This window comes from Engystomops pustulosus, chromosome 5 (genome assembly GCF_040894005.1).
Source record: "Engystomops pustulosus chromosome 5, aEngPut4.maternal, whole genome shotgun sequence".
NCBI classification, from domain to species: domain Eukaryota; kingdom Metazoa; phylum Chordata; class Amphibia; order Anura; family Leptodactylidae; genus Engystomops; species Engystomops pustulosus.
This window is the reverse complement of record NC_092415.1, coordinates 166,284,088-166,546,501: the sequence shown is the minus strand read 5'-3', so window position 1 is coordinate 166,546,501 and position 262,414 is coordinate 166,284,088. Positions and strand designations below refer to the sequence as shown.

General features: G+C 42.1%; 1 protein-coding gene and 1 non-coding gene across 3 annotated transcripts; one reads left to right on the top strand and one right to left on the bottom strand.

The window, feature by feature from the left end:
• Positions 1 to 27,408: 27,408 nt before the first annotated feature.
• LOC140134498 (U6atac minor spliceosomal RNA) lies at positions 27,409 to 27,535 on the bottom strand. The gene has a single exon (XR_011856324.1). It is a non-coding gene; the product is annotated as a U6atac minor spliceosomal RNA (small nuclear RNA).
• A 2,560-nt stretch (positions 27,536 to 30,095) lies between these two features.
• CHN2 (chimerin 2) lies at positions 30,096 to 249,929 on the top strand. 2 transcript variants are annotated; one of them, XM_072153703.1, is made up of 14 exons: positions 30,096 to 30,379; positions 113,033 to 113,071; positions 119,566 to 119,621; positions 126,860 to 126,891; positions 131,664 to 131,777; positions 136,725 to 137,010; positions 191,475 to 191,552; positions 216,855 to 216,939; positions 224,788 to 224,961; positions 229,415 to 229,492; positions 235,019 to 235,156; positions 238,858 to 238,963; positions 240,524 to 245,156; positions 245,445 to 249,929. In XM_072153703.1, the coding sequence occupies exons 1-13, from the start codon at positions 30,331 to 30,333 to the stop codon at positions 240,693 to 240,695; spliced, it is 1,407 nt and encodes a 468-aa protein (XP_072009804.1). In that variant the 5' UTR covers positions 30,096 to 30,330; the 3' UTR covers positions 240,696 to 245,156; positions 245,445 to 249,929. The 2 variants fall into 2 exon arrangements, with proteins under 2 accessions (XP_072009804.1, XP_072009805.1); XM_072153704.1 differs by having other exon boundaries at positions 30,365 to 30,379; positions 126,860 to 126,895.
• Positions 249,930 to 262,414: the final 12,485 nt, after the last annotated feature.

Below are 262,414 nucleotides of genomic sequence, written 5' to 3'. Positions count from 1 at the left end.
TGCTTTGCACACTCTTGGTATTCTTTTCATGAGCTCCAAGAGGTAGTTACCTGAAATGAGCTTCAAACAGCCTTGAAGGAGTTCCCAGAGATGCTTAACACTTGTTGGCGCTTTTGCGGTTCAGCTCACCCCAAACCATTTCGGTTGGGGTCAGTTCTGGTGACTGTGGAGGCCAGGTGTAATTTCTTCACTTTACTGTAAACAGCTACCAAATTGCTACCACGGGCACAAAGCCCTGTGGTCACAGAACCTACATTTTGCGGGGCACAGCACTTGTTTAACCCCTTCCCGACATTTGATGTAATAGTACTGCATCGCGGGAGGTGCGTTCCCGCAAAATGCAGTACTATTACGTCATGCTTCTGGCACCGGCTATATATTATGTCAGCTATATATTATAGCCGACACCTGCCTCTAACACCCGCGATCAGAGATTTCTCCGATCGCGGGTGTTAACCCCTGACACGCCGCGGTCGTGCTGACCACAGCATGCAAGGGGCATTTGAGAAGAATGCGCAGCATGCTCAGTGTGTTACATTACACAGTGTAATACATCTGTATTACACTGTGTAATGTGAAGAAGAGCTTGAACAAGTGATCAGTGGATCACTTGTTCAAGCTAACCTGTAAAAGTTAATAAAAAATGTTAAAAACACTTCATATATACATTTATTAATAAAAAGAATTACCGTATATACTCGAGTATAAGCCACCCGAGTATAAGCCGAGACCCCTAAATTTACCATCAAAAACTTCGAAAACCTCGAGTATAAGCCGAGGGTGGGAAATGCATTGGTCCCAGCTTGCCCCCAGTAGTATACAGCTTGCCCCAGTAGTATACAGCTTGCCCCAGTAGTTTACAGCTTGCCCCCAGTAGTATACAGCTTGCCCCCAGTAGTATACAGCTTGCCCCCAGTAATATACACCCTGCCCCCAGTAGTATACAGCACTGCCCCCAGTAGTATACAGCTTGCCCCCAGTAGTTTACAGCTTGCCCCCAGTAGTTTACAGCTTGCCCCCAGTAGTATACAGCTTGCCCCCAGTAGTATACAGCTTGCCCCCAGTAGTTTACAGCTTGCCCCCAGTAGTATACAGCTTTCTCCCAGTAGTATACAGCTTGTCCCAGTAATATACACCCTGCCCCCAGTAGTATACAGCACTGCCCCCAGTAGTATAAAGCCTGCCCCCAGTAGTATACAGCTTGCCCAGTAGTATACAGCTTGCCCCCAGTAGTATACAGCACTGCCCCCAGTAGTATACAGCACTGCCCCCAGTAGTATACAGCTTGCCCCCAGTAGTATACAGCTTGCCCCAGTAGTATACAGCTTTCTCCCAGTAGTATACAGCTTGTCCCAGTAGTATACAGCTTGCCCCCAGTAGTATAGAGCTTGCCCCAGTAGTATACAGCTTTCTCCCAGTAGTATACAGCTTGTCCCAGTAGTATACAGCTGGCCCCAGTAGTATACAGCTGGCCCCAGTAGTATAAAGCTTGCCCCCAGTAGTATACAGCTTGCCCCCAGTAGTATACAGCCTGCCCCCAGTAGTATACAGCCTGCCCCCAGTAGTATAAAGCCTGCCCCCAGTAGTATACAGCTTGCCCCCAGTAGTTTACAGCTTGCCCCCAGTAGTATACAGCTTGCCCCAGTAGTATACAGCCTGCCCCCAGTAGTATAAAGCTGGTCCCAGTAGTATAAATCTGCCCCCAGTAGTATAAAGCCTGCCCCCAGTAGTATACAGCTTGCCCTAGTAGTATACAGCTTGCCGCAGTAGTATACAGCTTGCCCCCAGTAGTTTACAGCTTGCCCCCAGTAGTTTACAGCTTTCCCCCATTAGTTTACAGCCTGCCCCCAGTAGTATACAGCCTGCCCCCAGTAGTATACAGCTTGTCCCAGAAGTATACAGCCTGCCCCCAGTAGTATACAGCTGGCCCCAGTAGTATAAAGCTGGCCCCAGTAGTATAAAGCCTGCCCCCAGTAGTATACAGCTTGCCCAGTAGTATACAGCTTGCCCCCAGTAGTATACAGCCTGCCCCCAGTAGTATACAGCTTGTCCCAGTAGTATACAGCCTGCCCCCAGTAGTATAAAGCTGGCCCCAGTAGTATAAAGCCTGCCCCCAGTAGTATACAGCTTGCCCCAGTAGTATACAGCTTGCCCCCAGTAGTTTACAGCTTTCCCCCAGTAGTATACAGATTGCCCCAGTAGTATACAGCTTGTCCCAGTAGTATACAGCTTGTCCCAGTAGTATACAGCTGGCCCCAGTAGTATAAAGCTGGCCCCAGTAGTATAAAACTTGCCCCAGTAGTATACAGCACTGCCCCCAGTAGTATACAGCACTGCCCCCAGTAGTATACAGCTTGTCCCAGTAGTATACAGCACTGCCCCCAGTAGTATACAGCTTGCCCCAGTAGTATACAGCTTGCCCCCAGTAGTATACAGCCTGCCCCCAGTAGTATACAGCCTGCCCCCAGTAGTATACAGCCTGCCCCCAGTAGTATACAGCTTGCCCCCAGTAGTTTACAGCTTGCCCCCAGTAGTTTACAGCTTGCCCCCAGTAGTATACTGCTTGCCCCCAGTAGTATACAGCCTGCTCCCAGTAGTATACAGCCTGCCCCCAGTAGTATACAGCCTGCCCCCAGTAGTATACAGCCTGCCCCCAGTAGTATACAGCTTTCCCCCAGTAGTATACAGCACTGCCCCCAGTAGTATACAGCCTGCCCCCAGTAGTATACAGCCTGCCCCCAGTAGTATACAGCTTGCCCCCAGTAGTATACAGCTTGCCCCAAGTAGTATACAGCCTGCCCCCAGTAGTATACAGCTTTCCCCCAGTAATATACACCCTGCCCCCAGTAGTATACAGCACTGCCCCCAGTAGTATACAGCTTGCCCCCAGTAGTATACAGCTTGCCCCCAGTAGTTTACAGCTTGCCCCCAGTAGTATACAGCCTGCCCCCAGTAGTATACAGCTTGCCCCAGTAGTTTACAGCTTGCCCCCAGTAGTATCTAGCCTGCCCCCAGTAGTATACAGCCTGCCCCCAGTAGTATACAGCACTGCCCCCAGTAGTATACAGCACTGCCCCCAGTAGTATACAGCCTGCCCCCAGTAGTATACAGCTTGCCCCCAGTAGTATACAGCCTGCCCCCAGTAGTATACAGCTTTCCCCCAAAAGTATACAGCACTGCCCCCAGTAGTATACAGCCTGCCCCCAGTAGTATACAGCCTGCCCCCAGTAGTATACAGCTTTCCCCCAGTAGTATACAGCACTGCCCCCAGTAGTATACAGCTTGCCCCCAGTAGTATACAGCTTGCCCCCAGTAGTTTACAGCTTGCCCCCAGTAGTATACAGCCTGCCCCCAGTAGTATACAGCTTGCCCCAGTAGTTTACAGCTTGCCCCCAGTAGTATACAGCTTGCCCCCAGTAATATACACCCTGCCCCCAGTAGTATACAGCACTGCCCCCAGTAGTATACAGCTTGCCCCCAGTAGTTTACAGCTTGCCCCCAGTAGTATACAGCTTGCCCCCAGTAGTATACAGCTTGCCCCCAGTAGTTTACAGCTTGCCCCCAGTAGTATACAGCTTGCCCCCAGTAGTATACAGCTTTCTCCCAGTAGTATACACCCTGCCCCCAGTAGTATACAGCACTGCCCCCAGTAGTATAAAGCCTGCCCCCAGTAGTATACAGCTTGCCCAGTAGTATACAGCTTGCCCCCAGTAGTATACAGCACTGCCCCCAGTAGTATACTGCTTGCCCCCAGTAGTATACAGCTTGCCCCCAGTAGTATACAGCTTGCCCCAGTAGTATACAGCTTTCTCCCAGTAGTATACAGCTTGTCCCAGTAGTATACAGCTTGCCCCCAGTAGTATACAGCTTGCCCCAGTAGTATACAGCTTTCTCCCAGTAGTATACAGCTTGTCCCAGTAGTATACAGCTGGCCCCAGTAGTATAAAGCTTGCCCCCAGTAGTATACAGCTTGCCCCCAGTAGTATACAGCCTGCCCCCAGTAGTATACAGCCTGCCCCCAGTAGTATAAAGCCTGCCCCCAGTAGTATACAGCTTGCCCCCAGTAGTTTACAGCTTGCCCCCAGTAGTATACAGCTTGCCCCAGTAGTATACAGCCTGCCCCCAGTAGTATAAAGCTGGCCCCAGTAGTATAAATCTGGCCCCAGTAGTATAAAGCCTGCCCCCAGTAGTATACAGCTTGCCCTAGTAGTATACAGCTTGCCGCAGTAGTATACAGCTTGCCCCCAGTAGTATACAGCTTGCCCCCAGTAGTTTACAGCTTTCCCCCATTAGTTTACAGCCTGCCCCCAGTAGTATACAGCCTGCCCCCAGTAGTATACAGCTTGTCCCAGTAGTATACAGCCTGCCCCCAGTAGTATACAGCTGGCCCCAGTAGTATAAAGCTGGCCCCAGTAGTATAAAGCCTGCCCCCAGTAGTATACAGCTTGCCCAGTAGTATACAGCTTGCCCCCAGTAGTATACAGCCTGCCCCCAGTAGTATACAGCTTGTCCCAGTAGTATACAGCCTGCCCCCAGTAGTATACAGCTGGCCCCAGTAGTATAAAGCTGGCCCCAGTAGTATAAAGCCTGCCCCCAGTAGTATACAGCTTGCCCCAGTAGTATACAGCTTGCCCCCAGTAGTTTACAGCTTTCCCCCAGTAGTATACAGCTTGCCCCAGTAGTATACAGCTTGTCCCAGTAGTATACAGCTTGTCCCAGTAGTATACAGCTGGCCCCAGTAGTATAAAGCTGGCCCCAGTAGTATAAAACTTGCCCCAGTAGTATACAGCACTGCCCCCAGTAGTATACAGCACTGCCCCCAGTAGTATACAGCTTGTCCCAGTAGTATACAGCACTGCCCCCAGTAGTATACAGCTTGCCCCAGTAGTATACAGCTTGCCCCCAGTAGTATACAGCCTGCCCCCAGTAGTATACAGCCTGCCCCCAGTAGTATACAGCTTGCCCCCAGTAGTTTACAGCTTGCCCCCAGTAGTATACTGCTTGCCCCCAGTAGTATACAGCCTGCTCCCAGTAGTATACAGCCTGCCCCCAGTAGTATACAGCCTGCCCCCAGTAGTATACAGCCTGCCCCCAGTAGTATACAGCTTTCCCCCAGTAGTATACAGCACTGCCCCCAGTAGTATACAGCCTGCCCCCAGTAGTATACAGCCTGCCCCCAGTAGTATACAGCTTGCCCCCAGTAGTATACAGCTTGCCCCCAGTAGTATACAGCCTGCCCCCAGTAGTATACAGCTTTCCCCCAGTAATATACACCCTGCCCCCAGTAGTATACAGCACTGCCCCCAGTAGTATACAGCTTGCCCCCAGTAGTATACACCCTGCCCCCAGTAGTATACAGCACTGCCCCCAGTAGTATACAGCTTGCCCCCAGTAGTATACAGCTTGCCCCCAGTAGTTTACAGCTTGCCCCCAGTAGTATACAGCCTGCCCCCAGTAGTATACAGCTTGCCCCAGTAGTTTACAGCTTGCCCCCGGTAGTATCCAGCCTGCCCCCAGTAGTATACAGCCTGCCCCCAGTAGTATACAGCACTGCCCCCAGTAGTATACAGCCTGCCCCCAGTAGTATACAGCCTGCCCCCAGTAGTATACAGCTTGCCCCCAGTAGTATACAGCCTGCCCCCAGTAGTATACAGCTTTCCCCCAGTAGTATACAGCACTGCCCCCAGTAGTATACAGCCTGCCCCCAGTAGTATACAGCCTGCCCCCAGTAGTATACAGCTTTCCCCCAGTAGTATACAGCACTGCCCCCAGTAGTATACAGCTTGCCCCCAGTAGTATACAGCTTGCCCCCAGTAGTTTACAGCTTGCCCCCAGTAGTATACAGCCTGCCCCCAGTAGTATACAGCTTGCCCCAGTAGTTTACAGCTTGCCCCCAGTAGTATACAGCCTGCCCCCAGTAGTATACAGCACTGCCCCCAGTAGTATACAGCCTGCCCCCAGTAGTATACAGCTTGCCCCCAGTAGTATACAGCTTGCCCCAGTAGTTTACAGCTTGCCCCCAGTAGTATACAGCCTGCCCCCAGTAGTATACAGCTTTCCCCCAGTAGTATACAGCACTGCCCCCAGTAGTATACAGCCTGCCCCCAGTAGTATACAGCTTTCCCCCAGTAGTATACAGCACTGCCCCCAGTAGTATACAGCTTGCCCCCAGTAGTATACAGCTTGGCCCCAGTAGTTTACAGCTTTCCCCCAGTAGTATACAGCCTGCCCCTAGTAGTATACAGCCTGCCCCCAGTAGTATACAGCTTTCCCCCAGTAATATACACCCTTCCCCCAGTAGTATACAGCACTGCCCCCAGTAGTATACAGCTTGCCCCCAGTAGTTTACAGCTTGCCCCCAGTAGTATACAGCTTGCCCCCAGTAGTATACAGCCTGCCCCCAGTAGTATACAGCTTGTCCCAGTAGTATACAGCCTGCCCCCAGTAGTATAAAGCCTGCCCCCAGTAGTATACAGCTTGCCCCCAGTAGTTTACAGCTTGCCCCCAGTAGTATACAGATTGCCCCAGTAGTATACAGCCTGCCCCCAGTAGTATACAGCTGGCCCCAGTAGTATAAAGCACAGCCCCCAGTAGTATACAGCTTGCCCCCAGTAGTATACAGCTTGCCCCAGTAGTATACAGCTTGCCCCCAGTAGTATACAGCTTGCCCCCAATAGTATACAGCTTGCCCCAGTTGTATACAGCCTGCCCCCAGTAGTATACAGCTTGCCCCAGTAGTTTACAGCTTGCCCCCAGTAGTATACAGCTTGCCCCCAGTAATATACACCCTGCCCCCAGTAGTATACAGCACTGCCCCCAGTAGTATACAGCTTGCCCCCAGTAGTTTACAGCTTGCCCCCAGTAGTATACAGCTTGCCCCCAGTAGTATACAGCTTGCCCCCAGTAGTTTACAGCTTGCCCCCAGTAGTATACAGCTTGCCCCCAGTAGTATACAGCTTTCTCCCAGTAGTATACACCCTGCCCCCAGTAGTATACAGCACTGCCCCCAGTAGTATAAAGCCTGCCCCCAGTAGTATACAGCTTGCCCAGTAGTATACAGCTTGCCCCCAGTAGTATACAGCACTGCCCCCAGTAGTATACTGCTTGCCCCCAGTAGTATACAGCTTGCCCCCAGTAGTATACAGCTTGCCCCAGTAGTATACAGCTTTCTCCCAGTAGTATACAGCTTGTCCCAGTAGTATACAGCTTGCCCCCAGTAGTATACAGCTTGCCCCAGTAGTATACAGCTTTCTCCCAGTAGTATACAGCTTGTCCCAGTAGTATACAGCTGGCCCCAGTAGTATAAAGCTTGCCCCCAGTAGTATACAGCTTGCCCCCAGTAGTATACAGCCTGCCCCCAGTAGTATACAGCCTGCCCCCAGTAGTATAAAGCCTGCCCCCAGTAGTATACAGCTTGCCCCCAGTAGTTTACAGCTTGCCCCCAGTAGTATACAGCTTGCCCCAGTAGTATACAGCCTGCCCCCAGTAGTATAAAGCTGGCCCCAGTAGTATAAATCTGGCCCCAGTAGTATAAAGCCTGCCCCCAGTAGTATACAGCTTGCCCTAGTAGTATACAGCTTGCCGCAGTAGTATACAGCTTGCCCCCAGTAGTATACAGCTTGCCCCCAGTAGTTTACAGCTTTCCCCCATTAGTTTACAGCCTGCCCCCAGTAGTATACAGCCTGCCCCCAGTAGTATACAGCTTGTCCCAGTAGTATACAGCCTGCCCCCAGTAGTATACAGCTGGCCCCAGTAGTATAAAGCTGGCCCCAGTAGTATAAAGCCTGCCCCCAGTAGTATACAGCTTGCCCAGTAGTATACAGCTTGCCCCCAGTAGTATACAGCCTGCCCCCAGTAGTATACAGCTTGTCCCAGTAGTATACAGCCTGCCCCCAGTAGTATACAGCTGGCCCCAGTAGTATAAAGCTGGCCCCAGTAGTATAAAGCCTGCCCCCAGTAGTATACAGCTTGCCCCAGTAGTATACAGCTTGCCCCCAGTAGTTTACAGCTTTCCCCCAGTAGTATACAGCTTGCCCCAGTAGTATACAGCTTGTCCCAGTAGTATACAGCTTGTCCCAGTAGTATACAGCTGGCCCCAGTAGTATAAAGCTGGCCCCAGTAGTATAAAACTTGCCCCAGTAGTATACAGCACTGCCCCCAGTAGTATACAGCACTGCCCCCAGTAGTATACAGCTTGTCCCAGTAGTATACAGCACTGCCCCCAGTAGTATACAGCTTGCCCCAGTAGTATACAGCTTGCCCCCAGTAGTATACAGCCTGCCCCCAGTAGTATACAGCCTGCCCCCAGTAGTATACAGCTTGCCCCCAGTAGTTTACAGCTTGCCCCCAGTAGTATACTGCTTGCCCCCAGTAGTATACAGCCTGCTCCCAGTAGTATACAGCCTGCCCCCAGTAGTATACAGCCTGCCCCCAGTAGTATACAGCCTGCCCCCAGTAGTATACAGCTTTCCCCCAGTAGTATACAGCACTGCCCCCAGTAGTATACAGCCTGCCCCCAGTAGTATACAGCCTGCCCCCAGTAGTATACAGCTTGCCCCCAGTAGTATACAGCTTGCCCCCAGTAGTATACAGCCTGCCCCCAGTAGTATACAGCTTTCCCCCAGTAATATACACCCTGCCCCCAGTAGTATACAGCACTGCCCCCAGTAGTATACAGCTTGCCCCCAGTAGTATACACCCTGCCCCCAGTAGTATACAGCACTGCCCCCAGTAGTATACAGCTTGCCCCCAGTAGTATACAGCTTGCCCCCAGTAGTTTACAGCTTGCCCCCAGTAGTATACAGCCTGCCCCCAGTAGTATACAGCTTGCCCCAGTAGTTTACAGCTTGCCCCCGGTAGTATCCAGCCTGCCCCCAGTAGTATACAGCCTGCCCCCAGTAGTATACAGCACTGCCCCCAGTAGTATACAGCCTGCCCCCAGTAGTATACAGCCTGCCCCCAGTAGTATACAGCTTGCCCCCAGTAGTATACAGCCTGCCCCCAGTAGTATACAGCTTTCCCCCAGTAGTATACAGCACTGCCCCCAGTAGTATACAGCCTGCCCCCAGTAGTATACAGCCTGCCCCCAGTAGTATACAGCTTTCCCCCAGTAGTATACAGCACTGCCCCCAGTAGTATACAGCTTGCCCCCAGTAGTATACAGCTTGCCCCCAGTAGTTTACAGCTTGCCCCCAGTAGTATACAGCCTGCCCCCAGTAGTATACAGCTTGCCCCAGTAGTTTACAGCTTGCCCCCAGTAGTATACAGCCTGCCCCCAGTAGTATACAGCACTGCCCCCAGTAGTATACAGCCTGCCCCCAGTAGTATACAGCTTGCCCCCAGTAGTATACAGCTTGCCCCAGTAGTTTACAGCTTGCCCCCAGTAGTATACAGCCTGCCCCCAGTAGTATACAGCTTTCCCCCAGTAGTATACAGCACTGCCCCCAGTAGTATACAGCCTGCCCCCAGTAGTATACAGCTTTCCCCCAGTAGTATACAGCACTGCCCCCAGTAGTATACAGCTTGCCCCCAGTAGTATACAGCTTGGCCCCAGTAGTTTACAGCTTTCCCCCAGTAGTATACAGCCTGCCCCTAGTAGTATACAGCCTGCCCCCAGTAGTATACAGCTTTCCCCCAGTAATATACACCCTTCCCCCAGTAGTATACAGCACTGCCCCCAGTAGTATACAGCTTGCCCCCAGTAGTTTACAGCTTGCCCCCAGTAGTATACAGCTTGCCCCCAGTAGTATACAGCCTGCCCCCAGTAGTATACAGCTTGTCCCAGTAGTATACAGCCTGCCCCCAGTAGTATAAAGCCTGCCCCCAGTAGTATACAGCTTGCCCCCAGTAGTTTACAGCTTGCCCCCAGTAGTATACAGATTGCCCCAGTAGTATACAGCCTGCCCCCAGTAGTATACAGCTGGCCCCAGTAGTATAAAGCACAGCCCCCAGTAGTATACAGCTTGCCCCCAGTAGTATACAGCTTGCCCCAGTAGTATACAGCTTGCCCCCAGTAGTATACAGCTTGCCCCCAATAGTATACAGCTTGCCCCAGTTGTATACAGCCTGCCCCCAGTAGTATACAGCTGGCCCCAGTAGTATAAAGCCTGCCCCCAGTAGTATACCGCTTGCCTCAGTAGTATACAGCTTGCCCCCAGTAGTATACAGCTTGCCCCCAATAGTATACAGCTTGCCCCAGTAGTATACAGCCTGCCCCCAGTAGTATACAGCCTGCCCCCAGTAGTATACAGCCTGCCCCCAGTAGTATACAGCTTGCCCCCAGTAGTTTACAGCTTGCCCCCAGTAGTATACAGCTTGCCCCCAGTAGTATACAGCTTGCCCCAGTAGTATACAGCCTGCTCCCAGTAGTATACAGTCTGTCCCCAGTAGTATACAGCACTGCCCCCAGTAGTATACAGCTTGCCCCCAGTAGTATACAGCTTGCCCCCAGTAGTTTACAGCTTTCCCCCAGTCGTATACAGCTTTCCCCCAGTAGTATACAGCACTGCCCCCAGTAGTATACAGCTTGCCCCCAGTAGTATACAGCACTGCCCCCAGTAGTATACAGCCTGCCTCCAGTAGTATACAGCTTTCCCCCAGTAGTATACAGCACTGCCCCCAGTAGTATACAGCACAGCCCCCAGTAGTATACAGCCTGCCCCCAGTAGTATACAGCCTGTCCCCAGTAGTATACAGCTTTCCCCCAGTAGTATACAGCACTGCCCCCAGTAGTATACAGCCTGCCCCCAGTAGTATACAGCCTGCCCCAAGTAGTATACAGCAATGCCCCCAGTAGTATACAGCCTGCCCCCAGTAGTATACAGCACTGCCCCAGTAGTATACAGCACTGCCCCCAGTAGTATACAGCACTGCCCCCAGTAGTATACAGCACTGCCCCCAGTAGTATACAGCACTGCCCCAGTAGTATACAGCACTGCCCCCAGTAGTATACAGCACTGCCCCCAGTAGTATACAGCACTGCCCCAGTAGTATACAGCACTGCCCCAGTAGTATACAGCTTGCCCCAGTAGTATACAGCACTGCCCCCAGTAGTATACAGCACTGCCCCAGTAGTATACAGCACTGCCCCCAGTAGTATACAGCACTGCCCCAGTAGTATACAGCACTGCCCCAGTAGTATACAGCACTGCCCCCAGTAGTATACAGCACTGCCCCCAGTAGTATACAGCCTGCCCCCAGTAGTATACAGCACTGCCCCAGTAGTATACAGCACTGCCCCCAGTAGTATACAGCACTGCCCCAGTAGTATACAGCACTGCCCCCAGTAGTATACAGCACTGCCCCAGTAGTATACAGCACTGCCCCAGTAGTATACAGCACTGCCCCCAGTAGTATACAGCACAGCCCCAGTAGTATACAGCACTGCCCCCAGTAGTATACAGCACTGCCCTCAGTAGTATACAGCACTGCCCCCAGTAGTATACAGCACTGCCCCAGTAGTATACAGCACTGCCCCCAGTAGTATACAGCACTGCCCCCAGTAGTATACAGCACTGCCCCCAGTAGTATACAGCACTGCCCCAGTAGTATACAGCTTGCCCCAGTAGTATACAGCACTGCCCCCAGTAGTATACAGCACTGCCCCCAGTAGTATACAGCACTGCCCCCAGTAGTATACAGCACTGCCCCAGTAGTATACAGCTTGCCCCAGTAGTATACAGCACTGCCCCCAGTAGTATACAGCACTGCCCCAGTAGTATACAGCACTGCCCCCAGTAGTATACAGCACTGCCCCAGTAGTATACAGCACTGCCCCAGTAGTATACAGCACTGCCCCCAGTAGTATACAGCACTGCCCCAGTAGTATACAGCACTGCCCCCAGTAGTATACAGCACTGCCCCAGTAGTATACAGCACTGCCCCCAGTAGTATACAGCACTGCCCCCAGTAGTATACAGCACTGCCCCAGTAGTATACAGCACTGCCCCCAGTAGTATACAGCACTGCCCCAGTAGTATACAGCACTGCCCCCAGTAGTATACAGCACTGCCCCAGTAGTATACAGCACTGCCCCAGTAGTATACAGCTCTGCCCCCAGTAGTATACAGCACTGCCCCCAGTAGTATACAGCCTGCCCCCAGTAGTATACAGCACTGCCCCAGTAGTATACAGCACTGCCCCCAGTAGTATACAGCACTGCCCTCAGTAGTATACAGCACTGCCCCCAGTAGTATACAGCACTGCCCCAGTAGTATACAGCACTGCCCCCAGTAGTATACAGCACTGCCCCCAGTAGTATACAGCACTGCCCCCAGTAGTATACAGCACTGCCCCAGTAGTATACAGCACTGCCCCCAGTAGTATACAGCACTGCCCCAGTAGTATACAGCACTGCCCCAGTAGTATACAGCACTGCCCCCAGTAGTATACAGCACTGCCCCCAGTAGTATACAGCCTGCCCCCAGTAGTATACAGCACTGCCCCAGTAGTATACAGCACTGCCCCCAGTAGTATACAGCACTGCCCCAGTAGTATACAGCACTGCCCCCAGTAGTATACAGCACTGCCCCAGTAGTATACAGCACTGCCCCCAGTAGTATACAGCACTGCCCCAGTAGTATACAGCACTGCCCCAGTAGTATACAGCTCTGCCCCCAGTAGTATACAGCACTGCCCCCAGTAGTATACAGCCTGCCCCCAGTAGTATACAGCACTGCCCCAGTAGTATACAGCACTGCCCCCAGTAGTATACAGCACTGCCCTCAGTAGTATACAGCACTGCCCCCAGTAGTATACAGCACTGCCCCAGTAGTATACAGCACTGCCCCCAGTAGTATACAGCACTGCCCCCAGTAGTATACAGCACTGCCCCCAGTAGTATACAGCACTGCCCCAGTAGTATACAGCACTGCCCCCAGTAGTATACAGCCTGCCCCCAGTAGTATACAGCACTGCCCCAGTAGTATACAGCACTGCCCCCAGTAGTATACAGCACTGCCCCCAGTAGTATACAGCCTGCCCCCAGTAGTATACAGCACTGCCCCAGTAGTATACAGCACTGCCCCCAGTAGTATACAGCACTGCCCTCAGTAGTATACAGCACTGCCCCCAGTAGTATACAGCACTGCCCCAGTAGTATACAGCACTGCCCCCAGTAGTATACAGCACTGCCCCCAGTAGTATACAGCACTGCCCCAGTAGTATACAGCACTGCCCCCAGTAGTATACAGCACTGCCCCAGTAGTATACAGCACTGCCCCAGTAGTATACAGCACTGCCCCCAGTAGTATACAGCCTGCCCCCAGTAGTATACAGCACTGCCCCAGTAGTATACAGCCTGCCCCCAGTAGTATACAGCACTGCCCCAGTAGTATACAGCACTGCCCCCAGTAGTATAGAGCACTGCCCCCAGTAGTATACAGCCTGCCCCCAGTAGTATACAGCACTGCCCCAGTAGTATAGAGCACTGCCCCTAGTAGTATACAGCCTGCCCCCAGTAGTATACAGCACTGCCCCCAGTAGTATAGAGCACTGCCCCTAGTAGTATACAGCCTGCCCCCAGTAGTATACAGCACTGCCCCCAGTAGTATACAGACTGCCCCCAGTAGTATACAGCCTGCCCCACAAAAATAGTACCACTGAAAAGAACAACTCAACACGTAAAAAAATAAGCCCTAAACTAGCTTTTTCAACCAAAAAATATTAAAGTTACGTCTCCGAAAAGATGGCGATGCAAAAACAAATGAGATTTCCTCTATATTAGTTTTATCCAGTAAAATTGTAAAAATAAATGAAAAACTATATAAATGTATCACCGTAATCGTAGTGACCTATAGAATAAAGATAATATAGTGTTTTTAGTGAACGATGTACGACCCCCAAAAAATATGAGATGAAAGTAAACCAAAATTGACAATTTTCTTTTCACCCATACATTCAAGAGTTAAAAAAATCTCATCAATAAGCTAATGACCCACTAAAATGAAGTGTTTGTAAAGTGCATCTTATGTCGCAGAAAATAAGCCCTTATATGTCCAAATTGCCAAATACATAAAGATTGTATAGCCAATAAAAAGTGATAATGCATAATCTGCTCTGAATGGCGCAGCATCCCTTGATGCCCTGGCGTGTGCCCATACAGCAGGTTACCACCACATATGGGGTATTATTATACACGGGAGAGATTGGGTATCAAATGTTGTGGAGCGTTTTGGTATTTTATCCACTGAGAATTTGTACATTTTTTGAAAAACACATTAATTTAGCCAAAAAAATTTTACTTTCAAAATTGCATCCGATTTTGTTTTAACCCCTGTAAAACAATTAAAGGGTTAACAAACTTCATAAAAGTTGTTTTACGTACGTTGAGGGGCTTGGTTTCTATAATGGGGTAATTTATGGGCTTTTACTTTTATTTAGGTCTCTCAAAGTGATTTGAAACCTGAGCAGGTCCCTCAATAGCAGGATTTAGCGTTTTTAGGAAAATGTGAAGAATCGCACCTAATGTTCAAAGCCCCATAACATCCTACAAAAATAAGAGTATGCATAAAAAACCATGTCCACATAAAGAAGACATTTAGTGAATGTTAGTTATTGACTATGTGTGGAAAAAGTAGAACATTTTGAAGTTCGAAAATCAAGATTTTTTCTAATTTTTCACCAAATATCTGATTTTCTCATAAATAAATGCAAAACATACCACCAAAATTTTTCAACTAACATGAAGTACAAAGTTCACAAGAAAACAATTTTAAAATCACTTGGATATGTTAAAGCGTTCCGAAGTTATAATCATTTATAGTGACACAGGGCAGATTTGAAAAAATGGGCCGTGTCAGGAAGGTGAAAAGTGGCTTCAGCGTTAAGGGGTTAAGACTTCTAAACAGTTTCTTTATGGGCACAGCTTTATGGTTACAATCTCTCAATGAGGGCGCTGACCCATGTTGCATTTTGGCAACGCAGCCAAAACGCAACGTGGGACAGCGCCCTAAGGGCAGTCTGGTTGCAGTTTCTCTCTTTCTGAATGAATAAAAATGAAGGAAGCCTGTCATATTGTACAGAGAGCCCTATCTGCATGTTATAGAGCAGGAGGAGATTGGCAGATCCTATCTGCAGGCCATTAAGGCACCAATGTAATTGACAGGCAGAGTGGTACAGCACAGCGCGTCTGTGTGCAACACTCTGCAGAACACAGGCAACACACAACTCGGCTACTGGCGCCAGTGGGAGAAGAGGATGAGGAGCTGTGGGGGAGCACTGGTGCTGGAGGTAAGTTTTATTACTTTTATGGATGTCGTGGCTGTATATTCTACTGGGGAGGCTGTGTATACCATGGGGGAGGCTGTGTATACCACTTGGGCGGCTGTGTATACCACGGAGGAGAATGGGTACACCATGGGGGAGGCTGTGTATACCACTGGGGCGGCTGTGTATACTACGGAGGGCACTGTGTACACCCCGGGGGAGGATGGGTACACCATGGGGGAGGCTGTGTATACCACTGGGGCGGCTGTGTATACTACGGAGGGCACTGTGTACACCCCGGGGGAGGATGGGTACACCATGGGGGAGGCTGTGTGGTAATAAATTAGGCTGTAATAAATTAGGGTAACTGTAAATAAATAAAATATTTATATAAATAAGCAGGTTGCTGTAGTTCAGGGGGTGTGGTACATATAATAAATTATGGGTGCTGAAGATACTATAATTTATTTGGGGCACTATATAAAGGATGTTTTATCTGGGGAATATTGTGTTTACTTGTGTTGTGAGGATAATATACACTCACCGGCCAACAGAGGTCGCACTAACATTTTTCCGGAAGGGTAAAAATACTCCTCTCGCTCGCCGCACAGCACACGCTCGCTTGCTCGCCGCACAGCACACGCTCGCTTGCTCGCCGCACAGCACACGCTCGCTCGCCGCACAGCACACGCTCGCTCGCAGTACATGCACGCACGCTCGCCGCACAGCACACGCACGCTCGCCGCACAGGACACGCACACTCACCACTCACAGAACACTGCACTCACTCACACAGAACACTGCACACACTCACACTGCACACACAACACTGAACGCACACACAACACTGAACACACTACACTCACACAGAACACTGCACACACAACACTCACACTGCGCACACAACACTGAACACACTACACTCACACAGAACACTGCACACACAACACTCACACTGGACACACAACACTGAACACACTACACTCACACAGAACACTGCACACACAACACTCACACTGCACACACAACACTGAACACACTACACTCACACAGAACACTGCACACACTCACCCGGCACTGCGTCGATCATAAACGTAGGCAGCTGTGGGCAGGGAGAGTTGGAGCAGGACAGGGAGCAGCAACTTCGCGGCCCACGTGTCTCCCCCGGGGCTGCTGCTCTCACTCCAGGTCTCTCTGTAGCGCGCAGGCTGAGCGGTTCAGCGCGCGCTGCAAATGAGGGATCACAGCGCGTGCCGGGCCGCTCAGCGGGACACGTGACACAGTGATCAGTGTCAAGGGCGCGCGCTATGATCCCGCATTTCCCTCATTTGCAGCGCACGCTGAACCGCTCAGCCTGCGCGCTACAGGGAATAATTGCCAAGCGTAACTTTACGCATGGCAATTATTTTGGGGGGTAATGGCTCCTCATCACGCGTCTATGACGCGTGGTGAGGCGTTAATGCGACCTCTGCCGGCCACTTTATTAGGCACACCATGCTAGTAACGGGTTGGACCCCCTTTTGCCTTCAGAACTGCCTCAATTCTTCGTGGCATAGATTCAACAAGGTGCTGGAAGCATTCCTCAGAGATTTTGGTCCATATTGACATGATGGCATCACACAGTTGCCTCAGATTTGTCGGCTGCGCATCCATGATGCGAATCTCCCGTTCCACCACATCCCAAAGATGCTCTATTGGATTGAGATCTGGTGACTGTGGAGGCCATTTGAGTACAGTGAACTCATTGTCATGTTCAAGAAACCAGTCTGAGATGATTCCAGCTTTATGACATGGCGCATTATCCTGCTGAAAGTAGCCATCAGATGTTGGGTACATTGTGGTCATAAAGGGATGGACATGGTCAGCAACAATATTCAGGTAGGCTGTGGCGTTGCAACGATGCTCAATTGGTACCAAGGGGCCCAAAGAGTGCCAAGAAACTATTCCCCACACCATGACACCACCACCACCAGCCTGAACCATTGATACAAGGCAGGATGGATCCATGCTTTTATGTTGTTGACGCCAAATTCTGACCCTACCATCCGAATGTCGCAGCAGAAATCGAGACTCATCAGACCAGGCAACATTTTTCCAATCTTCTACTGTCCAATTTCGATGAGCTTGTGCAAATTGTAGCCTCAGTTTCCTGTTTTTAGCTGAAAGGAGTGGCACCCGGTGTGGTCTTCTGCTGCTGTAGCCCATCTGCCTCAAAGTTCGACGTACTGTGCGTTCAGAGATGCTCTTCTGCCTGCCTTGGTTGTAACAGGTGGCGATTTGAGTCACTGTTGCCTTTATATCAGCTCGAACCAGTCTGCCCATTCTCCTCTGACCTCTGGCATCAACAAGGCATTTCCGCCCACAGAACTGCCGCTCACTGGATGTTTTTTCTTTTTCGGACCATTCTCTGTAAACCCTAGAGATGGTTGTGCGTGAAAATCCCAGTAGATCAGCAGTTTCTGAAATACTCAGACCAGCCCTTCTGGCACCAACAACCATGCCACGTTCAAAGGCACTCAAATCACCTTTCTTCCCCATACTGATGCTCGGTTTGAACTGCAGGAGATTGTCTTGCCCATGTCTACATGCCTAAATGCACTGAGTTGCCGCCGTGTGATTGGCTGATTAGAAATTAAGTGTTAACGAGCAGTTGGACAGGTGTACCTAATAAAGTGCCCGGTGAATGTATATTTAGTAACATATGTAAGTGACTGTGGTAGTTTTAGGTGCGCCGTGTGGTGTTGTGCTGCATGGAGCTGAACACATATGACTGTGAGTTCAGCAGAGATAATCCATGGCCGGGAGAAATTGTAAAAAAGACCTCTTCCTGATGGAGCCGGTTGTCACCTGTAAGGTACTAGATGTCACTATCGTCCGTGTCATTGACTGACAATTAAAGTTTGAGGAAGCATTTTGAGGGGGCAGCATTTTCAATTTTTTCCTCAGGCAACAAAAAGGCTACAATCGGCCCAGGTTATATGTATATCATGGATCTCATCATCTCTGTTCTGTCTTATTTCTCTTTCTATGTGTCAGATACTAGTGAATTTTCAGAAGCTAAATGAAAGTGTATATAAACCCCTTTATCCTGATAATCTAACCATGTCATGAAGGGAGAGATCATGAAGTGTCTGCTTAGAGAGTCCCCGCTCACACCCTGGGATCTTACTCTGACCATCACTGAGTGATAGGAGCTAAAACAGCAATAAAACTGAGTAAAGGGGTTAAAATGATCTTTATTGTGTAAACATCACTAGGGGATTGAAATTTGAGAATTTTCTTTCATGGGCAAACGCCTTCAACTTTATGATGTTCAATTTTGCCAACAAAAAGGAACAGATCTCAGTGAGAAGCAGATCCATAATCTTTGCTTCTTGTTGCTGCCGCTTTTTGGCACAGAACATGGAGGGTAATATGATTATGGTAATTATCTCTAAGTAGAAGCTGCGGAGGGAAAAACAAACGTGGCTTCTACAAGGCAATATTATATTCATGGGCTTTTAACTGCAATCTATGTTTTTTACTGCGTGAAACAGTTTTTTTTTTGTTTAGAGTGTTTATGGCATAAATCCATTAGCCCCCTCAGTGAAAGGAGCGGTAGTATGAATGCACAACCAGCACGCCAGTTATTCTTATAAGACGGATGGAGTTAACTGAATACAGTGTACCGCCAGTCCCGTAATACTGTACTATAGTAATGATATAAATTATGTAGGACAGATTTATTGGTTATGTCCAACTATCTCCACTTTTTGTATGGAAATTATTGACTAAGTATCCACCGTACTGAAGAGGCCTTTGGTCGTCTCCGAGTCTGAGAGGCAGGCAAGGGTTAAGATGTGTCTTTCACCTGTCTTCAGCTGTGTACTGACCTGTTATATTCCTAGACCTGACTGTGAGTTGGAATAAATTTCAGACCTTTTGCCTATTTCTGACTACTATTTGGACTTCTGATTTGGTCTTTGTTGTAATTCTTCTGGTCACTTTTGGCAAGGACTTGGATTGTCTCTTGTCTAGTGAATTTCACCTTGGTGTTATGACCCCGGCTTACTGACTCTTTTATTACTCCTTTCCCTTTTTCTATGTAGTGTAGCAAATATTGCCCATTTGCGGGCTGTTATTTAGGGCAGATGTTCAGAAGGCTGGGACAATTTGGGGTTTTAGTGGTAGACCTTCACTACCCCTTTTCCACCCTGTCTTGACATCATTGGTTTAATTATTCAGCCTTTTCAATTAAGAATTTTGTTATATTATTACATGGATTTTCAGAGAAAGACACTATTTTGACTACTAATGGCCATAATAACCTAATATACAGTATAAGCACACAAAATACCTTCCAAATGTTATAATGGATTCTCTGATGCTTATCCCCTATTTGGGCTTCACTTTTCATACATATTGCCTCTGCTTCCATGAGGACTGTGATTCCTGGTTATCTCAGTAGCATTTTTCATATCTGTACTTAGGTATACATTTCTTTTTTTTGGGTTAGAATACACTTTTTTATTTTGAGGTAGCAAACAAATACGGTAAGTATATATTGTATAACATTACAAGCTCTAGTGAGTGAGGTTATTTTGTCACATATTCCTTCCATTGACTATGTATGACTGTATTTTTCACTAAAATTGGTTACATGAAAAACAGTATTTTGAGGTCATTTATCTTTTTTTTCTCTTATATTTGCTTTTTTGGGTGCATTTGCATATTCGTGCCACCATTTACAACTTATCCAGACTCCTAGCAAAGTGAGGTGTGTAAAAATTGTTCAGTGTTGCTCCTGATATATATTTAAAATCCAGATGTGGATGTATAAATTAGTTGTCATTTTTGATTTGGATCAGATCACTGTACAATGGCGCAATTTTGGCACATGTAAACTCCAATACTGCGCATGGGGGAGTATGAAGAGGGCTCACAGGCTGAGCCCTCTTCATACTCACCGGGCATTTGCTTCATAATGAAGCAAACGCCCGTCGCTGTTAACCCTTTGATTGCCGCCGGCAAAGCTGCCGGCGGCATTAAAGAGCCGGCGGCGCATGGGCTCCGATCGTCACTCCCCGTGACGTCACCGGGGAGCGGCGATCCGTTGCCATGACAGCCTGGGATCACACAAAGATCCCAGACTGTCATGATCGAGGCTATCTATTATAATGTGCGATCTGCACATTATAATAGATGGTATACAAAATCCCCATATACTGCCATACTGTAGTATGGCAGTATATGGTAGGATCAATCAGACAACCTAGGGTTAAAGTACCCTAGGGAGTCAGTAAAATAGTAAAAAAAAAAAAAAAAAAAGTAAAAAAAAAAATTATATTAAAAAAACATAAAAATTCAAATCACCTCTTTCCCTAGAACTGATATAAATATAAATAAACAGTAAAAATCATAAACACAATAGGTATCGCTGTGTCCGAAAATGCCCGATCTATCAAAATATAATAACCGTTTTTCACTGCGTTAAACCCCGTAGCGGAAAATAGCGCCCGAAGTCGCAAATGGCATTTTTTTGCCATTTTGAAAAATAGAAAAAATTCTATAAAAAGTGATCAAAATGTCGAACAGTCCTAAAAATAGAAGCATTGAAAACGTCATCAGAAGTCGCAAAAAATGACACCACCCACAGCTCCATACACTAAAGTATGAAAAAGTTATTAGCGCAAGAACACGGCAAAATGAAGAATTGTTTTTCTGTACAGGAGGTTTTAATTTTTGTAAATGTATGAAAACATTATAAAACCTATACAAATTTGGTATCCCGTGATCGTATTGACCCAATGAATGAAATAGACATGTCATTTGGGGTGCACAGTGAAAGCTGTAAAAACCAAGCCCACAAGAAATGGCGCAAATGTGTTTTTTCATCATTTTCACTGCATTTAGAATTTTTTTCCCGCTTCCCAGTACACGGCATGGAATATTTAATACCATCACTACGAAGTGCAATTTGTTACGCAGAAAATAAGCCATCACACAGCTCTGTACATGGAAAAATAAAAAAGTTATAGATTTTTGAAGGTGGGGAGTGAAAAATAAAAACACAAAAGGAAGCTTGGGGCAGTTTTAGAGAATAGTCTGTCCAATCCATATAGTGGATAGTCACTAGTTCCTCTCTTTTGGTGCATACCTATGGAACTAGCACTTAACCCCTTAAGGACGCAGCCATTTTGTAGCTTAAGGCTCAGCCCGATTTTTTGGATTCTGACCTGCGTCGCTTTATATGGTTATAACTTTTGAACACTGTTACTTATCAAAACGATTCTGAGATTGTTTTTTCCCCACATGTTGTACTTCATTTTAGTGGTAAATTTTGGCTGATAAGTTTTGCGTTTACTTACAAAAAAAAAGCAAATATGATAAATTTTTTGAAAAATTTGCCATTTTCGAAATTCAAAATCATTGCGTTTTCAGGCAGATAGATTTACCACCTAAATAAGTTGCTGAATAACATTTCCCATTTGTCTACTTTACATTTTCATAATTTCTGAAATGTTTGGATAATTTATTTTGATGTCACGCGGCTTACAAAAAGAATATCGCTTTTCCGGATTTTCAGAATTGACTATTTTGGGGATAAATACAGTTTTGAATGAAATTTTACATATTTAGCATCAAAACCCCCTATATAACCAACCCATTTTCAAATCTGCACCCTCAAGCTATCAGAAACCGCTTTTACGAAGATTGTTAACCCCTTGAGATCTTCATAGTAATTGAATCAAAATGTAGGTGAAATTTAGAATGGTCATATTGTTCCCTTATACGTTCATTTAGCCCTAAAATTTACACATTTCCAAAATATAAAAAGAGAAAACCCACCATACAATTTGTTCTACAATTTCTCCTGAGTACAAAGACCCCCCACATGTGGCTGTGACTTGTGTTATGGGGGCACAGCGAGGTGCAGAAGGGAAGGAGGGCGCTGCAGCTGCCAGGATTTTAGTTTCCTCATTGGCCCCTTTTGAAGGCTATAAAATTTTCGCTTTTTCGTTATTTGGGCCATGTGATGCCATTTTTTTTGCGCGATGAGATGCTTTTCCCATTGTTACCATTTTGGGGTTAGTATCACCTATTGTTGAAAATTTTGGAACTTTTTTTGAGGGCAGGAGTAGAAAAGCATCAATTCTGTACTGGATTTTTTACTCTTTTTTTTTTTGGTGTTCACCGTATAGACTAATAATCCTGTTATCTTTATTCTATGGGTCGATACGATTACGGGGATACCAGACTTGAATATATTTTCTTACGTTTTACTAAATTTGTCAAACAAAACCCTAATGTGGGGAAAAATCTATCATTTATGTATTGCCGTCTTCCAAGTGGCATAACATTGTTACTTTTTTGGCTACGGAGCTGGTTGATGGCTTATTTTTTGCGGGACATGTTGTACTTTGCACCAGTATCATGTCGGAGTACACATGGTTTTTTGATCACATTTTATAGCATTTTTTGTGGGATTGAATAGCTAAAAATCATAATTTTTGGAAGGTTTATAGCAGTTTTTTTTTTACGGCGTTTATCGTGGGGGTTCAATAATGATTTACTTGTATTCTACGGGTTGTTACGGACGCGGTGATACTATATATGTGGGGTTTTTGTTATGATTTAGACTTTTTTGGGGTTATATGTCTCTCTATATGTTATGGGGCTTATGGGCATTTTTATTGATTTATTACTTTATTTTTTATTGAATAACATTTTTTTTTTTTACTTTTTCACTTTTTCCACCATGGGAAATGACCAAGCAATCATCTGATTGCTTGTTCATGATAATACTCTGCAATAATCATGTATTGCAGAGTATTATCAGTGTCAGCCTATGCACTTGCATAGGCTGGCACTATGCCAGTAAGATGACGTCACAGACGCCATCTTACTGGCAGTGCCTGCAGGCTGTGCTGGGGACCAGATCGGACCCCAGCACTTCCATAGCAGCGATCGGTGCCCCCCGAAAACGGTTCGGGGGGGCCGATCGCGGGGGAAAGACACCCCAGAGACATGTTAGATGCCGCGGTCGTGCTGACCGCGGCATTTAACGGGTTACACACCCGTGATCGGAGCCGACTCCAACCGCGGGTGTTACACTGGGGTGCCGACTATTAGTTACAGCCGGCACCCCGTGTTTCCCGATGCCGGTTCGGCTCTGATCCAGAGCCGAGCCGGCATAAGCGCCGTGGCGGATATATCCGCCACTGAGCGCTAAGTCACTGCGCTCCGTGGCGGATATATCCGCCACGGAGCGTGAAGGGGTTAATTAACAGCTCCAACAAGAACAACACATGGCATTTTACTTGCAGCAAACGGCGGTGGAGGCTGTAATCACAATGAAGTTTGCATATATTAATTAACAGTGAGGAAAAGGTTCAGTATGTGTTCAGTTTAAAGAGAACCTGTCACCAAATTTTCACAAATGCAGCTAGTGACAGTTTCCCATAGAGCCCTATTTACTAACTGACATCCTTCTTTTAGCTAAGAATTGTTTCCCTTACATCCAAACAAATCAACGTTATATTATATTCCCTGGCATCAGAGGGAGCGTGTCCTTCCATCTTCTCATGTCCCATGCCTCTTCTAAGTATTCAGCACTTCATGTCATGTGAGGTCCTGTTACATCTGCAACGTCTACCCCGTGTATGTATCTGATCACATGAAATCACAGCAACCTCCATGGACTTCTATTCCTCCCCTCCCTCCATGGAATCTGCTGCAATTTCTTGTGATCAGATACATACATGGGGTAGACTTTGAAGATTTAACAGGACCTTGGATGACATCATCTTGTCTGCATGGCTTTAAGTGGCCAATGATGTAACATGTTTCATACAGGAGCACATCATAGTACATAGTATGCAGGGCCTCATTGGACTCACTTAGTATCTTTGGACTCACATCAGGTAAGTTGCACATAAGTTTACAAACTGTTTTTTTTTACCTTGCAGTCATGAAAAGGAGCCATTTAGGGATAATCATAGTTTTTATGTTGGGTGGGTTAATTTCAATGGCGGGTTCTCTTTAAGATATAGTAAATGTAGGGGCATATAATGGAAACGATCAGCAATAGTGATTTTATAAAAGAACAAAAGGTTAACAACAAAATTAATTTTTCAACTGTTTCATAAAGATGAGCTTAAAGCATAACTGTAAAGTTACTTGACAAAAAATAGTTTTAGCACAGCTGGAGAGGGCCTTTGACAATACTTCCCACGATACCTGCATCATGCTGCTGACTTCTTCTTACTCTGAGATATTGGGCCAAAAGATAGATGGCGCTATCTGTAAAATCCTCTCAGATTTTCCTGAAGTGGGCGGGACTTCCTGGTTGTGACATCAGCTAAAGGGCAGTGAGGCCAGAGCACTGAGGGCATTCACGTAAACGTGCACAAACCCAGCCAATCAGGACACAGAATCAGTGTTACAGCTTGTACATAGATCTAGTACAGAGCAAGGCAGGGAAGACACAGCACTGTATCTCTGCATCATGGCCAGAAATGATCATATAGTAATCTACTACACCACATAGAAAAAGATAAAGCATGTCCAACTACACTATAATACACCTACATAGGAATAAAAAGATGAACACATGACAGAAGCACAGGTGCAGCAGAACAGTGCGAGAATGTGGTAGGGCAATTGCTGTAGAGACAGAGCAGTGGCAATGCGATAGCAGTAGCCGATTATTGGAAAGTGCAGTAAGAGGAACAACTTGTATATACTGTCAGTAGTCTGCACCATTTGCCATAACAACTCAACACTTGTGTGAGATACTGTATCTGTAATGTGTGATGCTGGGGCAGCAGCTTTTACTTTCAGCTCACTGGCGGGCAGTTAACCTTTTATAAAACTATGGCAGCTCTCGGATGGGGGAGCTTATGCGATGCCCCCATGCGTGTGATGTAAGATTTCCTATTACACCCTGCTGGAGGCAGGTTCATACCAATTGCCTTTCACTAGAATGCACATCAAATAAAAAAGCAAACAAAATCACAAACACATTAGGTATTTCTGTATTCCCAAAAATCTATAATTAAAGTATAACTGTGGGGGGGCTTCCCTCTTCAGGACCCTCAACACCCCATTAGCGTGAGTCTAGCATAATAGGGATCATTTCAAGGTTTTTACACCTGAAAACTTGCATACGGGCCCTGATAAACCTCCCCCAATTATCTCTATGTGACAATACACAAATATTGTGCACTGCTGGGAATTGACAAAAGAAAACAAAAGAACTTTCTTCTAAAACAGACAACTGATTGTAGCTACTATATACTACTATATACTAGCTTCTGTATACAAAGCATCTCTTTTGTTCTACTGTTGTGCATGTAAACATTCAGTTAACTCATTTATGTGTACTACATGAAGGACCATCCACTGAGAACCACACCATTCTCTAAAATTGCACCCCCATGCTTCAGTAATGTGTCGTATTATCCCTGCCTTTCGTTTGTGAAGAACATTCAGAATTTGTACAGTCATCATATGCAACACCCTCGCCGATGCAAGGCAGAGGAGTGGTTGCGAATACGTCCCACCATGTAGCTTGCAGCCTGTGTAGGGTCTGATTAGCCTCACAGCATGTCACTACATAACACTAGATAACACAGATGAGATCTGCAGTGGTAGACCCTGCCTGGTAAGGCAGGAGTTAAGTATTTTGTGTGATGTCAGATGTGTCAGCCAATCACATGTGTTACACTCTGTTTCTGTGAGCTGAGATGTAATTGGAGGAGCAGCCACCACCTGACCAGGGGAAGTAACAAGATCCCTGTTTGTTAAGGAAACTTCCAGAAGAAGTCAGTTCTCTCTCAGAAGAGAGTGCAGTGTGAGGAGAGAGTTCACTCAGATTAGAGACTCTGAGGAGTCAGTGCAGCTAGCACATCAGACCAGAGCAAGTGAGCCCAGCTCCCTGCTGATGACTGTAGTGAGACAGTTAGTTAGGAAAGGGATATCATCCTAACTTCAAGGGTGATATCTGAAGCAACCCAGGACAAGCTGAAGCATCCTTCTAGGACACAGCTATCTCCCAGCCTGCCCTTTGCATCCAGGCTGATGATCTACATCCTGTGGCTCCCTCCAACTGCATCTCAGCACTCCACCATTCTGTTAAGGCACGTTGCTGCGGTCCCTGCTACTACGGCTGTCACCATCACGGGCACCCTGTCCACCACACAGAGACCCATACTCTAGACACCAAAGGGTTGCCCCAGGGAGATCCGCTATAGCAGCCTCTCCCTCATCATTTCTTGCCAACACCACCCTGCTGGTGACCTGCCAGGCTGTAGGACAGCCCTCCGGTTCCCCATACCAAGCACCGTGACACAAGCGTGCCTAGGCCGCAACCGCCAGCCACTCAGGTACTGCGGGCCCCGGCTGACTCCAGGCCCCGAGAAAAGGCTAGGCCCCCGTGGGGGATGTTGCACATATCTTTTGGACAGAATGGGGATACTCCTATAAGCAGTGTCCTTGTGCTCATTGGGTGATTTTGTTCATTTTTTACAGTGGATACAGCACGGCTAGAGGACTTTTAGTGAAGCTTCTGCACTTCTGGGGGATAAGGGGGCCAAGCGCTTCCCTCTGCTCATTACTGAATACCTGCCTCCTTCCTTAACACCATTCCCATGTCACATATCAAGCTTAATAATGTCCCTGGCACATTGCAATAGCAGCTAGGGGGTGTGGCCTATGTAGCAGTTTGAGGGGAAGTTGCTGCTAGCAGAGGGGGAGGGGCGGGAAGGGGGACAATTCTGGGAGGGGTAGGACAGGGATGGAAGTTATGGGCATTTTCCTCTCTCCTTAATTTTCATCCACACATTAATGGTCTCTCTTCTTTGCATGGAGATGCTGCGGTGGGAGCAGTGAGGGGGTGAAGGGTGCGCTGTATACAGAACTTGTAGCATAAATTACCATAGGAAAACCTAAACCACAGGTCAGTTTCCACTGTAGGTGTTTGTGTAAAACTTGATGGAGATTTGGATAATTTTCACATATTTGGCCTGGACACCACAGCAGATAATTGAAAATGTGGCAAAAAATGTCTACAGAGGGACAGTCATGGATTTCGGGATGTGCCCTGCCGCCCTGGTTTGTGGGAAGAGATGAATTCACTAGTTATATAGGGAGCTGTATCCCTGCACCAACACTGAGCCAAAGCCGCAGCAGGGCTGCATCAGGAAGGGGTTAATCAAAAAGAACCAAAAACATTGGTTAGAGATGCCACAGAGGTAGGTGGCCATGCCTTAACCGTATATGTGTTGTAAGCCCAGGGCCTCTTCCATCCTTGTCTAGGGGAGTGCTAACCTTCTCTCCTTTCATACAACACATGATATACAGGGGCCTGTGCTGTATATATACCCCCGGCCACCATCATAGCCTCACATTAGGGAGACTTCTCATCACTGATGGATTCTCTATGTATCATCATTCCCATCATCCTCCACCTCATCCCACACCCAAAATATCTCTGCTATCCACAAATACCTCTACAAACTCCTCCAGAAATGTGCTAATTATATATGCATATTCTACAGCCAATAGCAGCTAGGGGGTGTGGCCTATGTAGCAGTCTGAGCCAGGAAGTTGTTCTCTCAGTTGCCACCAATTTATTAGGGGGAAGGGGGGTAATGGTGCTTGTAAAAAGGGAGGGGCGAGAAGGGGGGTAATGGTGTTAGTAGAGGGGGAGGGGCAGAAAGGGGGGCAATGGTGCTAGTAAAAAGGGAAAGGCGAGAAGGGGGGTAATGGTGCTAGTAAAAAGGGAAAGGCGAGAAGTGGGGTAATGGTGTTAGTAAAGGGGGTGGGGCAAGTAAGGGGGTAATGATGTTAATAAAGGGGGAGGGGCAGGTAGGGGGGTAATGGTGCTAGTAGAGGGGGAGGTGCGGGAAGGGGGATAATGCTGGTAGCAGAGGGGGAGGGGAGGGAAGAGGGATAATTGTTTTTCAGTCGGTACCACTACAGCCTTGCACCACTGGGGTCCTGGGTTCAAGTCCCATCCAGGTCAACACCTGCAAAGAGTTTGTATGTTCTCTCCGTGTCTATGTAGGTTTCCTCTGGGTCCTCCGGTTTTCTCCCACACTCCAAAACATACTGGTAGGTTGATTAGATTGTGAACCCCATTGGGGAAAGGAAGTGATTTGGCAAGCTCTGTGCAGCGCTGCGTAATCTGTGTGTGCTATATAAATAAAGGAATGAATGAATTAAAATTAGCAGAGGGGGAGGGGGATAATGCCGCTAGCAGAGGGGGAAGGGTTGGGAAGGGGGATATGCTGCTAGGATAATATCTATCGAAGGCTGTATTCACACTGTACCGTAGCATGGCGAGCACACGTCGGCACCTAGGAGAGCAGGAGGGGGTGAGCGCTATTTACCCCCCTCCCCCATTCCATATTGATAATTGGTGCACAGCGTATGTAACCTGATCCTGTCATACACACATTTCTTCCTATGATGTGACTATGTACATACAATGTAACCTGATCCTGTCATACACACACATCTCTTCCTATGATGTGACTATGTACATACAATGTAACCTGATCCTGTCATACACACACATCTCTTCCTATGATGTGACTATGTACATACAATGTAACCTGATCCTGTCATACCCACACATCTCTTCCTATGATGTGACTATGTACATACAATGTAACATGATCCTGTCATACACACACATCTCTTCCTATGATGTGACTATGTACATACAATGTAACCTAATCCTGTCATACACACACATCTCTTCCTATGATGTGACTATGTACATACAATGTAACCTGATCCTGTCATACACACACATCTCTTCCTATGATGTGACTGTGTACATACAATGTAACCTGATCCTGTCATACACACACATCTCTTCCTATGATGTGACTGTGTACATACAATGTAACCTGATCCTGTCATACACACACATCTCTTCCTATGATGTGACTGTGTACATACAATGTAACCTAATCCTGTCATACACACACATCTCTTCCTATGATGTGACTGTGTACATACAATGTAACCTGATCCTGTCATACACACATCTCTTCCTATGATGTGACTGTGTACATACAATGTAACCTGATCCTGTCATACACACACATCTCTTCCTATGATGTGACTGTGTACATACAATGTAACCTAATCCTGTCATACACACACATCTCTTCCTATGATGTGACTGTGTACATACAATGTAACCTGATCCTGTCATACACACACATCTCTTCCTATGATGTGACTGTGTACATACAATGTAACCTGATCCTGTCATACACACACATCTCTTCCTATGATGTGACTGTGTACATACAATGTAACCTGATCCTGTCATACACACACATCTCTTCCTATGATGTGACTGTGTACATACAATGTAACCTGATCCTGTCATACACACACATCTCTTCCTATGATGTGACTGTGTACATACAATGTAACCTGATCCTGTCATACACACACATCTCTTCCTATGATGTGACTGTGTACATACAATGTAACCTGATCCTGTCATACACACACATCTCTTCCTATGATGTGACTATGTACATACAATGTAACCTGATCCTGTCATACACACACATCTCTTCCTATGATGTGACTATGTACATACAATGTAACCTGATCCTGTCATACACACACATCTCTTCCTATGATGTGACTGTGTACATACAATGTAACCTGATCCTGTCATACACACACATCTCTTCCTATGATGTGACTATGTACATACAATGTAACCTGATCCTGTCATACACACACATCTCTTCCTATGATGTGACTATGTACATACAATGTAACCTGATCCTGTCATACACACATCATGTGTAATGTTTGCAGATAGCAGCACTTGGATGCCATCCACAAGTTGAGTCTTCAGTCTGAGCTGGAAGAAGCAGCAGCCGCCTGGCACCAGGGAGAGGGAGGAGAGGGCAGGGAGCATCTAGCGAGGGAGGAGGCAGTGGTTGGCACATCCCTGCCCAGGCTGTGGCACTCGGTGTGACAGGGCACAGTACACACTGACACCTGGAAGGACAGGGCGCGTCATCTGACAGAGCAGGAAGTAGTGGGAGGATGCACGCTGCCTGACATGGGCTGAGGAGAGCCCCTGCCGCACCAGAGCTGTCCAGCATGGCAGCATCCAGCAACTCCAGCCTGTCGGGCTCCTCACTGTCCTCAGGTAGGTGTCCCCTGCAGGGAGGGTGAAGGGGCAGCAGCTGCTGGATGGGGTGAACTGCTGCAAGTTCCTTCCATGGACTGAGCTTGCAGAGCTGTATTGTCAGTGCTTGCAGGACTGACTTTGACATATGCAGCAGAGCTGGTCCGGTCAGATGTTGCAGACATTTGAAACCAAAACTCAACCTGTCCCGTGTAGCAGAGCTGAGTTTGCATTGGGGTTTTGCATTTGAAAGCAATTATGCAAATTAAGTTTTGAGAGATGAGTTGGTGTAGCAGAGCTAAGTGTATGAGCTGTAATATCATAGTATCCTCCTGGGATCTGACTTCAGGTAATTGGGATAAGTTGCATCTGGAATTAAAGATGTGAACTGCAGGACACTACCCCAGAGCTGGGTAACAAGTGCCCTCCTTACTACTGCAAACTTCTGGGGTAGAAATTGTGTGATCTTACTCCCCATTTCTGGGTAGGCGGCTGTTACCTATTCCTGGTAATATTCTGTGTATCCTATTGTGCTTGCTATGTGTGGATAGACAGTGTCTTAGGGGCATATTCACACAGCCCGGATCTGCTCAAGGCACATCCTGTAAGGAATATTTAGAGAAAAACCTGCATCTGATATTCAGATATTAGTTTGGATGCCAGATTACCCACCTGTGGATAAGACACACAATTGTAACAAATCTACAAGTTTTCCATGTGGAATCCGCAGTTTGTTCATTATTCCAAAAATATTTTTTTTTTCCTGGAGTAAATAAATGGATGTAAAGTGCATTTACAAGTGATGGGAGAACATAAAATGTACAGAATCCAAAACTCAAGTTCACGACTTCAAGGTGTGAAAATGACCTGATACATATAATAATAATGATATATTTACATGTGTCATTATAGAATAAATATTTACTTCTTACATTGTCTTCTTGTAATATATCAAATTAGAAAAAAAATAATGGATTCAGCAGGTTAAGGACTGACCAAGAACTAGTTTAAGACTCATAATGGAGATTTAGCAGATGAACATTTGTTCACCTCTTCCCTTTCCATACCGAAGGCTTCCTTAAAGGGATCCTTGCTGTAGTCAGTGTTCTTACTTTGATTTAGATGGTTGTGATCATCCTCTGAGGACTGGATATCAGGTGTTTGGAGCTCTAAGCTGTTGATACTTTTATCATTGGTCCCTCTCTTAATTCCACGCCAATTCCAAAATTTCGGATACATGCCCCTCTTCCACGAAATGCATTGCATCAATTGTGCCCTAGGCATGTACCTACTGTGCCCACCCATCATCTCAGCCTTTTAATGCTTCCATTTATTAAACAGCATAAACATATTGTGGCAAGTTTTTTATGGATAGTAACAATATCTACTTGTTAAATCTTTTCCTGTGTTTTAGATTTTAACCCATGGAGGTAAGTCCCAGTGTCACGGCGAGTTCATGCAGCGGAGGCAGTAGTCTGCCATGCATCGTTGCCCTGTAAATGCTCTTTTGTATGTGATTGGCAGCTCTGGGTCTTTCTGCTATAGCCACAGGCGGAGAAGCTCTGCTTCCTGAATGACAGATGATTTGCCATTGTTGCCTATGGCTAAAATGAAACTTTTCCTAAAGGGCAGCTGCCCCTCTCCCTGCAACCACATCAGGTGGTGCTAGATTATGTCTGCATACTAAGTTCCTTCTCAACCCAATACTTATGTAAACTGTATGTAACCTGCGGGTAAAACTAATCATATTTATACTGCAGTCATACGCTGCTCTTGACTAATACGCTCACTACTAGGCTGGGGTCATTGACATTGCTGCAAGCACATTAGATGTTGTTGTCATTATTATGCTGGGGGTAATGCTGGAAACTTGTGTATGCTGTTCCTACGTAACATTTCAGCAGAAAGCAGAAATATTTAGGTTAGGTTATCAAAGAAATTAAGTCAAGATGTGCTGAAGCATAGAAAAAATTGCAATTATCTGGCTTGTTGTGCTTTAGCATCATGTATGTGTTTATACATTGAAATTATTACAAAATAGGACATTTCCGCAGGGTTTTTACCAACTAATAATGTAATGGCATAATGCTAGGTTATTAAATCACTTTGTGATAGTTAAAAATACACTCCTAGGACTCCCACTGATCATTAGAAGAAAGGGGCCACAGCATAGGCATAGCTAGGTAGTCAAAACCCACCCAATGGAACCCCCCAAAAATAGAAACTATTACCCACATAGTGATAGTGGTCCTACCCAAGGCTCAGAACGTCGTATAAATAATCACACTACATTGAAACGTAGTTAGCAACGTGTATTTGGTGACAAATTCAGATCAACGCCAAAAAGGGCAGAAAGCTGTCCTTCCATTTTCATTTTCATTGCTGTCCACCTTGACAGATATGAAAAGAAAGTATTTGATTCATATCAATATAAGGAGTTGTTTTTCTATGATGTGTCCATCTATGAAAGATAGGAGTAGTAGTACTGCGATAAGACCATGTTTGTAGGGTAAAAGTGGTAGTAATGCGCTGTGCCCATATTTGCGGAGTAGTAGTAGTATTATATTGCGCCCATATATAGCGATAGGAATGCTTCTCCTACAGTACTGTGCCCACTTATGTAGAATATGAATAGAAGTACTATGCTGTGTCCAACAAAACAGTAAAGGGGAGAAGTTGTACTGTGCTTTGTCTAAGTATATAGTAAAGCAGAGTAGTAGTACTTTGTTGTTCCCAAATATGCAGTAAAGGGGTTAGTAGCACTGTGCTGTGCCCACATATGCAGTAAATTGGGTAGTAGCACTGTGTTGTGTCCAGATATGTCATAAAGAGGAGTAGTAGTATAGGAAAATTAGTACTGTGCTTTGACCAAAGTAGGAATGGAGTCCTAAAGGAGACCAATAGACAAAGTTAATGTAATCAGTTTAAGTTCTTTTTTCTTGCAATGGTCCATATGGGCATTGGATCCAAGTATATGCTTATGTAGTTAAATGTGATATATATACAACAGACCCAACCCACGTCACCAATGGATTCCAGCATTTTTGACAATTATCATGGCACTAGGTCTTGCAGGATGCGTTCTGTAAATCTCAGTGTAGGAGGGTAGAGAATTTATGATACTTAGACTGCCATAAATCAAAGGATTTGAAATTGTTGTGTGAGTTTGGGCTGCCACCTGGCTTATAATCTTCTGCCATAATTTTACTTTTAGGCCAGTGCTTTTTTTTTTTTTACAAGTGTTATTATAAGGCTTTTGATTTCTGAGTTTAATAAGTATTTATTACTAGAAGACCTTCTAGTGCACCTTTTTTTTGAGTTGCAGTGGTGTAAACCCTAGTTGTGGGAGCGGCCTGTGGACCAGCATGGCTTTTAGGTCCCGTTCCAACTGCAATTGATGTGACCCATATGGCTATGCCACCGCCATCTGTAGGGGACAGGACTCAGTGGAGGGCATTTAGTTGGTGCAGTTAGATTAGATTACTACTTGCTCATCCTATGGATTCCTAACTATGCCTGGAGCCCATCCTGGTGACAGGTGCCCTTTAACAAAGTAGTTGTATGTGTGTCAGTGACTTTAAATAGTCTATTCTGCATTATAGTCTTACATTTGTGGTGTTGTAAAATGACTTTGATAAGAACTAATGAGATCCTGAAGTGCTTTCCTGCTAGTGATTTATTACAGCAGCCAGTCTGTTTTGCAGTGTCAGCATTTTTTGAGGTTATTCGGTAGAAAGGGGAACCCATAATTATTGATTTGTTTTTATTTAATTCAGCGGCAATTATAATCGCTTCTTTAATTTTTAATATATTTGAGTTGGGATCGCTGCTGTCAAGCTGCCTCTGAGCTGATGTCTCTCAGTAAGTCCATAGCCGATCACAAGTAAAGTATTCTCCGTTTTCTCCATTCCCTCTGACAGACATAGGCACGTGACTTCCCAGGCCGGTACATACTAATCAATCAATGCGCTCCCGTTGTTGCTATATGTCTGCTTTTACATTGTGACCATGTTCCGAGAAGCTTTTTACTCTTCATGTAATTATCTTATTACATCCCTGTGTTTTTCTTCTTGTAACCTGAGTCCATGGCGCTAGTTCCCAAAAGATGGATGTGAACAGACATACAGTAGAAGTCAAAGCACCATTTGTATGGAAATCAAGTCACATATATATAAAAATATCCCTCCTTCTAGATATGAATATGATATTAGTTTGATGTATGAGGGATTCTAGATCATGATTTACTGCAGAAAAGTAAAATGTTCTTAAAGAAGTTTTATTGTATTTTCTAATGAAAACAAAGCTGTGATTTTCAGTTTTCCCTAATTTGGTTGGTGGAGACATGGCTGTTGTCACTCACTGCTCCACCTCCCTTCCCCATAGACTTTCTGTATAATCTCACTCCACTTCAGTTGCCCCTATGTTTGGGTTCTATAGCACCTCCAGCCGCACCAGTAATCAGTGGTAATAGGTCACCATTTATTTTCATTTTTGAACTGCTATGGCCACGGAGGGGATTTTGCCCTAGATCAGAATCCACACTGTCAGTTTTTTGGTTTATCTGCCAGCTAGTAAGTGCATATTTTCTGGCCTTTGGTCTTTTAGTAAGCTCATGATCGGAGGGTCTCCAGTGCCCTCACATCACTATGGCAGATTAGAACTACTCAGGGAAATCCTGTGTGATTTTCCAGAGCTGAGATATAACTGTGTTGTAAAATAGCAATATACTGCACTTATTCTCCATGTAGGGCTGCAACCAATGTGTCTTATTACTCATTACAAAATTTATACAGCACAGTAATGTACCTAATAAACCTGCATCATAAAGCTGCCTCGTGCAGTGGTTATTCGGGGCTTGCTGTTACACACACTATCATCTCATCCTACATCCCTTTCCTATTATCTGTTTCTTCTTATCTCACTATATGATTACAGTTAATTTCCACCAGTGGTTGACATTAGCTGCATAGTCTGCAGATGGAAACTGTAAGTTTCTTTCTTTTGTTTTGTGTATTTTTGTGTATTTTCTCTTCCATGTGTCTTTTTTTTTATTAGTGAGCAAAAATAAAAAAAGAGCTCTTTTGATCTTTCCAATTGGCTGCAATGAAACAAAGAGTGAAAAATTTAAAGGGGTCTGAATACTTTCCGTACGTACTGTACCATTCTCTCCTGCAGGCTGTAGTAGATTGTGCCATATTGCATCCGATTGGTGCCACATCACTCCCCTAATAATATGCAGTTCTGGAGGTTAAGCACTGATTGTGATATCTGACAGCAGGTGTCATACTTTATAATACAGAAGACACTTGCCCTGTATGGAGAGGCCCTCTCTATACATCCCAAACCGCATCAACTCAAGGTGCCATAAACACTGATTCAGATAAGTATTTTATTCTTTCACTACCATGAGCTAATTTATATTTTGGTAATGTACTTAATTGTCAAATATGAATAAAATAATTGGGCCGTATGATTTATGGATTGAATTTTTTGTCTGTCACTTCTCTACATGAACTATGCAATATTTTCCATTTTCATCAGCAAATAATTCTGCCTCTGTATTCTGAAATGCTAAGGAGATTACAGGTAATTACTTTCTCTCGTGATGAACATGAGCAACACAAAAAGATCAACTTTCTTTTCATGTAGATGAGACTTTATTATTTGTTATTGATTCATTGATCATTTCATCCTTGGGTGCAGTCTTTGTCTATGGAAGGTTTTCTATTCACTGAAGTTGTTATTATGGGGTCTGCTTCACACAGTGGGGCAGATTTACTTACCGGGTCCTGACGCGATCCCACGGTGCATTGTCCGACGAGGATTCAGGTCTACCGCGATTCACTAAGCTCGTGCTCCCGAATTCCTGTACCCGTTGCTTCTGCGCTGAGGTCCGCCGGAGATCACCTGCTTCTTCCCGGTTCTTGTAAGTGCGTCTCTTGCAACACAATTCTAAATGTTAAATCCTGCGCTTTGTCCGAATCCATCTGGTTGTCCAACGGCCCGCCCCCCGATATCTGTCGCGTGCAAGCCGGCACCGAAGCGCCAAAATCTGATCGCGTGCTCCAAAATCCCGGGGCAATTCGGCGCAAAACGGAAACCGTCGGGGAACCCGACGAAAATGCATTCGACGGACCCTTAGTAAATAAGCCCCACTATGTTTGCATCTCATTTTTTTTTTCTTTTCGTATTTTATTAATATCATTAACATTTTTTTTTTCGAATGTGACTCTTTGTATACCATATATCAGTGGTGCCGAACCTATGGCACAGGTGTCAGAGGTGGCACTCGGAGCACACCTTGTGGGCACCCAGGCCATCACCCCAGCAGAATTGAGTTTCCAGACAGAACTCAAAACCTCCTCCTGCCGTCCCTGGCCACCCAGGATGTGTTGTTATCAGTGCCACTTTAAAGCTACACAACCTTAGCTGCCTGGGACTACAAGAGGAGCAAGGAGGTGCAGACAAGGCTGCGTTATTGGAGCTCCTGCTCTGGGCCCCACAGTTCTTCCTGTTTAGGGGACCCTGGAAGAAAGCTACAGTGAGAATCTGAATTTCTCCTCTTTCTTTCAACTGTATTGGTGTCAACACGTTACTGCTTAAATTGCCATGTTGGCACTATGCATTTAAATAAGTCAGTTAGGTTGTTATTTGGGTACACTGTCTCTAAAAGGTTCTCATTACTGTCATATATACTTGAGTTTAAGACGACCTGAGTATAAGCTGAGGCTCCTAATTTTACAACAAAAAAATGGGAAAATGTATTGACTCCAGTATAAGCCTAGGGTAGGGAACGCAGCTGCTACTCTCTAATACAATGTCCAGTACTCTCCCCTAATTAATGAAATGTCCACAGCAACCCCTCCAATTAATAAAATGTCCAGCAGAGTGCCCCATTAATAAAATAAACTTAGTACTCACCCTCCGACGCTGACCCCCAGCATCCCTTTTCTCCCTACTGAATGTCTTCGGGTTCCTGGCCAGGCCAGCAGATTCACATGTATGCGATATGCCGGCACATAAACTATGATGTCAGCAGGATGTGACACTGCCGTGTCATAGTTTCTGTGCTGGCAGAAGGCATAAACGTGCATCTGCTAGCCCAGTCGGGAACCCAAAGAGGGAGAAAAGGGATGCGGGGGTCAGCACCAGAGGGTGAATACTAACTTTATTTTTTTTTTTATATACCTGGGTATAAGCTGAGTGGAGCTTTTCAGCAGAAAATCTCAGCTTTAAAATTTTTTATAGCCTTTTTAAAAATACAGAAATAAGCCCCTACAAAAAATTATGCTCTTCGCTATTGTCTGATTCAGTAGCGTTCTTCATTCAAGTGCAAGGTTATTTTACATGGAAAGAGAGGTCTAGTTCTTATTCACCAATCATCACGCCGCTTTCAGTATTTAGATGTAAAGTAGAGGCTCAATGGATGTAAGCATAGAATGGGTTTTTACACTATTAGCACATCTTCTGATCAGCTTACCTCAGCCACATATATTGGGTGCAACCTGAAAAGAATGGTATTGATTCTAGAATTACATACCTGTAAATAAGTTATTTATATTCCAGGTTTGTAGCTGGAGCACTGAGGTAGTGTCCTTACACTTCTGTGTTCTCTGATTTCTGCATTCAAACTGCTCCCCAGCCCCTCCCTTCTTCTGTTATTTCTAATCAGAAGCCTGTTACAGCTCTTACTCAGAGAAGAGGGGAGGGGCTGTGTTGTGAAATGTCATCCCAGTGTACCAGGTCCAGCTACAATCCTGGAATATAAATACATTTTCACAGTCCTGCTGCTACTAACTACATAGCCAATGGTATGGCTACACAGATCTCAAGGGCCAATACGTGTTAGACCCCTTTAAATTGAATCTACCAGTTGCGGAGCCTTCCTTTTCGATTAGCTGATATAGGATCATTTCTTTAATAGCCCAGAAATTGTGTAATTTTGCCTAAAATCGTTTAAATATATGCTAATTAGTCTTGGCCGCTCCTGTGTATGTCACACAAGTTGCCTTGCACTTTCTGCTCATAATTTTAGATGCCTCCTGTGTGTACTTGTTTACACCCATTCACTCCCATTCCCCTGTCCTGGGGATGTCTCGCGCATGCGCAGGTGAGGTAAACAATGTGCTGCCAGATGTGTTAGTGAACCCAGAAGCGGCTTAACAAAGAGAAGAGAACAACATACAGGGGCGTCTGAGACCATTTACCATATTTTTAAAAGACGTTTTTCTGTGAAATTACAAAGTTTCCAGGCTAATGAAGATTAGATCCAGTATCAGTATGAAAATGCTGAACAGTAAGTGTGCGGAGCTAAAATGAAGGCTTTGCAAGTGGTACATTTTCTACTTTTAAAAGGTGTATAACTGCAAAAAGTCCAAAAGTCCAAAAAAGCAGAAATAAAATATTGAGATTTTTATCACATAAAAAAGGTAGCATGTTTAATTTTTGGCTGTTTTTCGGACAAAAAAAGGCCCATGAAAAGTAGCCTTTTATTTGACTGGGTGTGTATATAAATCTTCATCTTTCTGTCTGCATCCATATGTGACGTTGGAGTCGCACTATTGAGCTCCTCGCTGTGAAGCAGAAGCTGTGATGTGCTGGGGTAAAAGTGCAGTCAATTAAAATGCATTTTGCTGGAGACGCTCCACGGCGGTGCAGGAAGATGCCAAGATTGAAGTATTTTATTGCAGCTGTCGGTAAACACTGGTTGCAATAGGATAAAATACATGCCTGTTAATATATAACATTGTATATTTTATTATGGATATTAACACATCAAAGGGTTTTGGTCAGGGCCGGCGCCAGCACTGGGCATACCTGTGCGAGTGCCAGGACCCAGAGCTGCTGGGGGGTCCACATAAAGCTGTACATAAGAAATCAACAGAGTTGAGGGGGGCTGTATCTAATTAATCCATGGGTGTGAGGGGATTTATATAAAATAATATGAGGGGGCTGTATATAAAATAACCATAAGGGGACTATATATAACCATGAGGGGGTTGTTTGGGATGATAAACTAGGGAATATATTAGGGAACAGGAGACTGAATTTCTGAATTTTGAATGCCACTATGTAGGTTCACTGGAAAGGGGCCCACTGAGGCTGTGTCTCCCAGGGAACCAACCCTGTGTCTCCCACTGAAACTTAGAACCAACCCTGGTTTTGGTGAACATGAGATTCATATAAAGAAAGTCTACCAGTTCCCTGATCATTTTAGAAGTACAACTTGTACTGCACGGAGTATGTTACAGGCCTTCCAGGCTGACTTTTCTTGTTCCTCAGTGATCTGACATTTTATAGAAAATTATATTTTTATTGTTATCTATGCCAATAAGCTTCTCAGTGCACCAGGGTTGGGCCAAGTTGACATATGCCCTCAATTTCTCCTTTCTACTCCTACTGGTAGTTGTGCATTCTCCCTCGGATCCCTTCTGATCCACAGCTCTGTCATGTAAAAAGGAATCAGACTCCTATTGACACAGCATCTTGTGTGGACAGGAAGTCAATGGGGGAAATGAATTATGCGTTCTTCGCCAGAAAGTACCTGAATTTCCCTGCTTCCGACTGTTTTCTCGCCTGTCCGACCCGCACGCCACTAGTTACTATAGTTTAGTGGGATACTATAGCAAAAAAACTCTGCCAGTTCCGATCTGGTCTACAGGTCTACTGGTTTTTGCCCATATTCATTAAGAGGAAGGTGCCTCTTGTTGAATATGGTCGCCCTACCGGAAGGAGAGGAAATTTTAAGATTGGCATTCCAAACACCAGTCTGAATTCCCACCAATGTTTTTAGTCATTCTCAATAAAAGGCCCCATGCACATGACCGTCTGAGGGACATATAGACGCCTCTACCCATAGACGGGTATGGAGCCTGAGCTCGGTTTACATTTCCGTGCCTACTCTATCTTGTGCTATTCCCTATGGAGAAGGGAGGGTTGAGCAGCGCTCATCCCTGCTCCTCTTCAGCACGCCTCCTGTATACATCAGCATTAATTTGGGAAACGCCATCGTAGCCGGGGTAATGCTGTCATCAACGCGCGTTTTGGCTATTTCATCGTTGCCCCAGAGGAAGGCTAGCAATAGCCAAAATGCGCACCGGGACAGCAGTACCACGGCTACGTTGGTGTTTCCAATCATTATAGGTGAGTGTTAGCTTTCCACACTATTTGGCTAGAGCAATAGGGTCCCGCATACTACATATAGATATACACATTGTTTTTTCTCTTTACATACTGGGACGCCGCTTCATATGACTTGCCTATTGTAATGCACTAACCATTGCCATATGAATACATCTTGTTCACACCTAACGTAACATGCCATAGCAGGGGTAACTGAACTGTCTGCTTCAGAATTGATTTCTGTTCTTTTAATGTTGTTTTAAATTGTCATAATAAACGTTTTTTGTATTAAGCTTATCCCTTGGTCTTGATTTTTCCCGTTATGTGGGATGAAGTAGGTGTTATAGATAGGTGTCATACAATTAATATACAGGCAGTCCCCGGGTTACATACAAGATAGGTTCTGTAGGTTTGTTCTTAAGTTGAATTTTTATGTAAGTCGGAACTGTATATTTTATCATTGTAATCCCAGCCAGAACTTTTTTGGTCTCTGTGACAATTGGATTTTAAAAATGTTGGGTTGTCATAAGAATCAATATTAACACCAAAGCTTCATTACAGACACATTTGATAACGGTTACAGCTGATCAATGTAGCCTACGACTAAAGTACAATAAATTACCAATATCCAGAGGTCCGTTTGTAACTAGGGGTCGAGTGTTGTTAAGTAGGGGACCGCCTGTATCTGATTATTATTTTAATATCCTCCCTGATTCTATGGATTGTGTGTATAAATTGTGGTGTAGCTTTGGTGATCCAGAACATCTATGGTCCTAGACCTTTGGAAGATTTCTTTAGGTCCGGTATTCATGTTAAATTGCTTATAAAATAGTGTCCCCAAGATCCTACAGTGAAATATATTTTCTACATTTTAATAGTAAAATATATTATTAAGAGGAGAGAGGGAGATGATGCCAGTAACCTGTATTTTCTGGCACAATTGTGTATTCTATCAGCTTCTTACTTTCTGTACCCATCATCTGCCTGCAGGAAAGAACAGGAAACATATGCTGTTGTTCGCAGCACGATGCTGAGGGGAAAGGGAGCTCAATCTGCTGCATGCTGCTATTCACACATGGATTTTTTATAGGGCTGCAGAGTCTTATGGAGCTGTTTTTATTACAGCGCAGTAGAAGCCGGCTTGTTATATCGCATAGACATCCCATAAATGATCACGTACGAGTAATCTTCCAGAGATTTATATAATAGGGTTGATCTCGGTGATTAGCCGAGGAATAGAGAACACGTCAGTAATCTGCATATTTTGTGTAGTCACAGATAATTAAAAGTTGTGACAATTGCTTGGAATTGCTGCTGATTGAGATTAAAAGTTTTTCTTAATTAGAAATGTATTTTAAGTATTATATTTAAAGGGACATGACAGAATTAAATTTGTGATCTCAAAAGAATATATACTGTATACTGTATGTGGGTGCATAGTACTGACCCTGCTAATAGGAGAGGTCAGTAATACAATAGCCTCCTAAATCTGAAGGCATCTAAAGGCTGCAATTTGCATTTAATGCAAATACATTCCAGCACTAATAATAATATAATAATAATTCTTTTATTTATATAGCGCACACACATTACGCAGCGCTGCACAGAGCATGTCAAATTGGTCAAATATGTTTTGGAGTGTTGGAGGAAACCGGAGTACCCGGAGGAAACCCATGCAAACACGGAGAGAACATACAAACTCTTTGCAGATGTTGACCTGGATGGGGTTCGAACCCAGGACCCCAGCACTGCAAGGCAGAAGTGCTACCCACTCAGACATCATGCAGCACTGAAACGAAAATTTGGTTTCTTTCTTTATTTACACTTCCAATTCAACTGAAACATCACATGGTTGAATCCCTTCTTGGGAATGATGCCACAAGTTTTTCCCACCTTGATTTGGGGAATCTCTGCTTCTTCCTTGCAGATCCTCTCTAGTTGGTAAACGTTGGTGGAGGCCATTTTCAAGTCTCTCTCGAGATGCTCAAATGGGTTTAGGTCAGGACTCTGACTGGGCCAGTCAAGAATGGTCACAGAGATGTTTTGAAGCCATTGCCATTGTTATTTTAGCTTTGTGCTTAGGGTCATTGTCTTGTCGGAAGGTGAACCTTGGCCCGGTCTGAGGTCCAGAACATTGTGGAAGAGGTTTTCATCCAGGATATCTATTTACTTACCCCCATTAATCTTTCCTTCTATTGCAACTGGTCATCCTGTCCCTGCCTCCATAGCATGATGCTGCCACCACCATGTTTCACCGTTGAGGTTATATTAGGCAGGTGATGAGCATACGCTCATACCGCTTCGAATTAACACCAAAAAGTTCAGACCAGAGATTTTATTTCTCATAGTTTGGGAGTCCTTTATGTGTATGCATGCTTTTGTATGTCTTGCAATGCAGAGAGGCTTCCGTTGGTATACTCTGCATCTCTGGAGCACAGCTACAGTGATCTTGGGGTTCTTCTTTAGCTCTCTCACCAAGGCTCTTCTACCACAATTGCTTAGATTGGCTGGACGGCTGGCTAGAGGAAGACTTGTGGTGGTCCCAAATTACTTGCATTTAAGGATTATGGAGGCCACTGTGCTCTTATGGACGTTAATTGCTGCAGAAATTCTTTGGCCAGTTCTGTTCCTTGCCAAAATTATGTCTCTGAGCTCTCTGGACAGTTCTTTAGACCTCATGATTCTCTTGTGCTCTGACATGCACTGTTAGTTGTAAGGTCTTATATAGACAGGTCTGTGCCTTTCCTAATAAAGTCCAGTCAGCTTAATTAAACACAACTGGATTCCAATGAAGGAGTAGGACCATCTAAAGGAGGGTCAGAAGGAAATGGACAGCTGTGAGTTAAATATTAGTGTTACAGCAAAGGTTGTGAATACTTAGGACCATGTGATATTTCAGCTTTTCTTGTTTAATAAATTAGCAAAAATATCTACATTGACATTCTGTTAAAATGGGGTGCAGCGTGTACATTAATAAACAAAAAAACTTTTTTTTTTTATTAAATAACTTGCAAAACATGACAAGGAAGAAACAAAAACAAAGCAGCAGTAGCCTTGTACATGTCAAATAGAAAAGTACTTTTTCTAAAAGTACTAAAAGTAAAAAAAAACTTTTTTGATCTTACCAATTAGCTGCAATGAAGTGAAACATTTTTAAGGGTTAAAGTGTACTGGGAAGTTGAAACCAAATTCCAAACAAGAACTGCATTTGTCCCATTTACTTGCGGGCTCTGTTTTTTTGGCTTTCACTGTGCACTCCCGTTGACACATTAGGGCACAGTTACTTACCTGTCCTGTGTGATCCCCGCTGTGCGTTGTCCAACGAGAATGAACTTTGCCACGATTCACAAAGGTCATGTGCCCGGTTTCCTGCATCTGTCGCTTCCCCGCTCAGGTCCGCCGGAGTTCACCTTCTTGTTCCCGGTGTATGTAAGTGCATGTCTTGCGACACAATTTTAAAGTTAAAAAGTTAAATCCTCCCCCCCCCATTTCTGTTGCATGAAAGTTGTCACGATTGCGTCAAAATACGATCGCGTGTAACACAATCCCCTTCTAAATAGCTGTCACAGCTGTGCAAAACCCGAAAAATGTTAAAAGCCGACGAAAGTGCAGTCTGCGGGACCCTTAGTAAATAAGCCCCATTCACTTTATTCTTTGGGCTGGTACGATCATGGAGATAGAAAAACTTTCACTATTGGGACTAGGTAATGTTTCCAGTTGTGTCTATAACATCAATCTGAAGAAATGTTCCTCCAACTTTCATAAGTTCCGTCTGCAGTTTTTCAAAATTTTCAGAGATAAATTTGCATCGATCGGACACGAGTTACATTCACGTTCTGCATGCTCTGCACTTCTGTTTTTTTCGGTGAAGAAGCGTTTAGCAATGAATTTCCGAGGAATGACAGGTTGAGTGAACTGTTATATCTGTTCCTGCATTTATTTATACTTAAGCGCTAGTCAATCTGTCATCTCCACAGATAAACTGCAGTAATACATATAGATGTCCCTATTCACTTCACTCACTGACAGTTGCCATTTGTAGCTATGGCTACGAGGGATTTCAGAATAGTGGCATTTATTAGAATTCAGTGTTAGCTACTAGACCCCTGACACCCATACATACGTTTTATGCATCTCCTGTTTGTTACTTCTCTTGCATTTAGATGTTCTGTAGTCCTTGGAGATGAGAGATATGAGCGCTATGGTCTATTGTATTCCTGCTGATCTGCAATTACTGACCTGTATTTGTAAGCTCGGGTTACTTATGCTTGAAGTGATTGCTTATACATATAGTCGTAACAAACGTATATGTCCTATATTTTTGTACATCGTGAACACTGAATGGTTTCTGTTCAATGCAATGTAGTGTTTTGGAAAACTGGCTATATGAATGAAGTGAAAATTGCAACACTGTAATTTTAAAGATGATCTGTCAAAGCAAGATTTCTGTGTTTTGTATGTATTGCAATTTTCTTTCCTGGAGCATTGGTACAAATCAATTTCCCCCCTTGGGGATCAATGAAGTCATATCGTATCGAATTGTATAGTATTTTAGGGATATAATGGCAGCGGAAGATTGCCTGACTGACTGCTTTCTGTATGGAGAGAGATTATGTGCTGGGCCCTCTCCATACATAGCAGGAATTTACTGAATTAGGCTACATTCACACGATGTTTGCCCGCCGTACCGTAGTACAACGGGCATACATCAGCACTGCGGAGAGGAGCAGGGGATGAGTGCTGCTCACCCCCGCCCCTCTCCATAGGGAGATACAGCGCACGGCGCCGTAATATGGGAAAAGATAGGACATGTCCTATCTTTTCCCGGGCTACGGAGCGGTACGGTGCCGCACGTGTGCCCCGTGAGCCCATAGGAGTGTATGGGGGACGTATATCGGCCGTATATACGTCGGCCGTATATATACACGTCCCCCATACATGTGTGTGAATGTAGCCTTATACAGCAAACACCAGCCACTAACACCCGTGATTGGTGCCTCCGGCAGGGTCTGCTGTAGATCAAGTGACAATTTACTGCAATACGGTAGCATTGTTGTATATTGTGTGAGTGATCCTATTGTGAAAAGTACCCTTGGTGGCCTAAAAAAAAAAATTTAAACATTTCAAAACACCCCCCCTCCTCTCTAGAATGGAAATAAAAATAAACATAATTATAAACATGTTATGTATCACCGCATCCCAAAATGCCAGAACTCTCAAAATATAAAAAGGATTATTCCCTACTGTGAATCCCATCAAGGAAAAAAAAAATGTTTATTTGTCCGAAGCTACACTTTTATCCCACACATAAAAATTTTAACCAAAATTATGAAAAGGTCGTACATTTCCCAAAATAGTAGCAATGAAAAGGTCAGCTTGACCTGAAAAAAATGACACCCTTTACAGCCATGAGCACACAAGTATTGAACAATTTTTGGTGTCAGAATTTGGAAAAGGCCAAAACAAAATTACTTGAAACATTGTAATTTTCTTAAAGGTATTAAAACATAATAAAAGCTATAGAAATTTGCTGACCCATAGAATTAAGGAGAGGTATCATTTGGAATGCACAAAAAAACATAAATACGAAGCCTATAAGAAAATGGGGCAACTGTGTTTTTTGGTCAATTGTACTGCTTTTGGAATTTTTCCCCACTTCCCTGTACATTTGCAAAGTCAAAGTCAAATGTGCAAAGTCAGACAGAAACCTTACAAATCTGGGCCAATCTTACCATCGATTAGTAAGACTTGACATTAAGTCAGGGGGGATTGTTAGAAATTTGGCCACTTGGCTTCTATTTATGCTGTTATAATAATTTGTCAAATATTTAGCTATGAAAATTGGTTAGAAACAAAATATTGTTCACAAATACCCATCATATGGATACGTTTACGACTGTGATTTGTGATGCATGTAAACAGAGTTTAATTATAATGTTGGCAATAATCGTAAATTATATCTAACATAACATTTCACAATGAATGTTTAGTTTACTTCATGTTAATATGACTCATCCATTCAAGTCTATACAGCATACCCACTATGTGCTTAAGTTTTATTGTATGTTTATTAATATGAATGAGATGAAATAATAATATATTTCAATATAAGGTCAAAAGAATAGATCCACAATCCTCATTAAAGTCATATAAAGCACCTGTATAAGCCCGAGGGCTTCACAACTGGCTGTGCTCTGCCACATTAAGCTCAAGTACGGACGCTCCTTGTGGGATATTTATTCTTGAGCACGGAGATAGCCCAGTCTTTTTGGACTGCTCCGTGTTCAAAAAAATCTGCACCCGCCCTCCCCTCTGTTTTGCTTATTTTGATGTTTGCTTTATTGTTGCCTTTTCTAGTAGTAACAGCTGGGCCTGTGGTGGAATCTTGACCCTCTTATACTGCTGGTTAAACCACCTGACAGAACAACTAGGACATGCAGCTCATATCTCTGCAGTCTGTAAATGTGTATATATTAAGAGCTGTTTGACGGAGACTTAGCTTCTGTGACTTACTCCTTCCCCCTCCCCTCTCGATAGAGATTCAGGGGGTCATTTATTAAGGGCCCGATTCGCGTTTTCCCGACGTGTTACCCGAATATTTCCGTTTTGCGCCGTCTTTCCCTGAATTGCCCCGGAATTTTGGCGCACGCTATCGGATTGTGTCGCATCGGCGCCGGCATGCACGCGACGGAACGCGCTTACCTTAATCAGGAATAGGCCGGTGAACTTCAGTGCATTCCGGCGGGCCTCGGCGGACTTCAGCGCAGCAGCGCCACCTGGTGGACATCGGAAGAACTACCTTAGTGAATCCCGGCCGGACCCAAATCCACCGCAGAGAACGCGCTGCTGGATCGCGAATGGACCGGGTAAGTAAATCTGCCCCTCAGTCTGACAACTCTGTGAGCTTTTTCCTGTCTTGCTAGTAAAACATAATAGGAGGATGATAAGAATGATAAGTGGAGAAGGAGGAGTCCAATGGCTGGGACACCAACCGAACAGGGAGAATGGTACATCCAGCAATCTGGAGAATGGGTGGAGTGGCAGGATGAGCATGCACTCATCAGTATGCCTCACTCTGGCACTCAAATATATAGTGAATAGGGGAACAGGAGATGGTCAATTTCCGACAAACCAATATGGAAATTCATCCTGCCTTTCTGGCCTAATTCTAAGTATTGCTTGGAGTCATGTTCTTGTGTGGTCAGTGAGAGTCCCAGCAGTTGGACCCTCAGTGATCAGCTTGTTATTCACTTGTGGGTAGGGGATAACTTGCAAACTTAGTGCAACCCTTTAACTATCTAACAACTAGAATAACTCTTAATATATCTATATATATACACATTATTCTAAATATAGATGTGTATTCTGGTGTGCTTGTAGATTTCCGAGAAGCCTTGTGACACTTGTAAATTGTATGCTTGATGTGCACAGCTGAGGAACTACACCCATCTATTAATATTGCATTATTTTATAAATAAACCCAAATTACAGCTCAGCGACTCACAGCGTGTTAGGCCCCACCTCATAGCTATGGGAAATTATTCAATGAGTGTCATACCACCGACATCTTTGGCTTATTGATTATTGGAATGTGCTGGTGATTATAGAAAACTACTGTGCAGATAGAATAGATATGAGGGTGGCCCCAGCCATAGTCTGGTACCCATCACTGAGTACACAGCAGGTGCTGCCAGTGGAAGCCTTGTCAGACCCAACATGGAATTTTACATGTTAAATTACAAGATCAATGTAATGCCTGAATAACTAGATTCTGCCACAGCAATATCTGATTGGAAAGAACTACTTTCCATTCTGGCTCATAGTGAAACATATACCTGAACCATTAGATATGTCTGTGTCCTAATACTTTTTTTGAAAAAAAAAAATCTGTTTTGATGTTTTCTATAGTACACCCTTGCTCCTTTCACATAAAGGTGAATAGTAAGCCTATATTCAGATACCAGAACACTTAGGCTATAGACAGAGTACAAAGGATATTGACAGTACAGACACTAAAAGAGGTTTACAGGTCAAAGGAAAAAGGGTTCATGGCTCAGAAAAATAAAGCCATACTCACCTACCAGCTCCCTCACCACTTTTGACCCATCCTGTTTCCCCTTTGGTCTTACTGGTCTCTCTCGACATTGAAATTAGGATTGGCTGTACAGTCACATTTTTCATCTTAAAAGATCATGAAAAAGGACAATGTAGTATGGTAGTGTTTTGATGTCCACCTGTGCTCCTCTCTGTGTCCAACCCCGTAACCCCAACTCACCTGTCTGTGTTCCTGTTTCTGCTCCGGCAGACAGGCACACGCATCCCCACCTCCTAGGGTGCGCAAACGCCAGCTCCCGAAGATTTAAAGAGCCAGCGCACCTTTGATTGGCGCTGGCCATTCCCACAATCCTTCATAAGCCAGCCTCTTCCTGCACACCGCGCTGGATCTTTGTGCCTTCTAGCCATTGAAAAAACTTGTTCCTGATGCCCTGTGTTTACTGTTCCTGATGCCCTGTGTTGAATCCAACCCCGTGCTGCCCTTCCTGATCTACTGTTACATCCCCGACTCTGATCCTGTGCTGCCTGTCTCGACCTCCTGCCCGTCCCCGACCACGATCTTGCCTTCTGAATCTGTACTACGCCTTGCCCACCACTGCAGGCAAAATCATGCCTGCGAAGCGACCTGGTGGTACCACGCCGCAGCAAGTCCAACCCGCTGGTGAAAACCGGGTGCCACTTAGACTCCGCTAGGTGTCGGCTTACGTCATCCAGTGGGTCCACGTCCGCTGGAAAATGTACTTGTATCCACATTTCCTGTTGGCTATAGTGTGAGCTCTTCTTTGGTTATGAAATCCCAAGACTATTTTTTATCTTATACTTATCAGTTCTGTTTTGATCCACTGACCAATGGTGGCACTTGGTCATTACTGAAATTGTACCATCAATCCATATTATATAGCCCGCAGACTTGGAAATATGCCATCTATACTAGGGTATAAGCCGAGTTTAAGCAAAGTTTTTGCTTATTCTTAAGAATACCTCTAGTGCTTCGCGCAGCTCCTATTCCATCTTGGTTTCCTGTGTAACAGCGTAGATAGAGATAAGTCTATGCACTCAACCTGCGTGCACACTAAGACATGGTGCAGTCACTGCCCGATGACATCATAGTGTGTGTGCAGGCACAATGCGTGGGCCTGTCTCTATAGCTACACTGCTATACAGGAACCCCAAGAGAGAAGAGGAGCAGTGGTGAGCTCCAGAGGTAGATACGGAGTTTATTTTTTTTTTCTATAATGAGAACAGGCTTCTGGGCATTTCAATAGTGAGGGGAGGCTTCTGGGCATTTCATTAGTGAGGGGAGGCTGCTGGGCATTTCATTAGTTAGGGGAGGCTACTGGGCATTTCATGAGTGAGGGGAGGCTGCTGCTGGGCTTTTTTTATAGTGAGGGGAGGCTGCTGGGCATTTCACTACTGAGGGGAAGCTGCTGCTGGGCATTTCATTAATGAGAGGAGGCTGCTTGGGGTTTCCTAAATGAGGGCATTTCCTACCCTAGGCTTTTACTAGAGAATCAGGAAGGGAGAGAGAAGGGAGATGAAGGTATCAAACCTATATACCAAGTAAGTCCAGATCCATGTGGTACGTAATAGTGTGTGGGTTGGACCGGTATGGTAAGTAACACACCAAAGAGAGGCTTCCCATGAGCATACACAAAAACAAAAGGTATCCCTTTAAGGAGGGACAGGGAAAAAGGGGTAAAAGGAAGCACAATGAAAGACCGAATTGAGTCTGAATAATTGTAGTAAAAAATACTTTATTAATGACTATTTAAGACATAATGATAAAAGCAGGATGAAAATCCTCAGACAATGCTGAGGGGGAATGACAATGCAAGGCGGCGACAACAAATGAGAAATTCGTCACCCCGGGCAGACATAGGAGGAATTACACATGGACAAAGCATGCACATGTAATAGGTAAGGACAGAAGGTACATATAATGAAGGCAACAGGTGTAAAGTGGCACACAGCTGCTAACATGCATAAACATAGGTAATGCGCACAAACAGGTAGAGATAATACCTAACCAATGAACGAAAGGTGAGATGAAGTGGACCTCCACTGTCCGGGATGGCGATATCCCCGACGCGCGTTTCGGCTCGTAACAGAGCCTTCGTCTGGGGGTAGCATCATTCCAGTGAGGGGAGTGTTAAAAAGGAACAGTCAACCAATGGGAGCGCAAAGCCCCTGTCATGTGTGGGGGCGGAGCCGAATGGGTCACGTGATCGCTGTCATGTGTGGGGTTGGAGCCGAATGGGTCACGTGATCGCTGTCATGTGTGGGGGCGGAGCCAAGTGGTAGTGTGACGCGTCACATGGTAACCAGTCACGTGATCAGTGATCACATGTATCTGGCGTAGCGGTATTGCGCAACAGCGTGTAAATGCAGGGAAGCCGGGTATGTATTGTGACAAGCAATGGGTAAGTTGAACACCATTTAGTGCAAATACATGTGTTACAAGAGATTTGCAAAGATGCATGCGTAGATGTATAAAAACTTGATTCAATTACATTAGTGTTACAATAATAGCGTTAAAGCCTGCATACAAAAAAACTTTAAAAGGGACTTCAAAACATTATCCCAACATGTATTTATGGCTAAGGTGCCAATTAATACACATGAAACATACCATACAGAGGATACCTATATAAAAATGGATGGTAACATGTACAATGTAAGGTTCCTAAGAATGAAATGAAAAACTTGTGATGATAATGAATATCTAATGAGATCGCAATTTTACAGTGATACCATATTATGAATCATGACGGCGGTGAATTATGACTACCAGCATGGTAGAGTATATGTGCAACAACATCAAAAAATTAGTGATAATACAAGGTAGTGAGGTAATGGGCACAAGTGAGGACAGGGGGGCGTGAAGGTGAGGAAAGCACATGAAGGGAACACAAAAAGGGTTACCATGTGACGCGTCACACTACCACTTGACTCCGCCCCCACACATGACAGCGATCATGTGACCCATTCGGCTCCGCCCCCACACATGACAGCGATCATGTGACCCATTCGGCTCCACCCCCACACATGACAGCGATCACGTGACCCATTCGGCTCCCCCCCCACACATGACAGGGGCTTTGCGCTCCCATTGGTTGACTGTTCCTTTTTAACACTCCCCTCACTGGAATGACGCTACCCTCAGACGAAGGCTCTGTTACGAGCCGAAACGTGCGTCGGGGATATCGCCATCCCGGACAGTGGAGGTCCACTTCATCTCACCTTTTGTTCATTGGTAAGGTATTTATATCTACCTGTTTGTGCGCATTACCTATGTTTATGCATGTTAAGCAACTGTGTGCCACTTTACACCTGTTGCCTTCATTATATATACCATCTGTCCTTACCTATTACATGTGCATGCTTTGTCCATGTGTAATTCCTCCTATGTCTGCCCGGGGTGACGAATTTCTCATTTGTTGTCATTAATAAAGTATTTTTTACTACAATTATTCAGACTCAATTCGGTCTTTCATAGTGCTTCCTTTTACCCCTTTTTCCCTGTCCCTCCTTAAAGGGGTACCTTTTGTTTTTTTTACTAGTGTCAATACATTTTCCCATTTTTTTGTGGTAAAATTAGGTGCCTCGATTAATAATCATGTTGGCTTATACACAAGTATATACTTTATTCGTATTAGACATTTTCCGTTTTCAAATCCTCTGCAGACTTGAAGGGAACCTGTCACCAGGGACCTCTTTTTTCACTAAAGACAGGTTATAGAAGTCCATTACAGCTGCATTGCAAATTTGTTTTTCTGCTTTCTCTAAACATTTACAATATAATTGTGTGTTATAATTTACCTTGTACCCAGAATCCTCTGTGTTGTCCCAGGAGTTGGATTTGGTTTGGTTGCATTTCAAAAAGCAAGATGTGACTTGTCTGTGCTGCAGACTGCTCAGCTCTCAGCCCCCACCTTTGTGCTTCCTCCTACTCCTTCATAGAGGTCACAGCCTGGTGAGCTGACATTAGTGGGGGAGGGAGGAGTTGTAAAGGAGCACAAAGGTGGCGGCTGAGAGCTGAGCAGTCTGCAAGTCACATCTTTGCAGATTTGCACTGCAGCTGTAATGGGCTTCTGGTGACAAGTTCCCTTTAAAAATTGGATTAAAAACATGAAGAAAACGTTGTTCATTTTTTGCAGTGGCATCCTTGATGGCTTTCCATATTGATGTCTGTGTTAAGTCTTACTCATGCTCAGGAAATATTGAATTTACAGTCTAAGACTTGTCCATCCCCCACAATCTGGGACTATCCCCAACCTTTGAAATTATTAAGAATTTCCTACAACATGCAATAACTCTACTCAGTGGATTCAACCAGGATAGACGTCCCTACCTATTAGCCTTGGCCAATCACAACTATGATTAGTAGCTAGGGTTGTCAATTTGCAGGATTTGTTGCAGGTCCAACAATCCAGCCATATGTCTGGGTCGTGCAGAACACACCAGAACCCAAAGTTCTGATCCCCTCATCTCTATCCCTCACCTCTTGTTTCCATCTATCCTCCCATTTATATTGTGAGCCCTAAGGGGCAGGGTCCTTTTTCCACTAGTGCCATTTTAGTCCAGTTTTGTACTTGTTAGTGCTTGTAACAAGTACTGTATGTGAACCCCGTGCAGCACCATGGAATGAATGGTTCTGTATAAATAAAATAATTATGAGAATGATACTGATAATAATATTACAGAAAGTATGGCCTTTCTATACAGTTCCTTCACATTATAAGCAAAGTTTCACATCATCTTTATCCAACTGACTTCCTATTTTTAAGAAGCACTTTCTATTTCTACAGACCCGCTATGTGCCAGTAGGGTGTCAGTAGAGTGAATGAACCTTGCTGATCCCCACTACATGCATCCTCATGTGCATTGTATTTGGGTTCCTTATTAATATAACCACAACATCTACATGGTTGTTCCCTAATAACTATAGGTCTCAATGTGAGATGACTGAAGGACAGACACGACCAGAAGCCATTAAAAGTTCATTGAAATCTATGGACATTTTTACTTAAAGGGGTTGTGTCACCATAGCAAATGGCTGTAATTGGGTCCAATGCATTGTGACAAGTACTTTCACCATTTACACTTATTGCAAAATCTGCAGCCTTACTGAGATAACTCCTTTTGTCCTGGTTGCTGGCGCCCCCTAGTGGTAGCTGTGTCCCGTCCTGAGCTACAGCTGATCTGGCCGAGTCTGCGCACAAGGAGTCAGCCAGCAGCTCTGCACTACAGATAACTCCACACAGCTCCTCTCCACATTGAGAGATCAGCTGACACACTGCAGCCAATAGGAAGTGAGACAGGGGGCAGAGAGCTCAGCTGTCTACACCAGTGAATGAGGTGATTTCCACTGCTCCACAGTTGCTTCCAGCAGCAGATACAAGGTAACTGCAGCCAGACATGACATCTGCTGCCCAGAGGAGTCCTCCCCTAACATGGATCATAGCAATGCAGCAGCCCTCTCCTCCCTCCACCATTAGTCAGGTCACACAGGAGCAGTGGCGTAACTAGGAGAGGCTGGGCCCCATAGCAGATTTCTGCATGGGGCCCCCCCTTCCCCCCCCAAAAAATAGACATATGTAGGCTGCATTCACATAAACGTGTACACGCCAGGCTAGAGCCTGGCAGGCACACATCAGATGCGCTTGGTCGGTGATCGCGGCTCACCCCTCCCCTCTCCATAGAGTATAGAGCCGCATGGTCATTCATGCGGCCACGGCTCGAAACAGTGAGTACTCGTTGTGCTCACTGTACCGAGCCGAGGCACTATAGTCGCCTATGAGGGATGTATATCCGTCAGCAAATTGCAGCCAGATATACGTCCCCCATACGTTCTTGTGAATTGCCCCTACACAGACATATTTCTACAATTACACAAATTTATACACACCTTTATATACTTATATACACACACATAAAGTTCTACACGTGTATAGTTGCACCCATATACATACAAGTATACACACACATTTGTGCACTAATACAGAGTGTATACAAACTCACAGTATATACACTGACCATATATACACATGCAGTATAAAAAGACCAAATACACACATACTGCATATACATACAGAATATACACACATACAACAAATACACACACATTCAGTATATACAGCATATACATACATACTATATGCACAGCATATACAAAAACACACATACATATACATATATTTATATATATACACACAATAAATACAGCATTTGCATCTATGCATATATACACGCTATATTAATATAAACAATATACACAGTATATACATATATACAATATACACAGTATATACATATATACAATATACACAGTATGTACATATATACAATATACACAGTATGTACATATATACAATATACACAGTATGTACATATATACAATATACACAGTATACACATATATACAATATACACAGTATACACATATATACCATATACACAGTATACACATATATACCATATACACAGTATACACATATATACCATATACACAGTATGTACATATATACAATATACACAGTATGTACATATATACAATATACACAGTATGTACATATATACAATATACACAGTATACACATATATACAATATACACAGTATACACATATATACAAATATATACCATATACACAGTATACACATATATACCATATACACAGTATGTACATATATACAATATACACAGTATGTACATATATACAATATACACAGTATACACATATATACCATATACACAGTATGTACATATATACAATATACACAGTATACACATATATACAATATACACAGTATACACAAATATACACAATATACACAGTATATACACAATATATACATATATACAATATACACAGTATATACATATATATATACACACAATATACACAGTATATACACAATATACAGAGTATATACATATATACAATATACAGGGAATATACATATATACAATATACACAGTATATACATAAATACAATATACACAGTATATGCATATATACAATATACACAGTATATACATATATATATATATACAATATACACAGCATATACATATATATATATATACAATATACACAGCATATACATATATATTTATACAATATACATATACAGACCGATAAATACATATGTATTTACTTACCTTTTAGGATGTGTAGGTGACCACCCGGCCGTGGCGTCAGGCGGTTGTTCCGGCGGGTGTTCGGGCAGGAGGGGGGGGGGGTTATGGTTGTGCGCTCGGGCGGGGGAGGGGATGCGTTCGCTGGGGCGGGAGGGAGAGGGCGATGCGTTCGCTGGGGCGGGAGGGAGAGTGCGATGCGTTCGCTGGGGCGGGAGGGAGAGGGCGATGCGTTGGCTGGAGCGGGAGGGAGAGGGGGGTGCGTTCGCTGGGGCGGGGGGCGTGGTCATCAACTGTGCCTCGCTATGCAGGGGGTAGGCGGGCCGCGGTTACCTGTGCCGGCGGACGGGGAAGGGACTGGGCGATCCAGGAGTGGAGGGTGGGCCAGGAGAGAGGTGGGCGGTAGCCGGAACACAGAGGGAGGGGCCCGGGGACACGATGTGCCAGGCACCTGGCAGTGCACTGCCGGACCACTTGGCAAAGCACTGACCACAGGGTCCGTGCATCCCCGGGCCCCTGAACCTCATGGGCCCCGTAGCAGCTGCTACGGCTGCTACGGCGGTAGTTACGCCACTGCACAGGAGCCTACAGCAGCAGATACAAGGTAACTGCAGGCAGACATGGCTATCTGCTGCCCAGAGGAGTCCTCCCCTAACATGGATCATAGCAATGTAGCAGCCCTCTCCTCCCTCCACCATTAGTCAGGTCACACAGGAGGCTGCAGAGATAACACAAGTAACAGGCTGAGCTCTGACCTCTCCTGATGCAGTCCTCCTCCTGTACTCTCCACCATTCACTGTCCCTCCATGTTACACTGCTGTCCTGCAAAGGGGCCCCTGTCCCTGACTAGCAGGGAAGTAGCTAAAGATCAGTAACATGTGAGAAGCTGTCACCTATTTATCTATGCATTCATGCATGTCAGCCTGACCGACCATGATGCTGTGAGAATACATAGTACATGTGTACTATGTGCAGTGTCCTGTGTAGTGTGCAGGGGCCGCCAGATTCAGGATTTCTGGCACACGTTCTTTATGAATCTGGTGCCCCCTGCACTGCTTTGACAGACTGCACCAACTTTTTTTGGTGCACTTTTAACATGGGGCATATGACACATTTCTATTAGATCAGTAAATGCAGGGACTATTTGAGCACAGCAGGTGGAAGGAGACTCTGAAGGCTGAGTGCTCTGTAGCACTGAGTTGTGCAATAACTGCCGCTGTCAGTGCTGTGCATGTGCCTGGCTAGGCCCCTCCCACATCTGCTTCTGTGTGGAACAGAATAGAGGCTGAACAAGCATCATAATAACAAATAGAGATGTATCTTTAATTCCAGGTAACCATTATAAATAAATTTTTGAAATATTTTAACCTCTTTGACAGCTTTTTGCAGTCAATTGTTTCGTGGCATAACCCCTTTAAAGAAAATCTACCATTTGATTTGATGCATTATAAACCAAACATACCTTGAGAATGCTGAAGCTACATATGCAGGATCATATCTTGTTTAATCCCTGAACTGAGTGGTTTTTCTGAAAAAACAATGATAAAATTCAGGATAATGAGTCTCTGTCGCTCCTCTGCTTGACTCAGCGCTTCTCCTCTTACACTGCTCAGGAGAATGATGTAATCATTGACAGGCAGAAGTAATCAAAGGCTGCATCATTCCCCAGCTGCTGTGTGAGTGATCCAGCTCAGGTTGATTAGTCCTGTCTAGACACTGCATGCAATACAGCTTTCCCATGGTCCTGAATGTCATAATTGTTTTTTCAGCAAAACCATTCAACGCAGGGATTAAACAAGATATGATTCTGCATCAGTGTAGCTACAGCATTCTCAAGGTATGTTCATACTGCATGAAATCAAATGGTAGATTTCCTTTAAGGACATCGCACCTACAGGCGACCCTTAGTTACAGACGGCCTCTCTTCCCACTGTGACCCCTGGTGAAGCTCTCTGGATGCTCTACTTTAGTCCCAGTCTGTAACGATCAGATGTAAGGTGTCTGTAATGAAGTTTTATTGATAATCCTTGTTGCCATTACAGCTAAAATATTTGAAAATCCAGTTGTCACTGGGAGAGAAAATAAAATTGGTCTGGAGCTACAATTATAAAATATAATTACATACAAGTTCAACTTAAAGGATATCTACCACCAGGAAGAAGGATTGTAAACCAAGCACACTGACATGCTGGTATGTTCTCTCATTGGCATGATCCACTCTCTTTAAGCTTCCTACACTGTTGCTTTTAAGAAAAATGTCTTTTAAAAATTATGCAAATGAGCCTGAGGGGCTCCAGGCTCCATTAACACCTAACTTTAGGCAATTCTACCTTTTATGTAAATTTTCTTTGCATTAAAAACAGATTCAGAAGAATCATTTAAATGCACACACTGATATGGCGATACAGATATGCATATATAAAACATGATGTACAGTGCATGCTGTATACGTTATATGCACACCAAGAAAATACACACTATATCATGATCGAAACAAAAGCACATTAACCCCTTTAGAACGCAGCGTTTTTTTCGTTCATTTTTCACTCTTCACCTTCAATAATCTACAGCTTTTTCATTCTTCCGTGTACAGAGCTGTATGAGTGCTTATTTTCTGCGTAACAAATTTTACTTCTCAGTGACATTATTTATTATTCCATGCCGTTTACTGGGAAGCTGGAAAAAAATTTCAAATGTGGTAAAATTTGGCAAACACATTTGCGTCACTTTCTTGTAGGCTCAATTTTTATAACCTTCACTGTGCTCTGCAAATGATACATCTACTTTATTCTTTGGTACTTCATCACGGTGCAAAATGGTGTAAAAGTAGCATTTCAGACATTTTGGCACTTTTTTCTGTTATAGGGTATTATGTATATTTGTGGCTCCAGGTTCCATTAAAAAGCCCCTCAGGCTCATTTGCATCATTTTAAAGTAGTTTTTCTGTAAAAACCAGGGAATAAGAAGATAAAAAAGAGGGGATCCTGGCAGAAGGGGCATACATCAGTATGTCAGCGTGCTCGATTTACAATCCTTTGTCCGGGTGGTAGAAAATTAGATACTGAGGAAAACACCTCTAGTTCCACTGGCAAAGGACTCCATAACCAAAATGTACAACAAAGGGGACAGGGGATATCCCTGCTGTGTCCTGTTGCAGATACTGTAGGAAAGAATTCAGACTGGATCCCATTCACTGTAACTTGGGCCCCAGGGTTATGATAGAGTGCCTTCATCGATCCTAGCGATCATAATAGGACCCAGATGATATTGCATAGCGAGGCCTCCAGAAATCCACACTCCACCCTATCGGAGGCTTCCATAATCTGCATGCTTGAGTACTGTCTGAGAGTTTTGCCTGTGGCAGGCCACCCCACTGTCCACCCATTGTTCCAGAAGCAGATAAATACACAATCTTGCTTTGGTTACCCTTGCCCCCAAGAGCATACGGTGCTGTTCACATGTTCAGTAAGGTTCAGATCTTAGTAAAAGTTTTACACAAATTTTTCCAAGAAAACTGTATAATATTCTTGCAGCTCCGCCTGCTTTATAACTGCATTTTCATTATCACATTGGGGCAGATTTATCAAGTGTCTGAAAGTCAGAATATTTCCAGTTGTCCATGGCAACCAATCACAGCTCAGCTATCATTTTACCAGTGCTCATGAATATTTTAGAGGTGAACTGTGATTAGTTGCCAGGCAACTGGAAATATTCTGACTTTCAGACACTTGATAAATTTGCCGCAATAAATCTAGGATGGTCTAGAGTTTAACAGATATTCCTGTGATGGGTTAATGGCATTATTCGTGTGGTGTGGAGAGCAACTGGTTCAGATATACTTGAAATTCTGCCTATTATGTATAAATAATCCCCATGTCCAATAAAAATGTTATATTTAAAGGGAATTCCTATAGACAATCAGATGCCTTAGTGCTTGTGGTAGTGGTACATCATGGTCCCCACTCTATATGGTAGACATACACTCACCGGCCACTTTATTAGGTACACCTGTCCAACTGCTCGTTAACACTTAATTTCTAATCAGCCAATCACATGGCGGCAACTCAGTGCATTTAGGCATGTAGACATGGTCAAGACAATCTCCTGCAGTTCAAACCGAGCATCAGTATGGGGAAGAAAGGTGATTTGAGTGCCTTTGAACGTGGCATGGTTGTTGGTGCCAGAAGAGCTGGTCTGAGTATTTCAGAAACTGCTGATCTACTTGGATTTTCACGCACAACCATCTCTAGGGTTTACAGAGAATGATCCAAAAAAGAAAAAACATCCAGTGAATGGCAGTTCTGTGGGTGGAAATGCCTTGTTGATGCCAGAGGTCAGATGAGAATGGGCAGACTGGTTCTAGCTGATAGAAAGGCAACAGTGACTCAAATCGCCACCCGTTACAACCAAGGTAGGCAGAAGAGCATCTCTGAATGCACAGTACGTCGAACTTTGAGGCAGATGGGCTACAGCAGCAGAAGACATCACCGGGTGCCACTCCTTTCAGCTAAGAACAGGAAACTGAGGCTACAATTTGCACAAGCTCATCGAAATTGGACAGTAGAAGATTGGAAAAACGTTGCCTGGTCTGATGAGTCTCAATTTCTGCTGCGACATTCGGATGGTCGGTCAGAATTTGGCGTCAACAACATGAAAGCATGGATCCATCCTGTCTTGTATCAACGGTTCGGGCTGGTGGTGGGGGTGTCATGGTGTGGGGAATATTTTCTTGGCACTCTTTGGGCCCCTTGGTACCAATTGAGCATCATTGCAACGCCACAGCCTACCTGAGTATTGTTGCTGACCATGTCCATCCCTTTATGACCACAAAGTACCCAACATCTGATGGCTACTTTCAGCAGGATAATGCGCCATGTCATAAAGCTGGAATCATCTCAGACTGGTTTCTTGAACATGACAATGAGTTCACTGTACTCAAATGGCCTCCACAGTCACCAGATCTCAATCCAATAGAGCATCTTTGGGATGTGGTGGAACGGGAGATTCGCATCATGGATGTGCAGCCGACAAATCTGCGGCAATTGTGTGATGCCATCATGTCAATATGGACCAAAATCTCTGAGGAATGCTTCCAGCACCTTGTTGAATCTATGCAACGAAGAATTGAGGCAGTTCTGAAGGCAAAAGGGGGTCCAACCTGTTACTAGCATGGTGTACCTAATAAAGTGGCCGGTGAGTGTATATTTAAATCGGCTGGTAGCTGGTTACCCCATGAATATCATCTTACTGTTCCTGAATTACAGAAACCAGACAGGATTCAGGTGATTATCCGGCGTTTCCATTTAATAAACCTATCTATCATATACAGTATGATACAGACACTATTGTCTACACATGTAGAATGGTTTTATGCAGTCTTTATGAACAAACCACTATTAATAACATGAAAAGTGGTATTTTATTGTGGTCATGTACCTGTTTATAATTTTTTTGGAATAACCAGTAACAAAACAGAAAGCTCAAGATCCAATTTCAAGTTGGTCTGTATAGCATGCTGTAATATTCCTTCTTTTCCCATTGACATTGTACTGACAGGTGAGAGAAACCAAGCCCATTTTATAAACATTGTGGCAAAGAAGAAGCAGAGATACTGTACATACAGAATACTTGGAAAACAATGAAATTATCCTACCTAGATAGATAGGTGACAGGAAGGGTGCAACTGCATAGCTTGTGCATTTGCTTGCTTTACCTTCCTGTGACTCAGTCATGTGGCTGACACATAGCCAGACTACTATCTTACTACTATCAAAAAGATTAACTGACTGCTAATCATATAAGGAGAACCTGCCAGATCTCCAGACTTATATGCTTTAATAAATTATTGTTTCCCTACAATATAATCAATCAATTCCATCTTTACTATCTCGTTGTTGTGCTGTTCCTTTGTTAGTCCTCCTTATAATTTATAGATTAAAAGACAACTAGGTACTTCTGAAGCTCCGGTTCCGTCTTCAGCACACACTATGATATCAGCAAGCATCTGATGTCATGGTATATGTGATGGAAGTGCGCGGGGTACGGGAGCCGGAGCTTCAGAAGACTGTAGAGGACCTGCAGGGGGCATTGGAAGGTGAGTACAGAGTTTTTTTTTAATAGGCTGAGCATAGGGGGCTTGCTAGCAGCCATATTGGGGATACTAAACCACCGAACCATAAGGAACTGTGGGCGGTTAAGAGTCCCAAATCGCCTTGACAGGTCCGTGAATTGGTGCCTTTATTCTGGTTTTACGGTCGTGTGCATTGGTCCTTGGAGTAATTTTGCCATAAAGTGAAAATACACATGTCCCCCTATCCTAGAGGAGCTGTGCTGCTCTGGATGGAAATATCATTGGCTCTCAGTGGGTTCTTCAATGTATTTTTCTCTTAAAATTTACTGCAGTTTCCAGACATTAAAAACCCTTTTTTACAAAGTACAATGTAGTAAAAAAATTATATATTTTTCTTTTGAGCGGCAACAGGTCCTATTTTTGATTGTTTTGCTCTAGTTCTTATTCTTCAAAATACAAAGGAATATGTAAAAACCAATACTGTGTACGTGTGCTGCAGGCTTTATGAATCTAAATATTTTTATATTTCTTTGAATAAAACATTCTTTTTACACAAGCTTACTTTGTACCTGGCTTCATTTTCCTTTTTTGATAGGTGTTCAGTTATGGCCGTATTTATTATTCTTTATATGTAAATATTTAATTATTTTTTTGTAAACACTCGGTTCACCTTAAAGGAAACCTACCACTTAAAAGTGGTAGTTTTTACACACATATACATGGCACCAGCTCAGGGTGAGCTGGTGCCGGAGCATATTTTTATTAGTAGAATAAAGCCCCTATCGCCGATTTATAAGTTATATTATATCTCGGCCTACCGAACTAGGGCACGGCGCACCATGCGCACGCCTGTGTGTGCGCCGGATTCTGAAGTGCTGGAGAGCCGGTGACGTCACCGAGCTCTCAGGCACACGTGCGCCTGCGCAACTTAGCACGGGAAAACAGGCACGGCATGCCGAGATATAGGTTAATATAACTTATAAATTTTGCGATAGGGGCTTTATTCTACTAATAAATATATGCTCCGGCACCAGCTCACCCTGAGCTGGTGCCATGTATGTGTGTGTGTAAAAACTACCACTTTTAAGTGGTAGGTTTCCTTTAATATACATGCGGTCCCCTACTTAAGAACACATCTTTTTTCTGATTTTTTTAGTGCCTATTAGAAGTGCAAAAGCCTTGTTTTATCCTACATTAATAGTGGCTTTCCACTTTGGACAATACAGGCGGTCCCCTACTTATGAACACCCGACTTACAGACGACCCCTAGTTACAAACGGACCTCTGGATGTTGGTAATTTACTGTACTTTAGCCCTAGGCTACAATGACCAGCTGTAAGAGTTATGAATGATGTCTGCAATTAAGCTTTATTGTTAATCCTGGTTCTTATGACAATCCAACATTTTTAAAATCCAATTGTCACAGAGACCAAAAAAATTCTGTCTGGGGTTACAATTATAAAATATACAGTTCCGACTTACATACAAATTCAACTTAAGAACAAAGCTACAGAACCTATCTTGTACGTAACCCGGGGACTGCCTGTACATACTTTGATACCAAACCAGTAAGAGTGGCCATTTACTGGGTTGCCCATCTATCTTTTACAGTAGGGGAGGGACTTTAGCAATAAATGTTAAACTTTTATGTAACTCCACCAGATCAGAAATATAGCATTTTTGCATTGTAATGAGTGGAAATTTATAGAAAATATTCTGCTAAACTAGACAACCAGCGACAGACATGGTGCAGAGTATCACAAGGGCCTAGTACAGTGATGGGCAACCTTTTGAGCTTGGGGTGTCAAAATTTGCCAAAAAACCGAGCATAACTCGGGTGGTGTGTCACCTTGACAAAAAAACTAAATTTTATGATATTTATAGTTTAAATAACAAATATGTATAATTATTTAACTTCTAGGGTACTTTAACCGTAGGTTGTCTGATTGATCCAACCATGTACTGCCATACTACAGTATGCCAGTATATGGGGATTTTCCACATCATCTATTATTATATGCAATTCGCACATTGTAATAGATCGGTTACAATCAGACAGGTGTGGAAAAGATTAGTAACCTGCAAACTTTCAGTTATGAAAAATCACAGGTTATAGCATGGGTGTAGGCGCGGCTGTCCGCATCTCTCTCATGCCCTCTTGGCATGGAGAAGGCGTGAGGAGCAAAATAATCGCAATGTCTGGCGATTTGCAAGGCGTTATGATTATTTCAGGGCTTGTACGTCACAAAACTGACACACAAGCCTTGATGACTGTCTTCTATCATACTGTGCACTGACCTTACTTACTGTATGATGAGAGTGGTTGTCCTCCCTGGTCCCTGCTGTGGAGATGGTCAGTGTAGAGGTGGCAGCTGCTGGGACATCACACAGGGCAGCAGAGATGTGGCCTCTGACTGTGCTGCCATCCCCCCCCCCACCACAACTATCAGGAGCTGCAGAGGAGTCTCCCTGGTTTACGACCGGGTCACCTCTCCTGCTGTACCCCGTGCTGATACCTGTGCTGACTGGAGACACTAGGCACAGCTCACACATGGGGAGGGGCAGGCCCGGGGGAGGAGGAGTAGGGGGGAGTGCTGGGAGCTCAGTGCAATCTCTCAGCCTCCTGGCTACTGCACCTGGTCATGTAGGATGAAACTTAACTCTCAGGCAGCCGTGTGTCAGTGAAAATGGCTACGCGTGTCAGCAGTGACACGCGTGTCATAGGTTAGCCATCACTGGCCTGGTAGGTAAGGGAATCACTGTGAGCCTAAAACTTTAAATTACATGAAGGAAATTTACCATCAAAACAAGCATTATGTATCATGGTCACCTACTCATAGATCCAGGCACTGTTGCCTCCTTCCTTCCAAAATCAAGCTTTTTGATAATTAGTCTGAGGGGCTACCCTAGCCCCTCTGTCATCTGGTTTTACAGGCGGTTACACTGTCACACGTTCCTCCCTTCTTCCTCTGTACTTGTGCAGTGAGCACTTCTTATTGTTAGCTCAGTGCTGAGGGAGCAGGGGGAGTGGTAAGACAGTGTAACAGCCTGTGAAGCCAAATAATAGAGGTTCTAGGATAATACCTCAGGCTCATTAGCATAACTTTAAAAGTTGCTTTCAGAAGGAAGGAGGCCAGGAATTACAAATATAAAGAAGGTTACCAAAGTCACTGTGCCAGGATCTATGAGTACGTGCCCCTGTTTTATTCATTTAAAGCAACAACATTTAAAGGGGTTGTCCATTTTCAGCAAATAATTGATATTGTTTGTGTAATGAGAAGTCATACAATTTTCCAATATACTCTATGTATGAATTCTTCACAGTTTTTCACAACTCAGCTTCATTGTTAACTTCAAGTGGACAGAAATTTGGCCATTGTCATGTGACGTTACACAGAAAGAAGAATATTGGAAAATTGTATAACTTTTCATTACACAAGCAATATCAATTATTTGCTGAAATGGCAACCCCTTTAATCAAGTAGTGATAGATTGTTAGAGACATGAGGGTAGTACTATATGAAGATCATGGTCCATATAATGTAAGTGTATGTATTAGGCACTGTGATATGAAGCTAGAATCTTTCTGTTCTAATGAAAGTATTTCATTACTTTGCTGGAACTTTTAGTTCAATAAAGAAACATTCTACTTTACTCCTGGACAATACTGTTCCTTCATCAAGGCGCAACGCAACAGTCCGATTTTTTTTTTTAACCTTTTACATCACCTATAGAGATTCTAAGGGTATTGAAACTGTAACAATAGGTCATCCTCTATGTTCAGAAGAAAGAATGTTTCTACATTGACACTGATGGGGATTCTTTACTGTAAAAGCAGTGCTACAATTCTTATGGGAAGTTCTCCAAAAGGGTTCCAAAAGGTCCAGGATGTCTTTATTGAGTGTAACATTACTTGGGTAAAGATTCGAAATGTCTAGATAATCAGGTTTGTTAATCCAAGGATTTTTTTTTTCTCATTGGCATATTTGGGGTGAAGAAGACATTTTTCACTAAGGTGAGCAAAGTCTAGATCAGTGGTGGTGAACACCCAGAACCCTATCTGTGGGCACCTAAGTCATCACCCCACAACAGAGTCCACCAAACAAGGCCTCCTTCTGCAGTCTGAGGAAGCCCAGGACATGCCACATGAAGTACAATTTTAACCCCTTAATGCCAAAGCCACTTTTCACCTTCCTGACACAGCCCATTTTTTCAAATCTGATATAGATTATGACCTGTGTCACTATAAGTGGTTATAACTTTGAAAAGCTTTAACATATCCAAGCGATTTTGAAATTGTTTTCTCGTGACCTTTTCTACTTTAGTTGAAAAATTTTGGTGGTATGTATTGCGTTTATGAAAAAAACTGATATTTGGTGAAAATTTGGAAAAATTCTCGATTTTCAAAATTCAATATGTTCTACTTTTTCCATACATAGTCATAACAGCAAAAAAAACTTAATAACGAACATTATTTTATGCATAGTCTTATTTTTGCAAGATGTTATAGGGCTTTGAACTTTAGGTGCGATTTTCACATTTTCATAAAAAACACAAAATCCTGCTATTGAGGGACCTGCTCAGGTTTCAAGCCAGTTTAAGAGGCCTAAATAAAAGTAAAACCCCATAAATTACCCCATTATAGAAACTACACCCTTAAACATATGTAAAACAATGTTCATGAAGTTTGTTAACCCTTTCATTGTTTTACAGGGGATAAAACAAAATTGTGTGCAATTGTGAAGGGATTTTATGAAAAATTTACATTTTTGGCAACTTTTTCGGGTTTTGTTTCTATGGCGTTCACCAAGTGAGTCCAATAATGTTACTAATTTATTGTACAGATTGTAATGGATGCGGCGATGCCAAATATTTGGTTTTTTTTCATGATTTTGTGGTTTTTTTACTTTTTTAGGTATGTAAAGGGAATGTTTGAGTTTAGGGGACTTTCACTTTATTTAATTACAGGCAGTCCCTGGGTTACATACAAGATAGGGTCTGTAGGTTTGTTCTTAAGTTGAATTTGTATGTAAGTTGGAATTGTATATTTTATAATATTAGATCCAGACAAAAAATTTTTTGCCCCGTGACAATTGGTGTTTCAAAATTTTTTGCTGTAATTGGTCCAAGGATTATCAATAAAACTTCATTACAGACACCTTACAGCTGATCATTGCAGTCTGGGACTATAGTATAGCATCCAGAGAGCTTCACCAGAGGTCACAGTCTGTAACTACAGGTCATCTGTAAGTCGGGTGTCCTTAAGTAGGGGACCGCCTGTAATTCTATTAAAAAATATATATTTTTTTTACTTTTACAGGTTGGCTTGAACAAGCGATGCTCTAATCGCTTGTTCAAGCTCTTATTCCTAGAACACACTGTATTACAGATGGCAGTGCCAGTGGTCAGGTGGCCGGCTCCCGGACAGGATCCCACAACCCTGGGGCACTGGCAGACCCCGGGGCTGCGATGGGAGCCACGGACCCCCACCCCCACCCCTCGGTGAGCGCCATGGGGGTGTTCCATATCCTTACACATGGTCCATACATACTGCGGCTTGTAAGGGGTTAACGGTTGCGATCGGAGGAATTTCTGCTCGCGGGTGTTAGCGGCGGGTGTCGGTTATTACATACAGCCGACAACCGCAGCTTCTGGCATGGGCACCATTCGGCAGCAGGTGCCTGAAGTGGGACGTAGTACTATGTCACGATGCGGCAAGTCCTTGCCGCCCATGACGTAGTACTACGTCCAATGTCGGAAAGTGGTTATAGTGCCAAATCCAAAATCCTGGGGCAACTGGAGGAGTAAGGAATGTGTGAACAGAGATGGGTAATAATTAGAGCTTCTGCCAAGGTCCCCCCTATTCTTCCGGTTCAGGAGGACCTTGATTGAGCTATAATGACAATCTGACTTTCTCCTACTTTCTACTGTATTGGTGTCCTCAAGATGTTGATACGATTGAAAGCAGTGAACAATAAGTTACTTCTTATATTAGTATGTTGGTACTTTTTGATGAATAAGTGGGTTTACCATCACTGGTCTAGATCATATGTGACTGATACTATGAGATGCCTACCTGTTCTTTATTGCTATGATGGGACTATTTGGGAACCACCATCTGTGCACCATTGTAATATACTAGACACCCAAAGGGAATGGAGCAGCACTGTGTAAAAGAAAACAGCCGGGATAAGGTTCAGACAGGAACCACAGCACAGCACAATCAGATGATGAAGCCGCACTCCGTATAAGCCAAAAATAGTGACTTTATTCCACCATAGTATTTCAACGTTTCACCTTATCATTAAAGGCATTTTCAAGCATTTTGGCTTATACGGAGTGCTGCTTCATCATCTGATTGTGTTGTATTGTAATATACTATATGTAGTCATCAATGTATACATTGTCAACCATAAAAGATATACAATATACAGAAAAACATTATATGACAAAATATTCTGTTGGCAAGATATGAAATAATGTATACAATGTACTATACCACATATATTTGTGTGATGTATTCAGATGTCTTATGGTGCGCCTTTTACGCCATTTGTGTGGGAAGTGTTGGATCTATGTTTGTAAAGAAACCTGTGGTACGGCAGCCACAATCTGTTTACCACTGTCTGAGAATGTATTGGTGAAAGCATTAGATAGATGGCTGAAAAGATGCCACAGCACGAGACAAAAATAGGAACGATTCCGCTAATGCCATATGTCTCCTGTTTAGAGAAATTCTACAAATGGAGAAGCTTCTGTGTTTTCTCATATCATTCATAGGCCACTATTCAGCTGCTAACATTCCCATAGAGTAAATCATAGCATATGGTATCCCCTGCAATCCTAGCAAAAGATTATCACATTAAACCAGCCTGCAGATTTGATGCCAATTTCCGCTGCATTATTCCCTGTATTCTAATATTATTATTATTTTCAATGAGGGTTTCTGTATTTATTTCCTCTATTCTGGGTAGTGACAAATTCCCATCCAAGAAGTAGTACCCCACTAATGTAGCTTCAATAACTCAATGGGCAGGCAATATTACATGTTCATTTGCTATATGCTAGAATTTCCTATAGCTTGAGGTTAGTAACCCTCTTCCCCAGCCTTTGATTACGTTGTGTAGATGGACAGCACGGCTTATTACCAGGACCTGGAAAACGTGAGCTTATTGGGCAACCAGGATTGTATGGCAACCCATCATAATTGTACCGCCATAGTGTAATTGAACAAGCCCCCCCGTGCAACGGACAATTTTACTAGTACTGTAATGCCAGTATACAAAACCCAAATAATAATAACATATTATAACCAGTACAATTACCACAACATAAAGACTAATAATAAATAATAATACCATAATTAGACTAAATTAACACCACTAAACATACAAACAAGTTGGGTGGGGCATGCTCACAATGGCTCCTCCCTGAGGAAGAGACAGGCTATGGCAAAGGCCTGCGGAGCTGTGGCAGTGAACTGTTAGGCTACATTCACACTGCCGTTGCCCGCCGTACCGTAGCACGGCGGGCAACGGCCGAGCACGGGGAGAGGAGGAGGAGTAGGAGGAGGAGGTGAGCGCAGCTCACCCCCGCCCCTCTCCATAGGAATATATGGCGCATGGCGCCGTACTACGGAGAAAGATAGGGCATGTACTATCTTTTTCCGGAGTACGGAGCGGTACGGCACCGCACTGTGAGTTTTTGGGGTCCCTGGCAGTAGGCCAGCACCTGGTGAGGTAGGGAACCTCTATGTATAGTTAGTGCCGGAGAGGCTTAGGCTTTATTTTTCCTGTTTTGTTTTTACTGCCGAATAAAACTGGCTGCGGTCAATTGTAGCCAAGTCGCACAGTGCGGACAGTGAAATTACTGGTGTGCTGGTGAATTGTGCCCGTCTACCCCAGGAGACGACTATCCCGGACCTAATCCCTTACAGTGTACAGTACACCTGATTATGATACAATGACTCGGCCAAAGTATGGGGATACTTACTCATATAAATTGTTATTTATACTTTAAGGGTGGAGAGCGGAGAGACTATAGCAATAAACTTGGATAGCAATAAACCCAGATCAGAGCTAGTCTTAGATCTGAACTGGCAACGTTTGCACCCATATTTACTGAGAGGCTGTAGCCTCTTAGTAGGTGCGAGCACCTGATCGCCAGCAGGAAGAATTTTAAGATCGGCCTCAAAAACACCAGTCTTAATTAATTCTTTATTGCTCATACCTGTCAGTTTTGTAACTTACAGGCAAAAAACTTTTCAATAACATTGAACACAAAAAGTCTCTTCATGAACATATCCCTATGAACAGTACCCAGAGTCTTGTTCCTTTTGTATTGTATTGCCAGAAAAATGGTGCAAATTCCCTGGAAATGTTTTAGCTATGCCATCCATTATCCCCTGGTATATGAGGCATTTGTTTGCTTGGCTACCTGACCATTCTGGTTATTTTTAGTAAGGTTCATTTCTATATCAAAAGGCATGTCTGGAAATTAATAAGTGATCTGATTAAATATTGTTCATCAGCCCGGAGGCTTTGCTTGCCATGGATCACTAGGCTTGTGAAATCAGGAGACCTTTCTCCAGTTACATAACGGCCCAGTCTTTTAGAAACAAAATCTCTTCTGTCTGCTTGGCTTTCCACCAAGGTCATTCCCACTGTCATTTCAGTCATGTGTACTTTTTTTGTTTTGTTTTAGTCATTAGGTAGTTATTGTCAAAGACTGACTGTTCCTGAGGGCAGTGTCTGATCATCCCACTAGAAACATTTCACCTGGCAATGGGTCAGGAGCACAGCGTCAGAACACAGTGTATGACATGCACAATTTTACACGGCTGAAAGAAAGATCAAAAAGCCCCAAGGGGTTTTGTAAAAAGGCTTCAAAATACACAATAGGAAGACAGCACAAGATGATGTGTCAATAAAAGTTTCATTGCAAAGTTAGAAGTTTGAAAAATTTCAAATGCCAGTAATTTTTTTTTTACTTTAGGAATAACAAACTTGGTTATGGTACAGGCTGAGGCTACATTCACACGATGTATGCCCGCCGTACCGTAGTACGGCGGGCATACATCGGCGCTGCGGAGAGGAGCAGGGGATGAGTGCTATTAACCCCGCCCCTCTCCATAGGGAGATACAGCGCATGGCGCCGTAATACGGGAAAAGATAGGACATGTCCTATATTTTCCCGTGCTACGGAGCGGTACGGTGCCGCACGTGTGCTGCACCGTACCGCTCCCGTACAGGGCCGTGAGCCCATAGGAGTGTATGGGGGACGTATATCGGCCGTATATACGTCGGCCGTATATACGTCCCCCATACATGTGTGTGAATGTAGCCTAAGGCCGTAAATCCTGGCTGTGAACTAGCTGCCATATTTGTAGCTAGTTTACGGACGCTATTGAGGTGTATTGTAGGAGAGCACACTGTCTCAACACATTGGGACTGTCGTGAAAGATGGAGCAGGTCCTATTCCTGCTGTGATTTGCGGACCTGAGTGAAGTTGCCCCCCTTTCCCCCCACCTTGTACAAATCTAACAAAATTGGTGTTAAATGTTTGTGCTACGTTTGTGCTGGTCTGTGCAGCAGAAATTTCTGTTTGTGCTGCCATCATTTTTAAGATATTAATAAAAGTTTCCAGAGGTCATCAGAGGTCATTCAGCTCCCACACATTACCCAAATCAAATAAAACTGGTACCAATCAATTCTGCTACTTTTGTGCTGGCTTGTGCTGCTCAAATTGTTCAGCCAGCCCCCCCCCTCTCACATTAACCGTATCAAACAAAACTGGTGTCAAACATTTGTGCTGGTTTGTGCAGCAAAAATTTTCATTTGTGCCGTTATCGTTTTTAAGGTATGTTTAGTTGTTTACTTAAGTTAAAGTGTTTAGTATGAACTGCTAAAATAACAAACCTCGTGACACCAGAGGGAGCTAGCAAACACATTGGGGCAAATTTACTTACCCGGTCCATTCGCGTTCCAGCGGCGGCTTCTCCGCTCTGGATTCGGGTCCGGCCGGGATTTAATAAGGTAGTTCTTCCGCCGTCCACCAGGTGGCGCTGCTGCGCTGAAAGTAAACTCATCGCGCCGGAATGCACCGAGCTGGACCAGGTGAAGGTAAGCGGTCCTTATGCGACACATTTTCGGTTTTTAAATGCGGCGGTTTTTCCGAATACGTCGGGTTTTCGTTCGGCCACGCCCCCCGATTTCCGTCGCGCGCATGCCAGCGCCGATGCGCCACAATCCGATCGCGTGCGCCAAAATCCCGGGGCAATTTAAGTACAAGCGGCGCAAAACGGAAATATTCGGGTAACACGTCGGGAAAACGCGAATCGGGCCCTTAATAAATGACCCCCATTGTACTTTGGAAGGAATGAACTCTGATGACCTCTGGAAAAAATGAGCAATCAATTAAAAATGATTCTGCTGCACATATGTAGCACAAATGTGTTACACCAGTTCTGTTTGATTCGGTTAATGTGTGTGGGGGTGGGGCTGGCTTACCTTTTGACCTTTACAATTTTGTTAATATCTTCTAAACAAAAGCACAAATGTAGCAGAATTGATTGCCACCAGTTTTGTTTGATTTCGGTAATGTGTGTGGGGGGGACTGGTTCACCTCTGATGACCTCTGGAAACTTTTATTAATATCTTTAAAACAATAGCAGCACAAACAAAAATTTTTTCTGCACAAACCAGCACAAACAGGTTGTGTTTAGCTTGCATTTGCATCGCGTTTACCCAAACGGTCCAAGGTTCCGACTGCATGGACCATCAATAATCATGAGAACAGGATCAAAGCAATTCAGAGAAGTGGATGAGGTGTAGTGGAGTGACAAGCATGCCTTCTGCCATTCAATATTATGGATAGTATTTGAGTGGCTCAACTTGACAAGCACATCACTTAGATATCAACAGTACTCACATGGGAACTGAAAGAAAACTTACTCATCCTGCCTCTCTACCCACTAGTGAGAATTTGACCCCTGTTCTTTGGATTTGTGAGGGTCATTCTCATGATTGGGCATAATTTGCAAACTTGGAACAACCCAGTAGCCTAAACTTAACTCCGTTTAAACGCAAAGATAGAAAAAGGTTAGTCTCACTTAGGGTGATGTCACACGTTCAGTTTTTCAGATGCAGTTTTTGATGCCCAAACCAGGAATGGAGTAAAAGTAGGAGGAGGAGCAGCAGCTTTCAATTATTTGTCTCACCCATTATCATCCACACCTGCTTTTGGCTTCAAAAACTGCATCTGAAAAGCTGAACGTGTGTCATCACCTTTAGTCTCCCACTTCACTGCTGCTGAGGAATATTTTTCACAAGCAGATTCAGAACAGAAAATATCATAACTAGGGGAATAAAAAGGCAAGCAGCACACTATGGGCATTGTTGTGTTTTAAAGGGAGTTTTGCATATGACAATTTGGTAAAAATCATTTAGAAATTGTAATTTAACTCTATATCACAGTAAATGATGTTTGTTTGTTGGAATGAACATTTGGGCAGTTTACCACCTGTGTACAGGCGGTCCCCTACTTAAGGACACCCGACTTACAGACGACTCATAGTTACAGACGGACCCCTCTGCCCACTCTGACCTCTGGTGAAGCTCTCTGGAGGCTTTACTATAGTCCCAGGCTGTAATGATTAGCTGTAAGGTGTCTGTAATGAAGCTTTATTGATAATCCTTAGTCCAATTACATAAAAAAATTTTTAACTCCAATTGTCACTTGGGCAAAAAAAAAATTTGTCTGGAGCTACAATTATAAAATATACAATTCCGACTTACATACAAATTCAACTTAAGAACAAACCTACAGACCCTATCTTGTACGTAACCCGGGGACTGCCTGTACTGTCAACTTGCTGGAACAAAAGTTCTGTGAGTTTCATGGCCAACTACATGAAATAAATATGCTTATAAAATGATTATAATCTCATCAAAGACGTTGAAAGAAATTAAAATCCAAGTCAGTTAAGCCTTTTTCTTTTTTTTTTTCCGTTCACCGTTGACTTAAGTCTGATAACTAACATGGACAATCCCTATGAAAAAACTATATTTGTACAAAGTTTTCTTTACAAATTGTTATGTCAATTGATAATCTTCCTCCCCTTTCCATTGATCCATACCATTCTTACTGGAGCTGCAATATTTTTTATATTGTAACATTGTTATTGTTTGCCTAACCCAACTCTCCAAGGTTTGTGGTTTTTTACTTATTCAGCTACTCATGATACTTTTCCATGCCCAATATAATAATTTATTTATAGCTTTTTTCTTATTTACTTTACATAAATAGTCATCAGACACAAATTAGAGGATTCCTAGCAATATGTACTTTGTACCGCTGTGCGATTTTTACCAGAACTATATACCAATATTTCTGTATTGCTATACAGCTCCAACACCCATGGACCAGGTCCGCACCAATATTTCAACATTTCCACAAGAAGAATTTCTATCCTTATACATTTTAGCCATTACCAATATTTTACTATAAAATATTGAGTCAGCCGAAACTGTGTAGTGTAGGAGATTTAAATTATATTAATCACTATCACTTGTTCTATTTTCCCTTTTCAATGGGGTCAAATGCTCTTTCCCGCTTCCCTTTTCTACCCTTATAATCATCCTAATGCATCTCTCTTACAATACGTTTGTATAAGACCGACACTGTACCTCTTTTGCCCCTTACTAGAGAAAACATAGAGTCAAGCGGATTTACCCTTTTACTTACATGCTAGAATAAACCAAATCCTTAAAGGAAACCTACCATGAGTAATCTACTATTAGAAGTAGATCCTGCCTGTCTCTTAACTAATCTGTATGGAACTTGTTTAACAACCTAACTTGTTATAAACTTTATTTTAGTAATATGTAAATTTACTGCAAAGGCTGCTGGGGCGTGTACTAGCCTGGCCGGGCACTGGGAGCTAAGGCTACTCCACACCCCAGAAGCCTCTGCAGTTAATTTACATATTACTAATATAAAGTTTTTTAACAAGTTAAGTTAGATTACAGGATTAGTAAATGACAGATTAGGACAGACACAGGCAGGGGGGGATCTACCATCAGATCTACTTCTGATAGTAGATTTCTCATGGTAGGTTTCCTTTAATGTTATTTTGTAAGAGATGAGATGGATTATCTCTACCTGCGGTAGAATTATTTCTAGGGCTTTTGGGAATTAGAATATGCTAATCAAGGTGTCAGACTTCCATTTCATAGATCTATTTTTGTTCATGTGTATTGAATGCTGTAAAGCTAGATATGATGACAAGTCTAATGATAATCACTTTATAGAATGGGCCGTTGTTAAGCATCACTGTTAGGTCTCGCGTTCCGTGTTGTATGCAAAATGCTTCCCCTATTTTGTTTTTTTAATATAGTCCTCCTTTATAGGTCCACATTTCAGATATAAAATTATGTCATTGTTATCAGTTCTGCTTTAATATTTTTATTTATGCCCCTTCTTCCTATACTTGTTCGTCCTTTGTAGTTTTTAGTTTTTAGCTCAAGCAGGCTGGTCCTCTGCAGTAAAAGCCAACAACTGTACATATTTTAGAACCATGTCTCTTCTGTCAACCTATGGCCGCACACACATGGATGTATAATGAATGCTTGTTGTATAATGGTGGCCACAGTTTTCTGCAGGTCTAGACTGTTACCAGTGGCAGGCATAGGTAGTAGAGCACCATTGTACAGGAATAGTCTTGCATGGGCTTGCAGTTATTCTATAAATTATCATAGAGCACCATGTCTATCCATTAGGTCTCATTAGCTGTGAAATATACTTTCAATTGGTTCTACCGCCTTTAACGGATGGGGATAAAAAGTTGATCAGTGATGGTCTGACTGCTGAGACCCCCATTGATCTGGGGAACAGGGCCCCAACAATGCAGAGAATGGTTGTCCTGTTCTCGGTGATGGGTGGAGCGACATGATAAGCCTGTGCCCTGCCACTCCATTTAGTGTCGGCTATCTCCAGAACTCACATACAGTGAATGAGAGTGCTGAAGATACCAGAACACTGTGCTCTGCAATTTCGGACACTCTCATATTATTAAATGTAGCAGCAAGAGGCATCTTCCACTACACCCATTAGAGAGAATGGGACCACAAGTAATCTGGACAGTTTGTAATCCACTTTCCTGTGGATAGCAGATAACTTAGAAAGTTTGCTACAGCCCCTTTAATAGGCTGTAACACATGGAATTAGGGTGATAGTGAGCCACCATAGCCCCTGTACAGATGCACAGGTTGTTCTAATGATATGTCCACCGCTGATTCCATGAGCCTTTACAAAAAGGTTAAATTTTTTATACAAAGAATCATAATGATAACCTATTTATGTAAAAATTCCTGCATGCTCCAATGTATGCCATATTACATAGGGAAATGCTATGGAGACAGAGGGACTTTGTGTCAATTGTGGTATCTCACAGAGAAGTAGCCTTGGTATGCTAGTCTTCCTTGCTCTTCAGTGCTTTTGTTTTATATACAAATGTAGCAGGTTTATTATATAGTATGGAATACATTCTTTTTTGCACTGATCTCTATCAATTCATATATGCCCCAATGAAAATATTACTGCAGTACAACAAATTACAACCTGCTCTCATTGGGTTCATAGTGGTCTCATTGCTGAGATATGTGTGTGTACATACAGTCCCCGACATAAGACCACCCGATGGACCTCTAGATGTAATTTACTGTACTTCAGCCCAGCTACAATGATCAGCCGTATGAATTATCACAGGTGTCTGCAATGAAGCTTTATTGTTAATCCTTGTTCTTATGACAACCCCAAATTATGAAAATCCAATTGTCGCAGAGACCAAACAAAGTGTGTTTGGGGTTACAATAATAAAATATAGCAGTTCTGACGTGCATACAAATTGAATTTAAAGGGGTTTTCCCATGAAAGAAAGGTGTCAACTTTTAATCTCCTACTGATGTTTCATAATAGATTATTTTAACCCCTTACATTACAATTTTAGTCAGTTTTTTTGATGTTTTAGCTCCTATCACTCAGTGATGGTCAGCGTAAGATTGGTGGTCAGCGTAAGAGAGTGGGTGTACAAGCAGACACTTTGTGATCCCTCAGTGCAATGAGATGCTGTGAGCTGACAATGGGGTTAGATTATCAAGGTAAAAGGTTTATCTACACTTTTATTTAGCTTCTGAACATTCACTAGTATCTGATACTTAGAAATAGAGATAAGTTAGATCAGAGATGAGAGATGATGATATCTATGAGATGGAAATTAAACACAATGACACTCTCAGCTATGATAATTCACCTATAACACACCCAGAGTCATCTCTGCTATATGCACCCCTCCCCTGAATAAAAACCTCATCTGTCTATAGCTAGTAGAGTAAGTCTCTGCACCCTGCTTCTTGTCGGCAGGAAGTGACTGTGTCTGAGCTGGTCTTATAATGCAGGGGGGAGGTGTAGGTGGCAGAGACCACTGCAGTGTGCAGACAAGAGAAGCTTTTTATGAGAAGAATCCGACCATAGCCAGAAGATTTACAGTCGGATCCAGTGGCAACCAAATTGTAAACACTAGGACTGATAGAGACAGGTTGGAATTATCTGTTAAATGCTGTATTTTTATTAATAACATTGAATTAGAGAATGTGTTATTTTGATATCCTAAGTATATTTAAGAATCTTGTCTTCATGGGAATACCACTTTAAGAACAAACCTACAGAACCTATGTTGTTTGTAACCTGGCAACTCCCTTTATTCTATACACTACGTACCCTTCAGTTCTATGGGTATGAAAAGGAAGACCTAGTGTTCCAGCAGGACACCGATCGGAAGCATATGATTGACAAAGACCTGGTTCACTATCAATGATGTCAAATTGCTGAATTGTCCCCACCTCAACCCAATCAAACAAACACTTGTGGGTAGCTTTGAAGAAAAAATTGTATTCAAGTGAGTTGACCAGTAAGAACCAACATTAGAATTGTGTAGAAAAGACCTGAAATGTGATACATGCTTAAATCTGATTGAGAGGATGCCCAGAAGGATTTAGGCAAAGATGCCAAAGGGGGATTTCAAAATTCTAAACATTTAAATTAACATTTTACAGAGCAAAACAGCATAACAGTTACAAGAATCTGCATAACTGATAAAATTTATGTATGAGATAGCCAAGATGAAAACCTATTTGATAATTTGACCCAAGTTGATAACTGGCAACTTTTTGGTTGCTGTCTCTTGTCTGCTTTTCCTGATGTATGGAGCCTGTCAGTCAAAAGTCAAAAGTTCTGAATTTTGCTATCCTTTTGCTAATACAGGCAGTCCCCTACTTAAGAACACCTGACTTACATAAGACCCCTAGTTACAAACGGACCTCTGGATGTTGGCAATTTACTGTACTTTAACCCCAGGCTGCAATAAACAGTTATCACTGGTGTCTGTTATTAAGCTTTATTGTTAATCCTGGTTCTTATGAGAATCCAACATTTTTGAAATCCAATTGTCACAGAGACCAAAAGAAATTTGGCTGGGGGTAACAATGATAAAGTTCTATGTAAGTCGGAACTGTATACTTTAACTTAAGATCAAACCTACAGAACATATCTTGTACGTAACCCGGGGACTGGCTGTAGTGTAAATGGCTAATGCTTAATGAATGAATTCATTGAGTAAATGCTATTTCATGGCATAAAATCTGTCTCTAGTCAGGCAGTTTTTCATATATTTGCATGAATACCCACTATTTTGCACATATCTTCACACCACTGTATTTTAAAGCTTTAAAGCTCAAACTAACACATTCAAATGGGTCAAAGTGCTTGGCAGAAGTGTTAACTGTGAATAACCAGCATCAATCAACAGGAAACCAAAGTAGCTAGTGGAACCATAGACTCTACTTCCTCTTTTCAGTTCTGTATTGCTATGAAGAGTATTGGGTTGTAGGTATGTGTGTAGGTGAACTGTCTGTGTTATCATTAAGGATTTCTCTAGAGAATCATTTCTCTCATTTTAGATTTAGTAATATAATACTTCTACTATTCTGTCTTTAAGGGAAATGTCCACTTCTGCAACTACTGTTCTCACTTCCAGAGCACACCAAACAATAAAGCATTTTTTTGTATCTGCAGCCACTTTACAAACCTAAAGGGTACCTGTCACTACAATTTTACAAATATGGCTAGTAAAAGGTTTCCATAGAGACCTATTAACTGACTGAACCCCTCAAATCCTGATAAAATTGTTTTTCTCAAATCCTCACAAGTAATTTATATTACCTGGCATCAGAGGGGGCATGTCCTGCTCCACCAGCCCCTCCCATCTACTCCTCCCCATGCCTTATGCCTCATTACTATTCAGCAGTTTATGTCATGTGACCAGGATGATGGCATCTAAGGTCCTATACCCTATACATTTGCAAAATGTAACATATGTATGTATCTGATCACATGAAAACATAGCAGCGTCCATGGACTTCTATTCCTCTCCATGCCTCCATACAGTTTACTAATATTAGGAGGCTAAAGTACCTTAGATGATGTCACCCTGGTCATATGACAACAATGTAACACACCATGTCAAAAAATTACACAATATTTCCTATAAGTAAATAGAGCTTTATGTGTCTATAGTTGAATATTAGCAGAGAGTCCCTAAGTATAAGGAGGCAGGGCAGTGATTTGAATAAACTGTCAGTCATAATAATGAAGTGTGGTTCAAAAAAAATGGCTGTAATACAAGTAAAGATTTTTACTGGTGGCTAATTTAGGTGATATGGGGAGGACGTGTAACCCTTTATTAGCAGACATTGTAAGTCAGGGTGGTAAAATTCCGGTGAAAGGTCTTCTCTATGTTTCCCCAACTGCAAACAATCACTGTATAGTATCTACTTTTTATTTGCATACTACAATGTATGGGAAATGACCCGCAGTAGCCAGAAATGTAGACCATACAGTAGCATCCAGCTTGCATCAGGAGGACTATCGTGAAGCATGTCCATTGCAGCTCCTTCATCGGTAGAAATAGATTTCAGCCTTCAAAATACTTCATGAATCCTCTGCAGTAGCCATAGTGCTTTCCATTTGACTTGTTACCACTGGTGACCCCTTTGGAAGGTGGTACCAGATGGCCTTGAAGTTTCTGAAGCCGCTATTCTTGATATCTTGCAAGGCACCTCCTTTTCCCCCTAGGTTGACCATGGGCACATCTTTCTATGAATCCATCGGGCTCTTTTTCATAAGTACATTTCATAAGGACACTCTTTTGGTCTCCATTTTGCAGTGGGAATCCAATAGAAACATTGAGCTTGTTTATCAGGAGCTTTTTCAGAATATGAAATTCGACCAAAAAAAGGATGTGAAAATAACCTCTCCAAGGTTCTCATGACTGAAATAGCCAGAAACTTAATGGTTAACTACATAAATAGAATACTGTTGTTTTGGATTTTCTTTTAAGAAATAAACAAATCTTCAATTAATTTAAAGGGGGATTCCATTTTTTCTTCTTCATGTAAATTGCTTCATTTCAGTGGGGGCTGCAGCTTTCATTTATGACAAAAAGTCTATTTTAGCCTCTTCTTCTGTAAATAGAGTAACTGGTCATGCACAGCCATAGCCTTTATTCTCTATGACAGTTCTGTATTTGGCTATTTGTGGCCGTCACACGGAAGTGAAGTGGCAAATGCATGCCCAGATGCTCCATTCATGGGTGCACACAAGAGGGGAGATTTATCATGCGCCAGTCGCTAGTGTGCCTGCATATGACACTCCATATGACAGTCCATCACTGCCAGATACATTAAGAGGTTTGGGCTTCCTGATGTATCCAGAGTTGCGGCCACGCAGTGTATATTTCGTTTGGGACCTGCCAAATAATTATGCCACATCCTGCGACTTTTCACTAGTGGGCAGGCTCAAGGTAGAAACGTCACATGCCAGCCCACTCTGCCACTGGCCGTGCCCCCTTCATGTCCCTCAAAGCGCTCTTGGCATTGAGCTGGCTTAAAGGGGATAATAATCACATTTCCTGATGGTTCGCAAGGTATTGCAATTATTACAGGGTCTCTATAACAGTTTTCTGTCGTAGAAGTATTGATAAATGTGCCCAAAGGAACACATGTTCTTGGAGTCAGAAAACTATTGGTCAAACCCTCAACAATTAGTTAGTAAGTATTTTTCCTATGCTGTGAGAATAACTCACGTGCATATCACGAGCTGAAAACTAGGCACCTATTATCCATTGTTTGCGGCCCATGTGTATCATCGGTGTGTGAGGTCCACCGACACGCCAATGACTGCAATGAAGAGTGCCCAAGCCAAAAAACGGGAATGAATAGGAAAACTGCACTGAGTTTGCAACTCCCACATAGCGGCAGATTTAGCTTAGTCTTTTGCATGTTTTTGGTGCATTTCGGTATTTGCACAATTTTTGCGGCTTTTTTCAGCAGTTCACCACGTAGAGGTTTCCTGGTTTACGCCAATTTTGCCTTTGTATTTCTCCTAAAAGGGTGCAAATAATCGTCCAATATCATGCCAGTCCCGACCATGCAAAGGCAATGGTATGAGTTGGGCAACAAAATTGCGCCATTTTTTCAAATTTGTACCTAATAAGGCTAAAAAATAAAAAAATCTGTATTTGATAACTAGAAAAAACTACAAAGACAAACGAGATGCAAAAAATAGACTTACAAAAAGTGCAGAAAGAACTCAAGGAAAGGGGAAATAACATAAATGAGCCCCATAGGGTCATGTGTACGAGTCCATAGAAATGGATTCGTCCATTGCCAAGCTTTATTTTTTTAACTGTAGTCAGAATATTTTAAGAGAATTTGCATCAGTGCTTGTGAGTATGAATTTAGTTATTGGGGTGCCGTCGAAGGAACCTGTTTGTAAAGCGCTTGACCATTTTCAGGGTGCAGTGTTCTAGTGTATCTGAAACTACACACAGTTCTTCTGGTTTCTTAAATCAATTGTGCACCATTTATCTCAAGATGGAGCAATGCTGATCTAGAGGAATATATGTAGAGTATTTGAGCCCCTCTAGTGATGGGCAGGTTCTAACATGTTTTTGCATTGGTTCCTTGTCTTGGCTCAATATTAAATATATTAAATATTTGTGGGCTATGGCATTGTTGTCTGCACTTTTTTCAGCCTCCTTGTTCCTATTTTAAGAATTTCATCCGTATACTGTAGATGCTTTGTAGCGAAGGTTTATTAAAACATTAATGCAGAAAAATACCCCAAGGATGTGTGCTTGAAATTATCCGTAACTCTCACTGCTGCTTCTTCCATGCATAGCCCCCAGTAGACATTATTAGTAGATACATCAGATGAGAATACAAGAGAATGGAAATAGAAATGCACTGAGCAAGATACTAAAGCAAGAGATCTGCAGTGTTCAGAAAAACAGGAGACTGCAAAGGAAAAGTTTATTGAAGAGAAGATAATGAAAAATACATTGGGTATCCAGAATATAGAGCAGATCCATAAAAACGCCATGATATGATGGAGCCTATAATGACTAGTCACTAAAATTATAACTGCCCCTATAACAGGTAAGGGCAGATTCTGTTTTATATAGTTGGATTGCACTTCATATTTTCATTATGACTTCTACATTAGTTTTAGATTTACTGAATTTCTCAATGTCACTGTCAATGTTTCAATGTGACTGTCACAGTATGTCACAATATCAATTTATTATTATTATTTATGGAGCACCATTAATTTGCCAGTCAATAGGAGCTTCACATACAATTACATTAAGACGAGAACAAATTAAAGTACAAAGAACGAGAACTACAATGAAGTAAACAAAGCGCCAGCTTCCCTACTAGTGTTGTGATATGGGCTTCATCTTGTTTATTTGATGGTCTAGTTGTTGCAGTATTCAGCCCTACTCTAGGTCCTGGGGACAACTGTGGACTGAGAGACTCTGGAAACAAGAAAGATGAAGAATATATTAGAACATTATCAGAATGCAAAAAGAAGGAACTCGCCAAAAGATGACTGGATCAAATCATGAAATGGATGATGGGGAGCGTAGTTAGATGTTAGAAATAACATGATGGGGTGGTACAGAGGATTACTTAGTATTGCATTTCCTAAACTTTTTCCTAAATCTATGCATAAATATTGACCCCAACTTAAATCCTCACTGTCCCTTAACCCCCTAAAGGACATCTACCACCCGGATCATAGGTTGAAAACCAAGCACACTGACATACCGGTGTGTGCCCCCTCATGCAGAATCCACTTTTCTTCTAGCTACGTTTGTTCTGATTTTTACATAAAATTATGCAAATTATACAAATGAGGGACTCCGGGCTCCATAGGTTTTAATTGAACCTGGAGCCCCTCTGGCTCATTTGCATAATTTTTAAAACCTTTTTTCTGAAAAACAAGAAGCTAAAAGAAGAGGATATCCTGGCAGAGGGGGCACACATCAGTGTGCTTGGTTTACAATTCTTCATCCTGGTGGTAGATGTCCTTTAATGACTTGGCCCTTTTTCCTTTAGCGTTTCCATTTTTCACCCCCCACCTTCAAAAATGTATAACTTTTTTTTTATTTTTCCATGTGCAGAGCTGTGTGATGGCTTGTATTCTGCATAACAACTTGTAATACAAAGTGACAGTATTTAATATTCCATGCCGTGTACTGAGAAATGCGAAAAATTCCAAATGCATTGAAATTGATGAAGAAATGCATTTGCACTATTTTCTTGTGGGCTTGGTCTTTACAGCTTTCACTGTGCGCCCCAAATGACTTGTCTCCTTTATTCTTTTGGTAGGTACTATCACAGAGATACCAAATTTATATAGGTTTTGTTGTGTTTTAATACATTTATAAATAATTAAAACCTTCTATTCAAAAAAATGTTTCACCATCTTCTGGCGCTAATAACTTTTCATCACACTTTGGTGTATGGAGCTGTGTGTGGTGTAATTTATATGCAGGAAGAGCCAACATTGTCTTTGCTACCATTTTGGGGACTGTATGACCTTTTTATCTAATTTTTTAATCAAATTTTTAATATGTTGCAAAATGGCGAAAAAGTGGATTTTCAGACATTTGGGCGCTATTTTCCTTAATGGGTTTCAATGCTGGGAATAACCGTTATTATATTTTGATATATCAGTCATTTTGAGACGGTGCGATACTTTACATGTTGATGTTTTTACAAATCTTTATACAGTACATCTATCTTGTATATAACCAGGGGACTACCTGTACTGCAAACAATAAAAAAACAACTGAAAAAACTGAAGTGTCCAAAGACAGGTTGATTTCAGCATTTTTTATTGTGTTTGTTTTACTTAGTTTTTACAATATAGAGAAAACAAAGATTCTTCTTTTTGGAGCTGAGCAATTTTCCTTTTTTTAAAATAAAATTTCATATTACCCCTAATTCACAACACAATGGGGGTCATTTACTAAGGGCCCGATTCGCGTTTTCCCGACGTGTTACCCGAATATTCCGATTTGCGCTGATGTTCCCTGAATTGCCCCGGGTTTTTGGCGCACGCGATCGGATTGTGGCGCATCGGCGCCGGCATGCACGCGACGGAAATCGGGGGGCGTGGCCGAACGATAACCTGACGAATTCGTAGAAACCGCCGCATTTAGAAAAAAGTGTCGATAGGATGGTGCACTCCGGCGGACCTCGGGGAACTTCAGCGCAGATGCAACATCTGGTGAACGTCGGAGGAACTGCCTTAGTGAATCGCCGGAAGACCCGAATCCACCGCACAGAACGCGCCGCTGGATCGCGAATGGGCCGGGTAAGTAAATCTGCCCCAATATTTGTTGTCTGGTAATCCTGCCCCGGGTGTGAATGTTTGCTCAAGGAATAGTTGCAGTTTTCAGTCACTGTTTATTGCAGTTTGGCAGTTTGTTGTCTATGTGTTCTCTTGTTCTCTGCTTTTCTCAGTTGGAAATCGGCCACTAATAATGTTCATTTTTCATGACCAGATTACATATATACTCGAGTATAAGCCTAGTTTTTCAGCACAAAAAATGTGCTGATAAACCCTAACTCGGCTTATACTCGAGTCAAGGAAAAAAACAAAAAGTGAACTCACCTTCTGACTCTCCCCGACATCCATCGCAGCTACGACATCGGTCATGATCCGTCAAAGTCTTTGTGACGTCAGCCGCATCGGCACACACTATTATGTCAGCTTGCGGCTGACGTCATGGTGCCTGCGATGGACCGGGAGGGGCTGGCAGGCTATATACTACAGGGGGCAGGCAGGCTATATACTCGAGGGGGCAGGCAGGTAGGCTATATACTCGAGGGGGCAGGCAGGCAGCCTATATACTCCAGGGGGCTGGCAGGCTATATACTCCAGGGGGCGGGGCTGGCAGGCTATATACTTGATGGGGCTGGCAGACTATATACTTGATGGGGCAGGCAGGTTATATACTTGATGGGGCTGGCTATATACTACAGGGGCTGGCTGGCTATATACTACAGGGGCTGGCTATATACTGCAGGGAGCTGTCAGGCTATATACTGGGGGGGGGCTGTGACCAATGCATTTCCCACCCTTGGCTTATACTCGAGTCAATAGGTTTTTCCAGTTTTTGTGTCAAAATTAGTGGTCTCGGCTTATACTCGGGTTGGCTTATACTCAAGTATATACAGGTACATCAGTGTGGCGACCTTTTCTCACAGACTTTTAGTCTATGACCTATCCATGGGCCAATTCTCTAATTAGGACATTCTCTTTTTTTAATGGGAACCTGTCATCAGCACCCCCCCCCCACACACACACACACACAAACCACAAACAGTACCTTCTAGATGTCTTTATACATATTCCACTGATGCCTCTATCCATGGGACTATTCTTCTAAAAATAGGACTTTTATTGATGTCCTCTGATCCAGTCATGGAGGCGGGAAACTGTAGTATACAGTCAGGCTACCACACCTCCTCACTGATGCTGCCACTGCTAACCCAGCCCCCCTCATGAATGGGAGAGACATGTGACTCTCTGAAGACAAGTCCTGAGGGCAGCATGAGGTTGATTTTTCTTCATATCCTCAGGTTTCTCTCAGTTCCCACCTTTCTGACAGAGTGATTACAGATAGCGTTGCCGAGTCACAGCTCCTGCTTTTGTCTCTCTCTCTCAAGGTTCCAGCAAGGGATCGTGTACTACTTTTCCTATAGTCCCTACAGGGGGAAATAAAGGAAGCTGTATATGCCTGTAGTAGAATATTTACAGTCCCTAAGTACTGGTTCCATATGGCAGCATGGTTGTAGTAGTAAGACCTGTCAATCAACAACTGGGAGGGCAGGGCAGAGCAAGAAAAACTTAATATAAAGGACCCCATTAATATTATTCGTCTCACATCATGTGGGCTGCATATACATTTACAAACTGATTTTTTAGAACATTGCAACAATGGAAAGGAAACATTTAGGGATAAGGGCAATGCTTTTTAATCATAGTTTCGAATTAAGTAAATTTTTGGGTGGGTTAATTTGAGTGTCAGGTCCCCTTTAAGGATGGGAAACATAGAACATGTAAGATTAATTTTGTTGTAGCTATGTGCTTCCCTTTATTACAAAACGTAACCGTCACTTACATATCTATGGATAAGATCATAGAGCCAATTCTTGAGAACTGATTCTATTGGCCCTAAACATAAATGGTAATGGGATATTTATGTTCAAAATGTGGGCTGTAATTTTTTTCATGGAACTTACCGTAGTTACCCTGTGAAACAATTGCAGTAGACAATTATCTACATACAAAGCAAGTACAGGCTGTTACTGCAGCTGCTCCACTTAGGAGCACAGTTCCATAGTGTTTATAAGATGTGATACCATCTGATGGGGAATAATAGAGAGCAGGTACCAGCTCTGTTATCTACTACCTCAGCTTACTGTCCCTGGAATCATTTTTTACTACAAATTCTGCAATGACATTTGCTTTCAGACATTCAAATAGCAGAATCCCAGTGCTGTATAATGGAAAGGGACCAGAAAAAGAGAAAACTGAAGGGAGAGGCTGTTTTTCTAATACCCCTACACAAGGTAACAGGTATAAACACCTATAAAATGATGAATTTTCCATAATTTTAGACAGGAAATACTTTTTTAAATTTTTTATTGTTTTTCACTTATTTGACACAACCATAATACAAATGGTTAGATACAAAAAAACGGACATTAAAACAGGAAGCTATGGACACAGCATGTAAATGGTCCACAGACAAGTTATGAAGCGCTGCACATTTGGTATAAACAGGAAATACTTTTAGGATAAGTATTGTTTTTTTCTCAACATTTTTGTAAATTTTTGTAAACCTGTCAAGTAGTTTATCCGTACATTTTTTCGCTTTAGATGTCATGGTATGTTATGCGATTTATAGTTCAATTTTAACAACAAGACAAATTACCCATTTTAAAGTATCCCGAAGACAAATGCTTGATGAATTTTGTGTAAGTCATCGCACAACGACTGCCAAATTTGTCATTTTCTGACAGCTTCTGCTTTGTCATCTTTTTTTTTTTAGTTAAATCTGTTGCAAAGTTCCCTCAATTCTTGATGATTTCCTATCACAAATTGTTCCCGCAGTGCATCTGTACCCGAGAATGTTTATGGAGATGAAGCAGCCTCAGGGACACGCTGCCTCCATCATCTTTCTGAATCACAGAATATATCTGAATAAATCATTTGCAGTGCAGTGATGTGACTGTGTCTTGTTACTAAGCAAACCGAGTTCTGACAATTAGTGACTATTATATGAAATTATTTATTTTTAGTTTTATTGCATCTTTTAGTCTATTCATATTCCTTATGGAGGCATACAGTGGTATTCTACCTGAAAATACATGTAGTATATAATATGTGTTATTAGGATACCCCTTGTTGGATTCATATCAGTCTGGTGACCCCTGACCTGCGGGTGCATAATCTGTAGGGTCCATAGGCCCTTTGATGTCTTCCAGTATAGAATAGTAATGCCTGTGATGCTTTAGGCACACACCTTGTGCTTGTTGACCAGTTAAAGGCTATAAGATGTAATTTTAAATCATGTACCACCCATCAGACAACATATTATACAAAATGTCATAAATGTATTTGGGTTGAATGGTCAAAAAGTTTTCTATTCTAAACAAAAAGCCATGATAACTTACTGGACAAAGATCAAATCTGTACAACTGAAAGATTTCGATGATCACAGGGGAAAATATCAGATTAGTAGACATAACAGCTTAATAAGAGCCTAAAAATGAAAGGATCCTATTTTTATGTGCACAGAAGATATAACTATCCAGGATTGAGATATTGATAGCCTATCCTTAGGATAGGTCAAATTGTGATCAGAGGTAGTCCAAAAGATTTCCCACTTTAAGGGGGTGCTCCCATTTCAGCAAATGAATGTTATTGTTTGTATTATAAAAATGTATACCATTTTTCAATATACTTTCTGTATCAATTGTTCACTGTTTTCTAGATCTCTGCTTGCTGTCATTCTATAGAAAGCTTCTCTGTTACTTCCGATGGACGGAAATCTGACCATGGTCACACAGGTGCGTGACTCATTATAACCCCCAGCTGTGATTACTCTGTGATATAACGAGCTGTGCACCTGTGTGACCATGCTCAGATTTCTGTCCACTGGAAATAAACGTAGACGCTTCTTATAGAGTGACTACAAGCAGAGATCTAGAGAACTGTGAGGAACTGATACAGAAAGTATATTGGAAAATTGTATAACTTTTTAGAATACAAACAGTAACATTACCGTATTTTTCGGACTATAAGGTGCACAAAAAATCCTATGATTTTCTCAGAAATCAAAGGGGCGCCTTATAGTCCAGTGCGTCTTATATGTGAACTTACAGACAACAGCTACCATGAAGTGTGCACAGGTCTGCCACCTGCTGGCCATTCATCCTTATAATCAGGTGCGCCTTATAATCTGGTGCGCCTTATATATGAACCTAGATGTTTTAGCAGGAATTTATTGATGGTGCGCTTTATAATCCGGTGCGAAAAATAAGGTCATTTGCTCAAATGGGAATACCACTTTAATTGGAACAAGTCTCATATATATATATATATATATATATATATATATATATATATATATATATATTACACAAGGATTGTATTATGTAACGTGTAGATTTTTATTCAGTCTAGATGCGGCACTAAGCAACTCTGAAGTCATTACATAGCATGTATCTGGCCATAAATTATGTTGTCTGAGGATAGCAGTGATGTGTGCGCTTTATGAACTACAGCTTAAGCAATTTATCAGTCTCATAACGCTATAATTACAGTCTTCCATACGGCCTGTTTCTTGGGTTACTGGAACACTGCACAGAATGTCAGAAGCAAATTCTCCCTGCATATTCTAAGAGGAAAATACATCTCCCAATACCTACACATTTACCTAAATATACAGTGGATGCAATTTTAATGAGAGTTACACAAAAATAGTTCTTTCATGATGCTGTCCTTAGATGTATCATCAAAAATGTTATTTTCCTCAATTAAATACAAAGTCATCTTGTTACAATGCCAGATGCAGGTAGTCATTAAATGGAAGCTCTATAGTAATATTTTCATGTCTCTCTACATTTTGTAAAAAGGTACTTTATACTGCAGCTATTAGGTTTTACTACATAGAAAACTGGTGAAATATCCCATTTATCTCGTTAACGCCAAAACCATTTTTTTTGTGTGTTTTGATTTTTTGTTTCCCATATTCAAAAATCCATAGCTTTTTCTAATTCTTCCATTTACAGAAGGTATGTGAGAACTTTCAATGAAAAAAAAATTTGAAACATTTTCTTGTTTTAAGGTTTTAATGTTGTTGTTTTTTTTGTACAAAAAATGCTTTGCCCTATTCGGATACCAATAACTTTTTCATACTGCTGTGTAAGGTGTCATTCTTGAAAGACAAGCTTATATTTTCATAGCAGCTATTTTAGGAACTTTACGACTCTTAGATGATTATTTAGTCAAAATTTTATGTGGTCAGAAAAAATGTTGATTCAGGCACATTTTCTTTGCCGGTCTGGAGGAGATCCCGAAAGTGCATTGTCCGACGACAATGCACTGTGCCGCAATTTGCTAAGATCCTGCGCTCGATATCCTGCATATGTCGCTTCCTCGCTCAGGTCACCATCACCGTTCACCATCTTCTTCCTGGTGCATGTAAGTACATGGCTTGCAACACAATTTTTAAGTTAAATCCTGCGGTTTGTCCGAATCCGTCGGATTGTCTGACGGCATGACCTCGATTTGTGTCGCATGTAAACTGGCGAAACAAACGCCTACTAAATACCTGTCCCAGAGGTGCGATCCCCGAAAATGTCGGAAAACCCGATGGAAATGTGGCCACGGGACCCTTAGTAAATAAGCCCCATTGACTTTTTGGATGCAGCAATGCCTAACAAGTTTATGATTTTATTTATTTTTATACCAGTGAATTTTTTGTATTTTTTTTTGTATTTTTTAAACTTTTTAACATTTTTTTACTGTATTTTTAGTCCCCGAGGGTACTTGCTCCGCAGGTATTAGCAGATTTGGTGCATGTGGCCTATTTTTTACATATATTACCCCAAAACTGTCAATTCTGGAGCACCTGTTCTTAGAATCCACCTAATATGAACCCCACTGTTTCAGAATAATGCAACATACCCATCCAGAATAATACGTACTAAACTGAAAGAGGTGACAGGTCTTCGTCAATAATCTCCATGCAGAGATGAAGAGCAAAACCAATTATTTTCCTTTGGACCATACAATCATTTTATATGTATGGATGTTCCTATCAGTGGAAAGAATGCTTGGACATTACAGTTGATTGTCTCAGACATGTCACAATTAAAGATCCTTCTGTTCTCAGTACAGAGAATGCGCCACCACAAGTGTCTACAGCTTACTCGTCTCCCCCTGTTGAGAACAAATGCTTGCTCAGGCAATGCAGCCAGTTCTCTATGATGTCCGGCCTTATTTGCATTCAGAGGCTTAAAACCTCTCTTGATTATGGCCGTTTAACACAAGAGCACTAGTAATTCCATTTCATCGGTTTGACATACAGTAAGTGTAATTGAGACTCATAAGGGAAATATTCTACTGTTTAGGTAATTTGACCTGCGACTGGACTGTAATATGGGATCAAAATGAAATCATATTACACTTGTCTAAAACCAGTGTTAATAAAACCCTGGAAAGTTCTGGGTCAGTCTTAGTCAGAGATGACTTCTCTCCTGAGCTTCATGGAAGCACATGTTTCTGTGTCTCTCTTCTCAGATAATCATAGCCTGTGTAGATAGCAGGCCCCGGCAGATCTCCACCTTCATGAGTCTGCATCATCCTACTGCTGAAGCAGCCCCTCATATCCAGGCAGAAGCTGTTGTTGTTGCCGTCTTCCTAAATAAATGAACTGTAAGTTTAATGGTTGACATCCCTTGTCCGAGTGATCAGTGTGTAAGGCTGATTACATCAAGGGCGCCACATATACCAACACACAGGGATCCCTACATCTACATTGGGGTTGCTCCAGGGGGAAGCATCCTACACCATTAGCCTTTGCCTCCTTTCTTGTTCTTCCACCTGCCGGAGACCTGCACTTGGCCATTACAGAGAACAAAAGTGGTTGTTGCATCCCTTGTATGTGTACAATATTTAGAGATGGGCTTAGGTGAGATAACCAAAGATCTATGACCAGTTTATCTGTCTCCTGAAATAAGCTTTTGTAGTGGCACATTGGAGGTTAGATATACAGTACTTGGAAAAGTCTGGTAACTCCGTTCAGCCATGGCTCCTTTGGCATTAGGTAAGACACAATGATGGTTTATAGGACGCCAGTCTTCATAGGCTTATAGGACAATACTTGTCCTGTAAATAGGGAGCAGGCACTGTATGGCTGTATATTACCCACTGGGCAATGTGTAGTCATGTATAACCGAAGGCTATTATTTACTACAGGAATTCACATGTCTTGCTCATGTACATAGTGTTGATACTTTGACAGTAGATCTCCACGGTGTGCTCTGTGATTTTCTTATCTCACATATAGTGTATATACCAAAAATTTTCCAGAATGTCTACTTTGATAAAATTGTGGCTGCTATATTCTGTGCCTATAAAATACAATATTATTTACACCTCCTGTTGACATTGCTAGGAGCATTCATTGTGCTGCACTGTACAGACCTTGTCAGCACAATCTAAATATCCCCTTTCATAATCCACTTGTCATAACTGTCTACATAAAACCCTCATCTCTTGCTGGAAAAAGTCCTTCTTTATTCTGAAAAGAGAAACATTAAAATGTACAGTATGTACAGTATCACTTGCCCTTGATAATAGTGAAGTGGTATTTGTTCTGTATCAGAAGAAATAAAAATTCAATTTTATAGCATATAATAAGCTGAATAGATGGGGATATATGTGAAATGGTGGGTTTATATATGTGTTAATCACATTCCTATTGTTGGCTTCTTGGTAGGAAATATATCAAGTATTGGTACTTTAAATTTACCTGAACATTTCATTGAGTTTTAACGGGGAGGATGGATAAACAGACACTGTAAAATGGAAATCATGGATAATTATTATATGATGAAATGCTTATTTTGGCTCTTATCATCCGTCCTTGTCCAGCTCCTGGTTCCTGCTTTTTACGGGTACTTCCAATCTTTCGGCACCTATGGCTTCAGCTGGAGATGGCAAGAGGAGCACACAACCCACTTCAGCCAATGCATGGCCTCCTCAGTCCATGGGACATTGTTTGTTTCCTGGAAACCCCCTTTAATGTGTTATTTTCTGAAAGGAGCTTACAAAGGTGCGAGTTTTCTGTCCTTGCCTACATTTGCCTTTTTTTGCCCTTCTCAATACTTCTTCTCAGAATGGCATCATGTGTTACACTCTTGGCCCTATCATAGGCCTCTTGTACCAAAATTAGGGGATAACCTCTTGCCTGTAGGCGGGTTTTCAACTCTTCTCCCTGTGTCTCAAATGCCTATTTAGTGTTGTAAATCCTGCGAATCCTGATGAACAGCCCATAAGCCAATACTTTTGTATGTCATCTTTCGCCTCCACAAGTACATCAAGGAACTTGAGGCGATTTACACCTATATTAATTGTAAATAACATGTTCATGTCATTGCTATCGTTAAATTCATGTATCATGTCACAAAAAATTTTTTCTGACCCTGTCCATACAATGAACACGTCATCCACATAACGACAGTACATATGAATGAACCTATTGCTAGTGTAAAAAACATATTGATCCTAAAATATGGCCAGAAAGAGGTTGGCATAGGTACAAGAGACCTGTGTACCCACGGCTGTAGCCTCTCCCTGGCCATACCACACAACATTGAACTTGAACACATTGGTGCAGATTTACTTACCCAGTCCATTCGCGATCCAGCGGCGCGTTCTCTGCGCTGGATTTGGGTCCAGCCGGGATTTATTAAGGCAGTTCCTCCGATGTCCACCAGGTGGCGCTGCTGCGCTGAAGTTCCCCGAAACGCACTGGAATACACCGAGCCGGGCTGAGTGAAGGTAAGTGCAAGCTCCGCAACACATTTTTTGTTTTAAATGCGGCGGTTTTTCTGAATCTGTCGGGTTTTCGTTCGGGCACGCCCCCCGATTTCCGTCGCGTGCATGCCAGTGCCGATGCGCCACAATCCAATCGCGTGCAACAAAATCCCGGGGCAATTCAGGGGAAATCAGCAGGAAAACGCGAATCGGGCCCTTAGTAAATGACCTCCATTATGCGTAAGAATGAACTCCAAATTGTACATATTCCGCATTTTTGTGTGCACTTTCCAAAATTTTTCGAATGGCTGGAACGGCTTTGCCATAAGGTATGCGGGTGTACAAACTTTCCACATCTATCGAACTTAACTTATATGTCAGCCTTCTTGGGTAGTGGACCCACTGGACCAACGCGGACGATGACGTAAGTACATCTGTGACCGGAGTCTAAGTGGCACCAAGTTTTCACCAGAGTCCGCCACAAAGCGGGTTGGACTTTCCACGGCGTGGTACCATCAGGTTGTTCCACAGGTGCGACTTTGTCCACGGTGGCAGCTAAGGTGAGAAACGGAAGGTAGGTTCGTGGTCAGAGAAAGGCATGAGGAGAAGACAAGCGACAAAGGGTCAGTGGCAGAGCAGAAAGTCTGGGCTGGCAGCAGAGGGAACAGGTCCAGGGTCACAATGGGAAATCACACTAATCGCAAAGGTCATGGGAACAAGCTTTTTCTAAGGCTGTGAGGCACAAAGATCCGGCAGGGTGTGCAGTTAGGGGCTGGTATATAAATGATTCTGGGTACGGGCAGTGCCAATCAGCAAAGCTCTGGCCCTTTAAATTTTCTAAAGCCAACGCGCGCACCCTATTTGACGGGGACATGAACGCACAGCCACCGGACCAGAAACGGGAGCGGGCACAGGTGAGTCAGAACTGTGAAGTATGGGGGCACACAGAGGAGCACGGGTGAGCCCGCGAACTAAGCCATGGGTCGCGGGAGCACCCGTGACATTGTAGCTCTCTTTTCACTGAATATCCTTAACCAACCAGAGAAAATCGTAAGTGTCCTTAATATATGATGGAATACAATGTAGGGTGGATCGCAGCAGCCAGTCTAGGTACTGTGACAGAGACTCTGTCACAGAACCTATTGCTGCCCCGATTGGTCTCCCTGGTGGGGACTCTTTTTTTCTTATGTATTTTGGGGACAAAATACCAATCTGGTGGTTTGGGGAATTCTGGGATTAGTTTTTCTGCTGTTTTTTATCGAAAGATAGCCTGATTCTACATTCCTCCTTAAAAAGGTTCTGAGCGGATTAAGGTATTTCTGGGTTGGGTTGCTTGGCAGTCTCTGATATGTCTTAACATCACCCAGGATGCTGCCCCTTTTACCTGCCTTTTTAATAATTAGCCCTTTATTTTAGGTGAGTTTATTTAAGGCCACTATTTCCCATAATGTGCCTTCTTTTTTGTATAAGAGGGACTCTACTTCCTTAATAATTAGCAGTACAAGTCAATGGTGCTGCCTGGTTGTACCGGGGGATTAAGTTGAGACTTTTACAACCAGAATCATCTACAGATGGATCACAATATACCAAAAACGCCTCCTTGTCAGTCTCACTCAGAGATTCATGTACCAGAAATCCAAGGGTGCCGATCCTAAATGGTACTTTGGCCTCCTTGGGTCTCTGTCCTGTTACATCTGTTTTTTGTGCAAAGAATTTACTTAAAGCCATTTTCCGAATATTTTTAAATAAATCGACTTCAAAGTTCACTTTGTCAAACCACTTTGTGGTTTCACAAAAATGTTGTACTTTCTGGAGCACGCTCACAGTGTCAGAATCCAGTGTCAAATCTGTCAGGTTTACTACTAGATTATTCTCAAGGACCTCCAAGAGACTTGCTTCCTCTTTTGACTCTTCTTGCTTTCACTTTCTCTTGGTTCTTCCTCTCTGTTTCCTGTAGTGCCTCCTAAAGGATATCCGTTTTTTTACACTCATCTACCCCATGATTGTCATCAGATATGCTAGACTAGTGATGGCGAACCTTTTAGAGACCGAGTGCCCAAACTACAACCAAGACCCACTTATTTATCGCAAAGTGCCAACACAGAAATTTTATTGCGATTTATACTCACTTCTCTGTCACAGCTTTAATTGATACCAGCCCCTGAGGACACCAATAAAGCAGAAAATAGAAGAAATGTGGATGATCATTGTAGCTTCCCTCCAGGGTCCCATTAACAGGAAGAATTGTCAGGGCCGGAGCAGGAGCTACAATGATAATCCAGATCTGTCCACACCTTCCCACTCCTCCAGTAGTCCCAGGTAGTCCTGTCACTTTAAAATAGCTGTGTGCACAGCAAGTCCTGGGCTCTCTGGGACGGCAGGAAGATACCTGGAGTCCTCTCTGATGATGGCCTGAGTGCCCACAGAAATGGCTCTGAGTGCCACCTCTGGCACCAGTGCCATAGGTTAGCCACCACTGTGCTAGACTTTGATTCTGTAGTGTAATATCCTTTCTTGGCAGTTGTCCTTTTCCTAGGAAATTGCTTTCTTTTCTGAAAACGCTGCTGTTTTATTTTAGACTTATGCAAATAAAATTATTTGTGTCATAGCCCTTTTTATCATGCAAAATGTGTCCCTTTTCCTCTCTCTTTTATGTCCGCTTACACCAGTAGTAGATGTTTCTCCATACTTTTCGGTTGGTTCTGCTTCTGTTGCTGTGAGAGTCGGCATCTCAGTTCCACCCTTGATCGACATAATTCTTGATCGATGTAATCTCACTGCAGCAGCAAAGGTTTCAGCACACAGGGGGAGGGGGCAGTGCTCTGCGCAGCAATGCAATACTTCTAGGGGTGGGGCTTATTTCACAGGGTCCTAATAACAGCTAGGTGTACACAGTGTAAAATATTGTTATAAATGTATATTATCATACTATACATCTCGTATATGTTACACGGAGCATCATACAGAGAGTTATTTCAGTTTATCATAGTATTATTCAGTCTCTACAAACATTTCTTTACTATTTGTCCATCAGATATATGGATAATTGAATTCTGAAAGGCTTCACATCCCTGTGTGGGCGAGAATATAGTCAGTACTGAATACATTTATTCATAATATATTTTCTTTTCAAGGAGAAACATTGACAGGAAAGAACAAAGGAATCTCACAAAGCTTCACCTACAAATAACATATTTTCAGATCTTGTACATCACTTTCTAACACTTTCAGTTTCGTAAAGAGCGGTGTGGTAGAATTCACTCTTTGGGATACTTTGAATACATTTGCATAAATTATAGTTTGCTTACTATAAACAAATATACACTTTGGGTAGCAATGCAGATCATGGTAGGCTCCTTAAAGACAGATTGAGGGGAACTGCAGTAACTCATAACTAAAATTCATTGTTAAATGTTCTTGCTCACAGTAAAGTGATTGCAACTGGAGAATCAGATCTCTGGTTGCAGACAGTATCCCTATATTATCAGTATCAGATATATGAGCAGAGGCTTAACTATAGGGATAGCAGCAGCTATGGGGCCTGTATTGTCAGGGGGCTCTGGCATCTGGGGTATTGGGTGTGTATATGCTATATCTGTTGTGGGTATATACTGTATGTGTGTATACATTGTATGCCTGCATTTGGTATTGTATGTATGTGAATATGTGATGTGTATATGCCCTATATTTGTATGTGTATATGATGTGTCTATGCTTTATGTCTGTGTATATGCATGTCTGCATGAGTGTACACTCACCGGCCACTTTATTAGGTACACCTGTCCAACTGCTCGTTAACACTTAATTTCTAATCAGCCAATCACATGGCGGCAACTCAGTGCATTTAGGCATGTAGATATGGTCAAGACAATCTCCTGCAGTTCAAACCGAGCATCAGTATGGGAAAGAAAGGTGATTTGAGTGCCTTTGAACGTGGCATGGTTGTTGGTGCCAGAAGGGCTGGTCTGAGTATTTCAGAAACTGCTGATATACTGGGATTTTCACACACAACCATCTCTAGGGTTTACAGAGAATGGTCCGAAAAAGAAAAAACATCCAGTGAGCGGCAGTTCTGTGGGCAGAAATGCCTTGTTGATGCCAGAGGTCAGAGGAGAATGGGCAGACTGGTTCGAGCTGATAGAAAGGCAACAGTGACTCAAATCGCCACCCGTTACAACCAAGGTATGCAGAAGAGCGTGGACCACACCGGGTGCCACTCCTTTCAGCTAAGAACAGGAAACTGAGGCTACAATTTGCACAAGCTCATCAAAATTGGACAGTAGAAGATTGGAAAAACGTTGCCTGGTCTGATGAGTCTCGATTTCTGCTGCGACATTCGGATGGTAGGGTCAGAATTTGGCGTCAACAACATGAAAGCATGGATCCATCCTGCCTTGTATCAACGGTTCAGGCTGGTGGTGGTGGTGTCATGGTGTGGGGAATAGTTTCTTGGCACTCTTTGGGCCCCTTGGTACCAATTGAGCATCGTTGCAACGCCACAGCCTACCTGAGTATTGTTGCTGACCATGTCCATCCCTTTATGACCACAATGTGCCCAACATCTGATGGCTACTTTCAGCAGAATAATGCGCCATGTCATAAAGCTGGAATCATCTCAGACTGGTTTCTTGAACATGACAATGAGTTCACTGTACTCAAATGGCCTCCACAGTCACCAGATCTCAATCCAATAGAGCATCTTTGGGATATGGTGGAACGGGAGATTCGCATCATGGATGTGCAGCCGACAAATCTGCGGCAACTGTGTGATGCCATCATGTCAATATGGACCAAAATCTCTGAGGAATGCTTCCAGCACCTTGTTGAATCTATGCCACGAAGAATTGAGGCCGTTCTGAAGGCAAAAGGGGGTCCAACCCGTTACTAGCATGGTGTACCTAATAAAGTGGCCGGTGAGTGTATATGGTACTGTATGTATGTATATATGGTGTGTATGTACTATATGTATGTTTATGCTGTTTGTGTCTATATGCTGTCAGTATATAAATGTGTGTATGTATATATGAGTTTATAAATGTGTGTGATTGTAACTAACATGTGTGAGTATTCAAATGCGTATATTTTTTTTATGGGGAAAGGGGCACCCCATCCAGAAGTTCACTGTGGGACCCTGCCTTTCCTAGTTATGCCACTGCATATGGGACACAGTCTGCTGCTTCTGTTACAGTACGATACTTCCATAATTTGACATGGCATAAATATGATGCACCCAGGTTCAGTTCTTTTCAGCACCTTTTAATGTTGAACAGAACAGTACAGAATCCATAAGGTAGAGAATGGATTTTCACTTTTTTTATTTTCACACAGCCAGATTTATCATTTTTATTTTCGTTTATTTCTCAATGTACAGCCCCTTTAATTTGCTTATCTAAACCGGCTATGGCATATATATTGGCGGGCATCTTAAATGGTCACAATTTTTGCGCATATGCTGCTTGAGAATGATAAACTATCATATCTTTTCTCTGCTCAGTGCACAGTTCTCTGCATCTCATCACCGGCGCAGGTCTGTACACTGGACAGTGAAGCAAAGATATGAGAGCACAGGGCATAACTGTGATAAAATATGGATAGCTGTGAAGGAAGCAAGGGAATTATATTCAGATCACATAACCCTTGTGACCCTGCAAGGAGCTGAGAGTTGATGGATATGTGTAGGTGTATGGAGATAATGGAGCATTTTGTGTAGTGTAACTCACATAGGAAAAATAAACCGACAAAAAACTAAACCGTATTCTGATTATAGTATACTCAAAACTGATTTTTCTGTTAATTTTGGCTTACACAATATCATAGCCCCTACAGTACTGTACCTTGAGGTATGATGATGATTCTGCTCCTTTTTGGCTTATCTGTGACATACACTATTACTGCAGGATTTGCTAGCTAGATATTTTTTTACAGGATATCTCCACACTACGCCCCTGAACATGCTATACTCACTTACAGTATATTATTAGGTGAATAACTAAAATGCCCCACACTGTGCTCCTGAGTTATATACACCGATAACAACTGACCACGTTGTGCCCACTGCATACAAAATATACGCTGTGACCACTTTATATTTTATAATATATAGTAGAAAAACCTTAATTAACTTGAATGCAGTGCCCTCTAACTTATATACAGATATTTTATTTGATAACCACAACCCCTAATACATTTATTTACAGCAAGATCAGTCCATTTTATTTTTATACAGCACCAACCCATTATTGAATTGATATATAGGCAGGTTACGTGCAAGATAGGTTCTGTATGTTTGTTCTTAAGTTGAATTTGTAAGTAAGTTTATAATTGTAACCCCAACCAAAATTTCTTTTGGTCTCTGTAACAATTGGATTTTAAAGCCGGTTGCCATACGGACCAAGATTAACTGTAAATCTTAATTGCAGACACCTTTGATAACTGTTATAGCTGTTTATTGTAGCATGGGACTAAAGTACAGTAAATTACCAAAATCCAGAGGTCCGTTTGTAACTAGGGGTCGTCTGTAAGTTGAGTGTTCTTAAGTCGAGGACTGCCTGTACATTCCTAATGAAATTATAAAGTGCCCCTTAATTAAAGCCCAAAGACGCAACACCCCTCCTCAACATTGCCCCCTAGAATCTTGCCAAAAAAACTTACTGGAAGCAATCACCCATCTGTCTCTTCTGCCAAGTGTTTTGGGCCATGCTTCTGCAGAGAGATGGATACGGCACCAGGGGTGGATTAAGACTACCATGGGCCCTGAGCTGTATAAACATTATAGCCCCTGCAAATTCAGAATTCACTTTCTACACACGGTACTAGAATCAATCTTCACAGGGAATGCAACCCATCTGCTGCTTTCAATCTGCAGTTTCCAGACCCTTGAAGGACCTTTAAATGTCCTGAAATGGCTCTTGTGTGCATCTATTTTGAGAACAGGAACATATGTATGAAGATTTCATGGGTCCTTCTCATGCCCCTTCTGCTCTAAAGTTTAAAAAAAGTGTTAAAACCGTGATACCGCGGTTTATAACACTAACGAAAGTAAGTACTGGCACCAGCTCACCCTGAGCTGGTGCTCGGTACTTACAGCTTACCCCTGCCATTCTAAGTGGTAGGTTTCCTTTAATATCATTGATTCTATAAGGTAGTACAATAGCTAATAGCTTTCGCCACGTCCATATGACTTTGGGTTCTGCAGACTGTCATTAGTGCTATGCCACTGCTTGCACAGGCTCAGTGCCTCCCAGCTAACAAGGAAACACTGAGGGTGTTTTCATGTAGTTAGTAAAGGCAATTGCATGAGGTTTTCTATGTAATCCTTAGAGAACCACAGAGCCTCGTAGGAACTATTAAAAACTAAGTACAGCACAGTAACCTACTGTCAAGAATTGAGTAAGCTGCGGATCAGGGCAGCAAAATAGAATGAATATCCCCAGAAAAAGAGAATAAAACTGTCAGCTTCTTACAGCTGAGTTGCTTTTTTGGTATTAATATAATACAGACACTTTGAATCCTTTCGTTGAGAATTGGTCTAACAATCTGCAGTAACGTCCATAAAGACTCTTGGAGGCATCACTGATACGTTCTATCATTCACTAATGAGGCAGCAGATGTTTTCCCCATTAGTCATGCAAAGCCACCGATTCTGCACAACTCACTAGGTCCACATGCTACTCCAAGGACTCCATCCGTTCAGACATATCATAGCGTCTAATAATCTATAATGTTATGATCTTCGACCTGACCTGAATATGAATCAAGCTCCCCCCATTGTGTTCAGCCAGTGCCGGTACTAATTCTGGTCAGCGGGGGCACAGAATAAGAAGCTGCCTTCATTATTGCGCAGTAGTATTCTCTATTACTTACTCTATTGTCCTGGGAGGTTTGAGCTGATTAAATCAGTTTTTTTTTCATTCCACACTTGAGGTATGAAGAAGTGAACAATAGTCCTAAATGTGTTAAATAGTCCTAAACTAGTCCTAAACTATGTGACCTTGTTAATCCTTTCACATAGCTAACACCTCTTATAGAGTCTCTTCAGTTCTGGTTGTGTTTGTGTTTTTAACCTTCAAGATCTCTTCCAAGTTCTTATTTATCAGCAATGAGACCGACTGCGTGAACCCCAGGATTTGTATTCTATTACTTATTCACTATTCTTCAATTACTATTGTCTTTTACTGCTCTCTTACTGACCACTTTTCTAAGCCAAAATTCTTTAAATTACTTAGAAGTTCCCCCTAGGTTAATATCAAGCATTTTTAATGCATGGCATGAGCAGATTGCTAGAACCCTGTTAAATACATGAACTCTGGATTGAGAACTCTGATTACTAGAGGACTTGGTACTTGAACCAGTCCTTTTTTTATTACTTAAAGCCAACACATAATCAGTTTTGACCTTGTAAAGTTGTACAGGGTTAGGTAGGAGTCTCCAGATCTATGTAATCATACCTTAGTGTTTGTTGTAGCAGTAGGTCTGAAAGTGGACTCCAGGATTGTAGCTGGAATTAGAGAACTCTAGTGCTCTGGTGTGTAATATCTCCACTGAACAAAACACTTTCCCTACCGTCTGCTCTCAGTAACTACAAGCGTAGTGAATCAGAAACCTGCTTTAGCTCTTACTTATAGAAAGGGAGAGGGTAGATCTCATACATGAGTGCACCACAGTGCTCCAAGTCCAGCTACAATACTGGAATATAAATACATTCAGACAACCATTAAATGCTTGATTTGTTGGGGGTCAAACTGTAAAGACCCTCAGAAGTGATGCCTAGGGTTATGGATCTTGGTTTGTCTTCTTTAACCCCTTAACGTTCTGCGCCGTAGCTCTACGGCGCAGAGGTATAAGGGATGTATGAAGAGGGCTCACGGGCTGAGTCCTCTTCATACAAAGGTGGGGATTTTTGCATAATGCATAAAATCCCCACCACTAATAACCGGCGGCTATTAGCCCCCCCGTTGCCGCCGGCAAAGTCGCCGGCGGCATTTAAAAGACGGCGGCGCGCGGGTGCCACCATCTTTTTTTCGATCGCCACGCCCCCGAACGTCATCGGGGGGCGGCGATCGGTGGCCATGGTAGCCTTGTGTCTTCTTTTGACACGAGGCTATCTGGCAGCTGCAGATTCGTTACAATGAGCCAGTGGCTCATTGTAATGAATGTGCTGCAAAAATGCCATATATTGCAATACAGAAGTATTGCAGTATATGGTAGGAACGATCTGACCATCTAGGGTTAATGTACCCTAGATGGTCTAAAAGATAGTGAAAAAAAAAAGTTTAAAAAATAAAAAAAATTAATAAAATATTAAAAGTTCAAATCACCCCCCTTTCCCTAGAACGGATATAAAACATAATAAACAGTAAAAATCACAAACATATTAGGTATCGCCGCGTCCCAAAATGCCCGATCTATCAAAATATAAAAACGGTTACGGCCGGCGGTGACCTCCGAGGCGGGAAATGGCGCCCAAATGTCCGAAATGCGACTTTTACACCTTTTTACATAACATAAAAAATGAAATAAAAAATGATCAAAATGTCGCACAGACCTCAAAATGGTAGCAATGAAAACGTCGCTTCATTTCGCAAAAAATGACCCCTCACACATTTCCGTGCGCCAAAGTATGAAAAAGTTATTAGCGTCAGAAGATGGAAAAATTTTTTTTTTCTTTTTTGTACACATTCGTTTAATTTATGAAAATGTATTAAAACACAATAAAACCTATATAAATTTGGTATCACCGTGATCGCACCGAACCAAAGAATAAAGTAGGCATGTTATTTGGAGCGAAGAGTGAAAGTCGTAAAAACTGAGCCCACAAGAACGTGACGCGTTTTTTTTTCAATTTTTCCACATTTGGAATTTTTTTTCAGCTTCGCAGTACACGGCATGTTAAAATAAATAACATTACGGGAAAGTAAAATTTGTTACACACAAAATAAGCCCTCACACAGGTCTGTACACGGAAAAATGAAAAAGTTATGGATTTTTGAAGTTGGAGAGCGAGAAATGAGCCAAAAAACCCTCCGTCCTTAAGGGGTTAAATTATGAATAATCATCTCAGTATAACATTATCTCACACCTGGATTTTCTTTCTTGTATTATTATCCCTGTATCATATAGGGGTATTCCGATCTTGAACATTCTATTCAGAAGTATAAAAGGTTTAGCATTTTTCCCCTGGAGCCATGCATTAACGAGCTTCGACGTTGTACATAGTGCCCAAAATGCATCATGATTCAACTTGACAGAATTCGTCGCACGTTACCATGGCAACACAGACATCTTTTTAATCAATCACCGACACTTCTACTTCCATCATAGGGAGTTTATTACACTCCACTAGCTAGCTTTATTTTTTATTGATTCTAGGGTGTTACATTAAGAAAAGATTTCTTATTCTCTTTTCAGACTGCATTATGTCATCTTATATAAAGGCTATTGCTTCGGATTACAACATCTCCTTACAACATGTACCCCAAGTTTTCTGCTAATTACGTTTGTTGTCAATGGAAAAGTCCAAATGTGCTTGTACGTATTAGATATCTTGCAATGGATTTGGTAAATATCCAATGCATATGGGGGAGGCCTGAGGATCTTTAATAACACGAGGCAAAGGGTGCACCCGGTCCTATGACAGCATGGCTGTCCCTGTTAGTCCCAACCTTTACTGTTCGCATTCTCAGAACTCAGAGATAACTGCAGTGGCTGTATATGTATTCTACTTCTATTCTCCATTTATAGTACAAGCAAATCACAGTACACCTGCAAATATGGACAAAGCGCAGTACTAGTGCTCCTATCATGTTTATATAGGTATTGCACAGTTATACAGCACATTTCTACTGTATATATAGGAATTGCAAAGTATTACTACACATGTCGTGTATGTGTGGACTGTATGATTACTACTATTCTGTATGTATGAGCACAGCACAGTACTAATACTCACATTCTGTATATATGTCCCTGTATATTATTAGTTCTCTGGATGGGCTATTTAATCCAGTATGGCTTTAAATGAAGCCAACCTGAGGTATGAGAGCAGTAATAGAGGTGGTAAGCCACTGACAACTCCACTGCCTGCATTTATATCCCCCGGGTAAAAAACATAGGGATTCCTTTACATTGGTCAGATAAAAGTGATTTTCAGGCACCATAAAAAATGAACTCAGCTGCTTGCTTGTTGAGTGCTTGCTTGTTGTTTCTGTTATAGCATGACCTTTTACCTATGATTAGGAATGGGGCTTGTATTAACTTTTGTAAAGTACCAAGTACAAAAATGTCACACAGATATAGCCAATTTTGCCCCCTTCAAATATAATGATGTACAGACGGTCCCCTACTTAAGGACACCTGACTTACAGACGACCCCTAGTTAAAGACGGACCCCTCTGCCCCCTGTGATCTCAGGTGAAGCTTTCTGGATGCTTTACTATAGTCCCAGATTGCAATGATCAGCTGTGAGTTGTCTGTAAAGAAGCCTTATTGATAATCCTTGCTCCAATTACAGCCAAAAATGTTGAAACTCCAATTGTCACTGGGGCAAAAAAAAAAAATTGCCTCGAACTACAATTATAAAATATATAGTTTCGACTTACATACAAATTCATCTTAACAACAAACCTTCGGAAACCTATCTTGTACAGGCAGTCCCCGGGTTACGTACAAGATAGGGTCTGTAGGTTTGTTCTTAAGTTGAATTTGTATGCAAGTCGGAACTGTATATTTTATCATTGTAATCCCAGCCAGAACTTTTTTGGTCTCTGTGACAATTGGATTTTAAAAATGTTGGGTTGTCATAAGAACCAGGAATAACACTAAGTCTTAATTACAGACACCTGTGATAACTGTTATAGCTGATCATTGTAGCCTAGGACTTAAGTACAATAAATTACCAATATCCAAGGTGAGTATAAAGGGTTTTTTTGTACAATAGTGAAAAAAAAACCTACATGGTGGTTTGGGACACTAAACCAATGGTCCATAAGGACTGGTGGGTGGTTTAGTTTCACAAATGGCCATGACAGGCTCCCTTTTTGTAATGGGAGATGCTTTATATGGCTACAACTTTTCAACAGCTTAACTTAACAAAGTAAGAGTTGAAATTTTTTGGTGACACATTGTACATCATGTTAGTGGTAAATTTTGGTTGATGTGTTTTGTATTTATTTATAAAAAAATGTAGAAAAATGTGGCATTTTCAAAAATACAAAAGACACCTTTTCAGACACAGTAACATCCAAATAAGTTACTAACTACCATTTTGCATATACCGTATATACTCGAGTATAAGCCGAGACCCCTAATTTCAACACAAAAAAACTGGGAAAACCTATTGACTTGAGTATAAGCCGAGGGTGGGAAATGCATTGGTTACAGCCTCCCAGTATATAGTCTGCCAGCCCCTGTAGCATACAGCCTGCCCAACCCCTGTAGCATACAGCCTGCCCAGCCCCTGTAGCATACAGCCTACCCAGGCCCTGTAGTAGGAAAAAAAATAACACTGTACTCATCTTTCCGACGTCCCCCATAGGTCCTCTTCTGTCTCAGACTGTCTCAGACAGAAGAGGACCTATGGGTGACATCAGAAACGTGAGTTTTGTCTTTATGTTTTTAGTTGACTCGAGTATAAGCCGAGTTAGGGTTTTTGAGCACAAATTTTGTGCTGAAAAACTAGGCTTATACTCGAGTATATAAGGTATCTGCTTAATGTTTTGATCACTTTAAAAATGTCTTTATATTTTATTTTTTATGAAATTTATAACATTACATGGTTTACAAATTGTATAGCAATTTTCTGGATTTTCTCAAATCCACTGAAATTTTTGTATTGAATTTTTTGGGGGATCATTTTTGTTTTTAATAAGTTTTGAAATGTATTATAATAGAAACCTCCTAGAGACAACCCATTTTCAAAGAGGCACCCCTCAACCAATAAAAAATAGCTTCTGCAAAGCTTGTTATCACTTATTCATAGTAATTCACCTGGGATGTCAGATGTGCTGCAAGTAATGGCACACAACCCAATGGGGCCCTGAAAATGCATATTGTCATATGCATGAGGCCTAAGTATCAGTTGATTGACATATGAACTTCCATGGGCCAAATCTTTCGATTTTAAGAAAACTAACGAATTTCAGGAAATACCATTGATCTGTAAGGGGCAGCAGCAAATATTTACGAAGTGCCAGTTTTTTACTGGGTCACAATTGTAATGGAATTATGCTAAGTAAAAAAAGGAATCCCCTAGCCACAGGATAGGGAACAACTAGTCAGATGGGGGGTCCCACCTATGATAACTGGGGGTCTGAGTAGAGTACTGTGGCAGGTTGAACATGTGTTCTTAACTCCATTTGTGCTGGAGATAGTAAAGGACAGGGTTATTGGGGTATCAGTGGCAAATGTATGTAATATCACCCACTGCCCAACCTTGGGACAACAGGGAAAATTTATTAACCTGTCTACATGAATAGACAATACCATAATAGGCATATGTAGCAGAGAGAAATCTGTCTATTATGCTTAGATCTTTAGCACCCCTGTGTTACTCGAGTGGCTCGTTGCTCGGATGAGTATTTCGCCTGTGAAGAACAGTGAAGAATACAATGAAAACAGTGAACACAGGATCATTTAAGTGAAGAACACAGTAAAGAACTCAGTGAAGAACACATTGCCAATGTTTCTGTATGGAAACATCTGCAATGTGTTCTTCACACATATTGTTCTTCACATACTATTGTGAAGAACACCGTTCTGCACTTGTGTCTTCGGATAAGTTAGCAGATGTACGGAAACATCTGCAATGTGTTCTTCACTGTGTTCTTTCAGTGAAAACATCTGCAAACATCTGTAATGTGTTCTTCAGTGTTCTTTCAATGTATTCTTTCAGTGAAAAATGCTCGAGTCTCCCATTGACTTCAATGGGGTTCGTTATTCGACACTATTTATGACCCTTCATGTATTTCAAGCCCCGGGGAGCTCCTGAGAAACTCGATAACACTTACTACCATTCTAGAACTTTATCACAAGTGACGTGACCAGAGAACTTCAAGTCCGACCTCCTCTGACTTGTACGTCTGTAATTGATTTAACATTCTGTTCCTGCACAACATTATGCTCTGGCTGATGCAGAAAAATATCGACTTGGCAGGTGAAGAAAATCGCATGTAATCTGTATTTTCCAACAGCTTTTCTCCTTTACTGAAAAAGTGACAAGACAGGCAGGATGTAATTGGATTTAGAGATTGAGGAAGATAAAATGATGTGTGCTGTAAATATCAATTGTTAGGACTTTTCTTCTAAGATGTGTGCGGGAAACATGCCTGGAATTTATTATTTACGGATAAATAAATATACCAGATGAAAGAAAGGAAAAAAAGTTAAGAGGGGGTGTAGAGTCTTGTACATAAAGCCCTTATTACACAAGGCATGTAGAAGCATTAAATAGGACCTTTCAATATTTCACAGATCCCAACTCTTTGCATCCCTTAATAAGCAACGATCCAATGATTCCTTACCATTCCCAGCAGGCCCGGCGCCAGCACCCGGCCATCCCGGGCAAGTGCCGGGGCCCCGGGGTACTGGAGGGGCCCACTCGGGCCCCCGGATCAATTGTACCAGTGTCGCTATAAGACACTGGTACAATTGATCACCATCCGGATCGATCACTTTTCTGCCTTTATGCTGCGCTGGTCGGGAGTGCAGCATAGAGGCAGAATCTAAAACTCACCTCTCCTGGTTCCCATGATGCGGCGCTCCGCAGGGTATGCTTCAGAGCCGGCGCGTACGGGAGGCCCAGGCCGAAGACAGCTGCAGGCGCTGCTCCGGGGGAACCAGGAAAGGCAAATAATTTTTTCTTTCCCGGAGCGGAGGGGAGGGGGTCAGTGTGTCAGCAGGGAGCGGGAGGGGGTTAGTGTGTCCGCAGGGGGAAGAGGGGGGTCAGTGTGTCTGCAGGGGGAGGGGAGGGTTCAGTGCAGGCCCGGCGCCAGCACCCGGCCAACCCCGTGGTACTGGAGGGGCCCACTCGGGCCCCCGGATCAATTGTACCAGTGTCGCTATAAGACACTGGTACAATTGATCAGCATCCGGATCGATCACTTTTCTGCTTCTATGCTGCGCTGGTCGGGAGCGCAGCATAGAGGCAGAATCTAAAACTCACCTGTCCCGGTTCCCACGATGCAGCGCTCCGCAGGGTATGCGACGACTCTGAAGCCGGCGCACATGATGACATCATCGGATCACGTGTGCTGGCTTCAGAACCGGCGCGTACGGGAGGCCCAGGCCGAAGACAGCTGCAGGTGCTGCTCCGGGGGAACCAGAAAAGGTAAATTATTTTTTCTTTCCCGGAGCAGAGGGGAGGGGGTCAGTGTGTCAGCAGGGAGAGGGAGGGGGTCAGTGTGTCCGCAGGGGGAGGGGGGGTTCAGTGTGTCCGCAGGGGGAGGGGGGGTTCAGTGTGTCCGCTGGGGGAGGGGGGGTTCAGTGTGTCCGCAGGGGGAGGGGATGGTTCAGTGTGTCCGCAGGGGGGTGAGGGGGTCAGTGTGTCCGCAGGGGGGTGAGGGGGTTTAGTGTGTCCACAGGGGGAGGTTGGGGTGGTCAGTGTGTATGCAGGGGAGGGGGGGGGGTAGTCAGTGTGTATGCAGGGGAGGGGGGGGGTAGTCAGTGTGTATGCAGGGGAGGGGGGGGGGTAGTCAGTGTGTCCGCAGGGGGGTGAGGGGGTCAGTGTGTCCGCAGGGGGATGTTGGGGTGGTCAGTGTGTCTGCAGGTGGAAGGGAGGTAGTCAGTGTGTCCGCAGGGGGAGGGGGGGCAGTGTGGCCACTGGAGGGCGGCCCACAGAGGGGCCCACTAAGGCTCTGTCGCCCAGGGGCCCACTAAAACCTGGAGCCGGCCCTGGTTCAGTGTGTCCGCAGGGGGGTGAGGGGGTCAGTGTGTCCGCAGGGGGGTGAGGGGGTCAGTGTGTCCGCAGGGGGAGGTTGGGGTGGTCAGTGTGTATGCAGGGGAGGGGGGGGGGTAGTCAGTGTGTCCGCAGGGGGGTGAGGGGGTCAGTGTGTCCGCAGGGGGATGTTGGGGTGGTCAGTGTGTCTGCAGGTGGAAGGGGGGTAGTCAGTGTGTCCGCACGGGGAGGGGGGGCAGTGTGGCCACTGGAGGGCGGCCCACGGAGGGGTCCACTAAGGCTCTGTCGCCCAGGGGCCCACTAAAACCTGGAGCCGGCCCTGATTCCCAGAAATCAATGTCAGTATTTATAACATGATGGATACAGAATGCTTCCGCCCTCACTGTAAAGTTGAAAAAACAAGGAAGAGGATGGGGTAGGAAAATATTACATTTGTTGATGTTGTATGTTATTGATTTTGCATTAAAAAAAAAATCATAAAAAAAGATAAAAAAACAATGACATTGAACATTTGGGAACGGTGAGGGTTAGAAAAAAAAATACTGTAACTTAGAATCACAGCATTCTAATGTACACATGAATTGGAGTTGATGAAGATTTGGAAACTTTTATTAACAATATGTCAATTAGCGCTTATGTAAAAGTTCTCCACACAGGCAAAAGAATTCGGCCAATGGGAGGGAAGATCTTTTATCTTCTATATCAGTGGTTCTTAACCTTGTTTGAGGTACCGAACCCACCACTTTCATATGCATATTCAACAAACCCGTCTTTCCTGATAAATCAAATATGTGTGTGTCTTAACCTCCGTGGCAGAGGCTACGCCCAACCCCTGGGACAGACTCACTGAACCCCCAGGGTTTAATAGAACCCCGGTTAAGAACCACTGTTCTATATACTTCATCATCATTACACCAGCAGCATATTGACTGGTTACATAGGGGTATAAATTAACCACTGCTCCAGGGAGATGTTTGGACCCTCTTAGACCTATCAAGCCACCTACTATTGCCTGGTAAGCAACATGCTTTTTCTGAATAACCTCCACCCAAGCTAACCCACAAAAATTATACATTTTGTGCAAAAAACTTCGGGGTATATTTTGCAGAACTTTACCACTACTCCAGTGAGTTGATAAATGTCATATGTTTTAACCTTCTTACACCTATGAAGCCACGTCCCACGGCCTGGTAAGCAGCATTCTCTTTCTGAATAAGCCCCATCCAAGCTAGCGCAAAAAAACCAAACATTTTGTGCAAAATATATATTCATGCTTCTGTCCATTGAGGCTGTGCTTTGACAACTTGTACTTTTAGACGATATGCTGACATGGTAAATGTGCACAGAGCTAAGATAATACTATTGGTTTAGGTAAGCAAAAAAGCTTGAAAAGAAGACCTGAACAGCATAATATGGACACTGTGTGAATATGGTGGCTAAGACTGCAGAAGCATTACTTATTGTAAGGAAATTCGGCACGTAGAAACCATTAGTACAGTTATTACGGTGGCGGCTTTTGTCAATGCGAGGAGACTGAATATAATTTGAAAACAACAGTGACATATGGATTTAATCTTCCATTTTGTGCGGAGCCTGCAGTAGCCAGAAAAACCTATCCATCTAGTCGTCGTCGCATAACTGGCACTAGCCATGAACTGCGTTAATGTACATGTCTTTATGGAATCGTAAATAATGGTATCTATTTCTATAAGTAAATTACATTTGTTCCGTGGGTTACAATTCCAGTATGAAAGTAATGCGTTAAAATAGAGTGACTCACGTTATTTAACTGGAAACCAAAGGGAACTGATCTCACACACAGAACTGCACAAAAATACAGCTTGTCAGGGATTTGTATTACAGCTCTTCAATAAGAGAAATGTATCATTTAGAGATGTACAGTACAGATCTTTCCTGGGATACTGTTACCAATGGGCATACGTTAGGCCACACTGGCATTGATGGGCCCATGGCAATAGTTACTGTGGTCTACATACATCAAACCCAAAATGGTATTGATAAGGATCCACTATACATCTGTTGCCCTTAGGCACACAATACCCAAAGCCAATCCATGTTCCAAAGAGTGATTTGAAATATTGAAAGAAAGAATATTGAAAGAAATTGAGCCTGTGTCTATTTACTATTGGGCAATATAAAGGGCAAGGGCCATATTCAATGTTGATGCTGCCCTAGGCACTCTCAGTACTTACCTCCCCTATTGGTGCCATCTACCTAACACCTTTGCCCATATCCCACAGCACTTTACTAGAAGAGATCAGTGCTGGACCCAGGAGGAGTCTCTCCAATGATCCACAGCTAACATTATATTCAAAATCTGCTTCACACATTGTGCTTGAATTACATTCAATTCAAACACAGTGGGGAGAAGTTTCTCACAATCATGCATTGTGTACATGCCTCCGGGAGAAACTCCTCCCCACTGTACATGAATTGCGTTCCTAAATGTAATTCAAGCGTGTGTGTGTACATTACCGCTGGGAACCTAAATGTGCCCACTAACCCTATGACAACTAAAACTTACCCCACTGACCCTAAGCTATCAACCTTAGCACTCGATTTGAGGAGACGCTGATATTGTCTCAATATTTCATGTTTTTCGCTTGGTGAATAGGCACTTAGCTTGATGGTTGAATTGGACTGGGTTGCGCCACACCTCCTGCAGTCTGCTCTGGTCCAGCAATGGTTAAATATTGTAATTGACAGAGCTCTGTCATGGAGCACAGGTTCTAGTCTGCTTAAAGTGTTTTGTTCACATTCAGTGTAGTGCCGTTTTTATTTTATCTTGACCTCTTGATCCTTCATTGCTTGTAAGAGACATGCTGTTTGCTCTAGGATTTCTAGCATTTTGATCTTGGCTACTGTTTAGACTATTCTTCTGCCTTTGTGATTCTGTGCTTCGTCCCTATCTCTGTTGTGACCCTGCTTGTTGACTATTCTTCTCTGTTTTTACTTTGTTTGTCTTGTAACGTATTTGCACTTTGGTGTATGGAAGGGACCAACTTCTAGTTTTCTTGTACCAGTTAGGGTACACCAAGGCAAGTAGGTAGTGCTTGTTTGGGGTGCTCAGTATCAAGGCTCACTGTCTGTGTCTCCTCCATTACATGCTTTGTACAGGTCTCATTTGTAGGCACTATAGAGATAACTATCTTTTTTTGAAGAGAGCTGATTTGGAAAATTTTTAGCTAATTTTTAGCTTTCCCTGTAATACTTCTTTTGCAGCTAGTCAGCCTTTACCCTGTTCTGCACTGATAAGGTTATAGTGCTCCAAAAAACAGCTCTTTTTAGATATGTGTATTTTTTTGGTTAGACCAATTTTTTTTTACATAGGACAGCTTCCTTGTAAGATGTTGGCTAGTTGGGACAAACCCTTGAAGGGATTGGCCACTAATCCCGAGTAGAAGACCCTAATGGGGTAACCCACATACAGTCTTATACTTACCCTTTTTAAAGTTTGGGATTAGAGGCAACCCTTTAAGCAAAAGCTCAATGATAGATTTTTAATTTATTCTTTTGTCCTTTTTCTATATACCGAAATCCAACTTGAATTGCAGCACACAAAAAAGGAAGAGATTTTTCTTAAAGGCTTCCCAAAGGATCTTCACAACATAAAAAAGGATATTATATTTCCCATAGACGCCTCCTGCTTTATTTCAGTATTCTTTCAGAATTAATAATATGTAATTGTTTGACTTGAAGGTGTTTGACTTGAAGGTATATTGTTTTCTATGTCATTGCATCCTATCAATATGTCTGTCTTTCTAACTTGAAGCAGTTCTCATAGGATAGATGTGAATTTCATAAGCTGCTTTCTTCCCAGCACACTCAAGTAATGGATTGATTTTTTTTTCTAGACGCAGAGGAATACCAGCCCCCAATTTGGAAGTCTTACTGTGAGTATTACCTTTATGTTATGCATCTCCTTCTTGTCTAGACTTGTTTGATACCAAGCAATAATGAAAGGGTTTTGCAGAAATGTACTATTAATAGCCATCCTTAGGATAGGTGATTAATAGCAGATTGGTGAAGGTGTGACCCATTTTACTGCCATGTGCTGATAGTGGCTGTGGCCCGTTACTGCAGCTCTATTCTTATCACTTGAATTAAACTGAGACTAGATGTATCATCACTATATAATAATTAAGCTACATTTACATAAGCAAGGGAAACTTCTGAAGTCTGTTTAAAGCTTATGGACAGCTTTGATTCTTGTGATGGATACATAATGCTACTTCATAATGAATAACCTGTTTTACAGACTTCAAGAAAAGGACAATAGCTAACATTGTCTGCAATGACACTGTGTAATCATACCTATAACTTTGCAGAAGCAGGACTGTGAAAAATTACATTTCTATTCCAGGATTGTAGCTGGATACGGATTCCCATGGCAACTAACCAAACAAAGGCAGCCAGAGGGACAAAGTAAAACCCCTGCTAGAATTGCTTATTTTAGCTTAGCGCAAAGTTAGGCAAAGGTTTTTAAACCTTACAGTTGTTCTTTAAAGCCCTGTAACACAATGCCATTAGGTGATCCTAGGCCACTTTCAGTGTCATCTAGTAAAATAATATTGATGCCACTGGAGCATGTGACACAATTGCAAGACTTTGAGATATCAATCAAGCCAAAGATCTTCAGAGATGCCACTCATGTACACTATTATGCTGCATTCCTATTGGTAAAAGATAATATCTTCTTTGAAATACTTTCCAATGTAAATTTATGTCAAATTGTACTGTAGTCAGGGGAAATAGACATTTTCATTGAAATTTAATATATTGGTGCCGGTCCTCCAGGAAACAATAGCCTACAGTTACCATGGAAATGTAACAATAATGCTTATTTCTGTAGTTCTCTATTGTCTCTGAACATTCACTATGAAGCACTCTTCTCTTGGGCAGCAGATTACTGCCGGAAAACACTTATATCTCAATCATCCCTGAAGACCCTGGAGGGGGAGAAAACTGAATGGTGCTTAGTCATATGATTCAACTAATGTCCTTATTACATCATTCACTACTTGGACGATCATGATATTCAGCCTTGTCATTCATCATGACATGCTGCTGGGTTTGTAGGTTCACACGATGGTTGGAAATGTCTATAACAGTTTAATATGAATGATGTATGTGTGATTCTATACGAAAATGCTAATTCCAACTTGAGGAGATATTGGACCTGAAGATGCTATTCACACTATATTAGCCCTTTTATTTTCTAAGGCTAGGTATATAAGTGTATTAAAGCTGGACATACACACTGGGCAGGTGTCAGAGGAGAATTGAATCAGGCACAATTCTTTTGTTCCCAAGGGACACAGGCCACCATCAGAAGTCTGGCTGTAATGTTCTCCCCTCTCCAGACTATGAATATCAGCATGCTTTTGTAATACTGGCCTCAACATGCTTGTTTTTTGATCAAATCTGCTACACTCTCTTCTAAAGGAACCTGACACACAGCTCAGCTTTGCTAGGATAGTATTTGTAAGGTATTGCCGGGAACCTCCCCCTGCTTATTGCATCTACTTGTATCATTTTGCTAGAACTTGGGTCCAAACCCTTCTGATTTGAAGGGCAAGAGCCCTAAGGTGTATCCCCAAGCCAAATTGTTTGATGACACTGTGGTCCAACATTCCACTGCTTATTATATGGACATTTTTTCCTGACAAAGTGGAAACTTAACTAGTCAACGGGATCCTTCAGGATTTTTTTGTATTTGTAATATGAAGCATCTGTTCCCTTTAATAGCTCAGTTTTTCTGCTCCTATAACAGAACCAATAAACATACACTCACCGGCCACTTTATTAGGTACACCATGCTAGTAACGGGTTGGACCCCCTTTTGCCTTCAGAACTGCCTCAATTCTTCGTGGCATAGATTCAACAAGGTGCTGAAAGCATTCCTCAGAGATTTTGGTCCATATTGACATGATGGCATCACACAATTGCCGCAGATTTGTCGGCTGCACATCCATGATGCGAATCTCCCGTTCCACCACATCCCAAAGATGCTCTATTGGATTGAGATCTGGTGACTGTGGAGGCCATTTGAGTACAGTGAACTCATTGTCATGTTCAAGAAACCAGTCTGAGATGATTCCAGCTTTATGACATGGCGCATTATCCTGCTGAAAGTAGCCATCAGATGTTGGGTACATTGTGGTCATAAAGGGATGGACATGGTCAGCAACAATACTCAGGTAGGCTGTGGCGTTGCAACAATGCTCAATTGGTACTAAGGGGCTCAAAGAGTGCCAAGAAAATATTCCCCACACCATGACACCACCACCACCAGCCTGAACCGTTGATACAAGGCAGGATGTATCCATGCTTTCATGTTGTTGACGCCAAATTCTGACCCTACCATCCGAATGTCGCAGCAGAAATCGAGACTCGTCAGACCTGGCAACGTTTTTCCAATCTTCTACTGTCCAATTTCGATGAGCTTGTGCAAATTGTAGCCTCAGTTTCCTGTTCTTAGCTGAAAGGAGTGGCACCCGGTGTGGTCTTCTGCTGCTGTAGCCCATCTGCCTCAAAGTTCAACGTACTGTGCGTTCAGAGATGCTCTTCTGCCTACCTTGGTTGTAACGGGTGTCGATTTGAGTCACTGTTGCCTTTCTATCAGCTCAAACCAGTCTGGCCATTCTCCTCTGACCTCTGGCATCAACAAGGCATTTCCGCCCACAGAACTGCCGCTCACTGGATGTTTTTTCTTTTTCGGACCATTCTCTGTAAACCCTAGAGATGGTTGTGCGTGAAAATCCCAGTAGATCAGCAGTTTCTGAAATACTCAGACCAGCCCTTCTGGCACCAACAACCATGCCACGTTCAAAGGCACTCAAATCACCTTTCTTCCCCATACTGATGCTCGGTTTGAACTGCAGGAGATTGTCTTGACTATGTCTACATGCCTAAATGCACTGAGTTTCTGCCATGTGATTGGCCGATTAGAAATTAAGTGTTAACGAGCAGTTGGACAGGTGTACCTAATAAAGTGGCCGGTGAGTGTAAATTCACAAAATTCACATAAAGTTGCAAAATTATATTATACTAAAAGGGCATCTACCATCAGTTTACTGATTTTAGATGTGTCCTAATAAGAAGTTTCTGAGGAACAACTTTTATTATAACTCAATGGGGCTCATTTACTTACCTGGTCCAGTCGTGATCCAGCGGCGCGTTCTCCGATGAGGATTCGGGTCTTCCGGGATTCACTAAGGTCCGCGAGAGTTCAGCTGCTTCTTCCCTGCTTCTTCCCGGTACATGCAAGTGCTGATCTTGCGACACAAATTCTTTTTTAAATTATGCTTTTTTTTCCGAATCCGCCGGCCACGCCCCCCGATTTCTGTCGCGTGAAAGCCGGCGCTGATGCGCTAAAATCTGATCGCGTGCACCCCAATCCCCAATTTGGCGCAAATGTAATTTCTCTTTTTTAATGGATATGAAATAAAAGAATTTTTGAGTGCCAGTCATACTTTACTTTTCTCTTGGATATTTTGTGGCTCTCCGACAAGCCCTATACAAGACACGTGCACCAGGACTATACAGAGGATCTTATACTTCAACTTTCAAAGGCCCACGTGAGTGAGCGGATAGCTCAAAAAAACTTTTTTTGCATTCAATTTCTGGCGCCCTCCGCACATTAGTAACCCAGCAGCGACCCCATGAGACCCCTCAGAACTGAACTGGGGGCCGAGGTAAATATGAGTTCTTTTTGAATTCTTAGAGACCCTCCCAGCCATATTTAGAAAATGTTATAATCCTGGATGACCCCTTTAAGTAATATTGTAATCTGACAACATGTCACCCATGCCAAACATTTTTTACAATGATTTAAACAAACTATCCAGTATGCATAACATCTCTAAGTGATATATTATATTGCATCGGACTTAGTACACTATAATTCTGAGGAATCACAAGAAAAATGCAACTATCATAATTACGGTAACCTGATTTGTGGTGCAGAAAGAATCCTCCTCAGCATCTTCTCTGATGAATGAATACTACTGGATACGCATTTCATCCCTAAACAGATTCAATTTAACATATTTTGACGGTAATTTAATAATGCTGTGAACTCTGAACAACATCTCTATAATCTTCAAGTTAAAGTTCCTCAGATGACTGCACTAACCGTCCATTCCAGAGTCATAAAGGATATTTCCATCCCATTCCATAAGTGGAAAGAGAGGAAAAAATACAGTCATCTGAATGTGCCCCTTGTAAAGATTGTAATAAGTAACATCTGACATTGATTTTCTAGTACAGTGATGGCGATCCAATGTCATGGGTGCCAGAGGGGGGAAATTGGGTGACAAGTTTCTAGCATTCAAAGTGGTATCCAATACAGCCTGAGCAGGGTTGGACTGGGGGACCAAGGGCCAACCAGTGAAATTGATTTTGGTACCTACTGCTACATAGGACCATATGGGGCCATTAAATGTACCATATTTACTCGAGTATAAGCTGGAAATGTAGAAGCCAAAAATTGTGCTGAAAAAACCTAACTCGGCTTATACTCAAGTCTACAATATATAAAATGTGTACTCACCTTCCGACGCCCCCTGACAGGTCCTCTTCTATCTATGGGTGCTCCGGCTTCGGCTCCATGTTCGGCATGCACTATGAAGTAAGCTGCTTGCTGACATTCTAGTGTCTATGCTGCCATTGGCACAAACTATGATGTGAGTGAGCAGCTGACGTCGTGGTGCGTGCAACAGCATCAGATGGGGGACCTGGAGTAGGAGCATCTATGAGAAGAAGAGAACCTGCTGGGGGGCGTTGGAAGGTGAGTATACATTATGTTTTTTTCTTATAGGCTGGGCATTCCTCAGGGAGGGGCTACAGGCTATACACTGGGGACAGGGGCTACAGGCTTTATATTGGGGGGGCTACAGGCTATATACTGGGTGGCAGAGGCTTCAGGCTATATACTAGCGGCAGGGGCTACAGGCTATATACTGGGGACCAGGGAGTGCTGGCTATATACTGGGGAACAGGGACTGCTGGCTATGTACTGAGGGCAGGGGTTGCTGGCTATATACTGAGGGCAGGGGCTGCTGGCTATATACTAAGACAGGGTCTGCTGGCTATATACTGAGGGCAGGGGCTGCTGGCTATATACTAAGACAGGGGCTGCTGGCTATATACTGGGGGGCAGGGGCTACAGGCTATATACTGGAGGGCACGGGCTGCAGGCTATACACTGAGGGCAGTAACTGTGGGCTATTTACAGGGACCAGGGGCTGCAGGCTATATACTGGGGCAGGGGCTGCAGGCTATATACTGGGGCAGGGGCTGCAGGCTATATACTGGGGGATAGTGACTGCAGGCTATATACTGAGAGCAGAGGGCTAGCAGCTATACACTGGGGGACAGGGGCTTTTGGCTATATACTGAGGGCAGGGGCTGCTGGCTATATATTGGGGACAGGGGCTGCTGGCTATATATTGGGGGCAGGGGCTGCTGGCTATACACTGGGGGCAGGGACTTCAGGCTATATACTATAGGGCAGGGGATGCATGCTATATACTGTGGGAAAGGGCTGCAGGGTATATACTGGGAGCAGGGCGCTGGCAGCTATATACTAGGCTTACACTCAAGTTAATAGGTTTTTCCATTTTTTTTGTGTTAAAATTAGGTACCTCTGCTTATACTCGAGTATATACAGTACATTTTTAGGCCACATTGAAAAATTGTGGGCCCCCTCTTATTTTCCCCATCTTTTTGTGGGCCCCCATCATCTCACCCCTCTTAGTGTGGCCCCCCTCTCCTGTTTGTAACATAGATTAAAAAAAAAAAAAACACCACACTCACTCTTCCACGTTCCCCAGCAGCTGCTCTTTTTCTCTGTTGCTTTGTACAACAAATCGGCTGAACACAGCAGCAGAGAGACACATTGATGATGTGGAGAGCTCATACCTTTCTGCATCATCATTGGGTTCAAAACCATTAGGCACAGAGTTGAAGGGGAGGGTCGCTTCCGCAAGGAGGCGGGGCAGCATGGCGAGGGGGCTGAGTCAGCATGTGTCGGGGCCCACCAGTTCTTTTTAACAGCACACCAGTGGGTCAGTCCGACCCTGACCCTGAGTGTTACACCCTGATACAGTTTAGTAAAAAAAATGGCTATAAAGAAACTGTTTATAGGCTTTTATGTGCAATAAAACTCTGCAGATTCTAATGGTTTTATACATTTAAATTTTATCTTTTTTAGCGTTATAGTACTTTTTTGTCAGTAATGGCTCACACATATTATGGACAGAGCCCAATAGAGTATTTACATCAAAGCAGTCATAACCTACACTTTTTTATTCAATCCACTTGGGAAATAATATAAAACAAACTAATTATTTGCATTATTTTTTCTGTTGACAATTTTCTGTAGTATATCAACTGCAACAAGAAGCTCCAAGGCCCAGAAGAATTGTATCACCACGTGAGGTAAGAGCTCATATATTTGCAGACTTTTTGAAGGAATCATTTCATATAATAGATAGAGCACATTGGTCCCGGTCGTCAGATCTTGTATTTACAGCACACCCATTCATGTCTGAACTGTCCCCGTCCAATGCCTGTGCACACCTTCATAAGAAAAGGCGCCTTCGCTCACAACTTTTTTAAACTGATCTGGTCCTTGCCTCTTTCATCCGTGTGGCGTCAGTGTTTTTGTTTTTCATGCTTCCATAGACTTTGGGAAGGGCTGAAATGAAAAAAACCTGGACCAGGGTCCAGTTACATTGAAGAGGTTGTCTGGGGATAACAAATAACTAGGGTGGGCTTAAGAAACAATAAACCACTTATACATACCTCCCGCTGTGTTCCAGTTCTCCCCTAGCGCTGCCCGTCACTTCCGGCCTATGTTTGTATGCAAAGTCCAGCAGTGCCATCGCAACCACTGGCACGGCTCTGCTACAACAGAGCACAGGCAGTAGCAGGCGGCAGCGGAGAGGACGGCAGTGACGGCCGGTGCTGCGAGAGAATGGGAGCGAGTATAAGCTTATTGTTTAAGCTCCCCCCCGGCCATATGAAAATAAGATTTCTGTTTTTCCTCAAACAACCCCTGTCATTGTGGCATCTCCAAAAAACGGATAGCATAACGGTGTTATGAACATGCGTGGCCATGGTGCTTCTATTCCTCACACGTCCCAATGTGCTGTGGCTACTATAGGAGAGGAGGTATCTGCAGGTGGCTACAATAACAGTGAAATTTTTGTAAAAAATTCTGTATGGTTAATTTTTCTATTTAATAATCTGACTAAAATAGAAAAGCCAAAAGTTATTGTTACTGAAGTGGACAAGTAAATGAGAATCTCGCAATACCAATACCGCCACCTAAAGTCCAGGATAGTGAGAAGTGATTGTAATTTTTTCCCCATTTATTTATGAGCTGGGTTCATATCAGTAGGTAATGTAGAGTAAATAAGCATTGCCCCTATACATATACTTGGGATTGGGTTGAGGTATATTAAATACTCGCCTTGTCATAGATCCAGCTGCTGTGTAATTCTTTGGGTTAATGAGTCAATCATTTTATTCAAGTCTTTGAGTCAGTAAGAAACAGCTGCAGACCTCTCTGTAGCACTTTGATGAGTCCCTGTTTTATATCCTAAGGAGCTTTATTTGCATTTCATAATTATAAAGTATCTTGAGAATTGCACATCAAAGACTCAGAAATTCAGACAACTTTCCATTTAGCAGCGAGTGCTTTTAAGGTTATGTAAATCCAGAACGGAGGGTAACAAAGTTGTATTTTTCATTTTAGAAACGCTAAAGTTGTAGAATTCACACAGTGTCCCACAGATCCACTTCTTAGAACATATGTTATTATGTCGTGTAGTCATATTGTCAGAACAGACAAAGGGCTCATGGAGAGGGTCAAAATCATTTTCTTAATGGTTATGGAAATTCTGGCAGAGATGGCTATCTCCAGAGACAGAGTAAATATATGTTTAGAAATGTACATTTTATATCTTCTAGATATTTACATATGAGAAGGAAGAATAACCTGGAAGTTTAAATCTAAATGGCATTTAGGGCATGATGTATCATTTTATTATTTAAAAGGGGATTGTCTAGACTGATACATTGTAAACTTTCAGATGTGTGAGCAGTATTATGAGATAACTCACATCCCAGCACAACCACCTAGATTGTAGACTGAGGAACTGATGTCAACAGAATTTCTGACCCTGACTCCTCAGTTTCCAAAACTTTGACTCTGACTCCACCAAAATGGTCACCGACCTCGAACCCAATGTCCTGTATTCCTGGTAACTCTAGCAGTGCTGAGATAAATATGAGTATTATTTCCAGTGTTGGAGCTGCACTGCTATACTACCACTACTTCACTACTGTATATAAAGTGTAGCACACATCCATCTGAAATAAAAGCCTAGAAGAGGGGTGCATTACCTCAGCCATCAGGCCACACGGAGCCCGTCAAGATATGAGTTGTGGTCCGCACCCTGTTGACAGTCAGAGTCCAATGAGCTCTTCCATAACAGATAGCAGATCATTGGTGTAGAAGGCTATATGCTATGGGGATCTCTAGTATTAGTGGTTTATGCTCTGGAGATGTCTAGTATTATCTGCTCTGGGGTCTCCAGTATTAGTAGTTGTATGCTCTAGTGGTCTCCAGTATTATCTGCTCTGGGGTTTCCAGTATGTGTCTGCTCTGGGGGTCTCTAGTATTAGTAATTGTATGCTCTAGTGGTCTCCAGTATTATCTGCTCTGGGGGTCTCTAGTATTAGTAGTTGTATGCTCTAGAGGTCTCCAGTATTATCTGCTCGGGGGCTTTCTAGTATGAGTCTGCTCTGAGGGTCTCTAGTATTAGTAGTTGTATGCTCTGGAGGTCACCATTATTATCTGCTGTGGGGGTCTCTAGTATTAGTAGTTGTATACTCTAGAGGTCTCCAGTATTATCTGCTCTGGAGTCTCCAGTATGTGCCTGCTCCGGAGGTCTCTAGTATTAGTACCTGTATGCTCTAGAGGTCTCCAGTATTATCTGCTACGGGCGTCACTAGTTTTAGTAGTTGTATGCCCTACAGGTCTCCAGTATTATCTGCTCTGGGGTCTCCAGTATGTGTCTGCTCTGGGGGTCTCTAGTAATAGTACCTGTATGCTCTAGAGTTCTCCAGTATTATCTGCTCTGGGGTCTCCAGTATGTGCTTGCTCCGGAGGTCTCTAGTATTAGTACCTGTATGCTTTAAAGGTCTCCAGTATTATCTGGGGGTCTCTAGTATTAGTACCTGTATGCTCTAGAAGTCTCCAGTATTATCTGGGGGTCTCTAGTATTAGTACCTGTATGCTCTAGAGGTCTCCAGTATTATCTGCTCTGGGGTCTCCAGTATGTGCCTGCTCCGGAGGTCTCTAGTATTAGTACCTGTATGCTCTAGAGGTCTCCAGTATTATCTGGGGGTCTCTAGTATTAGTACCTGTATGCTCTAGAGATCTCCAGTATTATCTGCTCTGGGGTCTCCAGTATGTGCCTGTTTTGGAGGTCTCTAGTATTAGTACCTGTATGCTCTAGAGATCTCCAGTATTATCTGCTACGGGCGTCACTAGTTTTAGTAGTTGTATGCCCTACAGGTCTCCAGTATTATCTGCTCTGTGGTCTCCAGTATGTGTCTGCTCTGGGGGTCTCTAGTATTAGTACCTGTATGTTCTAGAGGTCTCCAGTATTATCTGCTCTGGGGTCTCCAGTATGTGCCTGCTTCGGAGGTCTCTAGTATTAGTACCTGTATGCTCTAGAGGTCTCCAGTATTATCTGGGGGTCTCTAGTTTTAGTACCTGTATGCTCTAGAAGTCTCCAGTATTATCTGCTCTGGGGCCTCCAGTATGTGCCTGCTCCGGAGGTCTCTAGTATTAGTACCTGTATGTTCTAGAGGTCTCCAGTATTATCTGCTACGGGGGTCACTAGTTTTAGTAGTTGTATGCCCTACAGGTCTCCAGTATTATCTGCTCTGGGGTCTCCAGTATGTGTCTGCTCTGGAGGTCTCTAGTATTAGTAGTTGTATGCTCTGGGGGTCTCCAATATTTGTCTGTTCTGACAGTTTCTAGCGTTATTAGTTTTATGCTCTGGGAAACTCCAGTATTGTAATTCTGCAATAGCGTTTCTAGTTTATTTGTCTGCTCTGGGGGTCACCAGTATTATTATTGTCTACTCTCTAGGTCTCTCCATTATTATCGTTGTCTTTGTCAGCACTATTATCTGCTCTGGTATCCCCACTATTAACATCAGCTCTGAATGCAGTATTTGATTGCTGGTGGGGTATTTGTGTACTGTGGTATTTATCATTTTTATCGTGACATTTTGTGGTTGCTTAAATTTGAGCAGTTTGACAATTTGACCAATAAATGTAGTTCATCCACGGCCTAAATTCTTAGATCAGGGATAAAACAGACGTTTAAAGAAGATTTCATAATTTTTAACATTTATTATATATTTTTAGGATCAGAGTTTCTCCATTTTATGATGACTCAACCAAAATGGTCATGGCTCCACGACTCCGAGTCCACAGCCCTGGATGTCAGAGAACCGAGGGGCTGAACACTTAGATCACGTTCAGGGAATAGTCCAGTGAATAATATGATTTGTTAGTTGTTGGTAGAAAAAGTGTTTAACAACTTGCTATATATTTTTTTTGCTGTTTATTATAGGGTTATTTTTTATATTTGGTTGGAGTGCCAGTGGTGGGATGTGAAGACACTAACCAGACAGTGGAAGTCTACCATCAGATTCCCTGATAGTAGATGATTTATTTATTCACGGCTCTGATCCCGCCCACACTCCACTCAGAGAGCTGGTGACGTCACCGGCTATCTGTACTACTTTGAGTCGGACAAGGCAGGAGGCAATATGAGAACAGTAAATAACAGACGAGCTCGGCAGTGCTCTGCAGAGCACCTTAGACTGTAAATACGGCCATTCCTGTCTATACCGAAATCAGATTACTGCAAAGGAGGACAGGACGGGGAAATGAGTAGTAATCATCTACCATCAGGGAATCTGATAGTAAATGTCCTTTAAAGTTTTGGGTTGTACATAGAGGTGCATAGGTATATATTATTCATCCATCTTTACCATTCCTAACTGTGAGATATTTTTAAAAAAAAAACATAAAAGATACCGTTTTTTTTTTAAAAAAAACAATCTGCCCCATTGTAGAAGATAGTTTTGCACCCAATGCACCAAGTGCTTTGCTTATTAGTTAATTTTTATTGCAATTATTCTGATCCATTCATTTAGACTTCAGCTAACTGTAGCTTATTCTGTTTAAAGGGCATCTACCACCAGGATGAAAGACTGTATGCAAAGAAGCCTGAGGGGCTCTAGGCCCCATTAACACCTATGGAGCCTGGAGCCCCTCAGGCTCATTTCCATAAGTCCTTCATCCTGGTGGTAGATGCCCTTTAAATAAAGTACAGTAATGCTACAAAAATGGTTGTGTTTTAAAGGCCCCTGCAAGATTCTCAGCTTTTTGATTTGATTTTTTATTTTGTGTTTTCCTTCTCTCTATACTAGATGGTTGAGTAAGGGCCATGTTTTAAAGGGAACGTGTCACCAGGGACCTCTTTTACACTAAAGACAGGTTACAGAAGCCCATTACAGCTGAATTGGAAATATGTCTTTCTGCTTTCTCTAAGCATTTGCATTACAATATAATTGTGTGTTATAACTTACCTTGCACCCTGACAGAATCCTCTGTGTAGTCCCAGGGGTTAGGCTTTGGTTTGGATGCATTTCCAAAAACAACATGTAACATGTCTGTTCTGCAGACTCCTCAGCTCTCAGCCCCCACCTTTATGCTCCTGTACAGCTCCTCCGGGCATGACCTTTGAAAACGGAGCAAGGGTTAGTAAGAAAACAGCAGTACGCAAAAAAACTATGCCAATGTGCTAGAATTTTGGTGCCGTTTTCAGGCGTCAATTAATAGGAGGTGCAAAGTACTTGTAGATAGTCTTATACTTTACAAGATTTATCATCCAGCACTTCGCAAATCATCAGACACTTCGGTACAGCTGGCTAAGTACAAGACTCTGGATTTGCTTCAGACACTTTTAAAAAATCTGCCCCCTCTCTTATATTGTAGTGTGCGTCACATTTGCATACTTTAAAGTCTACTGTTGCAGTATCAGTTGTAGGTAAATAAAGAATGTATTCAACGAAGATTTGGAGGATCAGGACGATTTATTAAATCTGTCTAGAAGGTTAAGCAATAGTGAAAGGATCATATAATATGATGTAAAAACGCTTTTCCAGTATGAAGTGCAGATGATTGACATTAGTGCAGAAAGGTCACAAACTCCTGATGTTATGCTATGACATATGTTGCTTATCTAATACAAGGCCTGTAGGACATTGCGTGGAAAAAAGGTCAGGAGTAAGAGAGCAACATCCTGCCATAATACTTATTACTAAAGTATTTCAATAAAAGGGTCACTTTGTGCTTCTGGCACTTTTTTTAAAAAAAAATGGAAGTTTAGGTGAAAAGCCAATATGGGCAAATATAGCAAAATGTAAATTAACAGCAGAGATGAGATGTGGCACTTTCATAGCGCTATCAGTTCTATCCGGATGTTTTGATAAAGGCAACATTTGGTTAAGTTGACATACAATATTTTAAACCCTTAAGGCCCTTTTTAATTTTTGCAGTTCTGTTTTAACTTACATACAAATTCAACTTAAAGGGGTATTCTCGTCTGGGCACTCACATTCAGTTTCACTAATCTTCCATATGTCAACATTTCTTCAATTGGATGTTATTAAAAAAAATGTTCCTGTGTAAAGATAATTTCTCATAAATGTAGTCATGTTGTCCCTTAGAAACCAGATGGCTTCCTCGGATACGGCCACGTCACACTCTGGCAGCGGTGGCCAGACTTGTGCTATAGAGTCCTGCCTGACCTCCTGGATTCAGTGATAATTACCACAGGACGGCTGTGGGACTTGCAGTAACTCCTGGAAATTCATATACAAAACCTTTTTGTTTATTTGTGCAATCTCTCAGGCAGAGGTGGCCGTATCCGAGGAAGCTATCTCGTTTCTAAGGGACAAAATGACTACATTTATGAGACATTATCTTCACACAGGAACATTTTTTTTAATAACATCCAATTGAAGAAATGTTTATATATGGCATATTTATCAAACTGAATGTGAGTGCCCAGACAAGAATACCCCTTTAAGAATAAACCTACAGAACCTAGCCTGTACGTAACCCGGAGACTGCCTGTATAATAACCAGTCTCTATCGTTTCTGCACACTAGGGCATGTGGCACCATTTTCCCTCAGGGCACTTATAGCTATCTATGGGGACGTATATATGTGTCTGAAAACTTGCAACCAGATATATGTCCCAACACGGCAAGTGTGAAAGGGACCTAAGGGAAAAGCACAGCTGCGTTGAAGGAAGGCGCTGTACCGCTTTAACCATCAGAAAATGTAGTGCTTGTATAGTGATTGAAGTAGGATTCCTATAATGAACACCAAATACCTGTGTGATCAGGATATTCTTCTAGGCCTTATGCACTGTAAAACAAAGGCCACCTAAGTAGAAAGTAGAAGTAGAAATTTTATGATATAGAGATCACTTTTTATTTAAAAAAAGTGTCTAGGGCAAAAAGAAAAAGGATGGACTTATTAAAATATTTTTTTCTTATTTCTTTTCCTTGCAGGTGGAAAATAGACCAAAGCACTATGGAAGAGAGTACGTAAGCAATCAATATATATTGTATAGTCCATATTGTATGGATAACAGACCTGGAAACTTGTCTGTGCCCATTGGAGAGCTGGTAGTTTCTATACCATACTATTATGGTAAAGGAATGTGATTGCTCTATTATTGTTAGTCTACTACTATACATTTGAGTGTCCCTCTTGGTTAATCATCTTGTTCTACTCATCTGTCACCGTGTTTGTATGTATATGTATTACTTTCATACCTATGTTTTTAGTACTATACAATTGACTTCTTAATGCTGGGGAGAACGTTTGTTTTGGTACCCTCTTGTACAGGGTTTTTTAATTGTTTTTAAGAGTCACATTCATTCTAATAAAATTTGATATATTTTTTCACCCATATACATCTGCCTTTCTATTTTCATTGTAAAGTAATGCATTAATTATTAATTATTAAATTAAATACTATAGTGAATGTTCTTCTATTCCCAAATCCCAAAAACAGGAACAAAAAGTAATCAAAAAGTCATATGTATCCTAAAATAGTAATAATAAGATATATTAAAAAGAATAAACTCTCATAAAGCTATATTGACAGAAAATTAACACAAACACAATTTATTTGGTGATTTGTTTATTTTATTATCAAAAAAATAAATACATTTGGTATTTCTGTAAATTGTAACAGTATATTGTAGAATTAAAGAGAACTTCAATTAAACTACTAACCCCCTCAGGTATGACATGAAATGTCCTTTCTGGAATTCCCTCTTTTTTGTGAAAAAAAATTCCTCCTAAGTCATGTGAAAATGGGCAGAGAAGAGTCATATTTTACCTGATTTGCCTCAATTTTTTTTTTCAACCAAGTAACGTTTATTCAAAATACACAGACAGAATACATGTACATTCCGTAAATACCAATTTCACCCTTTCTCCTACCTAAACCATTCCCCTCCCTTTTGCGCTTCATCTGTCCCTCTAACATCACTTCCACAGTCACAAATATCTATCCGTCACCCTCTCTGCAGTTTGGCAACCAAGCCCTCCTCAACATTCACTTCCTCATACACCCAGCAATCCTCCAGGTCTATATCTCATCCAGCTCCATAGTACCTCCACTGATACCATTTTCGGGCATTGAATCCATTTACTCCATTGCTTTTCAAATTTCTGAACTAAAACCATTTAAATAAAAACTTTGAGCTACATCTTGACTGTGATATTCCAAAATCTTTTCACCTCTCCTATAGCTTGATACTCTGCATCCAGCCAATGGCTGGCAATATCTTTCCGCACATGATATGAGGTTTTTGCTACTGTATGTTTTTACCATCCTGGGCAAGTCTGGACACCCTACGCATCCCAGTATGCAGATCTTCGTATCACACAGGATCTGCACCCCAAATAATTTCCCCTAGAAGCCTCAGAGACCTCTCTCACAGCGATCTCAACTCCCGACATGTTCAGAACATGTAAAGATCATCGGCTCCCTCTAACTGACATTTCGGGCAGCAGGAATTTTCCGGTATCCCCATTTTCCATAACATCAGTGGTGTAAGATAGACTATATGGATAGTTCTGACCTTCTCTCTGCCACATTTAAAGACAACACTACAGGAGACTCCGTCACATCCTCCCACTCTTCATCTGACAACTCGCCAACCACCAGTTCCCATTTCCTGCGCACCGCATCCATCTGGTCTCCCAACACCTTATTTAGTATCACTCTGTACAGAAGGGATATAAGACCCCTCATAGTGGCGGCCTAAACCTCCCCTGACATCACCCCTATCGAAGAGAAGACTAGTTTTCTGGCAGACATGTTTGCATGTGTTTTGCATGTTCTTTTAGGTGCAAACTTCTTGCACAGGTATTTAAGAAGTTCCTGCAAAAGTTGGTAAGCTCTGTCAGGGCAGTGCAGGTAGTGCCAGATTCATGAAGAACAGATGCCAGATTCATGAATGCCGATCCTGCAAATATTTAAAAACATGGATCTCGGCATCTCAAACACATCTTGAAGCTGCTGAAAAGATTTCAGCGTCAACCATCATACAGCTGCTGCAAATATCCAACTTCCCTCTGAAGTACAGAGGTACAGAGAAGAGCATGTCCTAATCATAGCCCTTTATCAAGGATCCTTATAAACTATTGTAATGGGGGGAATAGATTGAGGTAGAACACACAAGACAGGACATTGATCCCTATGCTCCAGCTCCCAATATGCCCTGTCTGCTTGGCTCTGTGTTTCCTAATTGAAATGGGACAACCACGAAGACAGTCTCTCCCTAAGCCATAATAGGCCATAATAGGAACATCAAACAGACACAAAAGATTAATCAACAGTCCAGGTAGCAACAGAGAAAGGTACAACATTGCAGATACAAAAGAATAGTCACAAAACTAGAGCTAAGATTGAATAACCAGAAGTAAGGATAACATAGTTAACCTCACACAGAGCAGGTAATGCAAATTTTTAACCAGCAAGGGGCAAGGTTCTGCTGATCCAGAGCCAGGCTGGAGAGGAAATGGTTGTAGTGATTTCAGTCGGCCGCCCAGCAAATAAACCACTCTTTACATGACTCAAAGAAGGTGGCACACAAAGCCATTGTCTCCTCAGTCTTACAACATGGACCAAGGAAGACGACGGCACAGATGTGACAACTATAGTCTATGAGTGATCAGTGAAAAACTGATGCAGTTAGGCAATAGCAAACTGACAATATTGTCAAAGAAGAGCAGGGATGAGTATCTTTAGTGTTATTTAATTTTTTTTTACACTGGTTGATTTTCATATACATAACCTTGCAAAAGATGTCATTTCTCAAAATACAAGCCCTCATATGGCTATGTTCATGAAAAATAATTAAACGCTAAGAAAGTAAAAATGTAAAACAGTTTCTAGATAGATTGTCTGTAGGAGAAAGATTAAGAAAAGCCAGGATGAATTTAGTATTTATTTTTAGTAGAATATACATTTTATACTTTGTCCTCTTTATGTGTCTCTTTCCTAAATGGACAAAAATAAAATATCATTCAAAGACCCTGTTTATGGTGAACTGAAAAGAGAAGGGCTTATTCCTGAGGGGCTTATATGTAGGCCTGGTCTTCATTCATGAATGGCCTCTTGCTTTAGGTGGGACCTTGGCACTTGTGTTACTTTATTGTGTTACCTCCGCAAAGGTAAAAAACAGGAAGCAGCTAGAATAGGAGCATTCAGCGTGTTCATTCAGTATTCAAGTGTTAGTTCTATAAGTTCAGAAAGTTTCTCCTTGCCTTGTTCTCTTACAGGCTCTTTAATAAAGACTTGATAAAGTGAATTTCCTAGTTTTCCTAGTTCAATGCTAAGTAATATTGAAACATAGGAAATGTTATTTCCCGTTTTCTCCTCCTGTTACTTCTAGTGCCATGCTGTGATCTTACCCATTGGTATTTCACTACATGGGCACAGCTGTGACGTGCAGGGGTTGTTCCATAAACTAAGAACAGAAGGTGAACAGAAAGGGGCTCATTTACTAAGGGTCCAAACACTGCACTTTCGTCGGGTTCCCCGAATATTTCCGATTTGCACTGAATTGCCCCAGGATTTTGGCGCACGCGATCAGATTGTATTGCATCGGCGCCGGCTTTCACGTGACAGAAATTGGGGTGTGGCCGTCAGACAACCCGACGGATTCGGAAAAACCCCGGAATTTAAAAAAGAATTTGTGTTGCAAGATCAGCACTTACATGCATCGGGAAGAAGAAGGTGAACTCCGGTGGACCTCGGCGCAGCAGAGACATCTGCTGGATATTGGGCACACGGACCTTAGTGAATCCCGGTAAGTAAATGTGCCCCAAAGCATTCAGTTCAATGCAGGTTGCCTTCCCTTAAACTTCTGTTATATTCAGGCCGCTGTGTTATTTTTTCCACTATTTGATAACAGAAGGGGGAAGGAATCTGCCTAATGCAGGTGTGAACTAAGCCTAATACAGATCACAATTGTATATAGTATTATACCACTGTTGTAACACTGCTCATAAGTCTAAGTTCACACCCACCAAATTCATTCCATTATTAATAGCAGATAATGGGGCACATTTACTTACAGGGTCACTGGAGTTCACTGAAAGTGCATTGTCCGTCTATAATGCAGCTTGCGGTTATTCACTAAGATCGTGAATGTGTCGCTTCCCTGCTCAGGTCCGACAGAGTTCGCCATCTTTTTTGTGGTGCATCTTTAGCATAGGGCATGCGACACAATTTAAAAGTTAAATACTGTGCTCTGTCTGAATCAGTCAGACCGTCCGACGGCTCGCCCCCTAACTTGTGTCCAATGGAAGCAAGCACAGCAGCTCCACAAAAGATTCTCGTGCGCCATAATAGCAGCACAGGCACTTCTTAAATACCTGTACAAGCCGTTTTAGCCCTGAAAAAGGTACACAGTCCGACAAAAGTGCACAGCGCGACCCTTAGTAAATGAGCCCCAAAATAGCAGTCTAGCAGGTCGATTAAAGTCTATGGGGGAAAGGGAAGGTGAAAGAGACTTTTTTCTAGTTTCTAGTTTGTTATGCTCTCCTTAAAGGAGAGTGCAATGGAAAGCAGGTGTGAACTCAGCCTTAGAAATAGTGTCAGGTAAGGAATTTTATTTCTAGAATGAATGGATTCTATTACTGAAGATCTAAGAAAACATATGTGAAAAGCAATTTATTTGATAGGAAATTCCCCTTTAACCCCTTCCATTACATAAAATCAGTGCGTTGCAGACGGTAGGGGCTAATCTATCAGTAACGTTACTCATTTCTCTGTCTGCTCCTCCTCAGGTTCCATGGCATCATTTCTCGGGAACAGGCGGATGCTTTGCTGTGCGCTACAGAAGGATCGTACCTCATTAGAGAAAGTCAGAGGCAACCCGGCTGCTACACATTGGCCTTAAGGTAGATAAGAGCAGCGCTTGGCAAGAGGTCTGACCCCAGCCAGGAATTAGTTTAGCTTTGTTTTTTCAAGGTTAATTATCTATTGATTTGTTGAGGACTCCGTTAAGAATCTGCTTGTTGTTTCCTATAATATATTCTATTGTCAGGTCGTTGATCAGATTGTCCATGGCTGTTGATGACATGACTATTCAAGGAGAATAAATATGTCCTCTCTTTTATTCTTGTCCTTTTTTCAACAACCTATTTCTCAGTATTCACCTGATCACAGCCGCTCACTTATTATCACATGTTATAAAACCATAAACTGACTTCTGCGTTGTATGGGTACCAGCAGGTGGGACTGGAAATGCCCTGGGGATGGTTGGAAACACTATTGGGGTCCGCACAGTGTAATTTTTGGGTATCTTAGGTTTATTTATGTGTTTCGAAGGCAGACTACCCACCTCATCAGATCCGTGGGGAGTAAGACGCTGGTGTTGTATGTGAACCATACTTTTATCCTTTTACCAGCAGGTATTACTGGTGTAAGGGGTTATGCCACAAAACTAATTACTTCAAAAAGCTCCCATAGAGGTTAAAATAGGTCAAAATCCTATTCATAATGGTTACCTGGAATTATAAATACTTTTTTATTTTGATGCTTGTGCGGCATCTATTCTGTGTCATAGTAAAGCAGATGTGGGAGGGGCCTAGCGGGCGCATGCACAGCACTGACAGAAGCAGTTTAACCACAAGTCCAATAATGCTTTACACATTCCTCTCTCATTGATCTTCCACCGTTGTTACATCACTGCTTTTGGAGTATGCTTCCACCTGCTGTGTTCAAGTAGTCCCTACACCTACTGATCCCCAGCACAGCTGATTCTGCTATAGAAACGCCATGTCTCCTCCACCAAAGCCCTGATACTGTTTCATTCACCTTTCAGTCCTTGTCATCGTTTATGTGAAATACATATAACAGCTAATAATAGCTAAGCTATATTTTTTTCAAACCCATATAAAAAAAATTAAATATGATTTAGGATTGACTGCTAGGGGCAATTTAGGCAGCTTTACCATAACAGTTTTTATAAATATTTTTTCTCATATCACATATATACTATACTGAGGACTAACAGGTGATATACTGTATATATATATATATATATATATATATATATATATATATATATTACTATGGGGGGGTGAGGGTTGATCATATGCCAGCATATAATGCATCTCTGGTCTCCTGTTACCTGTTAAATCCGGCAAGGGTTGCACGTAGGAAATTCTGCACTAGGCCAACCTGGCGTAGAATTGTGCCTTAGCTTTCCCTGGGAACTGGAGCAGGCTATGGGCAGTGTGTAGGCACAGGGCAGGAATGTCTTGCAGCAGCCGACCTGCTGTGAAGGTGGCATAAAGGGGTAAATAGGTGCAATTCCTGGCCATACGCCAGGAATTGTGGTTATTTCATGCTTGTACTCCTGATTTCAGGCGCATAAGCTCTGGTAAATTCATCCTACACCGATTACTATACTCTGGCTCCTGATGCTGGTTGTATACACAAGCATCAGGACCCAGCATGTAATTTGATTAAAACAAATATGATAAAAACCAATTGTGAAGAATTGTGATGGTCTTTTATTCCATAATGCCAAGGCCATGTGCATCTGTGCCTATAGAACACCACACAGTGTAGTGGTGGGTTACCTTCCCGTATACTCAACATATATCCCCTTCACACTCCGGGTTGGATGGTGCAGGGCTTGTATGAAGAGGGGGGTTTTCTGAATATTGCAGCAAACACCCACCACTAACAACCCTGCCGATTCTGCCGCTGGCATTTGAGAGACGGCAGTGCATGGGTGCTGTCATCTTGGTTTCGATCGTCGCTCCCCGAAACATCATCGGGGGCCAGCGATCGGTTGCCATGACAGCCTCGGGTCCTTGTCAGACCCAAGGCTGTCTGGTTTCTGCAGATTCTTTACAATGAGCCAGTAGCTCATTGTAATCAATACTGTGTAAAAATGCCATATACTGCAATACCGTAGTATTGGAGTAGATGATAGGAACAATCAGAACATCTAAGGTTAATGTTAATCATACACATTTGTTTCAATTTTGAAAATGTATTAAAATGCAATTAAACCTATATAAATTTGGCATCGTACCGATCCAAAGCATAAAGTAAAGTTGTTATTTGGAGCACACTGTGAAAGTCGTAAAAACTTAGCCCTCAAGAAAGTGACGAAAATGCAAAAGTGACACTTTTTTTGTCAATTTCTTCAAATTTTGATTTTTTTTCCAGCTTCGCAGTACACGGGATGGGATAATAAATAATGTCACTGAGAAGTAAAATTTGTAACACAGAAAATAAGCTTTCACACAACTCTGTACACGGAAAGATTATGGATTTTTGAAGGTGGAGAGTGCTAGTGCCTATATAATGATACCGAACATGTGTGAATAGGAAATCAGAATAGGTAATGATAGGAGATTCCAACAGGGGTGTCTAAGGGAATCACAGTTCTCACATCTGGAACGCTAGCCCTGTGTGGATGATAATGCGCATGTGCAGACAAGCCGGTATTGCGATCTAGAACTGTAGCAACAATCTTTTGTAGGAAATCTACCATTTAACTCCATCCTGATGAACCAGGAGCAGTTACTCATAGATCCAGGGACCGTGAGTGTGGTGATCATCTTTTATTTGTTATCCATGGCCTCCTTCCTTCTAAAATCAACTTTTAAAATGATGTTAAATGTAAAGGGTTCTATGGCGTGTTACCAGGGCTCCTCAATGCTGCAGATTCATAGGATGTTACACTACAATCCCCACCCCTCCACATGGAAAACAAATATGCTAATTCACAGTGTCTGTATCTATGAGTAAATTGCCCTGGTTTATTAAGCAGGAATTTTTTGGGTCGATTTTTACACAGCCACAGGCGCTTCACTGTCACTTATTTTGGAATAAAAGAGGACCATACTTCTTTACCAGAATTGCTTTGAAGTGCTGCTTACTGGATAGTGACATGATATAGATAGATAGATAGATAGATAGATAGATAGATAGATAGGAGATAATTATAAAGGAGTCCTCTGGATAGTTTCCTGCTAGTCAAGAACAGGGGTCTGCAACACCCCTGCCAACGTATAGGCAGAGGGGTATTGCGAATGAGGCCCTCCATCTGTACCCCCTCCCCGCAGGTGAGCCTGCACAACTCACCTCAGGGAGAATACAGTCATTGTTAGGCACCAGCAGCTGTAGATACTGCCTGAACAGGAAGGGTTAAGTATTGTAAGATTGTCATCCAATGATATTACTTTATGTGAACTGGAGTGTGATTGGAGAGTGAGCCACCACCTGACCACAAAACCCCTGGACAGGAAGGGGCAAGTCCTCTTAGGCCCCAGCTCCTGACAAAGGAGCAGTTCCTAGACCCGAGATCTCACCATAGGAGAAGCTCTTGGAATCTAGCTACTGACACAGGAACAGCTTTTACCACCAGCTCTTCCTAGAGAGCACAGATCTGTCAGTGACCAGAGAGACAGTGTGTAGCACACCTTCAGTGCTACACATAGAATTACCACCCAGGACAAAGTTGTAGCATCCAGTACAGGACACAGCTACATCCCAGCCTGCATCTACTACCAGGCTGGTGAACCTACTCCTGAGCATCACTCTCCATGACCACTCCAGTAATCCGGAATAATCCTGTAATCCGGGATCTTTAACAAGATCGTTTGGCCCATTGCCTGCAGTTGTTCTAATAAAGAACCGCGAGTTATTTTGCACAATGTTGCCTCTGTCTGATCCCTGAATACGGCTGTATAACCACCACGAGCTCCCCATCCATTACCCAGGGACATATATTATAGACACTAAAGGGTTGACACAGGGAGAACCAGTACCTCAGCCTCTCCCTCCATATTTTCTTGCACACACCACCTGCTGGAGACCTGCCAGGCTGTAGGACAGCCCTCCGGTCCCTACACCAAGCACAGTGACATCAGTGTGCCCTAGGCCACAACAGCCAGCCACTCCGGTATTCTGGGCCCCTGTTGCCTCCAGGCCCCAGGAAAAGGCTAGGCCCCGGTGGGGGATGTTGCAGGTCCCTTTATAGGACAGCAGGGTAGTAGAAAGGGATGCTCAGTAGTCAGGACTTACAGTAGGAGGACTGCAGGACATGTGTGATATGAAGTGAGGTTAGGGCTCAGATCCTTTACTTGTTTCGACTAATGGTGGATACATGGTGGAGGGGAAGGGCTGCTACACTGCAATATGACAGAGCTACAAACATGTGAGGGGCACACTCTGCTCCGGAGGGACCCTCTTCCTTCCTGGGTGTATTTACCTATAATGTGCCCCTGTTTGCTCTGGTGGGGTCTGGTGTTGGCTCTGAGACATGTAGTGCAGATCACAGCCTGCACTCGGCTACACAGCTCATTTGACCCCTCCCACTCTCTCCCATTGGCTGCTCCCTGTTAGCTGGTCTCCTTCAGTCTGAGGCAGTGGAGGAATCTGCAGTCAGATATGTGAACTGACCAGTAGAAAGTGAATCCTTCTGCGCAGACTCGTCCATGGGAGAAGAAGGCAGGACGGACACAGCTACCAGCAGGGGGAGCCAGCAGTCAACTCAAATCAGGATAACTCAGTAAGGCTGCATATTTTTAATAAATGTAAATGGTGAAATTATAGTTTACAATGCACTGAGCTGAACTGTGTCCAGGTGCTTTGGTGGCATAACCCCTTTAAGGATTGTCTATCAATTAATTTTTCTGGACAGTCCCTCTAAGTGAATTATTTCTGTATAATACAGATCATGGCTTTTGATTTATTTAGTTTTGTGCTATGAAAATACCTTTAATTGATAACAGTATATATAATGTAGAATTAATACATTGTTATCTAATACAGTGCTGAAGAAGGTTATTTAGTTTTTTATCTGACATTTGTGTCTCCAGGTTTGGTCTCCAAACATTAAACTACAGACTTTTCTACGATGGAAAGCACTTTGTGGGGGAGAAGAGATTTGAGTCAATACATGACTTGGTAACTGATGGCCTTATCACCTTGTATATAGAGAATAAAGCTGCAGAATATATTGCGAAAATGACAACCAACCCTATTTATGAACATATTGGATATGCATCCTTACTAAAAGAAAAAGTTACCAGGAGGTTAAGCCGAACAAAGAGTGAACCAAAGCGAAGTCAGGTGTCAAATGAAGGAAATAGTTCTGTTGAAAAGGTGAGTGGTGACCACGATACAATTTGTAGTTGTGACATAGGAGTGGGACTATATCTGCCTGACACTGGGTCAGTATTGTGATGGCATAAATCATTTGTCAGGTTGAGGTTGGGTCCATACATTTTGGGTGCATTACTTGCAATGAATGATTCAATATTTGCATGAACCAGACAAAAAACCTTCTCACCTGCTCAAGACCCTCCACATATCCTCAGGGTCTACGATCCCTTGTTTGAAATGATGGTGACATGTCCATATTTTGTGTAACCATTGAGGCCAGTGATTGACCAAGTGGTCATGTTGATGAACATGTTGTCATCACCCCTAATCTGGAAGTGAACATCAACAATGGAAGTGTCTCAAGGACTAAACCCCTTATATTTTTCTTAAAATAAATAAAGCTAGAGAAAAAGTAATTAAAAAAATACACAGTTTTACAGAATCTCTATTTTTGGTATTTTTTTTCTCTATCACTGGTAGTAAAATATCAGTATGTGGTTCTTCAGTGTGTGAGGTTTGATAACCTTATCATTACTGACATACTTTTGACTATGGATGACTAAGGTTTTTATTCCTGCGTGATGTATCCACAAGAACAATAGCCAGTAATGTGAAAGTAGAAGGAAATGATATAGCAATCTCTGCAGAGGATTGCATTACTTGATATTACAAGAAACAGATCTGCTCTGATTGTGACAAATTTTATGTAACTGGAGTTGGGCCAGTTGCACACGAACCGTGTTAAAAAAAATGTTCAGTGTTCATTCAGTGTTTGGTCTGAGTGCTATGCATCAAAGGTCCACATTTATCAAAAACAGTGCAAACAGCACTATGTGCAGTTTACCTGTGGAGTGTGCAGGGGGCGCCAGATTCCAGATTTTTTTTTGTGCACTTAGTTCATGCTGCAAAATTGTGGTGCAGACATAATTGTGGCGTACAATGGACAGAATTGTGATGCACGATCCAACTAACACGCCCCTTTAGGTGCACATTTTTTCTGTCTTGTCAGACACTGTGCAGCCATGACCCAAAACTGGCACAGACATTTTATAAATACTTGTGGAAACAGTTTGCATTTTCTTTCTAGTGCAAAGTAAGACAATAAACTGGCGCAAACACTGATGTGGCCCATCACATCAGTTTTTTCAGCTAGCTGAGATTCTCACAGCTCTTGGTTACTTGAAAATTGCGCAGAAAAAGCTCACTGCACTAGGACACCTATGCATGGAAGTAGTGTATTGGCGAGGCTGTAGTAGAGTGTAGTCCCTGTAAGACCCAGTAGGAGTAGTCGACAGAGAGGGAACTATGGAACTAGGGTCCATCGGAAGCATTTCCGTCGGGTTTCTCGAATTTTTCCGTTTTGTGCTGATTTGCCCCAGGTTTTTGATGCACACGATTGGATTGTGGCGCATCGGCGCCGGCTTTCATGCGACACAAATTGGGGGGGCGTGGCCGTCGGACAAACCTACTGATTCGGACAAACTGCGTAATTTAAAAATCAAATTGTGCACTCAGATGCACCAGAAGAAGGTTAACTCTGGCGGACCTCAGCTGGGAAGCGACACATGCAGGAAATTGGACGCAAGATCTTAGTGAATCGCGGAAGCTCCAAATCCTCTTCGGACATTCTGGCGGCAGCATCAACGGGACGGGTAAGTAAATGTGCCCCACAGAGTCTCAATCCCTGACCCTAGGTACCACACAATAGGGTTCTTCTGCTTGAATTCAATTAGCCGTTGAATTGCAACTTGTCTTAGGCTACATTCACACTGCCGTATGGGGGACGTATATATGACCGACGTATATACGGTGTATATACGTCCCCATAGACGGCAATGGGCGCATGCCACCGTACAGGAGCAGTATGGTGCAGCATGTGTGGCACCGTTCCGTAGCTGGGATAAAGATAGGACAGCGCCTCTATGGAGAGGGGCGGAGGTGAGCGGCGCTCATCCCCTCCTCCTATCCCCAGCACCAACGTGTGCCCCTTGGTACTACGCTATGACGGGCACACTTTAGTGTGAATTTAACCTTACACAGGCTCCTATGAGCAGGGAACTATTTCAGAAACAGTATTTCAGAAACTGACGTTTTCTAACAAGGAACTTGTGAAGGAAGATGGTGGGATATCATAGTCTGTGACAAATATAGAGAAAAGCTACTACATCTCTTATCGCTTCCAAAGCCAAAGAGCCCAGGGGTGAGGAAGTCCACCCCTGTCTAAATATAAATTTGCTGATTCTGCGCTGTGTGAACTGTAGATAGTTGTGGGAAAATGTTCCTCCGATACATATCAATGAGTTATAATCTTCCTAAGAAGTGCGGACAGGATTTTATGTGTTGTATTTCAGCCTCAATGCGATTTTGTAAAATGTGACTCGCGGAAATAACACTTTTCATGGATTTCACAGCCAATTTAAGTTTATACATCTGTGACCTTCATTGGCAAACAGATTAGCAAGAATTTCAGTTATAGCCGAGGCTTTTTCCTTTGGGCAGGTTAATGTCAGTTTAATATAGAGGTAGCAATGAGATAAATCACTAGAGATAGAACTATGAAGAGTTTAGCCTCAGGTATCTGATGTAAGGAAACCCTCTAGTCTGAGACTTCATCTATAAATGTTATTCGATGGATTTATTCTGATATTCAGACTTTTCAGCCTCTTTACTCTATTCTATCCAGTGACATTTTGCTTCCATAGCCATCGCCTGAGCATGTGACATCTTAATTAAAAGTTTGATGAAGCAATTGATTAGTTATACATTCTCTACAAAAGGGAATGCTTTTACAAATAAAGAGCCCTGTGTCGATAAATGAAGAGTTTCTAGTATTTTTATTTGTGCAGGAAATACTAAATTAGGTTATCCACTAATCTGAGACAGAAATGAAGGGGTTAAAAAATGGCTGCTTTCTTCCATAAACAGCTCCTCTCCTAACCATCTGTGGTGTGTTTGTGGGGGTGTATTGTAGCTAGAAACACCAAAGGAGGCCCATATGCAATCAATGCCGCCCTCCAAATATCCAATCCAACAAAAACCAAAAAACAGAAGAGCTTTAAATGTATAAAATATAATTCACTTTATTCAACATGATACATACATAATACGAACACCACTTTCAAGAGGGATTCCTGAAAGTAGGAAATATGAGGGGAATAGGCAGTGTCCCAGATGGATATGGGACAGACACAGAGAACCCTTGGCCCCCCTATCCTACTACTACCTCACCAATAGTGCCAAAAGGAGATGTAAATGAAGAAGTGTGTCCAAAAAGTAGGACAAATTTTATAGGGCAGTGGACCTAAGTATTACTATCAGAAACTGGTCAACCGGAGGTACCATCCGGCACTAATAATCCACATCATTAGACAGGTCACACTTACCCAAGGGCATGGTGTAATAGGCACGGAGGCAGTCAAGGGGAGGGCCAGCTGGAAAAAAAAAAGGGAAACACCCCTGCCAACTTATAGGCAACGGATTAGTTGCGAATAAGGCCCTTTACCTGTCAAGATCCATATAGGGAATCTGATCAACTCACCAAAAGGATAATGCAGAGTGATCTCGGATATTAGCAGCTGTAGATTCTGCCTTAACAGGGAACAGTTAAATGGGTGTAAGTTATTGACCAATGAGTTTAGCTGTATTGTACGCTGGAGTGTGATTGGAGAGGTGCTATCACCTGACCAGGAGAACCCCTGGGCAGGGAGGAGCGTGAGGTCTTGTCTTTGAGCACATGTTCAGAGTGAGAGACTCCAGAGTGAAGAGAGAGACCGTGTCGGTACACCTTCAGTACTGACACAGAACCAAATCCCAGGACCAGAGTCAGGAGACACAGATCCAGAGCTGCAACTTCCACAGTTTGGACACAGCTCTATCCAAATTCTCCCAGCCTGCATCTACTACCTGGCTGGTGAGCTATTCCTGAGGACCACTCTCCATGGCCACTCCAGTAATCCAAATCTGTTTTGAGACCGTTTTGGCCGTTGCCTACTGTTGTTTAATAAAGAACCATAAGTTTTTGCTCAACGTTGCCTCCGCCTGATCCCTGGATACGGCTGTTACCACCACGGGCTCCCCATCCATTACCCAGGGACTCATACTAAAGACACTAAGGCAGTGATGGCTAACCTATGGCACTGGTGCCAGAGGTGGCACTCAGAGCCCTTTCTGTGGGCACTCAGGCCATCACCAGAGAGGACTCCAGGTATCTTCCTGCAGTCCCAGACAGCCCAGGACTTGCTGTGCACAGAGCTATTTTAAAGTGACAGCTCTACCTGGGACTATTTTCTGCTTTATTGGTGTCCTCAGGGGCTGGTATCAATGAAAACTGTGACAGAGAAGGGAGTATAAATCACAAATTACATTTCTGTGTTGGCACATTGCGACAAATAAGCGGGTCTTTGTTGTAGTTTGGGCACTCGGCCTCTGAAAGGTTCGCCATCACTGCACTAAGGGATTCCCCATGGCAAAGCGAGTGGCTGCAGAAAGAGAGACACACTGATATAGAGATGATGATGCTGCTGCAACTAATTTTTTTTCCCTTCTTGCCTCCAAGCTGCTGCTGATTCTTATGAGGAACAGAGAAACAGGATCTTTTGTGTGTGTATAATTATGGTAGTCATAGAACTACACATGCAGTGCAGATCACGTCATAGTGCAATGCGTGCATTTGTAATCAGTTTTTGCTGGAAGTCATTAGCGTTTTTTGCACTTTCTATGCACGTTTTGTTTGGATTTTGACTACTTTATTGGTGCGTTTTTCACACGTGTGTTCTAAATCACATGATTCTTCAATTAGTAATTTGGTATGCTTTGTGCAGCGCTGCGTAATCTGTAGGCACTATATAAATAAAGAATTATTATTATTATCCACATACCACTTCTTGCCCTTTTTTTCCACATCATCTAGCAACCCATCCGTCAAAAATGCATTGCACTTGCAATGCCGACAAGTGCAATGGGGCATGAAAAATGTGCATGACTTGCAAAAGTAGAGCATGCTGAGATTTTAACGTGTGGGTGTACATGAGTCAGTCTTATGTACAGGCCCATCAATTAGGCCAGCGATGGCGAACCTATGGCACGCGTGCCACAGACGGCACGCGAAGCCGTTTCTGTTGGCACGCGTACCGTCGCCGGTAAGCCTCTGCCCGTAAAAGTTTGTCTATGTGAGCGGCGGAACTACGCGCTGCTCCATAGACAGAACTGCAGAGTTTTCACGCATGCGCAGTATTTATTGCTGACTGACAGGGAGCGCTGACTGAATTTCCGCTCCCTTAGAACCAGGGGCGCACCTGCGCCCGCCGTCCATGCTGCCTCCCGCCAGTCCGCCTATGCTGCGCCGGAAATCCCCGTCCGTACTACGTGCGCCCGCCTGCCGGCCGGCCTGTGCCGCCACCATGGCTGACACCCCATGCATGCCGGCTGGCAAATCCTCTTTCCCGCTCTGCTCTGCTCCCTCCCGGTCCGCTCTGGTCCGCTCCGCTCTGCTCCCTCCCGGTCTGCTTTGCACTGCACTGCTCCCTCCCTGTCCGCTCTGCTCTGTCCTGGTCCGCTCCGCACTGCTCTGCTTACTCTGTCCCGTTCCGCTCCGCTCCCCCCTCTCCTCCGCTCCGTAGCCCCCCTCTCCTCCGCTCCGCTCCCCCCTCTCCTCCGCTCCGCTCCCCCCTCTCCTCCGCTCTGTAGCCCCCCTCTCCTCCGCTCTGTAGCCCCCCTCTCCTCCCCTCCGTAGCCCCCCTCTCCTCCGCTCCGTAGCCCCCCTCTCCTCCGCTCCGTAGCCCCCCTCTCCTCCGCTCAGCTCCCCAACCTCTGCTCCAGGTGGGAGTGCAGAATGCATACAGCGTAACCTGCATGCATTCCTGGAGAACCTTCCTGTAGAATAAAAGAAAATAAAGTAAGTTTATCTGTGTATATGTATGTAATGTGTATATGTATGTAATGTGTATATGTATATGTATGTGATGTGCATATGTGGGTGTATATGTATGTATGTGATGTGTATATGTATGTGATGTGTATATGTAGGTGGTGTTTATATGTGTATACATATACATATATATACACACACACACACACACACACACACACACACACACACACACACACACACATATATATATATATATATATATATATATATATATATATTCTGTATGTATTTTATACTACATGGTGATAAGCTATATGCATTTTATACTACATGGCGATAAGCTGTATGCATTTTATACTACATGGCGACACGCTGTATGCATTTTATACTACATGGCGATATGCTGTATGCATTTTATACTACATGGCGACACGCTGTATGCATTTTATACCACATGGCGACAAGCTGTATGCATTTTATACTACATGGCGACAAGTTGTATGCATTTTATACTACATGGCGACAAGTTGTATGCATTTTATGCTACAAAGCGGTACGCTGTTGATAGTGTTTTTATTGTAATACAAAAGATTGTAACGTTTGAGCTATGTTTTCTTAATTAAAACCTTGTTATTCTAGTTACATTTTTGTGGTGGCACTTCGCTTCAAGTCAGAAGGGTTTGGGTTGCATTTTGGGCACTCGGCCTCTAAAGGGTTCGCCATCACTGAATTAGGCTGTTGTACTAGAATCCACTATCCCAGGTTAGTTCTATAGAAAGGAAGGCAGTCCTGACCTCTAGTGGTCATACCTTGTACACAGTTCTAAATAACGTGCTAGTAATGTGGCATAGAGTTGTATATTAAAGGGGTTTTCCCACGAAGGAAAGTTACTTGCTGATCAGTGGGGGTTTCAGTTGAGAGACTCCCGCAGATCCCGAAAACGAGGGATCCTTTGGCTCCATTAATTTCTAATTAATCTCATATTAGTCTCCATTAATCTTTTGTTTTTGTTTTTTTCTCATTTTGGCCTATTCTGATGTGTAATTTTTTTTGTGGAATGAAATGGCTTTTTCATTGATACCAATTTGAAATAATTATGTTGGCAAATGGCAAAAAAGTGGCATTTTGGATGGACATTTGGGCGCTATTTTCCACTACGGGGTTCACCACCTGGAATAACCATTTTTAGATTTTGATAGATCGGACAATTTTTGGACGTGACTATATCTAACATGTTTATGATTCCATTTATTTATCTATTTTTATATCAGTTCTAGGGGAAGGGGGGGATTTGAACTTTTTTAGTTAAAGGTCAATCTCCCCTGATGTGTGTAATTAATATGTGAGTTGTGACCTGCGTGATGTAACACAAGATATTCCATGTGATACATGGTGTAAGATTCTTTTCAGGACTGGTAATGAAGCGTGTCCTTCTGAACACCGGCCAACCATCCTCTCCAGTGGAGGACAATGAGAATTTTGTTATGTACGGGTGTTTCCGTGTTGTTGTAACATTTTGAAAGAGAGTGAATAGAGGGAGGTGCCGTGCGATAAGTTAAGTAGGTAAACGCTGTAAACTCTTAGTTTGTTATTTAATGTGAATCTGTCACACTGAACATGGAGCCCGATCTAAAAGTAACAGATGATAAAGCGCCTTTTGTATAAAAGTAGTAAAATCATGAAACAAAAAAAACCCTTTACTCATCTCTAAAGAACCCCCTTAGGCAGGGATGGATTAATACTGCCATAAGGTCTGAGCTGTATGAATATTATTGCCCCTACAATTCTGGAAGTCACTTACTGCTAGAATCCATATTCTTTGGGAATGGTGGATGCATTGCTTCTTCCTGCTTTCAATCTGTGGTTTCAGGACCTTTGGAGGACTGGTGGGTAGATGTGTTTTGAGAACAGGAATACATGTATGAGGATTTCATGGGTGAAAGTCCCTCTAAATATAAAATTTGGTGGGTGGTTTGGGTGGCCATGCTCCCGCTAGAAAGCTTAGGCCCTGGGCTACCATCCAAACCACTTATATTATAATCCACTACTGCCCTTAGGCCTCATGTATGCAGCCGTGGCTGCACAATCTGCGACCTCGGGGTATTTATTATTTGCTGTTTTTTTTCCTTCTGTGCCTCGTGCCACAATTTACATTCTTTTCCAACACACACTCCATTTTTTTTATCCTCTATTTGGGTGCCGCTCTTCAATCCCGTCACTTTTCCTCCACTTCTAGTTTCCGGAAACTTTTTTGCCACATTTTTGGGTGCATCATTAGACCAACAAAAACCAGGGGGGATATTGCTTGTGCACCGACGTACGAAAGCCCCGCCGCTGCTAAGGCCTCTTGATGTATCCGCCGGGGTGCTGTGCAGCGCTTATTGTACGCGAGGCGCTGCAAGGTGTAGAAATAAACGCAGCTGACGACTTAAAACGCCCTGCGCCAGCCCACTCCCGGGTGGCCGCACCCTCTGCTCGGCCCCGTCTCCCCTTCACGCCCCACTGCCTTGAAGTTGGCGGATTCGGGTAAATAATCGCAAGTGCTAGCAATAAGCCGGGCCTCCTGCTCCCTATGGAGTTGCACCCCTCCAATATCCAACAGGCCACAAACTGGGAGAACTTGTCTTCACATATTTAGTCTAAAGGATTTAACGATTGTCAGAAAACATTATAGGGCCGCAGTGTTTTTTTAACATATTTTTAGTAAATATTTTGTTTTTATTTAATTTCACAAGTTTAGTCATTTGTCTACAAAGCAAAACAAAGTGTGCCATATAGACGTGAAAAAAATGAAGCAGATACAAAATGGAAACAAAACAGATCCATTTTACACAGATGCGTATTGGACATGCCTATGTGAATGAGCACAAAGTCTGTGAATGACCTTCATCTTATGAAGGAAAGCAGTGCAGGAAATATCTGCAGCAGGTGAAGAATGTAAATAAGTGGAGCTCTTCATTTGGGTCCAGTAGGAGATGGCTCAGAAGTGCACATAGAGAACAATAATCCCATCACGTGTATCTCTGTGCTGCAGTGATGCTCCAATAAATGAATTTTTTACTGTAATACCTCAAGAATATCAATGTATAGCTATGTTCTTTGTTCTGTTTCTTGACATTTTAAGTAGTGAAGGGGGCTCAGTAACTATGGAAACAGGTTCTACTGAATCCCAATGCAATATCGGTGTAAAATTCTTATATCTCATTGATTTAAAAGTCCAAAGTTTATTGCTATAGTTATTATAGGTGTTATCAGCAAACTAAACACGTAGATTTACAACTGGATTAGGAACATTCATTGACAAGGAAGGCAACAAGCAATTCACTTTCATGGTGTTTAACCTAAGACCGAATATTGACTGGAGGTCACATACATAACACTATACCGGCAATCCCCGGGTTACATACAAAATAGGTTCTGTAGGTTTCTTCTTAAGTTGAATTTCTATGTAAGTCGAAACTGTATATTTTAGCATTATAACCCCAGCCAGAATTTTTTTGGTCTCTGTGACAATTGGATTTTAAAAATGTTGAGTTGTCCAGGATTAACAATAATTCTTAATTGCAGACACCTTTTATAACTATTATAGCTGTTTATTGTAGTCTAAGGATAAAGTACAGTAATTTAACAATATCCAGAGGTCCGTTTGTAACTAGGGGTCGTCTGTAAGTCGGGTGTTCTTAAGTAGGGGACCGCCTGTATATATGTTTATATATTGTTCATACCTCTTAGCATATTTGGAGAATAGGACACCTCACCACCAGAAAGTCCACTTTCTTTCATATTTTTACAAGCATCAACCGCTTTGCAGCCCACTTACAGGGCAAACACATGAACATTTGAAGGTAGGGAGGCATAGCTTTGTAAACGTTGTTTAGGATACTGTATGCAATAGCAGATCCTCACATGGGGTCGTTATCCCATGGGTTCGGAATCAGGGGGGTTCCATGGCGAACAGCCGACATCCATCAACACCACAATGCGATAGGAAGCTCCTGTAGTTTTATGTTCCCTTTTGCATTAGTGAACATATAATTACGGTTGCCAGTAGGTGGCATCATCGTGTAGTGTTGCCATCTCTATTGTCCTGAAATTTCTGGGAGTCGAGTCAGCAAAAAGATGGCTACTCCTGATGAGATTGAAGAGAGGAGGAGGGCTGTGATGGATTGCTCCGGTGTGAAACTTCTATGTCAGGTATGACCTGATATAGAATTGCACACTAGCGTGGGGCAAATGGGCACAGGCTACAGAGAGTGTGCAGGGACAACCCGCATCGGCCCACTGAGCTGCTGACCACGCCCCCTTTACACCCTTCCATTCCCACTTCTTGTGGAGGCGGCATAATGGGGAAAATAGATGAAATTCCTGGCGCATAATTTGTTTTAGGGCTTGTACACCAGATTTCAGCTATATAAGCGCTGATACATGTGTCTTTGGAGCTTCAGTAGTGTCCGCAACATTTTTTTTTTTTATTGCAAAATAATCAGAAAATAATTTAAGAAATGCAATACATACCCCTGGAGAGGAGTGGAGTGACTATGCAATTTTTTTATGCATTTTATTTTTAAATCATGAATCTGACTTTACACAGATGAATGTGGAGACTGTGCGGTTCATCTGCGCATGTCCTGTAGGATGCTGACCATGCAGGTGCAAGAATGCTTGACGCGGTCAGCGAGAGTTAATGACAGCGGGGGGATCATTGATTGATGATGTCCGCGACAAGGCAGGGGGTGTCAATATGCCGGTTGAAGGGTGGTGCTCCTCTTTAGCCACTCCCAGGGGGCGAATAGATTAGTCACTACTCAAATGGCATTGTAAGGTAATATATAACTTATCTTTTATTTTTTCTATAAAACCAATATTTTTTATACAAAAACAGTGTATGTACTATGCTCTATGGGGACTGGGGGGTGGTAAAAATGGGTCTCCTGGTGGCAGGTTCCCTTTAAAATAACTTACATTATAATATACACAGAGGCCACACAAATACGTAGCTTCCGTTTGAGGCATAAGCCTGCGGTGCGGATTTGACATAATTATAGACAAATAGACGTTCCGACACAGTCTTTCCACTGCTGCAAAGCCTAATAAAAGTTAGTACACTAGCTAGACATATCAAACATTGCTATATGTTTCTGCAATTTCTTGCTGCGTAGCACGGTTTCTGCAAAGGTTAATGCTTCCAGTGCTGGAGCAGCGCTCCACAGCACGGCACAGCAGAGTGGACACAGTTCTTGCTGGGGGTTAACACTGTAGGTGCTGGAGCAGCGCTCGAAAGCACAAGGCAGCAGAATGACACAGTCTTGAATTCAATCACAGCAGGGCCTTAACCTGTTTAGCAATAGGGTTAAGCAACACAGTTCAATAAAGACCAGTGCCAGCATACGACACAGAAGTAGATACCCAGTTTGTGACGCAACATCCCCCACCGGGGACCAGCCGTTTTCGGTGGCTGGAGAAAGCCGGGACCCTGATTACCTGAGTGGCTGGTTCATGTGTCCTAGCGCACGGCAGAGGTCACGGTGCTAGGCATCAGGAATCGAGGCTTCGTCCACAGCCCAGCAGGTCTCCAGCAGGTGCTGTGTGATATGGAGGGAGAGGCTGAAAGTGCAGGTTTCTCTTTGGGGCAGTCCCGATGTGTAGATAGGGATTACTGGTGTTGGTGAGGGGGGCACCCTTGATGGTAGACAGCCTAATCCAGTGATCATTCGGAGGCACATTGGTACAGCATAACTGACAGTCCTTTATAGAAAACTTGGCAACGGCCATAACAGCAGCAAACGTTAGCTGGGTAGAGCTGGCTGGTTGAATCTTTGGTCCTCAGGAAGATAGTCGCACAGCCTGGTTAAACAGCTTCAGGCTGGGGTAGGAGAGTTTACTGCTTCAGCAGCAGATCTGGAGCAGAGTCCTGATGGTGGACCTCTGTTTTCCTGGCAGGCCAAAGTGTCCGGGCAGCATGCCACAGACACCTCTGCTTCCTGGACTGACTGTCCTCTGCACGGACTCCCTCCAGCAAAAGCCCTGGAACTAGTGATGGGTCATTCGCGAAACAGCCAGGCACATTTGAGAGAACGACGTGACCCGGTTCACCTCAGTGAGCCAATAGCTCACTAAACCCTCTAGATGGCTCACCACGCCCCCTTTAACCCGATAAAATTGGGTTAAAAGTGGTGTGGGGTGACTGACTGGCCTACGGCTCCCTATTATATATTTAATAGGGAGCCATTCAGGAGACAAAAGAGCCGGTTCTTAGTGAACGGAGCCTAATGAGCCAGCTCGCTAAGAAGAGCTGGACTTCCCATCCCTACCTGGAACATTCCACCCACAAGGGGTTTTCTAACCTCCCCCTTTGAGGTGGCAGCGCCTATACCAACCTAGCTTGCTTTTCCCTTTTCAATGATAATGCATATTTTACAGAAACAACCCTTTCAGATTATACAAATACAATTCATTTGGTGCATGTTATTACAGCCTTTTACGATCAGAGCAACAGAGTTGTGGATTCTACAACAAATTACAGTTTCGTTGTTGTATCTGAAAAGAACCGTGACACCCCGTCCACATGTAACTTATCCTCATCCATGTGTTTCATCTGCTGTGTGACAGATACTTATGCAGCACACTGATAAAGTACAAAGTTAAGCCCCTTCTACACTGGCGTTTTTCACGCGCGAGTTCTGCGCTCTGTCCCATTGTATTCAATGGGTCTTTCTCCATTAGCGTTGTTTTTAACGCGCGTGCTTGCGTTCGTTTTCACGCGCGTCAAAATCGCAGCATGCTCTATTTTTGCGTGTCACGCGCGTTTTTCACGCCCCATTCAAGTCTATGGAGATGCATCAAGAACGCATTGCACTCGCAATCATTGCAAGTGCAATGCGAGTGCAATGCGTTTTAAACGTAAGGGTTGCTAGGTAACCAGAATAACATTATTTCCCCTGCTCGCGATCGAGCATTTAATTAAAAAAACACAATGAAGAACAGTGAAGAATAGAATAAAATCATTGTACACAGTGAACACAGGATCATTTAAGATAAAAACACAGTGCAGAACACAGTGCAGAATAGATTACAGATGTTCGGCACATCTGCTTACTTGTCGGGAGATGCGCACGGAACGGTGCGCCCAAAATAGCATGTGAAGAACAATATATATGTGTGAAGAACACATTGCAGATGTATTTAAACATCTGCAATGTGTTCTTCACACACACATATATATTGTTCTTCACATGCTATTTTGTTCGCGCCGTTCCGCGCGTATCTCCCGACAAGTAAGCAGATGTGCAGAACATCTGTAATCTATTCTGCACTGTGTTCTGCACTGTGTTTTTATCTTAAATGATCCTGTGTTCACTGTGTTCACTGTGTACAATGATTTTATTCTATTCTTCACTGTTCTTCACATCTGCTAACTTGTCGGGAGATAATATACGCGCGGAACAGTGAAGAATAGATCGCAGATGTTTGCAATTTATCAGAAGACATTATTTTTCAATTAAATAACACATTTTAATCCCAAACCATGGTCCCTTTGAAAAATGCTCGAGTCTCCCATTGAATCGCGCGTGAAAAATGCGCCGAAAACGCAAAAAAAACGCTAACAACACGCGCGTGAAAAAAGCAAAAACGCTAATTACTCCAAGGAAAAATGGAACAAAAACGCAGGCAAAAACGTCAGTTTTTCACGCATTGCACCCTGACGTGAAACGCAACGCTAGTGTGGAAGAGGCCTTAAACTCTCATGAAACCCACCATGAGAGAATATACTGCTAAAGGGTCAGGAACCAGCGGAGCATCTGACTGCATTGTAATACTGCCACCTACTGGGGAAGTTCTGTAGTTCTGATACAAAATGCTATTGTACCTGTCCTTTTATGTGCAGTAAAATCCAATATGTAGTATGTGAAAAAGGACTTAGAAATGAGACTTTGTTCCTCCTTTCTCCTTTTTTTTGACTTGTATAAAGCCTTCATTTTCACGCCTTGATCTTTTAACAAACATTTGTCATAGATGCAATTTCTGGGCTTGTACTATTATTAGTATTAGTATTATGTTTCAGCTGTACAAGCATGGACAAATGTGGCCCTATGTCTTTGGTGCTTCAATAGCGTCTGCAATTATTTTTATAGATTGCAAAATAATAAAAAAATTTAAAATTTAAATAAAAAAAATAAATACATTTTTTTACCCCAGGAGGGGAGTAGAGTGACTACGGTATGCGATTTTTAAGGATCATAAATCTGGCTTTATACAGTGTTTCACTAGCAGCGATTATATGTTCAAGCCCCTATTTTGGTGTGCTAGATTTTTTTTGGACACTTTTTGATGCCAAAAAGTAATGAAAAACCTATCGGAAATGTTCCCTTGATCTTTTTACACACATTTTAGTCATGTATTTTTTAGACATGTTATTTTCCCATTGTGAAGACTATGCAAACAGTACTTTAAATTCCACATACAGCACATATAGTGCATGCAATATTTCAGAAAAAAACTATTTTGACGAATTTACAAAAAAAATGGAAGGAAGTGTAATTTATATCGTCCTGACAATTCTTAATTTCCTCTGCACAACGGATTTGTCAGTGCTAAGAGCTGGGGTACATTTTTATTTGTAGGCAGGGGCATAACTAGGAGAGGGTGGGCCCCATATCAGACTTCTGAATGGGAAACCCTTTCCCTTAGGTTCCCTACACACAACAGTATGATCTGGTCATCTCTGTTCTGTGGGTCTTCTCCTAGGTGCCCCAACAACTCCATGAAGCGCCATTCGGGCCCCATTGCAGTTACTATGGGTGCTACCGCTGCAGTTACACCCCTGTTTGTAGGGTACACCATTGCAGTTTGTAATTTCAATATTTGGAAATTGGATCTTTTGCAGAAGCTCTGCCTGTTGGCATGAAGCCCCACTGTTAGTGGATTATAACAGAGGTGGCTTGGGCGGCCGTCCAGGGCCCAAAGCTTCTAAGGGGCCAATGACCACGTGAAGCAATTACCAAGTTGGATATTGCCCTGCAGAGATAATACAATCTCAATCTCTTAAAACAAATTTATGTAAGGGTCCCTCCTCCTGTCTTCTTTTAGCTCTGCAGTTTGAGGACATTTGGAGGACCTTCAGAGGTCCTTAAACTGCAGAGCCAAAAGTGGAAAGAAGAGAATGATTGATTGTAGTACCATATGAAGGAAGTAAATGCATGAAATAATTAGACTTGTAATGGCCCACAGTTTTTATACAGTTTAGGACCTCTGGCCGTCTTAATCCACCCCTGACCCCCGGCATTGGTTTTCTGAAAAATATAGAACTTCTGAAAAATGTAAATACTTGGTGACTGTAATAAATTCTCCCCAATGTTATTTTTGTCCTAATTGTACCCTGTCAATACTCAGATTCATATAATGGACTCTCATATCTTGATCTTTCTGTCACATTGCTGCACATGGCCTCACATCTGGTTATCTGAGGAGACATTATAACACAGTACAGTCTGTCTGCAGAATACAAGACACCATTTTTCCCTCAATTGACAATTCTAGGAATTGTTCATAAGATAAATCTATTAAAAGCTGCAGGGTGTGCTACAATCATGTACTGATTCTGTCAGTAATGTGTATGGCTGTAGGGAACATCAGATCCTCCACACGTTCCCTGCAGCCACGTCTCCAGACTGTGTTATAATCCTCTATCCAGTGATTCAATGGGATAATTAGGTTTTATCTTCCTGATTGGATCAGGGGAGCATCACCACACTAATGATGCCCCTATTCCATAATCAAATCTCAACCTAGGTGACACGTTAAACATGGAGGTTACCATTTAGCTATCAATATGTGGAGAGGACCTACAGTCTTTCCTGAAATAAATACTTAGATTTTCATCCACTGGCAGCAAACATAGATCTTGAAGACATAGGGGACAGTTATCAGGGCTTCTTGTGTAGAAGCCCTTAAATAATCTCAATTGTTAACAAACCTCCAGCAGTTGCGATTACTATACCCTTTACGCCAGCTCCACACCAAGGGGGCAGGAGGGGAGTGAAGAGGGCCAAAATCAAAGGTCAAAGTTTGCATGCTACGCATATTTCAAGGACCTTCCTGGTGTAGAAATACACGCTGCGTGGCCGCCCGGCGCTGCAGGGATTCCCTCATACGTTGGCACACAAGCACAATGAATGGAGCCACAAAGGACTGTAATGTCACCCTAAGCCTCAGGCCGCATGCACATGTGACATTTACATTTCGTTTTGAAATGCAATACAACAACAATGGAGAGTATATTTGACTAATTACATTGCTGTTAACATTTGCTTTACAAAACACTGTGTTGATGTGTTGTGTAAAAGGTAAATTAACATTGCATTAACAAAATGCAAATGTTAACGTAATGGGGGTCATTTACTTACCTGGTCCTGTCGCGATCCAACGGCGCATTCTCCGATGAGGATTCGGGTCTTCCGGCAATACACTAAGGTCGTGCGCCCGATGTCCACCAGGTGTCGCTGCTGTGTTGAAGTCCGCCAATGTTCTCATCTCATTTACTTTGCGTTCTGCAAATGCAAATGTGAACAGCAAAGTAATTGGGCAAATCTCCTCTCCTCAGCTGTAGTATTGCGTTATGCCATATGTGAACGCAGCCTCAATGTTAGGGGAATGAGCCTTCAAATTGAGTTTTGTTTTTGGGCACCAGATTTGTAGAAATGTAAGGAAATCTACCATCATAATCCATCATGATAAACCAGGGACACTAAGGCTATATTCACACTGCCGTTGCCCGCCCGTACCGTACCGTAGCGGGCAACGGCAGTGTACGGGGAGAGGAGGAGATGAGCGCAGCTCACCCCTGCCCCTCTCCATAGCAACCTATGGCGCATGGCGCCGTATTACGGGAAAAGATAGGACAGGTCCTATCTTTTTCCCGGGTACGTAATGGTACGGTGCCGCACGTGTGCGGCACCGTACTGCTCCTGTAGGGTGCCGTGCGCCCATAGAAGTGTATGGGGGACGTATATCGGCCGTATATACGTCGGCCGTATATACGTCCCCCATACGTTCGTGTGAATATAGCCTTACCCATAGATCCAGGCACTATGACTGTAGTATTCTTATATTTGTTATCCATGAGCATCTTCCTTCTAAAATCAACTTTTTAAATTATGCTACTGAGTCTGAAGGGCTACTTGGGCAGAGCCCCTCCTTCTTGCAGATTCTCAGGCTGTTACTGTATGCTAATATTTTCCTTTGCTGCAGTGAGATTACATCAGGCAGAGGAAAGATGAAGTGCTGAAGGAGCAGAGGGGGACAGGGAGACAGTGTAACAGCCTGTGAAGCTATAGCAAGTAGGGGCTCATTAGAAAGCTTCAAGATTGTTAGCATACTTTTAGTTAATTTTGGAAACCATGGATAACAAATATAAGATTAACACAGTCACTGTGCCTGGATGTATGCATAAGTACCCTTGGTTTTCTATGCTTGATTTTGATAGTAGATTTCCTTTAACATTAACATCCATTATAAAGGTGACATGTTACTGTTTGGCCACTAGAGGTCCTTCTATACTGGTCAAGTACTAAGCTGTAGCAATGTGATAAGAAGCAAATGATCATTTCATTTTGTGACCTTGAATGGCTTATCCACGCAGAGTATTACAGTTTTCATAGTACCCCTGCAACATGGAAAAAAATGAAAAACCAGATAAACATTTAATATTTAGCAGATGAGGGCAGATTTACTAATTCTGTTTAATTTTTAGGCAATGCAAATTTGGAAGCAGCTTCATGTATGAAATATATATGGCACAATTTGAATTGACCAATTAACTAATACGTAAAAAGTAGAACATTTTATTATATCAGGCATGTCATAGAGAAATTACTATTGTTAACTCATGCACTAATACCATTAAGATTAGTAGCACTACCCAGAAGCCCACGGACTGAGCAAAAGGACAGCACCTCAATGCTCCTCGGAAACGAACACCCTACATACAAGCTAAAGATCCTGAGGGAGCGTTCACATGTTGTGTTTTCGCCTGCGTTTTCATTGCGTTTGAAATGCATTACACTAGCTGAGGAGAGGTGATTTGCCTTAACGCGATGTTAACGCATGTGTTAACATTGAGTTAACAAACTTAAACAGTATTGTAATTAGGCAAATCACATCAGCTGTTATAATGCCTTTCAAACGCAATGGAAACGTAACATGTGAACGCGTCCTGAGGCCGGAGCCCTGCTTCCATCAAACGATGGAACAATAATAACTCTATGCTATAGCATTAAACGCAGTAAACTTGTGAGTTAAGCTGTATGATTACTGCCTGTTGACGTACTGGAACCTATTATATGCCTGATTTGTTAAAACTTTCAATAAAAATTATTATAATAAAAAAAAAAAGTAGAAAATTTTCTAGTCAGAAACGTTTTTCATGGATCCCTCATAGGCTACATTCACACACCTGTATGGGGGACGTATATACGACTGATATACGTCCCCCATACACTTCTATGGGCTCACGGCACGGTGCAGCACACGTGCGGCACCGTACCGCTCCGTAGCCTGTAGAAAGATAGGACATGTCCATTCTTTCTACATGATACGGCGCTGTGTGCTGTATATTCCTATGGAGAGGGGCGGGGGGTGAGCTGCGCTCATTCCCTGCTCCTCTCCGCAGCGCCAATGTATGCCCGCCGTACTACGGTACAGTGGGTATACATCGTCTGAATATAGCCATAGACTGTAGTATAAGATTCCATGAAAAGCAGAGACTGATGGTCTCACTAAAAACTTTACCACAACCAAATAAACCAAATATGATACCGAACATGTTAGACAAGTTTTGTTTTAGCACAGATTATGCCACAATGGGGCAAATTTACTTACCCGGTTCTCTACGTTCACAGAAAGTGCATTGTCCGCCACAGTTCACCTTCTTCTTCCTGGTGCATGTTAGCGCTTGATCTTGCGACACAATTTGAAAGTTAAATCCCACGCTCAGTCCGAATCAGTCAGATTGTCCGACAGCACGCCTCCCCCCCATTTCTGTTGCATGAAAGCCAGCACAGCTGCACCAAAATCTGATCGCGACCGACACAATCCCAGCACATACTCCTGTTAAATACTTGTCAAAGCTGCGCAAATCCCGAAAACAGCGAACAGTTGTAAATTTATAGGGGGTTTCTTGAGTATCTATTTCTCAAGAACTAGCAAAGAGTATAAATGGTGAGGCTGGGAGTTGCACCGTGGGAACAGGAAGCCAGAGCAGAGTAAGCGCATACACATTTTTTTAAACTGCAGTTTGGTCTTCCAGCTCCACCTTGGTATTAATTTTTTTTCCGTGCAGTATTCCTTATATTACATTTAAATTAGAATATATGGTATCTTAACAGATACATCTACAGATGTAGGTACAGTAGTAGGTACTATAGAAGTGAAGATAGGGGTGTTTGAAGTGACACTACCCTGAAGCCTCCGAACTTTACTTATTCCGGGCAAAAAAGTGACTCTTCTCTGTTCATTGTTACATGAGATTAGCTTTTCTATACAGTAGGTAAAACTGCAGAAAGTTCACATAAAAAGGGAATTCTAAAAAGGACATTTCATACCCTACCTGAGGGAGTTGATAGTTTAGTGGGTTAAAAACTGGTGTCAGGTTCCCTTTAATAAGCACACAATTTATTATACGATTATAATTACTAAAAAAGGTTCCCTTTAGGCAGGGGTTGGATCCGTCCAGTAAACTTACAGCTGGCTTACCGAGACGCGGAGATGCCGGGCTGCGATCCAGCTCCCTCCTCTACAAGGCCGTAGAGCACAGGAGCCTGTAGCTCCCTGCAATGCTGCTTCCCATCTCGTAGGATGCTGTGAGCCTGCCGGCCCCTTCCTGCACAGACGTGTGAGCTCATTGCGTGCGCCTGCATTGGATCCCTGCTACAGACCTGAAGAGGCCTTTGACCTGTGATGCGTCTGACCCAGGGGCAGGCACATGCAATGATGTTGCGCCACATGGGAGGTGGCAGAAGAAGTGATGGAGGAGGCAGCGGCAAAAAAGTGAGTACCATCTTTTTTCTGATTACTCTGGGGGCTCTATTACAGACCACTCGTTTCAAATGTTACTTTTTGTTATTGGGGCCATTGTTTTGGCTACTGGGGTCTATAGTATTACTGCATACTTTGGGCTCTGTTACTTTTGGCTACTGATACAGTGTTGTGGCTACTGGGAGAATTGTTACTTTTTGCTACTTGGGGCTCTAATATTACTGGCTACTTGGAGCAAAGTTACTTTTGACTACTAGGGCATTTTTCTGGCTACTGGGGTACTGTTCTGGCTACTGGGGGCAATAGTACAACTGGCTACTGTGGCCAGTGTTCTGGCTACTGGGGGTTCTAGTATTATTGGCTACTGTGGGGCACTGTTACTCCTGGCTGCTTGGGGCACAGCATCTTTTTTTTGGCTACTCGGGGGACTCCATTACAGACTACAGGTTTGAACTGTTACTTTTTGCTACTGGGGCAGTGTTTTGGCTATCGGGGGCACTGTTACTTTTGGTTATTGGAACACTATTCTGGCTCCTGCGGTTATTGTTCTGGCTACTGGGTGCACTAGTATTGCTGTTACCCCTGGCTGTGGCACTGTTATTTCTTTGTCATTGGGCCAAACTTACTTTTAGCTACTTAGGGCACAGTTATTACTGACTGCTGGAGGCACAGTAACTACTAATGGCTACTAATGGTCAAAGCAACTTTTGGCTACGGGGGGGGGGGGCACAGTTACTTCTGGCTGCTGGGACTGTTACTTTTGACTTCTGGGAAGCTCTATTAATACTGGGGGCACAGTTACTCCTGGCTTCTGGGGACACAGATACTTTTGGATATTTGGGGCTCTATTGCTTCTGGCTCCTGGTTACTTTGGGGCATTGCACCTATTGGATACTAGGGGGCACTGCAACAAATGGCCAATGTGAGCTACTGTAAGTGCACTTTTATTTTATTGGCTTCTGAGGGGACCTTTTCACTATTTTGGCTACTGTGGGCACTGTGATTTGGCTAATGCAGGGTACTGTGACTATTTTGGCTACTGTGGTGTTCAGTGTTACTATACTGACTTTTGAGGGGTCACTGTTTCTAAATTGGTCAGTGATGGGGTCCCTTTACTATTTTTACTACTGAGGAAGTTAAGTTTCTGTTAAGTTTCTTTTTGTTACTGAGGGGGTCCTAGTCCTGTTACCATATTGCCTACTATAAAGGCTCTGCTACTACATTAGCTACTGTCGGTGTCATGTGGCTTTATTAGTTACTGTGGGGTATTGTTACTATATTAGCTACTAAAATACTTTTACAATATTGAATACAATTATTGCCACAATACATCGGTTTCTCTTGGGCCCTGTGAATATATTGGCTACTGTGGGGTACTAGTCTGTGACTGCATTGGCCAATGTTGGGACACTGTTGCTATTATGGCTGCTGTGGGGGTCATTTGACTTTTTTGGTTACTGTGGAAGCACTATTACTATATTGGCTACTATTATACTATTACAATATTGACTACAATTATTAACAGAATATATTGTCTTCTCTTGGGCCCTGTGACTATATTGGCTACTATGAGGTACTAGTCTGTGACTGTATTGGCTAATGTTGGGGCACTGTTGCTATTTAGCTACTTTGGGGTTTATGTGGCTTTATTGGTTACTATGGGGGCACAATTACTATGTTGGCTTCTATTATACTATTACAATATTGACTACAATTATTGCCACAATACATCAGCTTCTCTTGGGCCCTGTGACTATATTGGCTACTGTGGGTTACTGTTACTATATTAGCTACTAAAATACTATTACAATATTGACTACAATTATTGCCACAATACATCGGCTTCTCTTGGGCCCTGTGAATATATTGGCTACTGTGGGGTACTAGTCTGTGACTGTATTGGCTAATGTTGGGGCACTGTTGCTATAATGGCTCCTGTGGGGGTCATGAGACTTTATTTGGTTACTGTGGAAGCACTATTACTATATTGGATACTATTATACTATTACGATATTGACTACAATTATTGCCACAATACATTGGCTTCTTTTGGACCTTGTGACTATATTGGCTACTGTGGGGTACTAGTCTGTGACTTTAGTGGCTAATGTTGGTGCACTGTTGCTATATTAACTACTGTGGGGGCATTTAGGGAAGCAAGAGGACAGTATTAAGTTTGTGATAAGAGGGTGGAGAAGATAATGATGAAGTGAAGAATCTAAAATATTTGTGTTGCAAAATCTACAGAGAAGAGTCATGGCCAGAAGAAGCTGACATGGCGGTGTATGTCTTAGAAGAATATGACAGATACTCCACCAATCAAACCTAACATCTGTGTTTCATCAGATTTACAGTAAGTTCTTGTTTTACCCATGTGTTCACAATTCTGCTGCATCACCCCAGTGCTGTATTTAGATTTTTCTTCTATGAGGGGGAACTACACCAAGACATTTTGTTATTAATTTATTTTCATCTTGGAAAAGTATTCATGTACTGGGCTTGGTTCTGGTGTTTCTGACTATAAGGCTAAGTTTACACGATGTGTGCCCGCCGTACCGTAGCATGGCAGGCACACAACGGTTCCGGGGAGATGTGGAGGGGGTGAGCGACACTCACCTCTGCCCCGCTCCATTGTGCCGTATTCCGGGGAAGGATAGGACATGTCCTATCTTTCTCCCGGCTATGGAACGGTACGGTGCCACACATGTGCTGCACCGTACCGCTTCCATACGTCGCCGTGCGCCCATTGTCGTCTATGGGGGGCATATATACGGCGTATATATGTCAGCCATATATACGTCCCCCATACGGCCGTCTGAATATAGCCTAAATTGGTTCTGGTGTTATAAGTGTTCTAGCGGCTGGATCTGTGTAGTTGCATATAGATCTGTTGCTATCTATGAAGTAATCTATAGTTATGTAAACAATTTTATTCATAGTTCGTTAATTGTTTATTATAGATTTTTTGGCTCGAAGTCTATAAAGTTGAAAAATGTAAATTAATTTGCTTTTAGATCCAAAAAGTTACCGTATATACTCTAGTATAAGCCGACCCAAGTATAAACCTAGGCCCCTAATTTTACCACAAAAACCTGGTAAAACCTATATTTTTATACTCGAGTATAAGATGAGTTTAGGTTTTCAGCACAATTTTTTGTGCTGAAAAACTAGGCTTATACTCGAGTATATATGGTAAATACAATATTTATGTAAGGATCATTTAAAATATTGTAATTCCTTATTAGAGTAGGCATCGTTTTTTCGGGAGTCACCCTGCACAACAGACTTCTCGTTCCCAAATAGGGAGTCTGTTGTTAAAAATTTGTATCCCACCCCTGTTTTTTATGCAAATTAATCTTACAGGATAGAGTCCGGTCCCTTCAAGGGCTGAGTCCAGTCACACATAGGATCTAGTCTACACATGGATAGTATGGGATGGTCCCTTTTCAGATTCTGGAAACCATCTGTTAATGTTTTGAGCATCACATACAGTAAATTGTAAGTTTTAAGTGGGCAAAAATGTGAAAGAGAGCTATCTGTTGTCGAGTTATGCCATCCTAAGTGAAACCATGTGTTGGAATTGGATTTTAGCTGTGCCAAGCAGGAAGAAATCTGACATTCTTTTCCTGTAAGAGCTGGAGGCTATTTTGCTTTTCATGTTACACTGTCACTTTTATCATAGTTAACTATTGCAGCATAAAAGTGAATTGTTGGTATTCACTTAATACGGATTAAACGTGAAGCTGTGTCTTTTATGGCAGGTATTGGGTGCGTGCTTCATTCTAGACATTCTCATCTCACCTGACAGAGGCTTTTGATGTGGCATTTCCAGTTTAGCGTTATTAATCTGTGAATGTGGATGATAAGATTAGACAGAGCACACAATCACAATGGGACATACAATGTTTAAAGGAAGACTACCATGACTACTATGGCCCCATAAAATTATGCTAATGAGCATGAAAGGTTACCCTGGCCATTCTGTGATCTGGCTTTACGGGCTGTTACACTGTCTCAACACCCCCCCCCCCCCCCTCCTTGCTGCCTCAGCACTGAGATTACAATAGGAAGTTCTCACTGCACAAGTGCTGAGGGAGAAGCGGGGGATGAGACACCAGTGTAACACTCCATAAAGCCAGGTCAGAAAGGAGCTAGGGTAGCCCCTCAGGCTCATTAACATATTGGATTACACAAGCAGAGGGAGTAGTTAGAGAGTAGCAGGAGGGGTGTTCTGCTCATTATAACAGTCTGAAACACTGTAGCACTGAGGGTCTCTGAAAACAACCACCTCATTAGCATAATTTTAAAAGTTGATTTAAGAAGGAAGGAGGGCATGAATAACAAATATAAAAAAAAATTATCATAGTCCCAGTACCTGGATCTATAAGCGTCTGGTTTATCATGATGAATTTTCATGGTAGATTTCCATATATATGTAGACTCCACTCTCATCTGTGCTACAGATTCTGCCTGAAATGCCGAACGAAATAATGAGGTGCTGCAATTTATTGTACAGTAAAATGGCAGACACAGAAAGCCATTACACATAATATATTATTTTCTGCTTGTTTCACTAGCAATATTTGCACAACATAGTCAACCATCCCATTTATAAAAGGGCAGTTCACAATGTAACTCATGTGGGATGAGGGTTCACTTACAACAAAGAACATTTGGTTGGCATTTCTTCCAAAGATTTGTGCCATAATTCCCATTAGGACATTATCTTTTTGATAAAATTGATGAAGCCACACCTACTCTTACTATATCCTGTCCACTTTTGTGCCACAAATTAATGGGACACTGTCACCGGCTTTTACACCACTAAACAAACAGCACCCATAGGTAGGGTATAAAATATAATTCCTGGGATTCCCCATTTTATGTCAAAACTCACTAATTTAAACCATCAATGACAAGGGTTTTTTCAAGGAGATAATTGTGTTGGTAAAATTAAAACTTTCATGACAATAGACTAAAACCAGGGTACAATCATCACCCGGTGCAATCATCACCCAGGTCATGAAAAAAACATGAACTTGGTTGTGTCCATCTGCTTAAAATCAAAATGATAGGGGTTTATTAGGTCAATTTCTGCTGAAAGATCTCCTCTCTACCTGTAGTTGATAATTAGATCCTACAAGATTCTATAAGATATTTCATCAGGGATCATAGTATTTTTACAATGATAAACACTCATGGTGTGTCCACATTTATGTAAACTTGCTTGCTTGTTAGCTTTAATAATCTCTGTCATGTTCATAATTGCTACATTTGTATGTACATCTAAGGGATCCTAATGATCATGAAACCCTGCTGACTTATAATGGGCAACGGTTGTGTAATGTGCTTGTCACAGTAATGGAAAACCCTGATGGGACCCCAGCCAGCTGCGGAGAACGCTTCCGTGAAGGCATGTGCAGTGGGGTAATTGGATGGGTCTCAGAGACAGGAACTTCTTTTATACCTGTTGATAGAATAACAATTCTGCAACATAATGAATTCATCATTTTGGTTCCCATGTACCAAATGAATAATAGAAATCCCTCAAGATGTTGTCTCACCTCAAAAAGATCTAAGAAAATAAAGATCTAAGGAAAGTGTCCAGGAAAGTGCTGGAGGTGTAGGACTTCCAAACATGCTGTGTTCCAGATATAGAAAGACAGACTTAACTTTATCCTGTCCTGGAAGGATATAATTCAGAACATAAATTCACCAAAGGACTTTTCATTCCCAAAGGGGCCTACATAATCTTCTCAAATGAAATACTATTCTATAAAGAAGAAAGTCCAATTGATCCTCACTTCCAGTCTTATATGACTGCCAAATGGAGCTTCACTCTAACACCTTGCATAGTTTAGACAAGATTTATGTCGTATAGAAAATGCCGATGACTCTTAGAGAGTATTTTCTGGGCACTTAAAGGGGTTGACCACTAACATGAAGGTTTACCAGAGTACAAAGTACATATTGTACTTACCCTGATAAATTATATTTGTAGTGTGCAAGTGCTGTGGGTCACTTGAAGCATGGGCAACAGGACTTGGGACTTTCTCTGACATCCCAAGTGGCTTTTGGTGGATCAAGGGGCAATGTTCTGTGCCAAAAGATACAGTAATGATTACGTGCCTACAGTAATGAGGTCAAGTGACTACAGAAGAAATTTACCTGGGTAAGTAGAATATTGGTTACCCCAAATAGCTACCTGTACTTTTCCTGTTAAACTTTTTTTTTGGCATAAAGCCCTTTTAGGGAATCACAAGTAATTGAAACTCATGTCAATTCAGATGTTTCCTTGTCTTGGGAGGGCTGGTTGATCACCAGTTTGACTACTATCATAATTTTGTTGTCACGTAGCATTATTGACTGTTGAATGTTCCCAGCCATGAGATAATAAATCCACTTTGCCTGTACTGCTAACCATCTGGATTGGAAATTTTCATGAATTTAAGGGACTGTTCACACCACATTATCATCGCGATCCTACACTTTAATTTCTGGCACATATAACAAACATATCCACCCAAAGGAGATCAACCACTTTGTTATTAGGGTTGTGTAAGTGTTGTTTTATATATTACTTTACACTAACCCCTAGAACTAGATTTCCTCTAACGTCCACATGTGGCATTTGCAGACGTTCAGACCTCCTGACCCCTGTCGGAAATGTTAGGAGGAATGTAGCTATACAATGGTAGACAAGCTAACAAAGCCTTGCAGGTTGATGTTGTGGAATGAATTCATTGTCTTATAGATATGTGTAGCAGGTCCCTGGAGATGACTATAAAAGCACATTATTCTTAGCCATCTGTTCTTCTCCAGCCCATCCGAGTAGCTTCCGTCTGTGTGTTGTGTTTAAATCAATGGAAAGGTTGTATGCTTCAAACAAACACAAGACATGATGGATGCAATGACATCAATCTACACCACAACAAAGAGGAGAAATCAATATGTCATATTGTTTCCTGTATTATCATACGTACATGACGGCTACTTTATGATGCAATTGTCATTAGCTATTCTTTTTTGTGGCTTAAAATTTGTGCATCTAACCCAATACGGTTTTATTTAATTGATTTGTTGATGCCTCCACGTTGATGCTGTTTCTATTTTTTTCCTTCTTGATTGGCAAAAAATTGTTACAGTGTCAGTTAAATACAATATTTTATTTTTCCTCGTTTTGGATGGAGTTAACATGGAGAATTCTTTTTATTATTTCTTTGCTTTTATAATATGATCTTAATGTGTGATCCCTTAGGTAAATCAATGTGTCAAGGAAATCTACATTGTGGGAACCAGTGTTTTCTACCATTCAGAATGTAATTGACTTGATCAAGTAATTGGAAAGCCAAAGCAATGTATAGGCTCCTTTCAGGCTACTGTATATGGTATGTTTATGCTAGCTGTACAAAGAGCAGCTAGCATACAGCCGCCACCTCTCCAGCCGAACGTATGCTACGCCTGAGTCCCGGTTCGGGCGTTGCATCATGTGAATGAAGCTTATAGAAAGGTACGAATAGTATAATATTTTGGGCTACAAATTTTGATGACCTAGCCTAAGGATAAGGACTCAATATTAGATTGGTAGGGATCCAGTGCCAAGCACCCCCCCCCCCCCCCCACTGCAGATCAGATGTTCTCAATGGAACAAGACACACTTAGCAGCATGAATGTGAGCTGATCTGCAGGATCCTACTCTGCCCACTAAAGAAAGAATGGAGCTTTCTAGTTCCTGTTTCATACTATGTTCTGGCTCTGTGGGGTGCTGGGTGTTTTATCCCTACCAAACTTATACTTAGGATCTATTCTATTGGTTATATAATCAATATTTTTAGACCATAAACCTTCTTTTGTGACCCTTATGTTCCAAAACTGGTCTCCTAATAATCTCCACCACAGCTCTGTTGCGCCCTATTGCGCCTTAACTGTGTCACTGAAACAAGCAGAGGCCTAAGCAGTGACCACCCTAGACATATAGCATATCGATGACTCATATTCATGTAGTGGTGACTGCTGAGACCTATGATTGGTGTACTGGTGACCTGACCGCAAATGCTGCATAGCAAAATGTACTTAACCTGCTCTGGTTCATATGTTCTGCTGATACTTCCATTATTCATTACCCAGCAGGATGTGATAGGCGGTCACAGGACCTACTTTGACCAATGTGCGGTCTCCTCAATCCAAGGGACATCTTTTCCTTTGAAGTCACAAGTAATGCCCGGAATATGACAAGGCCAAGGATTGGTCAAAGTGAGTTCTGTGACCCCTGCACCCAGCCAGGTGCCGGAAGTACAATGCAAGATCCACGAACTACAGCAGGGTAGAGAAGCATGATAAAGAGTTAAAGCAGCAATGTTTTCTGTGTTGGGCCACCTCTATAAATTGATCAGATTATTAATTTCCGGTTACGCTTACTAGGGGCATATGGGAACTAATCTTCACATTTACGCACAAACCATCGTAATGTCCAATCCCATGACTAGCATGTACTGTAGTGTGTATTTGTTGTTATAATGGGTACTAAATCATCATTTAGTGTTTTAGCTGATAAACACAATGGGGGTCATTTACTAAGGGCCCGATTCGCGTTTTCCCGACGTGTTACCCGAATATTTCCTATTTGCGCCGCTTGTACATGAATTGCCCCGAGTTTTTGGCGCACGCGATCGGATTGTGGCGCATCGGGGCCGGCATGCGCGCGACAAAAATTGGGGGGGCGTGGCCGAACGAAAACCCGACGTATTCGGAAAAACCGCCGCATTTAAAATCCGAAAATGTGTCGCTTGGGGAGCGCTCACCTTCACCTTCTATGGGATGGTGCATTCCGGGGCGTTAAGATTATTTTCGGCGCTGCAGCGCCACCTGGTGGACGGCGGAGGAACTACCATCTTAAATCCCAGCCGGACCCGAATCCTGTGCAGAGAACGCGCCGCTGGATCGCGAATGGGCCGGGTAAGTAAATGTGCCCCAATATGGATCTATGTCAGCAGCTTAAAGGCCCATTCCAGTCATAGCTAATTCATTGAATAATTCATGGTACAGGGCCTGGAAGAAGGGGCATGACTCATTTTCATTATATTCCCAGAACCTGGATAGCACCTAGAATCCTGCTCCTCCCTTCAGGCCCTGAACAAGGTATAATCCCATGCGATTCTAGCTTTGACTGGAGTGTTCCTTTAAGAAAATGATGTTTCTGAAATGATAAGACATTTTTTTGTTTTTGAAGCCATCAGGGGGACTCCAGTAAGAGAAGTTGATAATGTAATTTGTGACACAGGAAGTCCCAGTCAATAGACATCAATATAATTCAATATATTCTTCTACTCAGTTACTTTCAGGCTATTATGATCTGGAGGGACTGAAATCTAATATGATTTATGTCCCTAATGCTTGTCATGGATTATAATAAAGAACTCCAGAGAACATGGCATTGAATTAAGCCATTTACACACTGTCCTAGCCACATGCTTCCTCTGTCAATGAGACACAAATTATCTTCACTACGTTTCCCCAAATTAGTCAGTAATAAAAGAAGAATATGTTGTAGGGTATTACTTGTGAGCAATGACAGAAAGGGTCCCAAACATAGTTTTCTGCCGCTAGAAAACCCACACATTAGGAATATTAAAATGGTTGCTCAAAAATGACATATTTGTCTGGTGTTTCCGTGTTTATATGAAGTTATATACAGTCACCTCTCTAATAGAAATACGCTAAGCCCTCCATGAGCTGAGGTTGTGGTGAGCCTATGAGGGACTTGTATGTTCAATTTGAGGCAGCAGAAGCTCAGTAGAAGAGGAAAAAACTATTTTCCACCAATGAGGAAACAGGAGGTGTGTCTAAGACTACTTTAGACACTCTGTAGGCACTGGAGCTATGTAGAAGTCACCTGTAGTTAATGAACCTGAGCTATAGCTATATTCAAAAAATATATGGCAGTGATCTATGATCTATATGTACTCAATAGAGATTAGGGAGTCATTCAAGATTCCATTAGCTGAATTTTTCAGAATTTTCGATTCATGTCTGAAACTATTTTGTCCGAAACTGTGTTGCTTTAATTGCCCTGGAATAATTGATTCCCCCTCTAGTCCTCTAAAATGCTCATTTTTATTAAAAATCTTGTCCTATAAAGACAAGATTCTTAAATATACATGATAACATCATATCATATTCTATACTTCACTGTTATTAACAAAAATACAGCATTTCACAGGTATAATTCCCTGGTATTTACAATTTTGGTTGTTCCTGGTTCTGGCCATAAATCTTCTGACTATAGTCACATTCTTCTTATGAATAGCTTCTCTTGTCTGCATGATGCAATGCTGTCTGCCTCTTCATTACAAGTCCAGCGCAGACAAAGGCAATTCCTACCAGCAAGCATTATCATGTAGAGTTTACTCTACAAGCTACAGACAAGATAAAGTCTTTATAGCAGAGCTGACTGTGTGTGTGTTATTGTCTTATATCCATCTTTTGAGTCTGATCTCTCTTATTCTATGTGTCAGATTTTAGTGATAGTTCAGAAGCTAAAGAAGAATGTGTCTACACCCTGTACCCTGATAATCTAAGCACATTGTCAGCAGACAGCACATCATGGCACAGAGGAATCATGAAGTGTCTGCTTAGAGAGTCCCTGCCGGCACATTTTACACTGAGCATCACTGAGTCACTGAGTTACAATTGTAAATTAAGGGGCTTACAAGTTATCTTTTTTATGTAAACATCACTAGGGGGTTAAAATTTGAGAACTTTCTTTCATGAGCAAACCCCTTTAAATGGACAATTTAACAGATCCATCCGATTTATAATACACTGCTCAAAAAATAAAGGGAACACTCAAATGACACATCCTAGATCTGAATGAATGAAATATTTTCATTGAATACTTTGCTCTAGGAGTTTAACTGTTTTGCTCTAAAGTTCATGTGGGCAAGTGTGACATTCTACAGGATCTGTGTAATAAGGATTTAGTGGGGAGTGACAGGGACATTATTGAAGAGGGAGAGAGGTAAAAACAATGGGAGTGTGTTGTTTTTACGCAGGATGACACTGTCAGGCAATTAAAGAGCAAGTGCAAAAATGCCATTAGTTTTACTTGCAGTTAAACCTTGGCCTGATGATGTAGCTTAAAAGCAACATTAGTGTTTTAGTCAATGAACTGGTTTTCAGACAGGTCCACTCCAAACATCTGGGCCCCTAAAGATAACTAACTTGATTAATGTAAAAGGAGCCAAATAAGCCAAGTTATCTAAAACTGTGGCTATGAAATTAACTTTCTTTTATAGGACATCTACCATCAGATTGACTGAGGGTAGACTAGTCTTACTCACATGCTCCTTAGGATTTCTTCTGATAGGAACATATTTTATTTTAATCCAAAACTGTGAAATTTTACCAAAAAAAGGAATTTTAAAACCTATTTATTCACTCCCCTTTACACATCCAGTCCTGTCCCCGACGTCACAATATCAATAGGGGGGGTCAGGTGGGCTGGACAAGTAAGAGGGATTGAATAAATTATGCGCCGAGGCCCTCATGTGATGTAAACTGCTGCACATTAGACTAATTTGCCTCTTTTTTTGGTGAAATTGCACTGTTCTGGATGATCTGATGATTATGATAAAAGATGTTCCTTTCAGAAGAAATCCTGAGGTTCATGTAGGACATCATCTAATGGTAGATGTCCTTTAAGCAAGAAGCATAATGTCTGAGTCTGCTCTGCTACATGCTCCATTCTTTACTATAGCTTGACACAGATTTCTTGTTATTTCATGAATATTGTGCATCATCAGTCTAGTTTAGCCCATAGCCAGACATAATTTACACCAGTTTCTGTTATGTAAATTATGATAAATCTGTCTGGCTATTAAGGCATGCCCCTACTCCCCATCCATGTAAATAGAGATGAGCGAGCACTAAAATGCTCGGGTACTCGTTATTCGAGACGAACTTTTCCCGATGCTCGAGTGCTCGTCTCGAATAACGAGCCCCATTGAAGTCAATGGGAGACTCGAGCATTTTTCAAGGGGACCAAGGCTCTGCACAGGGAAGCTTGGCCAAACACCTGGGAACCTCAGAAAAGGATGGAAACACCACGGAAATGGACAGGAAACAGCAGGGGCAGCATGCATGGATGCCTCTGAGGCTGCTTAATCGCACCATTATGCCAAAACTATGGGCAACAGCATGGCCATGACAGAGTGACAGAATGAAGCTAGATAGCATCTAAAACATCCAATAATTGACCCTGACACTATAGGGGACGGCATGCAGAGGCAGCGGCAGCAGCGGCAGGCTAGAGAGTGGCATGGCGACATACCCTAAATGGACTCAGGCTTCAAACCAATGGGTGGCAGAGAGGAACCAAAGGAGGTGAGCAAGAAGCGCTCAAATAATATCGGTACATGATAAAAGTTTGCCAGTATATTTTGTGGATTACACAGCAGGGTGGCGACAAAGTTAACATGGAAGCCATGAAAACAACCCAAAATTCTGCCTGACACAGCTCGTTTGATAAGGGGACCATGTATGGAGGCAGTGAACTAGTAGTAGATTAAAGGTGCTGCAGTTAAAACTATGTTAGTTGGATCTTGGCATGGAGCTGGCGCTCCGCTGCCAGGCGAGCTTTCGCCAATCCAAGCCCCTGTCTCTAGGCTACTCCCCAAACAGCACTTCTAAGAACCTTTTGTATAAGATCAAGTGTAGTAGCGTTCTTATAAGTTTAGGATATGGCGGGTGAGGGGAATGTAAACAGAAGCGCAAGAAGCGCTGAAATAATATTGGTAAATGATAAAAGTTTGCCAGTATATTTTGTGGATAACACAGCTGGGTGGCGACAAAGTTAACAACTTTGATGTGGAATCCATGAAAACAACCCAAATTTCTGCCTGACACACCTCGTTTGATAAAGGGACGATGTATGGAGGCAGCTATATGGACGACTTTTGGAGGTAGCAATGGAGACAACGTGTGGAGGCTGCTATGGAGACAATTTAATTTGGATAGTGCCTGTATGTGGCAGTCCAAAAAAGTTTTCAAACCAGAGGAGCAGGTAGGTGGCCCTCCAGAAAAATGGAATAGATTGAGTGCCTGTATGTGGCAGTCCAAAAAAGTTTTCAAACCAGAGGAGCAGGTAGGTGGCCCTCCAGAAAATGGAATAGATTGAGTGCCTGTATGTGGCAGTCCAAAAAAGTTTTCAAACCAGAGGAGCAGGTAGGTGGCCCTCCAGAAAAATGTAATAGATTGAGTGCCTGTATGTGGCAGTCCAAAAAAGTTTTCAAACCAGAGGAGCAGGTAGGTGGCCCTCCAGAAAATGGAATAGATTGAGTGCCTGTATGTGGCAGTCCAAAAAACTTTTCAAACCAGAGGAGCAGGTAGGTGGCCCTCCAGAAAAATGGAATAGATTGAGTGCCTGTATGTGGCACTCCCAAAAATTGTTTAAAACAGAGGACCGGGTCGGTGGCCCTCCAGAAAAATTAAATGCATAAAGTACTATAGCTAGAGCCAGTGGGCCCTGTCAAAAAATAGCCAGTTTCCTCTGCTTTACTGTACAAAGAGGAGGAGAAGGAGGAAAATGAGGAGGAGGAGTGGATAAATTATTCAGGTTGAGCTTCCTTCACCTGGTGGAGATTGGAAATTATGAGAAATCCAGGCTTTATTCATCTTAATAAGCGTCAGCCTGTCAGCGCTGTCAGTCGACAAGCATGTACGCTTATCGGTGATGATGCCACCAGCTGCACTGAAAACCCGCTCGGACAAGACGCTAGCGGCAGGGCAGGCAAGAACCTCCAAGGCGTACAGCGCCAGTTCGTGCCACATGTCCAGCTTTGAAACCCAGTAGTTGTAGGGAGCTGTGTGATCATTTAGGACGATGGTATGGTCAGCTACGTACTCCCTCACCATCTTTCTGTAAAGATCAGCCCTACTCTGCCGAGACTGGGGACAGGTGACAGTGTCTTGCTGGGGTGACATAAAGCTGGCAAAAGCCTTGTAAAGCGTACCCTTGCCAGTGCTGGACAAGCTGCCTGCTCGCCTACTCTCCCTCGCTACTTGTCCCGCAGAACTACGCACTCTGCCGCTAGCGCTGTCAGAAGGGAAATACTGTTTCAGCTTGTGCACCAGGGCCTGCTGGTATTCATGCATTCTCACACTCCTTTCCTCTCCAGGGATGAGAGTGGAAAGATTTTGCTTGTACCGTGGGTCCAGGAGAGTGAACACCCAGTAATCGGTGCTGGAATAAATTCTTTGAACGCGAGGGTCACGGGATAGGCAGCCTAGCATGAAATCTGCCATATGCGCCAGAGTACCAACGCGTAAGAATTCACTCCCCTCACTGGCCTGACTGTCCATTTCCTCCTCCTCCAACTCCTCCAACTCCTCTTCTTCTGCCCATACACGCTGAACAGTGAAGGACTCAACAATGGTCCCCTCTTGTGTCTCGCCAACATTCTCCTCCTCTTCCTCCTCATCCTCCTCCACCTCCACCTCCTCCGATATGCGCTGAGAAACAGACCTAAGGGTGCTTTGGCTATCAACAAGGGAATCTTCTTCCCCCGTCTCTTGTGACGAGCGCAAAGCTTCCGACTTCATGCTGATCAGAGAGTTTTTCAACAGGCCAAGCAGCGGGATGGTGAGGCTGATGATGGCGGCATCGCCACTGACCATCTGTGTTGACTCCTCAAAGTTACTCAGCACCTGACAGATATCAGACATCCACGTCCACTCCTCATTGTAGACTTGAGGAAGCTGACTGACCTGACTACCAGTTCTGGTGGAAGTTGACATCTGGCAGTCTACAATCGCTCGGCGCTGCTGGTAAACTCTGGATAACATGGTCAGTGTTGAATTCCACCTCGTGGGCACGTCGCACAACAGTCGGTGAGCGGGCAGTTGGAGGCGGCGCTGCGCTGCCCTGAGAGTGGCAGCATCTGTGCTGGACTTCCTGAAATGCGCACAGATGCGGCGCACCTTCGTGAGCAAATCCGACAGATTGGGGTATGTCTTGAGGAAACGCTGAACTATCAGATTTAACACATGGGCCAGGCATGGCACATGTGTCAGTCTGCCGAGTTGCAGAGCCGCCACCAGGTTACGGCCGTTGTCACACACAACCATGCCTGGCTTCAGGTTCAGCGGTGCCAGCCACAGATCACTCTGCGCCGTGATGCCCTGTAATAGCTCTTGGGCGGTGTGCCTTTTATTGCCTAGGCTCAGCAGTTTGAGCACCGCCTGCTGTCGCTTAGCGACGGCACTGCTGCTGTGCCTAGAGCTACCGACTGATGGCGCCATGCCCACGGATGGTAGTTCGGAGGAGGAGGTGGAGGAGGGGTGGGAGGAGGAGGAGGCATAGTAGGCCTGAAACACCTGGACCGAGGTAGGCCCCGCAATCCTCGGCGTCGGCAGTATATGACCAGCCGCAGGGTCAGACTCGCTCCCAGCCTCCACCAAGTTAACCCAATGTGCCGTCAGCGATATATAGTGGCCCTGCCCGGCAGCACTCGTCCACGTGTCCGTGGTCAGGTGGACCTTGTCAGAAACGGCGTTGGTCAGGGCACGGATGATGTTGTCTGACACGTGCTGGTGCAGGGCTGGAACGGCACATCGGGAAAAGTAGTGGACCGAATACCGAGGGGCGGCCGCCGCCATGAGGTTGCGAAAGGCCTCGGTCTCTACTAGCCTATAGGGCAGCATCTCCAGGCTAAGCAATCTGGAGATGTGGACATTAAGGGCTTGGGCGTGCGGGTGGGTTGCACTATATTTGCGTTTCCGCTCCAGCGTCTGGGGTATGGAGAGCTGAACGCTGGTGGATGCTGTGGAGGATCGTGGAGGCGACGATGGGGTTTTTGTGGCAGGGTCCTGGGCAGGGGGCTGACTATCAGCTGACACAGGGGAAGGAGCAGTGGTGTGCACAGCCGGAGGTGAACGGGCTTGTTGCCACTGAGTGGGGTGTTTAGCATTCATATGCCTGCGCATACTGGTGGTAGTTAAGCTATTAGTGGTGGAACCCCTGCTGATCCTGGTTTGGCAAATGTTGCACACCACAGTCCGTCGGTCATCCGGTGTTTCCTTAAAGAACCTCCAGACTTCTGAAAATCTAGCCCTCGCCGCAGGAGCCCTCGCCACGGGAGCTTCACTAGTTGACACATTTGGCGCTGATGCACCAGCTCTGGCCCTGCCTCTCCGTCTGGCCCCACCACTGCCTCTTCCAACCTGTTCTGGTCGAGGACTCTCCTCCGTCTCAGAAGCACTGTGTTCACCCGGCCTATCAACCCAGCTTGGGTCTGTCACCTCATCATCCTCCGATCCCTCAGTCTGCTCCCCCCTCGGACTTCCTGCCCTGACAACAACTTCCCCACTGTCTGACAACCGTGTCTCCTCATCGTCGGACACCTCTTTACACACTTCTTCCACTACGTCAAGAAGGTCATCATCACCCACAGACTGTGACTGGTGGAAAACCTGGGCATCGGAAAATTGCTCAGCAGCAACCGGACAAGTGGTTTGTGAGTGTGGGAAGGGTCCAGAAAACAGTTCCTCAGAGTATGCCGGTTCAAATGCCAAATTTTCCTGGGAGGGGGCAGACTGGGGGGGAGGAGGCTGAGGTGCAGGAGCTGGAGGAGTGGCGATTTCGGTGACATGGGTGGACTGCGTGGAAGACTGACTGGTGGAAAAATTGCTCGAAGCATTGTCGGCAATCCACGACATCACCTGTTCGCACTGTTCTGGCCTCAACAGTGCTCTACCACGAGTCCCAGTAACTTCAGACATGAACCTAGGGAGTGTAGCTCTGCGGCGTTCCCCTGCTCCCTCATAAGCAGGTGGTGTCTCACCCCGCCCAGGACCACGGCCTCTGACTCCTGCAGTAGTTGGACGCCCACGTCCCCGCCCTCGTCCTCTACCCCTAGCCCTCGGGTTAAACATTTTGAAAATGAGAGTTATAACTTTAATTTTTTTTTAACTTTTTTTTGTGTTTTTTGTTTTTTTTTGTGTTTTTTAGTTTTTAAAACCAAACGATGCTATCCTATTGCTATGGCTATTTTCTAGCCAAGTATGAAAGCACACTGCTATGCCAGATGAGATGACGCTGAGTTATTAAAAAAAATAAACGTAAAATAAAAAAGGAAATGGCAGACTGTGCCTAATTGAAATCCAACCCCTAATAAATTTTCCCACTTCGGTCTTTGCGATGGATATGTGCGTCACTAAGCGCAAAACACAGTGGTCGCAAGTCTCACTACAAATTGCTCACAATTTGCTAGTAGATGCACTGCAGCAAGTACAGCCACCAGCAGATCAACCAGAAATCAAATATATATAACGCTACTGTAGGCGTAAGTAAGCCGTTTGGATTCTCCTATGGCTATTTTCTAGCCAAGTATGAAAGCACACTACTATGCAAGATGAGATGACACTGAGTTATTAAAAAAATAAACGTAAAATAAAAAGTAAATGGCAGACTGTGCCTAATTGAAATCAAACCCCTAATAAATTTTCCCACTTTGGTGTTTGAGGTGGATATGTGTGTCACTAAGAGCTAAACACAACGGTAGCAAGTCCCCCTGCAAATTCCTCACAATATGGTACTAGCTGCAAATAAAAAAAAAAAAAGTATAACGTTATTGTAGCCCTAAGAAGGGCTGTTGGGTTCTTGTAGAATCACTCCTGCCTAACAGTAAGCTAATAGAACACCCTAACGCTTTCCCTGACCAGCAGCAGCTCTCTCCCTAGCGGCATCCAGACACAGAATGATCCGAGCAGCGCGGGCAGCGGCTAGTCTATCCCAGGGTCACCTGATCTGGCCAGCCAACCACTGCTATCGACGTGTAAGGGTACCACGTCATGCTGGGTGGAGTGCAGAGTCTCCTGGCTTGTGATTGGCTCTGTTTCTGGCCGCCAAAAAGCAAAACGGCGGGAACTGCCATTTTCTCGAGCGGGCGAAGTATTCGTCCGAGCAACGAGCAGTTTCGAGTACGCTAATGCTCGACCGAGCATCAAGCTCGGACGAGTATGTTCGCTCATCTCTACATGTAAAGTTTCAGAAGAGTAGCGAGGGAAGTTTATAAAGGTATAAAGTTGCACATTTTCCAGATTACAACAAAATATAGAACATTGGGGCACGTTTACTAAGAACAGTTGCCTGTGTGTAGTGCAGAGTGTGCCAGATTCAGGATTTCTGGCGCCCATACTTTATGAATCTGCATGTTAATTCTGGTGCATGGTCCGACTGAACACCGGAACGCCCCCCTCAGTGCAGAAATTTGTGCCACTTAAACAATAGTGCAGCTGCGCTACAAAACGGTGCGGACCCTTCTTAAATAACCGTGCAAGCAAAAGAACGTGCAAAGTCCGACATAAAACTGGTGCGCAGTCCTTAGTAAATGTGCCCAATTGTTATTTTCTGTTTCTGGTGCAGGGGAAGAATCCCATTGATTTTAGCGTTGATTTATTGTTATATTCTTAAATTTCGACTAGCAATATCCTAGACAGGACAGACAGTCTTCCCCAAATTTTTCATAGTGGTGCTCAGTTTATGATAAATTTGGTGTATCATGCTGAACAACTTTGGTAAATTTGACAACTCTGTAGGCATTTTCACTTGTTAAGACACTCACTCAAAACTTTATGGTGAATTGATAAAAGAGCTTAATACACAAAATGTATTGAGAGGCAGAATTGGGGCAAAACACCCCTGCTATAATTAAAGGGCTTTTACAGGATAATTTATTATTTATTAGTGGCCTTGTGTCACGGGCACTTCCACGCTCCATGTCACGGATCGCAGGTGCACCCGTGCCCCCCGTGCTGGCCCTGCTGCCCCGGCCTTTTCTGTCACGGGCATCCCCCGTGATCCATCTCACGGATCGCAGGTGCACTCGGGCTCCCCGCGCTAGCCCTGCTGCCCCAGCTCTGGACTCACCTCTCCACGCTCCTTCCGGACTAGGCCCCTCGCCAATCCCCGCTCTTTAGGTGATTGGCAATCCGATTCCGTGTGGCAGCTCCTGTGTTCCTGACTTGAGTCCTAGTGTTCCTGCCTGTGCTGTTCTCCTGCTGTCACCCCGGGTACGGACTGTATTGTTAACTTGGCTGCCAACGCGGGCTAGTCACAACTGTGGAACGACCTGGTGGTATTTCGCTGCAGCAAGACCATCCCACTTTGCGGCGGGCTCTGGTGAAGACCAGGTGCCACTTAGATTCCGGTCCTAGGTGTCAGCTAGTACCATCTCCCGCGTTGGTCCAGAGGGTCCACAGACTCAGAGCCCTGACACCTTGGTTGTGGTAAAAAAAAGAGCAAATATTTTGCCTCCTTTTCAGTCCAGCGTGGCACCTCCCATAATCGCTGTCCTCTGTTTGTTTACAGATGTTCAACATAAAAAGAAAAATCCTATACAGACCCTTTATTGGGGATAATGAAGAAGAACAGTGTTTTTTATACATTTGCTGCCTGTACAATCTTTTAATTATTGGGACAAAATCCTTTTTTTTAAAAAAAAAAAAGACCTTATTTTTAAATTTCCAAAAATGTAACAACATACAAAAATATCATCCGCCTGAAAGAAGAACACAGTACAATCACGCAGTAATATATTAAGAACATCCTAGGATAATTACAGTTGGTGAAGCAATTAAATAATAAGAATAATCCAGATGTATGGCACCTCTACCCCAGGGTGGAGAACACACATTCACTCAACAACATACACAACACACATATAAGAAAGCAATTCCTCCTCTGCATTCAAAGCAGTATGACCGGCACACTTAATTGTACTTAATTGGACTTGCACATTTATATTAAATAAACGGCGCCAAGCTAGAAACCCATATTTTTCCACTCTCTGCATGCTGCTCTTGTATTTCTGCAGAGAAATCTGTCAGAAAAGCAACCTGAAGGCTCAGTACTGGCCCACATTTACTAAAGCCCCTGCACCAGTATTCTATAGGACTTTGCATGTTCTTTTATGTACAAACTGCTTGCATAGGTATTTATGAAGCGTCCGGCACACATATGCGTCACATGCGACTCATTTGTGTCATGGCTGCTCTATTTTGCACGTAAAGGGGCATTCCGGGGCACAGTCGGACCGAGTGCCACATTTAACATACAGCGGCACATTTACTAAGGGCTTTGTGCCAGTTTTATGTCGGATTTTGCACGTTCTTTGGAGTGTAAATTGCTTGCACAGGTATTTAAGAAGTGTCTGCACCACTAATGTGTCGCATGCGACTTTGGGGAATTTCCGGTGCTCAGTCGGACATGCAAAGTCTGTCGCACGCCCTATGTTAAAGATGCACCACAAAAAAGTTGGTGAACTGTCGGGCCAGTGCAGGGAAGCGACAAATGTGTGAAAAGTTTTTATCCAGGTTTACAACTTTAGTAAGTGCTTTGGGTGGGTCTTTCAGCCTGAAGAGCTTTCTGCTCTTTTCAGTGAACTGTTCCACAGTCTCACCCCTCTTCTCTGAATGAATGCTTCAAGTATCCAATCAAGCTCCTAGTTGCAGCAGAGAGGAGTGACTGTGGAGCATTTCTTTGTGGCCTGGAGACAGCCAGGGCCCATAATACCAGAGTGGCTGGCTAGTGCGGCCTTGGGCAGGCTCTGGTCACTGTGCTTGGTATAGGGACCGAAGGGCTGTCCTACAGCCTGGCAGGTCTCCGGCAGATGGTGTGTACAAGAAATATGGAGGGAGAGGCTGATGTACTGGTTTCTCCCTGGGGCAACCCTTGAGGTGTCTGTAGGTTGAGTGGGAAAAAATCCAGATCCAGCTCATGAAAATTTTGTGAAAAAGTAGTCCTTAATTTCGCCAATATGTATCATCCAGGTGCACAGAACAATAAGAAAAAAACGGCAAAGCGTTTCGAGCAGTTTACCTGCTCTCAGGTATTATGATTAATAGCAGGTAAACTGCTCGAAACGGGTTGACTATTTTTTTTATTGTTCTGTGCACCTGGATCTTATATTAGCTAAATTAAAGACTACTTTTTCACGAAATCTTCATGAGCTGGATCTGGATTTTTTCCCATTTTGTTGCTACTTCAGTGGCAGTAGGGTGAACAGTGCTCAAGAAGATCGTTTCAACTGAGGCTGGTGAGCTGTAACATTCTATATTATATTATGTCTGTAGGATGAGTCCCTGGGTAATGGATGGGGAAGCCAGTGGTAGTAAGCAGCCGTATCCAGGGATCAGACGAAGGCAACGTTGTGAAAATCAACTCACGGTTCTTTATTGAACAACGGATAGCAGACAAAACGGTCAAACAGCAGACTCGGATTCTGGTACTGGAGTGGTCACGGAGAATGGTCCGCAGGAATAGTGCACCAGCCTGGTAGTAGATGTAGGCTAGGATTGTTGAAATGGAGCTTTGTCCAAACTGTAGAAGCTGAAGCTCTAGGTTAGAGTCTCCTGGGTTCAGTTCCTGGGATTGGTTTCTGTGACAGCACTAAAGGTGTACTGTGCACTCTCTCTCTCTCTGTTCACTCTGTCCATGTGGTAAAACCACAAACTGACTGAAGACTGGACAATGTGTTCCCCCTGCACAGGGGTTTTATACTACTCTGGTGGTAGCACCTCTCCATTCACACTCCAGTTTACAATACAGCCAACTGATTGGAAAACATCTCACACCCATTTAACTATTGCCTTTCCAGGCGCAGGCTCATCAGATGGATCCTGACAGGGAGAGGGCCCTATTTGCAACTACCCCCTTGCTTATATGTTGGCAGGGGTGTTGCAGAAGTTTATATGCAACTGTAACTCCCAAAATGTCCTACTGCTGCCTATTGGAGCATACGTTATAGGAGTTGTAGTTTCATTCAGTGGACATTGCAGACCACTGACGACACCCTAAGAGCATATAAGCTATGGGCACATGTGCAAAACATATGTATGTTAACTGGTAGGATTAAGAAGGGAAGGGGCTTTTCAAATAAGAAAATACATTTTGGCCAGAGTATTCTTACCATTAGTTATCAGAGTCAGGATACTGGCAGCTAATACAGAAAAGTATGTACTGGGTAATACCTATTTTAATAATGATATTTCACTTTATATAATCTGCTTTTTGGATAAAGGAGAAGCTATTAGTATCTTGGAATGCTTTGAAGGGATATTTTTTGCACGGCGGAACTTAAGCAGTGTCCTCATCCAGAGAGAGATTCAAAGCTTTTGCCCGAATCTAATATTCAATTTCTCTGCACTCCTAATCCTTTCTCATTGCTAAAGTGCAACACAATTAACTGCTTAGCCTTAGGATCATTGCTGGAGCCTGTTTTCTGCCATTAGAATCTGTTAACTTCTATGATAATGAATGTCCTGCGCATCAGAGACTGGAGCTCCAACTCGGAGGTGATCAGGTGGTGCAGACCTCTTCACTCCCTGGTGAATGACCTAGATTTAGGGAAAGAGATTGACTAAAGCCATTTATGCACGGATAGTAGCATTTATTTGTGGCTCTCCTAGCAACAAAAACTGTTTTACAGGGGTCTCAAATTTTATTCCTGTAGTGATCTTTACAAATAAAGATAATTTTTAACCCCATTACTTTGCAATTATATCTGTGAAGTGTTGTATTTTTGTTAATAACAATGAATTAGAGAATGTGTTATTTTGTTATCCTGAGTATATTTAAGAATCTTATCTTCCTGAATATACCCCTTCAGAGTTTTTGGCCTGAAGAAGACGCTGTTTCGGTGTCGAAACACAATGGGGCACGTTTACTTACCCGTTCCTTGGATTTGACAGAAAGTGCATTGTCCAACGATAATGCACTGTGCAGCTGTTCACTAAGGTCGTGCACCCGATTTCGTGCATGTGTCGCTTCCCTGCTCAGGTCCGCCGGAGTTCAACTTCTTCTTCCTGGTGCATGTAAGTGCATTGTCTTGCGACACGATTTGAATCTTAAATCCCGCGCTCAGTCTAAATCAGTCAGATCGTCCGAAGTCACGCCTCCATGATTTCTGTTGCATGAAAGCCAGCACAGTTGCGCCACAATCTGATCGCGTGCAACACAAATCCAGGGCAATCCCCTGTTAAATACCTGTCAAAGCTGCGCAAATCCTGAAACCAGCGAACAGTCTGACAAAAGAACGATCCGCGACTATTAGTAAATAAGCCCCAATCTCTTAATCCTAATGTTAGCCTCCTTGGCTTTTTCTTATCTAAATGCAAGACACCCCTGTCTTTATCTTCTTGAATCTTCTAAGCTATAGTTATTAATCTGATAATTAATTGCTGTTAGCCAAGCAAAGAGAGTTATTTTTCTAGAGGAAGCTAAAGTCCATAAAGTCGGACATTTCCCAACAAAATCTGCGGTCTGTGCCGAAGTGACTGGAGCCAGGCTTGTGATCAGCCGATCAATGATGTAGCATTAATCTGAATAAGATTCTCTTTATGAGTCAATCTATTTAATTGTCCTCAGAACTTATGATATTCTGTATAAGAATTATGAAGAAATCACTTAAAACCAAGATATATTTACAGGAAATTCTTTACTAGTCTAATTAGATGTAGTTCAATGAAGGACTGGACTGAAAATGATGTACAAAATTTTTACACCAGAAATGACTTTGACTTTGCCGCCCACATAGTTCATTTCTGAAAGATGGCAAAATATGTTTTGAACATAAGGCATTTCAATTTCAAGTGTAAAACCAGGTCAAAGATCAACCTGACTATTTAGACCAATGCCTTGCAGAGTAGATGGATTAGTATCCGCTTTCCTGTTCTAGGGAATTTGTGCACATAAGCTAATAATGCAATGTGTTTATTAGAGTGATAATTTATTACACCTTAAATCTTACCATAAACCCGCTGACTCTTACTTGGCCTAGTTCTAAGCTCAGAGCAGAGTTATCTGGGCTGTCGTCCCATTTTACCCCTTTTTCAAACATAAAGCTCTTGGAGCGTCTGACGCCACGGTTTTGTTAATCTGCTGTCGGAATATTTTTTAGGGATAAACATGTAATTTCTTTAAACTAAATGTTGAGTTGCTCTATACAAAATATGAAATGCACTGAGTATGTTTATGAATATTAAGTTATTCAAAATGATGTCCAAATACATTGATAAAGTAACTCTGTAACGTTTCCAGTTTTACCCCATTTTGGGGCAGTAAAAAATAAAAGAGGCGGTAGTAAGCTTGGCATGGGCTTTATACTTTTCTTTAAAAAAAATAAAAGAAAAACATTAGATATAGCTGGAGAAAGCAGGAATTTACTATGAATAATACCACAAAATGTTAGGCACACAGACATGTAAAAATGTGTTAAAGGGGTTGGCCACAAAACTAGACCGTAAGGGGGGCCATCCAAATAGTTCTTATCCTTTTAAAGTTTTTGTAAATCTGCAGACAGACTACCAGTGGATGGAGAGGAGTGTGCAATGGTCGCACCATAGCAATGGTAGGAGGGGTGTGCCTAAGACATTCACACGTAATGCCTGAACTGCCCTTCCTCAGCAGAACACTGGGCATCACAGAGTTCTGCTGGGTTCATATGATCCGCTGGTCCTGGCAGCTTTATAGTTAAGTACTATTCTGGGTGACCCGACTAGGGTCTTGTTCTTACCCTGGTAAAGTTTTGTGATAGTGGCCAACATATTTAAATTTATTCAGAGGTTTCATTTGCATTTTAAATATTGGTTTAAGTAAAAAAACTCTCCATAGTTTTCAATAACTTGTATTATAGCATATTTAATTTTTTTTTTTCATATATAAAATCTTGTAGACTCTTAAAGATAGTTTTATATTGCCTTACAAGTACAGTTATGGACAATGTCCACAGAACAGGGTAAAAGCCACATTTTAATAATTCTGTAATATTTAAAGTGAACCTAACCCATATAATAAATTAGCAGTATTGTGTATGTTACCTATTGCAACTAATCCTAGTCCAGCTTCAGTCACTTTGTACTACTGTCTGGTGGTTGGAGAGGGGGAAGGGAGGGGAAAGGATAACTGAGTCCAAATAATAATCCATTCTAAACTGTCCCTGCCTATTGATGACTTCCTAAATTGATGGCGCACAACTGGGTGAAGTTCCCTACACTGGAGAAGTAGATGGATGTCAAAAACATAGTCAAAAACAGGAGAGTATATAAGAACAAAAGCAGTATCAAAAGAACAGTCAGGATACAAACCAGGGTCCAAAGAAAAAAGCATAATAAGGCAACATAGTTCAGATCATGGATAAAATATGCGATCAGGGGGTTTGGGGTCCACAAATACTGTATAGTGCCCAATGTGAATGTAACAGTCAGAGGGATATTTGATAATCCGATAGATGAGACATGAATGCTTGTGATACATACACACCACTGTTCTATTCACATCGGGCACATGTAGGATCCTGTCTTCCCATGTCTTCTACTGGTCTCAGTGGTTGGACCATCTATGGTCAGACAGTCTTTTCTTACCATATAGATAAGTTCAATGAAACCCATTTAAAGTATAAAATTATGATAAAATTGGTTGAATGATATATCTTTAAGCTGTGAACATTCTGAAGCGCGTGAATACAGGGTTAAGTTGTCTTTCATTACAGGGTCCACATAGTTTTAAAACTAGGAGAAGATTTTGTGTAGAGCAATAAATGCCTAGGAGGCATCTGCTGAAGTTTCGATAACGTGTGAAGAGATTAACGTTATTAAAAAATATCACTGATTTCCAGTTCACTTTGTCATAATGCTGAGAACTGAGATGTGAACCCATTCCCCTAGACACGCACTATAATCTACTGGCACTGCTTCCGCCTATGGCAAGATTAAGCAGCTCTTTCATTGGCTTCTACACTTCAAACACGTTCACACAGAAACAAGTCTGCAATGGTCTTTTCTCTCTATTTCGTGTGACCTACATTTGAAATGGGTGGGTTTAGGCTGTGGTGAGATGGGAAAACTCATCATGAGAAGTGGCATGTAGGACAGCTGTATCCCTTGGGAGAGACTGAAAACCAGAGTCATCATGTTTGACAACTTTTTGCTGAATATTTTATAAATCACCAAATTGAGCTTAAAAGCCAAAGCTCGGATTCACTTGGAGACCCAGGTGCCGGGGTTTGTGTAATGACCAATCAATCATTGGCATCAATTGTAGGGTAGACATAAGGACCCACCCTCCTTGTACACCCATGTATGTATCCATTAGGTTAGCTCAATATATGTATAATCATCAGCCAGTAATTCATATAGGCTGCGTTCACATTGTAGATTGTGGTTCGAAACACGGTGCGAAGTATTTAGAAGATGGCTATGCGTTTTTACCTGAATGCTTGTGTTTTGTAAATAGGAACATGTTTTTTGACTTCTTGTTTTGCCTTTTTTTTAATCTACAAAGCATTTAAAAAAAACAATGCAAACACATCATGTGTACCCAGCCATTGGATTGTTTTTATAAATCAAAAAGCTGGATTTCCGTGCCGCATTTTTTTTGCCACAATTATTGCAAAATCTCTGAGAAAAATGTATAATAACATTTTAACCTACACAAGCATTAAGAGCTTCTCCAATGCTCACAATTTGCCACTAAAATTCTAGGTTAAAAAATATTTCTTGAAATACCTTTTCCCCCTCACCAGCAGAGAGAGGATCCAACCCCTTTTATAGAAAGAAGACTCCTCTACACATGTGGTGTCCTGACCAAGGTGGGGCCTTGTGAGTACCTATTTGTGTGGAGGGGAGAGTAATGCTATATTTTACCTGTCTTGTCTCCCCCCTCATGGTTGGGTGTCGTGACAGGGAGATCACTAAGAGCTGGAGCCGATAACCCTACTTTTTACCCTTCCCTTGTTAGACCTCCTAGATATGCATGAATAAATTGATATCTTGCTGTTACCACTCCTAAAAAGTGTGTGCTCCTACTCTGGTAGTCGCAGTGTAGGGCTCTGGTGCAGCTAATGTGGAGCCACTGCAACAGCAACCTGTGCATCATGGCAAGGAACCTGTGAGGCCAGTGTTTTGTTCACCAGTGACCTTACCAGAGATGGTGTGCAACAACACAACAACAGTTTTCTTTTAAAATGCTAAATACATATATATTTTGACAGCGATTTCATAGCAATTTTTGTAGTCTAGTTACATAGTTTATATGGTTGAAAAAAGACACATATCCACCAAGTTCAACCAAGGAAGTGAAGGGATTGGAGGAGGAAGGGATTTAGGGGAAATAATTCTATATAACATAACACCATAATGTTATTTAGGTGTAAAAAGCCATCTAGACCCTTCTTGAAGCCCCTCTGCTGTCCCTGCTGTGACCAGCACCTGAGTCAGGCTTTTCCACAGACTGACAGTACTCATAGTAAAAAAAGCCTTGTCGCCTATGGTAATTAAACCATATTTTTTGTATGGACCATTCATATATTTATATAAATTAATCATATCCCCTCATAGTCGTCTCTTTTCCAGATTAACCCCTTCACGCTCCGTGACGGATATATCCGCCATGGAGCTGTGAAGGTTGTATGAAGAAGGCTCACGGGCTGAGCCTTCTTCATACAGAGATGGGCTTTGCTGCATATCGCAGCAAAGACCCATCGCTATCACCCGCGGTCGGTGCTTGCACCGATCGCGGGTGTTAACCTTTTCTTTGCCGCCGGCAAAGTCGCCGGCGGCACTTTAAATTTGGCGGCGCATGGGCGCCGCCATCTCACCTCCAATCGCCGCTCCCCCGAACGTCATCGGGGGGTGGCGATCGGTTGCCATGGTAGCATGGTCTTCGTTTGACCCGAGGATGCATGGCTTCTGCACATGCATTACAATGAGCCTGTGGCTTATTGTAATGTATAGTGAGCAGAAATGTCATATACTGCGATACAGTAGTATTGCAGTATATGGCAGGAGCGATCAGACCATCTAGGGTTAATGTACCCTAGAGGGTCTAAGAAATAGTGGGGAAAAAAAGAAGTTCAAATCACCCCCCTTTCCCTAGAACTGATATAAAATATAATAAATAGTAAAAATCACAGACAAATTAGGTATCGCCGCGTCCCAAAATGCCCGATCTATCAAAATATAAAAACGGTTATTGACGGCGGTGACCTCCGGAACGGCAAATGGCGCCCAAATGTCGAAAACGCGACTTTTACACCTTTTTAGATGGCATAAAAAATGTAATAAAAAATGATCAAAATGTCGCACAGTCCTCAAAACGGTAGCAATGAGAACATCGGCTCATTTCACAAAAAATGACACCTCACACAGCTCCGTGCGCCAAAGTATGAAAAAGTTATTCGCGTCAGAAGATGGCAAACATTTTTTTTCTTTTTTGTACACATTCGTTTAATTTTTGAAAATGTATTAAAACCCAATAAAACCTGTATAAATTTGGTATCACCGCGATCGTACCGAACCAAAGAATAAAGTAGAGGTGTTATTTGGAGCGCAGAGTGAAAGTCGTAAAAACTGAGCCCACAAGAACATGACGCACATGCAGTTTTTTTTAATTTTTCCACATTTGGAATTTTTATTGCGGCTTCCCACTACATGGCATGGAATAATAAATAACATCATGGGAAAGTAAAATTTGTTACGCATAAAATAAGCCCTCACACAGCTCTATACACGGAAAAATGAAAAAGTTATGGATTTTTGAAGATGGAGAGCGAGAAATTAGCGAAAATACCCTGCGTCCTTAAGGGGTTAAATAAATCTAGTTGTTTAAATAAATCTAGTTATCTTTTTTGTGACTCTTCGTTGTACCCTCTTCAGCTCCAGGGCATCCTTTTATGGACTGGTGTCATGATATTAGAAATATAGTTACATAACATTTTTCCCATAAATCTAATTAATTAAATGTTTAATATAAATTGTAAATGCAAGTCAAATCAATGATTAAAGCTGGTCAGGTTACGGCTAATAAACAGCTAGTTATGCTAGGGCTTCATTACCCTTACCACAATAAGACTTTGACCTGTACTCCCAAACATAATTATATGAGAAGGAGGTCACTGCCTCCCACAAGAACAGCACACTCAGCTATTGCTGCTGGAACATTCCATTGATCTAGAGAAGCTGTAATTAAGAAAAATGATGATGGAAAATCATTTGCATATTTTCTATGTGGTGACATATGTATGAAGTTAGTTTGTCTGCCCTAACAAAGCTCCATATTGGAGGCCTAATTTTTTTTATTGAGAACTGGTTAAAATCTCATCGGTAGAAATAAGAGAACCTCACAATAATTCAATCAAAAACCACATAACTTTATGTACATTGTTACCATGCGTACTCATTTACATGGTCGTGCTTATGTTTTTTTTCCACATACATTTTATGTTTTTTAAATCAAAGCTGGAGCTTCGATTTTAAACATTAAAAAAAAAAAGATTGTGCAACTTCAGGTTGAAGCATCAGAGACCTACTGTTACCAGAGACCTACTGCACTCCAGCACTTTCTTTATATCTCCTACCGCATTTCAGGAGATGTTCACAAGAGTAGGTAGGCCTATCTTTAATTCCACTATTTCACTGTACTCTCTCGCAAGATCTGGCACATGTAGATGCTTCAGTCAATTCCATGAACAGTAAGCTGTGGTGGGTGCTCCTCCACCCTTCTTCTGGGTGTATGTGGCACAGAAGCCATGGAGCAAAGGAGTCGCTGGACAGCCAGATCTACCACACATGTGTGAGATTTTGTGGGAGAAGACAATGACGTTGAGGAATTAAAGTGTAACTGTAACTTACCCCTACAAAAAATATTTTTAGCACAGCTGGACAGAACCTTCCAGAACCTGGACAACAATACCAACGATATCTTATCATGCTGCTGGCTTTTTCCTATCCTGAAATATAGGGCTAATAGATAGATGAGGCTATCTGAGGCTATCTCTCAGCTTTTCCTGAAGTGGGCGGGACTTCCTGTTTCTGACATCAGCTATGGACAGTGATGCCAGAGCACTTAGGGCATTCATGTGAACGTGTACTAACAGCTCAGCCAGAATCAGTGTTACTGCTTGTACATAGATATAGTGTGTATATATATACACACAGTGGGGCTGCGATCCCACGTGGCAGTAATGCATGCATTTTCAAATGCATATTTTGCATATATGAATATTTTCCTGATTACATATCTGTTAACATTGTGTTTGCATGCATAGTGTTAAAAAACACATGCATTAATGCATGCGTTAACATTGTGTTAATGCATGTGTTTTGTTAGTGCAATGTCATCACTTGCATTAATACAGCATTAACAAACACATGTGTTAACAAAGCGTTACCGCATGTGTTAACACATGTGCTTTGTAAACACAATATTAACAGCTATGTAACTGTTCTGATGCTCTTGAAAATGCATGCATATATCATGCTTATAGTGTCACTGCAGGTCCTGGAGCTTTTTACATAATGCCGAGACTGATATTCTCTTGCTACTGCTTATGAGCGTGCATGTGCTAAAAACCCTCCAAACAACACCCACGCTCCCCCATTGGGGGATTCAACTGGGGGCCACTCCAAGCCCATACGAGGTGCATTGAAAAAGCACTGAGGCTAAAGCTCAGAAGGCCTCCGGTAACACTCCCATAGCACATTGAATAATAAGCATGTTTTAAAAACAGATTTTTAGGTGAGGAGGGATACTGATCGAGGAGATTGAAGCAAAAGGTGGGTTATGTTAAATAGAGGTATACTTTTCCTTATCCCATCCTAGAAAACTTATTTGCATATTTTCCCAGAATCCCCTAGTGGAGCTTCCATGACTATAAGTCTCCACATGCCGACACAGCGGCTTTAATTGGCAGTCTCCATAAGGAGAACTCTTACTTCCCGACATGGGTTATGTATAGAAAGGGGAGCTAAAAAGCAATGACAGATTAATAGTGATTCTATCAGTCAGAGTTGATGTTGACCTTTCTAATGCGTGAATATTTCTCAAGTGTGCCAATAATTTTCAGAATACAGAAGTTTTTGAGCATTACTACCATAGCAATGGTTGTCCCTGGGCGGTGCATCCATGTCTACTGCTCCACCGATCAATGGTCATGAACTTTAAAAAGTTGTCCTAACTAAATGTTTTTTACGAGCATGCTAATCTAGTATTTTGTTTCAATAACATTAGAATCTGCTTTTCACACATACTTTACCTACACTACATAGACCTAAAGTAGTGAAATAAACTTTTAAGAACAACAAACAGAGTTACGTTGTCTTGTAAAGATCAGACACCAGGTGTAAATAGCTGGAAAACCTTATAGTGTAAAACAAGTTTCACAACTTGAAGAAGAGACTTACCGCAATAACCTTTTTTTAATTAGCTACAAGGTTAATTTTCTTCTACATGAGAAAATAATTAGCTAAAATACTATCAAATGTTTTAATGTCAGAATTGTACATAACAGCAGTGTAGTTTTTATATAATAAGAATCTCAATAATCATAATGACTAATTTTATTCCGATATCTTAAAAAAAATTCTGCAGTGGAAATTTCCTACAAATTTACCCCAAAAATGATTTACTCATTATGAAATGCACAAAAACAGTCTTGTTCTACATTTTCAGTCTCCAAGGGAAGTCACAAATAGTAGAGAAATAATGGCCATTAAATAGAGATCAGTCAACCCTTTTAAGGCTGGAGCCAACATTGACACAACATTTAACGATTACCCTTATGCACATTTCCATCATCACCCACATATGACTGAGCTGAAAAATGACTAATTCCTTTGTTGATTGTTATCTAATTTTAATTGTTATGAATAGTTAAACTGCAAATACTGAGATTTTAAAGAGACTCTGTCACCTCTCTGACATGTTTGTTCTAATAACAAATTGCAATTCCCATGAAATATCAATTGTGATTCCTCTTTCTGGAGATGTGCATAGGCTATTCCTCCTAAAAAAAATAGGGGTAAATAGCCAAATGCTTATAAGTGTTTGTTACTGCAGATTATGTGGGAATATCCCTAAATTGTTAACTCCCACTCTACTATAAATTCATATGTTTCCACAAGGAATAACAACTTGGTGAAACTGCATTGTTTATTGGTGTTCACGAAATTGGGTAAAAGTGCCATTTTATTGATGTATTTAGTTTTGCACAATCAGGCTGCAGCCTTTGTCATTACCAGATTTAGGGCCCTTTGCGTAGGTTTAAATTAAATATGAATTTTAGCTCAGGTTATTTACCAAAAGCTGCTTTATATTCAATAATCATTCACCTCCAGAATGTTTTAGTGGAATTTTTTAGCTCTTAGACTGGAGAGAAGCTAAAAAAAGATGGTACATTCCTATTGAGTAATGGAAGTAGCTATGTGTAACAGGGTCTATCTTAGGAATATGAACAAATGTCTTCCAGAATGGGAATAGGAGACCTATGTGGACAGTACTGATTCAATATCATTGCATCTCATCAGCAAAGTGTAGGGAACTGGTTTGGCGAGGTAAGAGGCCATAGAACTGGATCAGGAATGGAATTAAACTACATATGAAGAGTTTATTTTCAGGACACCATGCATGTTCTGCTGAGACTTCTGGGTAAGGAATAACCTACTGCTTTGGCTATTGTCTCATGTCAAGTTCCAAGACCTCCTGAAAGTCCATCAAAATCAAAGCATAATATACCAGGGGCTCTAACTCCTAGATCCAGGCACCAGTCCTGTATTAATCTTCTTATATGTGTTATCCATGGCCTCCTTCCTTCTAAAATCAACTTTTATAATTAAGCTAATGAGGCTGAGGGGCTCAGAACCCCTCAGTGCTGCAGATTTATAGCCTGTTACAATGAGCACAGCATGTCTCACCCAACCCCCGCTATCTCCCTTCTCCCTCTACCTGTGTAATCTAGCAGCAGCAGGGAGTTCAGGGAAGAGACCTTCTCTACTCATTGTAAAAGCCTGTAAAGCTACGGCACTAAGGAGCTCTGGAAACACCCACTAGAGCCACTCTGGCTTATTAGCATAATTTAAAAGTATATTTTAGAAGGAAGGGAGACATGGATAACAAATATAAGACAATCACCACAGTCACACTGCCTGAATCTATGAGTAAGTGGCCCTGGTTTATCGTGATGGATTTTGATGGTAGAATTTCTTTAGTTTTCTGTTTGTTGGAGAGCAATGCACAATTCAATAAATCACTTGTAAGAAATTCATGTGTTAGTATTATTGCAGGGATATTCAAGACCAGAAATACATGTGAACATACTGTATATTTAACTGACAAGTTTAGGTTGCCAACACATATTATTACAGGTCCTCAGTTGAATTTTGACACATCCTAAATTAATAAGAATTTGGAAGTGTTTTTTTAGAATTATATATTATTATTTATTCTGTTTATTTTTCAGAGAAATTAATAAGGAAATTGATTGTGTTGTAGAGTTGTGATTGCCAGTGGGTCTGATACTACCCAATGTTCACTGTAGTAATACATGTGCAGGAGGAATAACAGAGGGACAGCACAACACAGCGGTTTAAGAAAAGAAAATCAGTTTTCACTATAAATAGACTTGTCAGGAGAACTTCTGGGTCCTTGTTATTCCCAAAAGTGTTGACAGTATATGTTCATATGGGATTACTGACTTATTACTTTCCGATTAGTCCTTTATTTCTTATCCACAGGATATGCTATAAAAAGACATTGTAGTAGCACGTCATCGAATGAGTAATCTGTGTAACATTTATCTGTCTGGATGAAGCCCTAGGAGCAGTCTATTTACATCATCCCTATTACTCATCCCCAATTCTATAGAAGCACCTCGTCTGTGGCTCTTTTATATAGGTGCAATGAATAGGTTAAAACAATCATCAATATAAGAGAAACAGAAAGCTATTAAGTGAATCTGGGAACCATAGATTAAAAATGACGTGCCCAAGAGCCCTCTGCTAATCCTCCTCAGACTCCCGCAGGATTTACACTCACACAGGATATGAAAAGGGAGAGATTTTATCATTTCAAGATTAATCCATCAGCAGGATTTAGCATGCTTTAATCCATTGGTTTCCAGACTCCCGAGTCTTTTTTTGGGCATGATCCAGCCTCTCGCTGGTTAGAGGAGCATCAGGCATCTTTGTATCAGAGTCAAAGAAGTGATGCTTCTTATTGCGAAGAGTTGTGCAAGTGGCTCATAAATCTTCCTCCTCCCATGAGAACTTGTGGTTGGATGCTGTTGCTGAGGAGGGTCTTTTGTCTGTGTTCAGAGCCTGGGTTGCAGTTGTCTCAGGCACACGCCTGTCTTGAGACCTAAAACAAAGCGGTCAACTAGTTATTGAAATGCAGAAGCTCCTTCCATCCCACAAGACAGCCCATTCAAGTCACATGTCGGAGGTCTCTGCAGAATGGGCTGCAGCTGCTTCCAATCTGCTGTGTAGCATCAGAAGCAGCTGGACCAACCTTGTGCCTGGAAGCCTACAAGGCTCTGTGGAGGAAACTCAGAAGATCTGGGATTCTGACACTATGCTGTCTGAGGAGCTATGGTTGGAGAGCGAGAAGAACTATACTGCTGTCCATAAATCCAAAAAAGGCAGAAAGCACCAAGAGCTTCTGGCGCTGGCACTAGGGGTGAAAGTTGGGGGCAGGAGTGCATTATTATGGCAGCCACTGAAACTCTTTGCCTATTCACAGATCACTTCACTGGTCAGAAGAGCGGCCCTGACGCAAAATGACAACCATTTCAACTACGAGAAAGCACACAACTTTAAGGTAAGAGACCCCCCCCCTTCCATCTTCTCGCATTTCTTTGCACAGATTGTCTTGGTTTCAGAAGCTCAGAGGCTAGAAATGTACATTTCCATGTAAGAACACAGTTTTACTTCCATACGGTTATTTAAACAAGCTGAGGTGTAAGGCGAAACATCGCTTTTGTCTGGAATTCCTTGTTTAACCACGGTGGCCAACTTTCTTCCCTGCTAATGCATCCGACAGGAAGGAGTTAGTGGCAGTCGATGAGACAACCACATCAGGTTAACCCCTAAGATGCATTAGCTTTGAGGAAACAGAAGAGATAATTGCTTTGTGGTCGTAAAAGTAATGCATTACTCATTATTGTTACAGTATATATATATATATGTTCTATGCTGGGCTGACAAACACCTACTCTGTATCTATATACATGATAGATTCAGCCCCACTACATCATATACCCGCAGAACTACTGAATAGTTTGTAATATCCCATCACAATAGGGAAGCAAAGATTTTCTTGCTATATATGGTTATAAATTTTGTATCAGTGCTTAAGGATGCCAAATGCGACAAGCCCATGAATATTTGGCTTACAGCATGCTGTTTTTGCCTTGGTAGCACTTTGCTATTTCCACATCCAGAAGTGATGATGATGATGATGATGTCTTTATAGGACATGGGGACTATAGTGGTACATCTGATCATTGCTTTATTCCTCATGCATGAGACATGATCATTTACTGTGGAAGTGGTTTGGGAGGTATGAGCCTAGGTGAACATGATGACTTTGGATGCGACCTTTTTATCATATACATCACAATTTATATTAGTAAAGTAAGAAGGTTCCTTTGTAACTCCATTAACTTCCATGACTTGTGACATTGCAATTGTGACAGCTGTTGCAGCCAAAGTCACTGTGTATTCCTACATATTTTGTGCCTTGGTCTTCTGCTCCAAATGAAGAGGCTGCAGACCCTTTGGTATCTGACACGACATCACAAGCAATCGGATGTATTGTCCCAGAATATAGACCCCCACTGAGCAGAGATTCATAGCATATCCTTTACATTTCCATTTACCTTATTTACCTCATTAGAAAACTGATTTTAACTCACTGATTCCACCAACTTAGGAGTTTCCTTAGGAAATCTGATTGTACAGTGGTTACTTATTATTATAATTTGCCAATTGACTTTCAGAAATATTAATATGCTGTCAGATATGTGTTATGTTAGCTGGATAGCTAGATATGTAATAAGAGAAGTATGGGATAGATATGAAATGTATAGATAATAGAAAGGAGAAATGGATAGATGACAGAAAGGATAAATAGGTAGGTAGATACTCAAAAAACAAGGTTGCAAAATTTAGGTGAAAAAAGAGGTGAGTACTTTATTAACTTTATTAAGTGTGTAGTTTCAGACCCTATTCAGGATCCTTTTTAAAGCCTTTAACCTCTTTTTTTCACCAGGATTTTGGAGTGCAGCCTTGTTTTCTGAATATCTATTTACCTGGTGTATCAAGACCACATGGGGCACGCACCCTTCTGAAATATATATATATATATATATATATATATATATATATATATATATGAAATGGTTAGCTAGACAGATAGAAGATTGATTGATTGATTATTAGTTGTAATATATTCCATATCCTAACTCCATGCTATATGTTATAAAATGCCATTAGACAGATGGGATGCTCTATAATGTGACTCGGCTGAAGTGACAACCGTTATACTGAGCACAACAGCAGACAAATTGTATGACTGATTATCCTCCCCCTGGAGGGACGTTACACACATCTGCTTCAGCCTTTGCTGAACTCATTCCTCTGCTTCTGCATCACATGTGACTCCACGGACATCTCTGAAAATTATGGCTTTGCAAATTGTATTGGTTGTGAAGATCATTTTTTCTTCCTGCAGAAAGTGTTTGTGTCCTGAGGTGACATAACTTACTACTTTATTGATTGATACTGATACTCGCCTGTAGGCTTGGTCATTTACACAGTCAATGCAAACTACTGGATTTGCATTACTTACGAAGCACAAACCTTAACCCTTTGTAATGAAAGTATTTCTCCAGTGCAGGAGATAGGGGGGGATTTACCAGAAATGTCCTTTTTGCCCATGAAAACCAATGAGCAACTAGCTTTAATTTTCTCACAGCTGTTTATACAACAAAAGCTGAGCTCGGATTGGTTGCCATGGGAAACACTTCTACTCTCAGACACTTTTGATAAATCTCCTCCATAATGTTTTGGAAAAATAACCTAAGGAACCAATGTTGGCCTCATTTCTGAACAATTTCAAATGTCAAAAATGTCAAGAATGCCAAAACCTTTTTCTTATAATGAAAACTACTCTGTGATTGGTTGCTATCGAGAGCAAAGACATTTTCCTTTTAAACAGTCTTTATAAATCTGACCTATTAGGGCACATTTACTTACCCGGTCCTGTCGCGATCCCCGATTCGGGCGGTCCGACGTAGATGAAGTCCGGCGCAATTCACCAAGATCGTGCGCCCAATATCCTGCATGTGTCGCTTCCCCGCTGATGTCTGCCGGAGTTCACCTTCTTCTTCCTGGTGCATGGAAGTGCATTGTCTTGCAACACAATTTAAATGTTAAATCCCGCGCTCAGTCCGAATCCGTTGGATCTCCCGATGGCCCGCCCCCTGATTTGTGTCTCGCGTGAAAGCTGGCACCGATGCGCCAAAATCTGATCGCTTGTGCCACAATCCCCTTTTACATGGGGCGCAAAATGGTAATCGTCGGAACATCCGACGCTTGTGCGGTCCGCGCACCCTTAGTAAATGAGCCCCATTGTGTTCCAAATCTATGCTGTCTGGTATCTAAGGGACATGTTCCTTTATTCTGCATGTCTTATATTTCTCTCCAGTCCTTGGTGCTTATATGTGTGCAGAAGTTTTACTTTGGTAGAATTTGGCTGAGGTTTCCAAATGTACCAAATACATGTCCAGACAGACTATAGTCAGTAATTCCTGCCTGGATCCCCATGGATGGACCGTAATTCTGTAAATGAATGTAACCTGCTCCACTTCAAAGGCTGAAATAAAAACTGATTAACAACGGGACATCCTCCAGTATTGACTCTTACATGGGTTATGGACATATTGTGGGCAGATGTGATCTTACTTATAGCTATGACTATCCTCATTCTGAAATAAGAGCAAAATAAAAATTGCTATTTTTGGGTATAAATGAACAGTGTAGTTAAATCTCAGTATATTGCTATGTTTTTGGAGCCAAGATGACACATTTGGTTCCTTTATTGCTTCTCTATTTTATTACTTGAATTGCTGGTTTATTATTTTAAGGGTCTAGACAATGACCCTGCAGGGTCGTCATGACAATAGAAGCTTCAAAATATTCTTACTACCACCTACCCCATGGGAACTAGGGGAAAGCTGTTGTCTGACAGTGACTACAGAGACATACAATATATTCTGCCATTAGCAGAGTACAAGCAGTTTGAGGTTGAGATTAGAGATACTGGAGGAGATTTATCATCTCAAGTTTCTGTTCTAAAAACTGTTCTAGTTACAAATGGAAACCAATCAGAGCTCAGCTTTAATTTTATAAACGGCTGTGGGAAAATGAAATCTGAGCTCTGATTGGTTGCCATGGGCATCTACAACAGTTCTGCTCTAAGAACTATGTTGATCTGATGATAGCTATTTTCCCTTCCCCAGCCGCCACAGGGATATTCATTGATTTCCTGCGGCTGATTTTCTGTATGACTTAATTTACTCTAATAAATAGAGTGATCCTGGTAATAGGAAGTCAATATGGGTTTTCCATATTGTCGGGACATATTGTATAAAACTCAGTCGTTAAAAAGTCCATTAAGGGAACATTTTTAGTCCTATTAATAATAATAATATTCTCCCCATAGAATGTACACTCTATAAAATTATACATAATAGGATAATAGTTATTAAACCTCGAGAGCCTCTAGATGATGTACACATGCCAATGGAACAACTTTTCAATCTGACTTTCAGGTAGTCCTTTCTGATTCATGTACAAATAGCAAGTTCTACATAAAAGGTTATTATCAGAAATACTGTTTAACCTCTGCAGCCCAAGAACTGAGGACTGCAAGGACTGTAAACTGATAAAATGGAAAAATGAGGGAATTTCCCAGTGCTAGTTCAGTATCTGTAAACTGTTATCTGAAAATAGTTTGGGAAATTACAGGTTTTAAGTAAATAATGTTAAATAAATCTATCTATGCATAAATACAATATATATATTTATATGTATTATCTATATATCCCCCTGTTCCATGGCAGGTCTTAAAATTATGAACATTCAACCACAGAAAACACAAAAGACAAATTATGCAGTGTCATTATCTATTTAAGAAAAAATAGGCCAAAATGCAGAAACAGCAAGAAAAAAATTAATAAGTTAAATACTCCTTTAATTAAAATTCAGAAGACCCTTACTCCTTTCATTACAATTTAGTGGGTAAGTTATTAGTAGGTCCCGCTCATGAAATACACTTGATCAAATGACTATTTGCCAGTGTGACCACCTCTATAAAAGTTGAAGGTTTGGCAGTTCTGGAGCTTTCACACTTGTGTAAAAACAACGCAAGGATGAAGGACCTCAACATTGATCTTTGCTAGCCTCAATCTGGGAAGGTTTACAAGGACATCTCCAATCATTTTAAAGTCCATAATTTTACAGTAGGAAACATTATTCACAAGATGGTAACAATTTTTCCAAGTGTGTGAACCTGACAATACAATTGGAAAAAGACTGAAGTAGATGCGTGCGTTTCAAGGGATTACCAGAAAAAAAACATCTTCTTAAGTTTCCAGAATGGACATCCTACCACCAGGATCAAGGATTGTATACCAAGAACACTGACATACTGGTATGTGCTCCCTTTGGAAGAACTCTTTGTTTAGCTTTCTAAGCCCTTGTTTTCAAGAAAAAAAATATGCAAATGACCCTAAGGGGAGCTTGGAACCCCTTAAGCTCATTTGCATAATTGTAAAGCCTTTTTCCATAAAAATCATAGAAAAGGAATGTGAAAGAGGAACAGACCCTGCCAGAGGGGGCACACGCCAGTATGTAAGTGTGCTTGGTTTACAATCTTATATACTGGTGGTAGGTGTCCTTTAAGGGCTCATTCACCCTGCCATGTGCTTGCCCAGACCGGATCACGGGCGAGCACAGGGTCGGGAGGAGGAGGGATGGGTGTTGTGGTCACTCCTCCTCCCTCCATAGGCAGAAGAGTGGCAGCTCCACATATCTGGCAAAATATAGGACAACTGCACCATGTGCTCACCCCAGCGTGATCTAGAGCAATTGAAATCTATGATCTGGTCGAAAACCCTTGGTCTACAAAGTTACATCCGAACAAACAACCAGACTACCGGAACAATAACCTTTGAACATATAAAACCAAAGTAGAGATGTTTGACTAGAATTCAGGGCATCAATCTTGGTGAAATCCAGCACAAACACCTCATACCAACTGTCCAGCATGGTGGTGGAGAGGTGATTATTTGCCTTGTTCCACAGCCACAGGACATAGGCACCCTGCAGTCATTGAGTGGTCCATGAACTGCTTTATATATCATAGTATTCTAAAGCCAAACGTGAGATCTTCTATCCAACAGATACATTTTGGCACAATATTTTATATTGATAGTATATTTTCAGGATAAGCCATCAATATATGGATGGTTGGCGGATGACATCCAGTCCTTACATCTATTAGTTGTTGTCCCAACACAACAAAATGCACAGAGCTGGAATCACTTAACTAGGTGCTATCTACTTTCAGTTTTGTGCACTGGGTTATTTTGACAAGAGAGGGAAGAGGGGGGGGGGGGGGGTATATGTTAATATCTCCATGTGTTTATGCTGGGATCATATCGAAACTATCGTAAAAAAGAATAGTACAAAAAAACGCAATAATTTTGATGCTATATTATGGCTATAATGTATATTTGCAACATTGGATAACTATAATGACTATGGTAGATTTTGTGCATATCTCCCTCTTTGTTGTACTTGTTGGGGTTGTACATGGAGGGAAAAAACTTTCAATAAAAATATCTGATTTATAAAAAAAAACAGTCCTTTTATTCCATTTCTCTAAAACTTCGCTGTGGAGAAGAGGACAGTGCTGAAGCAAAATTTTAGAGAAATGGAATAAAAGGACTATGGGGCACATTTACTAAGGGTCCGCGTGGTCGGATTTCCCGAATATTTCCTTTTTGCGCCATATTGCACTGGGTTTTTGGCGCACGCGATCGGATTGTGGCACATCGGCGCTGGCTTGCATGCGGCACAAATCAAGGGGCGTGGCCGTCGGACAACCCAACTGATTCGGACAAACCGCAGAATTTAAAAACAAAATTGTGTCGCAAGATCAAGCACTTACATGCACCAGGAAGAAGAAGGTGAACTCCAGTGAACCTCAGCGTGGAAGCGACGGATGCAGGAAATTGGACGCACGATCTTAGTTAATCGCGGCAGACCCGGATCATCGTCGGACAACGCACACAGCAGGGATCGCGACGGGACTTGTAAGTAAATGTGCCCCTATGTTTTAACGCAATGGAGAGTGCCAGCCTTTTCTTTTTTCTTTGCATATACCTACTGTACGCACTTCAACTTGAAGCTAGAGCACCTCCGACTGATTGTTCCAAGTCTCCGAGCCTTGTATAGTATCTCCCATCAATGTGCTGCCTGGGATAATCTGTATGTACGCAGTGCCCCTCATTGCTATCTCTTGGGATTTTACATCAAACATGACTTGTGTGGGAACAAAAAATTTTTTAAAAATGATAAGTTTACAGTTGTAATACATTTGATCTAAATAAGTTAATTGTTTTGAAATTATATTGCTCATAAATAATATTTGGGCACATGTCGGTACCATAAACGCCCTGTGTATGGTGTTATTGTGCCTGTATTGGGGATCACAGTGATGTCTCAGACCTTTTGTATATTGTGCCGGCTGAGAAATAATGCACTGAGATTTACTGTCTCTTAGCAATTCATCTATTATAAGGGAAACATTTGTCCTAAAGGCTCTTGTTACAGTTTTTCTGAAAATAAACATCCATGCAGACTGGTGGAGGCAACGCGGGCCTTACATTCCAGACAGCGCAGATGGTCAAGGCTTGAGACAATCAGCTGGGAGGATAGTGAACAGAAATGGATGAATCGTGTCATGGGGTTATCATCCAAACAGCCTTCCACTTGCACTCATATCCTAAATGACTACATTGAATAGTAATTCTGCTCAGCTACATTGCCCATTATCTTGCCCTGGCCAGGACTTGGACCACTGATATTTTCCAGATATTAGAAGGCCTGTCAGGTGATTCTGATGTGGGAAGATCTGATTACTAGTAGTCGCCACGATCAGCTGTCTATGAGCCAAACAAAGCATTAGACATAAGCTCAGTGAAATCAGTGAACAAGTATTGATTTCCCTCAACACACTGCAGTACTTTTTCTACATCATTGACATATGCTCTAATAGACCCATACAGGCCTATAACAAACAGCCCTTAGAATTACCCATAATGCCCAACTTATATTTACATTTAGTAGTCACCGTTATCGTTATACAGGCAGTCCCCGGGTTACATACAAGATAGGGTCTGTAGGTTTGTTCTTAAGTTGAGTTTGTATGTAAGTCGGAACTGTATATTTTATCATTGTAATCCCAGCCAGAACTTTTTTTGGTCTCTGTGACAATTGGATTTTAAAAATGTTGGGTTGTCATAAGAATCAATATTAAAGGAAACCTACCACTTGTAGTGGCAGGTTTCCGATGGAAATACCGGGCACCAGCTCAGGGTGAGCGGTTTAAAACACTTTTTAAACGCTATAGCCGGCGCAGGCAGGTACGTGCTCGGCGCTTACCATGCGCGCGGCCCTCATTCACTTCCTATGTAGCCGCGCGCACGGTAAGCGCCGAGCGCGTACCTGCCTGCGCCGGCTATAGCGTTTAAAAAGTGTTTTAAACCGCGATACCACGGTTTAAAACACTAACTAAAATAAGCTCCGGCACCAGCTCACCCTGAGCTGGTGCCCGGTATTTCCATCGGAAACCTGCCACTACAAGTGGTAGGTTTCCTTTAACAATAAAGCTTCATTACAGACACATTTGATAAATGTTATAGCTGTTTACTGTAGCCTAGGACTAAAGTACAATAAATTACCAATATCCAAAGGTCCGTTTGTAACTATGGGTCGTATGTAAGTCAAGTGTTCTTAAGTAGGGGACCGCCTGTATTACAGTTACGGTGTATTTAGTATTAAAGTAGGAATTTTTCCTGAATTAGTTTAATCATGGACTGATGTATTTCCACATATTTAGCAATGGATCTTTTGAGCTCATCCCAGATCCGTATATCACTATAACACATCATCTGAGGTCTTCTGCCTAATGGCATGGTTCATACTTACCTATACAAGGAACATACACTCACCGGCCACTTTATTAGGTACACCTGTCCAACTGCTCGTTAACACTTAATTTCTGATCAGCCAATCACATGGCGGCAACTCAGTGCATTTAGGCATGTAGACATGGTCAAGACAATCTCCTGCAGTTCAAACCGAGCATCAGTATCGGGAAGAAAGGTGATTTGAGTGCCTTTGAACGTGGCATGGTTGTTGGTGCCAGAAGGGATAGTCTGAGTATTTCAGAAAGTGCTGATCTACTGGGATTTTCACGCACAACCATCTCTAGGGTTTACAGAGAATGGTCCGAAAAAGAAAAAACATCCAGTGAGCGGCAGTTCTGTGGGCGGAAATACCTTGTTGATGCCAGAGGTCAGAGGAGAATGGGCAGACTGGTTCGAGCTGATAGAAAGGCAACAGTGACTCAAATCGCCACCCATTACAACCAAGGTAGGCAGAAGAGCATCTCTGAATGCACAGTACGTCGAACTTTGAGGCAGATGGGCTACAGCAGCAGAATACCACACCAGGTGCCACTCCTTTCAGCTAAGAACAGGAAACTGAGGCTACAATTTGCACAAGCTCATCGAAATTGGACTGTAGAAGATTGGAAAAACGTTGCCTGGTCTGATGAGTCTCGATTTCTGCTGCGACATTCGGATGGTAGGGTCAGAATTTGGAGTCAACAACATGAAAGCATGGATCCATCCTGCCTTGTATCAACGGTTCAGGCTGGTGGTGGTGGTGTCATGGTGTGGGGAATATTTTCTTGGCACTCTTTGGGCCCCTTGGTACCAATTGAGCATCGTTGCAATGCCACAGCCTACCTGAGTATTGTTGCTGACCATGTCCATCCCTTTATGACCACAATGTACCCAACATCTGATGGCTACTTTCAGCAGGATAATGCGCCATGTCATAAAGCTGGAATCATCTCAGACTGGTTTCTTGAACATGACAATGAGTTCACTGTACTCAAATGGCCTCCACAGTCACCAGATCTCAATCCAATAGAGCATCTTTGGGATGTGGTGGAACGGGAGATTCGCATCATGGATGTGCAGCCGACAAATCTGTGGCAACTGTGTGATGCCATCATGTCAATATGGACCAAAATCTCTGAGGAATGCTTCCAGCACCTTGTTGAATCTATGCCACGAAGAATTTAGGCAGTTCTGAAGGCAAAAGGGGGTCCAACCCGTTACTAGCATGGTGTACCTAATAAAGTGGCCGGTGAGTGTATGTGTCAATGTCCATTTTTGTTGAAAGGCAAACCACCCATGAAACCCACTGTTCCAATTTCATCTCAAATGAGACACATTTGAGAGGCCTAAATTGACTATCATCAGATGTACCCCATTAAACTATCAGCGCCCTCAGGTAGGGTATGAAATATCCTTTATAGAATTCCCTCTCTTACCTAAAAATCCCCTGCAAAGGCAAATGAGAAGATTTGTGCAGTGCCACTTTTTAGAGGCTGCAAGGGGAGTGTCACTTCAAGTCTTTGGTTGTATAGGACCTAGAAGTCAAGAATCCCATCTTTCAGATAACATCACACGTGTCATTCTGGGTGTCACAGAACCAGAGATACAGACAGTTTAGGAAAAAGTCAGGAACTGGATTCCTATCTTCATCTCACATTTTCAAGCATCTCTTTAAGGCCCCTTCCACACTAGCGAGTGTGATGCGATGAACTCGCATCACACTCGCAACGCAAGCTGCCGGGAACGCACGGCCCGAACGCTGCACCGCGGGAGTGAACTCAGCATGTCAGTTCACTCCCGCGGTGCAGCGTTCGGGCCGTGCGTTCCCGGCAGCTTGCGTTGCGAGTGTGATGCGAGTTCATCGCATCACACTCGCTAGTGTGGAAGGGGCCTAACTGTCCATATCTCCATTTCTGTAGCTCTCAGAACCACAGAGATAGAGATGAGATTCTTGTCTTTAAAGTGACACCAAAAGTTCTATGTCCTATAGAACCAAAGATAATGGAGTCTGAAGTGACACTCCCCCTTCAGCCTCTAAAAGTGACTCATCTGTGTTTATTTGTTTATGAATTTGGAGGTGATTCTTATAGGTGAATGTGCGAGACTTGCATTAAAAGATTGGATTCTACAAAGGACTGAAGTGTCCAGTAGTTATAGGGGTAAAAGTTGGTGACAGTGTCCCTTTAAATCAGATTGTCACTTCTTTCCCTGCAATGTAGATGACATGAGTGCAAATATTTGTGGATTTGTTGGGTTTGTGAAGGGTTGACTTTTGTTTATGCATTATTTGTACATAACTGAGATTATTTGACATGTTTTTTTCTTGAATGCTCTCATAAGAAAGCAAGCCACTATGCTAGATGGACAAGGACTTATTATTCTACCCAATTAAAGACAACTAGTGACCACCATTGTTAAATCATATTTGTAAATCAGTGACTCCCCCCTCCAAACTGTATGCAGAGCCCACTGTCTACACAAATGCTAGAAACAATGGCCTCCATACATATCACCATGGAGGATTGGACTGGCCCACTATGGAACCAGAGAATTCTACCATTGGGCCAGGCTCTAATGCAATACTAGACCCCCTAGGTGTATCTGAAGACAATCCAATTTGGAGGCTACAAGGGTCTTTTTTCCTATAAAACTTTCATCTGAAGGACCCATGGAACCTCAGTTCAACGCTGTTCCTGAAGGCAACAATAACCTAAACACCTGGATGAAATCTTCTTTAAAAAGGAATATTGCCTTTGCTAGACATGATATGATCCAGCAGAGGGAGTTTAGTTCACACAGTTCTACACCACAAGTAGATCATCCATTATCCTACACAGATAATATTGTTGAGGTGGAGACCTATTTAAATGTATTTGCCTGAAGTTATACTGTTGAACAGAATAACCTTTAAAAAATATTCTAGAAATTGTTGGATGATAATCCATTAGGGCATTTTTATGTTGCTGTTTCCATTACACTTGCTGGGTATAAAGGTTTGGTCCTGCAGCCACAAAACAATCCTGCAGCACATTGTTCTAATGAAAGAACTAGTGGAGTGGCTGGTAGTACACTATGCTAACAATTACTATCTAAAATCAGTAGAAAGACTGTATGAAGTAAAGAGATAACATTAACAATCTACTATTCAGACTCCGTCTACCGTTACATCACAGACCAAGTAATCTGAAGCATCTGCAAACTTTATGTTTCTTCTGTTCTATCTGCATCAGCATTAAATATAAATCAGAAATCGGGTTATTGTGTTGCCAGGAAGGCATTGACCCATACTGTAAGTGGCCACAAAAGCAAGTGAAGGGGGTTGTATTTGGGTATTAAAGATTTCTTCTTTCAGGAAAAGACAGATATTTAATTTTAAGTTGAACCTGTCACCAGGGACCTCATTTTCACTAAAGACGAGTTGCGGGAGCCCATTACAGCTGCATTGGAAATATGTATTTCTGCCTTCTCTAAGCATTTGCATTACAATATGATTGTGTGTTATAACTTACCTTGCACCCTGACAAAATCCTCTGTTTAGTCCCAAGGGTTGGTCTTTGCTTTGGATGCATTTCAAAAAAACAACAAGTGACTGGTCTGTGCTGCAGACCCCTCAGTTCTCAGCCCCCACCTTTGTGCTTCTGTACAGCTTCTCCCTCCTGCTTCTTCACAGAGCTGCCATGACTAAGAGTGTCGGATGACACTGGAAACGCGTTGGCCGGAGTAGGCTAACCTACACCATCTGCGGTTTTGCTGTGCTGTGACTACGGCGGTAGTCATAATTTTATAATCCTGTTTTTATCCGGACTACGAGTCCATAATAAAGCAATCAAGATTTTTCACCACCTGGATGCAGCACGCTGGATTATTCTTTCTTCTCCCTAAGCATCTTCACAGAGCTAACAGCCTGGTGAGCTGACGTCAATGGGAGAGGGAGGAGCTGTACAGGATCACAAAGGTGGGGGCTGAGAGCTGAGTAGTCTGCAGCACAGACAAGTCACAAGTGCATTTCTGAAATGCATCCAAACCAAAGCCCAACCCCTGGGACTACACAGGGGATTCTGTCAGGGTGCAAGGTAAGTTATAACACACAATTATATTGTAATGCAAATGCTTAGAGAAAGCAGAAAGGCGGATTTGCAATGCAGGTACAATGGACTGCTATAACCTGTCTTAAGTAAAATTGAGCTTCCCATTCTTTTTAATGTTCAATTTTACCTGTGGTGGCACGGTAGGAATATTGAATGCTTACTGTTTTCCCACAGACTGAATCTGATCACTAGGGTTATAAGCAGGTAGGTCATTTGTGATCAACCTATAGTATAGGGATATATCTTATCAATTGGTTTTGTTTAACAAAAAGCATCTTTAAGATTGAGTGTGTTGTGTATCTTCACTGATTTTTCCGCTGTGACAGCCCAGTTTTATAGCCTGTTCTCCAGTGGTGTTACTGAACCAATGGCAATTTGGCTTCTGTGTTAGGGTGTCCTTAGCTTGGGATCATTAGCAGACATGTACTGTGCATACACTTAGTTATGATGTTAAGAATCCATGCCTGATAAAGACTATGCTTAAGTTCCTGCATTGTGACGGTATTTCCTGTCTTTTTCATTGACAGCTCAGCCAAGACCCGCTTTGGCCAATCAGTTGCCTCCTCAGACCATAGGATGTCACTTGTCATAAGACAAAGTAAAGTTACATGGGCCAAAGAGGGCACTGATTGGCTGAAGCAGGTGCTGACGGCTCAGCCAGAAGTGCAGTAGACTGGAAGTTGCTACACAACACAGGAGCCGAAGCAGGGTAGTTACTCTCTCTCTGTTTTCCTTTGGCACCCCTATCCCAGTCCCCACGGGAGTTTTTAAGGATTCCTGAAAAATTCTTTTGCTGGGTATTTTTATTTAATTTAAATAATTTTACATATTCAAATATTTCAGTTATTTAGAAAAATGTACCTGTGTGGAGATAATTTCCCATAAATGTAGTCAAGTTGTCCCTTAGGACAAAAGATAACTGTTATTGGATACGACCACACCTGCAGAGGTGGCCATACATACGCACTTGAGGCGCCCGACCACATGGATTCAGTGTTCATTACCACAGGACGGCTGTGGGACATGCAGTAACTTTTTATATGCAAAAACTATGAATTTATTTGTGCAATCACACCAGCAGTAGTTATATTCAGACAGGGACTTTAAAAAAAAAAACAAAAAAAACATGCAATTGAAGAAATGTGTATATATATGGTTGATAAATGAAATGAAATATGTATGTCCAGATGAGAATACCCTTTAATGTTGTTGAAATTTTCCCATAGAATTTAATGTACTGTCTACCTAATGCTCAAACGATGTTTAGTTGAAGGAATCCTCATATGTCAGTAAATGGCACAGTTCAAAGGGTATTCACTAGTGCTAAAATCCACATACAAAGGTCAATATAACCCGTCTCAAGCTGCATATACATATCCTGTAACCTCAATTCTCATTAGTTTCACAATATCTAGATGTAGAATGTGATTAAACATAATTGCACAATGCAATGCAACCTTTTAGTTAGAAGATATAAAGGAAGATGACTGTAGGCAAGTTAAGTTATGGTTTTAATTTAGTAATTTCTTTATATCAAAAAAGATGCAACATCAACATCATTTCAGTTTTTCCATGAGTTTATAAGTTCCTGTGTGGAAAACTCTTGAGGCTTCAAAAGTATGATCCCAACAGCAGATCTGTAATTATTGGTTGTTCTTCACGATTACAACATAGAAAACAACCATTGCTTAACCAGATTTTGGTTTTGGAATATACGTGATTTCTAACCTAGTAATTGTAGCCAAAAAATACAGCTACAATGTAGAAATTATTGAGCGCCGGACCTGCTCCATTCCGTTCCATTCTATTCTGTTGGAGTGCCCGAGATTCCATCCATCGGTGAGAAAGAGATCCCTGTGCTTGTGATTAGTGGGGACCCCAGTAGTCGAGCCCTTGCCCACCAACTATCTGTAGATGACTTTATCCCATCAGATTACTTATAAACTTGGGGTAATCCCTTGAAATAGTTGGTACAGCCCCTTAAAGCTGCCTTTTAACTCTCAATACCTGTTGGCCGAATTCTTGTTTGATTCACAACTGTTTTTTATTATTCCTCAAACATGCATGGCAGCCCACCAGCTCATGTGTTCTCTTTGGTTCTCTTTACTAGTGACAAAACTCCCTGAACTTACAGAATCCTTTATATTATGTTGAGTTGTGTTTAGTTTCATGCAGAAACATCCTGAGACGGTCTGCTCAGTGCTTCACACATATACAGATTTCACTTGGAGCTTCTGTGTGGCATCTCCGCTCATGAATGTTTCCACAGATGTGTATATAGATCAGTTTGCCAGTTGGGTATGAAAAGCCGTCTACAAAACCCTCATTAGATCCAAGATTCCTTGTTTATCAGAACTGCACATGGCCATGCAATATGCATGTATCTGCACATGAATTATGTATTCCAATGTTTATCTTACTGCGGAGCCACATGGAGTCCTGAGCATTAGCTTCATACCACAGCATTTTAGACATGGGTCTGATAATATTGAGCTTAAAGATAATTTAAAGAGTTTGTGATTTTTAAATGAATTTTTTAAAAGCCTTCGTGTTCTGTGCCTATAATCTACTGATACAATTTTCCTAGCGACAGCCATTGATGGGGAATGGTATAGCAGGTTACAGTTTCCCTTGGGTTTCTGAAGCAGATAATCCCTGGCATCTTTGCAACCTAAAATGTGGTTCTAGTGATAAAATAACATCCTTTTACATCATATATTTTATTGATGGTGTTTCATAACTACCACTAAATTTGGGTATCACATTTTCCATTTCAACACTGAAGACAACCCACAATGACCACTCCCCCATTGCAGGGTTGCAGTGCACCCTTTATGGCCTGTGTTGTGGTGAGACGTCATCTCAGTGAGGTAATGTGCAGTGATGGCAGTTACATACATCATCACTATGGTAACAGAGCAAGACAGTTATATCACCACTGGGAGTATAAGAGGGAAGAGCTGTTACTGAGAACTGTAGGATCATGGGAGTGACATATGGCGGCCATTTTGGAGATAACTCTGCCTACTTTACAAAGCCCTTAAAATTTTGTGAATCATCAAAGCAAACTATTTAAGCTCAGTTTTGTGATTAGTGTCATTGGGTGGAATTTATCATTGTCTTTTTTGTCTATGTTTTGCATTGTTTGTTTGTTTGTTGTTTTGCAACTTTCCATTGCGCCAAATGAGCATAGGACAGTGCAAAGTCACTTAAAAATGTGCCAAGTTCATTATTTGCACAGACTGGTTTTCACAAAACTGACTCCAGTCACCCCCTGGCATAGATATAGGACAAAAACCACTACCACATTTATCAAGACATCAAGGGACATGTGAACCAAAAAAAAGAACATTTTGCGACAAACGCTAAAAAAAACAATATTTTGAGACAAAACAAAAATTTAAATGTCATTGAACATAGACAACCAAGTCAAAGACAAGTTGTAATGATATATTCCCCCAGTGAGTTTTGTTGTATTCATTTATTTATAGCATTATGGGTTTTATGGGTTTTGTTAAGTTCATATTCCTCGAATACCCCTTTAAGTGATAAAGAAATGGGAATAAAATGGTCAAAAACGACATATAGATGTAACCTGAAAATGTTATGTTTGTGAATTTAGTAGATACTCCATGTATTATAGTTACTTTCATGTGGAATGGATGGGTTGAAATGTGCTACTTATGGCATCTTTTCAGCTTGAAGGGTTAATATTCTTTTAGGGGCTCTAGGCACGTGTCTAGGGGCAACTTGTGTAATCTTAGACCAGAATAGTGAGTCAAGTATGTGGTGATTAAGTTAAAAAATGTTATCACTAGACTGAGGATGAAGGAATGTGACCCTTAATGCTCAGTGCAACCGCAGATCTCCATCTTTCATTCCTTTTACTAAAATCTTTTCTTTTAGAATCATGAAAATCAGGCAATATTCACATGACATAGTCCACATGTATATCAGGGTGTTTTAGGATCCAGCATGCAGTATTTTCAGTAACCCATGTGAACCTTGCCAATAAGCTGTGAAAAGTACTTGGACTTGGTGCGATTTCAGGATGTTGAACCCTCACTTAGATTACACATTGGGGCACATTTACTTACAAGGTCACTCGAGTTCACTGAAAGTGCATTGTCCGTGTATAATACACAATCCACTAAGATCGTGCTCCAGAAATCATTAATCTGTCGCTTCCCTGCACTGGTCCGACAGAGTTCACCACCTTTTTGTGGTGCGGCACAATTTGAAAGTTAAATTCGACGCTCGGTCCGAATCAGTCGGACCGTCCAACGACACGCCCCCTAATTTGTGTGCATGGAAGACAGCGCAGCGGCACCACAAAGGGTCGCATGTGCAACAATCCCTGTGCACACACTTTTTAAATAGCCGTGCAAGCCGTTTTAGCCATGAAGAACGTGCACGGTCCGACAAAAGTGCAGCACGCGACCCTTAGTAAATGTGCCCCATTGCCTCTAAACAGTGACAAAAAGGCAGCAAAAAATTGGTTATCTTTAAAATTGTGTCCAAATTTTTAGCCTTGAGAGGAAGTCTACCATCAGTGGCACTAGGGACACTCTGTCCCTCGAGCTCATTGTCATAATGTTTGAAGTTGATTTTAGAAGGAAGGGGACCCTGGATAACAAATATAAGAAGATTGCCTGGATCGCGAGAACATGACACCCTCAAGAATGTGCATGCGCAATGCCATTTCATGCTGTAGAAAGCCTAGAACTGTGCCCGGCTATCTCCGGGACTCACATAGTCATTGAATGGAGCGTCACAGCGCATGCTCATCCAGCGCTTGACCCACTAGTGAAATCAAGATCCTTATTCTCTAACAGGGGGCGAGTTCTTGTGATCACCTTGATATCTCCTATCCACATACCTTCTAAACTTGGGACAACTCCTTTAAATTATGTTTTTTAATTATTCATGTTTTTTAAATTTTCCCCAAAAAAAAGTTGTGAAAAGGAACTATCTATTCTTTAAACACGTCAGATTAAAAAAAAAACCTCTAGATCTGACACTTCATGTGTCGGCAATTGGCCTAAAACCGTACAATGATAATTTGATGTACTTAGAATGAAAGTAGTAAGTAGTCTTGGCTCTTAGGTAACATCTTGTATTATAGCTGCAGCTATTTACCATCCCCATATGAAGATCCCCTGTGGCCGCAAACTATTACAGTAAAATATCCCATCTGTCCAAATGCTGAATAGATGTTATTGTATGCGGCCAAACTTGGTAAATCAGAATTTACAAAAATCCTTTGACTCATGTGGCTCTTCTGGGAAAAGAGGTCGGAAGTCTGTAGAAGTATGTGTGTGAGATCCTGGGAAAATATGCAGTTTTTAACTCTGCAGAATGCAAATTGCCTTTCTCAGCCAGAATGAAAACATTTTTTCTGGGCACTTGAAAGAATCTCAGTGAAAGTCTCTGTGAACAAAGGTGCATTTGCTGATATCCAGATTTGGTCCATTGGAATCAAATAACACATTTGTTTAAACTCTATTGAGGTTCGATGATGATGGAGCATTTAACCCTTTGCCATGGTGGCACTTGCAACGCAGGTTTTTAAGCAATATTCTACTTTGCTTACTCTCTATTGTTATTTCTACATATGTTCTTTTTAAAATTAAATAAATTAAAATGGCAAACTATGCATTTTTTGTTAGAAAAGACTTCCCAGAATTTTAAGTAAAATGTTACCCATCATCAGGAAACAAGAGGACCTTTCACCACCTCATACATTACTTTTGCGACTGCCTTCACATCATGTTTACATCATGCCGTCATTTACATGACGTCAGGGGCGTTGCTAGGGTTGTAAAAGATCCGGGGCACGGGCCCCACAGCATATGTAGCGCTCTTTCAGTAATGCCCCCTCCTGTACATTATGTCCTCACATGTGGCTGTGCCAATAACAATTTTACTTTGAAGTATACAGCTACATAAACGCAGAAGGAATCCCTACTTGTTCCATCCAGTGACTGCAGGTGACGCATCCTCCATCTTCTCCATTAGGCATCACCACATCTTATGTTCCTCATTGTCCCTACATCTTGGTTCCCGGGCAGTGTTACCCTGTTGCTGCCCCTAACAATCTCCCCCAAATACTGTAAGGCCGCGCTCACACATTTTGTCTTGCACTTAAACAACACCAGGAGCTTGTTACCCATCACTTGTGTATTACTGGAAAACATATGAGATCAAACCAAGGCCTGTCCTGGTGCCATGTGTGAACATGCTCCAAGAAATGTCCCCCACAGCCCCCAATAATTCCCCCCACACAGCCCCCCAGTAAGTAATGTCCCCACAGAGCCCCCCCTCAGTAAGTAATGTGCCCACATAGCCCCCCAGTAAGTAATGTCCACACACAGCCCCCCCAGTAAGTAATGTCCTCACACAGCCCCCCAGTAAGTAATGTGCCCACACAGCCCCCCCCAAGTAATGTGCCCACACAGCCCCCCAGTAAGTAATGTGCCCCACACAGCCCCCCTTATTCTCCCCGTTCCCTGGCCCCTGTCATGTCTCCCTCTCACCTCACAGATGCAGCTCTCTCTGTGTGGTCACTGCTTTCCCCGGCAGGTCATGACATCATAAAAGGTCCTTCAGCCTCTGGCACCATTATTCACCCGGAGGCTGAGCTGCAGGGGAAAGCAGTGACAGCAAACGTTCTCATCACGATGGTGTCCTGCGGACACGGATCGTGTTGAGAGAGGGGGCGATGCCAGGGGAGATCCGGGGCACAAGCCAAAAGATCCGGGGCACGAGCCCCGGATCTTTTGACCTAGCGACGCCCCTGCATGACGTTTTAGAAAATAATAACGCATGTGTCATAGTTCATCATAGTTCACTTCTGTACATAGATTCCCTGACATTGCCTGCTTCTGATTGGACAGTAAAAGAGAAGAGTAGCATAACACACGCCTCTATCCCCAGCTCCTCCCCTCTGACAGAACACAGATTATAATGGTTAGATACTGGGACTGATATCTCCGCAACCATGGGGGCTAGAACTGCCCCAAAATCTGTGTAGCAGCCTCTTCAGAATGCTAGTCTCCATATAAGTAAGGAGGTTATAGGTCCTCTTTAAAGTTTGGGTCCATTCATCTGGACAAATAAGAGCCCAGTGTGCGGTCTGAGATGCCATTGTAAAGAAGGCCCTTTCTTTATTCTTTCTTTATTTGTCAATAAGGCCAGGCTTTCCCATACACATATAGTCAGCATATACAATAGGTTGACTTACCAAACCATTTCTCCAACTAGTTCTACTATTACAGAATGGTAGGGAATACCTTCTTTATCTACATGAAATTACACTACACTCATCTGAACTATGCTACTTACTATACCATAGACTATTTGCTGGATTATCAGACTGATATTCACTGCTCTACTACACAGTATTTTCCTAATGAGGCAGAGGTGTATTTAGCCATGCAGTTATGTTTCGAGCTTGTCCCATTGTAACCCATATCCAAAAATTGCTGCCACTTGAATTTCTGCCTATAGACCCTTAAAGTTCTGGACTAGAAATATATAAAGTGACATTTTTATTGTTTGACGGAGGCTTTTTGCCAGTTAAAGGAAATCTACAATTTGAACCAAACATACCTTGAGAATGCTGCAGCTACACTGATTCAGAAACATATCTTGTTTAATCCCTGAACTGAGTGGTTTTGCTGAAAAAACAATAAAATTATAATAATGAGGCTCTGCTGCTCCTGTGGCTGCCCTGGCACTTCTCCTCCTACCCTAATTATGCACTGCTTCTGAGAACTCTGACAACTAAACGCTTCCCTGAAATGCAGAAGTAATCAATCACTGCACCAGCTGCTGTGTATGCGTCATCCAGCTCAGGTTGATTAGTCCTGTCTGGACAGTTCAGGTTCCGTGTAATGTTTTTATGTAGGCAGCCTGCATGCAACCCAGCTTTCCCAAGGTCCTGCATTTTATGATAGTTTTTTGGGCAAAACCACTCGGTTCAGGGTTTAAACCAGATATGTTTCTGCATCAGTGTAGCTACAGCATTCTCAAGATATCCTTGTTTCACAATCCATAAAAGCAAATGGTAGATTTCCTTTAACACCATGGAGTAAATATCTGTCTGGTTGTACTTTTACTTATTCTAGTCAAATTGTGGATTTAGACAAATGGTGAAAGACTTACCATTTGCTCATGCTAGCCTTTGCTTTCAGTTTTCATGATCGGTAAAGAGTAACTTTAGATAAATGTGAATCGCGAGAATGGGACCCCCAGAAATCCAGAGATTGGGGGTACTGTCCACACTAATTGGACTGATAGGTCAAGTATATATCTTGTTACCCCATTCAATACTATGAGAAAATTGAATGCCACCTTCTATGGTATTGAATTTTGAATAGTGAAATACCATACTAAATCAGCAGGACACGTGCTTCTCCTGATGCTCCACCCATTTGTGAGAACAGGACTGGGTTCTCCAGATTACAGGGTGTCCTGTTCTCGTGATGTGCATTTGTCATTTACGTTTATCATTTTTCTACCAGTCTTATGGAGAATTCCCATTTTATATATTTTTTTTAAATATTGCAAAATTTATTTTGACAATCCTGAAAAATGCAGACTATTGGAATTTTTTGTATAAGACTTTACATACAGTTAGGCCAAAACCTGTATGTCCATGTGCTATTGAGCAAATACAGACAGCTCGCTATCCCCCATTCTACCGATTGCAAGGGTCCAACAGCCATTACCCTCGGCGATTATATATTTATCATCTATTCTGTTGATAGTGGCATAGATATAGCTAGAAACTCAACTTTTACCTTATACAGTGAGTACTGAAAGTATTCAGACCCCTTTACATTTTTCACTGTTTTTTTAAACTGAAATATCACATGGTTATAAGTATTTTGCCGTGACACTCATATTTAACACATGTGCTCTCCATTTCCTTCTGATCCTCCTTGAGATGGTTCTATTCCTTCATTGGATTCCAGCTGATTGAACTTGATTAGAAAATACACACACCTGTCTATATAAGACCTCACAGCTCACTGTGCATGTCAGAATACATGAGAATCATGAGGTCTAAGGCACTGCCCAAGGAGCTCAGAGATAGAATTGTGTCAAGGCACAGATATGGCCAAGTTTACAAAAAAATTTCTGCATCACTCAAGGTTAGTAAAAGCACATTGAGCTCCATAATCCGTAAGTGGAAGAAGTTTGTACGGTTACAAATCTTCCTCAACTTGACTATGCAGCCAAACTAAACAATCCTGGAAAAAGAACCTTTGTAAAGAAGAACCCCAAGATCACTATGTCTCCAGGGATGCAGCAGGGAGTTGGGAGAATGTTCCTCAAAGCCTCTCCTGATTGCAAGACATATGAAAGCCAGCATACTGCATTCTCTGGTCTGATGAGATAAAGAGGGAACTTTTTGGTGTTAATTCTAAGTGGTATGTGTGGAAAAAAACAGGCACTCTTCATCACCTGCCAAATACAATACCAACAGTAAAACATGGTGGTGGCAGCATCATGCTATGGCGATGTTTTCCGCCTACAGGGACAGGACGACTGGTTGCAATTTAAAGATGAATGCAGCCAAGTACCTCTTACAGAGTGCTCTGTGCCAAAGGTTCCCCTTCCAACAAGACAATGACCCTAAGCACACAGCTAAAATCACAAAGCAGTGGCTTGAGAACAACTCTGTGACCATTCCTGAATGCCCAGCCAGAGTCCTGACCTAAACCCAATTAGACATCTCTAGAGAAACTTGAAAATGGCTTCCACCAATGTTCACCATCCAACTTGAAGGAACTGGAGAGGATCTGTAAGGAAGAGGCAGAGGATCCCCAAATCCAGGTGTGAGAAACTTGCTGCATCAATCCCAAGAAGACTCATGGCTGTACTAGCTCAAAGGGTGCTTCTACTAAATACCGAACAAAGGGTCCGAATACTTATTCCATGTGATATTTCCGTTTTTTTTGTTTAATAAATTAGCAAAATTATATACATTTCTGTTATTTTCTGTCAAGATGAGTTTCAGTGAGTACACGAGCCAAAAGAGGTCTGAATACTTTCCGTACCCACTGTTTCATGTGATGTATTACCGTATATTTATATCATTCTTTCTGTGCTTCTTGTATGCTTTTGTGTAGGTTGAGTACAGGAGACCTCATACACTTATATATGCACAGTACTTCAGTGTTCTTGTGCAATCTATGTAATCTATATAATCTCACTAGTTCAAAGGAATTCTCTCTCGAGCGCACTTTTTATCTGTAAGATATTGTGCACAGATTTCTGACAAATTTTCTCTCGACTATTTGTCGTGATCTCAAGTTTTTTGCTGCCATTTAAAACTAACCCAGGCACCAATTCAGTATGCTTGACTTGTATGAAATAATGATGTAAAGCCATATCTTGTGCCACAGGAACAAACCCCATAATCATCATTTTCTGTAATGTTTCAGCGGGAGAAATCCAATTATCTTTGATGTTGGCCACATAAATGTATGTTTAGCATTTTTAAAGTGGGACACTAAGATGCTGAAGCAACATAAATGTGCATTTAGTCACTGGGTTTTATTGGTCTTTATGCCTAGATCTGGTTTTTAAAGGCAATGATTATCTGGGCACTGATTCTCACTTGACGTATGTAGAGTCCCAAAATATGGCCTAGAAAATTATGTGTTTCCAAGGAAGTTTTCGTCTCTTACGTGTTTTCGTGAATTAATTGTAAGTTATAGTGAAAATGCATTGTGTACGTCCCTGGAGTTGAAAAAAGGGGATGTCATAATGTTGACTTTCACAGGAATAATAGAGAATATTAAAATAGAATACAGCTCTCTTCTGTCGTGACTCATGCAAAGAAAAAAACATGGAAAACAATTAATCTTATTCCAAAATGTGCTTCTTCCATAAATATCCAGGACTGTACTGTTCCTTCATTTTGGGAAAATTCCCATGATAAAAGTAGCAATGGAGCTTGTGATTCCACTGCATAGATTTAAAGTGGTTATCGACTTCATGTTTTTTGTAATGTTTGAGGGACAGGTTATTAGTTAGTTTACCAATATACATCTATCAAAAGTTCTGCGCTGCTTCCTTGAAATGTAAAATACCACATCAGCTGCCATTCCTGTCCATAAAAAGGCTGCAGGAGGGTCACTGTCCATTTTACCAATTTGTCTTATTCTAAGGTCCTGGAAGGAAGTTAGGTCATAGACGGAAATCTCTGTCTATTTTATGAACAGGAGTGGCAGCTGAATAAAAGGCATTTTTGAACTACAGGGCTTGACTTTACATGTCAAGAAAGCAATGCAGAACTTTTATCAGATGTTTATAAAATACTAGTAAATAAGTGGCCAACCCCTTTAAGTTTTGTGTTACGTTCTCTTTAGTACAAAGCCACTCTATGAGTATGTAGAGTACAAAGCACCCTGCATACAGCGAACACTATGTATGGTAAAGTGTATTGTAGAACCTTATGAAACCAAACTGGTGGTATTTAATTCCTTCCTTTAAAGGAAATCTACCCTCATTATCCATCATGATAAACCAGGGACACTTACTCATAGATCCTGGCACCCTGACTGTGGTAATCTTCTTATATTTGTTGTCCATGGCCGTGGTAGCCTCTGTCGGCCGTGGAAGCAAAGGCTACTCCACACCCCTGTAGACTAGGCCGTCCCACCTTCTTTTGGGTTCTCAGCACTCCTCAGCGTGCTCCTTCACGCCGCTGACTTCTTTGAGCTCTGTGCATTCACCCAAGTTTCATGGCAGCCGCTGGCACTGAAGGGGAGACAGTGCATGCTCAGAGCTTGAAGAAGCCAACAACGAGAAGGAGTGCGGTGAAGAGTTACAAGGGTGCAGAAGGAGGTAGAGACAGCATAGGCTACTGGGGAGTAGCTTCCACAGCCCGGAGAGGCTACTTCACACCCCAGCCTCTGATGATAATTTGCATATTAGTTAAAGTTTAGATCAGGTTAGGAAGTGTTATAGGATTACGGAACAATAGTTTAGGGCTTAGGGTTTTCGTGGGAGCCTACCATCGGATCTACCTTTAGGTGCATTCCTTTAATAATGTTCTGGGTCCTGAAAACCCATCCTGCTATTTAGATTACAACTTAGTATCACAAATGTCAAGTAACTTAAGGTGGGTTAAAGATGTCTGATTTTTTTAAAGACTAAACTAAAATGGCTTATTTATTCTAGAACCATGTAGGTAGGTGATAGATCCTTGTTTTTGTTTGTGTATTTGTCAGTCTCAGAAATGAAACTTTTGACTATGGATGTTTAAAGGGGTTATCCGGGTTTAATTTGTTTTTTATGGCCGGGGTGGGGAGGGATAATTAAACATAATAAACATGTACTTACCTCCTCCGGTGCTGCCGATGTCCCGCGCCGCGGCCCGTCTTCTCCGTGCGCCGGTTTCATTACACCGGCGCACAGGGAGCTTCCGGCCGGCCGGAAGCTCCCATGCGCACCATCTCTCAGCGCTTACAACGCTGAGAGATAGGGACGCATGGGAGGAGCCGTCCACATCGTGGACCGGAAGCTCCCTGTGCGCGGCTTCCGTGCCCCTGTTTGTTTACAGGGGCACGGATCGAAGTGACCGCGGCGCGGGACATCAGCGGCGCCGGAGGAGGTAAGTCCATGTTTATTATGTTTAATTATCCCTCCCCACCCCGGCCATAAAAAAAAAATTAAACCCGGATAACCCCTTTAAGTATAATGATTTAATTCTTATCTACCTTACCCTTTAACAAAACTTGTTTTTTGTTTCCCCAGGTACACACCTTTCGGGGTCCACACTGGTGTGAATACTGTGCCAATTTTATGTGGGGTCTCATTGCTCAGGGAGTCAGGTGCTCAGGTAAAGTAACCTCATTTATAGTAATTTATTAGCATTATGAAAACAGTGGGGCATTCTTATAGTAGGAAGATAATTTACTATCATATTTTAATAACAAGTGGTGGAAAAGTCTGACACATTCATCCTATTTAATACCCCTTTGCCCCAGAAAGAACACCTTTTTTCAATTGTTTCGGTTTTGCGAAATTGTGGCGTGTCTTGCCCTTGAATATGGTGCAGCAGAGACCAACCTGAAATTCTAACTGCAGTAAGAATGGATATATTCCTTGTTATATCTTCTTTTCAGTATCTTGCAAGACATACAGTGCCTTGGGAAGGTATTCGGCCATCTTGAACTTTTCTACCTTTTGCCACATTTCAGGGTCCAAACATAAAGATATAAAATTGGAAATTTTGGGGGAAGAATCAACAACAAGTGGGACACAATTGTGAAATGGAACAAAATTTATTGGATATTTTAAACTTTAGTAAAAAAAATAATAAACTGAAAAGTGGGGTGTGCAATATTAAGTTAATACGTTGTAGCGACACCTTTTTCTGCAATTACAGTTGCTTGGGTTATGTCCATATCAGTTTTGAACATTGAGAGACTGAAATTCTTGCTCATTCTTCCTTGGAAAGCAGCCCGAGCTCAGTGAGATTGGATGGAGAGCATTTGTGAACAGCAGTTTTTAGCTCTTTCCACAGATTCTTAATTGGATTCAGGCCTGGACTGTGACTTGGCCTTTCTAACACCTTGATACTTTTTTTTAACCTTGCATTGTAGATTTTGCTTTATGTTTGGGATCATTGTCTTGTTGCAAGATAAATCTCCGTCCCAGTCTAAGGTCTTTTGCATACTTCAACAGGTTTTCTTCCAGAATAGTCCTGTATTTGCCTCAATACACCTTCCCATCAATTTTAACCATCTTCCCAGTCCCTGCTGAATAAAATCAGGTCCAAACCATGATACTGCCAGCACCATGTGTGAGAGTGCGGAAGGTGTGTTTAGGGTGCGTTCAGGGTGATGAACTCTGTTATAGTTTGGCATTGTGGCCAAAAAGTTCAAATTTGGTTTCATTTGACCAGAGCACCTTCTTCCACATGTTTGGTGTCTCCCAGATGGCTTGTGACAAACTGTAAATGAGACTTTTTCTGGATATCTTTGAGAAATAGCTTATTCTTGCCACTCTTCCATAAAGGCCAGATTTGTGCAGTGTACGACTGATTGTTGTCCTATGGACAGACTCCCCGACCTCAGCTTTAGATCTCTGCAGTTCATCCAGAGGGATCATGGGCATCTTGGCTGCATCTCTGATCAGTTTTCTCCTTGTTTCAGATGAAAGTGTAGAGGGACAACTGGGTCTTGATAGATTTGCAGTGGTCTGATACTCCTTCCATTTCAATATGATTGCTAGCACACGGCTCATTGCGATGTTTAAAGTTTGTGTAATCTTTTTGTATCCAAATCCAGCCTCCCTGGTGTGTTCCTCGGTCTTCATGGTGCAGAACCCTGAGACTATCACAGAGCAGATGTATCTATACGGAGACCTGATTACACGGGGTTATATTTATCATCAGTCATTTAGGACAACATTGAATCAATCAGAAATCAGAGACTGAACTTCTGGAGTGAGTTTGCTGCACTGAATGTAAAGGGGCCAAACAATATTGCACGTTTCACTTTTCAGTTTATTTTTTTACAAAAGTTTAAAATATCCAATTCATTTTGTTCCATTTCTGAAATGTGGCAAAATTAATTTCAGATTAATACATTTCCCCCTTTGTGTTTATTGGCCATATGCAGTTTGTTTACTTACATTTTTTCGTGGATATTTTTAAAAATCATCCGTCTGGAAGTTAAAGTTGGCAGATGAAATCTATGTTGTGCAAAATATACACAGACGGAAGGCTAATTCCTGCAGACACTGATGAGAAGCATGAAGCAATTTCTGACCTTTTTGTAACCTCTTCACTGGACTCCCACATTATGATTCACTTTTTGCATGTTTGTTATGTCTGTGTTTGGGTTACCCAGTATGGAAACAGGGATGATGTCTGCAGCCTGTTCAAATGGGTAAAAATGCACATAAGCCATACATAAAATACATAATAATGTAAAGCTAGATTCACATCTTCTTTTTCTGCTCCATTGTAAAGATATGTCGGGAGGGGAGGGTTACAATATATCCCACTGCCTGGTGTCTATCGAATGACGTAACTGCCCTTACAGTTACTAGGGACAAAGCATACGTTCAGCAGAGACCAGTGATGGATGCCACACAGTTGTATCCATCCCTCATAGATTAAGGGGAAGAGCAGATCAGGAAGAGCAGAATGTAAAACACAATCTACTGTGTTTTTCATCTAATGTTCATCTAGTGCGACATAGACTAAGCAGAGAAAGGCAAGAAGAATGCTTCTGTCTGTCTGTATTGTCTATGGACATGTTTAGCATGTACCTTCCAGAAAAGGAGATGTGATTTAGCTGGTAAAGTAAGCAGAATGCTAAAGTGGGCATTTATTGGGTCATTGAAAACGATTAGTAAACATACTCCACCTACTGTGTCCAAAATAATTTATTTTAGGAGCATACAAACTACACATCATAGCTCTCAGGGCTTCTGTTTTTCCTTGCAGCTGGTAGAGAGTTTTACAGGCAGACTCCAAATTAGACTCTATTGCCTCATGTGAATTCAGGATTCACACTGGGCAATAGGTACAAGACTAAAAGCAGAAGCAATGGTATGTTTGTATATTTATTGGTTCAAAAATCTTGAAAAAGTCTCTTTGTTCTCCAACAAGCAAATGCTGAAAAGGGAAAGACAAAAACAAAAGGCAAAACGAGAGACCCCCACTGATCAGCAACTTAGTCACTATCCTGTAGAGATGTGATTTGTCACACACATCCCCTGTCTGTGTTACTCTCTCTCAAAATACCAGCAATGATTGTGTAGAATTTCCTACAGCTCCTACATGGGAAGGTAAAGGCAGCTAAATATGTCTGTAGTAAAATATTGCCAGACAATCCCAATGTACTAGCTCCATACCGGCAACATGATGGTAGCAGTGAGACCTGTCAATCAGGAACAGGAAGGGAGGCAGAGCAGCGAATAATCAATATGTATGATTGCACAGGTGAGTTGCATATAAGTTTACAAACCGATTTTTAACATTGGAGCCATGTAAAGGAACCATTTAGGGATAAGGGCAATGCTTTTTATTTATAACTTTCAATGAAGTATTTATTTTTGCTGGCAGGTTCCCTTTGAGTTCTTAAGTCATTGCCAGCTCAGTTACTACTCCAGGCATACTGATGCCAAATATCAGCATTGTGAATTTCCGTTCCCCGTATTTGGGATGAATAGCTACCAACCATAAAGATTCTAGACCATTATACTCATGGCAGCTTTAAGTGGCTTCTGTATCCGATGACAAGCCTGTGACATAAATAGTGTGGATATCTACTGTAGATGCTTCATAATCCTTTCATAGATGTATACCCTCCGGTATGAGCAGCGCTCACTGTCCATGTCATGCATTATGCTTGATTTGACTTAGACTGCCTTGACAAATTAAAATTATTTTGTTCCTAATTGAAAGATGCCCCTAGGGCTTTCCAGGCCAGTCATTGATGTATAATTGGATGAAAGGGTTGTTCAAGTTCATCGTTATTTTGTAGCCTGTGGTTAGATTCTTCTGTGGAAAAAACACATGACTTTGTGTCGCCAGTTCTTGAGGTGGTACGTTAATCCCTTTGGACCCTTCCACTTAGATACAGAACTTTATTAAAATGTAAATTCAGAAAGGAAGACATGGGAAAGAATAAAACTTTTTCTTCCTTTTGAATATTGGAGGGGTTTACTGACGACAATAGCTTATTGCGTGATTAGTGAAAAATTTCATAAATTTGTAATTAGATTTAATAGGTTCTGTTGATGGAAAACATTATGTTATTTTAATGGCCCCATGTTCACTCATTAAAGGGTAAAAACCCCTACTTCTGTCATTGAGCACAGTATTAGGTTCTGGAATGAATTGATATCCGGAATAATTTGCTTTGTCCTTGCCTCTCATGCTATCCTTGAACATTTATGGTGTATGTACAGCACCAACAAAGAAATGAAAGGAAGAGGCCACGTTCAAGCTCAGCCATATAACACATCAATATAAACCTGGGCGCCACAGCCATATCCAGGCGGAGAGTAAATTGATAGGTGACATGTTGCTCTCTTCTTTCACTTCTCCTGTGGATATGCCACATATTAACTATGTGGACAAGTCTTTTGTGTAATTTCTTTTCATAAGGCTGGGTTCACATTTTGTATCCATTGGTCTATACTGGCATAGTTTACATATACTGTAAAAAAGACAGGATGGAAAGACATAGCAAGCCTGCTGAGAAACATATACACTCAGTGTAGGCAGTAGAAGCCGATGGTGAGTGGATACAACGTATTGCATTCTCCTCCAGCCTCACTGAGCGGATACATTGCTCAGTTGGAGGGAGGACACTGGTGATGTCACATATAAGGACAGTGACATCACTGGGTAAACACCCTGTACATCTACAGCAGCCAATCTCCAGCTGCTGTTGTGTACACTCTGGGTGACGTTTCCTACAGTAGGATAAGCATACAGTGGGATATGTCTGTGCCATATGTTGTAAGGACACGTCGGGAATGCGCCGGGAGTTTCCTTACAATCTATGGCAAAAACGAGATGTTAACCCAACATAAGTGGTATCTTCTGTAGCTGGAGGTTTTGTCGGCCTCCTTAGCCCTTTTTGTTGCATTTTAGCCTTCTCCAACATATATGCCACCCCTAAGTGCACCTCTGCTGAGCATATGTGTCAATAAGCAGGCGGGAGCAGGATGGAAAGATGTAGCTTAATGTAAAATGTATACTACCATCTGCCATCTGAGTGTATAACTTTGTATTCGCTGAGCGCATACAAAAAGCACCATGTGAACCTAGTCATACAGACATAGTTTTAAGGACCCTTAGACTGCTGGTAACTAAGTTTATAAGTATTTATTGTTGCATGTAGGATTTTTTGCTTGGAAACTCACATGGGAATTTGTATTTGAAGCCAAATGTTTAAATGCCTATCTTTGGTTTTTCTATAAAAGTCTGCCCTGACTTTTTTAGTGTTTCGCCTGCTGACATGTTCCAGCCAGTTTATGAATCAACACTTACATCTTAGAGAAGTAAAAGGAAAGAAGTTTTATTTGGCTGCATAAATAAAAAAAATCGCATAACACAGCTCAACTGGATGGGATCATTAACCCTGATGTTGTGCCAACTCCGATTAGCCTCACACTGCTGTGCCAGCCTTGCCAGACATACATCCTTGTCTATTACTTCAATCTACATCTTCTGTAAATGGTTCATTTGTCAGGAAATAAGCATGCCAAATGCCAAATATTTCCTATGTAATCACTCAGAGAGATCTAGGTTATGGAGTCAACATGCCTTCTGAAGGAGTACTAGACAGAAAATAATTTGGCGTTCTGCATTACAGCTATTTATATTAGATATATGTAGGACTTAATACTTGTCACAGCTGAAGATATCCGAGATAAAGCTGTAGCCAGGGGTGGGTGGTTTTCTAATATAAAGCAGATTTCTGAAACAGCAACATCATACGGAGATTTTATGCTTTTTTTGGTTACAAAAATCTTGTTTATTATTCAGTGATAATAGCATAAAGCTGCCCTTGCCTCTTTGCCTTTCTGCCCCTGAGAAATCCTGGCAGGTTATTTATGGTCTGCTTGTTGACTGGCATCCAATTAACATCTACCAAGGAAAGTCCAATAATCTCACTTACTATTGGTATGATGTAGTGTAAGAAACGGTAGACTGTTACCTGTTTGCTCTATTTTCTAAGAGCCTGAGATCATATTAAAATATCTCTCAAGATTTGGAGGCCTAAATAATAATTAATTTAAAGGGGTATTCCCATCTGGGCATTCACATTTAATTTAAAGGACACCTGTCAGCAAATTTTTCACAAATGCTGGTTCCTATGGAGCCCTTGTAACTAACTACACCCTTCTTTTAACTAAAAATTGTTTCCCTCACATCCCCATAAAATCAGAGTTATAAACTTGCCCGGTATCTAGTGATTTATAGAGCAAATCAGGGGGCATGACCTAATGTCATGTGACCAGGGTGACACCCTCACAGATCCTTTAGCCTCTGAACATTAGCAAACTGTGCACCATACACATATCTGACCACATAAAAAATCACAGTACGCCTGCCTTCTCTCCATGCAGGTTGCTGTGATTTCATGTGATATAATATGTTGTGATTTCATGAGATATATGCTTGATGTACAGCTTATAATGTAAAGAAAGCATGGGGAGGAGCTGCTGGACTCAGCCTGAGGAGGTCAAGCACACCTCGACTCGCTATAAACATCCTTGGATACCAGGTAAAATTATAAAGTTGAATATATGGGAATCTAAGGGGAACAATGTTTAGTTAAAAGAAGGGTAACAATTAGTTACTAGGGTTTTATGGAAATCTGGATTGTACCCTCTGGAATGTATTTCAATGGATTATTATATAAGGTTCAATGTAGGTTTAGAGGAAGAGTTTGCTTTATTACGTTGAAGCCTTTATTTTTGACATTTAAACTAATAACCATTTTTCAAAAACCTATGGCGCCATGACCATGCATGATTGTACAGCAGTTTTCCACAGTGTGTTTTCCAGAGTGGCTTTTCTCGCTAAGCTTGTAGCTGAACCCAAAGTTTCCTCTTCTTCTGCAGCAGATGACAGGACACATTGATGTAGGACTAGCAGCCAGGTTAATTATCCGGGTCTTAAAAATTAATGACACAGACCTTTCCCCTAAAAAATGTGAATATGTTTTATAAACAACATATCAAAAATATTTTCTTTCAAGGCAGCTTAGTTGCAACTGATGAAGTCAATATATAGAAGACACCTATGTTGTATTATGTAGCTACCAGCCATATACATTACATCAGACATCAGACAATGGGGCACATGTATTATCGCATCTGCTCCAAAAAAATGCCGGGATTTTAATGTTTTTTTGGCACAGAACTGTTGCGAATCATTTATAATGAGTTTGCGCCAGAAAGAACAGATGTTTCTGACTATTCCGACTCCTCCAGGGTTTTTTTTCGCAATTGGGCGTGGCCTAACGTTTCCATGTTATCCTCCACATTTATGTGTATTTTGTCGGAATTTTTAGGCGCAATTTTTGGTGCAAAAATTGGTCAGTTAGCAAAATTAAGGCGCAGTCCATGTAAGATTTTGGCGCACATCTCATTGATGTCGGCATTTTTATGGCGCCCGACTGATCAGTTCCGTCTACCCATTAATTACTAACAGCCTTGCCCCACTTAAATACATCTGGCTGTGCTTTGCGGAGACTGATCTCCGATGCCGACAGACGTGCTTGCGCCACAATTAGTAAATCCCCCCCCATTGTCTTCTCTGAACGTTGTAAAAGGACCATTCTGTAACTCTTGCAGTTACTCATTTCTCTATGGCCTTAGTTAATTGACTATATTTTGACCTTTTGCTGCTTCTGACATTAAAAAGGTATTGTCCGAAGAAGCGCACTTCTGTCAGCTTGTATCATAAATCTCAAGGCACAGAGTAAGAATTATGCTGTTTAAATTGGGAGATGTACAAGGAGATTAAAATTTTGTACAGTGGCTTGTTGGCCTTTTTAGAGTATAGGCCCAGTGGCATCTCTGACAGTGAATTGTGAATTAACTTTATAGAGTAAAAAAAATTGTATGTACTGTATATATGCGTTTATTGTTATTAAATGTATATATTAATTATTTATCCCTTTATTCTTTTACTATTTTATATTTGCAGACTGTGGGTTGAATGTACATAAGCAGTGTTCAAAATATGTGCCCAATGACTGCCAACCAGATCTGAAACGCATCAAGAAAGTGTACAGCTGTGATCTTACTACACTGGTGAAAGCACACAATACTCCCAGGCCAATGGTTGTGGACATGTGCATCCAAGAGATTGAGAGCAGAGGTACGGTTATTATCATGGTGTCATTTTTTTTTGTTTTCAATTTATACGTTTTCAAGGGTTTTCCAGTCTCGACAAGTTTTACCCTATCCACAGGATCACAGTCAGTTTGCTGATCAACGAGGATCTCAGTGCTGGGATTACAAGAATTGGGGTCTGTTGTACCTCGAATGAATTGAGAAGATTGTCACTCATGAACCCTCCTCTCTATTCATCTTAATACCACTTATGGACAATAACCTCTTTACTGCAACACACAATTACAACTATAGTGTTTGCCTATAGATGTTGGGATCCTGAATACTTTATTGGGAAGTGACACTTCATAATTACATCTTAAAGGCATAAGCAGAATCTATAAGAAAAGGTCCCTAAAGAATTTGGTGCAAGTTATTGCTATAAATCAAATGTCTGACCCTGAAGATGGGCAGATATTCACATCTTTAAGTAAATGAGGTGGGGGAAGGTTCTCTTTAAGGGGCAGTGACAGTGACACATCATGCAAAGAACAATATCACTAATAATACCTCTGTACACAGGCCAAGTAATAAGCTACATCATGACCATGATCATTACATAAAGGGGCACACGTATCAAACATTTTTTATCATTTTTGAGACTTTTCCTGGTGCTTGTGCTCATTTGCAACTTTGTTTGCACCTTAAACAGCTTCCCTTCAAAGTTCACAAATGTCTAGTTTTCGGCAGTTCTCTGAGTTATCACCTGAATCTAGATGTGAAAGTTGCAACTTTTTGTGACTCCACTAATTCACTACAGACCAAGCGCCACATGTATCAATTTAAAAGAAACCACCAAGATACATCTGACCAGCAGAAAAACCAAGAAAAGTCCCAAAAAACGGATGGACAAAGCCAGATACATGAGCCCCAATGATTGAATAATAGTGCAATACTAAATGGAAACCTATACACACAGACCAGTATTTATCACCATATAGTAACTATAAAGTAGTAGATACCAGTCCTGCACAGAGGCCGCAGTGTAATACAGTGGGGCAGATTTACTTACCCGGCCCATTCGCGATCCAGCGGCGTGTTCTCTGCGGTGGATTCAGGTCTTCCGGCGATTCACTAAGGCAGTTCCTCCGCCGTCCACCAGATGTCGCTGCTGCGCTGAAGTTCCCCAAGGCCCACTGGAATGCCCTGAAATTAACCGGCCTATACCTGGTGAAGGTAAGTGCAAGTTTCGCGACACATTTTTTTTAAAAAATGCGGCGGTTTTTCCGAAACCATCGGGTTTTCTTTCGGCCACGCCCCCGATTTCCGTCGCGTGCATGCCGGTGCCGATGCGCCAAAATCTGATCACGTGCGCCAAAATCCCGGGGCAATTAAGGGAAAATCCACGCAAATCGGAAATATTCGGGTAACACGTCGGGAAAACGCGAATCGGGCCCTTAGTAAATGACCCCCAATGACTTACTAATGAGGTTCTTTTCGGTCTGATCTTCCAGGTGATTTCTTCCAACCACGATTAATCTCTGCGGTATATAATACAGACATTAGCATCATCCTATATACCGTACTTCTCTCACCTGACTTCATTTATATCATATATACCCCTTATAACACAACTGACCACACATTACACACCTATATATCATTTATACCCATGATACCACACCTTCCCACACTGTGCCCTCCACATATATCATATACAGACGGTCCCCTACTTAAGAACACCTGACTTACAGACGACCCCTAGTTACAAACGGACCTCTGGATTTTTTAAATTTACTTTACTTTGGTCCCAGGATAAAATAATCAGCTATAACAGTTATCACAGGTGTCTGCAATTAAAATTTATTGTTAATCCTGGTTCTTATGACAACCCAACATTTTTAAAATCCAATTGTCACAGAGACAAAAAAAATATTGTCTGGAGATACAATTATAAAGTATACAGATCCGACTTACATACAAACTCAACTTAAGAACAAACCTACAGAACCTATCTTGTATGTAACCTGGGGACTGCCTGTATACCCCTTACACTGTGCCCTCCACATATATCATATATACCCTTCACACTGCGCCCCGTGCATATATCATATGCTCTTATGCCCTTATCATATACCCTTATGCCCTTATCATATACCCTTACACCACAACTGACCACACTGTGGACCTCTAATGCATTTAGGCAGGGTCCCCCCTTAGTAATCCATTTAGGCAGGTCTCCCTTAGTAATCCAGTTAGGCAGGTCCCCCTCAGTAATTCATTTAGGCATTTGAGAGCTCAGCTAATTTTATTTAGAAAGGAATGGCCCTAAACTAGACTTCTATATGACGTGTGTCCAGAACCCTGAGTAAATCATTGTGACATTAATGCTTGTGTTCCGCTGATCACTAGAAGATGGTTTCTTAAGGCAAGTCGGAAAACTCTGCTGCAAACACTAACTCTTCATTATAGCTGGGAAAAGTAAACATGTAGCATGACCTATGCCGAAACTTGTGACTTTTTCAACATTTTCTTTTTTCATTGGAGCCCTTTTACTGTATTGTATAACTGTCTATTGTTACTTAGTTTTGCTCTTCAAACACTTTCATAAGTACAGTGTAAGCAAGATCATAAATACTGCACATGTTATGCTGTCTAAAATATTACACAATTAAAAGTAGTAGATATACATAGTATAAATAGAATAAAATTATATATACTAATGGATTATCCAATAGGGGAATATGAACATTGTGTATTGGACCACCCTTTCCCTGAAAGGTGGAGGCTAATGAGGTAGGAGACATGTAACCATGCTACATTTTCTATTATCAGTCAAAGCTGATCAACCAACTATGACTCTATCTGTGATACAAGTATTCAGGAAGGCACGGATAACTACCGTACCACAGTGTGTGGAAAGTAAGTTACTCCACCATCTGAGAATGAGCCCTTCAGTTATGAGTAAGCAATATATATTTTCACTTAATAATAAAAATTTCATGTGTTGCTCATGAAAACAAATACAGGCAGTCCCCTACTTATTGACACCCGACTTACAGACAACCCCTAGTTAGAGACGGACCCCTCTGCCCACTGTGACCTCTGGCAAAGCTCTCTGGAAGCTTTACTATAGTCCCAGACTGCAATGATCAGCTGTAAGATGTCTGTAATGAAGCTTTATTGATAATCCTTGGTCCCATTACAGCAAAAAATTTTTAAACTCCAATTGTCACTGGGGAAAAAAACATTTGGATCTTCAATTATAAAATATACAGTTTCGATTTGCATACAAATTCAACTTAAGAACAAATCTATGGAACCTATCTTTTACGTATCCTGGGGACTGCCTGTATGTGAATCAAAGGAGAAACCCCTGCTAAAAATCAGAAAGTAACACAAAAAGGCTTGTCATAAGAATGTCATATGACTGTAATATTCCTGACTATCCGTCTTATAAACATCTGGTGTAGATTAGGATGTGGTCTGCTCAGGAATCCTCCTGGTGGTCTCCAGTGCTGATCAGTTGACGTGTGGTTTTCTACACCACATTGACATTAGATATAGCACAAGTTATGTTTGTAAGTTAAAGGATATGATCTTCTGGCTTAAAGAAAATTTAGCATCAAAACCAAGCATGATATTCCAGTGAAACATACTCATAGATCCAGGCACTGTGACTGTAGTAATCTTCTTATATTTCTTAACTATGGCCTTCTTCCTTCCAAAACCAACATTTAAAATCATGCTAATGAGCCTGAACAGTCCTTTGGTGAGCCCCCCTACTGTAGCTTCACAGACTGTTACACTGTGTCCCCTCCCCTGATCCTTCAGCACTTCCCCCTTCCCTCTGCCTGCTATAATCTGACTGTAGCAGAGGAAGCTTTTACACACAGTGGTAGGGGGGGAAGTAATCCATACATACTGTACACTTTAAAGTTAGACTGGACAGTCTTAAGATATGTCAGATTTATGACACTGACCGATACAGGATGATGATACAGGATGATTTAACATACGGTAGTTTACTTCAGAAAATTGCACTGAAAATCAGTATTGTCTCATAAGTTATACCCACTTTACCAAAGTCATGCCATATTCTGGTGAACCCGTTGTACTTTTCATTTTAAAATTGTTGTTATTATTTCTAAAAATGTATTTCTACAAATATTGATAAATGCGACACAAGTCATGTTAGCTAATTTTTTCTATAACATAACAGTGGAATTGGTCATTCTCTGGTTTCAGGTGTTATAGTGGCAAATTTGATTATTTAGGCAAACACTGGAGTCAGGTTGTGAGTTCTTATAGGGTCCCTCTGCTCAGCAAAAAGTGTCTGCCCAATGCACCCATGTGTCTATTGCACAGCTACATGTACACTGGAAATAATCCTATTGATTGACAGCAGATAACTGCATTGATTACTATGCTCATATTAATTTCTAGTTGTTTATTAATGATTTATGTCGTTTCTCATTTTTTTATCCTTTTATTTTCAGGTTTAAAGTCAGAAGGTCTTTACCGGGTCTCGGGTTTTACTGAGCACATTGAAGATGTAAAAATGGCATTTGATCGAGGTGAGCTGTCAGATCAATAATTCATAGTCATATATATATATTTCACCTGATCATCTGCACCTGGCATCAAAGAAGGAAAAATTATAACCTGCTCCCAATTATGAAGATGGACTCGCGTACAGTAAAGACCCCATACACTTGAGTTGGAAACTTACCGGACGTTGGCCAATAGCTACCTTTCTGGACAACTATAGTTTTCAACCCTTATCTCCACTAATATCTACTGTCAAAAGTCCACATAGATGATCAGCTTAGCCCAGCAAGGCAGATCTGACAGATATATATCTAATTTGTCTGTGGGCTGTAAGAGCAGAGTTGTGAATGCATATACAGGGATAAGCGAGAGCTGGAATAGGGGATTTCAGATCTGTTAAACCTAAGAAGGTCTAGTGGGTTGAATCATGTCCAGGACCTGTAGCCTTAGATATAAAGTGACCAGTACTATAAATAAGGCAGGGACCTAAATCTGGAGTTGGAGGACACTGAAGTAGCTTTGGGAGGCCACTGCTTAGCTCAGGTTTAGGTTCTTCAAGACCATCACACCCATCAACCTCTGTTTCTCTTCAGGACCCCATATGAAGCTTGTATAGATAGGTGACAGAAAGTTACAATTAGATTTTAATGTACTCTATTGCTCTACCTGAGATAACAGAGATGTCAGTCAGAATCTGTATGGGAAAGGCCGGTGGGTTTGGGACATCATAGGGAGCACATAAACTGGCACAGAATCCATGATTGTCAGAAACTAAAGCTATTGTCCCAAGCTTAAAAGTTATCTCCTATCCACAGGATAAGGGATAACAAGGTGATTGGGGAGGGTCTCACTGCTGCCCCATTCACTGTCTATTGTAGTTTTGGAGATAGCTGAGCACAGCGCATCTATCACCCATTAGTGAGAACGTGATTCCCATTCATCAGTCCTGTTCTTCTGATCGCTGGGGGTCACAAATATAAATTGCAAAAAGTAAACAAAAACTTTTCACAAGCGTTTGCACAAACTTCCTGCTAGTCTAAGCACTCCCCCAAATGTCATTATTTTCCATAATGACTAATATATTCCATTAATATTTCAAAGTAAAAATAGAGCACAGTCTAATATTATCCGTAAGATGGGAAAAGGCACTGGGGATACAGTTTCACCAGCACAATGTGGATTGCAACCTGTTCATTGGAGCTGAAAGTTTTGATACTGCTCTGTGATGTGGTATTCAATCCTGATACTACAAATAAGATGTCGTCTTCAAATATTCATGCACATTCCTGCTCGGAAAATGGTTTTGGGTTTCACAAGAAGCTCTGTCTTTTCATAAAGTAAAACCTAATCATATTACCTGCCTAGTGATAAAGGGATATACATGAGAGATGACCACTACCTAGTTACAGATTTTAGGGATTTTCAGCTCTGGACAGAATTATGGCCTTATTTTAACCTCTTTTAAAGGCTCTGTTGAGCCTAAACCCAATCCCCATTCCCATACTTGCACTGATTCGATATGTATTTGACAACTGTGCTTAAAATAGATTGGTGGGGGCAGGTGAAAGCGTTCTGGGGCTGCATAGTATAAGAAATATGACCTTTGTAACCCATGAAAGGAGGGTTAATGTTCAGAACCCAACACAAATGTACATACATGTCCATTAAACAATACAAGTATATACAGTATACTCCACAGATAGGTACACATGCACAGATCTAGGGTGGATAAATATTAAATTAACATCAAGGCATTCAACCTTTAACCTGTGCTATATGTGGATGAGATTTATAGGTGTTGCCCAAGATTTCAAGTTATTTCTTATCTTGATTGTTGAGGGTCCAGGGACCCCAAAGATCACAAGAAACGGACTATATGTTTGAGCAAAAGGACAGGCAGCACTATTTGGTAGTATGGGAATACCCAAAATTGTAGAGCTCTGCGGTGCTACCATTCACTGTTTATGTCAGTGCCGGATATACCTGATCACTGTGCTTTGCTATTTCTGACACTTCCATACTACTGGTAGAGAGGTCCCATTCTTGTAATTGGTTGGAGTCCCAGCAGTCAGACTCTCAACAATTACCTTGTTTACCTCTAACTGGAAAATTTGGGACAACCCCTTTAAGTCTGTACTGCCACTGCAGATTTTAGCTGGTAATCATATTTGAGGAATCCATGTTTGTCCCCAGGGACAAACAGGTGCTTGCTGCCATGATACATGGTAAAGAGTGCAGAGTTCAACCTGAGCTAAGAATCCACTTTATCCGAAATCTGCCATCTTTATAGGAAATCTACTATCGGGAAACTCCTTTCTGGTAGTTCCCGATTCAGATTTCCCCTCCCTGCAGCAGATGCATCCTGTTTTGCCCAATTCAGGGATACAGCTGCCAAAATAAACTTTATTAAATCATTATCCTAATTAATTTCAGAGGCTACTGGGCGTGTAGTAGCCTCATAGCACTACGCCACACCCCCAGTAGCAATTTCAGTACACGCTCATCCATATATTACTTTCAGCACATCTCTGGCTACAGTAGAGCTCTGCGCAAGCACAGTAGCCCCTCAGCCGGAGACATGCCTGCTGTTTGTGAGCACTGCGCATGTGCAGTAGCTCACAAACGTCCCTGCTTCATTGATGCCTACCGTCAGTAGACTTATAGGAGCTACTGCGCATGCGCAGCGCTCTCAAACAGCAGGTGCATCTCCAGCCGAACGGCAGGAGCTACCGCGCTTGCACAGAGTGTGAACTGTAATATCTACTGGGGTGTGGCGTATGCTTTGGCCCCAGAGTGCTATGAAGCACTACACGCCCCCAGTAGCCTCTTAAATTAATTAGCATAATGTTTTATTAAAGTTTATTTTGGAAGCAACTGCATCCCAGAATTAGGCAAAAACGGGAAGCGACTGCTGCAGGGAGGGGTAATCTGCATCGGGAACTACTTCAGAATAGATTTCCTTTAACAATTGACATTCTGTATGAATAACTATACAATGAAGGCTTTTTTACATCATCCTATTCGTGAAGCTATGACTGCAAGCTGGGAGTAATTCAGGCCAATGTTTTTCTACCTGAAGAGAGATTTTATCTTTTGTAAAATAATAAAAAATAATAGATGATAGATAGATATGGATGGATAGATACTGTAGACAGAGAGAAGGCAAAAAGACAGATGCAAAAGTTACTATTTAGTAATAGTTACAAAAGTACTTGTGGAAACCACATAGACCTAACGATTGCTTTTTTGATAGTTAGAAGATTAGTATTGTTAGTTTAACATTAACTGGGTTTTGGAAACCAGAAGCTGCCTTGTCACATGGTCAGTACATGTGAAACAGGTGCGGCATGTTTTTGGATCCGGTCCTGCTTATATGAATGGATTTCACTGATCCCCTGTTGACAGAGCCGATTCAATGAAAAAAGGCATTCATGGAACAAAAGAAGAGTTTAATGACCTGATGGGTGCAGCTGTTAGTTTTTTGTTCCTAAAATGATTTTAATTGTTTATTGGGAGTGTAGATGAAAGCATTGCAAATAGTCCAGAACATTATCATTAAGACATGAGGGAATAATACAGAACAGAGACTTCATTACTAACATTACAAGGCAAGCATCACAGAATAGGGAAATATTCTATAAAGAAATGGGATGGAGATGAACACTAAGCTTCTGAGACATTGTATAATGCCTTATAATGAACATACTTTATTATATACTGTTTAAATGAGATGTAGATAAAATGTGCTATTATGTGATATAAATGGAACTAACCACAACATACAAAGATGTCCACAACCTGTCCTGTCCATACAACTCTCACCTGATCCCTTTACAACGTCCCACTCGTATTCTCTGTTCTTTACAGAACCCTATGCTTGGCACTTCTACTGTCTATTTTTCTTACAACGATCTCTATATCTTCACCCGTGCACCCTCCATACTCGGAAACTTTCAGACAGTGCATACAATACTCAATAATCCCACTGCCATACCCTCCCATATAGATTTTGAGCCCTCAGGGGCAGGGTTCTCCTTCTACATGTTCACTCCAGTGGTTATGTCTTATGTACTTATTTGTTCTTGTTTAATGCAATATATGAAAGTAATAAAAGGTTGTCCTATATAAAATAATAACAATACTGTATAAGAAGAAGAAGAAGAATGGGTTTATGGAATACTGTGGGCACATCCTGGGGCTGATTTACTTACCTGGTCCTGTCACAATCCAACGGTGTGTTGTTTGACAAGGATTCGGGTCTGCCGCGATTCACTAAGAACGTGCGCCCGAGTTCCTGCATCCGACGTTTCTGCATCGAGGTCTGCCGGAGTTCACCTGCTTCTTCCCGGTGCTTGTAAGTGCGTGTCTTGCGACACATTTCTAAATGTTAAATCCCGCGCGTTGTTTGAATCCGTCGGGTTGTCCGACAGCCCGCCCCCCGATTTCTGTTGCGTGCAAGCCGGCACCGATGCGCCAAAATCCGATCGCGTGTGGCAAAGTCCCAGGGCAATTCAGTGCAAAACGCAAATCGCTGGGAAACCCAAAGAAAATGCGCTCCGTGGACCTTTAGTAAATGAGCCCCACTATGTCTAAAATTTATAAGACAATGGAGAAATATAAGATTGGTACGCTTGTTTTCTGGCATATAAGCCTTGAAATAATCTCAATTACAGTAATTGTGATTATTTTCACCTTCACGCCATCTCGAAACCAAGTGAGCGTGAAGTGGGTCACGGCCAGCAGCGGAGTTGGCTGGTGTTCCTGCCCCGCTTCTGTGCACTAGCTATTCAGGCCTTAAAGTTTTCAGGCTTCAGCCCAATTCCATGCCGGACAGTCGTAGAATTGTCTGCCAGCGCAGCCGCCCACCAAATACATTAGAAAGTCGAAGACTCCAGAGTTATCCTGTGGTACCTAAAGGACAAGTACTTTGAGTGCCGGCGTATTATAAATGCCCCCCAATAAATATAAATATGGATGAGCGCTGAATTTGGTGGCATTTACCAATGAATACCATATAATACAAAATTACAGATGTCTATAAAAGGTATTGCATCTCCAAAAAATGTGGCTTTTAGCCGTCACATATATATATATTCTTTGCGTGTGTTCAGGAATATCAAATGACCTAAAACTTGGGAAGTCTGGAAAAGTGTTTAAAAATAGAGAAGCAAGAAGATCAGGGCCAGAACAGGTTACACAGACTTTCACTGTGTGTCCAGTTGACATACCATGGACTAAGTAATGGATATTTTTAGAAAGCTATTTCCACCCGCTGATTTCCAGAGCTGTCCTGGCCGTAGAGACATGCCTGGAGCAATGCTGTACATAGTTCTGTTATCTCTATTACTGGAGGGTCAACATCTACCACCCAAGTTGTTCTCCCTGTAGCTCGTATATAATAACATTGACAGCTCTAGTAAATGTATACTAATACACTCATACTGAAAGCCAAATTTGTCTGTGTTAATTCATTCTCACTTACTGATCCATTTTGGTAAATAGCAGTCAATTCTGCTTTCCTAATGATCCTAAATATCTTTTTTTCTTTATAGATGGTGACAAGACTGATCTTTCCGGTACTACTTATCCAGACATAAATATCATCGCTGGGGCACTGAAATTGTATTTCAGGGATTTACCAATTCCAGTCATCACATATGACACATATTCTAAATTTATTGATGCAGCAAGTAAGTATGGGGAGTCGTTTCAAGAGGACATGTCACCTCTCCTGGCATTTAAGTTTATTTGTAACAATTCTGGAATCTGTTTAAAGGGGTTGGCCGCTTTTCAATTAATCTGTTCCATTAGACATACCTCTGATATATATGTACCTGTACTTTTGCCTCCTTTCAGAGCGTCAGCCTTTCTCTGTTTTCACCATTCCGGCTTCTGCATATATACAAAGCTTCATGTCCCTCATTGCTCTCGCCTGTCCTAATGGCGTCACCCACTGTGCACTCACAGTCCATCTGACTGACAGACACAGGGAGAGGGGAGGGGGAGCAGGATGAGTCATGTCTCTGCAGCTGTTAATCAGACATGTAAACAAAGATCCACCGAGAGTTTGCAGACATCACTAAAGTAAGTAGCAGGAATGCTGAATCACTTGATCCAGGGATTATTATTGAGGCAGTTAAGTCACATGGGCAACTTATGTAAAAGAGTGGCCACCCCTTTAATTATCATTCCTCTATTATTTCTCCTAGAAATGTTTGAATAAATCGGAGGTTGCTATTCTTTTAGTTATTTTGGGCATGTTTCTTTAATTTCTTCCATAAATATCCCTGGATATTGGAATATAGGTGATGTCCATAGACCATTCATCAAATGATAAGAACAGTGCTTAACTCAGAGGAGAACCCCACTTGACCCGCCTGAGTAAAACTAATGAACTCTGGCCCTGAACCGATGATTTGGCTCTTCTGTGATCAGAAGTTGCCAGTTGGCTTCCTACTTGTACTGATAGCAAAGAGGATAGTTCTGCTATAAATCAGTAATAATAGGAAAGGTTATATCAAGGGTACGATAACTTGAAAGAGCCCAATCCTATAAGTGAAGACCCCTAGCAGTAAGTGTATGTATACATTTATATATAACCAGACATATACACAATGCACCTTCATGCTATGACCAGGAATATACTTACACAGATCCATCTTTATTCTATCTAATAATGTACACACAGTCTTCCAGGGGCAATTTGCCTCCCAAAGCATTAATTGTATTGTGTAGGGGTCCTTAATAGAGACAGAATCCTATTTTGGACTTGATCTTTTATGTATAAGAAAATCAGCTTTCAAATTCACCTACACGGACTTCATATTTCAGATCTGGCTGAAGACAACCACAAGTGCTCCTGGCGTCTTTTTGGAACCACCATTCCATTATGCATGACTGACATTTTCAGTATGTGCTTTGTTACACTCTTTGTAGGGGAACCCGGCAAAACTGACCTGCCCCATTGTGTTCTAAGCATATATTTTAAATTATTATCTGTTGCTCTATGAGTTGTGGCTACAAAGGTATATAAACATCTGGTCTAGAACCTGTCACTACCTGTTTTTGTGATAATATGGTGACAGGTTCCCTTTAATGACATTATTAGACCAGACCTTACATTTAAAGAAGTATTGTTCTGCTGGGCCGGCCCCTCACATATTCTCCTCCCCATCTTCCATTCCTCTTCTTAGCATGGCCAGGGTGACATCATCTAAGGTTCATTGCCTCCTAACATTAGCAAATTGTATACCGGGCATATATCTAATCACATGAAATCACAGCATGTCTGCATGGACTTCTTCTCTTACCCATCCTGCATAGAATTCTACTTCTACCCATCCTCAATGGAGGTTGCTGTCATTTCTTGCGATCAGATACATACATGAGGTAGACATTGCAGATATAACAGGACCTTAGATGCTGTCATCCTGGTCACATGACTTTAAGTGCCAAATGACGTAACCGAGCTCTCTCTCCATGCTCCATACATCAGAATATCATAGCACTTAGACCCACCAGGAACAAGGAGGCAGGACAATGCATATACATTTTTATATGCATAACGCAATTACTGTGAATGACTTACAGATCAGATGATTTGCATATAAGTTTGCAAACTGATTTTTGTATTATTGCAGCCATGGAAATGAACCATCAATTTTTAATCATAGTTTTTAATGAAGCCTTTATTTGGGTGGGTTAATTTGCATGACAGGTTCACAAAACACAAATTAGGCCAAAATGCAGAAGTGGTTTAAAGGCTTTGGAGAAGATTTATCATACGAAAGCTCATGTGCAATCACTGAGGAGCTTTGTTTGATATAGCCCAAGGATACAAAAATTAGAAAGGGAATCGCAGGTATCGTTGGGGAGAGATAATTATAAAATATAACTTTTATTATTCACACATTAAAAATACAACTCTCCAAAAAGGCGTGATTGTGTGTATAGACAGGATGAAAGCATAACACACAGTCGCCAAAGTTTAAGAACGGACTGTTCCACCTCAGAGTATAGAGTTAACTGAGTGGTCAGCAGGCAGGTGCATCTGCAAGGTCCAAAGATGCTCTCATTGCCCCATATTGCATTATGTGTACATGGGGCAATTAGGATAATGATTCCCTGTCTGCAATATGTCCTAATGTGCTACGTGTACTAGTGTCCTACTAGTGCCCTAGGACACTAGTACACGTAGCACATTAGGACATATTGCAGACAGGGAATCATTATCCTAATTGCCCCATGTACACATAATGCAATATGGGGCAATGAGAGCATCTTTGGACCTTGCAGATGCACCTGCCTGCTGACCACTCAGTTAACTCTATACTCTGAGGTGGAACAGTCCGTTCTTAAACTTTGGCGACTGTGTGTTATGCTTTCATCCTGTCTATACACACAATCACGCCTTTTTGGAGAGTTGTATTTTTAATGTGTGAATAATAAAAGTTATATTTTATAATTATCTCTCCCCAACGATACCTGCGATTCGAAAGCTCATGTGCACCAGCATATCATGAAATCTATACACCTTCTGGTGCCGATTGCTACATCGAGAGGCTCTCAGCATATATTTCTATGCGCGGTCCTACCTGGCGAAGAAACAAATTTCCCTTGTGAAAGTTTGCTCACTGCAGCTTGTGTGCAGGAGTGGGACAGGAACGCCGTGCATAGGCCCAGTGTGCTGCCGCGGTGCCCCCCTTCAAGCCCCATTACGCCCCCTTGGCATGGGAAAATAGTCCCAATTACTAGGGGCTCCCCGATAATTGTAATTATTTCAGGGTTCATACACCAGAAAACTGCCATACGAGCCCTGATACATCTCCACAGAAGTTTTATAACCATGTGATTTCATTAACTGAGGTAAATACTATACGCCTCTGCTTTATATATACATAGATGGTGATTTCATCCATCTATATACTGTAGGTGTAACAATCTTCATGACTTTTGAAAAGAAAACCAAGGGTCAGGGGAAGGGACTCTTGGCATGTGGGCAAATTATTGATAAGCTTATCAAAGTTTTATTGTTGGAGACTTTGTGAAGGTTTTTTTTTATTTGTATAACGTTATCAGATTGTGGCAATACATTGACAAGAATCGCTGACATTTTCATTCATTGTACAGCATTGTGACTCAGCACCAGTCCCAGATTTATGGCCCATTTACATGGTCTGATGACCGGCAGAACAAACATTTCATATTAATTTCACATCATTGTTCTATAACAATATATCCAGCCATTGGTTTCTAAACTACCGTACCTATCTATCATAGTATGATGTCATTGTCAACTGGGCCATCCTTGGCCAATCACTAACATAATCGTAACAGATGAAGTTAAGGTTCAGCCTCAGAAGATATAATGCATTGTAATTTTTTCTTAAAGAAATATCCAACCCAGATGAGAGATTAGAAGCTGTTCATGAAGCATTGATGCTCCTGCCCCCTGCACATTATGAGACTCTAAGGTACCTCATGATCCACTTGAAAAAGTAAGTATCTTCGTTTCACAGCACTTTAAAGTGTAATATAACTTGTAGTCATGTGGATCGAAAAAGCTAGAAATGAAGCAAGAAACTTTACAACAAATGAATGTACATAAAATATAATAATACTTAAAGGAAAACTACCACCAGGATTAAGAACTGTAAACCAAGCACACTGACAGGCTGGTGTGTGCCCAAACTGTCAGGATCCGCTCTTCTTGTAGCTTCTTATGCCCTTGTTTTAACAACAAAAGGCTTTACTACCATATTTTTCGGACTATAAGGCGCACAAAAAATCCTTTGATTGTCTCAGAAATCAAAGGTGCGCCTTATAGTCCAGTGCGCCTTATATATGAACCATACTTACAGACAACAGCTGCCTTGAACTGTGCACAGGTCTGCCACCTGCTGGTCATTCATCCTTAAAATTAGGTGCGCCTAATAATCCGGTGTGCCTTATATATGAACCTATACGTTTTAGCAGGCATTTATTGATGGTGCACCTTATAATCCGGTGCGCTGTATAGTCCGAAAAATACAGTAATTATGGAAAAGACTTTAACACCAATGGAGCCCAGATGGCCTCATTCTCATTTGCATAATTTGTAAAGCCTTTTTTTTATATAAACAAGGGCATAAGAAGCTAAACGAAGAGCTGATCCTGCCAGAGGGGGGGGGGGGGGGGGGCACAAAAGTCTTGAACAAAAGTAACAAAGGTTTATTAAAGGTTATTGTTCATATGGTTAAGGCTCTATGCACATGGTTAAGATTTCCACAGATCTGTGTAGAGGCCATAAATCTCATGGGCACACACTGAAGACACGTGGCCCAAGAACAGGACTTGTGAATGTAGCTTAAATAGCTGATACCTCTGATGAGCCCGGCATGAGCACAATAATGGACCCAGGAGAAATAACATAATGTGGAGACTGCTAGTGTCTATTTACTAGGGGTTTATGGATGATGGGTCCCTATACATTTTTTTCTGTTGGGCCAAAGGACTCAAATATAAGTTGTCGTGCAGCTAAAATTCTCAAAACTGGAACTGTAAGGCTACATTCACACTGCTGTTGCCCGCCCGTACCGTACCGTAGCAGGCAACGGCAGTGCACGGGGAGAGGAGGAGGAGGTGAGCGCAGCTCACCCCCGCCCCTCTCCATAGAGATACATGGCGCACGGCGCCGTATTACAGGAAAAGATAGGACAGGTTCTATCTTTTTCCCGGGTACGGTGCCGCACGTGTTCTGCACCGTACCGCTCCCGTAGGGCGCCGTGCGACCATTGCCGTCTATGGAGGACGTATATCGGCCATATATACGTCGGCCGTATATACGTCCTCCATACGGCAGTGTGAATGTAGCCTTACTAAAACACAAAGTTTGAACATTAGGTCATATGATAGAAAGGGTTCCCACATCTGTGTTATCGGTATATGAAAGCTAAAATCATAAAGATTCTGTTCAACTTGGAAACTAATCATTTTATCTACAAACATTTTTTGACATAAAAGATTCATTTATTGTTTTTATTAGATGACATTTGAATTGCTGTAATCTTTATTTGCAGGGTTACGCAGAACGAGAAGGAGAATCTGATGGGGGCAGAGAACCTTGGTATTGTCTTTGGCCCCACCTTGATGAGACCTCCCGAGGAGAATGCCATGACCTCCCTAAATGACATGCGGCACCAGAAGCAAGTCGTGCAGATATTGATACAGAATGAGGACGTTTTATTCTAAACAGATGAAGGATTGCTTTTTGCAAGTATTGCTTTAGACAACCTGGAGCAGCAAAAAGATTCAGAATATTAAGTTCACTAGCTGAACTTTAGTATCTGTTTTCCACAGATACCGCACATGCCAAATTATTTGATGTAGCATATGTCTCATAGACATGTGAACATATCATCCATACAAAAAGAGGGAAGGATTGGAAAGATATTCCAGCCCAGATGTTTTTTTATTTGATTTTTTTATTATGAGTTTTAAATATATGTGTAATAATAATAATAATAATAATAATTCTTTATTTATATTTTTATTATGAGTTTTAAATATATGTGTAAGAAACACAAGTCCTTTTGATCAACAACCTGTTGCTTTTCAGCAGTGTCAAAACTACTGGTCCCAACACGTCAGAGATTACTGTATTACCCTGAAAAAGAAAGCATGGAGTATTTTTGGAATAAGGTTAGGTCACCTACATAACAATGTGGGCAAAATCTCTTGTGAAAAACAGAGGTCAGTTCCCGTTTTTCATGGAAAGTTGCTTTAGTCCCGAATCAGTTTTTCATTTATCATCATAAACTTTAACCTATGGGTAATCCTTAAAAAAACGGGTATGCCTTACTCTCTAACGGATTGGTAGCATTGGTCCATTAAAATAACAGCCATGGACACTTATCCATTAAAAGGTTTCGCATTTAGTGCAGCCGCGCTGTCATGCGTACAACAAAGTTGGTCCCAATTTTTAAAACAAACTAAATAATACTGATCACATTCACCAGTTTACTGTATTTATGGACTAACTTCATTCACATATCAGAAGCATTACATAAAGGGTATGTTTATTGCGCCAGTAGCTTTATTACTTGATGTGTTTGGGTTACCACTATTTAAAGGGAATGTGTCATATGTAGGATTTTCATTCATTTGATTTATGTAAATAGAAGGTCAATCATATTTATGTTTATCTGCTGACCATTTACTTATTTATTTTTAAAAACTCTGCTGGGTTCAAAGGGTATGTCATTCATAAATTATAGATGTGAGTCCATCTCTGGGGCCTTTCTCAATAACAGGGGCTCAGTGACCCCCATCCCGTTGGCTGGGCATGCACTGCCACTTTTATTTCAGGTCTTTGGAAGCCTGGAAACAAGGTAACTCTAAAAGAGCCATCAATGATAGTATCCTAGGAAGCCAGTTTAATTAATTTCATGGCTCATTAAGGTGTTGAGGGGACTCTGGAAGTATCAGCCTATTGTCTGTAAAAACTAGAATAATTCAGAATTATTTTACGTTAATAGTGGCATGAAGAATAAAATCTTATTTTAGAGGTTAGAGATATGCGGACCAGAACTTCCACGTGGCCCTGACATATTACACCGACCCTGCCGAACAGCCAATCCGGCAAACTAATGCACCTACCAACTAGCCATGACTATAATTTGCCAGGTGTGTCCCCTTGGCCTATTACTGGCATAACTTGTAACTAGGGACGTAAATTTCCCGGATTGTGTTGCAGTAACTTGGCACTCCAATAAAGTAATGCAATACATCATTTCTTGTGATCAGCAATATATAATTGATGTTTCAGTCAAATAAGTGACCTTCCTCAGAAGTACTGTACTTCCTTTTCCTTCACATTGTACCCTGTAGCAATCCGATTCTTAGGAAGGTCATTTATTTGACAGAAACGTCAATTGTATATATGGATTTATCAGAAAAAAATGATTTATTGCATTACTTTATTGGAGTGCCAAGTTACTGCAACACTTTGGGGCACATTTAGTAAGGGTCCACACACCGCATTTCCGTCGGGTTTCCCAACTATTTCCGCGACGACTTTCATGCGACACAAATTGGGGCCGTAGACGTCGACTGATTCGGACTAACCGCGGGATTTAAAATTCAAATTGTGTCGCAAGACAATGCACTCACATACACCGGGAAGAAGAAGGTGAACTCTGGCGCACGATCTTAGTGAATCACAGCAGACTTCATCCTCATCAGACAATGCACCTCAGGGATCGCGACAGGACTGGGTAAGTAAATGTGCCCCATTATATAAGATTGACATCCTACTTGTGCCCTCTCAATTGTATAAATTTGCCAGATTGACTGTTTGGCAGCCAAGTCATTAAGATATCTGCATCGCACATTGTGCACCCGAAGTCCAAACACGAACGGGAAGTTCGGATCTGCTCATCTCTATTAGTGATACATTCCCTTTAAGTACATATAAATAAAAAATACTCAGGGGGTCACATGAAGGTCTGTCTGCTATAAAATATAAAACAGGAAGGTTTAATGTCCATTAATTCATATACAGGCCATCCCCTACTTAAGGACACCCAGCTTACAGACGACCCCTGATTACAGAAGGACCTCTCTGCCCACTGTGACCTCTGGTGAAGCTCTCTGCAATGATCAGCTGTAAGGTGTCTGTTATGAAGCTTTATTGATAATCCTTGGTCCCATCACAGCAAAAAAATTTGTCACTAGTGCAAATAAATTTTTGTCTGGAACTACAATTAGAAAATATACAGTTTCGACTTACATACAAATTCAACTTAAGAACAAACCTAAGGAACCTATCTTGTACGTAACCCGGGGACTGCCTGTATATTTATTAAAATGATGCAGCTCTCAGTTCAGAAACCAGAACAAGTTTTAGGTTATTTATGTAATGAGAGAAAGACTTGGAAGAGACACATTTACATAAGACCTAAGTAAACTAATAAAACATTAAATATAGAATTGTAAAAGCCATAAAATAAACTTTAAAATAGATATTTGTCATGTGTCTTGGCTTGTCACAATATTTTGCGTCTAGTTTAGCCAATGTCCAGATACCAAAGCATTGTTATTAGTATGTCTGTCACATAGGATACGGTTAAAAGCTAATTTGGCAACTCCCTCCAGGGTTAAGGACTAATAGACAGATCAAGTTTCCTGAAATATGTTGAAGTTCAGAATTTTTGAAATATTTAAATTCTGCTACAAATTTTGGTTGACATCCTGTAAACAGAGGGCAATGTAAAGAGACATCTGTTGCTGGACATATCTTTCCTGTGATTTAGTATTGAACCATTAGCACTTTTTTTCTTAAAGTAACTTTTTTTTCCAGTCATTTGCAATTTGTTTTTGTTGAAGTGTTTATGTCAATGTTTCAATTTACAATTTTCTTGGAAAAATATAAGAAACTGTTAAGTGAGTGGGGTTTTGTGATTTGTTTTCCTCAGCCCTTCGGTTACACAACTTCACCCAAACCGTGCTCCACCTAAACTTTCCGCACCCTGAGGGTCCTTGTCTGAACGTCCCAGATGAGATTTTGTAAATATTACTTTCCTAAGTTAACAAATCAAGTTATTCAGTTCCCAAAGTTTAGTTTGGGACTATTTAAATACCCCCATATGAGGCATCAGATCTTTGCAGTTGCACTATTTGGGGCTATTGTGTACATATTTATTTAGGTGGGACCCATCATGGATATGTTGATACAGAAAAATGATGGCTCTGTTCACACTAGCTCAGTAATACTGATCCATTTTCACAGATCAAAACGAATCCTGCGTAAACCCATTGGTTGGTCATCAAGGGTTTTGATGACATGAACATCACTGAAAACCAAGGTGAATTTAACGCCAAAAACACCAGATTCTGATGTAAAGGAAAGTAATGCCAGTGCGAACAGAGCCCTACACTCACTTCACAAACAAGACAGAATGACCTGTTATATGCATGACTTTTCTATTGTGCTGTGCGCAATTGTTTCATTTGTAGATGAGGGTATCTTTCTTATTTAAAATGATAGCAGAATTATCAGACTGTTTTATTATCTCTTCTAAAATTGTTATGATATTATTATTATTATTTGATATTTTGCCAGTAGTCTATGGTCCACATATATCACTGTATTTTTTGTAGATTTTATTCCAAAATAGTGTTTTATCTGCCAGGGCAAAGAAAATCTGCTGTCAGCTTTTTGCATGTAAAATAAATGGCATAATGCAGTTATATTTTTCCTAAAATGCCCTAAATGTTCAACTTCATACCAAGATATTCAATACTAAAATGCACAGTACTTGAATGTCATACCAAGAATCCACAGGGTTGGGTAGCAAAAAGAACAAACTCACAAAAGGGAGAATTGTGCTGGCGAATTGTGCTTGATATCCCATCCCCCCGCAGGCTGCACCTGATATACTAAGAGGCTCCAGCATCCTAGTATATTCAGTGTATAACATACAGCTAGATAAATTCCATGGCAGGCCTGGCCCGGCATAGAGTTGCACTCTAATCTGCGTCTTACCTGCAAACTGTAGCTAGTTCACCGCCGCATAGGTGGTACATGGGGCAAGAGGAGTCACAATTGCTGACCTTCACTTTTGCAGGGCTTTGACTCCAGTACAAGCTTTGATACATCTCCCAGGTGAATTCCACTAGTCTCAGGTGTCTGGTCTGTTCTACTACCTAAAAGTTTCCTTTAAAGGAAACCTACCATTTCAAATGGTAGGTGTAAGCTGTAAACACCGAGCACCAGCTCAGGGTGAGCTGGTGCCGGTGCTTAGTTTCGTTAGTGTTAAAACCGCGGTATCGCGGTTTTAACACTTTTTAAACTTTATAGCAGAAGCTGCTTCGGCGCAACGCCTGCGGCATTTCCTATGTAGGCGCGGTTTTAACACTAACGAAACTAAGCACCGGCACCAGCTCACCCTGAGCTGGTGCTCGGTGTTTACAGCTTACACCGACCATTTGAAATGGTAGGTTTCCTTTAACCAAGAATTTTAGGCCATGAAAAATGTTGGGCCCATACAAACCTTGGTTATTGGTCGTGCAAAATTCAATGGCAATTGTGAATGCTTGTAAAGATTCTTAAAAAGAAACAAATGTACCTACAATGTATTGGAAATGAAACAACCATTGCTGATATGTTATGATACAAATAAAAAAATACATTTACTACTTCTTGGGTCAGATTGGACAAGCCACAATGATAGTTTGGGTGGGGTTGGGGGGGGGGTAGAAAAGTTTTTTATCTTATATCATAGCATTTGGGCAAATATCTAAACTTATGATAACTCCTCCTGGCTAGACATTGCTTAAATTTAGATTGTGGTTGGTACATACTAAGCCTAATTTAACTGAAACTATTGATATGTCGCCATTGCATTGCAGAGAAAAAGAAAATGTTTATTTAACAGATTAAATATTTATGTAATTTTTCATTTTTATATTCCTAAAATAAAATATTTTCGGGACAATATAATTTGGGATAAGGACAATGTTGCCAAAAATGATACAGTCCAAAATAATATTTTCCTTTTTGATGTTACAAGTCACTTTTTGTGTGTTTCCACATATTGTTTACTTTGTTGCTGGAGATGATCTGACATTATCTGAGAATTAAGAAAAACTTGTCATTTACAGTATTAATAATGGAATAAATGGATCACATGATTGCAGGAAATTGTAACTTTTTTGTGAAATCTGTTCATTTTGGTTATTGCACACATTATCAGTCACTTTGACCAACGACCTCTGTAGCTGAAATGTCATAGCCACTTGTTATATGCCAAGAGTTTTGTGTTATATGGAGATTAAGTGCTTCCCCCTTTCTATGGTTGGAATCACACATGCAGTTTTTGTGGCAGGTTATTGAGCCATAGCCAAAAGTGCATTCACTGATTTTATATGTGTCTGCGTTTGGCATAAAAACGATTCGAGAATTTACGTATTATATAAGCCATAAAGTCCTAAAAGGTTACACAGGGTAATACAATTTTTATTTTTTTTTCAAATATTCTGCCACTTTTCCGCAAATATGTATATGATATCACTGATGTATTCTATACTTTCCCTGAGCAATCGTGCCATAGTTCTGATTCATATCCCTACAGCCTGTAAGGTACACAGGCTACACATCAGCCCTAGTGTTAAGCAGACTTCCTAGATGCAGGATTTTTTGTATTTATATTACACAATAATACACTATAATTCTTGACCCCAGTCCATAGCCTCTCACTCAGCCAATCCAGTTTCCTACACTGTACTGAAGAGACAGAACCATGTTTAAACAGTGTTGTCTACAGTTCTGAATCTGTTCCTTTTGGAATAGATATACTGGTTTGGCTTTAATCCCACATCATATTATTAGGCTTCTTGGAAGTCATGCTTGATGTTAAGGGGTAGCAAAAAGAGGAATTGTTTACCTTGTCATCCTAGAAAACACATTTGCATATTAACCAGAATCTCCTAGTAGATCATCCGTGGCTGTAAGACTCCACACGCCTACAAGGCGGACTTACGCTGGATTCACACAAATGTATGTCTGCCAGACACTATGTCTATCGCTCCGTGCAGCCATTGTCGTCTATGGGGGACGTATGTACGGCTGCAAGCTTGCGACCGTACATACGTCCCCTATATGGTCGTGTGAATGCGGCCTTAATTGGCAAAGTCTCTGTAAAGAGATCTCTTTATTCCTGACCCTAAAATAATACACTAGAGTAAGTTACCATCATAATACTTCTATTGCTGTGCCACTGAGTTTATTCTGATATTACAATGTAATCTGCACCACATTCCACTTTTCAATTTTATTACATTGAGCATCTATTGGTTTACGGGAGGTGAATGCTACCTATATCCTAGCTGTCAGGAAAGTCCCTTTTAATTTCTGTGAAATAACACCAAAAAAACACATAATGGGAGGTGCCATTTAGGATTATTTCCCTACATGGTTGTAGGGAAAGTTTCATGTACATATGCATCCAAATTTTATCATTTTTTTTAAGTGTGCTGAGTATATTTACCGTAGCCAGGGTGGTAAACATGTTATAGAAATTGCAGAGTAACAAGGGCTGACAACTACAGATCTGGCCTGAATTTGGTGCAGTGGGTTTTTGGACCATAAACATCAAATGACAGGACTTCTGAAGGTTGCAAACAGTCCAAGTTCTTCAGGGAAAAACTGTAATAACTAATTTGTTATCAATGACCAACACGCTAGAATTTCCTTACATACTATGTGTAAGACCGTGGTCTGTCAATGAAAAACGGACTGTGCGCCACTCGGATTTCACAGAACAACCACAGTGTAGAGGATGGGACTCCGTGCATCATAGTGGGTCCCTACTTTCCAGCAGCACAAAATAATAATAATAATCTTTCTATAGTGCCATCATATTCTGTAGCGCTTTACAAATTATAGGGGACATTAACAAATATAATATTACATGACACAGTGCAAACAGTCATAGGACCCTGCTTGCAAGAGCTTACAGTCTATAAGAACTATAATCCTTATTAGAGTTTCTTGCTGCTATTTTGTGGGGAGTCCTTGCATCATATTGCAGTATTATACATGATCCTCTGCACTATGGTTGGTCTGTGAAATAAGACCAGCACACAGTTTGTTTCTCAAAGACCGATCATGGTTGTGTGCTGCCAGCCTTCACATTTTGCTTTGCTGCAGCATCAAGTTGTTTACATATGTCCTTTAAAGGGAACCTGTCAGTAGATAATGACCTAATGAACCACTACAGTTATGTTGGCAACCAGATTAAAACCCTCCAGACAATGTTTGTTCCATGACCCAGGGAGAGCTTGATTTCAGGACTAAACTCTGCCCCTCCATGACTTTATACAACCAATTTACATCTCGCTTCAAAGTTTTTTATCTGGATGATTCCCCCACGCTCAGTCATGAAAGAATCTGGATGTTGTTCATATACATGACAATATACTGGTAGTGGTTTAGTAGGTTCATTTCTGTTTACAGGTTCTCTTTAAATGAACAAGAGAATGCCTGCGTAATCTGTAGGCGCTATACAAATAAAGAATTATTATTATTATGTATACTTTACACATGGATGAGACACACAACCTCTCATAGGATATAAATGAAATAATAGCATATTATTACTGACTTATTCCTACAGTATGTGTACACTCCCAATACCATCCCAATCTGAATTACATTGTATATATTTTGTAGCATAATTTAAAGAAGCAAAATATAAAGTTGGTTCTGTTCTGAATAATATATACAGGAAATATTTGCCTATATGACAACTATATTCAGTAATTATACGCCTGCAAGGAGCCCTTGGGATAGGTCTGCATGTAGACAGGTGACCTTGTGATTTATGAGCCAAATGTTACAAAAACATGTTACCAAGAATGATGGTGAGTATAGATATGTGAAAATCCAGCAGGTTTGGATTTCTGATGACTGTCATTTCGCAGTTTTGGGGACTTGCTGGGTGCAACACAACATTAATTAGATGTGATGTACAGTAAGTCACGGTATAGCACTACAGATGGAATAGTCATTTCTTCGGGGAGATTGTCCACAAGGGAAAGTTACATTTTCACATAGGGATACATAAAAAGGAGTTCTTCCCACTTTGCAAGTTATCCCCTATCCACAGGATAATGGATAACAAGGTGCTCTGTGAGAGTCCGACTGCTAGGACCCCACAGATGTTGACAACGGCACTCTCAGCAATCCCATTCTTTGTCTATGTGAGGGCTGGAGACAGCAGCAGAGCACTGTGCCCAGTAATCTCTGACACCCCCAAACAACTGAATAAAGCAGTAGAACATAGTCCTATCCTTATGCTCCACCCATTAGTGAGAACGGGACTACTATTCTCGGGATGGCTGGGGGTTCCGTTTTCATAATCAACTTTGTTATCCCCTATCCAGTGGAAAGAGTATAATTTGCAAAGTTGGTACAACCCATAAGTAAATAAGCCAAAAATTTTTTAAACCAAAGTGTACTTTCCCCTTGTATCAAACATGAGAGCTTAGTTAAGTGGCATTCCAAAAAATTATATTTTATTCTGAGCAAGAAACGGAAATTGTTGGTCTAATACAAATTTTTATCATTTAACATTTTTATTAGTTTTAACTTTTTTGATATTAGCTGAGAATGACCGACAATCTTGTTTATCGTTCTGATCATGAAACAGTTAAGACAGACGAAAATACAAACACATTCACAACCACTCGTTCCTCACTTGTAGGTTTTCTTTGTTTGTACTTATGACTATAAATTGCGTTGTCATAACCTGTTTTGCTGCCAAAATGTTACCCACCCCCCTATTTTATGACATTGTTTATATGTATTCATTTTATTTTGACTGTTTTGATCACTTTTTGTGCTATTGTTTTGTGAAATGAAAAACTTGTAATTTATAAAATGTAAAGCCAGGAATGAATAAATAAATGTGCAGCTATTGAAAATCTCTTCATTATTACTGAAATATTAATATGAATAAACATAGAAGAGCAGAAAAACAATGGGTGACATTTAGAACCACAAGTCATAAGTAAAATTGTCGCCTCCTTGAGACATCAATGGGGTTGTCCAGTTTCAGCAAATTATTGTTTGTATATTGAAAAATTGTACACGGTTCCCATTTAAATTCATATGAGTTCTGCAAAGTCTTCTAGATATTATTATATATGATTAGATATATCTATCTATATATAGATATCATATATTTCTGTTGCGTAATAGGAACCTTCATTTCTTACTACTTTTGTTTCCATTATGTGACCATGGACAGATTTCTATCCACTGTAAGTAAACGGTGAATGTTCCTATTGAATGGCAGGATAATTGGGAGGAACTTGTATTGGAAAACTGTATAACTTTTAAGTTTAAAAAAAAATAGCGTTATGGGACAACCCCTATAAGGAAGTTGAAAATGACCACCAATCATTTGCCCCAGATGTAATAAATATAGTACATATCCAGAGCATTTACATATATATATAATATTTTTTTTATTTATACAGCACCGACATATTCAGGAACACTTTATAAACCAGAAGTTAAAATTAAGACGTGACATTAAAGAGTAACAAATAATCAAACAACAGGAGTTTACAACAAGTACACATATCAAGACTTTACTCTTATTACAATAAGAGGAGGGGTATAAATTGCTTGCTTTGGTATAACAGTTAAAGACATCTTTAATGAAACAAGGAAATTCACATCAAGCCTTTTGTATGCGCTCAATGTATACTCCAGGCTATATAAAAAAAATAAAATAAATAATCAAAAAGAAAGTCCAAGCAGCACAGCTAGTATCCAGATGAAAAACAAAAAGATGTAACAATGTGCAAAGCCTTAAATAGATCCAGGCAAAAAAGATCCTCCAAATAATAAACGATGAAACCATTAAAGAGGACCTGTCACCCATAATTTCGGCACTAGGAGCTGCTTTCAGGTAACGCTATCCTTCTAACACTGCAGCGTTTGTTTATGCGCTAGGAGCTGCTTACTTTAGTAAGCAGCTCCTAGTGCCGAAATTATGGGTGACAGGTCCTCTTTAATCTTGAAACAATATCTCGAACCAAGAGAAAAGGTAAGGACACTTCTGTAGACACAGTAAGGTTTTGACGTGCGTGAAAATAAGTTTCGTTACGTAAGACTGTAAAGGTGACACCGGTGGTTTGTCTATAGAAAACATTCTATCAATCACTTATTTTGTCATGGAGGAGTTTCTGTTTCATTAGTGTCAATGTGACATGTAGTAGAGGAAGCTTTTCCAGTGTGATATGTACTTGTTTCGCTACTAGGTACAACTTACATATATCTTTGTGGCAACCATTAGTGGATTATAATATAGGCAGTTTGGATGGTAGCCCAGGGCCCAAGCCTTATAGGGGGCCCATCGCCACCCAAACTACACACCAAATTTTATACTGAAAAAAAGCCTACACCCATGAAATCCTCATAATCCTGCTCTTAATATACATGGACACAAGACCCTTTTCAGGACCTTTGACGGTCCTCCAAAAGTCCTGAAACCTCAGATCTAAAACAGGCAAAAAGGAAATATCCTCAATTCCCCAAGAAGCTTGATTCTAGTCCCATGCCCTTAATGGCAACTGAACGTAATATGATGTATAAGGCCAGATTCACAGCAATTTCATCTTTCTTATGCATTGTTATACCTAATCAGAAGCATTTTACCAAATACAGCTCACAGCAGTACAATTGTGTCACTCACTATTAAAGAAGACTTGCCACCAGAATTTTACAACTCAATCAGTAGCACCTGTAAGTAAAGGGTTGAAAGTCTTCCCCATGTCACCTAAATGATCTGCAGTGAGGACATGTACCTTCTTTACAGCCCTTTTTCTGATAATCTGATATTTAAATGAGTATAGATGAGTCATATTGTGAAAAGAAGAGTCCTTTTTTCTCCAGGCTACCAGTGAAACACACCTCCTTCTTTTGATTGACAGCTCAGTATATCTTTAAATTTTGGCAAGGCCAGGAAGGAAGTCCTCCCTCTGTCTACTTCCTGTATTTACCAGAATTCTTTTCTTCTCACTGCATAGTAAGCACTGTGTGGGAACTGCAGATCTTGCCACCATTTCACACACCCCTGGTTTGAGAATGATTTTACTCTTGGCAGGAAGCAGATGTAAGCTGGAATGCCTGGGCTGTACTTTACAATAAAGGCACCATGGGAGGGATGAATAAGGTTTAAGTTCACTCTTTGCTAGAATTAGCATACTTAAACCTTTTTTCCACATTGCAGATCAAGCATGCTTTCCTATCATTATCTCCAGCTGTGTCATTACCCTTCTATGATTTTGGACATCAGAAGGCTAAGAGTGGTGGATCAGGACTAAGTGAGCATCATGAACCCCCCAAGTTGTCTTAAATATTTGATTTATCCCCTAACTATCCTCTACCTTCAATTCTATTGGAATAACGGAAATCCCCAAGCACAGCGCGCAGGAATCTCCAACCATGTAGAGGGCACATGCTGGTCCTGCCACTCCACCCATTAATGAGAATGGTATTGATGTTCTCTGAAGAGCTGGGGTCCCATCCTCATGATAGGTGGGGGTCCCAGCAGTCAGACCCTTACCATTCACCTACCTATAGGGGATAACTTTAATACCTGGGACAACCCCTTTAAACAAAGAGGGTCATCCTTGGGGTTTCCTTCCCCACTTCTGTTAGATTGGAGGAAAAACTGGAGGAGGGAATGTATTTACATTGTGATTGAATAAATTGAGGACATTTCCAGGAACAACTATATATTATTGGATTAAGAAACCCAAGTAAATGTCCTAAAATGTCAGTATAGTGATGTCACACTTTGAATAATCTGTATTCAATAATAATATAATAATAGCTAGATATGCAAGCCCTTAATATTTTCATTATAGGGGTTGTCCGATTGTAGCTTTCTTATAAAAACAATGCAACACCTGACCATGGTTTGCTCCAGTAGTGCAGCACAGCTGAATATGGAGAAATGAATGGAGCTTTGTTGCAATAACATGCACTAACCATTATCAAGGGTTGGTGCAGTCTTTAGAAAAAAATTGTCATCATTTTTCGTAGCTCTGACAACCCCTTTAAAGTGACTCTAAATTGAACTTTTCTTTTCAATCTATAATTGCAGGTTACTCAGGGTTTATCTTTACTCAGCTAAATGTTTAAGATATGCCGGTTATGGCACTTATGGCTGAAAGAATGTGGACCTTTCCTTTCACTCTAAAAACACATCAGTCTTTCACATCTTAGAAAACTTGCTGGACAGAAACAAGGCTGGAGAAAGTTATTGCTTTATAAAAACACATTAAATGGAATAAAATATACAGCATGCTTACAAAAACACTATGTTCCACTGTACATGTAAAGCACATAGCATGTTCTAGAAGAGAGGGGTACTGCAGAATCAGCTGAATATGGAGGTCATGGGTATAGAACCCCCATTAATCTGAATTTGATTGACTATTTTATGTATAGATCTTCAATAAATATAAGCCAAAAAACCTGTTATCAGAGCTAATGCAACATCTATAAACATTGCTACTTATAACCAGCTAGCACAAATTAGAGATGGAATACATTTTGCTGCTGCTTCTTCCCTATTAAAGCAACATTGAAGATGAGCATGAGCATGACCCCTTTCTCTTCAGTTCAGGTTAGAAAACCAGGCCATGGACTACTCCATACTATTAAAAATAAGGTTCACAACTTTGTTTCCCATGGTCTCCATGTTGTCTCCAGGAAGGGAAGTATAAACCGAGAAAAAAATTCTGTCCAGCACCATCCAATGTATAGTACAGACCAAAAGTTTGGACACACCTTCTCATCCAAAGAGTGTTCTGTATTTTCCTGAATATAAAAATTGTAGATTCACACTGAAGGCATCAAAACTGGAATTCTAGGTTGTTCAAAGTAGCCACCGTTTGCTTTGATTACTGCTTTGCACACTCTTGGCTTTCTCTTCACGAGGTAGTCACCAGAAATGGTTTTCACATCATAGATGTGCCCCATCAGGTTTAGTAGGTGGGATTTCTTGCCTTATAAATGGGGTTGGGGCCATCAGTTGTGTTGTGAAGAAGTCAGGTGGATACACAGCTGAATAGACTGTAAGAATTTGTATTATGGCTATAAAAAAGCAGCTAAGTAAAGAAAAACTAGTGGCCATCATTACTATAAGAAATGATAGGCAGTCAGTCAGAAAAATTGGGAAAACTTTGAAAGTGTCCCCAAGTGCAGTTGCAAAAACCATCAAGCGCTACAAAGAAAGTGGCTCACATGAGGACCGCCCCAGGAAAGGAAGACCAAGAGTCACCTCTGCTGCGGAGGATAAGTTCATCCGAGTCACCAGCCACAGAAATCGCAGGTTAACAGCAGCTCAGATTGGAGATTAGGTCAAAGCCACACAGAGCCCTAGCAAAGACACATCTCTACAAGAGCTGTTAAGAGGAGACTGTGTGCAGGGCTTCATGGTAACATATCTGCTAGGAGACCACTTCTAAGGACAGGCAACAAACAGAAGAGACTTGTTTGGGCTAAAGAACACAAGAAATGGACATTAGACCAGTAAAAATCTGTGCTTTGGTCTGATGTGTCCAAATTTAAGATTGGTGCTTAGATTGTGCTTTGGTTCCAACCACCATGTTTTTGTGCGACGCAGAAAAGGTGAACAAATGGACTCTACATGGCTGGTTCCCACCATGAAGCATGAAGGAGCAGGTGTGATGATGTGGGGGTGATTTGCTGGTGACCCTGTTGCAAATGTATTCAAAATTGAAGGTATACTGAACCAGCATTAGGACCGGTTCCACATTCATGAAGGTTAAAATAGAATCCCCTAGACCAGCTTTTAGGTGCTCTAAACTGGTTGGAAAAATAGCCATTCGGAAAGTGTTTCACAAGTGGCGACACAATTTTGCGTCAAAAAACAGAATAAATTGTGAGTGTCGTAAAACCATCAAAGTTGTGCCGCAGACTCTTCAAAAATTGGCCGCAAGAGTCACAGCAAAAAAATTCTGCCACTTTTCCGTCGCTAATAAATGCCCCCCAATATATCTTACTGATAGGTTGCACCTTTTATTTGCTTTTGTAAATGTTCACAAAATCTAATTACTGTTTCTCATCACTTTATAGACATGAGGTTCCTTTCTGTGATCATAAAGTTATGCTATACCTTACCATCAATTTAGGTTCTTGAAAACTTATTGAAAAGTGTCACTTGACTTGTAATAAAACAAACTAGTGCCCAGCTTGCAGATAATGTTAATCACCTAAAAGAGGTTCCCTTTTTTGAGATACAGAATGTATTTCTGGCACCTCCTGCTATCAGTGTTCTGTGGCCTGGAACTCATTTTCCTGCTCATTGTATCATAGGCTTACCTGGATAAGTTTACACAATGCAGAAACCCTGTCTTCATACGCTACTGCTACCTAAGTATACAGAGCTCCTTCCACTCGTGGATTAATGCAATGTGATATTCTACTTTCTACTGTAGCGGGTCAGCCAGGCCTGAAATAGTAATTAGAATGACACTCAGGTAAGTTATGCTAAATGCTGGGCTGGGACGTCAATGGCATATAGCTCCTCTGTCATGGTAGAAGGAGGTTATAACATACAGTAAGTGTCCCTGGGTGTGTACTGTCTACACAGAATATAGTCCGCTGGGGTTCTGCACGTACAAGAGACCTGGTAACAACTATAAATTCTGACGGTACACTTCATTCATCTCCTTGTGACATGAAGAAATAACTTCTGACTGTCACAATGTTGTTCACCTTGTTTTAAAATCTTCCAAAAATGTGTCCCATTTATAAATTCACATTACAGAAATCACTAGATTATCTATTATGTTTCCTTGATTTGGCGTGAAAAACCAAGGTGCTGCTGAATGACTGGCGTTGAGACGACATGAGATGTGCCAGAATGAAAGTGGCGATCACAAAATAAAATGTCACTTTCGAGGCGTTCTCCAAAAATAGTGACTTTTGTCACAATTAGATTCTGTTGAACCGATATATCATACCTAATTTGCCAAAAAATGCTTGGTACAATATATTTTTTCCCCTTCTTGCAGACAGGGACTGCTTGACCAAATTTATGATAACCTGCACCAAAATTTTGCAGTAGATTGTAGCTGAAATCTGCACTAGTTTGGACCTTGGACTGAATTTCAATTCCATCACACACGTGTTGTGCTGGTGTAAAAGGCCAGAGTATATCCACAGTCCAGACTATAGCTGGGGTTAAAGTGGCCTACACCAATTCCCTTAGTCCATATCATATATGATGTACAAAACCGATATCCAAAACTTGACCTTCATAATATAAGAAACGTCATAACGTCTTCAACTTATAACATTGCTGTACATGGGGCAATTATCGTTCACCAGATCAGAGGAGAATAAATTTGCCTAGGTTTATTCAAACTATATCCAGGTTTATTCAGGGAAAGGGTGAATCTGACCTGCAAAAACTTGCATTACTATTTGCCTAATTAAATAGCTGTTAACATCGCATTTACAAAACGCAACAGTCAATGCAATGTTTACAGATGCATTAACCTTGCATTAACACATGGATTTGTTAACCTAATGTCTATGTACAAGCAGTCTCCTACTTAAGAACACCCAACTTACAGACGACCCCTAGTTACAAACAGACCTCTGAATGGTTGGTAATTTACTGTACTTTAGTCCTGGGCTACAATTAACAGCTACTACAGTTATCACTGGTGTCTGCAATTAAACTTTATTGTTAATCCTGGTTCTGATGATAATCCAATATTTTCAAAATCCAATTGTCACAGAGACCAAAAAAAAATACAGAGCCGACTTGCATACAAATTCAACTTAAGAACAAACCTCCACAACCTATACCAGTGGTGGCGAACCTATGGCACGGGTGCCAGAGGCGGCACTCGGAGCCCTTTCTGTGGGCACCCAGGCCACCACCCCAGAATGAAGTTTACCAGACAGGACTCAAAGAATCTTCATTCAGAATCTTCTTGCAACGATAGACACATTTGCTCTCCTCCTTTTAACTGCATTGGTGTCCTCAGGAGGCTGATACGATTGAAAGTTGTTAAAGAACAGGGAAAAATAAATTACTGCTTAAATTGCTGTGTTGGCACTGTGCAATAAATAAGTGGCTTTTGGTTGAAGTTTGGGCACTCAGATTCTAAAAGGTTCGCCATCACTGACCTATACTGTACGTAACCCGGGGACTGCCTGTATTAACAGTTGTGTTTTGTAAACATAAATGTTAACAGCAGTTTAATTAGGCAAATCTCTCTTTAGTTTTTGCAATGCATGAAAAGCATGCATTAAACGCCACGTGTGACTGCCCCTAATGATTAAGACTGACGCACAATGGAGCACATTTACTCACCCGGTACTGTCGCAATCCCCGAGGTGCATTGTCCGACGAGGATGAAGTCCGGCGCAATTCTCTAAGATCATGCGCCCGATTTCCTGCATGTGTCGCTTCCCCGCTGAGGTCCACCAGAGTTCACCATCTTCTTCCCCGTGTATGTGAGCTTAGTCCGAATCAGTCAGGTTGTCCGATGGCCCGCCCCCCGATTTGTGTTGCATGAAAGTCGTTGCGATTGCGCCAAAATCTAACCACGTGTGCCAAAAACTCCTGTCAAATGGGTTTCAAATTGCAAATAGCCGGGAAATGTGATGTGCGGCCCCTTAGTAAATGTGCCCCCATAAGTTAACCAGTTTGTAGTAGTATAAAAATAACACCTTTAAAAAAGTATGAATCCGGCTGGAAAAAAGTATTTTGGCAGTATCTGTGTATGCAGTCAGGTCACCTTACAATCCCCAGGATAGATCGGGTTTATCATAAATTGTAGGTGATACTGGATAAATGGAGTTTCAGTGTTTTTGTGTGCACTGTACCATGGTGACAGGTAAGAAATCTAATTCTCACATGACAGAGAACACCGAGGAATCTTTGCAATGAACTCTGGGCATAAAGCCTAGTTTCATGTAAAGTGGATGCTTTTAAGTGCTATAAACACACCACAGAGAAATGTCAGGATAGGAGAAGCAGACAATGAATCTGAGAAGAATATAGGGCAGAAACCCTAAAGGGAACCCACACTCCATGTATGACACCTGATATAGCCTTCCTTATGCTTATGCCTGCTATATTGGTCCATATATAGCTGCCATCTGTCTCCTATATTCTAATAGTCAAATGGGAAGGACCAGCGCAGAGACAACACTAACTACATAACATCCCAATGTATGACCCAAAGGTTCAGCTGCACAATTATATATTGTCTCTGCTCTGTATAAAACCGCTATAATGCCTCCATCTTCTACATAAAGGCCTAAGGCAATGCCACTTCCAATTTCTCTGCACGGAAATGATCAATTCAGAAGAATTCAAGGGTCAAAATCCTCAATGGGAAACCATACACCCGTCCCATGTATGCAGAAATCCTATCCATGCTAGATTCCGAAAGTTAGCCGCAAACCTGACGCAATTTCACTGCCATGTGTTCCCGGTACCAATCCTAGACAGGTTTTATTAAAGGGGGTTTCCAGTGACCATCAATGCGACCACTGATTTAAACAGTAAGCTGGGGGACTTCAGCAAAGGAAATGTGGAACCAGAGCAAGATATGTGAAGTTTTCGTTTTAGCTCCATTTGGTTTTCAAATTGACACCAAAATAATGTTAAAAAGATGATTTTTCTTCTCTTACTTTCATATACAGATATAATGGGGCTGATTTCTCAAGCTGCCTAAGAGTAATAATCTGCTTAGTTGCCCGTGGCAGCCAATTACAGCTCAGCTTTCATTTTAGCAGTGCTCATTAATATTTTAAAAGGGAGCTGTGATTGGTTGCATGGGCAACTAAGCACATTCTTACTCTTAGGCAGCTTGATAAATCTGTGGTTGTGTTAAACAAACCCAATCCACGTTCCTGCAGGGTAATAAGGTTTGTGCTGTGGAGCATGTCTGGTATTGCAGTGCGTTTTGCAGAGGCTTTTAAAATTTTCACTGCAAAGGTTGAAAGCCAAGGAATTCACACATAAATTGTAGCTGAAAGCATCAGCCGAAACCAGACATTTTTTCAGTTATGCTGCCTCGTGTGTCCACAGCCTTAGGCCTTCTCCAGACAATTGTTAAATTGTTATGCGACCATAAAACGGATCTCTGATTTGGCTGTATGATAACACAGGATGCATCATTGTTCCATATGAGGTTGATCAGTGTTTCAGTTATTATTTATTCTTCTTCTTTATTATGCAAATATATATATACTATTCCATAGCTTTGCAAATCATAGAGGACATACACAAATGAAATAAAACATTACAGAGTACAGACAGTCATATGGGACAATAGGAATGAAGGCCCTGCTCACAAGAGCTTACAGTCTATGAGGATGAAGGGGACACACAAGAGCTTACAGTCTATGAGGATGAAGGGGACACACAAGAGCTTACAGTCTATGAGGATGATGGGGGACACAAGAGCTTACAGTCTATGAGGATGAGGGGGTGACACAAGAGCTTACAGTCTATGAGGATGAGAGGGGTGACACAAGAGCTTACAGTCTATGAGGATGAGGGGAGTGACACAAGAGCTTACAGTCTATGAGGATGAGAGGATGACACAAGAACTTACAGTCTATGAGGATGAGAGGGGTGACATAAGAGCTTACAGTCTATGAGGATGAGAGGATGACACAAGCACTTACAGTCTATGAGGATGAGAGGGTGACACGAGCTAACGGTCTATGAGGATGAAGGGGCGACACAAGAGCTTACAGTCTATGAGGATGAGGGGGTGACACAAGAGCTTACAGTCTATGAGGATGAGGGGGTGACAAAAGAGCTTACAGTCTATGAGGATGAAGGGAGGACACAAGAGCTTACAGTCTATGAGGATGAAGGGGGGGCGACAAAAGAGCTTACAGTCTATGAGGATGAAGGGGGCGACAAAAGAGCTTACAGTCTATGAGGATGAGGGGGTGACACAAGAGCTTACAGTCTATGAGGATGAGAGGGTGACACAAGAGCTTACAGCCTATGAGGATGAGGGGGTGACACAAGAGCTTACAGTCTATGAGGATGAGAGGGGTGACACAAGAGCTTACAGTCTATGAGGATGAAGGGGGGCGACAAAAGAGCTTACTGTCTATGAGGATGAAGGGGGGCGACAAAAGAGCTTACAGTCTATGAGGATGAGAGGGTGACACAAGAGCTTACAGTCTATGAGGATGAGGGGGTGACACAAGAGCTTACAGTCTATGAGGATGAGGGGGTGACACAAGAGCTTACAGTCTATGAGGATGAAGGGGGGGACACAAGAGCTTACAGTCTATGAGGATGAAGGGGGGGACACAAGAGCTTACAGTCTATGAGGATGAGAGGGTGACACAAGAGCTTACAGTCTATGAGGATGAGAGGGGTGACACAAGAACTTACAGTCTATGAGGATGAAGGGGGGGACACAAGAGCTTACAGTCTATGAGGATGAGAGGGGTGACACAAGAGCTTACAGTCTATGAGGATGAGGGGATGACACAAGAGCTTACAGTCTATGAGGATGAGGGGGTGACACAAGAGCTTATAGTCTATGAGGATGAGGGGGTGACACAAGAGCTTACAATCTATGAGGATGAGGGGGTGACACAAGAGCTTACAGTCTATGAGGATGAGGGGGTGACACAAGAGCTTACAGTCTATGAGGATGAGGGGGTGACACAAGAGCATACAGTCTATGAGGATGAGAGGGTGACACAAGAGCTTACAGTCTATGAGGATGAGAGGATGACACAAGAACTTACAGTCTATGAGGATGAGAGGGGTGACATAAGAGCTTACAGTCTATGAGGATGAGAGGATGACACAAGCGCTTACAGTCTATGAGGATGAGAGGGTGACACGAGCTAACGGTCTATGAGGATGAAGGGGCGACACAAGAGCTTACAGTCTATGAGGATGAGGGGGTGACACAAGAGCTTACAGTCTATGAGGATGAGGGGGTGACAAAAGAGCTTACAGTCTATGAGGATGAAGGGAGGACACAAGAGCTTACAGTCTATGAGGATGAAGGGGGGGCGACAAAAGAGCTTACAGTCTATGAGGATGAAGGGGGCGACAAAAGAGCTTACAGTCTATGAGGATGAGGGGGTGACACAAGAGCTTACAGTCTATGAGGATGAGAGGGTGACACAAGAGCTTACAGCCTATGAGGTTGAGGGGGTGACACAAGAGCTTACAGTCTATGAGGATGAGAGGGGTGACACAAGAGCTTACAGTCTATGAGGATGAAGGGGGGCGACAAAAGAGCTTACTGTCTATGAGGATGAAGGGGGGCGACAAAAGAGCTTACAGTCTATGAGGATGAGAGGGTGACACAAGAGCTTACAGTCTATGAGGATGAGGGGGTGACACAAGAGCTTACAGTCTATGAGGATGAGGGGGTGACACAAGAGCTTACAGTCTATGAGGATGAAGGGGGGGACACAAGAGCTTACAGTCTATGAGGATGAAGGGGGGGACACAAGAGCTTACAGTCTATGAGGATGAGAGGGTGACACAAGAGCTTACAGTCTATGAGGATGAGAGGGGTGACACAAGAACTTACAGTCTATGAGGATGAAGGGGGGGACACAAGAGCTTACAGTCTATGAGGATGAGAGGGGTGACACAAGAGCTTACAGTCTATGAGGATGAGGGGATGACACAAGAGCTTACAGTCTATGAGGATGAGGGGGTGACACAAGAGCTTATAGTCTATGAGGATGAGGGGGTGACACAAGAGCTTACAATCTATGAGGATGAGGGGGTGACACAAGAGCTTACAGTCTATGAGGATGAGGGGGTGACACAAGAGCTTACAGTCTATGAGGATGAGGGGGTGACACAAGAGCATACAGTCTATGAGGATGAGAGGGTGACACAAGAGCTTACAGTCTTCCAGGATGAAATATTTGAAGCTGTGTTTTATTAAATTGCATACAATATTAAACAATTATCTATAGTAGGGTTTAAAAAATTGATGCATCTATATTCCATCAGTATTTACATTCATTGAGGACAATTTATCATGAGGGGGAAGGCAGTTTTGCAGATTTTTTTTCAATTTTGATAAATCTTTTCCCACAATATACCTCTGTTCGCTTTCTCCTGCTGTATTTGATGCTGCCTGCAGATGATACTGCACTTTCACAGTGAAAGGTTCCTGTTTGATAAATTCATGTGTCCTTAACTTTGCTGCAGCTTTGAGTCCAAATTTACTGTCCTGAGATTTGAGAAATCTGATGTTTTTTTGTGTGACGATTTTCCATGCCTCCTTATTAAAACTGGAGAAAATTTACAAAAAATGAGTGTTAATATAAACACAAAAAGTTGTGAATCCTAAGTGTCCGTTTTTCCTGAGGTTTGTGGTGCCTG

What these genes read in the sequence shown, in the direction of transcription:
- CHN2 (XM_072153703.1), top strand. Translation starts at nt 30,331, where the DNA reads ATGGCAGCATCCAGCAACTCCAGCCTGTCGGGCTCCTCACTGTCCTCA. An exon ending in CCAAAGCACTATGGAAGAGA is followed by an intron (nt 126,892 to 131,663) that starts GTACGTAAGCAA and finishes GCTCCTCCTCAG; the next exon opens with GTTCCATGGCATCATTTCTC. An exon ending in GAAATAGTTCTGTTGAAAAG is followed by an intron (nt 137,011 to 191,474) that starts GTGAGTGGTGAC and finishes GCCTATTCACAG; the next exon opens with ATCACTTCACTGGTCAGAAG.